Source organism: Narcine bancroftii, chromosome 11, assembly GCF_036971445.1.
Source record: "Narcine bancroftii isolate sNarBan1 chromosome 11, sNarBan1.hap1, whole genome shotgun sequence".
NCBI lineage: Eukaryota > Metazoa > Chordata > Chondrichthyes > Torpediniformes > Narcinidae > Narcine > Narcine bancroftii.
This window is the reverse complement of record NC_091479.1, coordinates 69,971,091-70,250,246: the sequence shown is the minus strand read 5'-3', so window position 1 is coordinate 70,250,246 and position 279,156 is coordinate 69,971,091. Positions and strand designations below refer to the sequence as shown.

The 279,156-nt window shown below is 44.2% G+C and overlaps 2 protein-coding genes and 2 long non-coding RNA genes across 4 annotated transcripts; 1 reads left to right on the top strand and 3 right to left on the bottom strand.

Moving 5' to 3' along the window:
• Positions 1 to 55,351: 55,351 nt before the first annotated feature.
• On the bottom strand, positions 55,352 to 109,487 carry nampt1 (nicotinamide phosphoribosyltransferase 1). Its single transcript, XM_069903325.1, has 11 exons — positions 109,179 to 109,487; positions 91,530 to 91,686; positions 82,954 to 83,057; positions 79,309 to 79,437; positions 78,998 to 79,156; positions 77,645 to 77,781; positions 76,124 to 76,349; positions 71,370 to 71,489; positions 70,784 to 70,924; positions 67,328 to 67,462; positions 55,352 to 58,235 (listed from the first exon to the last, which is right to left on the bottom strand). Exons 1-11 carry the CDS (start codon positions 109,230 to 109,232, stop codon positions 58,125 to 58,127), a joined length of 1,473 nt encoding a protein of 490 aa, XP_069759426.1. The 5' UTR covers positions 109,233 to 109,487; the 3' UTR covers positions 55,352 to 58,124.
• A 19,392-nt stretch (positions 109,488 to 128,879) lies between these two features.
• Positions 128,880 to 137,431, bottom strand: LOC138745873 (uncharacterized). Its single transcript, XR_011346557.1, has 2 exons — positions 136,491 to 137,431; positions 128,880 to 131,198 (listed from the first exon to the last, which is right to left on the bottom strand). It is a non-coding gene; the product is annotated as an uncharacterized lncRNA (long non-coding RNA).
• LOC138745872 (sortilin-like) lies at positions 136,481 to 261,943 on the top strand. Its single transcript, XM_069903324.1, has 21 exons — positions 136,481 to 136,755; positions 154,255 to 154,317; positions 189,282 to 189,358; positions 197,424 to 197,526; positions 204,059 to 204,226; positions 204,387 to 204,460; positions 209,816 to 209,862; positions 213,564 to 213,700; positions 217,831 to 217,914; positions 226,069 to 226,129; positions 228,609 to 228,764; positions 230,661 to 230,767; positions 240,591 to 240,693; positions 240,809 to 240,980; positions 242,716 to 242,909; positions 243,255 to 243,444; positions 244,301 to 244,417; positions 246,089 to 246,194; positions 248,979 to 249,085; positions 254,835 to 254,952; positions 259,886 to 261,943. Exons 1-21 carry the CDS (start codon positions 136,522 to 136,524, stop codon positions 259,898 to 259,900), a joined length of 2,433 nt encoding a protein of 810 aa, XP_069759425.1. The 5' UTR covers positions 136,481 to 136,521; the 3' UTR covers positions 259,901 to 261,943.
• LOC138745871 (uncharacterized) lies at positions 162,792 to 167,540 on the bottom strand. The gene is made up of 2 exons (XR_011346556.1): positions 166,726 to 167,540; positions 162,792 to 163,163 (listed from the first exon to the last, which is right to left on the bottom strand). It is a non-coding gene; the product is annotated as an uncharacterized lncRNA (long non-coding RNA).
• Positions 261,944 to 279,156: the final 17,213 nt, after the last annotated feature.

Genomic DNA, 279,156 nt, shown 5'->3' with positions numbered 1-279,156 from the left:
GCATCTGAATGCAAGCGCCTGACAGCCCCCTCCCAGCTGCCCCTGCCCCCCCCCCGGCACCTGAATGCAAGCGCCTGACAGTCCCCTCCCAGCTGCCCCTGCCCCCCCCCGGCATCTGAATGCAAGCGCCTGACAGCCCCCTCCCAGCTGCCCCTGCCCCCCCCCGGCATCTGAATGCAAGCGCCTGACAGCCCCCTCCCAGCTGCCCCTGCCACCCCCCCCCCCGGCACCTGAATGCAAGCGCCTGACAGCCCCCTCCCAGCTGCCCCTGCCTCCCCCCCGGCATCTGGATGCAGGCGCCTGACAGCCCCCTCCCAGCTGCCCCTGCCCCCCCCGGCACCTGAATGCAAGCGCCTGACAGCCCCCTCCCAGCTGCCCCTGCCCCCCCCCGGCATCTGAATGCAAGCGCCTGACAGCCCCCTCCCAGCTGCCCCTGCCCCCCCCCCGGCATCTGAATGCAGGCGCCTGACAGCCCCCTCCCAGCTGCCCCTGCCCCCCCCGGCACCTGAATGCAAGCGCCTGACAGCCCCCTCCCAGCTGCCCCTGCCCCCCCCCGGCATCTGAATGCAAGCGCCTGACAGCCCCCTCCCAGCTGCCCTGCCACCCCCCCGGCATCTGAATGCAAGCGCCTGACAGCCCCCTCCCAGCTGCCCCTGCCAGCCCCCCCCCCGGCACCTGAATGCAAGCGCCTGACAGCCCCCTCCCAGCTGCCCCTGCCACCCCCCCCCCGGCACCTGAATGCAATCGCCTGACAGCCCCCTCCCAGCTGCCCCTGCCCCCCCCCGGCATCTGAATGCAAGCGCCTGACAGCCCCCTCCCAGCTGCCCCTGCCCCCCCCCGGCACCTGAATGCAAGCGCCTGACAGCCCCCTCCCAGCTGCCCCTGCCCCCCCCCGGCATCTGAATGCAAGCGCCTGACAGCCCCCTCCCAGCTGCCCCTGCCCCCCCCCGGCATCTGAATGCAAGCGCCTGACAGCCCCCTCCCAGCTGCCCCTGCCCCCCCCCCCGGCACCTGAATGCAAGCGCCTGACAGCCCCCTCCCAGCTGCCCCTGCCCCCCCCCGGCATCTGAATGCAAGCGCCTGACAGCCCCCTCCCAGCTGCCCCTGCCACCCCCCCCCGGCACCTGAATGCAAGCGCCTGACAGCCCCCTCCCAGCTGCCCCTGCCCCCCCCCGGCATCTGAATGCAAGCGCCTGACAGCCCCCTCCCAGCTGCCCCTGCCCCCCCCCGGCACCTGAAAGCAAGCGCCTGACAGCCCCCTCCCAGCTGCCCCTGCCCCCCCGGCATCTGAATGCAAGCACCTGACAGCCCCCTCCCAGCTGCCCCTGCCACCGCCCCCCCCCCCACCGGCACCTAAATGCAAGCACCTGACAGCCCCCTCCCAGCTGCCCCTGCCCCCCCCACCGGCATCTGAATGCAAGCGCCTGACAGCCCCCTCCCAGCTGCCCCTGCCACCGCCCCCGGCATCTGAATGCAAGCGCCTGACAGACCCCTCCCAGCTGCCCCTGCCACCGCCCCCCCCCCACCGGCACCTGAATGCAAGCGCCTGACAGCCCCCTCCCAGCTGCCCCTGCCCCCCCCGGCATCTGAATGCAAGCGCCTGACAGCCCCCGCCCAGCTGCCCCTGCCCCCCCCTGGCATCTGAATGCAAGCACCTGACAGCCCCCTCCCCCGGCAAATGAATGCAAGCGCCTGACAGCCCCCTCCCAGCTGCCCCTGCCCCCCCCTGCATCTGAATGCAAGCGCCTGACAGCCCCCTCCCAGCTGCCCCTGCCCCCACCCCGCATCTGAATGCAAGCGCATGACAGCACCCTCCCAGCTGCCCCTGCCCCCCCCCGGCATCTGAATGCAAGCGCCTGACAGCCCCCTCCCAGCTGCCCCTGCCCCCCCCCGGCATCTGAATGCAAGCGCCTGACAGCCCCCTCCCAGCTGCCCCTGCCCCCCCCCGGCATCTGAATGCAAGCGCCTGACAGCCCCCTCCCAGCTGCCCCTGCCACCGCCCCCCCCCCCACCGGCACCTGAATGCAAGCGCCTGACAGCCCCCTCCCAGCTGCCCCTGCCCCCCCCCCGGCATCTGAATGCAAGCGCCTGACAGCCCCCTCCCAGCTGCCCCTGCCACCGCCCCCCCCCCACCGGCACCTGAATGCAAGCGCCTGACAGCCCCCTCCCAGCTGCCCCTGCCCCCCCCCGGCATCTGAATGCAAGCGCCTGACAGCCCCCTCCCAGCTGCCCCTGCCACCGCCCCCCCCCCACCGGCACCTGAATGCAAGCGCCTGACAGCCCCCTCCCAGCTGCCCCTGCCCCCCCCCCGGCATCTGAATGCAAGCGCTTGACAGCCCCCTCCCCCGGCACCTGAATGCGAGCGCCTGACAGCCCCCTCCCAGCTGCCCCTGCCCCCCCCCCGGCATCTGAATGCAAGCGCCTGACAGCCCCCTCCCAGCTGCCCCTGCCCCCCGCCCGGCATATCTGAATGCAAGCGCCTGACAGCACCCTCCCAGCTGCCCCTGCCCCCCCCCACGGCATCTGTATGCAAGCGCCTGACAGCCCCCTCCCAGCTGCCCCCCCCCCGGCATCTGAATGCAAGCGCGTGACAGCCCCCTCCCAGCTGCCCCTGCCCCACCCCCCCGGCATCTGAATGCAAGCGCCTGACAGCCCCCTCCAAGCTGCCCCTGCCCCCCCCCGGCATCTGAATGCAAGCGCCTGACAGCCCCCTCCCAGCTGCCCCTGCCCCCCCCCACCGGCCTCTGAATGAGAGCGCCTGACAGCCCCCTCCCAGCTGCCCCTGCCCCCCCCGGCATCTGAATGCAAGGACCTGACAGCCCCCTCCCTCGGCACCTGAATGCAAGCGCCTGACAGCCCCCTCCCAGCTGCCCCTGCCCCCCCTGGCATCTGAATGCAAGCGCCTGACAGCCCCCTCCCAGCTGCCCCTGCCCTCTGCCCGGCATCTGAATGCAAGCGCCTGACAGCACCCTCCCAGCTGCCCCTGCCCCCCCCCCCACGGCATCTGAATGCAAGCGCCTGACAGCCCCCTCCCAGCTGCCCCCCCCCGGCATCTGAATGCAAGCGCCTGACAGCCCCCTCCCAGCTGCCCCTGCCCCCCCCTGGCATCTGAATGCAAGCGCCTGACAGCCCCCTCCCAGCTGCCCCTGCCCCCTGCCCGGCATCTGAATGCAAGCGCCTGACAGCCCCCTCCCAGCTGCCCCTGCCACCCCCCCCCCCCGGCACCTGAATGCAAGCGCCTGACAGCCCCCTCCCAACTGCCCCTGCCCCCCCCGGCATCTGAATGCAAGCGCCTGACAGCCCCCTCCCAGCTGCCCCTGCCCCCCCCCGGCATCTGAATGCAAGCGCCTGACAGCCCCCTCCCAGCTGCCCCTGCCCCCCCCCGGCATCTGAATGCAAGCGCCTGACAGCCCCCGCCCAGCTGCCCCTGCCCCCCCCGGCATCTGAATGCAAGCGCCTGACAGCCCCCTCCCAGCTGCCCCTGCCCACCCCTGCATCTGAATGCGACCGCATGACAGCCCCCTCCCAGCTGCCCCTGCCCCCCCCCCCCGGCATCTGAATGCAAGCGCCTGACAGCCCCCTCCCAGCTGCCCCTGCCACCCACCCCCCCCCCGGCACCTGAATGCAAGCGCCTGACAGCCCCCTCCCAACTGCCCCTGCCCCCCCCGGCATCTGAATGCAAGCGCCTGACAGCCCCCGCCCAGCTGCCCCTGCCCCCCCCGGCATCTGAATGCAAGCGCCTGACAGCCCCCTCCCAGCTGCCCCTGCCCCCCCCTGCATCTGAATGCAAGCGCATGACAGCCCCCTCCCAGCTGCCCCTGCCCCCCCCCCCGGCATCTGAATGCAAGCACCTGACAGCCCCCTCCCAGCTGCCCCTGCCACCCCCCCCCCCCGGCACCTGAATGCAAGCGCCTGACAGCCCCCTCCCAACTGCCCCTGCCCCCCCCGGCATCTGAATGCAAGCGCCTGACAGCCCCCTCCCAGCTGCCCCTGCCCCCCCGGCATCTGAATGCAAGCGCCTGACAGCCCCCTCCCCCGGAACCTGAATGCAAGCGCCTGACAGCCCCCTCCCAACTGCCCCTGCCCGCCCCCCGGCATCTGAATGCAAGCGCCTGACAGCCCCCTCCCAGCTGCCCCTGCCCCCCCCCCGGCATCTGAATGCAAGCGCCTGACAGCCCCCTCCCAGCTGCCCCTGCCCCCCCCCCGGCATCTGAATGCAAGCGCCTGACAGCCCCCTCCCAGCTGCCCCTGCCCCCCCCCCGGCACCTGAATGCAAGCGCCTGACAGTCCCCTCCCAGCTGCCCCTGCCCCCCCCCGGCATCTGAATGCAAGCGCCTGACAGCCCCCTCCCAGCTGCCCCTGCCCCCCCCAGGCATCTGAATGCAAGCGCCTGACAGCCCCCTCCCAGCTGCCCCTGCCACCCCCCCCCCCCCGGCACCTGAATGCAAGCGCCTGACAGCCCCCTCCCAGCTGCCCCTGCCTCCCCCCCGGCATCTGGATGCAGGCGCCTGACAGCCCCCTCCCAGCTGCCCCTGCCCCCCCCGGCACCTGAATGCAAGCGCCTGACAGCCCCCTCCCAGCTGCCCCTGCCCCCCCCCGGCATCTGAATGCAAGCGCCTGACAGCCCCCTCCCAGCTGCCCCTGCCCCCCCCCCGGCATCTGAATGCAGGCGCCTGACAGCCCCCTCCCAGCTGCCCCTGCCCCCCCCCGGCACCTGAATGCAAGCGCCTGACAGCCCCCTCCCAGCTGCCCCTGCCCCCCCCCGGCATCTGAATGCAAGCGCCTGACAGCCCCCTCCCAGCTGCCCTGCCACCCCCCCGGCATCTGAATGCAAGCGCCTGACAGCCCCCTCCCAGCTGCCCCTGCCAGCCCCCCCCCCGGCACCTGAATGCAAGCGCCTGACAGCCCCCTCCCAGCTGCCCCTGCCACCCCCCCCCCGGCACCTGAATGCAATCGCCTGACAGCCCCCTCCCAGCTGCCCCTGCCCCCCCCCCGGCATCTGAATGCAAGCGCCTGACAGCCCCCTCCCAGCTGCCCCTGCCCCCCCCCGGCACCTGAATGCAAGCGCCTGACAGCCCCCTCCCAGCTGCCCCTGCCCCCCCCCGGCATCTGAATGCAAGCGCCTGACAGCCCCCTCCCAGCTGCCCCTGCCCCCCCCCGGCATCTGAATGCAAGCGCCTGACAGCCCCCTCCCAGCTGCCCCTGCCCCCCCCCCCGGCACCTGAATGCAAGCGCCTGACAGCCCCCTCCCAGCTGCCCCTGCCCCCCCCCGGCATCTGAATGCAAGCGCCTGACAGCCCCCTCCCAGCTGCCCCTGCCCCCCCCGGCATCTGAATGCAAGCACCTGACAGCCCCCTCCCAGCTGCCCCTGCCACCCCCCCCGGCACCTGAATGCAAGCGCCTGACAGCCCCCTCCCAGCTGCCCCTGCCCCCCCCCCGGCATCTGAATGCAAGCGCCTGACAGCCCCCTCCCAGCTGCCCCTGCCCCCCCCCGGCACCTGAAAGCAAGCGCCTGACAGCCCCCTCCCAGCTGCCCCTGCCCCCCCGGCATCTGAATGCAAGCGCCTGACAGCCCCCTCCCAGCTGCCCCTGCCACCGCCCCCCCCCCCCACCGGCACCTAAATGCAAGCACCTGACAGCCCCCTCCCAGCTGCCCCTGCCCCCCCCACCGGCATCTGAATGCAAGCGCCTGACAGCCCCCTCCCAGCTGCCCCTGCCACCGCCCCCGGCATCTGAATGCAAGCGCCTGACAGACCCCTCCCAGCTGCCCCTGCCACCGCCCCCCCCCCACCGGCACCTGAATGCAAGCGCCTGACAGCCCCCTCCCAGCTGCCCCTGCCCCCCCCGGCATCTGAATGCAAGCGCCTGACAGCCCCCGCCCAGCTGCCCCTGCCCCCCCCTGGCATCTGAATGCAAGCACCTGACAGCCCCCTCCCCCGGCAAATGAATGCAAGCGCCTGACAGCCCCCTCCCAGCTGCCCCTGCCCCCCCCTGCATCTGAATGCAAGCGCCTGACAGCCCCCTCCCAGCTGCCCCTGCCCCCACCCCGCATCTGAATGCAAGCGCATGACAGCCCCCTCCCAGCTGCCCCTGCCCCCCCCCGGCATCTGAATGCAAGCGCCTGACAGCCCCCTCCCAGCTGCCCCTGCCCCCCCCCGGCATCTGAATGCAAGCGCCTGACAGCCCCCTCCCAGCTGCCCCTGCCCCCCCCCCGGCATCTGAATGCAAGCGCCTGACAGCCCCCTCCCAGCTGCCCCTGCCACCGCCCCCCCCCCCCACCGGCACCTGAATGCAAGCGCCTGACAGCCCCCTCCCAGCTGCCCCTGCCCCCCCCCCGGCATCTGAATGCAAGCGCCTGACAGCCCCCTCCCAGCTGCCCCTGCCACCGCCCCCCCCCCCCACCGGCACCTGAATGCAAGCGCCTGACAGCCCCCTCCCAGCTGCCCCTGCCCCCCCCCGGCATCTGAATGCAAGCGCCTGACAGCCCCCTCCCAGCTGCCCCTGCCACCGCCCCCCCCCCACCGGCACCTGAATGCAAGCGCCTGACAGCCCCCTCCCAGCTGCCCCTGCCCCCCCCCCGGCATCTGAATGCAAGCGCTTGACAGCCCCCTCCCCCGGCACCTGAATGCGAGCGCCTGACAGCCCCCTCCCAGCTGCCCCTGCCCCCCCCCCCCGGCATCTGAATGCAAGCGCCTGACAGCCCCCTCCCAGCTGCCCCTGCCCCCCGCCCGGCATATCTGAATGCAAGCGCCTGACAGCACCCTCCCAGCTGCCCCTGCCCCCCCCCACGGCATCTGTATGCAAGCGCCTGACAGCCCCCTCCCAGCTGCCCCCCCCCCGGCATCTGAATGCAAGCGCGTGACAGCCCCCTCCCAGCTGCCCCTGCCCCACCCCCCCGGCATCTGAATGCAAGCGCCTGACAGCCCCCTCCAAGCTGCCCCTGCCCCCCCCGGCATCTGAATGCAAGCGCCTGACAGCCCCCTCCCAGCTGCCCCTGCCCCCCCCCACCGGCCTCTGAATGAGAGCGCCTGACAGCCCCCTCCCAGCTGCCCCTGCCCCCCCCGGCATCTGAATGCAAGGACCTGACAGCCCCCTCCCTCGGCACCTGAATGCAAGCGCCTGACAGCCCCCTCCCAGCTGCCCCTGCCCCCCCGGCATCTGAATGCAAGCGCCTGACAGCCCCCTCCCAGCTGCCCCTGCCCTCTGCCCGGCATCTGAATGCAAGCGCCTGACAGCACCCTCCCAGCTGCCCCTGCCCCCCCCCCACGGCATCTGAATGCAAGCGCCTGACAGCCCCCTCCCAGCTGCCCCCCCCCGGCATCTGAATGCAAGCGCCTGACAGCCCCCTCCCAGCTGCCCCTGCCCCCCCCTGGCATCTGAATGCAAGCGCCTGACAGCCCCCTCCCAGCTGCCCCTGCCCCCTGCCCGGCATCTGAATGCAAGCGCCTGACAGCCCCCTCCCAGCTGCCCCTGCCACCCCCCCCCCCCGGCACCTGAATGCAAGCGCCTGACAGCCCCCTCCCAACTGCCCCTGCCCCCCCCGGCATCTGAATGCAAGCGCCTGACAGCCCCCTCCCAGCTGCCCCTGCCCCCCCCGGCATCTGAATGCAAGCGCCTGACAGCCCCCTCCCAGCTGCCCCTGCCCCCCCCCGGCATCTGAATGCAAGCGCCTGACAGCCCCCGCCCAGCTGCCCCTGCCCCCCCCGGCATCTGAATGCAAGCGCCTGACAGCCCCCTCCCAGCTGCCCCTGCCCACCCCTGCATCTGAATGCGACCGCATGACAGCCCCCTCCCAGCTGCCCCTGCCCCCCCCCCCGGCATCTGAATGCAAGCGCCTGACAGCCCCCTCCCAGCTGCCCCTGCCACCCACCCCCCCCCGGCACCTGAATGCAAGCGCCTGACAGCCCCCTCCCAACTGCCCCTGCCCCCCCCGGCATCTGAATGCAAGCGCCTGACAGCCCCCTCCCAGCTGCCCCTGCCCCCCCCGGCATCTGAATGCAAGCGCCTGACAGCCCCCTCCCCCGGAACCTGAATGCAAGCGCCTGACAGCCCCCTCCCAACTGCCCCTGCCCGCCCCCCGGCATCTGAATGCAAGCGCCTGACAGCCCCCTCCCAGCTGCCCCTGCCCCCCCCCCGGCATCTGAATGCAAGCGCCTGACAGCCCCCTCCCAGCTGCCCCTGCCCCCCCCCCCGGCATCTGAATGCAAGCGCCTGACAGCCCCCTCCCAGCTGCCCCTGCCCCCCCCCGGCACCTGAATGCAAGCGCCTGACAGCCCCCTCCCAGCTGCCCCTGCCCCCCCCCCGGCATCTGAATGCAAGCGCCTGACAGCCCCCTCCCAGCTGCCCCTGCCCCCCCCCGGCATCTGAATGCAAGCGCCTGACAGCCCCCTCCCAGCTGCCCCTGCCCCCCCCGGCATCTGAATGCAAGCGCCTGACAGCCCCCTCCCCCGGAACCTGAATGCAAGCGCCTGACAGCCCCCTCCCAACTGCCCCTGCCCGCCCCCCGGCATCTGAATGCAAGCGCCTGACAGCCCCCTCCCAGCTGCCCCTGCCCCCCCCCGGCATCTGAATGCAAGCGCCTGACAGCCCCCTCCCAGCTGCCCCTGCCCCCCCCCCCGGCATCTGAATGCAAGCGCCTGACAGCCCCCTCCCAGCTGCCCCTGCCCCCCCCCCGGCACCTGAATGCAAGCGCCTGACAGCCCCCTCCCAGCTGCCCCTGCCCCCCCCCGGCATCTGAATGCAAGCGCCTGACTGCCCCCTCCCAGCTGCCCCTGCCCCCCCCCGGCATCTGAATGCAAGCGCCTGACAGCCCCCTCCCAGCTGCCCCTGCCACCCCCCCCCCCGGCACCTGAATGCAAGCGCCTGACAGCCCCCTCCCAGCTGCCCCTGCCTCCCCCCCGGCATCTGGATGCAGGCGCCTGACAGCCCCCTCCCAGCTGCCCCTGCCCCCCCCCGGCACCTGAATGCAAGCGCCTGACAGCCCCCTCCCAGCTGCCCCTGCCCCCCCCCGGCATCTGAATGCAAGCGCCTGACAGCCCCCTCCCAGCTGCCCCTGCCCCCCCCCCGGCATCTGAATGCAGGCGCCTGACAGCCCCCTCCCAGCTGCCCCTGCCCCCCCCGGCACCTGAATGCAAGCGCCTGACAGCCCCCTCCCAGCTGCCCCTGCCCCCCCCGGCATCTGAATGCAAGCGCCTGACAGCCCCCTCCCAGCTGCCCTGCCACCCCCCCGGCATCTGAATGCAAGCGCCTGACAGCCCCCTCCCAGCTGCCCCTGCCCCCCCCCGGCATCTGAATGCAAGCGCCTGACAGCCCCCTCCCAGCTGCCCCTGCCACCCCCCCCCGGCACCTGAATGCAATCGCCTGACAGCCCCCTCCCAGCTGCCCCTGCCCCCCCCGGCATCTGAATGCAAGCGCCTGACAGCCCCCTCCCAGCTGCCCCTGCCCCCCCCCGGCACCTGAATGCAAGCGCCTGACAGCCCCCTCCCAGCTGCCCCTGCCCCCCCCCGGCATCTGAATGCAAGCGCCTGACAGCACCCTCCCAGCTGCCCCTGCCCCCCCCCCCGGCATCTGAATGCAAGCGCCTGACAGCCCCCTCCCAGCTGCCCCCCCCGGCATCTGAATGCAAGCGCCTGACAGCCCCCTCCCAGCTGCCCCTGCCCCCCCCTGGCATCTGAATGCAAGCGCCTGACAGCCCCCTCCCAGCTGCCCCTGCCCCCTGCCCGGCATCTGAATGCAAGCGCCTGACAGCCCCCTCCCAGCTGCCCCTGCCACCCCCCCCCCCCGGCACCTGAATGCAAGCGCCTGACAGCCCCCTCCCAACTGCCCCTGCCCCCCCCGGCATCTGAATGCAAGCGCCTGACAGCCCCCTCCCAGCTGCCCCTGCCCCCCCCCGGCATCTGAATGCAAGCGCCTGACAGCCCCCTCCCAGCTGCCCCTGCCCCCCCCCGGCATCTGAATGCAAGCGCCTGACAGCCCCCGCCCAGCTGCCCCTGCCCCCCCCGGCATCTGAATGCAAGCGCCTGACAGCCCCCTCCCAGCTGCCCCTGCCCACCCCTGCATCTGAATGCGACCGCATGACAGCCCCCTCCCAGCTGCCCCTGCCCCCCCCCCCCCGGCATCTGAATGCAAGCGCCTGACAGCCCCCTCCCAGCTGCCCCTGCCACCCACCCCCCCCCCGGCACCTGAATGCAAGCGCCTGACAGCCCCCTCCCAACTGCCCCTGCCCCCCCCGGCATCTGAATGCAAGCGCCTGACAGCCCCCGCCCAGCTGCCCCTGCCCCCCCCGGCATCTGAATGCAAGCGCCTGACAGCCCCCTCCCAGCTGCCCCTGCCCCCCCCTGCATCTGAATGCAAGCGCATGACAGCCCCCTCCCAGCTGCCCCTGCCCCCCCCCCCGGCATCTGAATGCAAGCACCTGACAGCCCCCTCCCAGCTGCCCCTGCCACCCCCCCCCCCCGGCACCTGAATGCAAGCGCCTGACAGCCCCCTCCCAACTGCCCCTGCCCCCCCCGGCATCTGAATGCAAGCGCCTGACAGCCCCCTCCCAGCTGCCCCTGCCCCCCCGGCATCTGAATGCAAGCGCCTGACAGCCCCCTCCCCCGGAACCTGAATGCAAGCGCCTGACAGCCCCCTCCCAACTGCCCCTGCCCGCCCCCCGGCATCTGAATGCAAGCGCCTGACAGCCCCCTCCCAGCTGCCCCTGCCCCCCCCCGGCATCTGAATGCAAGCGCCTGACAGCCCCCTCCCAGCTGCCCCTGCCCCCCCCCCGGCATCTGAATGCAAGCGCCTGACAGCCCCCTCCCAGCTGCCCCTGCCCCCCCCCCGGCACCTGAATGCAAGCGCCTGACAGTCCCCTCCCAGCTGCCCCTGCCCCCCCCCGGCATCTGAATGCAAGCGCCTGACAGCCCCCTCCCAGCTGCCCCTGCCCCCCCCCGGCATCTGAATGCAAGCGCCTGACAGCCCCCTCCCAGCTGCCCCTGCCACCCCCCCCCCCCGGCACCTGAATGCAAGCGCCTGACAGCCCCCTCCCAGCTGCCCCTGCCTCCCCCCCGGCATCTGGATGCAGGCGCCTGACAGCCCCCTCCCAGCTGCCCCTGCCCCCCCCGGCACCTGAATGCAAGCGCCTGACAGCCCCCTCCCAGCTGCCCCTGCCCCCCCCCCGGCATCTGAATGCAAGCGCCTGACAGCCCCCTCCCAGCTGCCCCTGCCCCCCCCCCGGCATCTGAATGCAGGCGCCTGACAGCCCCCTCCCAGCTGCCCCTGCCCCCCCCCGGCACCTGAATGCAAGCGCCTGACAGCCCCCTCCCAGCTGCCCCTGCCCCCCCCCGGCATCTGAATGCAAGCGCCTGACAGCCCCCTCCCAGCTGCCCTGCCACCCCCCCGGCATCTGAATGCAAGCGCCTGACAGCCCCCTCCCAGCTGCCCCTGCCAGCCCCCCCCCCGGCACCTGAATGCAAGCGCCTGACAGCCCCCTCCCAGCTGCCCCTGCCACCCCCCCCCCGGCACCTGAATGCAATCGCCTGACAGCCCCCTCCCAGCTGCCCCTGCCCCCCCCCCGGCATCTGAATGCAAGCGCCTGACAGCCCCCTCCCAGCTGCCCCTGCCCCCCCCCGGCACCTGAATGCAAGCGCCTGACAGCCCCCTCCCAGCTGCCCCTGCCCCCCCCCGGCATCTGAATGCAAGCGCCTGACAGCCCCCTCCCAGCTGCCCCTGCCCCCCCCCGGCATCTGAATGCAAGCGCCTGACAGCCCCCTCCCAGCTGCCCCTGCCCCCCCCCCCCGGCACCTGAATGCAAGCGCCTGACAGCCCCCTCCCAGCTGCCCCTGCCCCCCCCCGGCATCTGAATGCAAGCGCCTGACAGCCCCCTCCCAGCTGCCCCTGCCCCCCCCGGCATCTGAATGCAAGCACCTGACAGCCCCCTCCCAGCTGCCCCTGCCACCCCCCCCGGCACCTGAATGCAAGCGCCTGACAGCCCCCTCCCAGCTGCCCCTGCCCCCCCCCGGCATCTGAATGCAAGCGCCTGACAGCCCCCTCCCAGCTGCCCCTGCCCCCCCCCGGCACCTGAAAGCAAGCGCCTGACAGCCCCCTCCCAGCTGCCCCTGCCCCCCCGGCATCTGAATGCAAGCGCCTGACAGCCCCCTCCCAGCTGCCCCTGCCACCGCCCCCCCCCCCACCGGCACCTAAATGCAAGCACCTGACAGCCCCCTCCCAGCTGCCCCTGCCCCCCCCACCGGCATCTGAATGCAAGCGCCTGACAGCCCCCTCCCAGCTGCCCCTGCCACCGCCCCCGGCATCTGAATGCAAGCGCCTGACAGACCCCTCCCAGCTGCCCCTGCCACCGCCCCCCCCCCACCGGCACCTGAATGCAAGCGCCTGACAGCCCCCTCCCAGCTGCCCCTGCCCCCCCCGGCATCTGAATGCAAGCGCCTGACAGCCCCCGCCCAGCTGCCCCTGCCCCCCCCTGGCATCTGAATGCAAGCACCTGACAGCCCCCTCCCCCGGCAAATGAATGCAAGCGCCTGACAGCCCCCTCCCAGCTGCCCCTGCCCCCCCCTGCATCTGAATGCAAGCGCCTGACAGCCCCCTCCCAGCTGCCCCTGCCCCCACCCCGCATCTGAATGCAAGCGCATGACAGCCCCCTCCCAGCTGCCCCTGCCCCCCCCCGGCATCTGAATGCAAGCGCCTGACAGCCCCCTCCCAGCTGCCCCTGCCCCCCCCCGGCATCTGAATGCAAGCGCCTGACAGCCCCCTCCCAGCTGCCCCTGCCCCCCCCCCGGCATCTGAATGCAAGCGCCTGACAGCCCCCTCCCAGCTGCCCCTGCCACCGCCCCCCCCCCCCACCGGCACCTGAATGCAAGCGCCTGACAGCCCCCTCCCAGCTGCCCCTGCCCCCCCCCCGGCATCTGAATGCAAGCGCCTGACAGCCCCCTCCCAGCTGCCCCTGCCACCGCCCCCCCCCCCCCACCGGCACCTGAATGCAAGCGCCTGACAGCCCCCTCCCAGCTGCCCCTGCCCCCCCCCGGCATCTGAATGCAAGCGCCTGACAGCCCCCTCCCAGCTGCCCCTGCCACCGCCCCCCCCCCACCGGCACCTGAATGCAAGCGCCTGACAGCCCCCTCCCAGCTGCCCCTGCCCCCCCCCCGGCATCTGAATGCAAGCGCTTGACAGCCCCCTCCCCCGGCACCTGAATGCGAGCGCCTGACAGCCCCCTCCCAGCTGCCCCTGCCCCCCCCCCCCCGGCATCTGAATGCAAGCGCCTGACAGCCCCCTCCCAGCTGCCCCTGCCCCCCGCCCGGCATATCTGAATGCAAGCGCCTGACAGCACCCTCCCAGCTGCCCCTGCCCCCCCCCACGGCATCTGTATGCAAGCGCCTGACAGCCCCCTCCCAGCTGCCCCCCCCCCGGCATCTGAATGCAAGCGCGTGACAGCCCCCTCCCAGCTGCCCCTGCCCCACCCCCCCGGCATCTGAATGCAAGCGCCTGACAGCCCCCTCCAAGCTGCCCCTGCCCCCCCCGGCATCTGAATGCAAGCGCCTGACAGCCCCCTCCCAGCTGCCCCTGCCCCCCCCCACCGGCCTCTGAATGAGAGCGCCTGACAGCCCCCTCCCAGCTGCCCCTGCCCCCCCCGGCATCTGAATGCAAGGACCTGACAGCCCCCTCCCTCGGCACCTGAATGCAAGCGCCTGACAGCCCCCTCCCAGCTGCCCCTGCCCCCCCGGCATCTGAATGCAAGCGCCTGACAGCCCCCTCCCAGCTGCCCCTGCCCTCTGCCCGGCATCTGAATGCAAGCGCCTGACAGCACCCTCCCAGCTGCCCCTGCCCCCCCCCCACGGCATCTGAATGCAAGCGCCTGACAGCCCCCTCCCAGCTGCCCCCCCCCGGCATCTGAATGCAAGCGCCTGACAGCCCCCTCCCAGCTGCCCCTGCCCCCCCCTGGCATCTGAATGCAAGCGCCTGACAGCCCCCTCCCAGCTGCCCCTGCCCCCTGCCCGGCATCTGAATGCAAGCGCCTGACAGCCCCCTCCCAGCTGCCCCTGCCACCCCCCCCCCCCGGCACCTGAATGCAAGCGCCTGACAGCCCCCTCCCAACTGCCCCTGCCCCCCCCGGCATCTGAATGCAAGCGCCTGACAGCCCCCTCCCAGCTGCCCCTGCCCCCCCCGGCATCTGAATGCAAGCGCCTGACAGCCCCCTCCCAGCTGCCCCTGCCCCCCCCCGGCATCTGAATGCAAGCGCCTGACAGCCCCCGCCCAGCTGCCCCTGCCCCCCCCGGCATCTGAATGCAAGCGCCTGACAGCCCCCTCCCAGCTGCCCCTGCCCACCCCTGCATCTGAATGCGACCGCATGACAGCCCCCTCCCAGCTGCCCCTGCCCCCCCCCCCGGCATCTGAATGCAAGCGCCTGACAGCCCCCTCCCAGCTGCCCCTGCCACCCACCCCCCCCCGGCACCTGAATGCAAGCGCCTGACAGCCCCCTCCCAACTGCCCCTGCCCCCCCCCGGCATCTGAATGCAAGCGCCTGACAGCCCCCTCCCAGCTGTCCCTGCCCCCCCCGGCATCTGAATGCAAGCGCCTGACAGCCCCCTCCCCCGGAACCTGAATGCAAGCGCCTGACAGCCCCCTCCCAACTGCCCCTGCCCGCCCCCCGGCATCTGAATGCAAGCGCCTGACAGCCCCCTCCCAGCTGCCCCTGCCCCCCCCCCGGCATCTGAATGCAAGCGCCTGACAGCCCCCTCCCAGCTGCCCCTGCCCCCCCCCCCCGGCATCTGAATGCAAGCGCCTGACAGCCCCCTCCCAGCTGCCCCTGCCCCCCCCCCGGCACCTGAATGCAAGCGCCTGACAGCCCCCTCCCAGCTGCCCCTGCCACCGCCCCCCCCCCCCACCGGCACCTGAATGCAAGCGCCTGACAGCCCCCTCCCAGCTGCCCCTGCCCCCCCCCGGCATCTGAATGCAAGCGCCTGACAGCCCCCTCCCAGCTGCCCCTGCCACCGCCCCCCCCCCACCGGCACCTGAATGCAAGCGCCTGACAGCCCCCTCCCAGCTGCCCCTGCCCCCCCCCCGGCATCTGAATGCAAGCGCTTGACAGCCCCCTCCCCCGGCACCTGAATGCGAGCGCCTGACAGCCCCCTCCCAGCTGCCCCTGCCCCCCCCCCCCGGCATCTGAATGCAAGCGCCTGACAGCCCCCTCCCAGCTGCCCCTGCCCCCGCCCGGCATATCTGAATGCAAGCGCCTGACAGCACCCTCCCAGCTGCCCCTGCCCCCCCCCACGGCATCTGTATGCAAGCGCCTGACAGCCCCCTCCCAGCTGCCCCCCCCCCGGCATCTGAATGCAAGCGCGTGACAGCCCCCTCCCAGCTGCCCCTGCCCCACCCCCCCGGCATCTGAATGCAAGCGCCTGACAGCCCCCTCCAAGCTGCCCCTGCCCCCCCCGGCATCTGAATGCAAGCGCCTGACAGCCCCCTCCCAGCTGCCCCTGCCCCCCCCCACCGGCCTCTGAATGAGAGCGCCTGACAGCCCCCTCCCAGCTGCCCCTGCCCCCCCCGGCATCTGAATGCAAGGACCTGACAGCCCCCTCCCTCGGCACCTGAATGCAAGCGCCTGACAGCCCCCTCCCAGCTGCCCCTGCCCCCCCGGCATCTGAATGCAAGCGCCTGACAGCCCCCTCCCAGCTGCCCCTGCCCTCTGCCCGGCATCTGAATGCAAGCGCCTGACAGCACCCTCCCAGCTGCCCCTGCCCCCCCCCCACGGCATCTGAATGCAAGCGCCTGACAGCCCCCTCCCAGCTGCCCCCCCCGGCATCTGAATGCAAGCGCCTGACAGCCCCCTCCCAGCTGCCCCTGCCCCCCCCTGGCATCTGAATGCAAGCGCCTGACAGCCCCCTCCCAGCTGCCCCTGCCCCCTGCCCGGCATCTGAATGCAAGCGCCTGACAGCCCCCTCCCAGCTGCCCCTGCCACCCCCCCCCCCCGGCACCTGAATGCAAGCGCCTGACAGCCCCCTCCCAACTGCCCCTGCCCCCCCCGGCATCTGAATGCAAGCGCCTGACAGCCCCCTCCCAGCTGCCCCTGCCCCCCCCGGCATCTGAATGCAAGCGCCTGACAGCCCCCTCCCAGCTGCCCCTGCCCCCCCCCGGCATCTGAATGCAAGCGCCTGACAGCCCCCGCCCAGCTGCCCCTGCCCCCCCCGGCATCTGAATGCAAGCGCCTGACAGCCCCCTCCCAGCTGCCCCTGCCCACCCCTGCATCTGAATGCGACCGCATGACAGCCCCCTCCCAGCTGCCCCTGCCCCCCCCCCCGGCATCTGAATGCAAGCGCCTGACAGCCCCCTCCCAGCTGCCCCTGCCACCCACCCCCCCCCGGCACCTGAATGCAAGCGCCTGACAGCCCCCTCCCAACTGCCCCTGCCCCCCCCGGCATCTGAATGCAAGCGCCTGACAGCCCCCTCCCAGCTGCCCCTGCCCCCCCCGGCATCTGAATGCAAGCGCCTGACAGCCCCCTCCCCCGGAACCTGAATGCAAGCGCCTGACAGCCCCCTCCCAACTGCCCCTGCCCGCCCCCCGGCATCTGAATGCAAGCGCCTGACAGCCCCCTCCCAGCTGCCCCTGCCCCCCCCCCGGCATCTGAATGCAAGCGCCTGACAGCCCCCTCCCAGCTGCCCCTGCCCCCCCCCCCGGCATCTGAATGCAAGCGCCTGACAGCCCCCTCCCAGCTGCCCCTGCCCCCCCCCGGCACCTGAATGCAAGCGCCTGACAGCCCCCTCCCAGCTGCCCCTGCCCCCCCCCCGGCATCTGAATGCAAGCGCCTGACAGCCCCCTCCCAGCTGCCCCTGCCCCCCCCCGGCATCTGAATGCAAGCGCCTGACAGCCCCCTCCCAGCTGCCCCTGCCCCCCCCGGCATCTGAATGCAAGCGCCTGACAGCCCCCTCCCCCGGAACCTGAATGCAAGCGCCTGACAGCCCCCTCCCAACTGCCCCTGCCCGCCCCCCGGCATCTGAATGCAAGCGCCTGACAGCCCCCTCCCAGCTGCCCCTGCCCCCCCCCGGCATCTGAATGCAAGCGCCTGACAGCCCCCTCCCAGCTGCCCCTGCCCCCCCCCCCGGCATCTGAATGCAAGCGCCTGACAGCCCCCTCCCAGCTGCCCCTGCCCCCCCCCCGGCACCTGAATGCAAGCGCCTGACAGCCCCCTCCCAGCTGCCCCTGCCCCCCCCCGGCATCTGAATGCAAGCGCCTGACTGCCCCCTCCCAGCTGCCCCTGCCCCCCCCCGGCATCTGAATGCAAGCGCCTGACAGCCCCCTCCCAGCTGCCCCTGCCACCCCCCCCCCCGGCACCTGAATGCAAGCGCCTGACAGCCCCCTCCCAGCTGCCCCTGCCTCCCCCCCGGCATCTGGATGCAGGCGCCTGACAGCCCCCTCCCAGCTGCCCCTGCCCCCCCCCGGCACCTGAATGCAAGCGCCTGACAGCCCCCTCCCAGCTGCCCCTGCCCCCCCCCGGCATCTGAATGCAAGCGCCTGACAGCCCCCTCCCAGCTGCCCCTGCCCCCCCCCCGGCATCTGAATGCAGGCGCCTGACAGCCCCCTCCCAGCTGCCCCTGCCCCCCCCGGCACCTGAATGCAAGCGCCTGACAGCCCCCTCCCAGCTGCCCCTGCCCCCCCCGGCATCTGAATGCAAGCGCCTGACAGCCCCCTCCCAGCTGCCCTGCCACCCCCCCGGCATCTGAATGCAAGCGCCTGACAGCCCCCTCCCAGCTGCCCCTGCCCCCCCCCGGCATCTGAATGCAAGCGCCTGACAGCCCCCTCCCAGCTGCCCCTGCCACCCCCCCCCGGCACCTGAATGCAATCGCCTGACAGCCCCCTCCCAGCTGCCCCTGCCCCCCCCGGCATCTGAATGCAAGCGCCTGACAGCCCCCTCCCAGCTGCCCCTGCCCCCCCCCGGCACCTGAATGCAAGCGCCTGACAGCCCCCTCCCAGCTGCCCCTGCCCCCCCCCGGCATCTGAATGCAAGCGCCTGACAGCACCCTCCCAGCTGCCCCTGCCCCCCCCCCCGGCATCTGAATGCAAGCGCCTGACAGCCCCCTCCCAGCTGCCCCCCCCGGCATCTGAATGCAAGCGCCTGACAGCCCCCTCCCAGCTGCCCCTGCCCCCCCCTGGCATCTGAATGCAAGCGCCTGACAGCCCCCTCCCAGCTGCCCCTGCCCCCTGCCCGGCATCTGAATGCAAGCGCCTGACAGCCCCCTCCCAGCTGCCCCTGCCACCCCCCCCCCCCGGCACCTGAATGCAAGCGCCTGACAGCCCCCTCCCAACTGCCCCTGCCCCCCCCGGCATCTGAATGCAAGCGCCTGACAGCCCCCTCCCAGCTGCCCCTGCCCCCCCCCGGCATCTGAATGCAAGCGCCTGACAGCCCCCTCCCAGCTGCCCCTGCCCCCCCCCGGCATCTGAATGCAAGCGCCTGACAGCCCCCGCCCAGCTGCCCCTGCCCCCCCCGGCATCTGAATGCAAGCGCCTGACAGCCCCCTCCCAGCTGCCCCTGCCCACCCCTGCATCTGAATGCGACCGCATGACAGCCCCCTCCCAGCTGCCCCTGCCCCCCCCCCCCCGGCATCTGAATGCAAGCGCCTGACAGCCCCCTCCCAGCTGCCCCTGCCACCCACCCCCCCCCCGGCACCTGAATGCAAGCGCCTGACAGCCCCCTCCCAACTGCCCCTGCCCCCCCCGGCATCTGAATGCAAGCGCCTGACAGCCCCCGCCCAGCTGCCCCTGCCCCCCCCGGCATCTGAATGCAAGCGCCTGACAGCCCCCTCCCAGCTGCCCCTGCCCCCCCCTGCATCTGAATGCAAGCGCATGACAGCCCCCTCCCAGCTGCCCCTGCCCCCCCCCCCGGCATCTGAATGCAAGCACCTGACAGCCCCCTCCCAGCTGCCCCTGCCACCCCCCCCCCCGGCACCTGAATGCAAGCGCCTGACAGCCCCCTCCCAACTGCCCCTGCCCCCCCCGGCATCTGAATGCAAGCGCCTGACAGCCCCCTCCCAGCTGCCCCTGCCCCCCCCGGCATCTGAATGCAAGCGCCTGACAGCCCCCTCCCCCGGAACCTGAATGCAAGCGCCTGACAGCCCCCTCCCAACTGCCCCTGCCCGCCCCCCGGCATCTGAATGCAAGCGCCTGACAGCCCCCTCCCAGCTGCCCCTGCCCCCCCCCCGGCATCTGAATGCAAGCGCCTGACAGCCCCCTCCCAGCTGCCCCTGCCCCCCCCCCGGCATCTGAATGCAAGCGCCTGACAGCCCCCTCCCAGCTGCCCCTGCCCCCCCCCCGGCACCTGAATGCAAGCGCCTGACAGTCCCCTCCCAGCTGCCCCTGCCCCCCCCCGGCATCTGAATGCAAGCGCCTGACAGCCCCCTCCCAGCTGCCCCTGCCCCCCCCCGGCATCTGAATGCAAGCGCCTGACAGCCCCCTCCCAGCTGCCCCTGCCACCCCCCCCCCCCCGGCACCTGAATGCAAGCGCCTGACAGCCCCCTCCCAGCTGCCCCTGCCTCCCCCCCGGCATCTGGATGCAGGCGCCTGACAGCCCCCTCCCAGCTGCCCCTGCCCCCCCCGGCACCTGAATGCAAGCGCCTGACAGCCCCCTCCCAGCTGCCCCTGCCCCCCCCCGGCATCTGAATGCAAGCGCCTGACAGCCCCCTCCCAGCTGCCCCTGCCCCCCCCCCGGCATCTGAATGCAGGCGCCTGACAGCCCCCTCCCAGCTGCCCCTGCCCCCCCCCGGCACCTGAATGCAAGCGCCTGACAGCCCCCTCCCAGCTGCCCCTGCCCCCCCCGGCATCTGAATGCAAGCGCCTGACAGCCCCCTCCCAGCTGCCCTGCCACCCCCCCGGCATCTGAATGCAAGCGCCTGACAGCCCCCTCCCAGCTGCCCCTGCCAGCCCCCCCCCCGGCACCTGAATGCAAGCGCCTGACAGCCCCCTCCCAGCTGCCCCTGCCACCCCCCCCCCGGCACCTGAATGCAATCGCCTGACAGCCCCCTCCCAGCTGCCCCTGCCCCCCCCCCGGCATCTGAATGCAAGCGCCTGACAGCCCCCTCCCAGCTGCCCCTGCCCCCCCCCGGCACCTGAATGCAAGCGCCTGACAGCCCCCTCCCAGCTGCCCCTGCCCCCCCCCGGCATCTGAATGCAAGCGCCTGACAGCCCCCTCCCAGCTGCCCCTGCCCCCCCCCGGCATCTGAATGCAAGCGCCTGACAGCCCCCTCCCAGCTGCCCCTGCCCCCCCCCCGGCACCTGAATGCAAGCGCCTGACAGCCCCCTCCCAGCTGCCCCTGCCCCCCCCCGGCATCTGAATGCAAGCGCCTGACAGCCCCCTCCCAGCTGCCCCTGCCCCCCCCGGCATCTGAATGCAAGCACCTGACAGCCCCCTCCCAGCTGCCCCTGCCACCCCCCCCGGCACCTGAATGCAAGCGCCTGACAGCCCCCTCCCAGCTGCCCCTGCCCCCCCCCGGCATCTGAATGCAAGCGCCTGACAGCCCCCTCCCAGCTGCCCCTGCCCCCCCCCGGCACCTGAAAGCAAGCGCCTGACAGCCCCCTCCCAGCTGCCCCTGCCCCCCCGGCATCTGAATGCAAGCGCCTGACAGCCCCCTCCCAGCTGCCCCTGCCACCGCCCCCCCCCCCACCGGCACCTAAATGCAAGCACCTGACAGCCCCCTCCCAGCTGCCCCTGCCCCCCCCACCGGCATCTGAATGCAAGCGCCTGACAGCCCCCTCCCAGCTGCCCCTGCCACCGCCCCCGGCATCTGAATGCAAGCGCCTGACAGACCCCTCCCAGCTGCCCCTGCCACCGCCCCCCCCCCACCGGCACCTGAATGCAAGCGCCTGACAGCCCCCTCCCAGCTGCCCCTGCCCCCCCCGGCATCTGAATGCAAGCGCCTGACAGCCCCCGCCCAGCTGCCCCTGCCCCCCCCTGGCATCTGAATGCAAGCACCTGACAGCCCCCTCCCCCGGCAAATGAATGCAAGCGCCTGACAGCCCCCTCCCAGCTGCCCCTGCCCCCCCCTGCATCTGAATGCAAGCGCCTGACAGCCCCCTCCCAGCTGCCCCTGCCCCCACCCCGCATCTGAATGCAAGCGCATGACAGCCCCCTCCCAGCTGCCCCTGCCCCCCCCCGGCATCTGAATGCAAGCGCCTGACAGCCCCCTCCCAGCTGCCCCTGCCCCCCCCCGGCATCTGAATGCAAGCGCCTGACAGCCCCCTCCCAGCTGCCCCTGCCCCCCCCCCGGCATCTGAATGCAAGCGCCTGACAGCCCCCTCCCAGCTGCCCCTGCCACCGCCCCCCCCCCCCACCGGCACCTGAATGCAAGCGCCTGACAGCCCCCTCCCAGCTGCCCCTGCCCCCCCCCCGGCATCTGAATGCAAGCGCCTGACAGCCCCCTCCCAGCTGCCCCTGCCACCGCCCCCCCCCCCCCACCGGCACCTGAATGCAAGCGCCTGACAGCCCCCTCCCAGCTGCCCCTGCCCCCCCCCGGCATCTGAATGCAAGCGCCTGACAGCCCCCTCCCAGCTGCCCCTGCCACCGCCCCCCCCCCACCGGCACCTGAATGCAAGCGCCTGACAGCCCCCTCCCAGCTGCCCCTGCCCCCCCCCCCGGCATCTGAATGCAAGCGCTTGACAGCCCCCTCCCCCGGCACCTGAATGCGAGCGCCTGACAGCCCCCTCCCAGCTGCCCCTGCCCCCCCCCCCCGGCATCTGAATGCAAGCGCCTGACAGCCCCCTCCCAGCTGCCCCTGCCCCCCGCCCGGCATATCTGAATGCAAGCGCCTGACAGCACCCTCCCAGCTGCCCCTGCCCCCCCCCACGGCATCTGTATGCAAGCGCCTGACAGCCCCCTCCCAGCTGCCCCCCCCCCGGCATCTGAATGCAAGCGCGTGACAGCCCCCTCCCAGCTGCCCCTGCCCCACCCCCCCGGCATCTGAATGCAAGCGCCTGACAGCCCCCTCCAAGCTGCCCCTGCCCCCCCCGGCATCTGAATGCAAGCGCCTGACAGCCCCCTCCCAGCTGCCCCTGCCCCCCCCCACCGGCCTCTGAATGAGAGCGCCTGACAGCCCCCTCCCAGCTGCCCCTGCCCCCCCCGGCATCTGAATGCAAGGACCTGACAGCCCCCTCCCTCGGCACCTGAATGCAAGCGCCTGACAGCCCCCTCCCAGCTGCCCCTGCCCCCCCGGCATCTGAATGCAAGCGCCTGACAGCCCCCTCCCAGCTGCCCCTGCCCTCTGCCCGGCATCTGAATGCAAGCGCCTGACAGCACCCTCCCAGCTGCCCCTGCCCCCCCCCCACGGCATCTGAATGCAAGCGCCTGACAGCCCCCTCCCAGCTGCCCCCCCCCGGCATCTGAATGCAAGCGCCTGACAGCCCCCTCCCAGCTGCCCCTGCCCCCCCCTGGCATCTGAATGCAAGCGCCTGACAGCCCCCTCCCAGCTGCCCCTGCCCCCTGCCCGGCATCTGAATGCAAGCGCCTGACAGCCCCCTCCCAGCTGCCCCTGCCACCCCCCCCCCCCGGCACCTGAATGCAAGCGCCTGACAGCCCCCTCCCAACTGCCCCTGCCCCCCCCGGCATCTGAATGCAAGCGCCTGACAGCCCCCTCCCAGCTGCCCCTGCCCCCCCCGGCATCTGAATGCAAGCGCCTGACAGCCCCCTCCCAGCTGCCCCTGCCCCCCCCCGGCATCTGAATGCAAGCGCCTGACAGCCCCCGCCCAGCTGCCCCTGCCCCCCCCGGCATCTGAATGCAAGCGCCTGACAGCCCCCTCCCAGCTGCCCCTGCCCACCCCTGCATCTGAATGCGACCGCATGACAGCCCCCTCCCAGCTGCCCCTGCCCCCCCCCCCGGCATCTGAATGCAAGCGCCTGACAGCCCCCTCCCAGCTGCCCCTGCCACCCACCCCCCCCCGGCACCTGAATGCAAGCGCCTGACAGCCCCCTCCCAACTGCCCCTGCCCCCCCCCGGCATCTGAATGCAAGCGCCTGACAGCCCCCTCCCAGCTGTCCCTGCCCCCCCCGGCATCTGAATGCAAGCGCCTGACAGCCCCCTCCCCCGGAACCTGAATGCAAGCGCCTGACAGCCCCCTCCCAACTGCCCCTGCCCGCCCCCCGGCATCTGAATGCAAGCGCCTGACAGCCCCCTCCCAGCTGCCCCTGCCCCCCCCCGGCATCTGAATGCAAGCGCCTGACAGCCCCCTCCCAGCTGCCCCTGCCCCCCCCCCCCGGCATCTGAATGCAAGCGCCTGACAGCCCCCTCCCAGCTGCCCCTGCCCCCCCCCCGGCACCTGAATGCAAGCGCCTGACAGCCCCCTCCCAGCTGCCCCTGCCCCCCCCCCGGCATCTGAATGCAAGCGCCTGACAGCCCCCTCCCAGCTGCCCCTGCCCCCCCCCGGCATCTGAATGCAAGCGCCTGACAGCCCCCTCCCAGCTGCCCCTGCCCCCCCCGGCATCTGAATGCAAGCGCCTGACAGCCCCCTCCCCCGGAACCTGAATGCAAGCGCCTGACAGCCCCCTCCCAACTGCCCCTGCCCGCCCCCCGGCATCTGAATGCAAGCGCCTGACAGCCCCCTCCCAGCTGCCCCTGCCCCCCCCCGGCATCTGAATGCAAGCGCCTGACAGCCCCCTCCCAGCTGCCCCTGCCCCCCCCCCCGGCATCTGAATGCAAGCGCCTGACAGCCCCCTCCCAGCTGCCCCTGCCCCCCCCCCGGCACCTGAATGCAAGCGCCTGACAGCCCCCTCCCAGCTGCCCCTGCCCCCCCCCGGCATCTGAATGCAAGCGCCTGACAGCCCCCTCCCAGCTGCCCCTGCCCCCCCCCGGCATCTGAATGCAAGCGCCTGACAGCCCCCTCCCAGCTGCCCCTGCCACCCCCCCCCCCGGCACCTGAATGCAAGCGCCTGACAGCCCCCTCCCAGCTGCCCCTGCCTCCCCCCCGGCATCTGGATGCAGGCGCCTGACAGCCCCCTCCCAGCTGCCCCTGCCCCCCCCCGGCACCTGAATGCAAGCGCCTGACAGCCCCCTCCCAGCTGCCCCTGCCCCCCCCCGGCATCTGAATGCAAGCGCCTGACAGCCCCCTCCCAGCTGCCCCTGCCCCCCCCCCGGCATCTGAATGCAGGCGCCTGACAGCCCCCTCCCAGCTGCCCCTGCCCCCCCCGGCACCTGAATGCAAGCGCCTGACAGCCCCCTCCCAGCTGCCCCTGCCCCCCCCGGCATCTGAATGCAAGCGCCTGACAGCCCCCTCCCAGCTGCCCTGCCACCCCCCCGGCATCTGAATGCAAGCGCCTGACAGCCCCCTCCCAGCTGCCCCTGCCCCCCCCCGGCATCTGAATGCAAGCGCCTGACAGCCCCCTCCCAGCTGCCCCTGCCACCCCCCCCCGGCACCTGAATGCAATCGCCTGACAGCCCCCTCCCAGCTGCCCCTGCCCCCCCCCGGCATCTGAATGCAAGCGCCTGACAGCCCCCTCCCAGCTGCCCCTGCCCCCCCCCGGCACCTGAATGCAAGCGCCTGACAGCCCCCTCCCAGCTGCCCCTGCCCCCCCCCGGCATCTGAATGCAAGCGCCTGACAGCCCCCTCCCAGCTGCCCCTGCCCCCCCCCGGCATCTGAATGCAAGCGCCTGACAGCCCCCTCCCAGCTACCCCTGCCCCCCCCCACCGGCCTCTGAATGAGAGCGCCTGACAGCCCCCTCCCAGCTGCCCCTGCCCCCCCGGCATCTGAATGCAAGGACCTGACAGCCCCCTCCCTCGGCACCTGAATGCAAGCGCCTGACAGCCCCCTCCCAGCTGCCCCTGCCCCCCCTGGCATCTGAATGCAAGCGCCTGACAGCCCCCTCCCAGCTGCCCCTGCCCTCTGCCCGGCATCTGAATGCAAGCGCCTGACAGCACCCTCCCAGCTGCCCCTGCCCCCCCCCCACGGCATCTGAATGCAAGCGCCTGACAGCCCCCTCCCAGCTGCCCCCCCCCGGCATCTGAATGCAAGCGCCTGACAGCCCCCTCCCAGCTGCCCCTGCCCCCCCCTGGCATCTGAATGCAAGCGCCTGACAGCCCCCTCCCAGCTGCCCCTGCCCCCTGCCCAGCATCTGAATGCAAGCGCCTGACAGCACCCTCCCAGCTGCCCCTGCCCCCCCCCCACGGCATCTGAATGCAAGCGCCTGACAGCCCCCTCCCAGTTGCCCCCCCCGGCATCTGAATGCAAGCGCCTGACATCCCCCTCCAAGCTGCCCCTGCCCCCCCCCCCGGCATCTGAATGCAAGCGCCTGACAGCCCCCTCCCAGCTGCCCCTGCCCCCCCCCCACCGGCCTCTGAATGCAAGCGCCTGACAACCCCTCCCAGCTGCCCCTGCCCCCCCCCCGGCATCTGAATGCAAGGACCTGACAGCCCCCTCCCTCGGCACCTGAATGCAAGCGCCTGACAGACCCCTCCCAGCTGCCCCTGCCCCCCCCTGGCATCTGAATGCAAGCACCTGACAGCCCCCTTCCCAGATGCCCCTGCCCCCCCCCGGCATCTGAATGCAAGCGCCTGACAGCCCCCTCCCAGCTGCCCCTGCCCCCCCCACCGGCCTCTGAATGCAACCGCCTGACAGCCCCCTCCCAGCTGCCCCTTCCCCCCCCCCGGCATCTGAATGCAAGCACCTGACAGCCCCCTCCCTCGGCACCTGTATGCAAGCGCCTGACAGCCCCCTCCCAGCTGCCCCTGCCCCCCCACCGGCATCTGAATGCAAGCACCTGACAGCCCCCTCCCAGCTGCTCCTGCGCTCCCCACCGGCATCTGAATGCAAGCGCCTGACAGCCCCCTCCCAGCTGCCCCTGCCCCCCCTCGGCATCTGAATGCAAGTGCCTGTCAGCCCCCTCCCAGCTCCCCCCCGCCCCCAGCATCTGAATGGAAGCACCTGACAGCCCCCTCCCAGCTGCTCCTGCGCTCCCCACCGGCATCTGAATGCAAGCGCCTGACAGCCCCCTCCCAGCTGCCCCGGCCCCCCCACCGGCATCTGAATGCAAGCACCTGACAGCCCCCTCCCAGCTGCTCCTGCGCTCCCCACCGGCATCTGAATGCAAGCGCCTGACAGCCCCCTCCCAGCTGCCCCTGCCCCCCCTCGGCATCTGAATGCAAGTGCCTGTCAGCCCCCTCCCAGCTCCCCCCCCGCCCCCGGCATCTGAATGGAAGCGCCTGACAGCCCTCTCCCAGCTGCCCCTGCCCCCCCCGGCATCTGAATGCAAGCGCCTGACAGCCCCCTCCCAGCTACCCCTGCCCCCCCTCGGCATCTGAATGCAAGCGCCTGACAGCCCCCTCCCAGCTGCCCATGCCCCCCCCCTGGCATCTGAATGCAAGTGCCTGACAGCCCCCGCCCAGCTGCCCCTGCCCCCCCCCCGCATCTGAATGCAAGCGCATGACAGCCCCCTCCCAGCTGCCCCTGCCCCCCCCCGGCATCTGAATGCAAGCGCCTGACAGCCCCCTCCCAGCTGCCCCTGCCACCGCCCCCCCCCCCACCGGCACCTGAATGCAAGCGCCTGACAGCCCCCTCCCAGCTGCCCCTGCCCCCCCCCCGGCATCTGAATGCAAGCGCTTGACAGCCCCCTCCCCCGGCACCTGAATGCGAGCGCCTGACAGCCCCCTCCCAGCTGCCCCTGCCCCCCCCCCCGGCATCTGAATGCAAGCGCCTGACAGCCCCCTCCCAGCTGCCCCTGCCCCCCGCCCGGCATATCTGAATGCAAGCGCCTGACAGCACCCTCCCAGCTGCCCCTGCCCCCCCCCACGGCATCTGTATGCAAGCGCCTGACAGCCCCCTCCCAGCTGCCCCCCCCCGGCATCTGAATGCAAGCGCGTGACAGCCCCCTCCCAGCTGCCCCTGCCCCACCCCCCCGGCATCTGAATGCAAGCGCCTGACAGCCCCCTCCCAGTTGCCCCCCCCCCGGCATCTGAATGCAAGCGCCTGACATCCCCCTCCAAGCTGCCCCTGCCCCCCCCCCCGGCATCTGAATGCAAGCGCCTGACAGCCCCCTCCCAGCTGCCCCTGCCCCCCCCCACCGGCCTCTGAATGCAAGCGCCTGACAACCCCTCCCAGCTGCCCCTGCCCCCCCCCCGGCATCTGAATGCAAGGACCTGACAGCCCCCTCCCTCGGCACCTGAATGCAAGCGCCTGACAGACCCCTCCCAGCTGCCCCTGCCCCCCCCTGGCATCTGAATGCAAGCACCTGACAGCCCCCTTCCCAGCTGCCCCTGCCCCCCCCCGCATCTGAATGCAAGCGCATGACAGCCCCCTCCCAGCTGCCCCTGCCCCCCGCCCGACATCTGAATGCAAGCGCCTGACAGCCCCCTCCCAGCTGCCCATGCCCCCCCCCTGGCATCTGAATGCAAGTGCCTGACAGCCCCCTCCCAGCTGCCCCTGCCCCCCCCCCCCGGCATCTGAATGCAAGCTCCTGACAGCCCCCTCCCCCGGCATCTGAATGCAAGCGCCTGACAGCCCCCTCCCAGCTGCCTCCCCCACCCCCAGCATCTGAATGCAAGCACCTGACAGACCCCTCCCAGCTGCCCCCCCCGCATCTGAATGCAAGCGCCTGACAGCCCCCTCCCAGCTGCCCCTGTCCCCCCCCCGGCATCTGAATGAAAGCGCCTCACAGCCCCCTCTCCCAGAACCTGAATGCAAGCGCCTGACAGCCCCCGCCCAGCTGCCCCTGCCCCCCCCGGCATCTGAATGCAAGCACCTGACAGCCCCCTCCCCCGGCAAATGAATGCAAGCGCCTGACAGCCCCCTCCCAGCTGCCCCTGCACCTCCCGGCATCTGAATGCAAGCACCTGACAGCCCCCTCCCAGCTGCCCCTGCCCCCCCCCCCGCATCTGAATGCAAGCGCATGACAGCCCCCTCCCCCGGAACCTGAATGCAAGCGCCTGACAGCCCCCGCCCAGCTGCCCCTGCCCCCCCCCCCGCATCTGAATGCAAGCGCCTGACAGCCCCCTACCAGCTGCCCCTGCCCCCCCCCCGGCATCTGAATGCAAGCGCCTGACAGCCCCCTCCCAGCTGCCCCTGCCCCCCCCACCCCCGGAGTGGGAAGTCAGGGCAGGGGCAGCCAGCACGGGCTGTCCCCATACTAATCCCACTTCCTCGCTCTCTCCCCACAGCCCTGTACAAGTCCCCACACTGTGGGGCCGGCCGCCCCAACCCGGACAGCCCGAAGGGATAGGAGCCGGAGTGCGCTCCGAGGCGCCTCCCGTGCGGTTGTCCCTTTCAGGTGGCTAGCGCGGCGCTTTGAGCGCTGCCACCTGGACGACCAGGTCTGAGTCCGCTTCTGCAGGCACATTCCTGGCGGAGAATGCACCTGAAGAAGTCTTCGGGGAGCGCCTCACAACTGCATGCAATAAGCCGCTTTCAGGTGGCCAGAATACCCAACTGTAAACTGCGTATTCTTCCCCAATGCGGCTGTCGGGTGGCCACCTGAACGTGAAGAACCTGACCAGGAGGAGCACCTCCTCCTGTAGGTACATTCTCCGGCTCGTAGAATCCCCCGTTGCACCTGAAAGCAGCAGTGGGACTACAGCGACAGTCCACAGGAGCCGACGTTCGCTTGGACGCGGCTCTCCTACATCCAGCACGTTCAGGTGAGAGAAAGGAGTCTTCTCCTCGGCCACCTGAACGTCCCAGCTGCACTCCCCCAGCCGCGTCTGCCGGCCCATTATCGGTGTTCAAGTGCCTGAAAGTGGCTGGATATTCACTGTTACTGAGCTGTATGTCTAAATTTGGAACCATTTCACTTAAAGCAACGATATAGATGTTCACCTTGGATTTCAGATGGATCCCAACAACGGTAAACACACTCACAGACCACAAACAGAGACTCTAACAAACACCCAGTTCCCTGATCAACAGAGATGTGGCTCTCTGCAAGTATTGATCTATCGCAATACTACAGCTCAGCTTCAGCGATGTGCACACCTTACCTGCGACACTTCCAGAGATGGGCATCTGGCGTGGTGCAGTGTCAGAGGCTTGGTCCACAAGACAGAGAGAGAGAAAAATGTGCTTTGCATTGATGTTTTATACAGTTCTAATCTGTGCTTTCTGCCAATAATGGCCCCTATGGGTGGCTGCAGTCTAACCTTGATTGACAGGTGATGTGACTTCCAAATAAGTTTCAGAAAGGGAGGACATGTGACCACCCACAATACACACATTACAGACAGGCAGAGAGGCCATGTTTCCTCCACACACAAAATTCCACCCCCTCAGAAGTCACATTACTCTGCAATAACTATGAAGACAATCAATAATGCTATGAACATGTTATAACTATAAAAAAGGGGGAAAAAAAGGCATGTTTAAAAAAACAATACCAATCAAGCAGATCAATATTCAAACAAGTGCCTTCCATATGCTGGACAAGGCACATAATCAGATTCAATGACAACGCCTCACCAGCTCCACCCCAACCAAATAGGGTCGTTGTGTTCCCGATGAAGCAAGGTGCTGTGGGAGCTGCTCCCCAGTGACAGAGGGGAGGGAAGATAACGAAATTTGTCAGGTCACCGACTTATGTGCCTGGTTTCTCCAGCTTTCCTGCCAAATGTGAGCATCCTTATCACCAATGTCTGTGAGCAGGCAGTGTAAGGACATCTATCACATGCCAGAGGCCTTGGCTCGCACATCCCGCGTCTTGGGCGCTCTCTAAACATATCACCAAATGGCCATCACCGTGCTATCCCATGGTGAGCCGGGGGGCAGGCAGACATACATCCAGGATGTACCCAGAGTGCCCCGTTTTTCTGGGCTGATGTTTGACACCAGGATGCCATTACTGCGCGCATTCTCTTTAAATGGGTGCCACAAAGTCCCTGTGTTGAAGCCCTATAATGAGAACCAGGAGGAGTTGGGACTGAAAGTTAGCCAATTTGTGATTTTAAATAAAAGCTCTTGAAGCCCGTACCCCATGAGGTGTTAGTTTTTGTTAATGGGAGGGCTGGGTCGACGCGGCCATTGCCAAATGGTAACAAAACATATATATAATATTTTCTGCTGGTGAGTAACATTGTAACTAACATCTGTTACATTGTAATTAAAAGTTGAAACTATAATTTCCCTAGTGTGTTGAGAGGCATTATGCAGGGTAGATATCGCAGCTCAAGTGCAAAAAAAAATGCTCATTACATAGGCTGTACTTGAAAGGTGCATAACAAAGGATAACAATTAGGCCCAAGTGCCACAGAGGACCTCATTGGGAGCCAGCAAATGGAGGCAAATATGATGTGGTCGGATGTCCAATGTTGAGGTTTAGGTTTTCATGGCAACAGCTCTTGCCTGCCTTGTGGTGAGTTCTTTGTACAATAAATTACAAACTGGGTGTTGCTGGATGTGGTAAAGGTGCTGGCTGAAATCAGTGATGGGATTGCAGCAGTTTGTTGTGATTAGTGTGAGAAATTGCAGCTGTATGTTGCAATGAAGTAGTCCTGCAGGGTGGTGAGTTTGTTAGTATGGTAGCAGAGTAATGCAGTTTCTCCCTGGAACGCAACTCACCGAGTTCTTCCCAGTGCCCAATCAACTACCTCCCCCTTTCTGGGCAGATCTTGTGGGTGCTGCACCCATCCCCTACTGGACACCTCAGGGTTATGAAGGTCAACCTCATCCAGTTTTTGATGTGCCTATGTAGCCAAATGTTTAGAAACTAGAGACCCCTCTGTGCAGTGAAGCGTGAATTGAGATGATTCACCATTTCTTGCAGCACACTGAGCCACTCCATCAATGTGTGTTCAGGTGTCAGCATGAGTATCGTTTGCTTGAGGGAACTGTTCATGAGCTCTATTAACTCTAATGCTTGTGAGTGGTAGGGGATGTACAATACCCACAAGATACCAGCCTCTGCTGCCAAGTTTTGTACCTTAACCCCTGTAAAGTGTGAGCCCTGATCAGTCTGAACCTCCATGGTATTCCATAAATGGAAGAGAGGTATTTCAGCCCCTGAATGGTGTTGTCCTGGTCAGCCAGCTTGCAGGGTACCACCCTGAGGACACCCTGATGATGTCCACCATCATCAGATGAATGCTTCTTCTTTTTGGCATGGGAGAGAGCCGACATAGCCTACTAGCTAGACTTGACCCATTCCCATGCCATGCCGAATCTGCCCCACTGTCCCCATCGGCCAGCCCCGCAGTTTAACCTGCTGGCATATCGGGCAATTATCTATGGCCGTCTGCAACTGATCCTGGGTAAGGGCCACCCCTAAGTCCTCTGCCTACCATCACATCCCATTGGACCTCAAGTGACCACTCTTTCTGTGGGCCCATGTTGGCAGGGCACCGACATCTACCAAATTGGAGCGGTTGGATGCGGTGCAGATTTGAGCTATACAGTCCACAGTGGCATTGTGGGTGGCCTCTGCTGTAGCCCTGTTGATGTGGGTGTCCATGTGGTGGACTTATGAACACCCTCTTTCTTTTTTTTATTTTTCATACTGTGAACCATATCAACCAAAATATGTACAAACGTTTCTCATTAAATTTACACAGTGGCATTTTCTCCCTTTTCCCTCCCTCCCCTCTTCCCACCCCCCTCCAAAACCCATAAATATTCAACATATACAATACAATAAAACCATAAAACAATATCTTCACACAAAGGAAAATAAACAAGAAAAATGCGTCATCTATTTGTTACACATTAAATTCGGTCGTTTTGTCTTATCATTTTCATTTTAGGGGATGGAGGTCGTAGGCAAGCTCATCTGTTATGTTCCATGTACAGTTCCCAAATTTGTTCAAACAATGTGACTTTATTTTTTAAATTATATGTTTTTTTTTCCAATGGAATACATTTATTCATTTCCATGTCCCATTGCTGTATACTCATGCTCTCTTCCATTTTCCAAGTTGACATTATACATTTTTTTGCTACTGCTAAGGCTATCATAATGAATTTTTTTTTTGTGTTTTATCCAATCTGAGGCCTAATTCTTTACTTCTTATGTTACTTAAAAGAAAGATCTCTGGTTTTTTTTGGCATGTAATTTTTCGTAATTTTATTTATTATCTGATTTAGTTCTTCCCAAAATGTATTCACTTTCATACATGCCAAGTTGCATGTACTGTTGTTCCCATTTCCTTCTTACAGCAAAAACATCTATCTGATAATGTTGAATCCCATTTTTTTAACTTTTGAGGAGTGATATATACCCTTTGTAACCAATTATACTGTATCATGCGTAACCTTGTGTTTATTGTATTCTTCATAGTTCCAGAACATAACTTTTCCCATACTTCATTTTTTAATCTTTATGTTTAAATCCTTTGCCCACTTCTGCTTAGGTTTATAGTTTATTTCATCATTTTCCTTATCTTGCAGCTTAAGGTACATGTTCGTTATAAATCTTTTAATTATCATTGTGTCTGTAATCACATATTCAAAGCTGTTTCCTTCAGGTAATCTCAATCTATTTCCCATTATCCTTTAAATAAGCTTTCAGTTGATGATATGCAAACATTGTACCATGAGTTATTCCATATTTGTACTTCAACTGTTCAAGTGTTAATAAATTATTTCCCAAAAAACAATTTTCTATTCTCTTGATTCCTTTTCTCTCCCATTCTCTAAAGGAAAGGTTATCTATTGTAAAAGGGATTAGTGGATTTTGCGTCAATAATAATTTTGGTATTTGGTCATTCGTTTTTTTCCTTTCTAAGTGGATCTTCTTCCATGTATTAAGTAAATGATGCAATACTGGTGAGCTTTTATATTGCACCAGCTTTTCATCCCACTTATAAAGTGTATGTTCCTGTAATGAGGACCCTCTTTCCAGCCTGTTTCCAGATGTATTTCCAGTGCTAGTGACCCCATAATGTTTGACTGTGGATTTCCCACCCTGTCTAGTGCATCCATACCTCTAACCCATTCATCAAAGCCCATGAATTGATATAAATACGCACCGGACCCATCATCGATTTTATTGCCAGTGCTACTGCAGCCAATTCTGAGAACTGGCTGGATTCCACCCCCCCCCACCCCATCTTGAGTAAGGGTCTTACCCATGCCTGGGTGTAGTGCCACCACTATCTGCTTCCTGTTCTTCCACTGACTGGAGCCATCCATAAACCAGGCTTGTTGCTGTTCTTCCTCAGTGAGAGAGTCAAACAGCTGACCCCAGTTTATGGGAGAGAGGCTGATAGTGGGGACTTTGGATGGGGAATTCTGACTTTCATGGAGGGACACAACTTGCTGACTCCTTCTAGCCCTGCGAGGGCATAAAACATGACCCTATGAGACAAAAGGAATGTACCCTCACCATTCCTAATTTCCCCATGTTTTACCTCCATCCAGTGAACCTGTGCAGGGACCCCCCCTTTGCAGGTCCTCCCCATTCTAAGTACTCCAACCTTTCCAATTTTGCTGCTTTCTGTTACCATCAAGGACAAGACCACACCTCTGAGGTCAGGGTGGATGATATTGACTAGATGCTCCGCCAAAGCAGGGGTTATCCTGACATCCTCAGTGAGGTTGTGCCCAGGAGCCCCACCAGAGAGGTTGGTTATAAGAATCCATTCCCTTTTTTTAAATTTTTTATTTTTCACACAATAAACCACATTGATCAAGATACATACATTTTCCTTTTCAAATATGTACAGTGTCGTTTTCTCACCCCCCCCTCCCTCTTCCCATTCCACCCTCTCTACCTCCCCTCCTCATTCATTTAAAGTTCAGAATCTAAGATACATTAAACCCGACAAACAAGGTTGTCACTCAATAAAAATAAACAAGAAATTCCACTGAGTCAATTCTTTTCATTCTCTTCTCCTTCTGTCATTTTAGGTGGTAGATGTCCCCGGTAGGTTTTCTCCATTATGTTTCATGTATGGCTCCCATATTTGTTCAAATATTGTAATATTATTTCTTAAATTATATGTTATTTTTTCTAATGGAATATATTTATTCATTTCTATATACCATTGTTGTATTCTCAAGTTATCTTCTAATTTCCAGGCTGACATAATACATTTTTTTGTACCATCCAAATCAAGTCCAAATTCTTTGTTTTTTATGTTACTTAGGAGGAAGATCTCTGTGTTTTTTGTATATTGCTTTTTGTGATTTTATTTAATATCTGGTTTAGATCTTCCCAAAATTTTTTCACTTTCTCACATGTCCAGATTCCTTTTTACAGCGAAAACAACTGTCAGATACTGTTGGGTCCCATTTATTTAACTTTTGAGGTGTAATATATAGCCTGTGTATCCAGTTATATTGTATCATACGTAACCTCGTATTTATTGTATTTCTCATAGTTCCTGAGCATAACTTCTCCCATGTTTCCTTCTTTATCTTTATGTTTAGATCTTGTTCCCATTTTTGTTTAGTTTTACCATTTGTTTCCTCATTCTCCTTTTCTTGCAGTTTAATATACATATTTGTTATAATTTTTTTGATTATCATTGTGTCTGTAATCACATATTCAAAATTACTTCCCTCTGGTAACCTCAGACTGCTTTCCAATTTGTCCTTCAAGTAGGATTTCAGTTGGTAGTATGACAACACTGTATCTTGAGTTATATTATATTTATCCTTCATTTGTTCAAAGGATAATAATTTATTTCCCGAAAAGCAATTTTCTATTCTTTTGATCCCTTTTTTCTCCCATTCTCTAAAGGAAAGGTTATCTATTGTAATAGGGATTAGCTGATTTTGCGTCAGTATTAGTTTTGGTAGTTGGTAATTTGTTTTATTCCTTTCTACATGAATCTTCTTCCAAATATTGAGCAGATGATGTAATACTGGAGAATTCCTACGTTGTACCAATTTTTCATCCCATTTATATAATATATGTTCGGGTATCTTCTCCCCTATTTTATCTAGTTCTAATCTAGTCCAATCTGGCTTTTCCCTTGTTTGATAAAAATCTGATAGGTATCTTAATTGTGCGGCTCTATAATAATTTTTAAAGTTTGGCAGTTGTAAGCCTCCTTGTTTATACCATTCTGTTAATTTATCTAGTGCTATCCTCGGTTTTCCCCCTTTCCATAAAAATTTCCTTATTATTTTCTTTAACTCCTTGAAGAATTTCTCTGTCAAGTGTATTGGCAATGCCTGAAATAGGTATTGTATCCTTGGGAAAATGTCCATTTTAATACAGTTTATCCTTCCTATTAGTGTTAGTGGTAAGTCTTTCCAATGCTCTAAATCGTCCTGTAATTTTTTCATTAGTGGATAATAATTGAGTTTATATAGATGGCCAAGATTTTATTTATTTGTATACCTAGGTATCGCATTGCTTGCATTTGCCATCTGAATGGTGATTCTTTCTTAAATTTTGAGAAATCCGCATTATTCATTGGCATTGCTTCACTTTTATTTGCGTTAATCTTGTATCCCGACACTTCTCCATATTCCTTCAATTTCTTATGTAATTCTTTTATTGATATTTTTGGTTCTGTTAAGTATACTATAACGTCATCTGCAAATAAACTGATTTTATATTCCTTGTCTTTTATTTTTATCCCTTTTATTTTATTTTTTGTTCTTATCAGTTCTGCTAGTGGTTCTATAGCTAACGTGAACAATAAGGGAGATAGTGGGCATCCCTGCCTTGTTGATCTGCTTAAATTAAATTGTTTTGATATATATCCATTTACTGTCACTTTCGCCAATGGCCCCTTATATAGTGCTTTAATCCAATTAATATATTTCTCTGGTAAGCTGAATTTTTGTAGTACTTTGAATAAATAATTCCATTCTACTCTGTCAAAGACCTTCTCTGCGTCTAAAGCAACTGCTACTGTTGGAGCTTTATTTCCTTCTATTGCATGAATTAAGTTAATAAATTTACAAATATTGTCTGTTGTTTGTCTTTTTTTAATAAATCCAGTTTGGTCTAGATTTACTATTTTTGGTACATAGTCGGCTAATCTGTTTGCTAATAGTTTAGCTATTATCTTATAATCTGTGTTAAGTAAGGATATTGGTCTATATGACGCTGGTGCGAGTGGATCTTTCCCTGTCTTTGGTATTACTGTAATTATTGCTGTTTTACATGAATCTGGTATGCTTTGTGTTTTATCAATCTGGTTGATTACTTCCAGGAGGGGAGGAATTAATAAATCTTTAAATGTTTTATAGAATTCTATTGGGAATCCATCCTCTCCTGGTGTTTTATTATTCAGTAGTTTTTTTTATTATCTCTTGTATTTCTATTATTTCAAATGGTTCTGTTAATTTATTTTGTTCCTCTGTTTGTAATTTCGGTAGTTCAATTTTAGTTAGAAATTCATCTATTTTGTCTTCTTTCCCTTCGTTTTCAGTTTGGTATAATTGTTCGTAGAATTCTCTGAAGTTTTCATTAATCTCCGTTGGATTATATGTGATTTGTTTGTCTTTTTTCCTTGATGCCAATGCCATTCTCTTAGTTTGTTCTGTCTTAAGCTGCCATGCTAGAATTTTGTGCATTTTTTCTCCTAGTTCATAATATTTCTGTTTTGTGTTCATTATGTTCTTCTCCACCTTGTATGTTTGTAGTGTTTCATATTTTATTTTTTTATCTGCCAATTCTCTTCTTTTAGTTGTGTCTTCCTTCATTGCTAATTCTTTTTCTATATTTGCTATTTCCCTTTCCAACTGCTCTGTTTCCTGATTGTAGTCCTTCTTCATCTTGGTTACATAACTTATTATTTGCCCTCTGATGAACGCTTTCATTGCGTCCCATAGTATAAACTTATCTTTCACTGATTCCGTATTTATTTCAAAGTACATTTTAATTTGTCTTTCAATGAATTCTCTAAAATCCTGCCTTTTAAGTAGCATGTTTAATCTCCATCTATACATTCTTGGAGGAATGTCCTCTAACTCTATTGTCAATATCAGGGGTGAGTGGTCCGATAATAGTCTAGCTTTATATTCTGTTTTCCTAACTCTGTCTTGCATGCGAGCTGATAACAGGAATAGGTCTATTCTTGAGTATGTTTTATGTCTGCCCGAATAATATGAATATTCCTTTTCCTTTGGGTGTTGTTTCCTCCATATATCCAAAAGTTGCATTTCTTGCATCGATTTAATTATAAATTTGGTTACTTTGTTCTTTCTGTTAATTTTTTTCCAAGTTTTATCCATGTTTGAATCCAAATCAAGGTTGAAATCCCCTCCTATTAGTATGTTCCCTTGCGTGTCTGCTATCTTCAAAAAAATATCTTGCATAAATTTTTGATCTTCTTCGTTAGGTGAATATACATTGAGTAAATTCCAAAACTCCGAATATATCTGACATTTTATCATTACATATCTCCCTGCTGGATCTATTATTTCCTCTTCTATTTTAATTGGTACATTTTTACTGATTAATATAGCTACTTCTCTAGCTTTTGAGTTATATGACGCTGCTGTTACATGTCCTATCCAATCTCTCTTTAATTTCTTGTGCTCCATTTCAGTTAAATGTGTTTCTTGCACGAATGCTATATCAATTTTTTCTTTTTTCAGTAAATTTAGCAGTTTCTTCCTTTTGATTTGGTTATGTGATAAGAATCCATTCCCTGATGGCCCTCGTGACCTTGCTAATGGTGTGCCACTGTGGTCAGCATGTCAGGTCCCACTTTAACAGCATGGGAAACCTGGCCCGCACCACAGTCACTACCCGGTCCCAGAGCATGCTTCCCTCCTCAATCCCTTCAACTCACAGGGAGTTGCTAATCAGCCCTGTGCGGACAGACTACCCAAAATGCTAGCCTCTAGATGGGACAGGCAGACATTGGGTGGGGGGGGGGCCCTCTTCCCACAATGAGAGTAGCCAGGCGGCTAGGTGATCACCCAATAGTTGGCAGTATCTGTCCAACAGTGCAGCCAATTCATTGACAGAGTGCTCCCTCTCTATGATCTCGCACCTGCACCTCCTTTCCACTTGGACCCTCACCATTGTATAAAATAGATTGTAGCACAAATGTTAACTTTTATCTTAACTAATTACAAATGCTTAGAAGGTATAGCCAGTTATTTGCTTGGGGGCAAACGGGGAGGAAACTTGTAAACGGGCAATGGGATCGGGGAAACGGATGGGGGGTATACGCTAAAGAGGGTTGGGGGAGCCCTCGCCCACCAGCCGAAAAACCCCGTGAACAGAACCCGTATAGAGCTTGGCAATAATAGACAAACTAACGTAACGCGGTGGTAGCATAGTCAGAGCAAGATTGTCCTCTAAAGAGGACAAAGGAGGGATTGTAAGGTAAAAACATCATGAGATGGGACCGGAGAAGGAGTCACCCAGTACTAAGGAGTAACAGGATGCAGGTGTGAACTTGTACGCTCAAGATAAATTTGGCACTAACAAGCTGATGAGCAGCAGACTAACAGTGAAGGGTAGCAACAGCTTCTTCATTGGACAAAGTAATGGTATGATAATTTACTAAGTATGTGTCCTGAGGTATAAAAAAACACTACTTGCTGATATCAGAAGAATGCGCCTTCTCCAACTAACACTGTTAGTTGCAAGTGTTACAATCCGGTAATAAAGAACCTTGATTTCGACTCAGTCTGGTGTCTGACTCACTCATTCTCGAACAAAGCAGACCTAACAATTGTCAGCACTCTCCCCATTATGGAGAGCCAACAGGGGGGGGGTCCTCATGATGGGTCTGGGACCACGTTGTCACCAGCCAGGATTGCAATGTCTCCGGAACATGGGGGTGGGGTGGGGGGGGGGTGTAATCAGACTCAGCCTCAGCAAAGTCATCATTGTCGAACCACACATCCCCATCTTCCAACCACACACCACTCTCCTCCCTGCACATAATGATCGCCCTGATGTTAAATGGGTCGACCTGCCAGCCAGATTGAAGGGCTCCCTGTAGCTGCCTCGCTTTGACCGTCTGGCAAGCAGCTTCAGTGTATTTTGTTTCTACATGGCTTATGCGCACTCTAGCACTGTTCAGTGCCTCCCGCAGGGACCTGCGCTCAAATGTCGGGGATTCAATTTGTTCATTTTTATGAGCACCCTGCCTGTTTAACTCCGATGTGATATCCCATTGGCACCTTAGTAGGGATACTAGTAGCCATATGGATCCCCCACCACTCCCCCGATCCCAAGAAACCCCAATTCCTCCAGAAGGGAGAACACATGGTGCCTATTTTCTCTCTGTTGAGGTCCAACCTGCCGACCCAATTGACTGCCATGGTGTACTTACCAGCTGCACTACCAAATGGCTGGACCCCTGATGGCCATCAGTCCACTCAGGGATTTTATACCGACCCTGGGGTCCTTTCCTATTTGAGGGTCACCTCCTGTTGCCCCTGTCAGTGAGCAGGTACACAACCATGCATCCGACAGGATGCGCGCGTGCGCACATACACACACGATCTTCCACTCCCACATGGTTAAGACTCCATGTGTGTCCAGCTGAAATTCCTTGAACCCTGCTCACAGCACCAATTGCTGTGTCAGGAAGAATATCAGGTTCAGTCGGTTCATAGAGAGACGAATCTGGATGCAAGTGTTACAATCACACGTAATTATTGACAAACGGGAGAACGTTAAACAGTACTCTATCACTATTTCACTTCAGCTGGACTCCGACAACAATTAACCTATACTCGACCTGCTCACACACTACGAACAGGGACTCTTACACACACACACACACACACACACACACACACACACACACACACACACACACACACACACACACACACACACACACACACACCTAGTTCCCTGACCAATAGGATAATGGCTCTCTGCAAATATTGATTTATCATAATACTGTGACTCAGCTTCAGTGTAGTGCACACTTTACCAGTGATGTCCACAGTAGCAATATGGCATGGACGATGTCTGGAATACAAGGCAGAGAGAATGTGTGTACTTTGATGTGAAATACAGTGCTAATCTATGCCTCTTGCCAATAATGACCCCAGGCGATCTAAATTAGCCAACAGCAAAGTGTGCACTAATGTGTGGCTGGAGTCAAATCATGCAACTCCTGAATAAGGCAAGGAGAACATGTGGCCACCCAGAATACACACATTCCAGACAGGAAGGAAGGCTACATTTCCTCCACACACAACAATCTGCTCTTGAGCTTCCTGTTACATGAAAACTTATCTATGTTACTATTGAGTACATTTACAGCAATGGTTTTCAAACTTTTTCTAAACTAATCACAGAGCAAACTAATCACAGAGCACATATGGCATAGGTGATTAATAACGGATTGCTTAAGGTGGTATGTGAGTGGAAAGAAAAAGATTGAGAACCACTGCTGTAGATAAGATAGAGGTAGGCAAGTTGTTTTCATTGGTGGGGGAGAGTATAGCTAGGGGACATAGCCTCAAGATTCAGGGTAATTAGGAAGGAGATGAGAAAGAACTGTTTTTCCCAGATGGTGAAGAATCCATAAATTTCGCTGCCCATTGAAGCAATGGAGAAGAACTCAGTAAATATAGTTAAGGCAAGGTTGGATAGATTTTTACATACTAGGGGAATTAAGGGATACGGGGGAAAGCTTATCATCAGATCATTCATGTCCTACTCCTATTTCTTATGTTCTAACTCATCAGAACACCTACATTCAGTCCACAAAAGATGATGAACATATGATTCTCTGACGCTTTACTTCTCTTTTCCACTCCCCCTCTGATCTTTGGCCTTGCCTAATCCTCCTGAAGCTGAAAGTCAGCCTGGGGATCATCTTCCAACTGAGCACATTAACAGCCTTCAAGTCTCAATGGAGTGAAGCAAGAAAGTCCGCTGAAGCTGTGTTTGTAGTAAATACACAGAAGTGCTGAAGAAACTCTGCAGGTCCTGCAGCGTCCAGAGGAGACAAAGATAACATAACCAAAGTTTCAGGCCTGAGCCCTTCAAGGTATGAGCAAAAACCAGGCAGTCACCTGAAACAAGGTAGGAGAAGGGGAGAAGGGGCAGAGGGAGGAGCATAGGCCAAGGTGCCATGGGTGGACATGGAGAAGGGGGAAGGAACTAAAAGCTGAGAATGGGGGAGGAGGTAACTCTCTGAATACAATGCTGGAGGAAAGGAGACAGAATGGTAGAGAGACTGGATGCAGACTGGGAGATTGCTTTGTTAAGCACCTTCATTCTGTCCACTATAATAGAGAGGATTTCCCCAGTGGCATCCCATTTTAATTCTCCACCCCATTCCCATGCCAACATGTCTGTCCATGGTCTCATGCACTGCCCAATGAAGACCACCCCCACAAATTGGAGGAACACCTTATTTCATGTGGGCACCTTTCAGCCAGATGGTATTAACATCAACTTCTCTGGCTCCTGTTAACATCCCCCTCTCTCTCCCATTCCCCTCCCTATTGACTCCTTTCCTCATGCTCCCCACCCCTTGCCCCCACTTCTTTGTCTCTTTCCAGCTCTGCATTAAAAGCCAAGCCCCCTCCTATCCCATCCTGATGAATTCTCAGTTTTTCTCTTCTGTCCGCCTATGGCCTTGGCTATTGTCCTATGCTCCTCTCCCTGCCCCTTCCTCTCTCCTCACTCTACCCTTTTAAGTAAGGCACTTGCCTGCTTTTTGCTCATACCTCGATGAAGGGCTCAGGCCTGAAACAATAATTATATATCTTGGCCTCCTGTGGAGGCTGCAGTTTTTCCAGCACTTTTATGTATTTACTTCAATTCAACAGTTATGGATAACCAGCTTTTTCAAGCTGTAACAGCATTAGTCAGTTTCTATGAAATATCATAAACCTGCAATATTGTTTTGATCACTGATATTGCCAAACAAGGATTTAATCTCCAGTATTTTATGTATTGATTTTCATTCTAATCTATTCAGTAATTGCCAGAGAATCCACCACTAATTGCTTCTTTCCCCACAGCTGCACCACATAAAAAGCATTTAATCTTGTTTTGAATACAGCCTTTCAATTTGCCAAGGGTGTGTGCAATCTGTCCCTCTGGATAGAATGGGGGAAGCAAATGTTGAGTATATTTGGCATCACTGGGACTGTTGGTGAATGGAACTGGGAATTGCAAGAAGAAAAGAGACATTTGTGTGGAAACTCATTAAATCTAAACTCATTAATCATAAGGGTTTTTCAATTTATTTTCAGGATCTGGGCATTGCTGGAAATTTATCATTCATCTAATTACTGTTGAGAGGGTGATAATGTGCCAGCTCCTTGAACTCCTGTTCATGCAATTGTGGAAGGAGTTCCCTGATTTAGACCAATGGTTCTCAACTTTCTTCCCTCCCCCACCCCCTCATCAATTTAAGTAATCTCTTACTAACCGCAGACCACCTATGGCATGTGAGTGGAAAAAGGAAGTTGAGAACCACTGATTTAGATGTTGCTGTTCATCCTTCGTAGTCGAAGATGATCATGGCTTCAAAGTCAAATGGGAGATTGGTGACTGTGGGTCTGAAGGTGACTGGTGAGGCTAATCTGGGCCCTGAAGGCTCGCGCACGTGTGGGACATAAGTGGGTGGTTGCTGTCGTGGCAGTGGATTCTGCTTGGACCTTGTGCACAGCCCGCTTTTGCTGCGCCTTGATGATTCACCTAACTTCAACTGCATGGGCTCCTGTGATGACCTTGCTGTACCAAGCTGGACGGTCAGGGGTAAGTGTCTTCCATGTGTCGATGTCGACACCCAGGTCTTTGAGGGACACTTTGAAACAGTCTTTGTAATGTTTCTAGTGCACCCTCCCCCACCCCCAAGACTGACCGCTTGCCCTGACACAGTTCTCCGTAAAGCAGCTGCTTAGGGAATTGGCTGTCTGGCATTCTGATTTAGATACATTGTCAGTGAAAGGCAGGAAATAAATTTCCAAGACGCAATAGTGCGCGAGTTGGAGGGTCACCTGCTTGTGTCTCAAATACCTACTCCGCATGTTGTACTTGATGATAGAGGACAGAGAGGCATCAGGTGAGTTGTTCACCACATGATAGCCAGCCTCAAAGCTGCTTTTGTATGTAGCTGGTCCATTTGAATCTTTGGTTATTGGTGACCCCAGGACATTGATGGTAATGGAGTTGGCAATGGTGATATAGTAGAAATCCAGAAGCCAGAAATCTGGACAACCTGAGAATACAGACTTTTTGAAAATTCTCACTTTAAATTTAGTGCGTTTTTGTGGGCTTGTGTGCATCCGTTAGCACCACTGTTCGCTTTGATAAATGAAGCATGCTGTATTTGCTGATGAATAAACTATCAAAATTTACCTGTTCATCTCTTCTTTATTCCTCCCAAGATTTGTATTTTAAGAGAACTGCTTGAGAATCACGAAAATCTGGTCTGACACCATCCCCGAGTACTAACACAATTTAAGAGCAGTGTTTGACTCTCTGTCTTGTTGGAGATGAGCATTGACTGGGATTCTTGTAGTGAGCATGCTAATTACCACTTTAAACAATGCCTGAATGCTTTCTTGGGCTTGTTGTGAGCAGGTATGCACTACTTCATTTACTGAGGAGTTGTAAATGGAATTAAACATGGTGCAGCTATTTGTCACATTGGATTATCAAGCAGTTCATAATGTGGCAATATTCTACATTATCAGGTTGAAGCCAGGATTCTAACTACTGATATGTGGGAACTGTTTGACTAAAGATTCTGCTAGTTCTGGAGAACAAGTTGCATTAGGCACTTTTAAACTGCAGCACCTGGGAGCCCTCCTGGTAATGATGTGGTAAGTGACGTGTCACGCACTCACAGGAACTATCGGTAAGTCTCCCCCGCCTGTCAGTTGCCCCCTCTGTTAGTCTCCCCCACCCCGTCAACGTGCGTCTCCCTTCCCACAACATCCTGCTGCTGCAAATGTTGAGCCATCACTGCAAACCAAAGGGGCATCCGATGCGCTCTAGTATTTGCCAAAGCCCTTTCCTGTGTTGACCTCACCAAAGCCTTTGACACCGTGAACAGGAAAGGGCTTTGGCAAATACTAGAGCGCATCGGATGCCCCCCAAAGTTCCTCAACATGGTTATCCAACTGCACGAAAACCAACAAGGTCAGGTCAGATACAGCAATGAGCTCTCTGAACCCTTCTCCATTAACAATGGTGTGAAGCAAGGCTGTGTTCTCGCACCAACCCTCTTTTCAATCTTCTTCAGCATGATGCTGAACCAAGCCATGAAAGACTGAGATAGTACAGATCTATTATCAATGTACATAGTGTATATAGTTACTGTATCTAGACTGTGCTTACAGCGGTTGGCTGAGAGCTAAGCCACACCTATTGTCTGGGCCTTAAAGGGTTGTGTCCCTTGCCAGGTCGGATCATTCCGGACTGGTCGGCCACCTGTGAAGAGCTCCTGTCTTTTGCTAATAAAAGCCTTGGTTTGGATCAACAAGTCTTTGGTTCTTTCGACGAGCTCTACAATTTTATTAGCAAAAAGAATTTTTTTTTGAAAGGGATGGAGCGTTTTACTCGGCCAGAAAAACTTGATATCGACCCACAGTCAGCTACAGCCTTCAAAGCCTTTAAGTTCTGGTTGCTGAACTTTGAAAACTTCCTGAGATTCATTGAGGTGGAGGAGGATAACCAGCATCTAACAGCATTGCTGTCTATGGTGTCCTTGAGAGTCTACGAGAACGTCCAGGATGAGACCACTTACACCGCAGCCATAAAGGTACTGAAAGAACTGTATAATCAACTGGTGAACAGAGTTCATGCCAGGCTCCTGCTTGCTTCGAGGAAGCAACAGCCCGGCGAGTCCAGCAGGGCATATTTACAAGTATTAAAGGCATTGGGCAAGGACTGTAACTGTGTGGACAAAACTGCTGCCGAGATCACAAACTATCTCATCCGGGATGCCTATGTGGCCGGGCTCCGATCGAACGAAGTGAGGCTGCGCTTGCTCGAGCAAGGGGTAGAAAAACTAGGATGCAGCCTTAAAGTCCACCGAGTTCTCTAGGGGCTGGACCCCACGTTCTGATGTGAGTAGAGTGCCCTTCTACCCTACCCCTGATGGCCTGTCAGCTGCTGCTACCCTGCCCCCTGCGAACCCAAAATGTTATTTCTGTGGGAGGGATAAACACAGCAGGTCCCAGTGCCCAGCAAGAAAAGCCAGGTGCCAGAAGTGCCTTAAAAAGGGCCACTTTGCTGCAGTCTGTAGGTCTAAAATGGCCGCCAGCAAACACAGTGCCTCGTGTGAAGCCCAATTGCCACTATCCCATTCAAACTCTTCTTCCCCAGAGCTCTCGTCCAATGAGAGCTAGGGCTCCCCTGCACGGCAACGCCTGACGTTACGGAGACGCCGAACCCAGAAGGGGCAGCCCACCCTCGCAACCATGGTGTTGGCCCGCCTCCCATCCCCGTGCGGTACACTCGACGCTACCGCCGCTGCTGCCGCCGCCACAGACACCCCCGGGGCCGACGCTACCGCCGCTGCTGCCGCCGCCACAGACACCCCCGGGGCCGACGCTACCGCCGCTGCTGCTGCCGCCATAGACACCCCCGGGGCCGACGCTACCGCTGCTGCTACCGCCGCCACAGCCACCCCCGCGGCCAACCAGTTACTCACCCTAGTGTCCATCGCCGACGACCGCCAGGGCCCGACCACCGTGACCAACGACCTACCCACTGCCAATCACGAGCAACTACAAACCCCACTACTTACCATTCACCCACCAACGCCGCCACAACAGCACTTCCGGGAGGTCCTCCAAGCTGCTCCTCGAGCGTTGACTACGTCATCCCGTTGCGTGACGTCATCGCGCAAAACTCCCCTGTCAACTGCTTCAAAAACACAAAACCAGCAATGCTCTCATCCTCTCACTAAAGCAATGGATCTGATTAAAGTGCATGGACACTACACCAATTGCTTATTTGACTCTGGGTCAACTGACAGTTTTATCCGGCCAGATCTGGCCATCCGTTGGGGACTTGACATTATCCCCACTACCCAGAGGATCTCATTAGCGACGAGGTCGCACTTGACTGGGATAAAGGGGTATTGCATCGCCACGCTGGAAGTACAGGGCGTAACGGTCACCCACTTCAAATTATTCGTCCATCCCCAATTGTGCGCCCCAGTGTTGCTGGGATTAGACTTCCAGTGTCAGTTCCAAATGGTGTCCCTACACTTTGGGGGACCCCACGCCCCCCTCTCGGTCTGCCATCGCCCCACCCCCAGAAGCACCCGAGCAACCCGTCCCCGTGCCCCGGGGCCAATCCTGCGGCCTTTCCACACTCCGGATTGCCCCGCCAGCACTCTTCGCAAACCTCACCCCTGGCTGGAAGCCTGTGGCCACCAGAAGTCGGCAATATAGTTACGAAAACAGGCAATTCATTATGAGTGAGGTGCGTAGATTGCTGGATGAGGGCATCATCGAACCCAGTTCAAGCCCCTGGAGAGCCCAGGTGGTGGTTGTCAAGAATGGTGGTCGACTATAGCCAGACCATTAACCGCTCCACGCTCCTGGATGCGTACCCCCTGCCACGCATCACGGATGTGGTGAACCAGATCGCCCAATACCGCATTTTCTCCACTATTGACCTACGTTCGGCCTACCACCAGTTCCCGATCCGCTGTGAGGACCGACCATTCACGGCCTTTGAAGCAAATGGGCGGCTATATCAATTTCTCAGGGTACCATTCGGGGTCACGAATGGTGTCGCGATCTTCCAGCGGGAAATGGACAGGATGGTGGACCAGAATGGGCTAACCGCTACCTTCCCGTATCTGGACAATATCACCATCTGCGGCCACGACATGCAGGACCACGATGCCAACCTAGAAAAATTTCTTCAAGCTGCCCGTCGGCTGAAACTGACTTACAATTTGGACAAGTGTGTCTTCCGGACCACACGACTCGCTATTCTAGGTTGCTTGGTGGAGAACGGGATAGTCATGCCAGATCCTGACCGCATGCGTCCCCTAATGGATTTACCCCCCCCCCCCCATTCCCAGAAAGCTCTCAAACGCTGCCTGGGCCTTTTCTCGTATTACGCCCAATGGGTTCCACACTACGCCGACAAGGCGTGTCCTCATCAAGACCACCTCCTTTCCCCTCTCGACCGAAGCCACAGCGGCTTTCGATCGAATCAAATCCGACATCGCTGCTGCGACGCTGCACGCGATCAATGAGTCTGTCCTGTTTCAAGTTGAGAGCGATGCATCCGACTTCGCCCTGGCAGCCACCTTGAACCAGGCCGGTCGACCTGTAGCCTTCTTCTCCAGAACCCTCCAGGGTCCAGAGAGTAGACACTCCTCGATCGAGAAGGAGGCCCAGGCCATAGTTGAAGCGGTGCGTCGTTGGAGACATTACCTCGCTGGGAGGCGCTTTACACTGTTGACTGATCAACGCGCGGTCTCCTTCATGTTCAGCAACACCCAGCGTGGTAAGATAAAAAAAATGACAAAATCTCCAGATGGAGAATCGAACTCTCCACCTTTAACTATGATATCCTGTACCGGCCTGGTAAACTCAACGACCCGCCTGACGCGCTCTCCAGGGGGACGTGCGCCAGCATACAGATGGACAGACTACAGAAACTCCATGAGGCGCTCTGTCATCCAGGGGTCACTAGGTTTGCTCACTTTGTCAAGGCGCGCAACCTACCCTACACAGTCGAGGAGATCCGCTCCATGACCCGAGCCTGTTCGGTGTGTGCTGAATGCAAGCCCCATTTCTTCCGTCCGGATAACTCCCACGTTATCAAAGCCACCCGCCCCTTCGAGCGCCTTAGCGTAGACTTTAAGGGGCCCCTACCGTCGACCAACCGTAATACCTACATCCTTACAGCCATCGACGAGTACTCCCGCTTCCCATTCGCTGTGGCCTGCCCAGACACCACTGCCACCTCAGTGATACAGGCCCTTCACAGTATTTTCGCCATCTTCGGGTACCCCAATTCCATCCACAGTGATAGGGGGTCCTCATTCATGAGCGCAGAGCTGCGACAGTACCTTCTGGAGTGTGGTATTGCTTCAAGCAGGACCACGAGCTATAACCCACGCGGTAACGGCCAGGTTGAGAGGGAGAATGCCACCATATGGAGAGCGGTTACACTGGCTCTCCAGTCTGAAGGTCTCCCCACCTCTCACTGGCAGAAGGTTCTCACTAGTGCCTTACACTCCATCCGCTCCCTCCTATGTACTGCAACAAATGCCACCCCCCACGAAAGGATGTTCCTTTTCCCGAGGAAATCCGAATCAGGAACCACTGTACCGGCATGGCTCACCATCCCTGGCCCCATCCTTTTGCGACGCCACGTCCGGCACTCAAAGAACGACCCCTTGGTCGACCGAGTGACTCTACTCCACGCAAACCCACATTACGCCTACGTTGAGTTCCCAGACGGGCGGGAGGACACTGTTTCGGTGCGGGACCTAGCTCAGGACGCGGTAGACCCAGCAAACCCCCTAACCCAACCTTCCCCAACTATTTATTCCCCAGGCCCCGTGCCGCAACAGAAGGACCAACAACACCCCAATGACCCGGGCCACCCTGCCGACAACACGACTGGGGAATTGAGTGTCGGAGCAGTCGCACCCGACGAGCCCGCTGGCGACACCACTCCAGCGACCCCAATCCCGGCACCACGGCGGTCACACCGGTTGGTCAGACCCCCTGACCGCTACAGTCCTTGACCTACTCCTTCCTTTCATTCTCTCCCTCGTTTTTGTTTTTTTTTCCAGGGTCAATTCTCCAAGAAGGGGTGAATGTGATTATACAGATCTATCACCAATGTACATAGTGTATATAGTTACTGTATCTGGACTGTGCTTGCAGCAATTGGCTGAGAGCTAAGCCACACCTATTGTCTGGGCCTTAAAGGATTGTGTCCTTAGCTAGGTTGGATCATTCCGGACTGGTCGGCCACCTGTGAAGAGCTCCTGTCTTTTGCTAATAAAAGCCTTGGTTTGGATCAACAAGTCTTTGGTTCTTGCTATTTACATCCGGTACCGCACGGATGGCAGTCTCTTCAATCTGAGGTGCATGCAAGCTCACACCAAGACACAAGAGAAACTTGTCCGTGAACTACTCTTTGCAGATGATGCCGCTTTAGTTGCCCATTCAGAGCCAGCTCTTCAGCGCTTGATGTCCTGTTTTGCGGAAACTGCCAAAATGTTTCGCCTGGAAGTCAGCCTGAAGAAAACAGAGGTCCTCCATCAGCCAGCTCCCCACCATGACTACCAGCCCCCGCACATCTCCATTGGGCACACAAAACTCAAAATGGTCAACCAGTTTACCTATCTTGGCTGCACCATTTCATCAGATGCAAGGATCGACAACGAGATAGACAACAGACTCGCCAAGGCAAATAGCGCCTTTGGAAGACTACACAAAAGAGTCTGGAAAAACAACCAACTGAAAAACCTCACAAAGATAAGCGTATACAGAGCCTTGTCATACCCACACTCCTGTTCGGCTCCGAATCATGGGTCCTCTACCGGCATCACCTAAGGCTCCTAGAACGCTTCCACCAGCGTTGTCTCCGCTCCATCCTCAACATTAATTGGAGTGCCTTCATCCCTAACATCGAAGTACTCGAGATGGCAGAGGCCGACAACATCGAGTCCACACTGCTGAAGATCCAGCTGCGCTGGGTGGGTCACGTCTCCAGAATGGAGGACCATTGCCTTCCCAAGATCGTGTTATATGGCGAGCTCTCCACTGGCCACCGTGACAGAGGTGCACCAAAGAAGAGGTACAAGGACTGCCTAAAGAAATCTCTTGGTGCCTGCCACATTGACCACCGCCAGTGGGCTGATATCGCCTCAAACCGTACATCTTGGCGCCTCACAGTTCGGTGGGCAGCAACCTCCTTTGAAGAAGACCGCAGAGCCCACCTCACTGACAAAAGACAAAGGAGGAAAAACCCAACACCCAACCAACCAATTTTCCCCTGCAACCGCTACAACCGTGTCTGCCTGTCCTGCATCGGACTTGTCAGCCACAAACGAGCCTGCAGCTGACGTGGACATTTACCCCCTCCATAAATCTTCGTCCGCGAAGCCAAGCCAAAGAAGAGAAGACTGCAAACCAGAGTGGTGTTCACAGCAGCGCCAATTTGCGGACCCCCACTCTCCCCCACCCCGTGGCAGCGACCCCTCACCCCCACCAACCCCAAGCCCTGCATCAGCGACATCTCTCCCAACCTCCCGCAGCAGCGACCCTTTCCCTCCCACCTGTGGCAGTGACCTCCCCTCCTCTAACCCTCGCGGCAGTGACCTCTCTTCCTCCCCCCTTTGGCAGCGACCTCACTCCCCTGGATTGTGGCCCCCCTCCCTCTCCCCCCCAACCAATCCCGAGCCCCACAGCAGCGACTCCTCTCCCCCCCCCACCCCCCCCCTCCCCCGATCGCAACAGGCTCTTCAGACAAAGGGTTCCCTGTGATGCCAGCGCACAAGCACTGACACCAAAGGAGTAACAGGGTCAGCCATTTTCTTCTGAGGTAGGTCAGGGACCTGGTTGGATTAGGACCACGCTGACTGGGTCGGGGAAATGTGACACATTTGACTTGGGTAAAGTCAGACTAATAAAGTTACTTTTTGTTTTTTCAAGGTGTGGAGTTTTAAATTCAGGCACACAGATGTAAAACCTTCATTGATTTCAGAATAATGCTATATTCTATGCAGGTAATAAACTTGAACTAAACACTAGCAGCTATCAGATTATTTTAGAAACCTCACTCTGACCAATTTTAATGCTCACAATTCTGGATTTGGAGACTGATGGACCTCATAAATGCATTCAATCCTTAAATTTGTAGCTACCGTCAATCAACCCACCACATTCCTGGATCTCAGCTTTACACTCAATGTTACTGAGCTGAGTAAAACAAATTATTGAGGCAATAAAGTCCCAGCCTCGCTGTGGAAAGTGTATCTGTTCATCTTGGATGAATTTCTTAAGTACCTCTTGAATTAGTTTTGTAAACTTCAGTTCCTTCCTAAGTAGTACTGACAACAGATCCAAATGTGGTTCATCATTCTCACTTTAAGTAATTAATTGATAGAGTTGCTTGGAGTCAACTATTTGGAACAAGCAATTAGAATGCAGATAGGCAGTAATTATTTCTTTGAATTGCGTTTTTAAAAAAAAGAATGACTTTAAAACAAAGAGGAAGGAAATGCTGCCAGTAGTTTACTGTGTAAGGAATTATTAAGAATCTTCAAGTGCTTCCCATCTTTTCCATTTTTGCTCAACTTCAGAAGCCATTTGGTCCATTCTACCAATTTGCAGAACAAACCCATTTCCCACCAACTTTCCTTGCAATCTCTTCCCCCCACCCCTCAAGTTTCCACTGTTCACTTACACACAAGCAGCACCTTGGAATGATCAATTAACCCACCAGCTCATACATCTTTGGAATATGGGAGGAAACTATCTCAGGCTCAGGGAAGATGTGCAAATTCTGCACAGACAGAGCTGAAGGTCAGAATCAAATCCTACTCACTGGTGCCAACAAATGACTGCTATGTTGCTCTGCTGTCCCAAATCAAAACAAACGAGCTTTCAACAGATCTTGGTAGAGATCTGTCAAAACAAATTAACTTTAGGTTTTCACAAATCTTGGTAGATTGGTTCAAACTTTTTGACAAGGGAGATGTAAATACTTCTTTGGCTTGGCTTCGCGGACGAAGATTTATGGAGGGGTAATGTCCATGTCAACTGCAGGCTCGTTTGTGGCTGACAAGTCCGATGCGGGACAGGCAGACACGGTTGCAGGGGAAAATTGGTGGGTTGGGGTTGGGTGTTGGGTTTTTCCTCCTTTGTCTTTTGTCAGTGAGGTGGGCTCTGCGGTCTTCTTCAAAGGAGGTTGCTGCCCGCCGAACTGTGAGGCGCCAAGATGTACGGTTTGAGGCGATATCAGCCCACTGGCGGTGGTCAATGTGGCAGGCACCAAGAGATTTCTTTAGGCAGTCCTTGTACCTTTTCTTTGGTGCACCTCTGTCACGGTGGCCAGTGGAGAGCTCGCCATATAACACGATCTTGGGAAGGCGATGGTCCTCCATTCTGGAGACGTGACCTACCCAGCGCAGTTGGATCTTCAGCAGCATGGATTCGATGCTGTCGGCCTCTGCCATCTCGAGTACTTCGACGTTAGGGATGAAGTCGCTCCAATTAATGTTGAGGATGGAGCGGAGACAACGCTGGTGGAAGCGTTCTAGGAGCCGTAGGTGATGCCGGTAGAGGACCCATGATTCGGAGCCGAACAGGAGTGTGGGTATGACAACGGCTCTGTATACGCTAATCTTTGTGAGGTTTTTCAGTTGGTTGTTCTTCCAGACTCTTTTGTGTAGTCTTCCAAAGGCGCTATTTGCCTTGGCGAGTCTGTTGTCTATCTCGTTGTCGATCCTTGCATCCGATGAAATGGTGCAGCCGAGATAGGTAAACTGTTTGACCGTTTTGAGTTTTGTGTGCCCGATGGATATAAATACTACAGCTCTTATTGGGCAAATACTACCAGATCACCAATGCAATCTTTGAGTCATAGCTACACAAGCATGGGCGTGACTTTTTCATCTGATTTTCATGAAATGATTTTCCACGGAATTTCAATATTTATAATTTGTCCAGAAATGTTGGATAACATACAATTGTGATACTAAGCTAGTTTCTAATAAGTGCCTTAGTGGAGCTGAAGTGATTTATATTTAAGGATTTAAAAAAAAATTGGTTTTAAATTTAAAAAAATGTTAGCTCCAGTAGAGAATTATCATGGGAAAGTACTCTTGGAATGTCATTGTTAATCTTTTAATTTCAGAGGAAATGAACCATTTCTCAACTGACATTCTTTCCAAAAAAAGTCTTTTGTAATTCTAAAACCTGTTTAACAAGAAACACCTGCACAGGAGTTGCAATTCTTTTAACGAGTTGGCCTGCTCCATTTACTGGGGGACATTTTATACTGCAGAGAACTTGGTGTCCAATTTTATGGAGGCTGTGGAGAACAGGAAAGGTCCATCCATCATTTCAGTCTCACTGGAGTTCACTCCTGTATTTCAATAGAGCACCGCAGTTAGTTTTCAAAGTGCATTTTCAAATGCCCTTCAGACAGTTGGAACCAACTCTTCTTCGACCACTTTTTCAGGGTATGCTATTTCCTAACATGATGCATTAATAAGATGGCACCCTCTCAGTATCAACCATACTGCCAGAGGAAGATTTTCTGTTGCCAGCAAGCATGCTTGACTCCTTTAAACATTTAATACTTTCTACCACATTTAAAGCTCTACTGTGATTTTTCTTCACTAATTTTGCCTCATTTAATATCTCAAATCCAAATGTCAGATGAGATTTAAAAAAAAAAATGGTTTGGTATATATAATTAAATTCCACTGAATGACACATTGATAGTTTGTTCTTTGCAATAAAATATAAAATGAATTGTTTGCAATTAAAAACTTAATCAAGGAGAATGTGTTTCTTATATCAACAATCAGGCCAAATGATGCAGTGAACAGGTCACTCATCATCTTTGGAAGGAGAAAGTTAAAGTTTGTCATTGATTACATAGATGACATCACATACAACCCCCGAGATTCTTTTTCCTGCAGGCCAGGCAGAATTTCTACTTATCGTTAATGCAAAAGAAATGTACTCAAGATACATATACAGCACAAAGAGAAATGTGAACAGAATGTTTTAAATAAGTGAACCGTGCAATTCAATCACAAGGAATGTGCAAAGTCTCGGAGTTGCTTGTTTGGGAGTCCTCATGGTGGAGGCGGGTAGCAACTGTTCCTGAACAGTTATGAGAAATGGAGGTAGCAGGCAGCATGTTTAGCATTGCGCTAACTACAACACTATTACTAGTGACTCTGGTTCGAATCCAGCCCTGTCTTTTAGGAGTTTGTATGTTCTTCCCGTGTCTGCATGGGTTTCCTTCAACCCTTCAAAACTTATGGGGTTTGCAGGTTAGCTGGGCTGTACAGGCTCATGGGCTGGAAGGGTGTTACTCTGCAGAGTGTCAAAAAAATTCAGAGGTCATCAGAACTAAAAAAAAAACTAGTTTGATGTTCCAGAGGGTGGAGAAAAAACAGGAATAAAAGAACATACAAGAGCATAGAACATAGATATCAACAGCACAGTTCAGGCCCCTTACTCCACTGTTATGCCGATCTAAAAACCTCTAACAACTGTCGAGAATTTCCCTACAGTATAATCCTTCATTTTTCTCAGTTCCGTGTACTTATCAAATTGTCTCTTGAAAGATCCTGTTGAACCTGCTTCCACTGTTGCTGGAAGCACATACCAGCTTGAGAACATCGAAGAGACTTAAGATACAAAATCCAAAACAGCAGAACAGACATTGAAGGTGCTAAGATATTTGCTTTATTTCCTGATCAAAATTTAGTTCATCCACATGCAATTTTGGCAGATAGGCTGCATTATGTGCCCAAATGGAAGAAATGCCTACTGTTTCTCAAAATTATATTGAGGACTCCATAAATATGTTCAAGAGAGGAGAATAAAGTGAGAATTGACAGGAAGAGGATTACCCTATAGCCTGTACTCAATTCTATATTTGAATTTTACGAAGAGACCATAGAGGTGATCATTGAACACAGTGTTATCGATTGGAACTGTAAGTAAATCACTACCTCACCTGGATGATGGGAAAAGAGGCAAAATATGTTTTGCATCTTTGATTTGATGGGAAATTTTAGCAGTGCTCTTTTTGCTAGGATCAAATTGGATAACAACTAAATTCACCCAGAGCTTAAACCAGTAAAACTATTACATTACGGTTGTATTTGCACAACTCCTGTCCAATCTTTGTCACTCATGCATTTCGTTGGCAGACATAGCACTCATTTATGCAAGGACATGAAATGCAATGACCAGAGATTGATAGGTTCTTCATCATCCAGGGTATCAAAAGATTATGGGGAGAAGGCTGGGCAGTGTAGCCAAGTGGAAAAATGGATCAGCTCACACCTAAATGGCAGGGCAGACTCAATGACCTATTTCTGCTCCTGTTTTATGGTCCAATACAGTTCAGTATTACTTACAAAGCAAACTAGAAAGGATCGTTAGTGCAATGCATTGTAAATAAGTTTAAATTATTAGTTATTATGACTGTCAAATAACTTTTACTGCTGAAAATGTATCACTGCAGGACCCCATTTCTGTGGAATTTAATTGGAGATTGAATTTTTTTCCTTTTGCTTGCTGTTCACCATCTTAATTTAGTTTTCTTTCTGTACTCAATTTGTTCGTGACCACAATCCAGGACATTCAACTCAGACAGTGGGATATACTTATTTTAGAAGCTATTGGATAAATTGCAATAGGAGACCAAATGAATTCTACTTCATCAAGACATGCTGGATGTTTCATCTTTCATAAATGATTTTGTTTAATTTATACCATTGCTGTTGGCACATGTGGCTGCAGCAAGAAAGAATTTTGGTGCATCTGTACATTGTGCGTGAATAAACTCAGCACATGACTGACAGCAACAAGAGGAATCAAAAGAAATCCTTTATTAATAATATTGTTCAGATAGTTTCAGGTTTATGGGAAAAATATAATTTATAGGAGAAATCAAGAAACAGCAAATGGCATCAGGTTCAGCAAAAATAAGCAATTATGGAAAATTTTTACTGCATCTATTATTTTCCAACCTATAACATATACATTGTAAAAACAAAGCCTCATTAAGTCCCTTGCTCAAACAATGCACAAGGAAACCAATTAATTTAAATAGATCAGCTAATCACATCAAATAGGAGATCATGTTGTCGATCAATTCATAACATTTATATATGGGTAAATGCTCAACAAATATCAATCTTCCAACAGAATTTCATGTTATTTTGAAAACAAGGCAATGATACACACAGCCGCAAAATTTCTGTATTTAGGAATGGTAACATTATTGTTTTAAAGATACTATATTGGATTAGCAGCTTTAACTCAGCTCCACTGAAAAGATGTTCCTCAATAAAGATAATGTCTTCTTGATCTGTTTGAAGTTAGGAGAGGTTATAAACTAACTCGATTCGAAGAGGTTTTTAATGAAAAGTGCTACACTCAGGCCAACTGGGCCCATTAAAGAGACAGTGGAAAACAATTCAATTTGCAACAATGATTCAGTTAGCGCTGTTGCTTCATCTCAGACTCTGGTTTGACCCTGACCTGACTGGAGTTTTCCCATTTTTCACTAGTGCACATTTCTGCCAGGTGCTCTTGTTCCCTCCCAATTCCCCAAAGATGGGTTAAATAATTCAATTCGCGACTTTAAGTTACATCTCAATGCATCAAGAAAAAGAATCAAAGGAAAATTGATGGACGTGCAAGAGAGCAAGTTGCAGGACCGTGGTGCAATGATTGCTCTGCCTGAGTTGGCAGACAGGTGAAACCTTTCTGCCTATAATAAGTAAGCAAACCAACTGTTGGTTTCCCCTCTAGATTTCTCTGGTTAGTAATTTCTTAAGATTTCTGGATTGAAAATTGGCACAACTTGTTCAACTTCATAATTTAACATTGCATTTCATTCATGATAATTTGGTACCATACTTTTGGAATATTAACACATTTGATTGTTTCGGCATCCAAATAAAATCTGCTATGCTAAGAACAGCAAGTTTAAAAGGATAATTCTCTGCAAAATTTCCTATTTAACATTTATACAAAAAGGAATTGTTTATATCTGGCAGGAAAGATTGGTTTCCTATTAAATACAAGCTGAACTATATTTTTTAGGACTAAAGTAGGTTGAAAATAGCAGAGTTATTAAAAACATTTTAGTGGCAAGTTTAATGTTAAATCATACAAATATATTTTACAAAATGTTCCAATGATCACCAGTAATTTTGCTGTCCCGACTCATTTTGAAGACCGAGTAGCATTCTTCCCATTTTTTCCTTTGGTCAGGTTATCAACATGACATCAATTGCAAGAAAAAGTCATAGATCGCAGAACAAATGATTGAAACTTGTTTGTATTCAAATCATTTACAGTTATACTACTTTAAAAAAAATACATCTAATAGCAATGCTCTTTCACTTCATGCTCAGGTGGGGGGGGGGGGAAGAGAGATAAAAGAACAAAAGTAGAATCCACTAAACCTAAAAGTCATTTATTTTCAGTTCATCAAAATTCACAGGTGAATGAAATCAGTATGTTTACTTGACAATTTTTAAAAAAATCCAATTGCATAGATTAATATTATTTTGACATTTTATTCACATTGATGTGGTAGAGAAGAGTGAAAAGTATCACCCAATACTGGAGACATCAAACAGTCCAGAAAATGATGCTCATAACATCTTAATGGTGTATGAAACTCTCCAGAACTAATAACCACAATGGGAATGAGATCAAACTTAAAGCTAATCCTAGAGAGTTGTAGTATTTTATTGCCATTTCTTATTCTGAAACAGATTGTGTTTACTTTAACATTCCACAGGTGCAGAAACAACTGGTAATTAGAGTCAATAAAGATTTCATTTTATCAAAGAAAAGCCAAAATAAGTGTTATTTCAAAGAATGTCACCTTCCTATCAATTTCATAAATGTTACAAACTCATCAAATGCATTGAAAATCTAATCCAAATTTGTCTACATGAGAAAAATTATACATAAATTCTAGTCGAGTCTGGACACCTTCTCTCCCTTGATGCTTGCTATTAAAAAACCTGCATTTTTCAGCACCCATATATTTATGAATAATTAGTGCACCATTGACTTTCCAAACTTTCAAAAAAGGTTTTGTTCATCACAATATCAAATGGCTGTATTTTGACATAACCTGATACTTCATTCTGCAAAGCTGCCCTTATTCCCAAACTGGAACAGTGCCTGGAATCCCACAAAAAGGAAAAAAAAGGAAGATCCAAAAGCTTGGTGTATATATACAAAAACTGCATTTCCCATATTAGCTAAATTTTTCACCAGTGAAGATGGTCACCTGGTTGAAACATGGGCTGACATTGTACACTTTCATAATTCCTAGTATCCACTATTATTACCTCACAATTTACATTTAAAAACACAAGTAGCAGCTGTTCAAAGCAACATTTTGTTCAAACCATGTGTACAGTAAGCATTAAAAATACAAACTGTACTGGATGATCACTGTACATTAGATCGCCATTTACTGTTTATATGGCACAGCATATCATTTTTTAGATTTAATAGGCAAATTAAAACTGCATTTATACACATGTGCACAGAATCTGCAATCGACAGGACATCATTCTTCATTTTTAAAATTCCTCATTTTTATTTGAAAGCAACTCAGATTTGAATGTCTCCCATGTTATTCTTCAGTTGAGCATTTTCCCTCACTTCATCAAAGGTATAGCTCTTTACAACTATGCCATTCTTGAAAACTGTATGCAGCAGATCCTGTAAATTCAAAACATTCAAGAGTAATGTTCAAACACAACAATCCAGAAAATAACAATGCAGTAAGTGTGGATCAATTCAAATTCAGGAACAGTGTCAGTTTGAGATGACTACATGCCTGAAATTCATGGCGGTCCATACAACTATGCAATTGATAATGAGAGCAGGAACATTTGATACTGCTGCCTGGCAACTAATTGTGAACAACTCAAAATGAACAAGAACAAACTTCAGATGTTATAAACCTGAAAGTAAAACAAAATGCTGGACAGACTCAACGGGTCAGGTAGTCATCCGACTGGAGAGGGGAGAACAAAGGTATGCTTCAAGTTATAAAGAGGGAAAGGGAGGGCAAGAGATGGACACATGCTTTCAGTTGTCAGGGTCAGAGGATATTGAAAAACAAAAAACAATGGATGTTCTTTGGGTTTTTGTTTTCTCTCATTGCCTTTGTTCATTTATTAACTCAACAGCTCCAAAAGCACATGTTACCTTGATTTCCATAGTCAACATTGAAGAGAAACCAAAACACAGATTGGGTAAAGGCACAAGAGACTGCAAATATTGGAATTAATGCTGTAAAGGTTGAATCTGCCACCATTGGTACAAACTCCTTACAGGCAGCGTGGGACATAAACCCCAGTCACTGGCACTGTAAAGGTTGAATCTGCCACCGTTAGTACAAACTCCTTACAGACAGCGTGGGACATAAACCCCAGTCACTGGCACTGTAAAGGATGAATCTGCCACCGTTAGTACAAACTCCTTACAGGCAGCGTGGGACATAAACCCCAGTCACTGGCACTGTAAAGGTTGAATCTCCCACGACTGGGACCAGGGTTCGTGTCCCACACTGTCTGTGAGGAGTTTGTACTAATGGTGGCAGATTCAAAACGTGCCAGACCATGGGAGTTGCTGGACCACAGAGCGTCAGATAATGGAGGTTCCACCTGCCCTCATTCTCTCACCTTCCTATTTTCCCACGGACGCTACCAGATCTGCTGAGTGTTCAGCTTTCTGTTTTGATTTTAAAATCAAACGAGTGGTCTTCACCCTCTCCCACCTCACCCAAATAAAAATTTACAATTTTAAGTACATCTTGATGGGTTTTTGCACAGAACTTGTAACGTTTATCATTTTAAATAAAAATGGCAATTAGATGCTTATCAGAATGAAGTGATGAGTTGTTTCAAATTATTGGCATCTTCCAGAAGTGGGTCTTGAAGCAAAAGATCGAGACCATTATGTTACGCAATGAAATAAAAGTTGACTTGTGACCCAATTTTCTCACCCTCACACTGCCTGAAATCAACTTGTTTAGTGGAGCATGCTCAGCCATCTCAGATGTGGAGGCTCACTTTGTTTGGCGTGTGTCCAGAAAAGACAAATGCAGACAGGCAGGATGCTTGTGCTATGCAATGAAAGGCAACATGCGACCCAATTTTCTCACACACATACATATTCCTTTTTCCAACTATTCCTACTTTTATTTTCCCAAATCGCAAACCTGTACATAATTTAAAAAAATCAAACATCAGATTTAAAAATTAACTGTCTGAGTAATGAATGCCTTTTGTATCTCGTTTCCATTTCAAGTCTTTTCATTGGCAAAAGGCCTAGTTGTGAATCCCAATCCATAAAAAATCTTTCTACCCCATGGCTGATCTAACTTTTATACATTTAAAATCACCTTGTAAATTCTGGAGATTGCAACTTACCTTGGCGAATTCTTTCCAATTCCTAAGATCGCCAAGTTTTCTGGTAACTCAAATAAATCCTTCATGTAGCATAACACAGGGAGCCTGTATCCTTTTTCCCAATTAATTCCCCTTTTTTGCCAAAATGAGACAAGTCGGGAACAGGCTTTGAACCTGCTTTGCCCATTTAAATAGATCTGGCCTGATTCTCTGCCTTGCCCATTTTCCGACATGATCACCTTCACTGCCTAGAAATATTTTTATTTCTACCTTGAATGTACTCAGGGTGAAAATCTTCAATTTTGAGGGTTTTTTTCCCCCCCTCTCGGGACCTCCAGCTCATTCAGCTGGAAATAGTTGCTCCAGACACAAAACGTCCACAATACAAAGCAAAACCTCAAATCTCTTCAGTCCCAGACTTTCCACATCAACAAAACTCTACCCCAGAGTTTCTAGATCTTGGTAGATGGCATTCTATTAGCCCTTTTCATCCCAAATAATATTTTTAGACTATACACAACAGTTGGCATCTTTTTTCTCCCTGGACCAGTCCATAACATTTTAATGATGTCTTTACAAAATGTTTCTGTAACAAGAAGTTAGGAAGGAATTTGTTTCTACCTTTTTACTTTCAAGGTGCATTAACAATAAACGAAAATGCTTGAGCTCAGCCAATAAGCAGCCTCTGCGTAAAGTTACTGTTTTAAGTCGGGGACACCTTCCTTAGTACTGAGAAGATTGGGTTTAGTTTTCAAAACAGAGCTGCGAGGGGAAGGAGTGCACAGCAAAAGATCACACTGGGATTGGGCAAGACAAATGAGCATGAATGCACAGGGAGCCATTTTGTAGGAACAAGATGAGAAAAGTACAATTTGTCAAATTAACGGTAGCAAGAAAATGTACTACAATTACTTGGAAATCATATATATCTGACTATGCCATGGTGGCATGCTGACTTTCAAAGTTGTATTCCTTTGTGAAAAAAGTACTTATAACTTCAGAAATAAATAATGTTTTTACAAATCTGGCACCCATACTCAAATAATGTGATTAAATTTGCAGTGATATCCTTTTTATCCCTCTAGCCCTGCAGAATTCTCCTCTTTATATTTATGTTAGAACTGATGAATTGTACTGCATGACACCTGTCTCTGCAATCCAAAGAATTTTTTTTACTTCCTCTTTTCTTATCTTTCAATACCTATAAAAATTTACTTTTTTCAATTTGTGTATTTTTTCTAGGGGGAGGTTGGGTTGGGGGGGAGAGAGAGGGGTTTTTGGGTGGGGTGAAAAAGCATGTATGTAATCAATTTGTTCTTTTTTGATATTTGTATTATAATAATTGTAGTTACTGCATGCATGGAATATTAATATATTTTAAAAGATCTAAGTACATAAGAATGATAATGGAAAATGATGGATAAACAGTTCATCAAAAGTTGGAAAACTCTTCATATGTTTCACATTTGTGGGGAGGAGTCACGTGATGGAGTAGTGGCTGGTAGGAGAATACCAGACCTCTCCAGAAAAGAAGGAAAAAAGTGAAGAAAAAGCAAAGCCCCAGATACACAAATCACAACAAATAAAGGTGAGGAGAAAGTGGCACCTAAGAAAGAAAACCCAAAAATGGGAAGAAAGAAAGATAGATGCTGGAAGAAAAAGGTGAAGGCCTTACCTGCACGAAAAAGGAGGGACCCGCCATGGAAAGAGGAGCCCACTCCCCGAGGTTAGTGTAGACCCTGCAGGGTCGCGACTGCAGATCTGCAAAAATGGCTCACGGAGCCAGAGGTGCGCAACTGCCCATAACAAGGAGAACACTGACAGGACGAACAGCTAAGAGAGGCCCAACAGCAGGGCTACCAGCTGGAAGATAAAGAGAGCAACTGGAACAGGAAGGGTGAGAAAGAAAAAAGGAAACTAGAGACAACAGATAACCAGCCCAGAAGAAGACCAACATCAAGACACCATGGAAAAAAAACCCCAACTGAGACAAGCAGCTCAACAAGTCAGAAGAGACACAGATACAAAGAGAAATAGAAGACACAAATCCAAGAGCAGACACAGAAGAAGAAGAACACCAAGCTCTGCACAGAGGAATAGGAGGTAAAATGAATGGGCATAGATTAAAAAAATTTCAAGAACAAATGAAAGCATTAAAAGAATGGCTGACACTAGAATTTAGTGAAATTAAGAAAAATGAAAAGTACAGAAGAAAAAGTGAGTAGAATAGAGCTAGTCATAACAGATGTAGAGAAAAGATTAGAAAATGTGTTAGAACGTGTAATGGCAGTAGCAATGGAAGTGAATCACTTCAAAAGAAAATAGGAAGAAAGTGGAAAAAAGTTAAAGAAACACAGGAGTTGTTAGCTCAGAAGATGGATATAATGGAAAACAATATAAAGATAGTGGGCCTTAAGGAAGATGAAGAAGGCAAAGATATGAAAGAGTTTATAAAAGAATGGATCCCAAAAGTCCTGGGAATGCCAGAAATGCAGAAAGGAATGGAAATAGAAAGGGCACACAGAAGACTAGCTCCGAAACCACAGACACAGCAAAAACCAAGATCCATTTTAGTAAAATTCCTGAGATACACGACAAGAGAAAATATATTGGAGAAGGCAATGAATAAAATGAGAGAAGACAAAAAAAACCACTGGAATACAAAGGTCAAATTTTTTTTTGTACCCAGACATAAGTTTTGAGCTCCTAAAGAAGAGGAAGGAGTTTAAAGCAGCAAAATCGATCCTATGGAAGAAAGGCTATAAATTTATGTTAAGATATCCAGTGGTGCTTAAAATAGTTATCCCGGGGCAAAAAAAGACTGTTCTCGGATCCAGAGAAAGCATGAGAATTTGCAGAACGCCTACAAGACAGAAAGAGAGATGAAGAGATGTAACAAGAACAAAGAATGACAACAAACTACAAATAAAGAAGTAAAAATAATGTATGAGTAAGAACAAAAGGGGGGAAGAAAAGGGGAGAAAAAAGAGGAGGGGTTAAATTTAAAAAAACCCCAATAAATAAATAGAAGAAAAGAGGGGGACCTTTGTTGTAATGAGAAGATAAGTCTTTTCTGGAGGGGGTTGGGTGGGAGAGAATAACAGTCACTGCGAAATCAGTTGACACTTACGAACAGGTTCGCAGTCTGAATGGAGAGGGGTGTTGTGGTTGCCCGGCAAGGGACAACTCGGGGGGGGGGGGGAACACTTGGGGTCAAGGGAATAGTTGAAATATTTCATATTTTGGAAGTGTTGTCATACAGTGCGTTCAAAAAAAGGAAAAGAGATGAACATGGGGAAAAGGGGAAAGATGGTGGTGAGGAAGCGGAACTGAGATGCAAAGAAAGTATGAGATGGCCATGTTGACCTTTGAACTATATGACTATAAATATTAACGGAATACATAACCAAATCAAAAGGAAGAGGCTATTAAATTTACTGAAAAAAGAAAAAATAGATCTAGCATTTGTGCAGGAAACGCATCTAACTGAAGTGGAACACAATAAATTAAGGAGAGACTGGGTGGGCATGTAACGGCAGCATCATATAACTCAAAAGCCAGAGGAGTAGCTATATTAATCAATAAAAATGTACCCCAATCAAAATAGAGGAGGAAATAATAGATCCAGCAGGGAGATACGTAATGTTAAAATGTCAGATATATTCAGAACTCTGGAATTTGGTCAATATATATGCACCTAATGAAGAGGATCAAAAGTTTATGCAAGATATTTTTTTGAAGATATTACACAGGGAAATATATTGATAGGAGGGGACTAAAACCTTAATTTGGATCCAAAGATGGATAAAACTGGACAAAAGACTAGCAGAAAGAACAAAGTAGCCAAATTTATGGTTAAATCAATGCAGGAAATGCAACTTTTGGATATATGGAGGAGACAACACCCAAAGGAGAAGGAATACTCATATTATTCGAGTAGACATAAAACACTCAAGGATTGATATGTTTTTGTTGTCAGCCCATATCCAAGGGAGAGTTAGGAAAACAGAATATAAAGCTAGATGGTTATCTGATCACTCACCCCTGTTATTAGCAATAGAACTGGAGGTCATCCCACCAAGAACATATAAATGGAGATTAAACTCCATGCTACTTAAAAGACAGGATTTTAGAGAATTTATTGAGCGCCAAATTAAAATGTACTTTGAAATAAATATGAAAGACAAATTTATATTATGGGATGCAATGAAAGCATTCATCGGAGGCCAGATAATAAGTTACGTAACTAAGATGAAGAAGGACTACAATCGGGAAATAGAACAGTTGGAAAGGGAAATAGTAAATACAGAAAAAGAACTAGCAACAAGGGAAGATGCAACAAAAAGAGAATTGGCAGACAAAAAAATAAAATACGAAGCACTACAAACGTACAAGGTGGAGAAGAATATAATGAAAATAAAGCAGAAGTATTATGAGCTAGGAGAAACAAAACGCACAAAATACTGGCTTGGCGGCTTAAAACAGCACAAGCTAAAGGAACGGTATTGGCATCAAGGAAAAAGGACAAACAAATTACATATAACTCAACAGAGATCAATGAAAACTAAAGAATTCTATGAGTAATTATACCGAACTGAGAACCAAGGGAAAGAAGACAAAATAGATTAGTTTCTAGCTAAAATTGAACTACCAAAATTGCAAGAAGAGGAACAAAACAAATTGATAAAACCATTTGAAATAGAGGAAATACAAGATGTATTAAAAAAAAGCTACCGAACAATAAAACGCCTGGGAAGGACGGACTCCCAATAGAATTCTATAAAACATTTAAAGAGTTACTAATTCCTCCTTTCCTGGAAGTAATGAACCAGATTGAAGAAACACAAGACATGCCAGATTCATATAAAGCAGCAATAATTACAGTAATACCAAAGACGGGGAAAGATCCACTAACACCAGCATCGTATAGATCAATATCTCTACTTAACTCAGATTATAAGATAATAGCAAAACTATTAGCAAACAGATTGGCCGACTGGTGTACCTAAAATAAGAAAACTAGATCAAACTGGATTTCTTAAGAAAAGATGAACAACGGACAATATCTGTAAGTTCATTAATTTGATCCATGCACTACAAGGAAATAAGACGCCAACAGTGGCAGTTGCTTTAGATGCAGAGAAAGCCTTTGACAGGATAGAATGATATTAATTGGATAAGGGACCATTGGCAAAGGTGACAGTAAATGGATACATATCAAACCAATTTAAATTAAGCAGGTCAACTAGGCACGGATGTCCACCATCTCCCTCACTGAACATTGGAAAGATTTACCACTAACACTGATAGGAAGGGTAAATTGAATTAAAATGAATGTTTTCCCAAGGATACAATACCTATTTCAATTGTTACCAATACCCTTAACAGAGAAAATCTTCAATGAGCTAAAAAAAAAGGAAATTCTTACGGAAAGGGGGGAAACTGAGGATAGCGCTAGATAAATTAACAGAATGGTACAAACAAGGGGGCTTACAGTTATCAAACTAAGAATTATATAGAGCAGCACAATTAAGATATCTATCAGATTTTTATCAAACAAAGGAAAAACCAGATTGGACCAGGATAGAGCTAGATAAAATAGGGGAGAAGGTACCAGAACATATACTTTATAAGTGGGACGAAAAACTGGTGCAGTATAGAAGTTCACCAATACTGCACCATCTGCTCAACATTTGGAAGATTCAGGTAAAAAGGAAAAAACAAATTACCAACTACCAAAATTATTATTGACGCAAAATCAACTAATCCCTTTCACAATAGATAACCTTTCCTTTAGAGAATGGGAGAGAAAAGGGATTAAAAGAATAAAAAATTGTTTTTTGGGAAATAATTTATTATCTTTTGAAAAAATGAAGTACAAATATGGAATAACTCACGGTACAATGTTTGCATATCACCAACTGAAAACTTACTTAAAGGACAAATTGGGAAGCAGGCTGAGGTTACCAGAAGGAAGCAGCTTTGAATATGTGATTACAGACACAATGATAATTAAAAGATTTATAACAAACATGTACATCAAGCTGCAAGAGAAAGAACGATGAAATAAGCTGTAAACCCAAACGAAAGTGGGAACAAGATCTAAACAAAGATAAAAAATGAAATATGGGAAAAGCTATGCTCCGGAACTATGAGAAATACAATAAACATGAGGTTACGCATGATACAATATAATTGGTTACACGGGCTATATATCACGCCCCAAATGTTAAATAAATTGGACCCAACAGTATCAGATAGATGTTTTTGCTGTAAGGAGGAAACGGGAACAAAAGTACTTGCAATTTGGGCTTGTGAGAAAGTGGAAAAGTTTTGGGAAGATCTAAATCAGGTATTAAATAAAATCACAAAAAGTAACATACCAAAAAATCCCGAGATTTTTCTTCAAAGTAATGTAAGTAAAGAATTACCTCAAACTGGATGAAGCACAAAAAAGATTTATTATGATAGCCTTAGCTGTAGCAAAAAAATGTATAATGTCAACCTGGAAATTAGAAGAGAGCCTGAGAGTACAGCAATGGTACATAGAAATGAATAAATGTATTCCATTGGAAAAAATAACATAATTTAAAAAATAAAGTTAAATTATTTGAACAAATTTGTGAATCGTACCCGGAACACAACAGAGAGGGCCTAACGCGGACTCTACCCCCTAAAATGACAGAATGAGAAGACGACAAAATGAACTGACCCAGTGTGTAAAAGTAGATGGATGACACAATTTTCTTGTTTATTTTCATTGTGTGATGATATTGTTTAATGGGTTTATTGTATTGTATATGTTGAACGTTTAGTGGGTATGGAGGGAGGTGGGAAGGAGGGAGAAAATGCCACTGTATATATTCAAGAGGGAAATGTTTGTGTGTATTTTGGTTAATATGGTTCATAGAGCGAGAAAAATAATTTTTTTTAAAAAAAATTTCACATTTGCTTAATTTGAGATCATTTCATCAGTGCATTAGCTTCAGAGGACCAATAGCCAACTATCTGCCAGTTTGTGTACCCATCTTTCTCACACCTGCTCTGCCAATTTTATATGGTTCAATGTTAAATAACCATCTCTTGGCATGATTTAAAAAAAAATCCAGATCAAGATCAACAACAGCTCTGCAACAGGTGATTTCAGCATGACCAAACATTAAAAAACACCCTTGGTCTCAGTCAATGAATGTAAATTCATGCTAAAAATTAGTGAGAACTCACAATTGATTGAAGCTATTAAGCCAATCTACAGTTTACTAATTTCTTACCCTTTCTGAAATAGCCTTGATGTGTAATTTTGCAATCTAAAGGAATGTTCCCTCATTACTATCAAGGTTAAGAAGTTTCCCTGTTTGTTTGGCAGTGTGGCCAAAATTCCCAAAAGTTACTTACAGGACCATTTTGCTCCATTTCACCTTTGCCCTCTTCCATCGTAACATAACGTCCTGGTGTAGTGCAGTGCAAAGAGAGTCGACCTTTTTTGGATCGCTTATTTGGATCCATAACTGGGTCTTTGAAAACATTTATCTAGAGAGAGAAAAAAAGATTTACTTACAGGCATGATAAATATTGCCTTCAATTCAATCAGAAGATAAGAAATGTTGCTGCAATATTGTGCAACTCATTATTTATTTGACGTCAAGGCACAAGGTCTGCAAACTTTAAGTTTATAATTGAAAATAACCCTAACATCACAAATCCCATTCACACACCAGAAAGGACAAAACAGGAAACTTCAACGGACATTTACTATTTAAAAAACACTAAGCCACAGAACATAACATAGATCTTAGAATACAAATATTACTACAAAGCAACTATTAAGGCTTACTGCAAACAGATATTAAAGCCTCCTTTGCATAATATAATATAATCTGACTACTAGCCCATTGACGACTTTCTTTCTGACCGGTAGTTAAATGCTGACTACAGTTCGGCATTTATCACCATCATCCCTTCAAGACCTGGGACTCAAAACTTCACTGTGATTGGATCATGGATTTCCTCACCTCCAGACCGCAATCAGTGAGGATTGGTAGCACATCTCCACAAATCTCCATCACTATTAGAGCACCACAGAGCTGCGTTCTTAGCCCCCTGCTCTACTCACTTTACATCTAAAAATGTGCCATTGATACCACGGTAATGGGCTGTATAAAGAAAGGCGATGAATTAGCATCCAGATGGGAGATTGAAAATTTGGCGGAATGGTGTGCCAACAACAACCTTACACTAAATGTCATCAAAAATAGGAAGCTGATTCTTGGCTTCAGGAAGGGAAAGCTAGATGGTCATTGGGGGGGAAATCAGAGGTGGAGAGGGTGAGCAAATTAAAGTTCTTGGGGAGTCACATCTCAGAGGATCTTTTCTGGACCCAACAAAATAATGGCATTGTAAGGAAAGCAAGTCAGCATCTCTACTTCCTCAGGAATTTGCAGAGGTTTGGTGGAAAGTGTGCTGACTGGCTGCATCATGGTCTGCTATGGGGACACCAACACCCCTGAGCGTAAAGCCCCCCCCAAAAGACGCAAACTAGGATAGGACATCACAGGCAAAATTGTCCCCGCTATTGAAAACATCTACAGGGAAAGCTGCCGTTGGAGAGCAGCAGCAATCAAGGATCCTCACAACCCCCAGCACACATTCAGTTTTCACTTGCCATCAGGAAAGAGGTGCAGGTGCCGCAAGGCTTGCAACTCCAGGTTCAGGAATAGTTGCTGCCCCTCCACCATCAGATTCAACAACAAACTCAAGCCTTTTTTATTCTCTGTATTCCATAGTTTGTTTACATTTGTTATTCATTTACAGTTTAAAAAAAATACGATGTACTTTTTTTGCACTTCCATTAAGTGGTGATTCTGCCTCGTCTGCAGAGTAAAGAATCTCAGATTGTACGTGTTATGCACATACTCTGACAAATAAGACTAAAGGTAATTTGCTTAGCACAGACACCAAAATGTCAAATCTGACATTCTGAACAAAATGGAAACATTACCTAATTGCTACCATTAAAATAGTGATGAACATGATGTTGCTGGACCATTAAATTTCAGAATGCTGGAACAAAGACCCAAGGACATTTTCCAATTCCAACATGGCAGCTGTGGTATTTAAAATTTGACTCTGCAACAAACATGAATTAAAAGCTAGAATAACTAATAGTAATCTTTGGAAATATCACCTATCTTGTTCATTGCCATCCTTGCTTGGTTTGGACTATGTTCAACTCCAGAAACATGGGAAAATAGACCAATTAACGAAGGGCAATAGTGCTAGTCTTTCTGACACTGGCACCTCCGGTGAATGAATAATTAAATGAAAACTAATGAACAAATAAGAAACCACTTGCTGCTACATCAAATGTGCTATTTAAGGACAAGCTTGCCCGTATTTTTCCTAATTTTAATCCAATCTGTGACAGGTGTAATTCGCAAGTGGCTTCATTAAACCCATATGTTTTGGTCCTGTCCGGCTCTGGACAGTCTCTTTCAGCAATCCTTGCAATTGATTTACAACCAAATCCCTTAACTACTCTTTTTTGGAGTTTTAGGAGCAGATGTAGGTCGTTGTCCGGCTTCTGCTCATCGGATGATGGCTTTTACCATCCTGATGGCTCGGAGAGCAATTCTTCTTAAATGGAAGGACCCCACTCCATCTACCATAGTTCAATGGTTTTCTCAAACCATGGCCTGTTTGAACTTAGAGATAATTAGAAGTGCTACATTTGATCCCTCTGTTAAATTTGAAGAAACTTGATGCCCATTCATACAATATTTTTGTGTACTATAATTTCTAATGTTTTCTTTGATTTATTGTCCCTTCCTGATACCATTAAGTTTCTCTTTTGGATGAGGATTAGGCTTCTTATGTTTGACAAATGCTGATCCAAGGCTTTCTAGTTTTTTTTTTGTTTTCTCTTCTTTGGATTAGTACAAGGGGTTTTACTATAATGTGATTTTTTTTCTTTGCTTTTTCTGATTGGGTATGGGGAGATGAAGATATAATTGACAACAATCAGTTGATAATAATAGTAATTTTTAAATTATGTATCCTTATTCTCTCCATCCATTGTTTATTAAAATCAATAAAAAGGTTGAAAAAGAAAAAAACTACTTGGTGCTTATTAAATCTACACCCTATGGTACAGAAATTTTGTGCAACAATTACCAACTAATCATCAGGCAAGAACATGGGAATTTACACATCCATTTTGAACATTACTTTTCCTCCAGAAAAGGATGCACTAATTATCCTTTAATATCTTCTGGCTATCACTACAATTTTCTTGGTTGAAAAGTGATCAAATGATATTTAGTTATATAGCTGGCTATATATTTAATCACTACCAAATCAGAACTTCCCAAACCAATAAAAGTTCAGTCACTTCTGCATCATGGAAATTGACTGACATTTCTCCAAGACCAAGAGTTCACAAATTATGTTAAAAATTTAAATGTTTTATTTGAAGAATATTAAATGGCTTGAGAAAACTATTTGGTTGATTCATCAGATCAAATATCAAATTTGATCCTGTGATATTCTGATAGTTACACCATTTTAAGATGGTTCATCATAACTAAAATTAGTTCCAATATTTCACAATGCACTGATGAGAAGATTGAGATTAGTAATTATCAAATGTTACACATCATATGAATGGATATAATGAACATCAACCCTACAATTAAAAAGCTGTTTACCAGATTCCATTGGGTGGCAACATGTTTTTCCATTGTTCAATCAAGCTACACATGGATATGAAGTCCAATTTAATTTCTTTACTTATATTAACCTTTGAGACCTAGTGAACTGTTTAAAATATTATCCAACAGTTTTATTATAACATACCCCTAGGCCATTGGTCACCACATAACTGCATTTAAAGGAACAATTCAAAAGATCTCTTGTAATCTTCTGTAGCAAAGCTCCACCAGATCCAAAGGCAATGTTTTCAATGCTCCATTTGTGCTCTTTCATTCCTTGTACAATCTGAAAAGCAAAGTGTGCCACTGTTATCCGTTTATATATTATAGCGCAGTACATTACACCAGGTCGGCACGAATTTGGCAGTGCATCAGTGGTACCCACCAACACCAATGTTCTTTTTCTTTTGGTGCTGGTGGATGCCATTGATATAGAAGTTTGAGACCAACAAATGATTTAAATTTAAAACTGGAACTGGAGTTGCACATAAAAATTGCTAGATACCTGGAAAAGTGAAAAAATGTGGTTAAAGAAACCAATAAAATATCAAAAACCCTCTTATCCAATGATGTCTTCCTTAAAACTAATGCCAACCAGGTTTTGATACAAGTTTGAGCAGTTTACCTTTCAATTAAGCAAGTCATTTAAGAGACATGGCTGCAATGTCTCAAATAAAACAGGCAAGGAAAATGGGTACTGGTAATTACTTTTTTGGGATATCCATTATTACCTCTTGTAAAGTGTTGATATCCACACCATCTCCCTGAATGATCCTCAAGAAGGATGGAAGCACTTTATAACCTTTGGAGTTTTCAGTTGGTGGAAATTTCCTTCCAAGAATCTCAAGAACCTGTTGATCAACCAAACAAGAGCTCAATAATTCAACAGATGACAAAATCAATTATTTAGCTTCAATCACTTCAAGATGTGAATGCATATGTGTGAGAAAAACAGACACCAGTTTGAGTCACATCATCGCAAACTTTTGCAACAAATCCAGAAGATTCGAACATTTCAGTAAGTCCTTGTGGAGACACAACTCAAAACCAATCCTTCATTTTCTTTAATTTCAAGTAAGAATAGATTGATAGTTGCTTTGTAAAATGTTAATCATTGTTTGACATCTTCATATTTACTGATGCAACTGACAGAAAACTTCTCAGCAAAGATCCCCAAATATTCAGCTGATGCAACTGTCCAGCCCAACATTTCCTTGAGCTCGCTTAGCTTTTTAGCCAGTACTTATCACCAAGTTCTACTCAAGATGATCAATGTTTTAAATTTTATAGAAACTTTTTTTAAAAACAAAAATTAGGTCTTTATGCATAGAAAGCATAATAAAAAAAAATCATGATTAGCGAATCTACTCTTTCTAGCTTTCAAAAATAGTATCAACTTTAAAATTCTACTTTGTTCCAAATAAATAATTCCATTATTTTATCAATTATAAATAATTCTGAGGTTATCTGGTTTCCTTTAATTTTGTTCCTGAAAATTAAATTCATGTTTGTTTATTTCAAAATCATAAATCACAAACTTTTGAGTACTTTTCTTTTAAAGAAGTTTCATAGGCTTGTGGTGCAGAACTTGCCAATTGAGGAAACTACTTCTCCCACATCATTATCTAACTTCACTTTAAGTACTCCCACATTAATCTATAATACATTTGTTAACAAGCATTTTGTTACAAGTGAGGAAAATCCATATCTGGAATTCAAGCAACCAGCAGCCTCAAGCAACTGGCAAAAAAAAAAGGAAAATAATGGGAATAAATATTCAGCCAGAAGATTGCTTTAGTCATGCTTTGCTTGTTGCAGCTGTTTGAATAAAGTTGATGCCACTCACTGTTGGGGTGTCTTAAAGTCCTTATCCCTGCTTAGTAAGATTCGCTCCAGTCAGTGGTTTTATCTGAAAACTGGGTTGGGGGGGGTTGTTAATTATTTATAACGCTATTGATTGTCTTGGAGGGAGAGGAACTTGCAGATGCTGCAACGATTAAATGTTTTCAAATAATGTGACTGAAAATGAAGTTAAATGCTTTTAATGTTAACATATTCATGCAAGTGAAGTTTGTTCAGTGATTTAATTCTTAATGCAGGGGTATTAGTTAGGCATTGCAAGTCTCTCAAGCAAACAGAAAATACTTATCTAGCATCTACCAATCCCCACAGGTGTTGGGTAGTAGGGGTTTTTAACCGTGGTTTTGTTTGTGTGCAGTTGATTTACGTTTCCTTTCAATTTCAGAACTTGTATAGCAGCAGTCTGTTCCAATATTAATTTTTGAAAGTAACCAAACAGCACATGGAACCTTGTTAGCACAACTGACCAAGGACTTCTAATTCTTAAAGGCCAAGTATCTAATACATTTCTAAATCTATGGTAAAACTTCAATAATCCAGCATCCTATTTATTCAGAAATTTTGAATGACTGCTTTTGCCTTATTTATTTGTCCAGAATCCAAGCAAAACATGCACGCAGAATTGGAGGAAAGCATGCCAGGGGATAGACAAGGTGGTTGAGTCAGAGTTTGGACTATGGGTAGATATACAAGTGGAACAGGTTTCTCTGGCACATCAATGTTTCCCACACCTTTTAAATTAATTGGAGTCATTGGAAAATTTATTCATAAAACATACAAAAAGTAGTGAAATAAGTGTTCACATATCATGAGGTGCAATGTCCAATAATACAGAAAAGATGCCAGTCCAGTAATAAAAGTTCAAGTGTGCCAGGCTATCGGTTTTACATTCAAGTAATAGTTTACTTAATTTCAATTCTCTTGCAAATATGCAAAGTCCATTCTCAGAATTTATTATAATTCTTAAAAATGCTTTGTAATTTTAGCACATTTTTCCAGAAGATATATACCGTATATACGTGTGTAAAAGTCAATCTCATGTAAAGCTGACCCTCTTTTGGCCAAAATATCTGGAATTTTGCATACATCTCATGCAAAACTCTATCCTAGTGCTTCACCAATAACAGGTCAACAGTTGCAAATACATGTATGTAAATGTTATGAGGAAGTGACTTTTTTTTAAATATAATGTGTTTTGATGTTGGGTGACAGATTCCTTGAATTCATTATTGACCAAACACTATAATTACCAATAGTGTAATTTGGGGAATTATCACAAAGTACATCACACCACCATTTCTTCAATAAGAAGGACCACTTCAGTACAATTACTGAATCCATGAATGGGTACTTAATACCATAACTACTGAAAAATTGCACAAGACACACTTTGTCTGCTTGCCATTTACAGATGTAAGAGTCACAGGTAGAAACACAACTAGGCTGAACATTAACATTATATTACCCTATTAGAGTCAGCTCTGGGGATAATCACACTATCATTCCTTATATACACTAAGCCAGGGTTTCCCAAACTTTTTCTTTCCACTCACATATTACTAAGTAATTCCGATGCTATAGGTGCTCTGTGATTAGTATGAGATTACTTAAGGTGGTTTGTGAGTGGGGTAAAGGTTGAGAACTACTGCTCCAGACCCAATTGTTACTGAAATATTTTGCTTGAAAAAAATTGTCATTTCCCCATTTCGTTTGGAGTTATGAAACCGTGCATGTAACAAGTCAATTATGAAAAAACAGTGGTTTTCAAACCTTTTCTTTCCACTCACATACCACCTTAATTAATCCTTTACTAATCACAAAGCACTTATAGCATAGGGAATACTTTTTAAATTTTTTTTTATTTTTCACACTATAAACCATATTGACTAAGAAACATAGACATTTTTCTTCTTAAATATTATAGTTTCATTTTCTCCCCCTTTTCCTCCCTCCCTTCCTTCCCTCCCTCACCCCCTTTCCCATTTATTTGAAGTTCAATCTACAAGATACATTAAACCCGTTAAACAATGTTGTCACTTAATAAAAATAAACAAGAAATTTTACTGAGACAGTTCTTTTCGTTGTCTTCTTCTGTCATTTTAGGTGGTGGAAGTCCATGGTAGGATTTCTCTATTGTGTTTCATGTATGGCTCCCATATTTGTTCGAATATTGTAATGTTATTTTTAAATTATATGTTATTTTTTCTAATGGAATACATTTATTCATTTCTATATACCATTGTTGTATTCTCAAGTTGTCTTCTAATTTCCAGGTTGACATAATACATTTTTTTGCTACAGCTAGGGCTATCATAACAAATCTTTTTTGTGCTCCATCCAAATCAAGTCCAAATTCTTTGTTTCTTATATAACTTAGGAGGAAGATCTCTGGGATTTTTGGTATATTGCTTTTTGTGATTTTATTTAATATCTGGTTTAGATCTTCCCAAAATTTTTCCACTTTCTCACGTCCAAATTGCATGAATTGTTGTTATCGTTTCCTTTTTACAGCGAAAACATCTGTCTGATACTGTTGGGTCCCATTTATTTAACTTTTGAGGTGTGATGCATAGCCTGTGTATCCAGTTATATTGTATCATGCGTAACCTCGTGTTTATTGTATTTCTCATAGTTCCGGAGCATAGCTTCTCCCATGTTTCATTCTTTATCTTTATGTTTAGATCTTGTTCCCATTTTTGTTTAGGTTTACCATTTGTTTCCTCGTTCTCCTTTTCTTGCAGTTTGATGTACATGTTTGTTACGAATTTTTTGATTATCATTGTGTCTGTAATCACATATTCAAAATTGCTTCCTTCTGGTAACTTCTAACTGTTTCCCAATTTGTCCTTCAAGTAGGTTTTCAGTTGGTAGTATGCAAACATTGTATCGTGAGTTATATTATATTTATCCTTCATTTGTTCAAAGGATAATAATTTATTTCCCGAAAAACAATTTTTCCATTCTTTTGATCCCTTTTCTCTCGCATAGGGAATACTTAAAGTGTTAAGTGAGTGGGAAGAAAAAGTTTGGGAAACCTCAAGCTAGGCTGAGGTGCATTTACAGTACTTCACTACAACTGCATTACTGAATGGGTACTTCATTAACTTATTACAGTAATTAGAAATGAAAATGCAGCACAGATAAACTTGTGAAAGAGTGACTAACCACAAATACGAAATTGTGGTTGAAGGTTTTGTGATGCAAGCAGCTATATGGGAGGTACTAGTAATATAATGCAATTTCAAGCTTTAAGCAGGTAACTCACTAAGCTAGTCTGTTAGGTGCGATGGAAACAAATAAAAGGATACAAGTATAGAAAAATATTTCTAAGAGCTACGACACCTTATTTATGGTTTTTGCTACATGGTAGGATGCATTTTGATGCACAGACTCTTATTACAATGCACAGACTCTTATTTGTTCTTTATTCATTTAGAGACCATTTGGATGTGCCTTTGATAAGGTATTTTTGATTCTGGTGTTAATTTCAGCCCCTCAAAAGTACTATCTATGTCATAGTTGACCCCATAAATTTAACATTAAAAAGTGGTCTTGAAAATTCGACTTTCACACGTTTATATACTGATAAATTAGAAAATGTATTCTAAGAAAAGAAACAAGTTACCTGTAAAACTGTATCAAGTGGATTTCCTGAATCTGGCCGAATAATGAGTGGAGCTTCAGGACTCCTTCCTTCTATCAAGTTTCTTAAGTCCTCACCCCAGATTTTTTCACAAGCATTATATATATCATAACTGTCACTGACAATTGATACAGGCACAGTAGAAAACTTCTTCAATATGTGTTCAAAGGCATCTTTTTCAAAGTCTTTTCCCCATGCTGTAATTGTACTGCTCATGAAAAGGAAATATAGAAACTATTCAAGAAGCAAACCAAAAGGTAGATAGGTATACAACTGTAAACTAGTAATAACTAAAGATCCTGCAGCTGTAAGAAATCCTATGACATGCAAAGGAAAATTACTGATACAAAATGTAGCTTTGGCTTTAGAATACACAAATCAAGGCTCGTTGAGCACAGCCGAATCATGAAATTCTGACAAAAAAAAATTGGCTTTTACTGAAGTTCAATATGCACCTGGTTTTATCAGAATTCTGTTCTACAGGAAAATCATCAAAATTACAATGCATTGTACATATTTTCAGGTATCTATTTTGATTCAAGTGGAAATAGTTATCCAATCACAAGGCAGTGTATTCAATCTTACTCCATGTTAACCACCAATATCACCGCTGATACTCCTGTGCAATGAGATGTCATGTCAATCTTATCCAATTTTATCTTAAATTATTTATGCTGTCTCAGCTGCAAGAAAAAAAAAATCATGGCGCCATTTCTCCCTGATATCTGACATCTCTGCCTCGATTCAACATTACCAGCAGAACATTTGATCATGATCACACCACTGGCTTGTGGGAACTTACTGGGCACAAATCATCTCCCATGTTCTCTGCATTGTGACAGGGGATCAGGTACAGTGCATTACTTGTAAAATGCTTGTGGAATTCTTTAATGCAACATAAAAAGGTGCTACAGAAAACTAACTCTTTAGAACATATGAACAGAAGAAACCAATGGAATAGATTATGTCAAAGCAAAAGCAACTTGGGATCTGGAAGAATTTTACCAGATAACTAGACAAAACTTTCAGTAAAAATCAAAATACAGAAAGCAGTCAAATTATTAGAATAGCAAGTTACTAAAGGGTTTTACTTAGATTGATACCAAATGGATTCCATAAAATTTAGTATGGCAATATTTTCAAATGACCAACGTACAACTCAAAGGACAGAATAAGAACTCATCTCTAGTCGCAAAGGAATAAGTGAATTTTTCAATTTGAACAAATGAAAATTCAAAATAGATCTATAAACCAGAATTTAAAAACTGATACAATTTAATTTTGGATAAAGTACTGTTACAGATTCAATTGATGAATTGGTAAACGACAAATATTTGTGGTCATTTTGACACAAGACAAGATCAAATTCCCCAGAAAATAAAGATTCAGAATTATAATTCAAATGCATTGCAAAATCTCCATCACACATTCTAAAACATTTACAGCTCTGCAATTTGAAATAATTGTTTAAAACGTTTTATGTTCAATTATTCACATGCTTACCTGTGTTCTGCTGCCGGCACTGAAAAGCCTGGCATTGAATCCTTTGTTCCGTAATACTTCTTAATTAACGTGATTCCTGCAACTGTATCAGTTCCTTTGAAGTTTACTAAATGTGAAGATGCCCCAATTCCAGCTGTCTAAAAGGAAAACATCTATTACGATACCTTGGCTAACATGCTTCATTAAAATGAAATTTTTACTTTAAGATATTTTTAAATGGTGAGGGTGGGGAACGTTTGATGTCTCTCTACAGGAATCACTGAAAACAGGTGCAACAGACCAAATGGTATGTTGACCTTTATTGCTGGAGTGTTTGAATACAAAGGATATGTCTTTGTCCCATTAATGCTGGGCCTCGGTCAGTACCAAGTGCAAAATTGGACTCCTTACCTGAAAAGTGACATAGTTGTCATTGAGGGAATGCAGCAGACATTGAGCTTACTGGGTTCCCAAGATGGACTGTCTATCAAACATGGTCAGATGGAATACACTGGGCTTCCATTTCTAAAGTATAGAATGAACAGCCTCATTGAAATGTATACATTTTTGGAGGCCAAATATGGAGGATGTGTCCCGAGCCAAGTATTCTTGAACCAGGAAAATAGAGGGAATGAGGAGAAATTTCTTTATACAAAGGGTGGCGAATCATTGGAGTGGTGTGGAAGTAGTCTTTAATTGCATTGAAATTCCATCTAATCACAGTGATCAATCTACTTCTTGATATTAGAAGAAACAAGATACCAGGGTAGGAAATGGCATTGAGGTTGTTCTTCAGCAATGATCTTTCCCAAATAGAAAAGCTAGTTCATTGGGGCTGAATGGTCTTGCATCTTTTGTTTATTATGAAACATCAGATTTCAAGTATAACAAATATTTACTTTTAATTAAATTTGGCTTTGTCTGGAGTTGGCATGTTTCCGGATATTGATCACCTTTCAGCACAAGGTAATAATTTGGCAGGAGACTAAATCTATGTTTCTCCTTACAGAACAAATAATGCTCAACTGGTACCTTAACTCCAGACCAATGTAATATTAGGAAGATACTGATATCAGATGAATACTAACAGCAGTATTGCAAAAATTATCAAATACATGGAAAGGATTGCATAATTATTGGGAAGAACAGATGGCAGTCACCAATTTAAACTACCAAAGCACAAACACAAAGATGCAACAACTGGCTACTTTTGTATATTCCATAAATTCATGTTATCACTTCCCTCCAAGGCAAAGGATATTGAAATCATTTTTTTAAATTTAAAAATCCTCAAATATTTTATTAATCTGAGTGACATCTTTGCCAAACTGTGCTGACTTGGTTCAAATTCTACTGGAAAAACAATGTTCTTGCCTCTTGAGAGGAAACTCCTCGATACCCAAAGTCATGAAGCTTGTATTCCAGTCCAACCAAATTCCCAGCAGTCTGCATTAAATACTTGGCCAAAATTTTCTTCTGCTCTCTGGAATTGGTAGCCACAGATATTGGATACCAAGTCTGAACAAGGATTGTCTAGAAAACAAGGAGAAAATACAAGTTAACTATTCCCAAAAGACAAGGTTTTGCAAACAATACTGAACAATTAGAACATCATAAAACACAGAAAGGCTTAATATTCCACAAGCATTATTTACTCTTAAAATGCAATAAAACTGCAAACATACCTCAACCCAATTAGTTAACCAATAACACTCTGGATCCGTATTTTCAACAGTAAAAAGTACATTCCCCCGAGGAATGACACTTCCTTCAGGAACAGCCTTTATTTCTATTGGAAGGTGTCCATCATGTTTCTATAAAGAAGAATTACAATCCAAAAGCAAGATGTAAGCATTGTGGCCATACAACAATAAAAAAATAAGCACATCTTAATACACTGAAATATTCATTCAAAACATTACAGAAAAAACTGCCCACCATCTCTTCCAAACCAAAGACATTTTGCTCCACCATCATAATTTAATTTACTGATTTGCAAAAGCTGAATAACAAATCAAAATTTCAACTATTAAATTGGAAATTTGTCTTGACCCAAAGTTTAAAAAGAAAAAACAAATTAAAACTTCTGGCTTCAAGTTTGTCACATTTTACCTCGTAGTGTGTAAAGGTTCTTTTGCAAGCAGTCTTTGTAACAACTCTAACTTGCATATAGTCCACAAAGTGGAGAGGCAAGAGGACAATTACAGATTGCAAGTTACAATGAAAATCCAAGCTCAATTTTTTTGTAGCTGCAGTTGACTGCCCAATGACCAAACTTTCTTACTCCCTTTTAAAAAGAAATTGGTTCTCTCTTTAGCCACTACTGTCCTCTTTGGGAAACAGTGCCTTTCAGTTCCTTCAAACTAAAAAGAACATTCTGCCAAACTTTGAAAAACCCTAATTTTCCTTTTCAATGTTCTTAAATCATTGTTTTCCATTTTTAAAATGTCACCTGTGGTTTAGCACATTTCCAGTTCAACAAAGATCATTAATTCCACCCCACACCTCCCAAAACCCTACTGCAAGTTGTCACCATCTTTTTTCTCAGGGTAGGTGAATCTAGTTTTAGAGGGCAGAGGTGAGGCAGAAGAAATTTAACAGGGATTGCAAAGCAAACTTTTTCACAAAGCAATGGGAATGTGGAACAAATTGCCAGAGGAAGGTAATGGTAGGTACTACTACATGATTTTAAAAGGGATTTAGGTCAGGACATGGATGGGAAAGGTTTAGAGGAACATGGGCCAAACACTTGAAAATGGGACAAGCTTGTGTAGACAACTTGGTCAGCATGTACAAGGTGACTGAAAGGGTTTTCTGAATTATAAAACTCAATGATTGTAAACATTTTTCTACAGTGAAAAATTGTAATAATCAGCTGTGTACAAAAAATCCATTTCCAAAAGCAGTATGATTAATGATGGTGCACAGGGAGACTTGTATGTCTGTGTACACAAATCACAGTCAAATTAGAAGGAAGGCAAATAGTATGTTAACCTTTACCACCAGAGGATTTAAGTACACAGGTAAGGAAATTAAAGCAATCAAGCAGTGCTGTTATAAGTAAACACCTGGAAGAACACTTGTAGATCTATGCACTGTATCCAAGCAATAGTTCACCAGATTCACTTTGGAAATGACGGATTTGTTACATGGTGGGAATAATACAAGAATCATTGAGAATAATGTAATCCCATTGAAACATCAAAAATTATTTAGGAACTTGGGAAGGTAAATGCAAGACATTTCCCCTACCTGGGGTATCATAAATGGAGTCAGTCTCAAAATATTGGAGGCAGCCATTTAGAATTGAGACTAGAAGAAACTTTCCTCACCCAGAAGATATAAATATTTGAAATCTTCTATGCAAGAGACGGTTGATTCAACCAAGACTGTTGATTTCTGGATATTAAATGACAATTCTATGGGTTTAGAACCATGGAACGCTGCAGCACAGTCACAGGCTCTTTTGGCCTATCTAGCCTGTGCCACATTACTTCCCTCATCCCAATAAGGGCCCATCCCAACCTATCCAACTTTTTTGTTAAATGTCAAAATTGAGCCTGCATTCACCACTTCAGCTGGCAGTTCATTATATGCTCTCACCACTCTCTGCGTGAAGAAGTTCCCCTAAACACCTCACCTTTCACCCTTAATCCATGTCCTCCAGTTCTTGACTCACTTAGTGCTGGAAGGTGGTAATAAAAGATCACCTCATGATGATACTGAAGGAATGCATAGAGAAAATAACCTATTGGATATACAGTAAAACCTCGTTAGAACACGGTTATTGGGGTCCAAGATTTCATACCACTTTGCAGCCGAGTTGCAGAACAGGTGCAAGGGCAGCTGGCGCGGGACGTTAGGGCAAGGCAGCATGTCGGGGAGGGGTGTCCCACGCTAGTGGCAGGAGCAGCGAGGAGGGGGGCTGTCAGACGTGGGGAGATGGGTCACCGTCTGATTGGCATCAGCCCGCCCCTTTGCAGTTTGGGGTCCACAGCCCATGCTATAAGCGATTCCGTGGATTAATGAATCGTGTTCTAACGAGGTTTCACTGTATTAAAATAGTCCTCCTCCTTAAAAATACTCAATGGCTTTTTTTTTAAAAAGTGTTTTCCGAGGGTGCCAATAATTATGGGAGAATGCTGTTAAGAGGACAAATTCAGCCATGATTCGAATAGTAGAACAGACCTGATGTCCTAACGGTCCAATTCAGCTCCTGCATCCTATGGTCATGACTTTCCTTGCTATTTCTCAAGTTCTGATATTAAGTTCTATTTCCATCCTGAACTTGTATGAGAATTTTACCATTAAACCTGCATTGAATGATTCCAAACACAACATGCAACATTCTAAATGTTCTAAGCTCTAATTCTGTGCTCCCTTGTATCCTTACTTTTGAATAAGGTGTTAAAATGATATCCCACCTGATCCCTCAGTTGAACACATTATCACATTAGGGGCAGGTGATCTGGCCAAAATTTATCCCTCAACTTGCATTAACAAGATTTTGTACAAGCAAAAAGAATAATCAGATGAAAACTATAATGCTCAAGAAAATGATGATCTCAATGACATTTTCTAGTATCTTCTGTGGCTTATTTAGTAGCATTTTACCCTCACATGCCAGAAGGCTCTGGGCTTCAGAATCAAACAGTAAATCCAGACTTTCAAAATGCTATTAAAATTAAGGTTTCATCTATCTTTTCCATCTGAATACAAGAGATCCATGCCACTAGCTGGGCAAGGAGCAGATTGTGACCAGAATTGTTGGCTCAAGACTGCATTTTTAATCATGGCTAATTTGTTTCGTAACATTCAGAAATTTCATGTTCAAAGTTCATTCTTTGACATTTTCCCCCAGAATAACTTTATCCATTAAGCAAATATCTAATTAACGCTGAAAAGCCAGACATGCAAATGTTTCTTTATGCAGAGAACAGCAAGGACATTCTGGACAGACATATCAAATATTAGACAAGTGTGCAATGACCTCAGCAACCTATTTAAAAATATGCATGGTTGGATGAACTAAAACATTTTAACACCATTAAATCCAATTACTAACAAGAAAAAAATATCCAGAATTGGATAATGTTAAGTTTGAGAGCATAAGAGACTAGGATGTTTACCAAGGCTCAATTAAAATAATGCTTTGTGGGTAACAGACAAAAACACCATCCAGCAACAATTAAATGATTTGAGGTTGAGAGGGGCATGTGGCAGGGTGGGGTGAAAGAACAAAGATAAAGAATCAACAACTAAAATTTATTGGAAATAAAATCAATTGTCACTTGACACTCAGTTGCTACAGACATCCTTGAATTACCCACCTCAAGGATATAATTCCAGCCACTCTCATTAAATACATCATGTTGAAAATGTTGTCTGTAGACCTCTTTAGCCTCTTGAATTTTTTCCTTTGTCACAACTTTGCCTATTAAAAAATTCAGACAAAAGCATTTTCATGCAGCGAATAAACCAATTTTGAGTTTTCTGTCATACTTGTGGTAAAGATGCTTAGATCAAACCTTCAAAAAATACTTCTGAAAAGAAGTATTCATTTCCAGAAAAGATTATTTAGTACAGAGGTTTATTTATGTTAACAAGCCATTTTATTGAGTTATTTTCTTCATAGAATATTTAAACACTCATTTCTGAAATTAAAGAAAATCAAGGAAACAGTTAATATATTAATACTTTCTCAGAATCAAATATCCAGTTTAATGTGTTACTATATTTAAAATGAACATGTCACAGATTATGAATCAACGTTTTCCATGAATCTTAAAAAGACAAAAATCATTCCAGGAAAATAATTGCAACAAAAAGCTTAAAACAAGCACTTAAAAATTAAGAAGCTAACTAATCAAACTAAAGGGAGATGAAGTTAGAATTTTAAACCTAAAACATTGGCAATTATGCAAATCAAAACAGTGTTATTCTGCCTCATCCAGAGGCAAAAGAATCTCAGGGTTGTATGTGACAATAAATATTTCAGAATCTGAATTTTGATTTCATGAAAGCAAAGTGAGAACATAACCGAAATGGTTATTTGAGCAGTCAGTTCAGAGGCAATGGGACACATATGCATATCAACTAATCTCCACTCCAACTCCATCTACACTTCCCTCTGCTCCAGGAAAGCAGCCAATGCGTTAGAACAAGCATCCCACCCACACGGCTCTCATTCTCTTCTCAGCTCTGCCATGGACAGAAAACACAAAAGTTTGAAAACGTCCATGATCAGATTCAGAGGTTTCTTGCGCATTATCAGACTTCTGAACACACTTTTCATTAGTAAATGACTGTCCTTACAACTGAACCTAGTCCCTGTAACATGATGTTCTGCACTTTTAGTTTGCACAATCTGTGACAGGCAGTAAGGATCGACTTCCTGGATCATACACGAAACAAATTTTTCAATGTAAAACTGACAGTAATTTTAAAAAAACATTTCAATACAAGAATACACTAAAATTTTGGTTGAACTGTATTCTAGTCAAAGCACCATCCATGATTAATTAAAAAAAATAAAAGTTAGTGTTGGAGAAGAAGTGCATGTAAATAAAAAGTGACTAGATGGAAAGAAAGTAAGAAACTACAGGCAAGTTAACTCCACTGATGCCATAAAGAAATTATGACAATAGACAATATCAGCAAACAGAAAAAAAGTATTTTGGAAAATCAACGTTATGTGAAAGGGAAATCACATTTAACTGATTTATCAGGAGTTATTTTAGGAGCCAAATGTGTTGTGGATCAAGAGAAATGTGGACATTCGAGGCAAAGATTTGATTAAGTCCTTCATAAAAGGTTTGCGCAAAGGTGACAAGCTAATAGTGTACATCATAACAAATTGCTGCAGATAGATAAGCCAACAGGAAATCGTACACATCAATAAGCCATTTTCCACTTGACAAGATGTAATGAGGAGCCGCAAAAGAATGCAGATTCTGGAATCTAGAGAAAAAAGCTGGAGGAACTCGGCATGTCAAACAGCAGAGGGAGAAAAAGAACAGTCGATGACTTTGGTCAGAATCCTACATCAAGACATGAGGATTCTGCTGCTGAGATTAGGGTTGGATCTTTAATATTTTACAATTTACATCAATGACTTAATGATGGGATCAAAGGCATGGTTGCTAAACTTAAAAAAAAACATTAAAGCAACATATTATTTAGTCAGAGATTGCGGAGCTTCAAAAGAGGAAACTAGGTGTCTTGTGATTTGCAAAACACTGAGAAGCTAACAACACTATCATTTATTGTTCAGCTGGATTGAGAAAAAGCAGTAAATGGTTAGGGGACATTGACTAAATCGCATCTGAAGTTCAGTCAACAGCATTGATCATCTTAAAGAATGTTAATAAGCATTGGAAGCAACTCAGGTTGAAGAGACTATTCTTGGAATTGGAAATTTGTCCCACGAGGAAAGGTTGGACTGGCTGGGCTTGTGGCCATGAGAATTTAGAACAGCATTAAGGGTGTGATAATCCTGAGGGGACTTAAGAGAAAATATTTCCACATGGGATAATCTTTCTAGAACAACGGATCACTGTACAAAAAAATGGGTTTATCTATTTCAAATGATGCAGTTAATTCTCCTCTTGGAGGGGTCATTAGTCTTTGGAACCCTTCCTCAAAAGGGAGAATGGAGGAGTAGTTTGAATATTTTTACATAGATTAATAATGATAAGGAAGTGAAAGATTACTGTGGTTAAATAACAATCAGATCAACCATGATCAAATTAGGTATGTTATGTAGGACTAGATGAATATCAGACTTGAAGGAAGAGTAGGCTATTGCTAATGTGAAAGTGCTCAGAGTCTGTTAGCCTGCTGGTTACAAATGCATTGGTTAATGGATCTTCCAAAACTATCTAGAGACATTGGAACAATCTCAGCACTATGGAAAACTCCATGTGCATCACCCTGTTCGAGTTTGGAGGAAGACCAAAAGCAACATGGCAGTTGACAGCACATTGCCTTTACAGTATCAGTGATCGGTACCAGACTGGAGTTCAAATCCTGTGCTGTCTGTAAAGAGTTTTTAACATTCTCCCTGTGTCTACATGGCTTTTCCCCAGGGTCTCCAGTTTCCTCCCACCCTTCAAAAATTTACCAGGGTGTAGGTTAATGGAGTGTAATTTGGGCGGCACAAACTCGTAGGGCTGAATTGGCCTGTTACAGTGCTGTATGTCTAATTTTAAAAATTTGCTCAATCATTTCTTCAGCCAACAGCTGGTGTTCATTATCAAAGAATTAATAACAGGACATTATGAAATCAAATCTAACTGGGTCAAAACAGTTTTGTAATAAGGGAAGAGTATTTTACCAATTAATTAGAATTTGTTGAAGATGCAAGCAAACAGGCAAAGGGGAAAGCACAAATTAGTGTTAGTATTTCCAGAAGGCATTCAGTGAAGGGCCACAGAAGATTATGGAAATAAAGGCTTTTGGCACAAGAGCCAATATATTTTCATGGACAGAACAACAAAGATTGAATAACAAACCTGGATGTCTAATTAATGGGTCATTTCCAGGATGATAAAATACAATTCAATTTGCTGACAAGGACTGATATTAAAAACAAGTGGAGGGAATACTGAGTCAACAATGGGACAAAAATTGGGAAAGTCTGATGAAGAAAATACAAGATTATCAGAATTAGATGGGAATTTTAAAATCAGAATATTGTTTAAATTGAAAGGTACAATACTGATGTTGACATACAGAAAATTCTACAGCAATTTGAGTGTGACAAGCATTTAAAGTGGCAAATGAAATATTTGCCTTCTTTGCATGGAGCACACAAGTCAGAAAGACCTGTGACAGGGACTTAGAAAATGCAAACTCCACGTGCAGTGTCCCTTCCCTTGCTGAAGGGCATATTTCCATTTAGAAACAGGTTCACCAATGTGGTTCTTAGCACAATGAAGTAGTCTTTTGAGAAATGGTTGAGCAGATTTGAATTTAAACTCAATGGACTATAGAAAGATAGGATCTGATGGTTACAAGAAAGCTTATCAGGATTGATATTGGTAGAATGTAGCTCCCTGTGGGTAAAGTTGAACAAGAACCTGGTGACTTTTCCCATTAAAACTTAAGATTGAAATGAGCAGATAATTTCTCTTGAGGGTCATAAACTTTTGTAATTTGCTACACAAGAGGGCAAGGCCACTGGGCCACTGCATTTTTGTCAACCCACAGAAACATCTCACTGTTTTGTTTCAAGGATCTCTTAAAAATATGCAGATTCCAATTATCCAAAATCTGATTATCTGAAATCCTCAGTTATCCAAAATTTTTTGGACCGGAAGTGATTTCAGAAATCAGAAATTCTCATTCATCTGAAAAGTTTCTAAGCCGAAATGATGTCATTTCACCTCCAAAAAATTTCAGATAAATGAGGATATCCAAAACAATCAAAAATCCTCAGTTATCAGAAAATTTTTTTCAGAGCCGAAATGATGTACACAGGTTGAAAAAAATGTTGGAATTTTGAAAAAACCTGAGTAGAATTTCAAGTTTTTGGTGGTGGATTTATCTCATTTTGCTCAGATTGTTTTTTGGTAAGAATTAAACATTATTTCATGCTTAAAAAGCCTTCCCTTGTTTGCTGTTGTTTAAAAGTGATTTGCTGTTACTATTGGGCTGTTTTAAAAAAAATGACCAGTTATCCTAAAATATCATTTATCCAAAATATGCCCAATCCTGAGCATTTCACATCATCAAAGTTGTACTGTAGTTCCAAACACTTTCAACCTTTAGACAGAAACTATTTTTTACCTTGCTAATCTTAAGTAGTCAACCACTCATTTTCAAAACAATCTGAGAGAGGAATCATCTCTTCACATTCATGCAGGATCCCTGAATATTGTGTATGTTTTAATCAAGTACTCTTGATTACTCTTCTAAACTCAGGAGATGGAAGTCTAGCTGTCCAAACGTTTCTCAGAAAGACAACCAATCTTTCCAAAGATTAGTCAGGAATTTTTTTTTTTTTTTTTTTATAAACTATTCCCAATGCATCAGCATTCAGCTTAATTCAGGAGACTGATTACCCATTACAGACAATACTCCAGACATGCCCCATATAACTGAAATACAACCTCTTCACACATTCAATTCTCCTACAATGAATGATAATATCCTGAAACCTTTCCGACTGACTTGTTGTGCTTGCATTTTAGCCATTTGCAAATCATGTATCTGTAACAACAGAACTGGTCTATCTTGTACTGAATGGCCATGCTTACAGCTCAAACTATTCTGAAGTGCCCAGGTCATGTTATACCAGGAGTACACCTAGTATTCATGGAACATCTAAATTGTAATGGCACTGCAGAACAGATCAATTTGGCAATGCTTGTCAAAGGAAACATATGAACTATATCAAGATAATTCAAAGCTCTTTGGCCTCAATGTCTGCCGGGGCCACCAAATACAAAATATCAAAAGGGATAAAGACAGCAAATTAGAAACAGCAAGCGCACAGGCAAACAGATTCTGTATTTTGAAATTGAAGGAAAAAGAGGTAAACAAAAAGGTAAGCTCAAAGAGTACTCCAGATTTTACACTTGATCATCATACCAAAGCAAATCAGATGGCAGCTTCCTGTGATCCGCACTTTTACAGTTAAACCTTAATCTCTTGACTATCTAGTCAATCGTGCACACCTCTTACAGGCTGCAACAGCCTCACCAACATTAATGCAACAAATTTAATAAAGAGCTTTCTTTTTTAAAAAGCTGAGGGTGATCCAGCAGCTCTGCCAGAGCTGCTGTACAACAGAACTGCCACTGAAACAGACCAATGGAGAGTGGAGACAACGCTCCTCCCTGTTCAACTACCAACAGCTCCATATAGACTTTAAACAGCCTGTTAAAGGAGGTGAAATTACATTATTTCATCTTAGATGAAATCAAGTAAATGAGGATTTCCCCGATCCAAAAAATTTTTGGATAACTGAGGATTTTGGATAATCGGAATCTGCAAATTTTTTAAGATAGCAGCGAGATATTTCTGCAGGCAGAAACAAATGCAGTGGCCTTGCACTTTCTTGTGTAGCAAATTCAAAGGTTTATGACCCTCAAGAGAAGTTATCTACTCATTTCCATCTTAAGTTTTGATGGGAAAAGTCACCTGGGTCCAAGATGATAGCGTCAGTGCTTCGCAATGGCCTCGAAGAATTATACATTCTGAGGAAATGCAGGGTACCAGTGACTGAGAGAACAACCCCATTTAAGGAGACACAAAGGAAATTGTCCTGTGGGGTGACTATAGCAATAGATGAGTGAGGGACTCAGCAGCTGAGGGACCATGGAGGGGATTGGCTGTTGTTAAGGCAAGGCTAGTGGCCGTGGTCAAAGGTCTCACACCAGGCTATGAAGTGCTGAAGCGGTACCAGGTATTGGAACCAGGATGCGAGGTAGTGCAGAGGATCCCAGAGGGCACTGAAGGCTTCCCGATTGTATGCGAAGTTTGGATCCTGAGCTTGGATTGCCTATGGATCAAAGTGGAGTCTATGCCGTTGCAGGAGGGCAGGAGGAGACTAATCGACAGACACAGTGACTCTGAAGAGACTTTCTTTTACTTCTCTTTCTCTGACTGCAAGGGGCACTGAGCAATTTCTGCTGATGGTAAATCTTTACCCTGCATCTGTTTTATTATATACAAGACAATAAAAGAATCTTCAATAATGCTGAGAACAGTTTACAGCAGATAGAAAAATAATTTTGTCATTGATGGGAAAAACATCATGCAAAGCCATCAAATGGATCAAGAAACAAAACTGCAGAAGTTGGAATCTGAAATAATTTGAAAAAGGAAAAGGGTTAACTAAGAAAAGACAAGATATTGGCCAGCAAAAAAATACCCAAGCTAAAATAAAATTCTGGATTGATGCATTCATGAGTGATTTAAATAAATTATTTGCTGATCTTTATTGCACATGCAATCTTGTCAGAAGTAAATGCTGGAAATTTGATAATGCATCCACCAGGTATTGTGTCCTTAGCAGATTTTATATACGATTCAAATCTGAGCTACTACTTCCAGCTTCAAATTTGCTGTTCTATCAACCTATAAATAGGTTGAGCCTGTTTTTAAAGTGTTTAGAAGGTTGAACAAGATCCAAAGGGAGGTGATAAAATTAAAAAGTTATAACTGTCACTAGTGGCACACAAGGGGATAGAGATTCATAAAGGCCCAGTAATTTAAAACCTATCAACATGGAAATTTCCTCTTGCAAAGGATAACAGATATTTCAAATTGTCTACCCTAGAGTTGTGGAGACTAAATCATTAGACAGATTTGAAGTGCAAGTTATTCATAGATTTGGAAGCTTTGTCATGGGGAAACTAAGGCTGGGGTAGATGAGCATTAACTGTATTGAATTGAGATGGGGTGCAGGCAGAGGCAGGCTTGAGGTGGCTGACTCCTGTTATTCTCCCAGTGTTGTTCTTTCATTTTAAATTATGAAATGACATTTTTAAGTCTGACTAGAGACCAATTTTCAGCAGATCTTTTGAAAGAATGCCTCAAGATCAGGTGTAGTAATAGAAAGCTGCTGCTCAAGAGCCTGCAAAAGCTTTAAACAAGCATTGATCCTTTGATGCTGCATACAAGAGAGGCTAAAATTTGTAAATGGTTGACTATCAAATAGTATCAATAAATGGAGCTGGACACAACTGTGGTAGTACCAAGAGACTCAACTGGACTCTTATTCGTAAATATGAATTGAGTGTCTGCAATATTGCAAAAACGTTAAGATTTATAATATCAATATATTTTGGTCTGTGAAATCGTGTGTTTAGTTTGCAGAATATAAGAATTCCACTATTTAGTGTTTAAAATGTTTGTATTGCATTCATGTTCATGGAGTTAGCAATGTAAGAAATTATCCAAATTAGAGAGGAGTTTACTTCTGGCCTATGAGCAAGTGTTGCACAATTATATCCATGTAATCAATGAACTTACTAACGCCTTAATTTTTTGATACATTAGAGGAAACCCTGGATGAAATGGTCACAGAAGAACGAACAAACTCCTTACAAACTGTAATGAATTAGAATACAGGTCGCTGGCTCCGCTAACAGTGCCGCCCGCTCTATTACTAGGGTACGTAATTAAAAACTGACTACAGGTCCACTGATCACCAAGTCCAATGCAAATATAAATCACCTAATTAAAGTAATCCCATTTCTGGTTCTCCCAACATCTTCACCAACACCATCCTTTTCCTTCTTTCCAACCCCACCCTGAGATTTTACCACTCACTGGCGCACTTGGAGCAATTTATAGTGCTCAATTAATCTACATGTCTAAGAAAGAAGCTAGAGCATTCCCTGAGCAAATCTACATGATTGTAGAGAGAGCGCCTGCAAATTCTATACTTCTATACAGACAGGGCTGGAGGCTGTGGTTCAAATTATTAAGCCACAATCTAACTAAGATCTGAAGACTGCAATTCTAATCCAAATTGAAACTCTCTCTCCATCCTCTCCCACCCCAATCAATGCAATCTACCGGAATCGTCTGAAGAGAGCTCACAAAAGTGGTGAAGACCCCCATCACCCTACATGCAGCATCTTTCAGCTACTCCCATCGGAAAAGAGCCGCCAAGCTGAGAAACAGCTTCTATTACAAGGGTAGTAAGATCGTTGACAAATGAAATGAACTGTCATGCAAACTGTTATATGTATCGTTTGTATGTATGTGTGTTATGTCTGTACGTTTTTGCAGTGGACCAGAGAACACTATTTTGTCAGGTTGTATAACTAGATGATAATAAACTTGTAAAAACATGGTCATATCTCAAGGGCAGGTCAAATAGCAGAGGCTCAAACAAAAAGACAACTTAAATATTTGACAAATTAACAAGATCATGTTTCAAAACCCATACCTGCCAAATATTTCTTTAGAATATACTGAAGACCATAGAATACAGTTTCATTATATTGCACCTTGTTGGATTTGTTATCTTCTGGTCTCTTTTCACGACATTCAAAGTACGAATAGACCTTGCTTGTATTGGGTGGGTACTGCTGATAGTGAGTCACCTTTGAATGGATAAAATAGAAAACTAAGTACATTGCACAAGAAAACAATTGAATTTCTCGAAATTCAAACAACTATTCCTTCCTGGTTAAGAACATCTTTGAATTGAGTGCCATCAATATAATTTTACATTTTGTATCCAATTTACAGCATAACAGATGCCAAAAACAAAATGAAGTAATAGGAAACTGTTGGAAGGAAGGTATATCAGTATATACTCTATTTTGGCAGTGTCCATCCAGAAGACATCAACTTCTGCAATTTCTTGTAACCTCCCCCAACCACGTTTTCTTCACCCACCCTCTCCTACCCCAAGTTTCCCCCATCTCGATGGCCCCATTCTTTCTGCTCCTTTCCTTCACTTTCCCCATCCCCATTCTCTCTACACATACACTTCCTTCCTACAGCTCCCCACCCCCTTCCTATATGCCCTCTGCCTCTTCCTCCTATCTTCTTAGTTTCCCCCATTTCTTCCCTCTCCCACTTGCATTCACTTATCATCTGCCACCTCTTTCTTTCCCGGCCTTTTAGGGTGTCTGCCTATTTCTTATTATCCTTATGAAGGGTTTCAGTTGTATTTTGCCTTCCACAGATTCTGCCTGACCACTGAATTCTTCCAGCATTTTGGGAGTCCCCAGTTTGCCAAAAGCTAGTCTCTTGTTTACCCATTTTTGGACATCATGCAAGATCAACATGAACAAGTCAAGTTTATTGTCATCTGATTATACAAGTACAACCCAATGAAACCGTATTCTCAAGTCTTCAATGCAAAAACATGCGGATACACAACCAGACTCAACACATACAAATAATACATATGCAGGACAAGTATTATCTATAAACATAAATAAATAAATATTGTTTTCTATAAATAAGAGCCTGGATGGTTAATGTGAGCAGTTCCTTGGTTCATTCAGCTTTCTCACTGCCTGTGGGAAGAAGCTGTTCCTCAGCCTGGTAGTGCTGGCTCTGATACTCCTGTACCTCTTCCTCGATGGGATCAGCTGAAATATGTTGGCGCAGGGTGGAAGGCGTCCTCCATGATTTTATGCACCCTCTTCAGATAAATATCACAGTAGATCATGTCAATTGTGAGGGGGGGGGGGAAGGAAATGAGAGAGAGGGAAGGGAGGTGGATGGGTGAGAAGACTCCAGTGATTTTCACTGCCACTCTTATGGTTCTGTGGATTGACCTCTGATCCATTTCTCTGCAGTAAACATCACACTGATGCAGTCAGGATACTCTCAATAGGGCTTCTATGGAAATGCAGTCAATGTTGCGCCTTCCTGGCAAGTGAGATCTGTCCATAACACATCACAAGTGAACTCCAAAAACTTTGGTGGTCTCTACTTCAGAGTTGTTGATAAGTAGTAAAGGGTGGTCATCCTGGTCCTCCTGAAGTCCACGATCATCTCCTTCGTCTTGTCAACATTGAGACGGGTTGTTACTCACGCACCATTTCAAGATTTTCCATTTCTTCTCTGTTGTGTGACTCACTCATTGTTGCTAAAGAGGCCACAACTACTGCTGCATCATCAGCAAATTTTTTTTTTAAATTTTTCACACTATAAACCATATTGACCAAGAAACATACAGATATTTTTTCTTAAATATATACAGTGTTGTTTTCTCCCCCTTTTCCCCCTCCCTTCCCTCCCTCCCTCCCTTCCCCATTTATTTGAAGTTCAATCTAAGATACATTAAACCCGTTAAACAATGTTATCACTTAATAAAAATAAACAAGAAATTTTACTGAGTCAGTTCTTTTCGTTGTCTTCTCCTTCTGTCATTTTAGGTGGTGGAAGTCCATGGTAGGATTTCTCTATTGTGTTTCATGTATGGCTCCCATATTTGTTCGAATATTGTAATGTTATTTCTTAAATTATATGTTATTTTTTCTAATGGAATACATTTATTCATTTCTATATACCATTGTTGTATTCTCAAGTTGTCTTCTAATTTCCAGGTTGACATAATACATTTTTTTTGCTACAGCTAGGGCTATCCTAACAAATCTTTTTTGTGCTCCATCCAAATCGAGTCCAAATTCTTTGTTTCTTATATTTCTTAGGAGGAAGATCTCTGGGTTTTTTGGTATTTTGCTTTTTGTGATTTTATTTAATATCTGGTTTAGATCTTCCCAAAATTTTTCCACTTTCTCACATTTCCAAATTGCATGAATTGTTGTTCCCGTTTCCTTTTTACAGAGAAAGCATCTGTCTGATACTGTTGGGTCCCATTTATTTAACTTTTGAGGAGTGATGTATAGCCTGTGTATCCAGTTATATTGTATCATGCATAACCTCATGTTTATTGTATTTCTCATAGATCCGGAGCATAGCTTCTCCCATGTTTCATTTTTTATCTTTATGTTTAGATCTTGTTACCATTTTTGTTTAGGTTTACTGTTTGTTTCCTCGTTCTCCTTTTCTTGCAGTTTGATGTACATGTTTGTTACAAATTTTTTAATTATCATTGTGTCTGTAATCACATATTCAAAATTACTTCCTTCTGGTAACCTCAGACTGTTTCCCAATTTGTCCTTCAAGTAGGTTTTCAGTTGGTAGTATGCAAACATTGTATCGTGAGTTATATTATATTTATCCTTCATTTTTTCAAAGGATAATAATTTATTTCCCGAAAAACAATTTTCTATTCTTTTGATCCCTTTTTTCTCCCATTCTCTAAAGGAAAGGTTATCTATTGTAAAAGGGATTAGCTGATTTTGCGTCAGTATTAGTTTTGGTAGTTGATAATTTGTTTTATTCCTTTCTACATGAATCTTCTTCCAAATGTTGAGCAGATGATGCAATACCGGTGAATTCCTACGTTGCACCAATTTTTCATCCCATTTATATAGTATATGTTCAGGTATCTTCTCCCCTATTTTATCTAGTTCTAATCTGGTCCAATCTGGTTTTTCCCTTGTTTGATAAAAATCTGATAGGTATCTTAATTGTGCGGCTCTATAATAATTCTTAAACTTTGGTAGTTGTAAGCTTCCTTTGTTTCTTTCTTTGGCTTGGCTTCGCGGACGAAGATTTATGGAGGGGGTAAAAAGTCCACGTCAGCTGCAGGCTCGTTTGTGGCTGACAAGTCCGATGCGGGACAGGCAGACACGATTGCAGCGGTTGCAAGGGAAAATTGGTTGGTTGGGGTTGGGTGTTGGGTTTTTCCTTCTTTGCCTTTTGTCAGTGAGGTGGGCTCTGCAGTCTTCTTCAAAGGAGGTTGCTGCCCGCCAAACTGTGAGGCGCCAAGATGCACGGTTTGAGGCGTTATCAGCCCACTGGCGGTGGTCAATGTGGCAGGCACCAAGAGATTTCTTTTGGCAGTCCTTGTACCTTTTCTTTGGTGCACCTCTGTCACGGTGGCCAGTGGAGAGCTCGCCATATAACACGATCTTGGGAAGGCGATGGTCCTCCATTCTGGAGACGTGACCCATCCAGCGCAGCTGGATCTTCAGCAGCGTGGACTCGATGCTGTCGACCTCTGCCATCTCGAGTACTTCGACGTTAGGGGTGTAAGCGCTCCAATGGATGTTGAGGATGGAGCGGAGACAACGCTGGTGGAAGCGTACCATTCTGTTAATTTATCTAGTGCTATCCTCGGTTTTCCCCCCTTTCCATAAGAATTTCCTTATTATTTTCTTTAACTGCTTGAAGAATTTATCTGTTAGGTGTATTGGTAATGACTGAAATAGGTATTGTATACTTGGGAAAATGTTCATTTTAATACAGTTTATCCTTCCTATCAGTGTTAGTGGTAAGTCTTTCCAATGCTCTAAGTCGTCTTGTAATTTTTTCATTAATGTATGGTAATTGAGTTTATATAGATGACCGAGGTTTTTATTTAGTTGTATACCTAGGTATCGCATTCCTTGTGTTTGCCATCTAAATGGCAATTCTTTCTTAAATTTTGTGAAATCCGCATTATTCATTGGCATTGCTTCACTTTTATTTGCGTTGATCTTGTACCCCGATACTTCTCCATATTCCTTCAATTTCCTATGTAATTCTTTTATTGATATTTCTGGTTCTGTTAAGTATATTATAACGTCATCTGCAAATAGACTGATTTTATATTCCCTCTCTTTTATTTTTACCCCTCTTATTTTATTTTCTGTTCTTATCAGTTCTGCTAGTGATTCTATAGCTAACGCGAACAGTGAGGGAGATAGTGGACATCCCTGCCTTGTTGATCTGCTCAAGTTAAATTGTTTTGATATATATCCATTTACTGTCACTTTCGCCAATGGCCCCTTATATAATGCTTTAATCCAATTAATATATTTCTCTGGTAGGCTGAATTTTTGTAGTCAAAGGCCTTCTCTGCGTCTAAAGCAACCGCTACTGTTGGAGTTTTATTTCCTTCTACTGCATGAATTAAGTTAATAAATTTACAGATATTGTCTGTTGTTCGTCTTTTTTTAAATAAATCCAGTTTGGTCTAGATTTACTATTTTTGGTACATAGTCGGCCAATCTGTTTGCTAATAGTTTAGCTATTATCTTATAATCGGTGTTAAGTAGAGATATTGGTCTATATGACGCTGGTGCAAGTGGATCTTTCACTGTCTTTGGTATTACTGTAATTATTGCTGTTTTGCATGAATCTGGTATGCTTTGTGTTTTATCAATCTGGTTGATTACTTCCAGGAGGGGAGGAATTAATAAATCTTTAAATGTTTTATACAATTCTGTTGGGAATTCATCCTCTCCTGGTGTTTTATTGTTCGGTAGTTTTTTTATTATCTCTTGTATTTCTATTATTTCAAATGGTTTTATTAATTTATTTTGCTCCTCTGTTTGTAATTTCGGTAGTTCAATTTTAGTTAGAAATTCATCTATTTTGTCTTTCTTCCCTTCATTTTCAGTTTGATATAGTTGCTCGTAGAATTCCCTGAAGTTTTCATTGATCTCCGTTGGATTATATGTAATTTGTTTGTCCTTTTTCCTTAATGCCAATACCATTCTTTTAGTTTGTTCTGTCTTAAGCTGCCATGCTAGAATTTTGTGCGTTTTTTCTCCTAGCTCATAATATTTCTGTTTTGTCTTCATTATGTTCTTCTCCACCTTATATGTTTGTAGTGCTTCGTATTTTATTTTTTTTATCTGCCAATTCTCTTCTTTTAGTTGTATCTTCTTTTATTGCTAATTCTTTTTCTATATTTGTTATTTCCCTTTCCAACTGTTGTTTCCCGATTGTAGTCCTTCTTCATCTTAGTTTCATAACTTATTATTTGCCCTCTGATGAACGCTTTCTTTGCGTCCCATAGTATAAACTTATCTTTCACATTGATTCCTATTTATTTCAAAGTACATTTTAATTTGTCGTTCAATTAATTCTCTAAAATCCTGTCTTTTAAGTAGCATGGAGTTTAATCTCCATTTATACATTCTTGGTGGGATGTCCTCTAGCTCTATGGCCAATAACAGGGGTGAGTGGTCCGATAATAGTCTAGCTTTATATTCCGTTTTCCTAACTCTCCCTTGAATGTGGGCTGATAACAAGAATAGGTCTATCCTTGAGTATGTTTTATGTCTACCCGAATAATATGAATATTCCTTTTCCTTTGGGTGTTGTTTCCTCCATATATCCAAAAGTTGCATTTCTTCCATCGATTTAATTATAAATTTGGTTACTTTGTTCTTTCTGTTAATTTTTTTTTCCAGTTTTATCCATGTTTGAGTCCAAAATTAAGGTTAAAATCCCCTCCTATTAGTATGTTCCCTTGCGTATCTGCTATCTTCAAAAATATATCTTGCATAAATTTTTGATCTTCTTCATTAGGTGAATATACATTGAGTAAATTCCAAAATTCTGAATATATCTGACATTTTATCATTACATATCTCCCTGCTAGATCTATTATTTTCTCTTCTATTTTGATTGGTACATTTTTATTGATTAATATAGCTACTCCTCTGGCTTTTGAATTATATGATGCTGCTGTTACATGTCCTATCCAATCTCTCTTTAATTTCTTGTGCTCCACTTCAGTTAGATGTGTTTCTTGTATGAATGCTATATCATTTTTTTCTTTTTTAAGTAAATTTAACAGTTTCTTCCTTTTGATTTGGTTATGTATTCCATTAATATTTAGTCATATAGTTCAACATAGTCATTTCATACTTTGTTTATCTTTCCTTTCCGTTATCTATTTCTGCTTTCTTTTTTTGAACACATTATAAGACATTTCTAAAACATAAAATATTTCCACTATACTCATATCTAAAATTCCTTTAACCCCAATAATCCCTCCCCTTTCTGAGTTGCCCTTTGTCCCTTGTCGGGCAACCACACCTCCCCTCTCCATTTGGATTTGTGAATCCGCTCGCAAGCGTCAACTGACTTCGCAGTGACTGTTATTTTCCCCCACCCAGCCCCCCCAAAAAGATTTAAATCTTCATATATAACAAAGGTCACTCTCTTAATTCCTATACTCTTTTTTATGACACACACACACACATCTGCCCCGGAATAACTATTTTAAGTACCTCTGGGTATTGTAACATAAATTTATAACCTTTTTTCCATAGGGTTGTTTTTGCTGCATTGAACTCCTTCCTCTTCTTCAGGAGTTCAAAACTTGTATCTGAATAGAAATTTTTTTTTTTGACCCTTGTGTTCCAGTGGTTTTTTTTCATTGCCTTCTCCAATATATTTTCTCTTGTTGTACATCTTAGGAATTTTACTAGAGTGGATCTTGGTTTTTGTTGTGGTTGTGGTTTAGGGGCTAATGTTCTGTGTGTCCTTTCTATTTCCATTTCTTCCTGTAATTCTGGTCTTCCTAGGATCCTGGGGATCCATTCCTTTATAAATTCTTTCATATTTTTGCCTTCTTCATCTTCCTTAAGGCCCACTATCTTTATATTGTTTCTTCTATTATAATTTTCCATTATATCTATCTTCTGAGCTAACAGCTCCTGTGTTTCTTCTTCAAATTCTTCTAATTTCTTTTTTTAAGTCATCTACTTCCATTTCTATGGCTGTTTCTTGTTCTTCCACCTTGTCTACTCTTTTTCCTATATCTGTCATGATCATCTCTAATCTATTCACTTTTTCTTCTGTACTTTTTATTCTTCTTTTTATTTCACTGAATTCTTGTGACCTCCATTCTTTTACTGTTTCCATATATTCTTTAAAAAGAAAAATATATCCATGTACTTGCCCTTCCCTTCATCTTCCATTTCTCTGTGTTCTTCCTCCTCTTCTTCTGAGTCCACTCCAGGATCTGTGTCTTTTACCTCTGTCTCTTCTGGTTTTCTTGTTGAGTTGTTTGTTTTATTTTGTTGGGTATTTTTGGTCTTCTTATTTTTATTAAAAGTGTCTTGCTGTTGGTCTTCTTCCTCTGGGTTGGTCATCTGTTTCTTTGATTTCTTATTTTTATTCTCTTCCTTCTTGTTCTCGTTATTTTCTATGTTTTCCTGTTGAGAGTCTTACCGTTGTGTTGTAGTTGTCGGTTTCAGCTGTGGAGATTTACTCCTCAGCTGGTCCCCCCTCCCGTCAGTGTTATTTTTGTCTTGCGCATCGCGCACTTTTGTTTGGCTCCGTGAGCCATTTTTGTAGTCCCGAGTTCGGGGCTTCCACTGACCTCAGGGTGCAGGCCTCTCTCTCCACGGCAGGCCTCCTCGTACTGGTAAGGCCTTCACCTTCCTCCTCCGACGTCTTTCCTTCTTTTCTTCCCATTGTCTTTGGTTTTTCTTTCTTCGCTGCCATTTTCTCCACATTTTCACCTTCACTTTGTTGTGGTTTCTATGTTTGTGCCTTTGTTTTTTCTCTATCTTTTTTTTTTAAAACTTTTCTGGAGAGGGCTGGCGTTCCCCTACCGGCCACTACTCCATCACGTGACTCCCCATCATCAACAAACTTGATGACACTTGGAGGTGGATCTGGCGATGCAGTCGTTGATCAGTAGTGTGAACAGGAGGGGAGTGATCACACAACCCTGAGGTGTGCCAGTGCTCAGTGTGACAATACTCAATATTCTGCTACTGACCCGGAAAGACAGTGGTCTTTCTGTTAATGAAGTACAGGATCCAGTCACCAGATGCTCAAATCATTTCATAATGGTGAAATCAGTACCACAGCACAGTAGTCATTGAGGCCTGTTATTGGCGCCCTCTTGGTTACTGGGATGATGATGGCTGTCTTGAACCCTATGAGAACGATGAACAAGGCCATCGAACTGGATCACTGAGTCTAGAATGGTGTCCTTCCTGGAGTCACATTTCTGTAATCACCAGAGCACAGCAGCCTGCAGTTCTCTGATTTACATGCAGCCTCAGGTAATCCATTTTCCTCTCCAGAAATGTTACATTTGAGAGAAAAATTGTTGTATGTTTTGTATTTTGACATGTTTCCTGATCATAGATGCAATGTATCCTTGTGGATTTCCCTGTGTGAGGAGCTAAAGTGACCACTGCAACCTCGTGCACTGCCATCTTAAGTGTACATTGTCACAATTTGGAGAAATATGGTAATTTGACTAAATGAGCAAATTTTGCAGGCTACGTTAAACAGATCTAATGATTAAAAGACCAGTTCACTGCAATCAATCAGTAAACAGCAGGAAGCAGATGGATAATATACACTAAATTCCAAAAGCATACTCAAAAACCAATAGTTTGGTAAAGGGGTGGCCAAACCATGGCCCATTGTCAGTTAGAAAAAATGGCAGCTCTACTGCAGACCCATGGACAGTGGAGTGCAAAGTCTCATCCCTCTCCTTCAGGGTTCAAGCACCCAGTCCAAAAGTCCTTGGCTCTGTACAGGCCTTAAACAGCCTGTTAAAGGAGCCAACAGTGGTTAAAAACTGCTGGGCTCAATACTGTTTGGCAGTGCCTCCTTATATTTTTCTGTATGTGGCCCACAACCAAAAATGTTTGGCCACTCCTGATTTGCAAGGACAAGAGTGATAATCTTGGTGGAACCAATGAATGGCACTGTGTTCTGTTCATTTATAAATCAAGTAGGCCCTGAAATAATCAACCAAAGCAGCAGCTTCAATGCAGTATCAGAAACTAAACATGAACAAAAGAACAGGCTGTATTTCACTGACAATGAACTTGTAGCATAATGTGACCATTATATAGCTTTTTATAATGTTGAACATTGTAAAATTTAGGTATAGATTCCAGAGCTAAATTTATTTGCCAGAACTTGCTTCTAGGTCAATTATCTGTACAGCATGCATGAAGTTACCTTTTGCAGGATCCACCATTATGCTCTCCTAAACTTGCCAGTTCCTGATTAACAAAGCTCCATACAGGGTATTGTATTCTCTAATTCACTACATGGGGTAGAGTAAGGCAAGAACAAGCCTTACCATCACTGGATTAACCAGTTGTCAGACTTGTCAATGCCAATTAATTAAAAAGTGGTAAAAATCAACAGAAACAAACAACTGAAAATATTCATATTTACTGTATATTTCAGTGTACAAGTTGACAGGCAGATAAATCAAACCCCTTCCTTTTAACCTCATTTTAAGTGTTTTGTCATATATCGGGTGTATGTCTACCCCCAAAAATAGCATTGAGTGACCTGTTGGATGTTGTTTGGTGTATATGTCGACCCCCAAAAATTGAAATGACTGAGCTGTTGGGCATTGGCTGAAGGTGGTTGTTATCATGGAGGCTCCAGCAAAACGATGAAAGTATGAAGCGAGTTTTAAAAAGGATAGAAATGGCCAAGAAAAACCAACAACTTTGCTGCTGCAAGAACATTTGATGTATACAAGAAGTTGGTAAGGGATTGGAGAAAGAAAGATTAAGAAAAATATCAAAGGGCAATGTTCGATGAGAAGAGAAATCATTCATTGACCAGAGTTAGAAAAAAAATTACATTGCAGAAAGGGTATGTGAACAGAGGCAAGACTGCTACATAGTCACCTGAAATAAAATGTGAACATGTATGTGCACTGCAGTGGGCTAGGTTGCACCCAGAAGTCAGTAAAGATTTTGAAGCTACAGTCAGCTGGTACAACCATTTCATGAACAGGAAAAATATGGTATTTTGACAAAATTGCTCAGAAAATACCAAAAGATCTTGATCAGAAAGCTTATGTTTTCAGTTTATTATGTCACCAGCAGAAACACAAGTTTGCTTTGTCAAATATAGGAAACCTAGATGAAAGCATGATGAATTTCGACATGATAGGCAAAAGAAGAGTGGACTGTAAAGGTGTGAAAACTGTGCAAACCAGAAGTACAAGCTGTGATAGACAATGTGTGGAACAGGTGGTTTAGACAAGGTATGGAGTTTTCTAGTCTGGGATGTTTTGTAGCCACTTAACAGACAAGACGAAAAGCAGATTAACACTAAATGATGGTTATCCGAGGTGGTTTGATGTCTCTATTGCAACCTCTCAATGACTGCTTGAACAAGCCATTCAAAGACCACATGCGTAAGGAATGGAATACATGGAGATCGATTGCAGAAAAGTCATTTACAAAAGGCGGGGGCAATGCGTGCTGCATCACTCGATATGCTGTGTTACTTCGTGCTCAAGGCATGGGACAAAGTTAAAGAGACTAATAAAATCTTTCAAAAAATGTGTTATCTCATGTGCAATTGAAGGTATGGAAGATTATTTATTGTGGGAAACTGACGACGAAGGTGAAGCTACCTCATTAGATACAGACTGGGACCTGTATAATGGCTGTTTAAACAGTGAGAGTATGGATGTGTTTGCTGCAATCTTTGCCACAGACGATTATAGTGATTTTGATTTCTTAATGTGTTATTTTCTAATAAATTTTTTTAATGAAAATTTGTTGTAGTCAGGCTTTTTGGTGTTCCATGGGTCAACTTGCACGCCAAATCGGCTTCCAAGTGTTCACTTCCACGCCAAATTGGTGTCTAGCAGTTTTGAATTGAATTTAAGGTCTTAAAAGCATATCTGGTATACAAGTTGGCCCCAATTTTTTGTGTTTCAAGGCTCGAAGGATGCCAAAATATGATATATTTTTATAAATAATCTCTTTACTTTCTCTTCCACCAAATGAATGGACGTGCTATCCCTTGTTCCACTGAAATGTCAGATAATTTCTGCAAGTTGATTCAAAGAGAATCCTGAACTTGCATGGAAAAATACTCACTGTTCCCTATGGAACTGATGACACTTCCTTACAACATTCAGCCTTGTGACATCTGAAACAAAAATCTCAAAAAAAAATCATGTTCCTTCACATGGAAAAGTTGAAGATTGCTTCTCCAGGATGCCGAGTATAAAAGAATCTCTAAAATATGGAAGTCTTCACCCCAGGCACACTCAATGGAGCTATGATGTTTTCATCCACCAGCGAGAAGTGAGATGCAGGTTATTTCAAATGGTGGCATTTCAACCACAATCTTGAAAAACATGGGATCCATTACTGCAAATCACCAGAGGTCTCCAGCAGAAGTTTCTGTTTTGGAACCATCAACAACCTTCCTCAGCTGCACACAGTTTCTGCAATGTAGTGAATCATCCCAAAATGACTTGTTCTTAAAGAATTCAAATATGTGAATGACCAAGCAATCAGTTTTCACAAATTTTATTTGAGTATTTTAAATTTTCCATACACATTTACACACATGAAAACAGTTTGATTCTCATGCTCCAATTTAAACTCTCAATTTGCTAAAAAAAACTTCAGTTCATTAAAGTTCTTTCAACTGTTATTATAATTTAGCAGAAGGTCAAGTTGGCTATTAAATGATACCCAGCATATTCTTCCTATTCCACAAAAAGTTAACATTCAACAATTTAGGAAACTGCCTGTAATAGTTTTAACATTGTAAAGCTTTTCTCTCCAGGTTGGGAGTTGTACATCAAATTATGTGACAGGCAATAAACATGGCAATGAAAACTTCAAATAGTTTACCCTTGGCAGCAGCTTGTGTTCAATACCAGAGCCAAAAATGCAGGAAACTCATGATAATGGAGATGACAAATTACTTGTTGCAAACACAAAACTACTTCTGAGAATTGCAATACTTGTTCACAGTAAGTCTTGAAAGTCAGCACTCTAATGTGAAAAATATTTTCTACTGATTAAATTCAGCAATTAATTTTGAATATCTTGATTCTATGACCTTGCACGAGGACTCTGGACATATCTAAATACATCAATAGACACAAGAAATACAAGATAGAAATTAGACATTACAAAGCATCTTAATTTAGGGATTTTAATGGTTCTCTCTTAACATAGCAGCAAAGGCCAAATGTAGCTAACTCTCAGTCATCCAAGCAGCAACAATCAATCAAAAAATTAGCTGTGAACATTTAAAAAAACCAAAAACAACAGACCTATTTTACTATTCAGTAAAATGATGACTGATCTGATGCTGGTCTCTGCTTCGTATTCCTGGACTCTGGACCCTCAAAGACCTGAGCACTCTCTTTTTAAAATGGGTCTTTTTTTTTTAAAGAAAGTTGTCCATTTCCTGGACAAATTTTGTTCAATGATTTAAATGGGAAGAGATTTATCATCAAAACTTGGTAAATCTGGAGTGAAATCCCATTGACATTTCACATATAAAAATGATTCCAAGCAAATTATACTGTCAAACACTGGTCATATTTACCAGCAGTTTAAGAATCTGTTAGTACGTTGTTGGGTGTTTTTGGCATAAATCTTCACAGAAACTTGGCTATTATTGACTTTTACACTGCGTACATGATTAAAGACACACAGGAGACTACCAATGTTGGAATGTAAAGATAAACACAATCAGAAACTCAGAAGGTCAAGCAGCATCAGTGTGAGAAAAAGATGAAGAAAACATCTTCAAAATCAGTGTGCCTTGAAAAGACTTCATAGTGAAGTGAAAAACTAGTCATGGTGAGAGGTTTCAGTCAGAAAGAGACTTTTTTTTGCCCACTGATGTTGTACAATGTACAAATGCACTGGAATTCTTTTTAGGTACTTCAATAAAAAAAACTACAATAATGTACACTAAATTACCCCAGAATAGAGACAATATACAAAAGATAAACAAATCGATATTCAGTTCCAGCTGAATGTGTTGAGAATAGAGCAAGGGACAAAGCATGCAGCCTTCAGGCACCCTTGTGTTGATGATCAGCAGAGGTGATATTGCCATTCACACTGATTAGGGTCCCATGGTGCAAGTCATGGATCCAGGTGCATTGGGATGAACAGAATCCTTGATGCCTAAATATGACCCCAAGTTGTGCCGACATGATGGCGTTGTCATCCATCAACCACAACCTAATACACGCGTATACCATTAAAAACATGGTAAAAATAGAATGTTGGGGAAACTCAGCAGGCCAAACAGTGTACTGACATACTGAGTTTCTCCAGTATTGTGTTTTTACTTCAATCATGGAGTCTGTCGACCTTCAGGTTTTAGTCATTAAAAATATGGTGTCTGTTCTAAGAAAATTAATTCCCCTCAAGGGATTTAAATTGCTAATCCAGCCCTGCAAACAAAAATATTGCCTGTCATTGGAGCTGAGGTACTGATCCTATGAGGCGACGGACAAAAAAATAAAACAGCCAATTTGAGACAATTTCTCAAAATGCATTTTCACTTACTATTTTGCAAACCAAGATGGTGAGAATTACAGAAACTTTTAAATTTTAAAAAAGCACCTGGAAGTTATACAATTAACAATTGAAAGGAGTAACATTTATTTTAGACTGTTAAAAAGGCATTTTAAATTATTTTGAACCAAATGTACAATTGTCAAACTTATATTAATTCACGCTTCTGAATGTTTCATTTCCATAACCCGTTACTGTGCTGTGGGTCTAAATTTAAAAAATAAAACAAATACCGACTAAAAAACGAATAAAAACTATACTGGTCATTTAACTTCGTTAAAAGCGAGAACTACTGCCTCCCCGTGGTAAGTGATGGGATTTAAATTAGAAACAAAGTAATCAAAATGGTTCGATAAACTCAGCTGAACGAGCAGAATTAGTGGGGGGGGGTGGGAATATTTACATTTCGCCCCCAAAACCTTGCATCAAATCTTGGAGCAGAGTTCCGACCAAAGCATTCTTTTTCTCCCTGATACCACTCTTCTAGCAGATTGGGATTAGTTTCAGACTCCCTTATATCAACGTACATAGGAATATACAACAAAAACAAACCAAAAAAAGGGGCATAAAGAGCAATTGAATAGTTAAAAGATTATTGTGCTTACACCAATTCACAAATAAATACACAAGGATCTAAATTCCAATCAGACCTGCCTGAGCCCACGCAAGAAGCTGTCTCATCCATCATGGTAAAGGAACTCATTCATCGGTAGTGAGTGAATAATTTTTTAAAAATTCGAAACTCGTACGCTCGCCTTGTTAAAAGGGGTACTTCTAGCATTGAGAAACATCAACGCACGCTTTCTCCTTGAATCAAGTCAAACGCCTGTGATTCAGAAGGGCAGAGCTTTCAGTTTTGATTGCCCATACCGATTTGGTTCATGCAGTTCCAAGAAAGTGTGCATGCAACAGATTCCACGAAAATGGCCCCAATGAAACCTGCTGACTTTCTCCAGCATTTCTGTGCATTCACTGGGCTCCAGCATCTGTAAAGATTCTGGTGTAAAAAGAAAAAATGCTGGAGATGCCCAGCAGGGTTAAGCAGTGCCCTTTATGGGGCAAAGGTAAAGCTACATTTCAGCTTGAGCCCCCCCCTCCCCCCTCATCAAAGCAGACAGGCATTTGATGAAGGGCTCAAGCCCGTTGGTGATGCATCTTTACCTTGGCTGCACAAAGGACAGTTTGACCTGCTGAGCTTCTCCGGCATCCTGGGCTTCCACTTCAACCACTGGGTCGGCAGGATTTTGCGATTTACTGGCAGACAGTCTTGTGCAACTTGAAGGAAACCCAGCAGCATCAAGTTAGGGTGGTCACTCCATCACGTCCCAAATGGGACGCAGACAGGGAGGGACGAGCACTTCCTCCCGACCCCAAAGGGTCAATGAATGGAGCCCAAGACCCTCCGGGGAGATGGCAGTCCGGGGAGATGGCAGTCCGGGGAGATGGCAGTCCGGGGAGATGGCAGTCCGGGGAGATGGCAGTCCGGGGAGATGGCAGTCCGGGGAGATGGCAGTCCGGGGAGATGGCAGTCCGGGGAGATGGCAGTCCGGGGAGATGGCAGTCCGGGGAGATGGCAGTCCGGGGAGATGGCAGTCCGGGGAGATGGCAGTCCGGGGAGATGGCAGTCCGGGGAGATGGCAGTCCAGCGGCACCTGATCCAAGGCGAGAACTTCCCTGATCAGGCTCCACGAGGCCTACGGGCAGAGTTCACTGATACCTGCAACATCCCCCCCCCTCCTCTCATCCCCCCCCCCCCCTCTCATCCCCCCCCCCCCCCTCTCATCCCCCCCCCCCCCTCTCATCCCCCCCCCCCCCTCTCATCCCCCCCCCCCCTCTCATCCCCCCCCCCCCTCTCATCCCCCCCCCTCCTCTCATCCCCCCCCCTCCTCTCATCCCCCCCCCTCCTCTCATCCCCCCCCTCCTCTCATCCCCCCCCCTCCTCTCATCCCCCCCCCTCCTCTCATCCCCCCCCCTCCTCTCATCCCCCCCCTCCTCTCATCCCCCCCCCTCCTCTCATCCCCCCCCCTCCTCTCATCCCCCCCCTCCTCTCATCCCCCCCCCTCCTCTCATCCCCCCCCTCCTCTCATCCCCCCCCCTCCTCTCATCCCCCCCCCTCCTCTCATCCCCCCCCCTCCTCTCATCCCCCCCCCTCCTCTCATCCCCCCCCCTCCTCTCATCCCCCCCCCTCCTCTCATCCCCCCCCCTCCTCTCATCCCCCCCCCTCCTCTCATCCCCCCCCTCCTCTCATCCCCCCCCTCCTCTCATCCCCCCCCTCCTCTCATCCCCCCCCTCCTCTCATCCCCCCCCTCCTCTCATCCCCCCCCTCCTCTCATCCCCCCCCTCCTCTCATCCCCCCCCTCCTCTCATCCCCCCCCCTCCTCTCATCCCCCCCCCTCCTCTCATCCCCCCCCCTCCTCTCATCCCCCCCCCTCCTCTCATCCCCCCCCCTCCTCTCATCCCCCCCCTCCTCTCATCCCCCCCCCCTCCTCTCATCCCCCCCCCTCCTCTCATCCCCCCCCCCCTCCTCTCATCCCCCCCCCCTCCTCTCATCCCCCCCCTCCTCTCATCCCCCCCCCTCCTCTCATCCCCCCCCCTCCTCTCATCCCCCCCCCTCCTCTCATCCCCCCCCTCCTCTCATCCCCCCCCTCCTCTCATCCCCCCCCTCCTCTCATCCCCCCCCCTCCTCTCATCCCCCCCCCTCCTCTCATCCCCCCCCTCCTCTCATCCCCCCCCTCCTCTCATCCCCCCCCCTCCTCTCATCCCCCCCCTCCTCTCATCCCCCCCTCCTCTCATCCCCCCCCCTCCTCTCATCCCCCCCCTCCTCTCATCCCCCCCCTCCTCTCATCCCCCCCCTCCTCTCATCCCCCCCCTCCTCTCATCCCCCCCCCTCCTCTCATCCCCCCCCTCCTCTCATCCCCCCCCTCCTCTCATCCCCCCCTCCTCTCATCCCCCCCTCCTCTCATCCCCCCCTCCTCTCATCCCCCCCTCCTCTCATCCCCCCCTCCTCCTCATCCCCCCCTCCCCTCCTCAACCCCCCCTCCCCTCCTCAACCCCCTCTCCCCTCCTCAACCCCCTCTCCCCTCCTCAACCCCCTCTCCCCTCCTCAACCCCCTCTCCCCTCCTCAACCCCCTCTCCCCTCCTCAACCCCCTCTCCCCTCCTCAACCCCCTCTCCCCTCCTCAACCCCCTCTCCCCTCCTCAACCCCCTCTCCCCTCCTCAACCCCCTCTCCCCTCCTCAACCCCCTCTCCCCTCCTCAACCCCCTCTCCCCTCCTCAACCCCCTCACCCCTCCTCAACCCCCTCACCCCTCCTCAACCCCCTCTCCCCTCCTCAACCCCCTCTCTCCTCACCCCTCCTCAACCCCCTCTCTCCTCACCCCTCCTCAACCCCCTCTCTCCTCACCCCTCCTCAACCCCCTCTCTCCTCACCCCTCCTCAACCCCCTCTCTCCTCACCCCTCCTCAACCCCCTCTCTCCTCACCCCTCCTCAACCCCCTCTCTCCTCACCCCTCCTCAACCCCCTCTCTCCTCACCCCTCCTCAACCCCCTCTCTCCTCACCCCTCCTCAACCCCCTCTCTCCTCACCCCTCCTCAACCCCCTCTCTCCTCACCCCTCCTCAACCCCCTCTCTTCTCACCCCTCCTCAACCCCCCCTCTCCTCACCCCTCCTCAACCCCCCCTCTCCTCACCCCTCCTCAACCCCCTCTCTCCTCACCCCTCCTCAACCCCCCCTCTCCTCACCCCTCCTCAACCCCCCCTCTCCTCACCCCTCCTCAACCCCCTCTCTCCTCACCCCTCCTCAACCCCCTCTCTCCTCACCCCTCCTCAACCCCCTCTCTCCTCACCCCTCCTCAACCCCCTCTCTCCTCCCCCTCCTCACCCCCTCTCTCCTCCCCCTTCACCCCCTCTCTCCTCTCTCGGAGGTCGCCTACCTTATACGAGTCAGTAGCCAGCAGGATGTTGAAGTCGTCTTTCCGGTTGTCCATTATCAAGCCAGGCGGCGGGATGGGGGGGGACAAGTGCTGGAAGCGTGAACAACCGGCCGCGCGCGCGCGCCTGCACTGTTACCTCGAGTGGCCCAGCATCGAGCCTGCCCGTGCCTCCGGGCGGGCCGAGGGAGGGAGGGAGGGAGGGCGGGCGGGCAGAAAGAGCGCGCGCGCGCGCGCACGCACACACACACACACACACACACACACACACACAGAAAGAGGAGGGGCGACACCCCAGCGACCGCGAGAGAGGCGCCGACGTCAGACTTTATATCGAGGATGGCCGCGACGTCACAGCGCAGCGGGGGGGGAGACGTCTCCCCGCGCATCCGTGGTTCTCGCGATAGTGGAGAATGACGTGGAGGGCGGTGGATGCGGCACGACGGTTAAGTCTGTGTGTGAACGTAGGCGGCAAAGTTGTGTATCGTTGAAACCTTTTCTTTCCCTTCACATAGATTCTCTGATCAGGAGGGAAGAAAACCACTGTTTATGTCCACGGTTTTCCAACTCCACCATGGACTTGGGTTCTCTGCCCCATTCAGTCCTTGCCCTGTACTTTCTTTCAGAACTTGAAATCATTATAATGATTTTTTCTCACCGTTCTCCCAATCATTTGCCTTGTGGGATCGCCTCACATTTCTCTAGACAACCCTGCCAATGTTCTGCCCACGTGACCTTTATTCCAGTTTTTGCATCTCACTGTAAAGCCATAGTTTTCTGTCTGTAAAGTTATCATCCTTATCTCAACAATGAATAAATACTTTGGCAGAAAGGGATTGAATGCTGAGCACTGTGAACCCCCACCTGTTGCAAACGTTTCCTTTTGATTTTTGTTCCGGAGCTGGTGTTGGATCCAGTTTGCCCCATCCACTTCTAGGGATATAGCGTGTTTTTTCTTTCTCTTATCAACTTGTTATATTGGACTGAGTTAAAGGCCTTGCTGAAATCCTGGTGGACTACTGTATATATCAAAAGCATTGTCCTCAGTGAAGGGCAATGTAATCATGGAAAATATGCCTATGTACTATTCATTATGTTTTCATTAATCCATTACTATGTAGCAATTTACTATGTACTCCAATTATACTGTTTAAAGGAAATATTAATGCAATTAAGTAACTGCCATAGTATGTAGAAAAGTTGGCTGATTATAGTATGTGTAGAATTTGCTGACTCCAAATACAAAGAGAGAAAATACTTTCATCCCCAAGGTTACACTAAACTGCTAATTGTAAAGCACAAGTCCAGAGAGAAAGCATCAAAAGCACACATGGGAGTAACAGGATAGCAGATAGGAGAAGTTAGACAGAATGAGGTTGGGGGAACCATAGGGACAATGATTTATTCTGAAACAGGCCAGTGACAGGAATATAAGTGTATTACCATGATTGAGAATGTCAGAGTAAAACAAAATGAATAAACCATTTGTGTAGGAATGAGAAGTCATAAGTGTACATGGGAGGTGTTGATTAAAACAACAACAAAATGTTCTGGCCTGGGAGATTAAGACGGGAGGGCTACACCATAGATAATTGCAGAGCAGGAAATTGCTTGAGATAAATCTTAGGCAAGGAGCCTATCAAAGAAAGCCAACTTTTGTTCAGTGTAACAATGTTGATCTATATAAACAGAAGAGACTGGATGCTATGGGTCTTGGGGAATAGCTCACCGAGCAGGTGACCTATGAGCTAATGATTGTGAAACCGAATACCTTCTCCTATCACTTCATTCAACGAGCACGCTGGACTCAGACGACACATAGACCAAATCGAGGGTAGGGTAAAGCCAGAGTCCGACATTACCTTCTGCAACTTTTTAAAAACTTCCCAGCTCTGTATCTTTCCACTAATTTTTGCTTCCTTGTATCCCATCTCCCTAAACTTACTTTGCAGGACCTCCAGCCTGCTCCTGCTAAATCATTTGTACCAATATGTACCACAACCTCTGGCTGTTCACCCTCCCCCTTAAGAATATTCTGCACTGCTCCGAAACATCCTGGACCCAAGCACCTGGGAAGCAACATGCTATATTTTCTGGCTGCAGAACCTCCTCTCTTCCCCTGACTGTTGAGACCACTATGACTATTGCTCTACCTGACTTCACCTTTCCTTTCTGAGGCTCAGTGCTGACCATGGTGTGATTGCTCTGGCTGTTGCTGCCTGGCCCAGATAGGACATTCTCCCCTCCCCTACACCAGCTGTATCCAAAGGGGGTATAGTTGTTGCTGAGGGGAATGGCCACAGGTATATCCTGCACTGCCAGCATGTATCCTTTCCCTCTCCAGACTATTACCCAGCTACCTTCCTCCTGCCTCTTAGGTGTGATTACACGCACCTGTAACTCCTGTCAATTGCCCTCTCAGTCTCCCAAATTATCAAGATTTCATCTAGCTCCAATTCCCTAACAAGGTCTGTGAGGAGCTGCAATTGAATGCACTTGTTGCAGATGAAGTCATCAGGGATGGTGTTGGCTTCCCTGACTATCCACATTCTGCCAGAGGAGTGTGTCCCTACCATGGCTGCCATTCCCACAGTCTATTAAAGAGCAGAGTTAGAAAAATCTGTCTTGCCTCAACTCCTGCACCTTCTCTGCTTTTCCTCACTGACACTCACAAACCAAAGCTTCAAAATCCCTCTCCTAGCTCTATCAACGTACTTCTCCCTGCCCGCTCCCATTTTTGGTTTATTTCAATGGAGGCTGGAGGAGTATTTTGATCAGGCCTGCTGCAGCCCTTTGAAATTGATATTGATTTGTAATATCTGGATTGTACCTATTGTTCCAAATGTTTCCATTGCGTATGATTTTGTTATTTCTCTGTATCCCTCAGGCAGGCACATCTCTTTCATTTTGTAACTTTTAATATTAGTTTTACCTAACACCATAATCTCTTGCATCATTTAATTTTCCTATCTTTTACTATTTGACAAACTGAGACTTTTTTCTTTTCCCCTCTTTCCCTGTCTCTTTGCTCAGAATTTATTACATCAAAGTTATTCCAGCTCTGATGTAAATGATTATCTTGAAGAGTTAACCTTTGTTCCTTTTTCCACTAGTTGTACGTGACCTTAGTACTTCCAGCAATTTTTTAAAAATCTGTTTTATTGATTTTTCTTTGAATGCATTTTGCTCATGCCTTGATGAAGGGCTCTGTAAAATTATAACTTTGTTCATTCCATTTTTATGCTGTTGTAATACTCATCACACTCAGCAAAGTCTAAATCTTTGATTCATTTGTTTTTCTGCATGCATTTGTCTCAGTTGAACATAGGAGACCTAAGAACGGGTCAAGACTCCAAACGCAAATGTGTCATGAAAGTCGCAAGGCACAGATAATTATGCTCAGTGACAACAAGGGTGTAGCTGGTCAAGCACTTTATCAGTTAGCAATGCATCATCATTATCTTTACCAGTTGGCAGTACTTCATGTTTTGACATTGAAATCATGTATTTGGGTGTGTTACGAGCCCAGAGGACCTCAAAACCCAGCAGCAATAGATATTCACCAAGACAAATGGTTACTTAAACAAAAGTTGCTTTTAATTATCTTTAAACATGGAAACAGAATCAAACTTTAACTTATTACAATTAACTTAACTAACCTAACTTAACTTCCTTCTAATTCTAAGCGCAAATGTATGTAATGTGTATGTAAGTTCAGAAAAGTTCTTTAATTCACAGTCCATTCTTACTTTTCATTCCTCCAAGTTCACTGGTTGCAGGCAATGCTTAGACTGTGCACAGAATTTAACATTTATGAAGTTCACCAAGCTTCGGTGCTTGAAAGCACTCAGGAAGGTTATTGTTGGTTTTCAGAGAGAGATTTGTTGTTCGCCGGACACTAATTGATCCCTTCTAATCAGCCACGTCAATGTCTTGTCAAAGAAACTTACCCCGTCAGTGTTTTCCAGATGATAACCTCTTTCTTTCAGGTCACCACAGAGTTCCTTTTTGTTTCTCTTATTTCAAATGAAACATTAGGCAGCCAGTCCTCTCCTCTTGTATGGACCACAAGGGATTTGAATGGGCTGAATTAAGAACTCACAACCCATCTTCAAAATGGGGTTTTTCCACAAGGTTACCAACTTGTCCTGTTCCAGTTCCAGTTCCAGCTGCTGCTGAACTGAATTCTCTCTCTCTCTTCATCACTCAGAGAAAAGCCAGTTTGACTCTCTGCTTGCAAAACCACATGACCCTCTTAGAACAACAAACTGCACTCAGACAGCCTGTGGCTCCAACGAGTTATTTCATCTGTTGCTTTTCAAAACAACAATCCATTAGTGAAATCCCTTGGGCACTCCCCAAAGCTTTTGCAAAGGCATTTGGAGCCGGCCTGTCTGGCTTGAGCAGAGTTCCAATTTTTTAAATGAGAACTGTTTTGAAGTGTTTGCATGTGATCTACACTAAAAAACCTGCCCCAATTTATCTCATTTTAAACACAACATATTCTGTCACAGGTCTCAAAATAATACTTCTGAGCATAGCAATTCAAGGTGAGACATTTCAACACAGTTCAACCCCAACCTCACACAGTAAACAAAGGTGACAAATTCCAACATAGTTTTACCCTTAACCTCACAGCTCAGGTCCAAAACATTGGTTACCCTTTAATTCCTATAGATGCTGCATGACCTGCTATGTTTCTCGAGCATTTTTGTGTATCACACTACTATCACTGCATTTGCAAACTTTCCTGTTTAACTGATGTGAATGTAAATAGGCTTATAATATTTATTTACAATTAATGGACAGAAATAATCAGTGTATTGGTGTGGTGAAATACAAAAGCTGTCTCATGAATCAGTAACTAACACAGCAAACAAACATGGTTCACATGTTGGAAGATTATTATTATTATTCCACATACTTTCTAGAAATGTAGGAGCCTTGTTCTATGGTCACTGTTTATTATGAAGGAAAGCACCTACATGACAAAATTGATGACATCAGATACTTGATGTATTTGAAACCAGTGATAAACTCCATGAATATTGTCCTAGGAAAAAAAATGGTAGCTTCAGCAATACTAAAGTTTGGGACGACACGGTTGGCAAAGCGGTTAGCGCAACACTTTTACAGAGCCAGTGATCTGGACCTGGGTTCAAATCCCATACTGTCTGTAAGGAGTTGGTAAGATCTCCCCGTGTCTGCGTGGGTTTTCCCCGGGGGCTCCGGTTTCCTCCTCCTCTTTGAAACATACCAGGGTATAGGTTTTGGGGGGTGTAAATTGGGCAGCACCAACTCAAAGGGCTGTATTGGCATGTCAGGATGTTGTTTCTTGGAGGACAGCGGGGCACAATATAGCGTCATTCTCTGAACCAGTCTGGAGGCCCACTGCAGCAAAGTGGGCTGGGAGCTCTGAGCGGCGAGCGGCAAACAGCTCCAACATCCAAACATTTGGCACCCATAACATTCCCCTACGCTTCGGGGACAGACAATTCACTTGGAAGTTTACGGTGGCGGCCGTGCAACAACCATTACTGGGTGCAGATTTCCTGTGGTCCAACTCACTCCTGTTGGATATGAAGGAGCACTGGCTGGTGCATGCCCGGACACTTCAGTCACTCTTGCTCAAAGGCACTGAACTCACCAGCCCCCACCTGCACTCAGTGAGTACTGCCGACAACGAATTCGCTTGGGTCCTAGCAGAATTCTCCTCCCATCACCCCGCCTCACTTCCATTTGACAGAACCCAAACATGGGCTAAGGCACTAAATCGTTACAGAGGGCCCTCCCCTCCATGCAGGGTGCAGTGTCTCCCCCCTGAGAAACTCAACCTAGCTAGGGATAGTTCAAAAAGATGGAGGAACTTGGCATTGTGCAGCATTCCGATAGTCCTTGGGCCTCTCCTCTCCACATGGTCCCCAAGGCAGTGGGAAGTTGGAGGCCGTGTGGAGACTACCGCCACCTCAATGAGCCCACCATACTGCACAGATATCCAATGCCCAATATCCAAGACTTCACCGCTAACCTCCAAGGGACACAGATATTCTCAAAGGTGGACCTCATCAGGGGCTATCACCAGATCCCGGTACATCCTAAAGACATCCCAGAAACCTCCATCATAACGCCTTTTGGATTGTTTGAATCTCTCCGCATGCCCTTTGGGTTAAAAAAACGTGGCTCAGACTTTCCAGAGGCTGCTGGGTGCAGTGGGTTGGGATCTGCATTTTGTCTTCGTCTACCTTGATGACATTTTAATCGCCAGCCACACCCGAACCGAGCACATCATTCTCCAGGCTGAGTGATTTCAGCCTCAACATCAACCCGGCCAAGTGCCAGTTTGGCCAAGAGACTATTGATTTCCTGAGCCATTGTATTGACCAACATGGAGCCAGACTATTACCCACTAAGGTAGAGGCTATTCGCTCTTTTCTCATGCCATCGACGGTGAAGGGACTACAAGAGTTTGCAGGTATGGTCAACTTTTATCGCAGCTTCATACTTGCAGCAGCCCATGTCATAAGCCCTCTCCCCTCATGGCAGAACCCAGTAAAAACATAACAATGGACCCGAGAGGTGACTGAGGCCTTCCAGGCCACCAAAAATGCCTGAGCCAATCCCACCCTCCTCATGCACCCACGGGCAGACGCCCCAACAGCCCTCATGACAGACACCTCCAGGAAATTTACATGGTCCACACACCCCTTAAGTAAGATATCAGATTCATGATCAGCTAGACAACAGCAGCACCTGTCCTACATTTCTGAATTTACAATAGACTATGTGTTCAAGTGCAAATCCAATGTGGTGGCCGATGCCCTATCCTGTCTGGTTATCTTGGAGGTACACGAGCCTACCTCTGGCATCGAGTACACAGCCTTGGATGATGTGCAGCAAACAGACCCTGACATTCTGGTGTACTGGACAGTGCTTAATGGCTTACAACTGAAGGACATCCAGATCGCCCCCAGCAATCCCACACTGCTCTGTGACACCTCGCCCTGTCATTCTGGCTGCATGGAAGAGGTGGATTTTCAACTTGGTCCACAACTCAGCTCACCTCAGGTCTATAATCAAAATGGTGGTGAACAGGTATGTCTGGCACGGCCTCCACAAAGAGATTGCCCTGTGGGCTAGGACTTGTACTCAGTGCCAGTCATCCAAAATCCAGACATATCAAAGCTCCACCACAGACATTCGAGCCAGCACGTCGATGCTTCTGCCACGTGCAGATTGACATTGTGGGGCCCCTACCCATGTGCAGAGATGCTCGTTACCTTCTCACAATCGTTGGCCAGAGGCAGTGCCACTATCGGAGGCTTTCACAGAAGCATATGCATGGGCTTTACTCAACACTTGGGTAGCAGACACAATGGCTCCACCTATGTTTTGGACAATGGTGGCAGGAAAGAGACTTTCAAACTTGACCTACTTGGACTTTGACCCATCATCACCCGACCCCACAGCGCAGGGGTCGGCCTCCTAAAACCAGTGCCATGATTGCTGGTTCTGGGTGGGGGGGGGGTGAGGGGGGTCATGTAGCAGCCCATGCCGTGGGGTGACACAGGAAATGGCCGTTGAACGCTGTGACCGGCAAAGCATTGTGCGGGCTGAAACACCTGTTTCCATAGGCCGCTGGCAGAGCGGTGAAATTGGCCAGTCACCACCGGTGGATCACAGGGTCCCAATCGGGGACCAGACATCCGAGGTAACCAATCGGAAGCTGGCCAGCTCAAGCCACGCCCCAGAGGTGACACGGCTGAGCGGACTATAAAAGGCAGAGCAGCTACTGAATAAACTCATTGTCGAATACACTCTACTGGAGTGTGTGTCTTTTTTCTGCGGATTTGAGCTACAGATTTAGGGCTATGACCCAGAGCCATAACCTTGCTGTAGCCATAGTGACCTTGCTACATGTAACATTGTGTTTGCATTGGTTGTTTTGTAATACTATTTCAATTAAATGGTATTGCAAAAGCAACCAATGCAAACACACTGTCTGTGTGTGTGTGTGTGTGTGTGTGTGTGTGTGAACACGTATATTTATATTTTTTATAGCTATATATAATAACCTATGACCATGTCTTCAAGGCCACCCTAATGTGGGGGGAAAACTGTTTTCAAAATTTCAGTGAATTAACATCATTAGATGGCATCAGATGCACAGTTGCCTTACTGTGCTGGATCAGGCCTGCTCTTTAATTTTGCTATTATCATATAATCTGAATTTAGTAGAGATATTGGTCTGTATGATGCTGGTGTTAGTGGATCCTTCCCCGTCTTTGGTATTACTGTAATTATTGCTATCTTACATGAATCTGGCAAGTTTTGTGTTTCTTCTATCTGGTTCATTATTTCCAGGAGAGGAGGAATTAATAATTCTTTAAATGTTTTATAGAATTCTATTGGGAGTCCGTCCTCTCCAGGCATTTTATTGTTCAGCAGCTTTTTTAATATATCCTGTACTTCCTCTATTTCAAATGGTTTTATCAGTTTGTTTTGCTCCTCTTCTTGCAATTTCGTCAGTTCAATTTTAGCTAAAAACTCTTTTATTTTATCATCTTTCCCCTCATTCTCAGTTTGGTACAATTGTTCATAAAATTCCTTAAAGTTCTCATTAATCTCCATTGGATTATATGTAATTTGTTTGTCCTTTTTCCTTGATGGCATCACTTGTTCTGTTTTAAGTTGCCATGCTAATTTTTTGTGTGTTTTTTCTCCTAGTTCATAATACTTTTGGTTTATTTTCATTATATTCTTCTCCACATTATACATTTGTAATGTTTCGTATTTTATTTTTTTGTCTGCCAATTCTCTTCTTTTTTTGTTATATCATCCCTTGTTGCTAGTTCCTTTTCTGTATTTACTATCACCCTTTCCATCCCATGCAATCTTCATTGCATCCCATAAAATAAATTTGTCTTTCACTGATTCGGAATTTATTTCAAAGTATGTTTTAATCTGGCGTTCAATAAACTCTCTAAATTCCTGCCTTTTAAGTAGCATTGAGTTTAACCTCCATCTATATGTTCTTGGTGGGATGTCCTCCAGTTCTATTGCTAATAACAGGGGTGAATGATCAGATAGCAATCTAGCTTCATATTCAGTTGTCCTAACTCTCCCTTGAATATGGGCTGACAACAAAAACATATCAATCCTTGAATATGTTTTATGCCTACTCGAATAATATGAATATTCCTTCTCTCCTGGGTGCTTCCTCCTCCATATAACCATAAGTTTCATTTCCTGCATTGATTTAACCATATCTTACATTTGGCTACTTTATTCTTTTTGCTTGTCTTTTGTCCAGTTTTATCCAACATTGGATCCAAATTAAGGTTAAAATCCCCTCCTAACAATATATTTCATTGTGTATCTACAATCTTCAAAAAAATATCTTGCATAAACTTTTGATCCTCTTCATTAGGTGCATATATGTTGAGCAAATTCCAAAATTCTGAATATATCTGACACTTTATCATTACATACCTCCCTGCTGGATCTATTATTTCCTCCTCTATTTTGATTGGTTCATTTTTATTAATTAACATACCTATACCACTAGCTTTTGAATTATATGATGCTGTAGCTACCTGCCCTTCCCAGTCTCTCTTTAATTTATTATGTTCCACTTCATTTAGATGTATTTCTGCACAAATGCTACATCTATTTTTAAATTTTTTCAGGAAATTTAATAGCCTCTTCCGTTTAATTCGGTTATGTATTCCATTAATATTTATAGTCATATAATTCAACATGGCCATCTCATGGCATTCTCCCTCTCGACCTGGCCGTTACCGTGTGGGTTATAGCTGGTGGTTCTGCTTGAAGCGATACCACATTCCAGAAGGTACTGTTGCAGCTCTGCACTCATGAATGAGGACCCCCTATCACTGTGGATGGAATTGGGGTACCCGAAAATGGCGAAGATACTATGAAGGGCCTGTATCACTGACGTGGCGGTGGTATCTGGGCAGGGCACAGCGAACGGGAAGCGGGAGTACTCGTCGATGGCCGTAAGGATGTAGTTATTACGGTTGGTTGACAGTAGGGGCCCCTTAAAGTCTACGTTAAGGCGCTCAAAGGGGCGGGAGGCTTTGATAACATGGGAGTTCCCTGGACGGAAGAAGTGGGGCTTGCATTCAGCGCACACCGAACAGGCTCGGGTAATGGAGCGAATCTTCTCGACTGTGTAGGGGAGGTTGCACGCCTTCACAAAGTGGGCAAACCTAGTGACCCCTGGATGACAGAGCACCTCATGGAGTTTCTGTAGTCTGTCCATCTGTTCGGTGGCGCATGTCCCCCTGGAGAGCGCGTCAGGCGGGTTGTTGAGCTTACCAGGCCAGTACAGGATGTCATAGTTAAAGGTGGAGAGTTCAATTCTCCTTCTGGCGATTGTGTCGTTTTTTTATCTTACCTCACTGGGTGTTGCTGAACATGAAGGAGACTGCGCGTTGATCAGTCAACAGTGTAAAGCGCCTCCCAGCGAGGTAATGTCTCCAACGACGCACTGCTTCAACTATGGCCTGGGCCTCCTTCTAGACCGAGGAGTGTCTAGCCTCTGGACCCTGGAGGGTTCTGGAGAAGAAGGCTACAGGCCAACTGGCTTGGTTCAATGTGGCTACCAGGGCGAAGTCGGATGCATCACTCTCGACTTGAAATGGGACAGACTCATCGATCGCATGCAGCGTTGCAGCGGCGATGTCAGATTTGATTTGATCGAAAGCCGCTCTGGCTTCAGTCGAGAGGGGAAAGGAGGTGGTCTTGATAAGAGGACACGCCTTGTCGGCGTAGTTTGGAACCCATTGTGCGTAATATGAGAAAAAGCCCAGGCAGCGTTTGAGCGCTTTCTGGGTATGGGGGGGTGGGGGTAAGTCCATTAGGGGACGCATGCGGTCAGGATCTGGCATCACTACCCCATTCTCCACCACGCAACCTAGAATCGCGAGTCATGTGGTCCGGAAGACACACTTGTCAAGATTGTAGGTCAGGTTCAGCAGACCGGCAGTTTGAAGAAATTTGTCTAGGTTGGCGTCGTGGTCCTGCACGTCATGGCCACAGATGGTGACATTGTCCAGATACGGGAAGGTAGCGGTTAGCCCGTTCTGGTCCATCATCTGGTCCATTTCCCGCTGGAAGACCGCGACACCATTCGTGACCCCGAATGGTACCCTGAGAAATTGATACAGCCGCCCATTCGCTTCGAAGGCCGTGAATGGTGGGTCCTCACAGCGGATCGGGAGCTGGTGGTAGGCCGAACGTAGGTCAATGGTGGAGAAAATGCGGTATTGGGCAATCTGGTTCACCACATCCGTGATGCGTGGCAGGGGGTACGCATCCAGGAGCGTGAAGCGGTTAATGGTCTGGCTTGAACTAGGTTCGATGATGCCCTCATCCAGCAATCTACGCACCTCACTCCTAATGAATTGCCTGTTTTCGTAACTCTATTGCCGACTTTTGGTGGCAACAGGCTTCCAGCCAGGGGTGAGGTTTGCTAAGAGTGCTGGCGGGGCAATCCAGACAGGTGTGGCCCCGGGGCACGGGGGCAGGTTGCTCGGGTGCTTCAGGGGTGGGGCGATGGCAGACCGAGATGGGGGCGTGGGTCCCCCAAAGTGTAGGGACACCGTTCGAAACTGACGGTGAAAGTCTAATCCCAGCAAAACTGGGGCGCACAATTGGGGAAGGATGAATAATTTGAAGTGGGTGACCGTTATGCCCTTTACTTCCAGCGTGATGATGCAATACCCCTTTATCTTAGTCAAGTGCGACCTCGTCGCTAATGAGATCCTCTGGGTAGTGGGGATAATGTCAAGTCCGCAACGGATGGCCAGATCTGGCCGGATAAAACTGTCAGTTGACCCAGAGTCAAATAAGCAATTGGTGTAGTGTCCATGCACTTTAATCAGATCCATTGCTTTAGTGAGAGGATGAGAGCATTGCTGATTTAGTGTTATAGAAGCAGCCACTGATCCTATTAACAGGGGAGTTCCGCGTGTTGACGTCACGCAATGGGATGACGTCATGCAACGGGATGACGTCATAGATGCAGTCAGCGCTGGAGGAGCAGGTTGGAGGTACTCCCGGAGGTGCTGTTGTGGCGGCATCGGCGGATGAACGGTAAGTAGTGGGGGTTGTTGCTCGCAGTTGGGGGTGGGTAGGTCATCGGTCGCAGTGGTCGGGCCCCAGCGGTCGTCAGCGATGGACACTAGGTCGAGTACCTGGTCGGTCGCGGTGGCCGCATTGGCGGCGGCGTGGGCAGCGGCAGCAGGGGTGCGAGCAGCTGTAGCGGTAGCATCGTCTCCGGGGGTGGTCATGGCTGTGGCAATAGCGGGCTCTACAGTCGCGACTGAGGCCGGGTCGAGTGTTCCGCACAGGGGCAAGAGGCGGGCCAACACCATGGTTGCTAGGGTGGGCTGCCCCTTCCGGGTTCGGCGTCTCCGTGACGTCAGGCATTGCCGTGCAGGGGAGCCCTCGCTCGCATTGGATGAGAGCTCTGGGGAAGAAGAGTTTGAATGGCGGTTGGGCTTCACACGAGGCACTGTGTTTGCCGGTGTCCATTTTAGACCTACAGACTGCAGCAAAGTGGCCGTTTTTAAGGCACTTCTGGCACCTGGCTTTTCTTGCTGGGCACTGGGACCTGCTGTGCTTGTCCCTCCCGCAGAAATAACATTTTGGGTTTGCAGGGGGCAATGTAGCAGCAGCTGACAGGCCGTCAGTATCTTGGGGGGTGGTAGGGTAGAAGGGCACTTTTCTCACATCAGAACGTGGGGTCCAGTCCCTAGAGAGCTCGTTTGACTTTAAGGCTGCATCCTCCATTGTGATTGCAATCCGGGCCACGTCCTCTAGTTTTTCTACCCCTTGATCGAGCAAGCGCAGCCTCACTTCGTTCGATCGGAGCCCGGCCACATAGGCATCCCGGACGAGATCGTTTGTGATCTCGGCAGCAGTTTTGTCCACACAGTTACAGTCCTTGCCCAAGGCCTTGACTACTTGTAAATATGCCCTGCTGGACTCGTTGGGCTGTTGCTTCCTCGACGCAAGCACGAGCCGGGCATGAACTCTGTTCATTGGTTGATCGTACAGTTCTTTCAGTACTTTTATGGCTGCGGTGTAAGTGGTCTCATCCTGGATGTTCTCGTAGACTCTCAAGGACACCATAGACAGCAATGCTGTTAGATGCTGGTTATCCTCTTTCACCTCAATGACCCTTAGGAAGTTTTCAAAGTTCATCAGCCAGAACTTAAAGGCTTTGAAGGCTGTAGCTGACTATGGGTCGATGTCAAGTTTTTCTGGCCGAGTCAGATGCTCCATCCCTTTTAAAAAAAATTCTTTTTTGCTAATAAAATTTTAGAGCTCGTCGAAAGAACCAAAGACTTGTTGATCCAAACCAAGGCTTTTATTAGCAAAAGACAGGAGCTCTTCACAGGTGGCCGACCAGTCCGGAATGATCCGACCTGGCTAGGGACACAACCCTTTAAGGCCCAGATAGTAGACGTGGCAAAGCTCTCAGCCAATCGCTGTAAGCACAGTCATTACTGTAACTATATACATTGGTGAGAGGTCTGTACTATCACATGTACTTTTCATTTTTCTTTTAATTTCACTAAATTCTAATGTCAACCATTCTTTTAATGCTCTCATTTGTTCTTGAAAAAAACTTTATCTATATTCTGTCCATCTGTTTTATCTTCTATTTCTCTGTGCAGATCTTGGTCTTCTTCTTCCTCTTCTCTGTGTCTTCTTCTCTTCCTTGTATCTGTGTCTCTTCTGACTTTCCCGATCAGTTGCTTGCCTCACTTTGCTGGGCTTCTTCCTGCTTGGCTTCTTGCTGTTGGTCCTCTTCTTCTGGGCTACTCATCTGTTGGCCCTCCTGCTGTTGCTCTTCTTTCCTTTCACTCCCTTTCCTGTTGCTTTCCTCTTCCAGCCGAGAGCCCTGATGTCGGGCATCCCTCAACTGGTCACGTTGTTTTGCCCGCTCCTCGGCTGAGCCCCCCTCCCGTCTGTGTTCTCCTTCCCCTTAGTAAGCGCTCCTCGCGCATGTGCAGTTGCGCACTTTAGTTTGGATCAGAGAGCCATTTTTGCAGTCCAGCAGTCGGGGGTTGGGGGGGTCGCGACTCTGCGGGGTCGTCACCAACCTCGGAGAATGGGCTCTCTTCTCCACGACGGCTCCCTGTTTCTTCATGCAGATAAGGCCTTCTCCTTTCTCTTCCGGCGTCTTTTCTTCTTTTTTTTCCCCGTTGTTTTTACTTTTTCCTTCTTAGGTGCCATTTTCTTTCTTTTCCCTATGACTTTATCTTTTATTTGTAATGTTTTGTATTTCTTGAACTTTGTACTTTCTTCACTTTATTTCTTCTTTTCTGGAGAGAGCTGATATTCCCTTACTGGCCACTACTCCATCACGTGACTCATACTGGCTCACTTTTGAGCCACTATGAACTTTTCCCTTAGTGAATTCATCTGACCTTCCATGATGGTATTACTATTAACTCAACAGCCTTTTTAACATCACCTCCAGATGAACCTGCAGAAACAGATTATGATTGTTTGCAGCATAATTACCTTTTGACTTTTGGCATGACAAGGTTTAATAGACAGTCCCATTGATAAAACTTGGTTTATTGCCTGGTCAACCTTTGTTGATGATACAGGTCTGCACTGTGCAGGTTATGCCATTGCAAAAAAAAAATACAGAAATGAAGTACTAAACTATCCAGTCTCTCCCAGACATTTGAATTGTTTGACTTTATTAGAACCTAAATGATAGGGATTGGAATATTTATGCCCACACTAGAACCCTATACCCCTTGGGAATGCATATGTAGATCCTACTGCAAAAGTAATAAAATAGAACAGTCTTGCCTGATTAGGGGATGAAGCATAGCATAACTTCTTTGGGTTGCCTCTGCCCTGCTCTTTAAACAACAGGGGGTGTGACAGAAATCCAGAAACTGAATTATGAACTACCCCTGCTGGACAATTTCTGAATCTAATGCAATTTTTTTTTAACCTGTATTGCTTTATTACATACATGCAATGTAAGGAGGAATGGCAAGATTGGCACATCACTAATTTGAAAAAATCAAAGAAAGGCACAGTAATGTATCATCTGTCAGCAAAATAATCCTGGTAAAGAAATGAAGTGCCCTCAGGGAAGGACATGAATGCCTACCATTTGAGTGTATATAGATTGATTTTATAGAATTAAGTGCATAACTATAAATATTGTCCTGTTATTATTAATTTACCCGAAACCTCAAAGAATAAGTTGGCGAAGTTGTCAGAAGAAACTGGGTTGAATTGGATCAAGGTATTGCCACTGGCATTATTTGAAATGAGTATAACCCCGCATGCCAGGACAGGTTAAAATCCTAAGACTGACGTGACATTACTTTAGATTTACATGCGTTAATTGACAAAATGGTCACCTATGGTCACCTATGTACAGCAACTAACCAAAACACTGTCAGTCCAACACTCACAGGTGTAAGAGACACAGAGGTATCCTGAGGTGGCAAACAGGTGCCCCTCCTCCAGGCCCGCGACTATATGCTTTGAAGTAGAACAATGCTTGATAATCATTGAATGTACATCATGACCACCTAAACACTCCAATTTTCTTTTAGCTGAGGACTCTTTAACTAGTGTTCCAACAATCCATCAAAAGAAATGGAAAAATAAGTGGTTATATTGAAAATTAACAAGATGATATGATTTCTGACTGCATTGAAGTGCAGCAACTCAGCAACAGACAAGAATTGCACAAAAAAATGCAAACAGCAAATTTTGCAGACAAATACTCAATGATAAGGTTATGCTGTCTGGCCAAACATGTGTACAGTACTTGATATCTTTGTTGCTTGACTATATGCATAATGATCCCACATTGGCAAGGAGGGAATGATAAATATCTTACTGTAAAGACATGGTGGCATCCAAATGGCCAGGAGGCCATTTTCCATGTTTATAATTGGCCATTTTTCTTTTTATTTAAAGACAATTCTGCTTTGACTATTAGTTTAAAATTTTGTTCATAGAAATAACCCTCTGTTATGGACTGCCTGAGGAACTGAGTTCAGATAATAGTCCTTACTTTGTAGCCAAGATAAATGAAGAATCGTATAAGGAATTGGGAATCTTACAGTGATTCCACTATTCCTGCTACCTGGTGTTAATGGGAGTATGAATCATTAAAAATAAACACTAAGCTGGCAAAATTGACAGTGAACTCAGGTTGCTGGAGTTGTTAGGCTGCAGCTCTACTAATTGCACTTCTGTGTCACCACAAACAAACTAATCTCTGTTTCACTCTCCATAGATTCTGCCTGCCCTGCTTTAGGGAAGAGGGGCGCTTAGATAGCTACTGATAGAGTAAGTCACAACCTACTGAGGTCCAGTAAATAGAATTAATAAAATTTAACAGCAATGCAGGGATTGTCTTACCATTCCATTTTTACAGTCTTTACAATTTCTTTACAAAGTTCACTCAGAATTATTAGCTTTAGCCACTCGAAGACAGTTACCTGTTCCTCCTGGTCTGACAGTGAGCTGCCCAAGAAAACAGGATCAGGCGAAGCCCAGGCTTCAGTCTGCGGGATAGGCTTCTGGGGCTGTCTCACTTTTAGCCTTTCTGTTAGGCATTTCAACAATTCAAAATCCATCCCTGTTACTTCAAAGCATTGCAACTATAATCGAATGGTAAGACAATCCCTGCATTGCTGTTAAATTTTATTAATTCTATTTACTGGACCTCAGTAGGTTGTGACTTACTCTATCAGTAGCTATCTAAGCGCCCCTCTTCCCTAAAGCAGTGCAGGCAGAATCTATGGAGAGTGAAACAGAGATTAGTTTGTTTGTGGTGACACAGAAGTGCAATTAGTAGAGCTGCAGCCTTCACAACTCCAGCAACCTGAGTTCACTGTCAAAGCCCAGTGACTGTCTGGATTTCCCCTGGGAACCTTCGTTCTTCCCACATCTTACAATTTTGAATTTTGATAGGTGAGTTAGCCATTGTAAATGACCCCTGGTGTGTAGACAAGTTGTAGAATTTGTTGATGTGTGGAAGAGAATTAGGTTGTGTAGTGCGATCAATCACCACTTGCAGATACGAAGCAAGCAGTCAAAGGCTTTATTAATCAGAAGGCCCAGACATGCCTCTACATGCTGCTGGCTCATGTCCAATGCGGGTATGAGGGAGGCGGCTAGGGGTCTCAGTCTTTATTAGGGGATCTTATGGGGAGGGGCTAAAGTACAAAAGATGGGCCAGCCTGCCCAGCCCAGTGAGGACATGTCCAGACATCCTCGCAGAACACTCCAGTGAGGGGGGGGGGTGGGTGGGAACACTCAGGGGACCATTTTGGAGGAGGTGGGATCACTACTTCGCTTGTCAGGGTGATCCCTGAGGCCAACTGGTTGCTGCCCAGGGGTATCAGGTGCATCTCCTGTGCTGGGGCCCCTGCTCACGCCAGGTCCTGGATAGACACTATCGTTCTGTCCGCCCTGGTACTTTACCAGCGCTTACTGGCACTTCCTTGACCAGTGGGTCCATCTTTTGCGTTCTAACATGCTTCCGGAGAAGCACCAGCCCCAGCATCATCAGGCAGACTGGCAGCGTGGTTCCCGACACTGACCTCCTAGGGAAGGAGAACAATTTTTCATGGGGTGTTGCGTTAGTTGCCGTGCAAAGTAGGGACCTGGTGGCATGCAGCGCTTCTGAAAGGACCTCTTGCCACTGGGGTATGAGCATCCTTTTCGACTTGAGAGCCAAAAGGAATGCCTTCCAGATCGTACCATTCTCCCTCTCCACCTGCCCATTCCTGCAGGGGTTGTAACTTGTGGTTCTGCTTGTAGCTATGCTCCTGGAAAGGAAGTATTGGCCCAACTCCTCACTCATGAAAGCAGATCCCTGGTAGCTATGAACGTAACTGGGGTATCCAAACAGAGTGAATATTGTGTGGAGTGCTTTAATGACTGTGGATGTGGTAATGTCGGGGCAAGGGATGGTGAATGGGAAATGTGAGTACTCGACCACAATGCTCAGAGAGTAGATGTTCCGATTCATGGACGGGAGGAGCCCCTTGAAGTGCATGCTGAGATGTTCGAAGGGGTGAGTGGCCTTGATGAGTTGGGCTCTCTCTGGTCTGCAAAATTTGCAGCTTGCATTCTACACAGACTGGGCAACTGCTAGTCAGCTCATGACTTCCTCCACTGAATAGGGGAGGTTATGGAACCTCACAAAATGGTAGAGCCTTGTGACCCTGGGGTGGCAGAGGCTATTGTGGAGGGCATGGAGGCAATCAACTTGCAATGTGGTTCACCTGTGCCTCCAACATTGTGAGTAAAACAACAAAAAACACAAACGCTTTTTTAATTTCGTGGAAGCGTCACGTATTATACTGCTTCTGCCATAGGATAAATGTGAAAGCATTTTTAAATTCAATCTAACCTGGTTTGTTAAACTGTACAAACAGTTATTATTCATGTTATTGAATGGATATTATTTCTTCACTGTTCGGAAAACTGTGATTATTTTTGGCAGTTAAGAAAAGAATCTGAACCTAATCTTGGTCAATAGTTTCACCTGGAAACATTCTCTTGATCTTTTTATCAAGTGGATACAATTGCTAAGCCACATCTTTGCTACTATCTTATTTTGCTGTAATATTTTCTGCCCTTGCAGCATGCTCTTGACCCAAATCCCTTTCTTACCCATGTGCCTATCCAAATGTCTTTTAAATGTTATATTTGCGCCTGCCTCTTAACACTTTCTCTGGCAGCCCCTTCGCCTTCATCAACCTCTGCAGGAACTGGTTCATAAAAATTGAACTGCCTGAATGCTATAAGAATGAGTCAACAGCAATTTTTGGTGATCGTTCTATTAAGTGACCACAGGGGAAGTTAGGTTACCTCTTTAAATTTTAGCAGTAAATACTAAAATTTTGCTGTCAAAGCTTCCATTTACTCTTTGGATTTATGTTGAAATAAATTTTACACTTAATGTCCACCAGGTGTCACCACTGCTCACATTTTAACTTTCTATGCCCGGTCTTTAATCAATAGCAGCTTTTGTCAGCAAGAAAAAACGAAAGCATATGCTGGACGAGGTGATGCGCCATTTGATTTCATCTATATATGCTAATGCTACCTTGGACACAAATGAAAAATAACTTTTTGCATTGTCTTGCCATTAATCTTAATGCATGACTTTTGTTTCCTTTTCCTTTTTAATGGTACTGGTCAGACTGTCTGCTCTTTAATCAAAAGTCAAGAATAATCCAGGGGTCATACCTAAATTCCATAGGAGCACAATTATTGTGTGGTCCATCCTGCCTTGCTGGCCTACCTTTCCTGTCTACCCCTCAATTAGTGGGGGTGGGGGGGTGTCCACTCGATCCCAGCCAGGAAAATTCAAGAGAAAGAAAATACTCTGAACACTGTCCGCTGTAACGTGACAAACCCATTAACCCCTGATATGTGTTTCATACCTTTGTTGTGAACTTTGTGGTTGGTTAAGTGTTAAAGGTGGATGGGGGGGGGGGGGGGGGGAAAGGGAAGGGGACAGAAAAAGCTTGAACTCTACAGAAAATCTTGTATAGAATTGATAATTCTAAATTGTAATCAGTATCGATGTTGTCAAAATTAGCATCGATAATATTGATAATTGTTTGAGCTTGTTTGGAAAATCATTAATAAAGTATTTAAAAATAATCCGAGGCTAGAGATTTATTTACTACTTTTTAAAGACATTGAAGCAGGATGCTGGTCACCCGAACATGTTTTGTGAGGATCCTTGCGGGATTATCCTTTCCAGCATGGTCTTCTCTTTTAATTTCTCACAGGTGCCAACATTCAGCCAAGCAGATGCAATCTCAGCAATTAACTCACAAGCATTTGATGGTTGGAGGAAGGTAGGGAGGGGAAGGCAAGTTGCATGCTAAATTCTTCCAGCCATAGAGGAGGGAACTTGGCTACAGAATGAATAGATGCTGCAATGATGGGATGAAGGTGGGATGGTATTCCATGAGGGTCTTGAAGGGTCTCAGTGGTGAACACCCACAGAGTGTTCATGGGAGCTACAGAAACCCTCCAGAGATACAGACAAGATTTTGTCAAAGAAGTCTGTTCAAACAAATCAGTGAAGTCCTTGCATGTCTGAACTTTGAGGAAGCTTGCAATATAGGAAAATACTTTTTTTTAGAGTAAATGAAATCTCCTCGGTGTTTGGGTCACATCCCTAAAGCAACAGTAAGCTGTAAAATGATCCTAAAAGTGACCATAACTTTTCCTTTCACGGCCAAAGAGGTCAAGGCACAGCAAAGCCAATATATGAAGTCACAAAGTACAGTTTGAGTGCTTGCCTCCTAAGTAATAGGATTCAGGGCTTAATGACACCAAATAACTTGGGCATCAAAGTTGAAAGTCTTACTGGAGTTGCACTGCTATTTATGTATTTTGGGGTGATTTTGCAAGGAAAAAATTGTGCTAAGGCAACAAAAATCCTGATGAAAGATTGAGAGCTGAATTTCTCAGTCGGTGTTAATATTTTTTATATTTAAATTTTAAAATTTATTTAATTGAGACATACAGCTCAGTAACAGCCCCTTATGGCCCATGGGCCCATTCTGCCCAATTACACCCGATAGACCTACAATCTCGGGTACGTTTTGAAGTCTGGGAGGAAACTGGAGCACCCGGAGGAAACCCACGCAGACACAGGGAGAACACACAAACTCTTTATGCACAGCGTGGAATTGGATCCCGGTCCTGATCACTGGCATCTGAAAATGATCACAATACCTTTAATCTCTGAGTGAAATCAATTTTCAAATGCTCTGCACTTTTCTTTTGAGTTCTGCAAATGAATTGGGGTCATGAAGATGACAAAACCTTTGTCTGTCTATTGAGATAAAACATCAAAGCCTTCCTGTTTCACATGCTTCTCTAATATCCAACTCTTAGCATTCATTTAACTTGAGTTATTCAGGCATGGGTGTTGCGTGTGGAGGAAATGTGGCCTCCCTGCCTGCCTGCCTGTCTGGAATGTGTGTGTTTTGGGTGGTCACGTGTCCTCCCCGTCTGGAACTTATCACTTGTCAGTCAAGGCTGGCCTCCAGCCACTAATTAATGCACACCTTGCCTTTGACTAATTCAAATCACTATTGGCTAGACACAGCACAGAGCACATTTTGCTCTCTCTGCCTCATGGTTTGAGTCCTGGACACCACTCCATGCCAGGTCGCTACTGTGGACATTGCTTGGAAGGATCGCAGGTCAGGTGTGCACTCTACTGAAGCTGAGTCATAGTATTGCTATAGGTCAATGCGCAGTAGAGCTGCACCTCCTGACAATCAGAGGTCCGGGACTATGTGTATACTCCTATGTATAATGTGTACTCGAGCCACTTCCCGATGATTCAGGGTCCAGGAGGGTGTAGAACCCCTACTTATGGTGCAAATGTCTGCATCGCCTATGTGAATTAGTAATTATGTATAGTACTGTTTAATATCTTCCCACACTCTTTTATAAATAGTGCGCATGTGTGTTTTATTCCTGTTACGAATTTCCCTCGCTCAATAAAAATTATGTATGATTACAAACCCTTGTGTCAGACTCATCTTTCTGTGAACCCATCGAACCTGATGCTTTTTTTCAACACAACAATGGGAAGGTACTTTTAAGCATGATAAATTATTAGAAGTTGGATTTTTATCAAATCTTTCTCACGTGTCATCCTTCAGGCCACAAGCAAGAAACACCCTAACTAGGTCTCATGGTCAGGAATTTAGCTTCATTTGATCTCAAGTTTCCATCCACTAAACAAATAAGTTTTGACGGTTTCAGCCTTGACTGACAACTTATTACACACCAACAGAATCAATTTACACTTTCCAAGTGAGCAAACTGGTTCATACTGGTGGCTTCCAATGTCACTGAAAAAACGTTTATTGCAGGAAACTGGCAAGTTGACCTTGGGTTTGAGAAGGTGACTAAATGGCAGGTGGAAGGTTCATGGATGGAGTTGCCAATCTGAAAAAAAAAATCACCAGAAGTTAGCTTTCTAATGAAAACCATCTGAATCTGACAGCTACTTGTTGTGGTGCACTTTAAGAATCTGTGCACTGGAAATAGAGGGTAAGGCTATTCTGGGCTTGTTGTCCCTTAATGGATAAATCTGCCCAAAGCCCATTTTCTTGCTCATTCCTGTACTCCCTAACATTTTTCTTATTATCATTTGCTGTAACTGAAACAAGTTTCATAACCACACAATAAAGCATTCATTCTCATTTCTGTTTATATGATAATGCAAATATGTCCTTTAATGCATGGAAGCATTGCACAGTGAGACATCAAGTCTAAGCCTCTGTCTGTGATTTTGGCACTAAATTAAAAAGAGCAGGTGTTCTACCCAATATTTATCCCTCAACCAACAGATTACCTGATCATCACATGCTGTTTGTTTATATGCTCAAATCGCCTCTTGTGTTTCCAGTGTTGCAACCCTGTCTAGATTGCAAAAGAACCCGATTAACTTAAAGCCCATTGGGATGTCCGTAGTCGTTAAACGTGCTCAACAAATGGCTCATTTTTAATGCTCTTAATGCCAGAATAAACTATATCTTCCTGTTAAACAGGAGAAAACTATGTAATGCTGGGCTACCACATTACTTCAGGTAACATTGTTTTATATCTGCTAGATTTCAAATGTCTTATTTTCCACTATAAGCTGGTTGTGTACTTTTGTTGTTTTTTCACTTTTACTTTCAAATCCCTATTGATTAATCAAATTGCAGTCAACAGGAAAAATGGATGAAAGATAAGCACTTATCCCATTAAATTAACTCTGGCAGCAAAATCCATAAGGACTCTCTGCAATGAGATCTCAGTTATTCTGGAGAGATTTTTAATGCCAGTTTTCATGTAAGCATTAAAGCATCTTGCACCACTTGTTTACAGCTCATATGCACCAGTCATATGTAAACAGGTTAATACACTGCAAACACTCTGAGCTTGAAGGTCATAACTTAGACCTGAACAATTACTGAGGAAGCCAAGAAAAATGAGGATATGGCCATCAATGGGTGTGGTTGGATTTCTGCCAAATGTTTTTTACAACGCAGCCACATTACACTGTAGTCATAATCCTTCGCAGTTGAGCTTATGCTGAAAGAGTTATGGTAGTTTAAAATAGATTATAATTCACATGAGGCATACGCACATCAATACCCATGCAATATGGGTCTGATTTCACCATGTGGCAGCCATTACACATGCACATACCTATTTCTCCTCAATGGAACTAATGGATTTGTACTCTTTTTTTTTTGGCACAGAACAACTCAGTGTGTGAGTGGTGCTTGATGTCAAAACAAGTTGTTATTGTAGATCAGGTGAAATAAAATCAGTAAATGTTGGAATGCACAGCATGAACAAAGTTAAGTTAATCCTTTCTCAGGGCTCAAATTTTTGACCAACACAGCTCTTCTTAGAATTTATACTGGAGAGATTAAGAGAGCTCTGTGTGTTGACCAAGCTTAGTCGAATCGTGACTTTCATGGTCGAATGTAACCTTTCTTTCTCATTTCATATTCTCCAAATGTTAGAAAGAATAATTATTTGCAATTACCAACATCCAACATTCCCAAAATTCATATTTGACACCTTATTCTACCATGTAATATGAGCATAATTTTGCCAAGTTGTACCATAATCACAGGACCACTAAGAATCTGGCCCACTATTGGATCATTAAGATTTGGCATTCTGCAACCACAACATCAAGGAATCTATCACCTTCTCATGGCACTTTCCTTTATAAGTGTCCCTTCATGCTTCCTTTCCCACTAAGCAGGTTCTAAAATCTTCCAATGAAAAAATGATTTATATGGACCACTTCCAATCAATATATTGCAATCAGTCCTCACGATGGATTAGATTCTCTGTATTAGAGAACCAGAAGAAAATTGGGGGATTGCTCTGTAGAACACCTCCATGCAACCTGACCTTTCAATCACTTGTCATTGGCTCTTTGCCTTTGTTTTCCGATACTTCAACAATTCTCAGCGCAAATTAAAGAAAAAGTACCCATCATCTAAATTAGCATATTACAACCTAAAGACTTCATAATGAGTTTAACAATTTCACATAAACTCCCTTTACTCACAGATGTGTCCGTACCTTTGATTCAATTTGTCTTTTTATTAAACTATTACCCTGAGGTTTTGTCCTGAACTTTATCAAAGACATTTGTCCCCTGCACTCAACCACCTCTTTGCAACATAAATCATGTTGGTCTTCTCATTTTTCTAGTTCTGAAGAAGGGTTCTTGACCAAAAATGTGGACCCCATTTTTCTCTCTCTCTCCTGATGTTCTTGCACACTTCCAAGATTTTCTGCTTTTGTTTTAAATTGTTTTGTTCTACAGTCATTTGCTTCAACCTGCTAGAAGTTTGATGACTAGGGAGATTATGATGACAATTTGAGGAAGCGTTCTATTGTTAGGGATGCTCTCTCAAATGGGACAGATGCAAAACTGATGTGATGTCAATGTTGCAAACAGGAACTCATTGCTCCAGTTCATTAGTTCATGCGTCCACTGGCAAGAAATTCCTGATTTTAAATTTACATGTAATTTATTTTTTTGACATATAGCACACCATTTTGGCCTACAAGTCCATGCCGCCCAATTTGCACCTAATTAGCTTACACCCCCAGTATGTTTTGAACAGTGGGAAGAAACCGATGTGGGTGTCCTGTCAGGTGCATGTGTGATAGAGTATCTCCTCACAAGGAGGCAGGAGGTGACCCACAAGTTGCAGGGGAACGTCGGGGGTAGGAATTAGGATTCCCCAGATGGACGGACAATAGTCAAGGGTTTAGTAAGATAGGGGCTTGGCTGCTGGGCCATGCAATGCCAGTAGACTGGGTTGACAGGCTGGATCCCCATGGAGAGATTGGGCACATTGTGGCCTCCTCTTAGAGGAATCATGATTTCCTGAAGCCGGGGGAGTCATGGAGAAGTTATTGATATCCATGCTGAGGCATCAGTGAGATATCAGGGTGCTTAGAAAGATGAGCAAATCCAGTCTCTTAAGCACTACTGTGGCTCACTGTAGGAGGAACTAGACACTGCCCAGAACACTATTACAGCACCAGAAACCTGAGTTTGTATGTGCCACTGTCTGTAAGGAGTTTGTACATTCTCCCCATGTCCTGCTGGGTTTGCTCTGGGTTCTCTGGTCTCCTCCCATCTTCCAAAGCTGTATGAGTTAATTGGTCACAAGGTGGTGTGGGCTGGTGGGCCTGAAGACCTTGCTGTATCTCTAAATTAAATTTGATTCATCTGCTTTTAAGGGTCACAGTACAGCAGAGAGTTAAACCAAAGTTGCAAGATTTCCATTTCAAGAAATTAATGCAATGAAAGAGACAAAACCTGAGCTCAGATGATCCAACCAGCTAAGGAAATCAGTTAATGTACTGAGATTAAGAGTGTAGATCTATGTGGGGGAGGAAAAAAGTTTCACATCTTGTCTTTGAAGAGGGACTATGTGGCGTATGTGTTTGAGTATGTAAATAAATTGTTTTGATGTCCTTTGCGACAAGGCCAAAATATGTACACACCCTTATTTTGAAATTCCTGCTGTTATGCAGAAACTACTGTGGCAGTAATTACCAACAGCCCAAGTGTGGGTTAAATTCCCCTTTGAAGGACAATGTCCAAGGAATCTCCACTCCTTCCCCCAAAAGAAATAAAATAACAAACATTTCATGATCCTTCTTTGAGAGGGAGTAGAGGAGAGACTGTTGGGGGAGGAGATTACAGTAGTTGGGGAAGGTGAAGGGTGGAGATGCTCTGTTGGAGGGAAACCTTGCTGGGATTGAAGCAGGGGGTGGGGGGGGGGTGGTGGGTGGAGAATTGGGACCAGGGTTTGAGTCCTGTGGTGACTGTAAGGAGTTTGTACAATCTCCCTGTGTCTGTGTTGGTTTTCTCTGGGGGCTCTGGTTTCCTCCCATAGTTCAAAATGTGCCAGGCCAATTGGGTGAATGGGATCATGGGCTAATAGTTATTTTGTATTAAATTTATTAATTTTAAAAATATATATAATTTATAAAATTTAGATATTCAATTTTATACATTTAAACTTTATAAGGATGTAACTTTATAAAGATCAAAAGAATGAGATATATGATGAAGCAGGTTTGAGCTCTTGGAAAGTGACGGGTGGCAGAATAGTTGGGTTATATCGAGATTGGGGTAAAAAATGGTTATGGGAAGTTGGGTCTTGAAAATGGGATAGGAAATTAGAGAAACACAAGAAAGTTGGATGTGGAAGGAAATGAATGAGTCGGGGAATTAGGAGGGCTGAGGGGAGGTTGGGTAAATTGGAGGGATACAAGGAGGGCTGAGGTGGAGTCATAGATTTAGCATTCTGGGCTTGACCATTTTGCCTACATTTGGTCCATTTCCATATAAGCCCCTCTTATCCATCAATCTGTCCAAATTTCTTTTGAATAGTGTTAATTGTGTCTGCTTCTATTGAGTTTCCTCTGGCTGCTCATTCCAGATTCAGACCACCCTCAGTGAAAAGAATTGCCTCCTAAGTTTTCCCCTCTCACCTTAAACCTAGTTTGAGAACCATCAAATAAACTGTGATTGCCTCGCCTGTCCTCGCTGCCCTTTTTAGACAACTGCACGGTATGAGCTACCCTCCAGTTTTCTGGCACTTCATCCAAGGCAAAAGATGATGCAACTAGCTCAGCAAGAGCCTCCACAATTTCCTCCCAAGCTTCCCACAGGGTGTGAGGGTGCTTCTAGCCCTCCTCCCTGGTAGCTCTAATATGGACCAGCACCATGCTATTCAGTTCCTTCATTTCTTTGACTTCCATGATCTCCTTTGTAAGGACGATGTATTCAGTCAAAATCCCAGCAACCTCCTTTGGCTCCGCACAAAGGGATCCATCCTCTTCTGAGCCACATTCTTACATCATGTACCTGTAGAATTTCTTGGGATTCTTCTTATCCTGAGGCTCCACCTCATGTCCTCTCTTTGATCTCCAATTTCCTCTTGAATAAGATTCAAGGCCGGGACGCGATGGTGTTGGGTCAGGGCGAGTGAGGGAGGGAGCCGGGGGCTCGGGGTCGGTCGCTGCCAACCGCGCAGGGCATGAAAGGGGGTGGCGACAGGTGCAAACCAGGGAACCTCCCGCATATCCTAGCAACCGGCGGGCGACAGCTTAGCAACCAGCTGCTCCAAACCGATCTGCCCCTCCCCCGCCCCCCCCCCCCCTTCACTTCCAATCACTTCCTTGTTTTCGACTTACTTTCGCGCATTTTCTTTTCGCGGGGAGGAGGATGGCATCGAAGCTCGTTGGGGTTCTCCTCGTCGCCCAGTTTGGCTGCAAGGTGTCCTGCGACCATGAGAGGGACTCCCCCGAGCTACCGGCCCACCGCTTGGAGGTCTTCCAGCAGCTGGCAACTTTCAGGGGCGCTTCCCGGTCCAGGAGAGACGCTCCGGTTGCCGGCGAGCCAGCCTCCTGTGGCGGTGACAGCCCCGATCAAGACGCCTTGAGGCAAAATAGCCACCAGGTAAGGTCGGCGGGCGCGAGCCAGTTGAAGACGAACACGGCTTGGGTGCTGTCAAGAGGCTTCACTTCCTCCTTGCGTGAACAGAACAGTAGAAGCGGCCAGAGTGAGGGGTTTTCGCCACCCTGTTGGATTTGAAAAGAAATGCGGTGGAGATGTAAAGTTTCGCTTATTTGGAAGCGGTGGGATTTCCAAACCTGACCCATTTTCGTGCAGCTGCGAATTCCTTCATCTCGCTCTTGTTCGCCTCCCTCGCTTTGTGTGGTTTCCGGAACCGATGAGAAGTTCACAGCTTCTTTTAGTTGTCCCATCCTCATTGCTCCACTGCTGTTTGTCACTTGTGTGAATTGTACTTGGAGGAGGGGGGGGGGGGGGTAACATTTTCTTACCGAATGAGGCTTTTCCATCTTGCAGGTTGCAGGTTCTCTCTCTAAACCACCCATATCCTATAAGTCAGGAAACACCATTTAAAAGACCAATTTTTGGCCAAAGGCCACAATTGCATTTGAATTTGTTGGCGAGGTCACTTAAAACGAGACGGTGATATCAAGAAGCGTCGAACCAAGTTGTCGTGCAGATCAGGGGGTGGGTGGAGAATTGGGACCAGGGTTTGAGTCCTGTGGTGACTGTAAGGAGTTTGTACAATCTCCCTGTGTCTGTGTTGGTTTTCTCTGGGGGCTCTGGTTTCCTCCCATAGTTCAAAATGTGCCAGGTCAATTGGGTGAATGGGATCATGGGCTAATAGTTATTTTGTATTAAATTTATTAATTTTAAAAATGTATATAATTTATAAAATTTAGATATTCAATTTTATACATTTAAAAGGATGTAACTTTATAAAGATCAAAAGAATGAGATATATGATGAAGCAGGTTTGAGCTCTTGGAAACTTCCCTGTGAAGTTTTATTTTGGAGTACAGTTTACCCTTTGTTAGATACTTTCCCGAAATGTTCCTGCATCAACCGGTTTTTCCTGTTGTTCTGCGGTCGGAACTTTGGTTCGAGATGTTGACGTTACCGGCGAAAGGAAAGTGGGGTATGAAAGGTGTTAGAAAGTGAAGGAGCAAGTGGCTTGAAAAATGTTCCCTCAAAAATCTGAGATTCCCTCCCACAATCCATAAGAATATGGAAGGCGATTCAGTTTTTTTTTTAAAAAAAAGGACAATATTGTCAAGCAGATTGTTTAAAGTTAACTTTTTTAAAAAAAGTTTGAAGACCTCAGAGGACAAATTCCTGACTTGACAAATTTCGGTGTAAAAACCCAGTGTAAATATAAAACCAAGAATCTTCCCCTCAGACACCGCAAAACTCATTTTGATGGTGTTTTAATGGATTTTCTTTTTAAAAATCGGGTGACATTTCATTAAAGTGAGAGAGTGTGTTTTGCACTTGTTGCCTCTGCAGTCTGGATTTAAAGGCGAGACATCTGCACCTTGCTACGGACAGTGTTCCAGCGCTCCTGACCTGAAATCAGTTAAAGAATCAGACGTAAAGTAATCTAAATCTTTCTAAAATGCTTCGACGTGACGAGAGGTTTTGAATTTTATATTATGGTTGGGGGGGGGGGGGGGGGGCGGCGATGAGCAAGTCCATAACCAAATGGATCAAAAACCACAGGGTGTTCGCTTTAAAAGTCACAGACAAAAGATCCAGACTGGAGAGATATAGACAAACCTTTCCATTTTTAACAAACGTGTAATCCTCTGCCCAAAGAAAGTGGTAGAGACTGACATTTTTAAATCTTGATCCTTGTCTAATGTTGGACATGGATCCACGTAGGAGGAATTTATAGTGTAGTCCCAGTGTAGTGACTGGTGGCTGAGAGGATGCAGGACAGGCACAATGGGATAATGGGCTTCTTCCCTGTTAGAAGATCCCATTTCTTAATTTCTTTGTTCATCTTAACCATTCAAAGGTTCATCTGGAGTGCCATGAAAAAATGTTTTACCCCACGACTTTCTTACACCTTCCTTACATTAATTATAACTCTTCCTTACATTAATTATAACTCTTCCTTACATTAATTATAACTCTTCCTTACATTTATTATAACTCTTCCTTACCTTGATTATAACTGGTATTTGGATCTACTGAAAAATAATACACTGCTTTGGAAAGATTTAGACCAGGGGTGTCAAACTCAAATTCACAGAGGGCCAAAATTAAAAACTTGGACTAAGTCGTGGGCCAAACTAAATATTTATTGAAAATTTCAACAACATCTGCATGTTTTCTCTTCTTTCAACATATGTAACGTTAAACTTTTTCTTATTAAAATAAATGTTTAATAATAGTTTTGGTTAAACTCTTTCCAGAAGAAGCATTAACAAATGAGAAATAAAATATTCAATAAATAATATTTCTCTATAGCCTTTAAGCTCCTTTTAAATGTTTTTTTTTTCACAAGCCAACAAGTCAAAAAAATAACAACTTGCTTCAATGAAAATCCAATCTTTCAACGATGAACAGTCCAAAGTTAACCAAACAAAATATTAATCCAAGCTTAGCTTGCTACACTGTGATTTACTTTGATGCACCTCGGTCTAAACCAGATACTTGGCATCTCTTCTTAGATGCAAGTTCATCAAACTCTGGGGTCAGAGTTTTCCTCCCACCTGTCTTGAAAGGTCCTGTTTTCTGTCTTTCGTTTGGCCATTTTTCGTAAAGGGTTTATTACATGTGAGTTAGGCAACAGGTCGCAGGTGCTAATGAAAGTAAAGAGAGGAGGTGGGGGCAATTAACGGGCTGACGGGCCGGCACCAACACATTTGCAAAGCATTCTGGGATTTGTAGTATTAGCTGTGCATGCGCTATACTGGCGCAGCGGCCAGCGAGCCAGCTCTAATACACATTTGATATGATCTTGTGGGCCAAAAATGATTATATCACGGGCCAAATTTGGCCCACGGGCCTGAGTTTGACATGTGTGGTTTAGATTACTCTTTGGAAATGCATAATGCAAATCAAATTCCTGCATGCTTGGTTATTGGAAAAAATAAGCATTGTTTGTTTGATTGCATTACATTGTAAGGAGATTTTATTTGCAGTGTTTTGTGAGATGGTGATTTTAGAGTGGAAGAAGTTCAAATTCTGGGTGAATTATTCAAAGTTTGGAAAATAGTTCACCTCAAGGTTATTATAAATGTATATAAAAGCATCCTCTGTAAAGTGTGATTGGCTGTTCATTTCTATTTAAATTTCTTCTCACTTGAATCCTCAACCCCACCCAACTATATGGTTTAAAATCATCCCTATAGCTTGAGTTATTTAACTTAATGGGACATTTGTCCCAAATTGATTCCAGTGAAGTCCAAATGTCAAGCTACAGCTTTTTAACTTTGAGTCAAAGTTGCTGCAGGTGTTAGTCAGCAGAATGGCATCGATTGTTGAGTGTGTTGCCCCACAAGGCCAGAAATTCAAGTGCTTTCCTGATCTCAGGTGTGTCTGTGTGAAGCTTGGATATTCTATCTTTCTTTGGCTTGGCTTCGCGGACGAAGATTTATGGAGGGGGTAAAAAGTCCACGTCAGCTGCAGGCTCGTTTGTGGCTGACAAGTCCGATGCGGGACAGGCAGACACGGTTGCAGCGGTTGCAGGGGAAAATTGGTTGGTTGGGGTTGGGTGTTGGGTTTTTCCTCCTTTGCCTTTTGTCAGTGAGGTGGTACTCTGTTTCCTCCCACACCCCAAAGATGTGCATTTCAACAAGGTTAATGGGCCATTGTAAATTGCTCCAAATGTGTGGGTGAGTGGAGGAATCTGGTAGACATCAGTAGTTGGAAAAATGCTTGAGTTAATAATTAAGAATGTGTAATCAAGACACTTAGAAAATCATTGCATACTTAAGCAAAGTCAGCATAGACATGAAAATGAAATGTTTGACTGATGCATTAAAGTTCTTTGATAATCAATCAAGAGACTAGATTTGGGGCAATTGGGGGATGTGTTGTATTTTCAAAAATCCTTCGAGATCCCTCCAGAAAATTGGTGAACTGGTTAGAGAATATATTGTAGTTGGCATTGTTTGTTCTTGACAAAGGCTTTTAAAAAATTTTTCACATTATGAACCATACTGACCAAAATACACAAACATTTCCTTCTTAAATATACACAGTGGCATTTTCTCCCCTTTCTCCCTCCTTCCCACCCCCCTCCAAACCCATTAAATGTTCAACATGTACAATACAATAAACCCATTAAACAATGTCATCACACAATGAAAATAAACAAGAAAATTGTGTCATCTACTTTTACACACTGGATCAGGTAATTTTGTCTTCTTATTCTATCATTTTAGGGGGTGGAGTTTCGCGGACAGCCCTCTCTGTTGTGTTCCATGTACGGTTCCCAAATTTGTTCAAATAATGTGACTTTATTTTTAAAAATTTTATGTTATTTTTTCCAATGGAATACATTAATTCATTTCTATGTACCATTGTTATACTCTCAGGCTCTCTTCTGATTTGCAGGTTGACATTATACATTTTTTTGCTACAGCTAAGGTTATCGTAATAAATCTTTTTTGCTCTTCGTCCAATTTGAGGCCTAATTCTTATATTACTTAGAAGAAAGATCTCTGGATTTTTTGGTATGTTGCTTTTTGTGATTTTATTTAATACCTGATTTAGATCTTCCCAAAACTTTTCCACTTTCTCACATGCCCAAATTGCATGTACCGTTTCCTTCTTACAGCAAAAACATCTATCTGATACTGTTGGATCCCATTTATTTAACTTTTGGGGCGTAATTATATAGCCTGTGTAACCAATTATATTGTGTTATGCGTAACCTCATGTTTATTGTATTTCTCATAGATCTGGAGCATAGCTTTTCCCATATTTCACTTTTTATCTTTATGTTTAGATCTTGTTCCCACTTTTGTTTGGGTTTACAGCTTATTTCATCATTCTTTCTCTTGCAGTTTGATATACATATTTGTTATAAATCTTTTAATTATCATTGTGTCTTTAATCACATATTCAAAGCTGCTTCTTTCTGGTAATTTCTTCATTAATGGCTGATAATATAATTTGTATAGATGGCCTAGATTATTATCTAGTCTAATACCTAGGTATCGGATTGCTTGTGTTTGCCATTTAAATGGTGATTCTTTCTTAAACTTTGTGAAATCCGCATTATTCATTGCCATCACTTCACTTTTATTTGCGTTGATCTTGTAACCCTGATATTTCTCCATATTCCTTCAAATTCTTATGTAATTCTTTTACTGATAATTCTGGTTCTGTTAAGCATTCCTATGATGTCATCTGCAAATAGACTGATTTTATATTTATTTTCTGTTCTGATCAGTTCTGCAAATGGCTCTATTGCTAAACCGAACAGTGAGGGAGATAGTGGACATCCCTGTCTAGTTGACTTACTTAATTGAAATTGGTTCGATATATATCCATTTACTGTCACCTTCGCCAATGGTCCCTTATATAATGCTTTAATCCAATTAATATATTTTTCTGGTAGGTTGAACCTCTGTAATACTTTGAATAAATAATTCCATTCTACCTTGTCAAAGGTTTTCTTTGTGTCTGAAGCAACAGCCACTGTTGGTATCTTATTTCCTTGTACTCCATGGATTAAGTTAATGAACTTCTAGACGTTGTCTGTTGTTCGTCTTTTCTTAAATAATCCAGTTTGATCTAGTTTTACTATTTTAGGTACACAGTTGGCCAATCTGTTTGCTAATAGTTTTGCTATTATCTTATAATCTGAATTAAGTAGAGATGTTGGTCTATATGACGCTGGTGTCAGTGGATCCTTCCCCATCTTTGGTATTACTGTAATTATTGCTGTTTTACATGAATTTGGCAAGTTTTGTGTTTCTTCAATCTGGTTCATTACTTCCAGGAGAGGAGGAATTAATAACTCTTTAAATGTTTTATAGAATTCTATTGGGAGTCCATCCTCTCCAGGCATTTTATTGTTCGGTAGCTTTTTTAATATATCCTGTATTTCCTCTATTTCAAATGGTTTTATCAATTTGTTTTGCTCCTCTTCTTGCAATTTCGGTAGGTCAATTTTAGCTAAAAACTCAACTATTTTGTCTTCTTTCCCTTCGTTCTCAGTTCGGTATAATTATTCATAGAATTCCTTAAAATTTTCATTGATCTCTGTTGGGTTATATGTAATTTGTTTGTCCTTTTTCCTTGATGCCAATACAGTTCTTTTAGCTTGTTCTGTTTTAAGTTGCCAGGCTAGTATTTTGTGCGTTTTTTCTCCTAGTTCTTTTTTTTCATTATGTTCTTCTCCACCTTCTACGCTTATAATGTTTGTAATGTTTCGTATTTTATTTTTTGTCCGCCAATTCTCTTCTTTTTGTTGTATCTTCCCTTGTTGCTAGTTCTTTTTCTGTACCTGCTATTTCCCTTTCCAACTGTTCTATTTCCCGATTGTAGTCCTTTTTCATCTTAGTTACATAACTTATTATCTGCCCTCTGATGAAGGCTTTCATTGCATCCCATAATATAAATTTGTTTTTCACTGATTCCGTATTTATTTCAAAGTACACTTTAATTGGTGTTCAATAAATTCTCTAAATTCCTGTCTTTTAAGTAGCATGGAATTTAATCTCCATCTATATGTTCTTCGTGGGATGTCCTCCAGTTCTATTGCTAATAACAGGGGTGAATGATCAGATAACAATCTAGCTTTATATTCCGTTTTCCTAACTCTCCCTTGGATATGGGCTGACAACAGGAACAGGTCAATTCTTGAGTATGTTTTATGTCTACTCAAATAATATGAGTATTCCTTCTCCTTTGGGTGTTGCCTCCTCCATATATCCAAAAGTTGCATTTCCTGCATTGATTTAACCATAAATTTGGCTATTATGTTCTTTTTGCTAGTCTTTTGTCCAGTTTTATCTACCTTTGGATCCAAATTAAGGTTAAAATCCCCTCCTATCAATATATTCCCCTGCGTATCTACAATCTTCAAATAAAATCTTGCATAAACTTTTGATCCTCTTTCATTAGGTGCATATATATTGACCAAATTCCAGAATTCTGAATATATCTGACACTTTATCATTACATACCTCCCTGCTGGATCTATTACTTCCTCCTCTATTTTGATTGGTACATTTTTATTGATTAATATAGTTACACCTCTGGCTTTTGAATTGTATGATGCTGCCGTTACTTACTCTACCCAGTCTCCCCTTAATTTATTATGTTCCACTTCAGTTAGATGCGTTTCCTGCTCGAATGCTATATCTATTTTTTCAATAAATTTAATAGCCTCTTCCTTTTGATTTGGTTATGTATTTCATTAATATTTATAGTCACAAAGATAAGCGTATACAGAGCCGTTGTCATACCCACACTCCTGTTCGGCTCCGAATCATGGGTCCTCTACCGGCACCACCTACGGCTCCTAGAACGCTTCTACCAGCGTTGTCTCCGCTCCATCCTCAACATCCATTGGAGCGCTTACATCCCTAACGTCGAAGTACTCGAGATGGCAGAGGTCGACAGCATCGAGTCCACGCTGCTGAAGATCCAGCTGCGCTGGATGGGTCACGTCTCCAGAATGGAGGACCATCGCCTTCCCAAGATCGTGTTATATGGCGAGCTCTCCACTGGCCACCGTGACAGAGGTGCACCAAAGAAAAGGTACAAGGACTGCCTAAAGAAATCTCTTGGTGCCTGCCACATTGACCACCGCCAGTGGGCTGATAACGCCTCAAACTGTGCATCTTGGCGCCTCACAGTTTGGCGGGCAGCAACCTCCTTTGAAGAAGACCGCAGAGCCCACCTCACTGACAAAAGGCAAAGGAGGAAAAACCCAACCCCCAACCCCAACCAACCAATTTTCCCCTGCAACCGCTGCAATCGTGTCTGCCTGTCCCGCATCGGACTTGTCAGCCACAAACGAGCTTGCAGCTGACGTGGACTTTTTACCCCCTCCATAAATCTTCGTCCGCGAAGCCAAGCCAAAGATAGTCATATAGTTCAACATGGCCATCTCATACTCTGTTTACACCTCATTTCCGCTTCCTCACCACCACCTTTCCCCTTTTCCCCATTTTCATCTCTCAGTTTTTCTTTTCTGAACTCGATGTATGAACACACTTCTAAAACATAAAATACTTCAACCACTCCCACATGTAAAATTCCCTTAACCCCAAGAGTGTGTCCCCCCTCTCTCTGAGTCGCCCCTTGTCCCTTGCCGGGTAACCACAACTCCCTTCTCAATTCTGATTGCGAACCCGTTCGCAAGTGTCAGCTGATTTCACAGTGACTGTTATTCTCTCCCACCCAACCCCCTCCAGAAAAGACTTTTATCTTCAGATTAAAACAAAGCTCACCCTCTTTCTTTCCCCCTCCTTTTTTCCCCCTCTCCCTTACTTCCCTTTTCTTTCCCTTTAGTTCTTACTTATACATTATTTTTACATCTTTATATATAGTTTGTCGTCGTTATTCGTTCTTGTTACATCTCTCCTTCTGTCCTGCTTTCTCGTGCTTTCTCCAGATCTGAGAACAGTCTGTTTTGCTTCCCTGGGATAACTATTTTCAGCACAGCTGGATATCTTAACATAAATTTGTAGCCTTTTTTCCATAGGATCAATTTTGCTGTGTTAACTCCTTCCTCTTCTTTAGGAGTTCAAAACTTATGTCTGAGTAAAAAAAAATTTAAAAAAATTTTGACCCTTGAACTCCAGTGGTTTTTTGTCTTCTCAAATTTTATTCCTTGCCTTCTCCAATATATTTTCTCTTGTTGTGTATCTCAGAAATTCTACTAAAACGGATCTTGGTTTTTGTTGTGACTGTGGTTTCGGGGCTAGTGTTCTGTGTGCCCTTTCTATTTTCATTCCTTCCTGTATTTCTGGCATTCCCAGGACCTTTGGGATCCATTCTTTTATAAATTCTTTCATATTTTTGCCTTCTTCATCTTCCTTTAGGTCCACTATCTTTATATTGTTTCACCTACTACAGTTTTCCATTATATCCATCTTCTGAGCTAACAACTCCTGTGTTTCTTTAACTTTTTTATCATTTTCTTTCAATTTTCTTTTTAAGTCGTTCACTTCCATTTCTACAGCCACTTCTCGTTCTTCCACATTTTGTAATCCTTTCCCTACACCTGTTATGACCAGCTCTATTCTACTCACTTTTTCTTCTGTACTTTTCATTTTTCTTTTCATTTCATTAAATTCTAATGTCAACCATTCTTTTAATGCTTTCATTTGTTCTTGAAAATTTTTTAAAATCTATGTTCTGTCCATCTATTTTACCTTCTATTCCTCTGTGCAGAGCTTGGTCTTGGGATTGTGTCTTCTACTTCCTTGTATCTGTGTCTCTTCTGACTTGTTGAGCTGCTTGCCTCAGTTTGTTGGGTGTTTTATTTCATGGCTTCTTGTTGTTGACCCTCTTCTTCTGGGTTAGTTATCTGTTGGGCTTCCTGTTGCTGTTTTTCTTTCTTATCACTCGCTTTCCTGTTGCTTTCCTCTTCTTCCAGCTGAGAGCCCTGCTGTCGGGCATCTCTCAGCTGGTCGCACTGTTTAAGTTCACTCCACAGCTGGGCCCCCCTCCCATCAGTGTTTTGCTTTTCCTCGTTGTGCACTTCTGTTTGGCTCAGTGAGCCATTTTTTCAGTCCTGCGGTCATGAGGTCGCGACCCTGTGGGGTCTCCACTAACCTTGGGGAGTGGGCTCCTTTGTTCTCGGCAGGTCCCTGCCTCTTCATGCAGGTAAGGCCTTCTCCTTTTCTGGTGTCTTTCCTTTTTTCCCGTTTTTGGTTTTTCCTCTTTGGGTGCCATTTTCTTTCTTTCTCCACACCTTTATCTTTTATTTGTTGTGTTTCTTGAGCTTTGCGTTTTCTTCACTTTATTTCTTCTTTTCTGGAGAGGGCTGGTATTCGCCTACCGGCCACTACTCCATCACATGACTCCTCTCCAACAATGGCTTATTTTACTACCAATAAAACATTTTAATTTCACAGAAGCTATATGCTTCCTTAAATTAAAAAGATACAAATTTAAATATATTTTAACATAAATGTTTCAGTGCTATAAAACTTTTTGACTCCAAAAGTTGCTGTTTAAACCAAGAATTTTTTGCGGAAATATCTGCTGAAGGATGAAATGTGTCAAGAGTTTTAAGTTTTAAAAATTACATAATATCTTAGCTTTAGGTGTGAAATTTCATAATATCTTAGCTTTAGGTGTGAAATGGCAGTTAGTAAATCTTACCAACGAGCCTGCAGCAGACGTGGACATACCCCTCCATAAATCTTCGTCCACGAAGCCAAGCCAAAGAAGAAAGAAAAGAAAGAAGAAGAAAGAAAGAAATCTTACAACATAGAACATAGCAATCTACAGCATAGACCAGACCCTTTGGACCACTGTGTTGTGCTGACCTAATAACCTATGACATAACCCTCTGTTTTTCTCTATACCATGTACCTATATGTCTGTTTAAAATCTCCTTTTGTACTTGCCTCCACCACTATTGCCAGCAGTGCATTCCATGTACGTACCGCTCTCTGTAGAAAGACTTCTTTTGCATCTCCCCCCCCCCACCCCTTTACTTCTAAAAGCCTTAAAACTATATCCCCTTATGTTATCCATTTAACCCCTGGAAAAAAGCTTCTGGCTGTATACATCATCAAAGCCTCTCCATCTTGTACACCTCTATCAGGTCAACCCTCATCCTCTGTTGCTCCAAGGAAAAAGACAAAATTCATTTAGTCTATCCTCATAAGGCTCCAATCCAATCCTGATATCTTGAAATATAATTCCCTATAATATTTGAAGAGTTTTATAGAACTAGTGTACTTGTTAAGAAAACGATAGAAGGCAAGGAAAATGGTGTTCACTAAATCAGAAAACACTAGCCTATCTATCTTTGGAAATAATCAAAAGTTTCTTCTCTCAGTGGATTGTGAATATTGGGATTTCTCCGCCATTCCCAGTAGTCTTTACAGATATCTGGTCTAAAGAGAATGTGCAAGTTATAAGTAGACAGGAAGCCATGATATAATTGAATGGTGGAACAGGTTAAAGGAACCATGTGGTCTCCTCCCTGTCCTACATTCTTGTGTCCTTTGTTATAAGCCTAGAACAGACTTTCTGTTACCTCTTGTTTCAATACCACCTGCTGCATAATTAAAGCAGCATGAGATCTCTTGGCTACTTAAATACTGTTGCTTGCAGTGGTGATTAGCATATCTTGCAAGTCCATAAGATGCTTTGTTTTCTTTGTACAGTATTTGTTATTTAGTTGCCAAGTAATAGATTTTTGTCTCTGTTGTTCTAACAAAATAGCTTGTCCTGTTTAACTCCTTTGCTGAAAGAACCCCACCCCACCTTCTCCGCCTTTAAAAGATTAATCTGGCCTCTTGATAAGTAAAACCTTTCATCCCTGTGATTAGTTTAGGAATTCTCTTCTAAACTCTGTGATACGTTGGAAGTCATCATTTTTTTTTAAAAAAAGCACACAGCCATCAACCTGACAATTTCCAAACTCTTCCATCACCTATTAATTAATATTATAAAAACATTTTGGAAAGACTTTTAAATAATTGCATAACCCCTGTGCTTGTAATAATATGATATTGTAATGATTATTGCTGTTGCCAGTATCAGTAAATGACTTCAATGCAAATGCATTCATGAAATCTCTCCCTCTCTTCTCACTAAGCTGTTTTCCTACAAGAGCATTTAGTTATTGGTTAGATGACTTCTCCCTTTTCACAATTGGTCAATTTGTGTATGAACTATTAATCAATGATGCTTTCTCTTTCCACATCTGCAATGGGTCATTTTCATTAGCCTTATCATTATTTCTACTTGTCTGAAGTTAAGCACTCTTCCTTCTTTATTCATTTGCATCACAGATAATCTTATGAAATTTTACTTGGGAATGAACGATCGTTTTCCAGATTAAGAGGGATTATAGGGTGACATTTATATTAAAAAAAATACAAGGGCAAATTCTATTTCACTAAGTTTTATTGCAATTCCAATTTTGGGTTATACATTCTTTCCTTATTGATTTTTATATTGATACTTTTCACAAAGTAACAATTTTGTAAGCCACCAGGTGGAATTTGAAATTTTTTTTTTGCCTTCTGGTAAGAATCAGAAGCCCTTTTCGCACGTGCAAATGATTCCAGGAATGAACTGCCAATCGGCCTTTAAAGAGTCTAGTGTGAAAGCAAAATCAGCTCAACGTTGGCATCAGATGACTTCATCTCACACCAGAGATTGAGGGCCTCGACTCCTAGTACAATCCCTGGCATCTGCAGATGCCAGTGATGCAATCGGGCAAGTGTGAAATGGGCAATTGCATTGTGGGATTGAAATTATTTTTTTATTTGAGACACTTAATGCTTTTGGAATCCCAAATACATTTATAAATTGGATAAAGGCATTATATGACCAACCAAAAGTGAAAATAAACAAAATATCAAAATCTTTTTTGTTAGAAAGGTCTTCTAGACAAGGTTGCCCATAATCATCCTTTCTATTTGCATTAGCAATAGAACCATTAGCAGAAATAATCAGAATTAATAGAGAAATTAAGGGAATTGGTAATAAAGAACCTAAAATTAGCCTATTTGCAGATGATATATTTAACGAGACCAGAAATATCATTAAATGAGAGAGTATCGGGTTATAAAGTTAATGTTGATAAAAGTGAGGTGATGCCTATGGTAGATATGGACTATTCTCAGTGTAAAAGATTGAATAAAATTTAAGTGGCAAAATGATGCAATCAAATAGTTAGGAATAAAAATTAATAGAAATATAAATAATTTGTTTAAGTTGAATTATTTACCATTATTAAAAAAAATGGAAAACTCGCCAAGGCAAATAGCGCCTTTGGAAGACTACACAAAAGAGTCTGGAAAAACAATCAACTGAAAAACCTCACAAAGATTAGCGTATACAGAGCCGTTGTCATACCCACACTCCTGTTCGGCTCCGAATCAAGAGGCACCTACGGCTCCTAGAACGCTTCCACCAATGTTGTCTCCGCTCCATCCTCAACATTCAATGGAGCAACTTCATCTCCAACATCGAAGTACTCGAGATGGCAGAGGCCGACAGCATCGAATCCATGCTGCTGAAGATCCAACTGCGCTGGGTAGGTCACGTCTCCAGAATGGAGGACCATCGCCTTCCCAAGATCATGTTATATGGCGAGCTCTCCACTGGCCACCTTCGATGTTGGTGATGAAGTCATTCCAATGAATGTTGAGGATGGAGCGGAGACAACGCTGGTGGAAGCGTTCTAGGAGCCGTAGGTGATGCCGGTAGAGGACCCATGATTCGGAGCCGAACAGGAGTGTGGGTATGACAACGGCTCTGTATACGCTAATCTTTGTGAGGTTTTTCCAGACTCTTTTGTGTAGTCTTCCAAAGGCGCTATTTGCCTTGGCGAGTCTGTTGTCTATCTCGTTGACAGACTTTTTTCATAAGCTAAGAACAAGTGTGTCCCTACCTAATCATTCAGGGGTTTCCTCAACCAGAAGATTTGAACAAGGAATCCAAAATCTGCTGACAGCCAGATCACTGGCATTTCAAGATTCCTTTGTCATGTACTAGTACAGAACATGTTATGTGATGCAAAATTGCCTTTTGCCTGCTGTAAGGCAGACAAAGTTGCCATTAGTGCTGCCTGGTGCCTCTTACAGTAATAGAAAGAGAAGCAAAAGATATAGAGATGGAGTGACTCTGGAAGGTCTGGATTCACCTCCACCGTAGTCTCTGCAATGGCAACTCCATCTCTATATCCAAACCTCTGACTTGATCAGGAAGTCTTCAATGCTTGAGGCCCTTTGGGAATCCTTTGGAACCCTTCTTTCTCTCAACACCTTCTCCAAACTCAGTCCCAAAACCTGGTTCCCATGAACCAGTCTCTCACAGCCCATGCGGGTACCATGACCTTGTCCCCCTCAGCCTGTGTGGGTCCCTCAGCCGCTGAACCACTGCTGGTGTCATCTCCACTGCTTCTCCTCATTGGGGTGGTGTTGTTCTCTCCATTTCTGGTGCCCTGCACCAGTCCATTACTCCCCCAGAGTCTGCAAACCCTCATGGCCTCTGCCAACACAGCATTTCCTTAAATTTAGACACAGCATGAGTCCATGCTGCCCAATTTACACCCCATTAATGTACACCCCCCCCCCCCCCCCCCCGGTATGTTGTTGAATGGAGGGAGGAAACTAGAGCCCCTGGGGAAAACCCACGCAGACACTGGGAGAAAGTACAAACTCCTTACATACAGTGTGGGATTTGAATCCCAGCTAGTGCTGTAAAGGCATTGTGCTAACTGCTGCACTCACTGTTCCACTTGGGCATAGACTTCCATGGTTGCAGTATTTTACTTATAAACACTGTTGGCTCCTTGAAATGTCACTTAAAGCCTGTACTGAGGCGAAGGCTTTAGAATCTGGCAGTTGAACTCTTCGGAGCAATGCTGTGTCTCCACTCCCTGCTCTCCTGGGTCTGAACCAGTGGCAAAGCTGCCACTTCAGCAATTCCAGCAGTACCACCAGATCTGGAGACCCCAAACACTGCACAAGCACCAGGTACAACCTTTAGAAAGTCATCTTCCAGGTGAAGTAGATATTCTGGATGAGAATGGAAACAACGAAGGACACCTGACAGCTTTGGCAGGGCCCAAATGACATAATCTGCTACAAAACCAAATCCTATGCAGTAGGAGACAGTAAAGCTGCACTCCCAGATGAACTCAATGACTTCTATGCCCGATTTGTCCACCAGAACAAGGATGGGCACTGCAAACCCCATATTCCCTGATAATCCTTTACTGTCAGTATCCAAGGATGATGTGCAGGAGAGTGAATCCAAAGAAAGCATCCAATCTGGATGGAGTACCTGGCCAAGTACTGAAAATCTGTGCTGACCAATGCATTCACGAATATCTTAAACATCTTGCTCCAGCAAGGCGTGATACCCACCTGTTTCAAACAGGCACCAATCCTACTAGTGCCTCAGAAGGGTGTGGTAACCTGCCTAAATGGCTATCAACCAGCGGCACTCACATGAAGTGATGAAGTATTTTGAGAGGCTGGTTTTGAAGCATATCAGCTCCTGTCTGAGCGGTGATATGGATCCATTCCTATTTGCCAGCAACAGGTCTACACGGATATCATCTCACTGGCTCTACAAAAAAAACCTGAAACATCTTGACAGCAAAGACACATGTATCAGGATGCTCTGTATCAATTACAGTTTGGCACCCAACAACATCATTCCCTCCAAATTGATCAGCAAACTCCAAGAACTGGGCCCAGATACCCTACTGTGTAATTGGATTCTGGATTTCTGCATTTCCAGACCACAATCAGTGCAGATTGGCAAGAACATCACTGCAATCTCCATTGGTATCAGAGCACCACAGGTCTGAATAGTTTTACACGTATGACTGTATGGCTCAGTATAACAACACCATTTACAGATTTGCTAAGGATACCATGATAGCGGTTTGTATAAAAAGGGGCGATGATTCAGCACACAGGAGGGAGATTGAAAACTTAGCTGAATTTTGTACTAACAACAACCTCTCACTCAATGTCACTAAAACCAAGAAGCTGATTGTGGACTTTAATAAGGGGGAAACCAGTGGTATACAATTCAGTGATCATTGGGAGATCAGAGGTGAAGAGGGTGAGCAAATTTTAATTCCTAGGAGTCACTCTGACGAATTTTCCTTGACCCAACACACTTATGTCATTGAGAAGAAAGCATCTCAGTACCTCAACATCCTCAGGAATTTGTGGAGGTTTAATATGACATCAGAGACCTTGCAAACTTTTACAGATGTGTACCTGGAGTAAAAGTGTGTTGACTGACTGCATCACACTCTGGTTTTGGGGCAAAAGAAAGCCCTGCAAAAGGTAGAGAAAGTAGCCAGAACATCACAGGCAAAACTTTCCCCATCTTCGAGGAAATGAGGCAGGGTTTGGCTTCCAGCTGGGTGAGATGGAGGTGGTGGTGAGAAGACAAGAGGACACCCCCTCAGCACTAGCCCAGATCAAGGAGTTGGCCCAGAGTATGGGTGGGTGAAGTAGTGGGCTTGATGATCCAGACACTGTTCCTGGAAAGATGTAGGTCTTCCGGATGAATTTTTGCCCAGAAACTTCTAGAAGCTGGAATCTTGTAGGGGGACGGGAGTGGGAGACCAGGAACTACCAGTCAAACCTGCACCTCCCCCCGCAGAACTCACTACATGCAGCAAGACTCCAGCAATGGACAGGGTGATGGTGGTGCAGATCCCAATAGTACCCCTCGATCTTCGGAAATGGTTTGGAAAACTGCAGGAATTTTATTGGATGGGGAAGTTTTCCCAGCCACGACAGGCCATGGCTGTTTCTGTGGCCCTCACTTTGGGTTCTTCAGCATGAAGATAGGTGAAATAAACTCTGCCTTTCATTAGGACTTTAAAAAAGGCAGCTCAGTTGGCGTAGTGATTAGCGCAACACCTTAACAGCACCAGCAATTGCAACCGGGGTTTGACTCGTGCACTGTCAGTAAGGAGTTTGTACATTCTCCCCATGTCTGCATGGGTTTCTTCCCACTGTTCAGGGGTGTAGGTTAATTGGGTGTAAATTGTGAGGCATTGGCTTGTGAGCCAAAATGGCCTATTACCATGCTGTATGTCTAAATTTTAAAAAATAAACAAAATTTAAATCTTCAGGGAGAGCAGCAGCAAACATCAAGGACTCACACCATCAGAACATGCTCTGTTCTCACTGCTGCCATTGAGACTTGTACCACCAGGTTCAGGAACACTTCCTACCCCTCCACCATCAGGCTCCGCAACAGCAAAGTCGATCATTTCAGGACTCTTACTTTGCACACTTTTTATTACAAAAATAATTTTTCTCTGTATTGCAGTCATTTTGTTTTTATTTCTTTCTTCGTTTTTATTTCTCTTTTGTAGATGTATCTTTTCTTGAGTACAGTTTTTGCTCGACAGATAAGTAGAAATTCTGCCTGGCCCACAGGAAAAAGAATCTCGGCGTGGTGTGTGATGTCATGTATGCACTCTGACAATAAATCTGAATTTTAAACTTTCAACTTTGTGTTCAAATCCTTTGGATAGGAAATGGAGTTGCTGTGACTAAAATCAAGGAGTTAAGAGTAGAATTAATGCGAATGAATGATCCATTTTAGTGTTTGCTTATCTCAATATAATTTACAATGTTTTTCTTTTTTTATCCATAATGTTTAGTTGTTTTATATATTGTTATTTTTTATTTAATATATTTTGGCAAATGAAAACAAAATGAGCAGTATATTTGCATAGTTTTAAACCATCACATAATTGTGATTTCTGAATATGATATTTGGTAGAACTGGAGTTTGTTCAAAGCTAAAAATGTTTTAGATGGTTATTCAGAAGCTCTAATTGAATAAGTGAAAGTATTAAATATTCCAAATTTCTACTAGTCAAGGAAGAGATTGACATTTCATCAGAAAATACTTTTGTAGCTTTGATAAATGTTTGTATTTTGTTTTCAGAACACATTCAGGGATGATGATGGCTCCTCTGTGACATTAGCTTGGGTCGGGGATGGAACTGGGGTAAGTCCATTTTTGATGTCACTATCTTTTGCTTTCCCTTAAATTTAAAAAAAATATTTTAACTTTTAGAACCACTGACTTAATAAATGATAGTATTTTATTGTGGACAATGTGCCATGCTTGAACTTGAAATGTTAATCAGGAGCCACCTTGAAAGGATCCCAAAATTGGATAATATATAATCGATACTGGACAAAGTGGCAACTTTCTGTCTACCTTATGACAGACAAAATTTAAAGAATTTCATGCTGGTTGCATTCTAAATGTAGTATTATGTGACAAGCGGAGTCAATTGTATTATTTAAGAAAAGGTTGGACAGGTATATGGATGAGAAGAAGATGGAGGGTTATGGGCATCATGCAGGGAGGTGGGACTAGAAAGGGGTGTTTGGTTCGGTGCGGACTAGAAGGGCCTAATGGCCTGTTTCCGTGCTGTAATTGTTATGTTATGTTATGTTATAAATAATGGAACCTTTACCTTTAATGTACGTGTGAACTCAGGATAAAGGATGGACGTGATCCAATAGCAAAGATTCTCACTTATAATCACGCTGATTGTAGCCAGGAGCAAGGAATTGTGCTTAATACCTGCTGAGTACCAGATATACTAAAACTATTTGTCCACATCTAAATACATATCAATTTCTAAAAATGTAGCTATATTACTTCCATGTCAATATTCAAATCGGCTGCTAAAGACAAGGAAGATCTTTTTGCTGGAGAGGGGGTATCAGATGGTTTTAGTTTTCAAGATATTGGGTTGCACAATTTATTTTCAGGGCTGTGCTTTCAAAATCTATTTACTTGGAATAAATCCCATTAGCAATGATTTTCATGAGAAATTGTGACTAACATCTTCACAACTTTAGATCTGATGACACCATCATACAACACATATTTCAACCCCTTCCCATTGTTTTCTCTCTCGGTTTGTATCCATGCAATTTACAGGTGTTTACAGGAATCAGAATTTATTTCATGTAATGAGATACAGTGTTTTTTGGCTGCATCATTAGTGCAAATATTCATATAACAATCTTACAACATTACTATAGTTTAAAAAAAACAATAATGATGCACAAAAAGTAAGGTAGTGTCTTTGGTTCATTGATTATTCAGGAATCCAATGGCAGCAGGGAAGAAGCTGTCCTTGTGCTGCTGAGTGTTTGTCTTTAGGCTCCTGTACCTTTTTTTCTTATGGTAGCAGAGTGAAGAGAGCATGCCCTGGGTGGTGGGGGTCTTTGAGGTTAGAGGCTGCTTTTGTAAGACACTGCCTCATGTAGAGATGTCCTTGATGGAGTGAATGAAGTCTGATGCGTTATCGTAGATAACTTTAACATGCACACAGACTGGGTGAATCAGGTTAGTCGAGGCAAACTTGGAGGACTCCATAGAATCCATACATGATGGCCTTCTTGAACTGTGGCGATATGTAATTACACCACTAGGTCACCAAGGGTCATCCTGGTGACCTTGTATATAAAGCAGTCCAGAGCTACTGTCTAGCCTTCCAGCTTCATCTTGCAGAGAGACAAGTCCTCTTAGTGTACATATTAGTTTATTAAAGCTGTCTTATACTAGCACTGCTGGTGTGGTTATTGTCAGTACAATTTAATAAACTAATATCATAGCTACTAGGATAGAAGCTGCTTCTGCTCTGACACGTGTTCCCAACCACCTGGAGACTCTTCCTGAGGAATGCAATCCGGGGATGACCAGCACGCAAGTGCTTCCGAGGACAGAGACAGCGAGGGACCGCTGTTCTGGAATCATGGTGGAATGCGGGGAAGACTTCAGAAGTACGATAGGGCAGGTAAGAAATGGCCATCAGCAGTTTCCCCAGTACCACGGAGACCTGATGCTACTGCTGGGATCCCCCCTAAGCCCACTGCAAATGTTCCAAAGTCAGAGACTCAGTCAACAGCCCCAAGCACCCAGGTTACTCCTCCAGCAGACACAAGCCCCACAGAGGCTCTACCAGCAGCTCCCAGTACCCCATGGGCCGCCCTTGCTGCACCTAGACCCAGAGACCACGTGGAGTCTGGGAATGACCCCTGGGGTTCTCCCACATTACCGAAGGGACCAAGGACTGCAGATTAGCCATGTGCTGCGACCAGACAGGCTGGAGCTCGATTCCAGAAATCTTTGGCCACTGGCAGAGATGCTTTCTGAATTACGTGGAGGTTGCTGAGGCATCGGATAAAGAGCTGTTAATGGTGCTGATAGCGCAGTTGGGAGACCACCCTTACTCCCTTGTACAGGATGCCAGGTCCTACCAAGAGGCAATGAGCACTTTATAGAGGCATTACAGTAAGGGGCATAGCAAACTCCACTCCCGGTACAGGCTCATGACCAGGTCACAACAAGTAAGGGAGTCTGCCAGAGACTTTATACTCTCTCTGAAAGACCTGGCGAGAGGCTGCAACTTTAAAGCAATATCAGCCCAGGAATATGTGGAGGACTTTATTAGGGATAGAATTATAGCGGGCAAATGATCCATTGAGACAAGACATCGATTGCTGGAGAAAGGAATGGTGGGGCTAAATGAGGCAGAGACTATTGCAGAGGCTTTAGAAAGCATCAGGAAAGAATTGGAGGAGTATTAAGGTCCAGAAGGCAACGGAAGCCATGGAAAATTTTGGACTTATGTACTTACAAACAAGGGAAGTGGGGGGGGGGGGGTGGGAAATAACAATTTTTAAGGGGGGGGTGAATGTGGTGATATGTAATTACACCACTAGGTCACCAGGGATCATCCCAGTGACCTTGTATATAAAGCAGTCCAGAGCTACAGGTTTGTCTTGCAGAGAGACAAGACCTCTTGGTATACATATTAGCTTATTAAAGCTGTCTTATACTCACACTGCTGGTGTGGTTACTGTCAGTATATGAACAGCATGTTACTGAACCTACAAGGAACATGCTATCTTGGATCTGGTCTTGTTCAATGAGATGGGTAAAATTAGCGATCATGTAGTTTGGAATGATTGAATTTCTCATTACAATAAAATGGAAAGTTTCTCGTACAATATAACTAAACAAAGGAAACTACAAGGGGATGACGGAGGAGTTGGCCAAGGTAGACTGGGAATGCAGGCTATATGGAGGGCAGTTGAGGAACAGTGGAAGGCTTTCAGAGATTTTTCATGGTGCTCAACAAAAGTATATTCCAGTTTAAAAGCAAGGACAGTGAGGGTGGTGTCCACCAGCCTTGGATAACTCAAGAAATAAAGGAAGGTATCAAATTAAAAGCTCGCGCATACAAAGTTGCCAAGAGCAGTGGGAAATTAGAAGATTGGGAAAACTTCAAGAAGCAGCAAAGAACAATGAAGTGAGAAGTAAAAAGAGAAGGTAGATTATGAGAAGAGATTAGCATAAAATATAAAAACAGACAGTAAAAATTATAATAATGTAAAGTACAAAAGGGTAGCAAAAGTGAAGGTTGGTCCCTTGGAGAATGAGAAGGGGGAATTGATATTGGGTAATGAGGAAATGGCAGAGGCTTTGAATGACTATTTTGCGCCAGTCTTTATGGTGAAGAACACGTCAAACCTGCCAAAGTTATGGATTTGATGGGAGGTGAGGACCTGGATGAAACTGCTATCACTAGAGAAACAGAAAACTTGAGGGTCTAAAGATACTTAAGTCCCTGGGTCCTGATGGAATGCATCCCAGGGTACTGAAAGAAATGGCAAAAGTTATAGCTTTGGTGATAATTTACCAAATTTCTCTGGATTCTGGGTATGTTCCAGCAGATTGGAAGACAGTGAATGTCACATCACTACTTAAAAAAGGATGTCGGCAAAAGGCAAGGAATTATAGACCAGTTAGTTTAACATCTGTAGTTGGGAAAATGCTTGAAGCTGTCATTAAAGAATAAATAGTGAAGCATCTGGAGTGAAATGGATCCAACAGGCAGACACAGCATGGATTCAGCAAAGTCTGGTCCGATTTGACAAATTTACTGGAGTTCTTTGAGAATCTAACAAGTGTGGAAGATAGAAGGGAGCAGATGGACATTGTTTACCTGGATTTCTCAAAGGTGCCACTTGTACAGAAGATGCATTGAATTGGGGTTGATGTATTAGCATGGATTTGGAAAAGGGAACAGAATTTAAGTTTGCTGATGACACTAAATTGAGTGGAAAAGCAAGTCGGCAAATGTGAGGTTATCCATTTTGGAAGGAAAAATAGAATACTATTTAAATGGCAAGCGAATGCAGCACGCTGCAGTGCAGAAGGACTTGGGAGTGCTTGTGCGTGAATCATGAAAGGTTGGTTTGCAGGTACAGCAGGCTATGAAGAAGGCAAATGGAATGATGGCTCTCATTGTTAGAGGAATGAAACTTAAGAGCAGAGTAGTTATGCTGCAACTAACTGCACAAGGTATTGCTGAGACTACATCTGGAGTACTGAGTGCAATTCTTATTTGAGGATGTACTGACATTGGAAGCAGTGCAGAGGAGGTTCACCAGGTTGATTCCAGAGATGAAGGCAACAGCCTATGAGGTGAGATTGAGTTGTGTGGGACGAGACTCGAAGAATGAGAGAGGATTTTATAGAAACATATAAAATTATGAAAAACATAGATAAGACAGGTAGGTAAGTTGTTTCCATTGGTAGGGGAGACTAGGACTAGGTGACAGCCTCAAAGTTCAGGGTAGTAGATGTAGAAGAGAGATGAGGAGGAACTGCTTTTCCCAGAGGTGGTGAATCTGTGGAATTTGCTGTCCATTGAAGCTCTTAAGGCTACCTCAGTAAATATATTTAAGATCAGGCTGGATAGAGTTTTGCATAGTAGAGGAATTAAGGGTTGTGGTGAAAAGGCAGGGAAGACTAGATGAATCTATCATGTCATTGAATGGTGGAGCAGGCTTGATTGGCCAGATGGTGTACTTTTACTCCTATTTCATGCTTTCTTGTGTTCTTATTACTGACCCTCTCCTCTCCATTTCTAACCATCCCCAAGATAAACTACACAGAGAGCTTGAATGAGTCAATGGATTCTTCCCATGTACTCCACTACTTGTAGCAAGGAATTTAATCCCCAGCTTCAATGATTTTGGCATCTCATTACAACTGATGAATGGAATCTCACTGAAAACATAGAATTTTACACAAAATTCACTTTCTGATGGAGAACTCCACTCTGCTAGTGAGCATCAGTGCACAAAAATGTTTTTATCATTCATATTTGGCAAATGTATGCCATTGATAAAGGCAGCATTGATGATTTATCTACAGTTGTCTGGGAAAATAATTGTCGTGCATTTTGTCAATATTGCACTCTATAGCCTCTGCACCAGTGATAGAGGGGATGAATGTATACAGAGGTAGATGGTTGTCTTTTGATGGCGTTGAGCTGTTTCTTCAGATTAGTGGGGAGTATTCTGTCATGCTCCTACCTTGCCTCGATTATTCCATTATGCTCCAACTTTGCCATTTGAAGGAGGAGTTTTGGATCCTCTCCACAGAACACAAATAAATAGGCTGCTTGAGAGGCAGTGGTGGGAGCTAAATTACTGATCTTGGAAGGGTGATTGAAATGTCCTGATGTTGCACACCTCCCAGGGCCTGCATAGACAATGGTGTTCTTCTGGTACCCAGAAAGCATTATCATTGTTACATACAGCCTATATTCCTAAATCTGAGCTGGTCAAAAGCTCAAACAGAAGAACAAAACCTTAGATCTAACTGTTATTTTGTTAGCTAATCTCATATTCTTACTGTTTTCTATAACCTTTGGCTCCACAGAAGAAGAAAAATATGGCCTCTTTCACCCTCTATTGCTTTCCATAGCACTTTGAGAGGAATTTCCTCCTTTTTAGTCTTAAGACTCATTGCTTTGCCACATTTCCAGATATCCCAATGAGAATTGTCCTCCCCACCCTGTCAAGTTCCCTCAGAATCTTGGATATTTCAGTAAGATCGGGTTTCATTCTTTCAACTACAAGAACTATTAGCCCAGACTGCTCAACCTTCCCTCTCATGGGAACCTTTTGACCCAGGAATCAACCCATTGAAGCCTCTCTCACCTGCTTCCAATGCAAACATATCTCAACTTTTCAAGCATAAATTTTACTTTTGAAGCAAGATTTATTTTAACGTTTCATACTTTTAAAATAAATACTAACATGCTATTTATTTTTAATTACTTTTTGCCCCCTGCATGCTAACTTTGTGTTTCATGCATAGATGAATATCAGAACAGTTTCATACTGGTCTCTTTCCGATTAAACAATATTGTGCCTTTCTATGCTTCCTACCATTGAACAGAACTTTATTCTCTTTATTGTTTATTTTTATTTTTTAATTTTAGAGTTACAGCATAGTAACGGGCCCTTCCAGCCCACAAGCCATTGCTGCCCAAATATATGGATTAACCTTCAAATCTTGTATGTTTTTTAAACTTCCTCACATTAGGTTCTATTTGCAATTTTAATACATTATCTGTGTCTTTTTACTTGATTTCCTATGTTTCCTTGCATTATTGGAAAATTGAACCTCTGAGTACCTAATCTAAATTATTAATATAGAATGCAAATACATGAGTTCAAGTAATGATTTCTGTGGTGTTCAACTTGTCGGCTACCCAACCTGAAAAAGGCACATTTACCCGAATTCTGTCTTCAATTAGTTAATCTAACCAGAGGGGGGGGGGGTGGGGTGACACTGTTAGTATAGCAACACTGTTAAAGTGCCAGCGATTGGGATTGGGGTTTGAATCCCGCGCTGTCTGTAAATGAGTTGCTATATTCTCCCCATGTCTGCGTGGGTTTACTCCGGGTGCTTCGGTTTCCTCCCACCATTCAAAAATCTACCACCGATTGTAGGTCAATTGGGTGGCATGGGCTCATGGCCCAAAAGAGCCTATTACTGAGCTGTATGTTAAAATAAAAAAAAAATAAATTAAAAAAAATTTAAAATTTTAATTGAATCAATGTTCTATGTTTATAAAATATGCAAATAGAGTGGGCTTTTACCCTGAGCAGTAACCCTAAATATTCTGCCATGACTTTCTCAACAACAGGGTGCATCGTATTCCCAATGGTACACTCTTGCTTTTGTTATATGCTCTGTCTCACTCCTTTTTGAAAAAGCAGCATTACATCTGCAGTTTTCTAATTAGCTGTGATGCTACTGGCAAGGGAATTTAAAATCAAATAATTAAATTGTGGTGATACAACCACCAGCCTACTGCAGGGGGCGACCTTTGATCCTGCAGGAAGACCACCTGGGAAGCCGACTCCACCTAGGTGGCTGTCAATCAACTGACCTGGCTGTAGACCTTGAGACGGCCCCTCCCAGGCCAGTCACATAGAAACATCGAGACTGAAACTGGTGTACAAGACTTTAAGTGGATTAAAGCCAGTAGTACAGTCTTTCTGCATCGTCCGCAAAGAGTAGTTCACGGACAAGTTGCTCTTGTGTGTTGGTGTGAGCTTTCAGGCACCTCAGATTGAAGAGACTGCCATCCGTGCGGTATTGGTTGTAGTTTTAGTTGCCCATTCAGAGCCAGCTCTCCAGCGCATGACGTCCTGTTTTGCGGAAACTGCCAAAATGTTTGGCCTGGAAGTCAGCCTGAAGAAAACTGAGGTCCTCCATCAGCCAGCTCCCCACCATGACTATCAGCCCCCTGTCTTGGGTAAACTTATACCTCTCATTTTGTTCATTTTAGATTGGTCACAGTGTTTGAGCTACCGAAAGAAAATAGACACACACACCGAGAGCAGTTCAGTTTATACAAATGTTTATTACTAATTCAAAAGCTGATTTCACACTACAATATGCAAGCCCTTCCCAACTATACTTATCAACGCTTGGACTGGTCCCAACTGCCGAAGCGAGGCAACGACTGCACACTTGTAGTAGGTTGTCAGGGCGCTGGTAGCAGCTTCTCCACCTCCCCCGACTGGGACGTTGCTCGGACTCTGGCTGTTCTTCCTTCTTGACAAGGGGTGTTCCCACCCCTCGGAGAGTCTAAACTTCAGCAGCAGGACCACAGGCTTATATACCCCAAAAACAATTAATCATGCGCCTACTCCTTCTAATATTTGTCAGTCAAAATCAAAACTGAACATTACATTCTACAATTTAGAAGATTAATTATTATGGAACCAGGATGTTATAATTTCCTGGTTTATCTCGTAGATACAAAGACTTATTAAAACTTCTCGAGCAAGACAGGTTGTGACCAATTCGTCAATTTCAGAGTGTTGCATTTGACAACTGCTTTCCCTGGGCCTCACAGTGGAATTCCATTTCAAAGTGTATCTTCAGATAAGTCCCCATGGCTGAGTTTAATTACATCTGCTAGTTCTGAAAGTAAGGTGACCTGCGTGTGGACCCAGTGTCGTCAGTTCCACATAAGCAAAAAGCATCTGGGTACATGGTTTTAATCCTCCATTACATCCCACCCCTTGGTCACAATCTGTCATTTGCGAGGCCTAACCAGTATTTGAGTACAGAGGGAGCGAAAAAAGAGAAATCAAAACAACAATTACAAAGATAAGCAATGACGCGAGCAACCAACGGAGGATAGTGTGGCCCACCCCCCCAAATGTAGCAGTTAGCCATGAGAAAGGATTCCAACCAAGGCTCAAATTATCCTTGTTGGCCACAATACCCAGGTACTGGAGCTCACGAACAGATTTTGAAACATGCTGAACAATAACATATTTATATAAGCTGCACTTGAGGCTGGTGACCGAGGACTTCCTTGGTGTAATGCATCGGACCGTGTTTCCCACGGGTAACTCACTTGGAACGTCCTCGACATTACAAATCCAATTGCTGGCATCAAAGCAGCTGTTAAGCCAGATCACCAGGAGTGTAAAATGGAGAACCTGGAACAAAGAAGCCTGACACATGTCACTCATGATACCATAAGCGTTCAGTGTTTAAACAGACTAAATCATCCTGTCCCTCAATAGCTACCCACCGAGTGTTACCCTGGGCAGGTGTCATTATTTCCCCTTTTACAGGAGGGCCACTACCTGGTGGTGCCACCCATACCTTTTGTCCAACATTCTCTAGTTCGGGGATGGGGGGCAATGACTGTTTTTCCTCTGGAATAGGCTGTAATTCAGAAGCGTGAAGAAGTCGGTGGAAAGGTGTACCTCCTTTTAAAGGGCGATGATTCAAATTGTCGACTGCCTGCTGCAGCACATGGCACCATCCCTTCTGGGTCCCCAGTGATGTTTCCAAACGAATTTGTTCCTTCAGTAAGCCGTTCATTTGTTCAACTAACCCGGCAGCCTGCGGGTAATAAGGAATATGGTGGATCCATAAAATACCGTTGTCATTTGCCCAATCACAGATTGCTTTCCTGGAGAAGTGCGAGCCATTATCAGAGTGAATCTCCTCTGGAACATCATAACGATAAATCAAATGGTTTAGTCCTTGGATAGTGCTAGCTTGGTCAGCCGTCTTGGTGGGAAAAGTAAAAACCAGGCCCGAAAAGGTGTCAACCATTACTAGGATATAATATTTACCCATACAGTCTAGCATGGGGCCTATGTAATCAATTTGCCAGACCGCAGCTGAGTGAGCACCCCATTTTATTCGGCCATGTGGACCAGGTGGAATGGTATGGAACTTCACAAGCTGACATTCTGGGCATGTACGTACGACCATGCGGACATCATCCTGATGGACGGATAAAGCATGTGTACGGGACCACATAGCTGATCCCTTCTCCCCCAAATGACCACTCTGTTCATGTGCCCATCGAGCCAGGGGGACGGTATCAGCACAGCTGATAGTGGCAAGCTGATCTGCTACTGCATTATGTTGAGCCATGTTAGTCGCCATATTGGTATGGGCATCAATGTGATAAACGGTTATCTCACGATGGTGGGAAGCATCCCACAACAGCTGCCACAACTCTTTGCCCCATACTGGGCGGTCATGTATCATCCAGTTGTTCTTTTGCAAATCAGGCATCCATACCATAAGTCCATTAGCCAAAGCCCAGGAATCAGTAAGCAGGCGAAGAGGGTGATCATGGGGATCTAGTGGTAAAGTGACTGCCTTCAACTCAGCATACTGACTGGAGCCACCATCCCCCTCCTCCGATAAGTGAGTTCCTGACCTGGGATGGTAAGCCACCTGTTCGTGTACGTGGCCCACCCCTTCAGGCCCTCTGGTCGCATGACTCTGAATATACCACTTCCATTTAACAATAGAAGACTGCTGAGCCCGCCCGATCTTTAGATTAGCATCATTAGCCAGGACCCAATTCATTATAGGAAGTGCAGGTCGCAATTGAACATCTGCATCACCTGTCATTCTTTCAGTCTCTAGCAGGGCCCAGTAACAGGCTAGTAACTGTTGTTCAAAAACAGAATAACGAGTGGCAGCCTCGGGCATGGTACGTGACCAGAATCCCAGTGGGACTCGGCGACCCTCTTGTTTCTGCCAGAGGCTCCAGGAGGCCACATCATCAATATAATGGTGAATTGAGAGGGAAGGCGATACTGGAAGGTGGATGAAGGTATACTGGCGCCCCTTCCAGGTAAAGGCGAACTGATCCTGTGAATCCTCAGCTATAAGAATACTGAAGAAGGCGTTAGAGAGATCAATGACAGCATACCATGTTCCTGAGTTCCCAGTAGCAATGTTTTCAATAAGGGTGACAATGTCCGGAACTGCTGAAGCAAGTGGTGGGGCATGTTTGTTCAAAAAACGATAATCAACTGTCATTCTCCAGGAGCCATCTGGCTTCTGGACCGGCCAAACAGGGCTATTAAAGGGCGACGTTGCGGGCCTCACTACCCCTTCTTCTTGCAGAGCATCGATGGTGGCAGTAATCTCTTCCTGCCCCCCAGGGAGACGATATTGTGGAATGCACACTGGTTTCATGGGGGCTGGCACCATCACAGGATCCCACTTAACCTGACCCACTACTAGTTTTTTTGTAATAGTTCGAATTCCAAATTCAAATCCCCCATGGCTAGTATTAAGGGCCATACCGGCCAACATATTAATACCCAGGATACACTCGTCAGTAGCAGCCACCAGGGCATGTAACCAGACAGGGGAAGGGCTATCACCCACCATGGCACAGACTTTTATTTCCTTTGCCAGGGTGACCGCTCCTCCCAACCCCTCTATTTGAAAGGCCGGTCCAGTCCAGAGGTCGGGATTACCAGGAATCACCGAGTGCTCTGCACCGGTGTCGACCAAAGCCAAGTATTGGCGATCATTACCCCCACCCCAGTGGATTGTTAACGGTATGTAGGGCCGCGGATCCCCGTGTGTGCGCCGTGTCTCGATGGAGTAGACACGGGAATCCTGCCCACACCTTGAGGCTTCAGAAGGGTTCGGGGGCTTCCAGGACCACATGCTATTGTTATCTTTAAGAGCCTGTTTAACCCATTGTTTTACCTCATCATGAGTAACTGGAGCAGGAGAAGCCAGCTCGATAGAAGCAGCAGTGGGAGCAGAAAGCACAGCTGGGCCAGGACTCAGCAGCTGGGGATGATGTTCCCCTGCTTTTTGCCTAAATCGATCTCCAATGGCAGCCAGCTCTTTTACTGAGAAATCACGGATCATTGACTCCTTCCGACCCCTGTTCCCACTTTGACTCACAGGGTCCTCCACCCAGTCTAGGGGAGGAGGTGGAGGCCATCCAACAGAGGGAGTAGGCCATAGAGCATAAGCAGGGGTTTGGGTATTTTCCCCTGGGTCCACATGGGAAACCGGGGTATCTATCCCTTCCATCTCTACCCTTACATCATCCCCCCTTCTGTCTGTTTGGGAAATCTGCTGCCTTATAGGGCGGGCGTGAACAGCAGATGGAGAGGGTAGTATGTTAGACACATGCTGAGGAGTATCTGCATTATTACCATTGTCATTCCAGATATTCCCATCCCAATCCTCAATTACATCAGGATCGTTACCATTCCTTATCATGGCATGAATACGATATGGATCGGGTTCTACTCCATGCCTTTCCTTATCTGCACAGAGCTGCTGCCGGAGTTTAATATTACGGCAAATCATTTGGACATGCTTATCTTCCCATTCTTTGGCTCTGTCCTGACTGGTGCGAACAATCTCGCTCATCATGGAACAGCATTGTCGCAGGACTTCTAGCTCCTCCTCTAATTGCTTTCTTTTGCACTGAGATTCTACTTCTCTTTGAATTAATTCTGCTTCACGCTGAACGGAGTGGCGTAATGCTGTGGCCAGCAACCAAAAACCATTCGTCAGCGTTCCCTTTTTATCAGGAAATTTACTTTCTCGAAGGAGAGTGGCAACCCGCTCTCCCAGAGGTGCACTTGATGAGTCTAACTTCTCATCCCAACTAATGGGTGGTCCCAACAAAGACAGGGTATTGGCCACAATGCCAAACCCATCGTCTTTGGAAGTCCATCCAGGAATCAAGAACTGCTCAGGGCTCACCTCTTTCTTTCGGCGAAACATCTTGAGACCAACCCTGCTCGCAGCGCCAATTGTCTTGGGTAAACTTATACCTCTCATTTTGTTCATTTTAGATTGGTCACAGTGTTTGAGCTACCGAAAGAAAATAGACACACACACCGAGAGCAGTTCAGTTTATACAAATGTTTATTACTAATTCAAAAGCTGATTTCACACTACAATATGCAAGCCCTTCCCAACTATACTTATCAACGCTTGGACTGGTCCCAACTGCCGAAGCGAGGCAACGACTGCACACTTGTAGTAGGTTGTCAGGGCGCTGGTAGCAGCTTCTCCACCTCCCCCGACTGGGACGTTGCTCGGACTCTGGCTGTTCTTCCTTCTTGACAAGGGGTGTTCCCACCCCTCGGAGAGTCTAAACTTCAGCAGCAGGACCACAGGCTTATATACCCCAAAAACAATTAATCATGCGCCTACTCCTTCTAATATTTGTCAGTCAAAATCAAAACTGAACATTACATTCTACAATTTAGAAGATTAATTATTATGGAACCAGGATGTTATAATTTCCTGGTTTATCTCGTAGATACAAAGACTTATTAAAACTTCTCGAGCAAGACAGGTTGTGACCAATTCGTCAATTTCAGAGTGTTGCATTTGACAACTGCTTTCCCTGGGCCTCACAGTGGAATTCCATTTCAAAGTGTATCTTCAGATAAGTCCCCATGGCTGAGTTTAATTACATCTGCTAGTTCTGAAAGTAAGGTGACCTGCGTGTGGACCCAGTGTCGTCAGTTCCACATAAGCAAAAAGCATCTGGGTACATGGTTTTAATCCTCCATTACACCCCCCTACATCTCTATCGGGCATACAGAACTCAAAACGGTCAACCAGTTTACCTACCTCGGCTGCACCATTTCATCTGATACAAGGATCGACAACGAGATAGACAACAGACTCGCCAAGGCAAATAGCGCCTTTGGAAGACTACACAAAAGAGTCTGGAAAAACAACCACCTGAAGAAACACACAAAGATCAGCGTGTACAGAACTGTTGTCATACCCACGCTCCTGTTTGGCTCCGAATCATGGGTCCTCTACCGGCATCACCTATGGCTCCTTGAACGCTTCCATCAGCGCTGTCTCCGCTCCATCCTCAACATTCATTGGAATGACTTCATCACCAACATCGAAGTACTCGAGCTGGCAGAGTCCGCAAGCATCGAATCCATGCTGCTGAAGATCCAACTGCGCTGGGTGGGTCACGTCTCCAGAATGGAGGACCATCGCCATCCCAAGATCGTGTTATATGGCGAGCTCTCCACTGGCCACCGAGACAGAGGTGCACCAAAGAAGAGGTACAAGGACTGCTTAAAGAAATCTCTTGGTGCCTGCCACATTGACCACTGCCAGTGGGCTGATATCGCCTCAAACCGTGCATCTTGGTGCCTCACAGTTCGGCGGGCAGCAACATCCTTTGAAGAAGACCGCAGAGCCCACCTCACTGACAAAAGACAAAGGAGGAAAAACCCAACAACCAACCCCAACCAACCAATTTTCCCTTGCAACCGCTGCAACCGTGTCTGCCTGTCCCGCATCGGAATTGTCAGCCACAAACGAGCCTGCAGCTGACGTGGACATTACCCCTCCATAAATCTTCGTCCGCGAAGCCAAGCCAAAGAAGAAGAAGACAGTCTTTCTGTGTTTTGTGTCTGCTTGCTGCACCACAATTTAATCCACAAAATTTAAAGACCATGGAGAAGTTCCTCACCATTGGATATCTGGAAATCGACTCCCAACACTCGGATGTCCCGGCACGCTTTGAGATCTGAAAGCATGCAATTGAGGCGATCATCCAGATGCAGGGTGAGGTCATTAACAAACCAAAACCACCTCCTGGCACTCCGCACTAAATTGGGCCCCCATGCTTTCCAAGCCTTCAGAAACTGCTCGGACTATGAACCTGTAATGGCCGTACTGGAAAGTGTGTACAGGGCAACAAACATGCTCTATGCCCAGTACCTGATCAGCATCAGGGTTCAGCCACCAGGTGAGAAGGCAGACTCCTATCTGGGAGCTCTGTGTAAGCTAGCTCGCCCATGCCTGACCGAGAGTGGGTGACTGAAGGGGAGGTGGAAAGACTCATTAAGGATGCCTGAGTGTGAGGGCTATGATCAAGGGGCACCCGACAGAGGTTGCTGGAGGAAAATACTGCCTCGCTTACCAGAATAATGGAGGTAGTCCACTCTCTGGAAGCTGCAGCCCATCATGTGGAGGTATTAGAGGCTCGACTCCCCAAACCTCCTGCCTGGCTAATGCCGACAACTGGTGTTGCTGAAGGGCCCCTACGGGGAGGAAACAATTGCTGCCGCCGATGCAGGCTGCCACTGTAAGTATTGCAGGTTCCAGTGTGGGTCAGACAGGCACTCCCGAAAGGGCTGTCCGGCGAGGAACTCTCATTGCTCCCGATGTGGTAAGAAAAGCCACTTCACTAAGGAGTGCCTTTCCAGACCCGTTGGGAGTGCTGTTTCCCTCCACGACCAGCCAGGAGCCCTCCTGGACACCGTCACGAGCAATGTCCGGACTGTGCCATTACCCGGCCTGCCATTTCTGCCCGCAACGCTGACGTCACTTCCACTCTGGCCACCTGCCCGCATCACTGCAGTGTGCTCAATTTGGGTGCCACCATCTTCCTCTGCTCAACTTCCACCTGCACCGAAGACGTCGTGTCTACCAGCAACGATGAAGTCACTTCTGACTTCACTTCGTCAGATCGCCCAACTGCACAGAGGCGATGTGTGTCCGCTGGGCGCTGCCATCATGGGCCTGCCAGCCTTTGACCACCGCAACTTGCTCACCTCGCAGACCAGATGACGTGGTCAACATGAGCGCATACAAGATCATGCAATCCATGCCCCAGATGGAAGCCACTGGCCGCAACTTGCTACAACCATCTGGAAGCAGCAACTCTGATCCCGAGAGGGGCCTAACAACCACCACGCTAAAGAAGGGCATTCCCCGTGGAGTCAGGCACTCGATGATAGATATTGCTTTCAACGGCAAGGTAATAAAATGCCTGTTTAATAGTGGCAGTACTGAGAGCTTTGTGCACCCGAACATGGCCCAGATACTGAAATTAAAGGTATACCCCACAATCTTCTCTGTCTCCTTTGCAGCTCAGGACCACTGTATTACAGCACTCGGGTGCTGCTCACGGGAACTGACAGTGGGTGGGGAAACGTATCAAGGGTTCAGGCTCCTGGTCATGTCCAAGCTCTGTGCCCCAGTCATCCTTCGGCTGGACTTCTAGTGCCACCTCCAAAGCCTCACACTTGCCTTCAGTGGCCCACTTCTCCCAGCTCATCGTCCAGCGACCACCCCCCAATCCACCTGTGGCCTCTCCACACTGTGGATCCCCCTTCCATCCCTCAACTACTTTTAAAAAATTTTAAATAATTTTTTATTTTTCACACTGTGAACCATATCAACCAAAATATATACAAATGTTTCTCATTAAATATACACAGTGGCATTTTCTCCCTTTTTTCCCCCCTACCTTCCTACCCCCCTCCAAAACCAATAAATATTCAACATATACAATAAAACCATAAAACAATGTCTTCACACAATGAAAAATTAACAAGAAAAATGTGTCATCTACTTTTACACACTGGATCAAGTCATTTTGTTGTCTTATCATTTTAGGGGGTGGAGGTCCGCAGTAGGCCCTCTCTGTTATGTTCCATGTATGGTTCCCAAATTTGTTCAAATAATGTGACATTATTTTTTCCAATGGAATACATTTATTCATTTCCATGTACCATTGCTGTATTCTCAGGTGCTCTTCCATTTTCCAAGTTGACATTATACATTTTTTGCCACTGCTAAGGCTATCATAATAAATCTATTTTGCGCTTTATCCAATTTGAGGCCTAATTCCTTACTTATGTTACTTAGAAGAAAGATCTCTGGATTTTTTGGTATGTTATTTTTTGTGATTTTATTTAATATCTGATTTAGATCTTCCCAAAACATTTTCACTTTCGTACATGCCCAAATTGTGTGTATTGTTGTTCCCATTACCACCTTACAGTGAAAACATCTATCTGATAATGTTGGATCCTATTGTTTTAACTTTTGAGGTGTGATATATAACCTGTGTAACCAATTATACTGTATCATGTGTAACATTGTGTTTATTGTATTCTTCATAGTTCCAGAACATAAATTTTCCTATGTTTCATTTTTTTAATCTTTGTTTAAATCCTTTTCCCACTTTTGTTTAGGTTTATAGCTTATTTCATCATTTTCCTTATCTTGGAGCCTAATGTACATGTATAAATTTTTAAATTATCATTGTGTCTGTAATCACATATTCAAAGCTGCTTCCTTCTGGTAATCTGTCTGTTTCCCAATTTATCCTTTAAATAAGCTTTCAGTTGATGATATGCAAACATTGTACCATGAGTTATTCCATATTTGAACTTCAATTGTTTAAATGTTAATAAATTATTTCCCAAAAAACAATTTTCTATTCTTTTGATTCCTTTTCTCTCCCATTATCTAAAGGAAAGGTTATCTATTGTAAAAGGGATTAGTGGGTTTTGTGCCAATAACGATTTTGGTATTTGGTAATTCGTTTTTTTTCCTTTCTAAGTGGATCTTCTTCCATATATTAAGTTAATGATGCTATAATGGTGAGTTTTTTATATTGCACTGTAGGGGCAGCTACAGTGTTCCTGAAAGAACACACAACCAGACGGGTTGAGCTCAGTGAGCAGACTAGTTTATTGCAAGCTGCTGGGCTGTACTTGTACTCCCAGTCCGGACCTGGCTGAGAACCGTGCTGCAGGGCACTAACGTCACCCGGGTGTCATGTGGTCCCCCAGTGCGGGCTTCTGAGCTCCGTGCTGGGAAGAAGGGAACACCCCTGAAGGCGCCATTTTGGCCGGCTGCCCCGTCGCGTGGCTTACAAGTGGGGCCGGTTCGCCTGCCTAGTGGTGAGCTGCCACAGCACCAGCACCTGGTCTGCACTCAGGATGACAGTCGGGAGGGACGAGACGGTGAATCTCCACGCAAAATTTCATTTGTCAATCTGGAAGTGGACTGTCTTGTCTCCATACGTCTGGATTTCTGTTGTGTTGGCCACACGGAGGGGAGGTCCACGAGGTCGGTTTCTGGATTCGACGGCCATGGTCGGGATGACACTGATCTGGGCTCCAGTGTCAACAAGGAACCGCCGGCCGCTGACTGAGTCCCGCAGGTAGAGGAGGCTGTGTCCTTGGCCAGCCACCGCAGCCATCAACAGCAGCCGGACTGGTCATTTTCCTGGAATGAGCTGGGCTGACGACACTTCCGAGCCTTGACTCCCCAGCGCTGGTGGTAGAAGCAGAGGCCTGGAGCGGACGCTGTGGCCTTGGTTATGCTTTTGGGGGCCCCTGCAGGGGCCAGATGCTCTACCATAGTGCTAGGGGTGGGCTTGGTGTGGTCGTGCCCATTCCTCGTGACCTACTGGACCGCTGAGCCCTCCGGGAATCGTGCGAGCCATAGCTCTTGGGCCTTCTGGGCAACCTTCCTCGGGTCGGTGAAGCTCTCCTGGACCAGCAGTGGCCAGATCTCCCCGGGCATCTGGTTGAGGAAATTGCTGTCAAAGAGTGGACAGTTGGTGTGCTCACCCATGAGCGTGAGCATCTCGTCCATCAGCTCCATCGGGGACCTGTCCCCTAGGGCATTGAGATGCAGCATCCAAGTGGCACGCTAGTGTCTGGATAGTCCAAGGGATCCAGTAAGCACTCACTTGATGGTCTTGTATTTGTCTTCAGTGGGTGGGTGCTGAATGAGGTGCAGCACATGTCTGGTGGTGGCCTGGTCCAGGGCAGCGACCACATGGTTGAATTTTGTCATGTCAGACAAAATCTAGCGGAGGTGAAACTGAGCCTCCGTATGGCCGAACCAGGTCTCCGGCTCCTGAACCCAGAATTCAGGCAGTTTCACGGCTATAGCGCTGACCCCAGGCTCGCTCATGATGGGTTCAAAGATGTTTGAACCAGTCGGGGTCACCAATTGTAGCGGCAGCTACAGTGTTCCAGAAAGAACACACACAACCAGACGGGTTGAGCTCAGTGAGCAGACTGGTTTATTACAGGCTGCTGTGCTGCACTTATAATCCAAGCCCGGACCTGGCTGAGAACCACGCTGGAGGGCGCTGACGTCACCCGGCGCCATGTGGTCCCCCAGTGAGGGCTTCTGAGCCCTGTGCTGGGAGGAAGGAAACACCCCCGAAGGCGCCATTTTGACCAGCTGCCCCGCCACATGGCTTTCAAGCAGGGCTGGTTTGCCTGCCTAGTGGTGAGCTGCCACAGCACCAGCTTTTCATCCCACTTATAAAGTATATTTTCCTGTACCTTCTCCCCTATTTTATCTAGTTCTATCTTCTTTGGCTTGGCTTCGCGGATGAAGATTTATGGAGGGGGTAAAAGTCCACGTCAGCTGCAGGCTCGTTTGTGGCTGACAAGTCCGATGCGGGACAGGCAGACACGGTTGCAGCGGCTGCAGGGGAAAATTGGTTGGTTGGGGTTGGTTGTTGGGTTTTTCCTCCTTTGCCTTTTGTCAGTGAGGTGGGCTCTGCGGTCTTCTTCAAAGGAAGGTTGCTGCCCTCCAAACTGTGAGGCGCCAAGATGCACGGTTTGAGGCGATATCAGCCCACTGGCGGTGGTCAATGTGGCAGGTACCAAGAGATTTCTTTAGGCAGTCCTTGTACCTTTTCTTTGGTGCACCTCTGTCACGGTGGCCAGTGGAGAGCTCGCCATATAACACGATCTTGTTTAGGCGATGGTCCTCCATTCTGGAGACGTGACCCACCCAGCGCAGCTGGATCTTCAGCAGCGTGGACTTGATGCTGTCGACCTCTGCCATCTCGAGTACTTCGACGTTAGGGATGAAAGCGCTCCAATGGATGTTGAGGATGGAGCGGAGACAACGCTGGTGGAAGCGTTCTAGGAGCTGTAGGTGATGCCGGTAGAGGACCCATGATTCGGAGCCGAACAGGAGTGTGGTCCATTGCAGGCAAAATCTTTGCTAGGATTCTACTAAATAGAATATCTAGTTCTATATATAATCATTTAACCATATAACCATATACAGCATAGAACAGGCCAGTTTGGCCCTACTAGTCCATGCCAGAACAAATCCCCACCCTCCTAGTCCCACTGACCAGCACCTGGTCCATACCCCTCCAATCCTCTCCCCTCCATGTAATTATCCAGTCTTTCCTTAAATGTAAATAACGTCCTTGCTTCCACCTCTGCCGGAAGCTTATTGCACATCCCAACCACCCTTTGCGTGAAGAAATTTCCCCTCATGTTCCCCTTATAATTTTCCCCCTGCAATCTCAAACCTCTGGTTTGAATATCCCCTCACTCTTAATTGAAAAAGCCTATCCATGTTGACTCTCTCTCTCCCTTTTAAAATCTTGAACATCTCCATCAAATCCCCCCTCAATCTTCTACGCTCCAGAGAAAAAAGCCCTAGGCTGCTCAACCTTTCTCTGTAACTCAAACCCTGACATCCTGTCAACATTCTCTGCACTCTCTCTATTTTGTTTATATCTTTCCTATAATTTGGTGACCAAAACTGCACACAGTATTCCAAACTTGGCCACACCAATGCTTTGTACAATTTCATCATAACATCCCAATTCTTGAATTCAATACTCCGATTTATGAAGGCCAACATTCCAAATGCCTTCTTCACCACACCATCTACCTGAGTATCAGCCTTGAGGGTACTATTTACCATAACTCCTAAATCCCTTTGTTGCTCTGCACTCCTCAATTGTCTACCATTCAATGTATATGACCTATTTAGATTTGCCTTTCCAAAATGCAACACTTCACACTTATCCGTATTAAATTCCGTTAGCCATTTCTCAACCCACTCCTCCAGCTTTCCTATATCTCTTTTTAAGCTACGGTAATCTTCCTCACTGTCCATAATACCACCAATCTTTGCATCATCTGCAAACTTACTTATCCAATTCACCACCCCTTCTTCCAGATCGTTAATATATATAACAAACAATAGTGGACCCAGGACTGATCCCTGAGGAACTCCACTAGTCACCGGCCTCCAATTTGACAAACAATTTTCTACCAGTACTCTCTGACACCTCCCATCCAACCATTGCTGAATGCATTTCACTACCTCCTTATTTATACCTAATGCCTCCACCTTTTTTCCTAACTTCCTGTGGGGAACTTTGTCAAAAGCTTTACTAAAGTCTAAATAGACAACATCCACAGCCTTCCCTTCATCAATCTTTTTTGTAACCCCCTCTATAAGGTTTGTTAACCATGATCTACCCCTGACAAAACCATGCTGACTACTACATATCAATCCTTGTTCTTCCAAATATTTGTAAATGCCATCTCTCAGAACACTTTCCATCAACTTCCCCACCACAGATGACAGACTCACAGGTCTATAATTTCCAGGCTTACATTTGGACCCTTTCTTAAACAGCGGAACAACATGAGCCACCCTCCAATCCTCTGGCACTACCCCCGTGACCAGTGACATCCTAAATATCTCTGTTAATGGCCCACTATCTGTACACTAGTCTCCCTAAGTGTCCTTGGGAATACATTGTCTGGACCCGGAGATTTGTCCACCTTTATCTTTTTTAACACTGCCATCACTACCTCCTTGATTATCCTTATGTGATTCATGACCTCCCCACTATTTTTCTTTACTTCAAGTGGTACAATATTTTTTTTCCCTAGTGAATACCGAGGAAAATAAATCATTTAAAATTTCCCCCATCTCCTCTGACTTTACACATAGTCTACCCTCACTATCTACAAGGGGTCCAATTCTATCCCTCACTATTCTTTTACTTTTAATGTACCTATAGAAAGGTATATAGTCCAGTCTGGTTTTTCCCTTGTCTGGTAAAAATCTGATAAATACCTTAATTGTGCAGCTCTATAATAATTTTCAAAGTTTGGTAACTGCAAACCACCTTGGTTATACCTCTCTGTTAATTTATCTAATGCTACCCTTGGTTTCCCCTCTTTCCACAAGAATTTCTTTATTATTCTTTTTAGTTCATTAAAGAATTTCTCTGTTAAGGGAATTGGTAACAATTGAAATAAGTATCCTTGGGAAAACATTCATTTTAATCCAATTTACCCTCCCTATCAATGTTACCAGTAATTATTTCCAATGTTCTAAGTCTTCCTGCAATTTTTAAAATTCAATTTTAGCTAAAAACTCTTCTATTTTATCGTCTTTCCCCTCATTCTCAGTTTGGTATAATTGTTCATAAAATTCCATAAATTTTTCATTAATCTCTATTGGGTTATATGTAATTTGTTTGTCCTTTTTCCTTGATGCCAATTCAGTTCTTTTAGCTTGTTCTAAGTAGCCAGGCTAATATTTTGTTTTTTCTCCCAATTCGTAATAATTTTGCTTTATTTTCATTATGTTCTTCTCCACCTTGTACGTTTGTAATCTTTTGTATTTTATTTTTTTTGTCCGCCAATTCTCCCTTTTTCGTTACATCATCCCTTTTTACTAGTTCCTTTTCTGTCTCCCTTTCCAACTGTCCTATTTCCCAATTGTAGTCTTTTTTCATCTTATTTACATAACTTATTATCTGTCCTCTAATGAAGGCTTTTATTGCGTCCCATAATATAAATTTGTCTTTCACTGATTCTGTGTTTATTTCAAAATATGTTTTAATTTGGCGTTCAATAACTCTCTAAATTCCTGCCTTTTAAGTAGCATGGAGTTTAACCTCCATCTATATGTTCTTGGTGGGATGTCCTCCAGTTCTATTGCTAATAACAGGGGTGAATGATCAGATAGTAGTCTAGCTTTATGCTTAGTTTTCCTAACTCCCTTGAATATGGGCCGACAACAAAAACATATCAATCCTTGAGTATGTTTTATGTCTACTCAAATAATATGAATATTCTTTCTCTCTTGGGTGCTGCCTCCTCCATATATCCATAAGTTTCATTTCCTGCATTGATTTAACCATAAATTTGGGTACTTAATTTGGATCCAATGTTGGATAAAACTGGACAAAAGTCAAGCAAAAAGAATAAAGGTTAAAATCCCCTCCTATCAATATATTTCCTTGTGTATCTACAATCTTCAAAAAAGTATCCTGCATAAACTTTTGATCCTCCTCATTAGGTGCATATATATTGAACAAATTCCAAAATTCTGAGTATATCTGACACTTTATCATTACATACCTCCCTGCTGGATCTATTATTTCCTCCTCAAATTTGATTGGTACATTTTTATTAATTAATATGGCTACACCTCTAGCTTTTGAATTATGATGTTGCCGCTATGTGTCCTACCCAGTTTCTCTTTAAGTTGTTATGTTCCACTTCAGTTAGATGCATTTCCTGCACAAATGCTATATCTATTTTTTCTTTTCAGTAAATTTAATAGCCTTTTCCTTTTAATTTGGTTATGTATTCCATTAATGTTTATAGTCGTATAGTTCAACATGGCCATCTTGTATCTTGTTTACACCTCATTTCTACTTCCTCACTACTTCCATCCCCCTTTTTCCCATTTTCATCTGTTTTCCCTTTTTAAGCTCAATGTATGACAACACATTTAAAACATAAAATACAACAACAATTCCCACACCAAATATTACCTTAACCCCAAATGCCCTCCCCCTCTCTGAGTTGCCCCTTAACCCTTGCAGGGCAACCACAACTCCCCTTTCCATTTGGATTGCGATCTTGTTTGCAAATGTCAACTGATTTTGCAGTGACAGTTATTCTCTTCCCCATTTCCCCCAGAAAACACTTTTTTACACATATAACAAAGCTCTCCATTTTTTCCCCTTCCTTCCTTCCCTTCTCTTTTCCCTTTTTAGTTCTTTACATATACATTGTTTTTACATCTTCATATATATACTTTATCGCCGTTCTTCATTCTTATTACATCTCTTCATCTCTCCTTCTGTCCTGCAAATGCTCTGCAAATTCTTGTGCTTCCTCTGAATCTGAGAACAGTCTGTTTTGCTGCCTGGGTATAAATATTTTAAGGTCAGCTGGGTGTCTAAACATGAATTTATAACTTTTTTTCCATAGGATTGATTTTTGCTGTATTAAACTCCTTCCTCTTCTTTAAGAGTTCAAAACTTGTGTCTGGGTAAAAATATATTTTTTGACCCTTGTGTTACAATGGATTATTATCTTCTCTAATTTTATTCCTTTCCCGCTCCAGTATATTTTCTCTTGTCATATATCTCAAAAATTTTACTCAGATGGATCTTGGTTTTTGATGTATCTGTGGTTTCGGAGCTAGTGTTCTGTGTGTCCTTTCTATTTCCATTTCTTCCTGCATTTCTGTCATTCCCAGGACCTTCGGGATCCATTGTTTTATAAATTTCTTCATATCTGTGCCGCCTTCACCTTCCTTCAGGCCCACTATTTTCGCCTACTATAATTTTCCAACATATTAATTTTCTGAGATAACAACTCTTGTGTCTCTTTAATTTTTTTGTCACTTTCTTCCAATTTTCCTCAAGTCGTTTACTTCCATTTCTACAGCCGTTTCTCGTTCTTCCACATTTTCTACTCTTTTCCCTATTTCTGTCATGACTAGTTCTAATCTTTGCATTTTATCTTCTGCTCATTTCATTTTTCTTTTAATTGCACTAAATTCTAATGACAACCATTCTTTTAATGTTCTCATTTGTTCTTCAAAAAAAGCTTTATCTATATTCTGTCCTTTTGTTTTATCTTCTATTTCTCTGTGAAGATCTTGGTGGTCTTCCTCTTCTGTGTCTGTACCTGTGTTTGTCGTCTTCTACTCTTTGTATCTGTATCTCTTTTCCTGATGAATTGCTTGTATCACTTTGTCGGGCTTCTTCTTGCTGGGCCTCCTGCTGCTGCTCCTCTTGCCGTTCATCCCGTTGACTTTTTTTCTCATCTGGTACCTCTCCTGCCACCTTCATCTTCCAGCTGAGAGCCATGGTGTCGGGTGTCCCTCAGCTGGTCGCACCGTGGTTGCCCGCTCCTTGGCTGAGCCCCCCTCCTGCCAGTGTCTTCTTTTACTTTTGATTGCGCACTGCTCATGCGCGACTCCTTGCGCATGCGCAGTTGCACACTTTTGTTTGGCTCAGAGAGCCATTTTTGCAGTCCAGCAGTCGGGGGGATCATGATTCCACAGGGCCAGTACCAACCTCTGAGAATGGACGTTCTTCGCCACCACAGCTCCCTGTTCCTTCGTGCAGGTAAGGCCTTCTTTCTTTTCCAGTGACTTCTTTTTTTCCTGTTTTTACTTTTTCCTTCTTGGGTGCCGTCTTCTTTCTCTTTGCAACTTTATCTTCTCTTTCTTGTATTTTATATTTGTTGAACTGTCTTTTCTTGACTTTTTTATTTTTTCTGGAGAGGGCTGGTTTTACTCTACTGGCCACTACTCCATCACGTGACTTCCCCCTCTTCAACTACTTAAGGCCAGACTGCAAGCCCATAGTTTCCAAGAGCAGGAGCTATTGCACGGCTGTCAGGGCCTTCATCAAGGCAGAAGTGAGGCAGCTTCTGATGGAAGATGTCATAGAGTCCAGCACCAGCCCCTGGAGAGCCCTGGTCCTGGTGGTAAAAGGGGACAGCAAACAGAGGATGGTCATTGACTATAGCCAAACCATCAACTGGTACACCTAGCTGGAAGCCTATCCCCTACCTTGAATAGCCAACATGGTCAATGAGATAGCCCTCTATAAGGTCTTCTCAGCGATTGACCTGAGGTTGGCCTACCATCAACTCCCCATCCACGCCCAGGATAAACCTTATACCGCTTTCAAGGCAGATGGGCACCTCTACCAGTTCTGCCTTTGGGGTAACTAATGGGATCTTCCAGTGAGAGATGGACTACATGGTATACCAGCACAACCTAAGTGTTCTTCCCATACTTGGACAATGTCACCATCTGTGGCCATGACTAGCAGGACCACGATGACAACCTGGAGAGATTTCTCCGGACGGCTGAGGAGCTGAACCTCACTTACAACAAGAAGTGTGTGTTCAGCACCACCCGTGTCACCATCCTAGGGTACATCATGGAGCATGGCGTCATTTTCATTTGGCCCCAAACACATGTGCTCCCTCACACACTCAAGGCCCTCCGCAGGTGCCTAGGGCTCTTCTCCTATTACTCCCAGTGGGTCTCCAGCTTTTCGGACAAAGTCTGCCCACTGGCCCAAGCCACCACTTTTTCCCTTCTTCCCCCCACCCCCTCCCCCCCCGCCCAAGGCGCAAGCAGCTTTCGCTCATATCAGACAGGACATTGCCAATGTCTTGATGCATGGTGTAGATGAGGACACCCCATTCCAGGTGTTGCCCTCAACCAAGGGGGCTGACCCGTCGCCTTCTTTTCTAGAACCCTTCAAAGTTCAGAGCTCGGGCATTCTGCCATTGAAAAGGAGGCCCAGGCTATCATGGAAGCGATCTGCCACTGGCGCCACTACCTGGCAGGCAAGAGGTTTACCCTTTTCACTGACCAGCGTGCAGTGGCATTCATGTTTAGCACCACCCACAAGGGCATGATCAAGAACAATATGTTCTTGTGCTGGAGAGTCAAGCTAGCCATGTTCAGCTATGGCATCCAGTACAGACTGGGGAAATTCAACAATTCCCACACCACCCTCTCCTGGACCTGCGCCACTGTGTAGTCCAACCAACTGCAGGTGCTGCACGACACCCTTTGTCACCGGGCGTCATGCGCCTGTATCACTTCAAGTCCCGGAACCTCCCCTTCACCATCCAAGAAGTCCAGACCATGACCATGTCATGCAAGGTCTGTGCAGAGTAGTTTCTTCCACCCATCACAGGCCCATGTTATCAAGGCCACTCGGCCCTTTGAGTGGCTCAGTATAGACTTCAAGGGCCCCTTCTACGAACAAGAATGTCTACTTCCTCTCAGTTGTAGACGAATACTCCTGTTTTCCCTTTGCCAATTCTTGCCCTGACACCTCCACAGCCACTATTATCAAGATGCTGATGCAGATCTTTACCATGTTCAGATACCCAGAATTCATCAACAGTGACTTTGGGGTCTGGGTTCATGAGTGAGGAGCTGCTCCAGTACCTGATAGCACACAGCATTGCAGCTAGTTGCTTGACTAGCTACAACACCAGGGGCATTGGGCAGGTGGAGTGGGAAAACGGTGATCTGGAAGGCAGTCCTCCTGACACTGAGATCCAAAGCTGGTCCGTCGACAACTGACGAGGTCCTCCCCGAGGCACTCCACGCCATATGGTTGCTCTTGTGCATGGCTACCAATTAGACCTCCCATGAGCACCTTTTCTCATTCCCTAGGAAATCGGTGACTGGTGTCTCCCAATGTGACTAATGTCTCCGGGACCGATGCTCCTCTGCAAGCATGTGCAGACCCACAAGGCTGACCCCCTGGTCGAGCAGGTGGTCCTTCTCCATTCAAACCTGACTTACACCTATAACAGGTACTCCAATGGACATGATCTGGCACCAGCAGGGGCCCCACCCCCCAATACCACGAGTACCCTGTCCAACCTCCCCTTCATGGGTACCCTTGGCCCATCAGGATTCACTGGGAGCCAACCTCCTTCCTCCACCTCTCCAGAGGGCCCCACTCCTTGTGGACCAGACCTGCCCAGCCACCCCCTCACTGCCAGACACCACCCTGCCCACATCACCTGCCCTGGTCAACCCGGGCTCAGGCTATCTCAACCTTGCCAACCTTTGACCAGGAGCCGACCTTGCGACGGTCTCAGAGACACACAGCTGTTGTGCCGCTTGAATTTGTAAAATGCAACCCGTCACCATTCTGTGCTGCTGACCTCCCCTACCCTGGACATTTTAACAAGGGGGTGAATGTGGTGATACAACCACCAGCCTATCGCAGGTTTCGATCTTTGTACCTGCAGGAAACCACCTGGGTGGCTGACTCCGCCTGGCCGGCTGCCAATCAACTGACCTGGATATAGACCAGGGGTCTTAAACTCAATTTACCCGGGGACCGCTGGAGGTAGAGTCTGGGTGAGACTGGGCCGCATCAGGTTTTCCACAAGAAAAGCTCTTACAAAAACATTCCAATGTTATCAAATGTCTTTATTTTTATTTTTTAACACAAAATAAGATGAAAAAATAAATAAATTAACAATTCATAAGAAAAAAAATAAAATCAATCAGTAATAAATAAATAAAATGAAAATAATAATAATGAAAATAATAATAATACAGCAGATAGGGAAGACTGAAGAAACCACATATAGTTGCTGACTGGAGAAATATAATTATTATTATTCAGATTCAAATGTCTGTATTAACAGTTCTTTAACCTTTAACTTTCTGAACATGAATGGAACATTGAACATAAACTGTTATGAACATGTCTTCTTCTGCCTACTTCTTACTGCTAGAGATCTGGCAGTGCTTCCTCTTGCATAGCCGAGCCACATTTGGCTTAAGGGAGGAGGCAGTTGAGACCCTCAGACGGGCTTGAAGATGCTCGTCAGTAAGTCTGGACCTGTACTTGGACTTATTGAAGTTCAAGGTAGAGAAGAGCTTTTCGCACAAGTATGTGCTCCCAAAAAGACACATGGTCCGCTTGAACATTTGGGAAAGCTCAGGGAAGCTGGGGGGCAATTCTGTCAAAAATTGCCCAAGCTTGTCTGCTTTTCCACTAACCTCCCTGAACTTGGTTTTGAGTAGAGTTGCACTGCAGGTCAGTGAGCTCCATTTGAAGCACAGGAGGGGCATCTTGCACATCAAAGGAGAAGGGGTCCGTAAAAATTTGAAATGTGGCTCTGTTTCAGTGTTTAGCTGATGCGTCTTTTCCGCTTCTTTTTCTGTCCTGCTGAGCAACAACTTCCAGGTTCAGACTGGCCGCCGAAGCGCGTGAAGCGGGAGCGGCCGCGGAAATTGCGCATGTGCCGCGTGCATATAATGACAAATAGAAAATGCACAGAAATATGCTTATATTCGCAATAAGCCCAGCCGATGTCCCGCCCCCGTGATTGGTAGGTTCGTTCAGCTCCGCACACAACACTGAAAAGTGCCAATCATATCAAACTCGCGGGCCACACTAACATTAAACTATCATATTAAGGCAGGGCCACAAACTATCGTCCCGAGGGCCGCAGTTGGCCCGCGGGCCACAAGCTTGAGACCCCTGATATAGACCTTGAGCTGGCCCCTCCCAGGCCAGTCACACGTGGAACCATCGAGACTGAAACCGTTGTACAAGACTAAATGGATTAAATCTGGTAGTGCAGTCTTTCTGTGTTTTGTGTCTGCTTGTTGCACCACATAAATAATCAAGAGTTTAAAATATAGGCTTGTATCAGGTACAATGAGTTCAAAATTACTAGATTGTTGTTCAAAATGCATTTAATTCAATGACATCTGCTGCCCTTATCCAGTCTGGCTTATGTCTGATTCAAAATTACCAAGACTGGTGCCTCAAAATGCCTTCTCAGTTCAGAAGCAATTACAAATTAAACTAGAAATGCTGGAAACACTCAGGAGGCGGGCAGAATCTGCAGAGAGGGAAACTTTTCAGAGTTAATATTTCAGGACTGAGGTTCTTGTTCAGGTGGACCAGAACCATTACACTGTTTGTGTCTCCATAGGTGCTGCATGACTTGATGATCACTTCAGCATTCTCTGTTTAGTATTCTGTCTGGACACTCCAACTGGATGACATTGGCATAGATTTCTCTGGTTTCGGCTAAACCACTCCCCATTCTCCTTCTCTTCTCCATCCCTCTATCTCCTCTCCTCCAGCTCTCCACCCCTTCCCTCTCTATTCACAGCACCATCCCCTCTCCTGATGTTTGCTGTTGTGCTTTCCCTCCGTTATCCCCTTATTGCCTCTTGCTTGTGGGCCTCTGTTCCTTTCCCCCCGCCCCCCCCCTCACCATTTTATTCAGGTGTCTGCCTACGTTTTGCTCATACCTTGAAGGCTTCAGGCCCAAAATGTTGGTTAGGTATCTATACATTTGCTATGTAAAGTACACTATTTGACCTGGTGAATTTCCCAAACATTGTGTTTTTAATTTCACTTCTCTGTTTAACTTCATCTTGAGTTTATATGGGAAGCATTTCACAATTGGAAGTGTGAGATTAAAATTATTTTTTTTCTCTTTTGATTTTTAACACTGAGAATTGTTGAATGTGAGTGAGAGAAATTTTTCTCTAGCTGGGAGAATAAAGTGGAGAGTATCCCATTTCTTATCCACAATTTGCCCTGTCCAAAATCCCATTCATTTTCACGGAAGCTAATGTAAGAGCTGATGTCATATAGGCAACCACTAAAATAATTTTACTTTTTAAGTTTAAATATCAGGATGCAGATGATTTATCCAAGGAACCTGATTAGTTTCCTGATATTCCTTTCAATAAAAGTTATCATTTTTGAATTTGGTTTGTTCAGAGTGTCAGTGAGGCTGTTAAAAGTAGTCCAAAAAAACACACTTATTTTCATAATTTCCATTTCTAAATGTAATGAGGATGATTACATCAAAAGACTCCCTCCTAAAACATTTAAACTAGGATGAGAATAACAGCATATCAATAAAATGAAATTTAATTGAGCAAGTATTGAAGACAATATTCTTCAGCAGGAGATTGATGTTGGAGGGGTTTGTGAGAGCAGTTTAGTGTGGGGGAGAAAATACCAAAAAGGAGCAAGACTAGGCTACCTGGGCCTGTGGCCCCGACTCTGCCGTTCATGGCTTATCTGGTTGTGGGCTTGCCTCCATTTAGGCTACCTGTTCCCCATAAACTTTAATTCCCCTACAATTCAAAAATCTACATTTGAGTTTTAAAAATAGTACATAAAGTGAATCAGTCTCTATTGCTTCATTGGACAAAGAATTCCTCAGGTTCACTACTCTCGGAGTGAAACAGTTCCTCCTCATCTCTGAAAGTACTCCTCATAAATCTTTAGACTCTATCCCCCCTTGTTTGAGTTTCACCTTCCAGTAGAAACACCCTCCCTGCTTGCATCTTGTGTATTTCTTTCATAAGATCTTTATGAATCCCTACTCTCCCTTATAAAACTCTAATGTCTATGGTCCCAGGCTTCTCATTAGTGCTCCCCCTCATTTCTGGTCAACCTGGAGAACCTCCTCAGCACCACCTCCAAAATTGGTATATTCTTTCTCAAGGTAGAAGACCAGAATTGCACACAGTAGTACAGGTACCAGTACCCCATCATTACATACGCAACAGCAGTGATAAAGATTAGCCCAGATGGTGTTATATTTAAAATAATATTTGTAATTATTAACAACAATTATATAACACCTAATGTAACAAACTTATCTAAAAACTTAACTAAATTTATTCATAATTATCTAACTTAAACTTTAACTCTGCGCGAATATATTGATGTGTGTGGAATACCCCAAGGCACCACAGCTCAAGGCTCAATTCCGGGAAGGCAGTTCTGAGTTCAAAGTTCAGGATGGGCTTGACATTGATGCAACATGCAGGCCTTAAATGATGAGACATGCACTTAGATGGAAGGAGCAATTCATGAAGTGGGTGAAAGAGACCAAGGGTGACAGAAGGTCACGAAAACCCTGGTTCTGGCACTTCAGAGAAATATCCTTTTTAGACGAAGGCTTTCTTCAACAATTAAAATCCCTTTTACGGGTCTGTCGAAATGAAGTGGAGTATTTCTCTGCCAATAGAGAACCCTTTTCACAGGTCAGTTGAGTAGAGAGCAGTATTTCTTCTGAGTCGAAGTGGTGTGCAAAATGAAGAAATCTGACAATTCTGTCTATAACCACACAATGAGGCCAAGTGGGTTTCTCAATCCCACAAAGGAGGCCGAAGATGTTTCTCTTGTGCTGCCTTCTTAAAATGGCCTCCTGAACAAAATGTGTACTGTCTTTTTAAGAAGCTGGTCACATGGTCTTTGCTTCAGAGCTTCTCTCCTTCACTGTGCAAAATGTATCAAGTAAAGAACATGCTGTCTCCGAAGCAAGGTTTTAAAAAAAAAAATCTGGTCTCCTAAGGGGACAGTCCCACACAAATAAATAGAACTGGTATGTGGGGGGAATGCCACCCATCCAGTTGCAGCAGAACCTCCCTGCTCTTAAATTCAATCCTATAAAAGAAAACATTCCATTTGCCTTCTTGATTATCTGTAAACTAACTTTTTGCAATTTATGTACAAGCACTCCCAGGTCACTCTATACAACAGCATGCTGCAGTTTTTCACCATTTAAATAATTGTCCAATTTACAATGTTTATTTCCAAAGTGGATGCCTTCCCATTTGCCAACATTGTATTCCATCTTCCTCTTCTCCATGGATTATCACCTTGTCTTGGTGGAGAAGCTTGTGTGGTCCTGAGATCCCAAGTGTGATGCCATCTGGAGCTATGCTCTTAGTAGGGCCACCCATGGCAATAAGATCAAGGGTGAGATCCCTGCCAAAGAAAAATCCAACCAAGACCTCAACAGTGGAACAGGCAGAGAAGGCGGGCAAAAGCTGCAACAAATCTATCACCTCCATTCATCATGGTTTCCATGCCTTTGGAATTGGTTGATTTATGAGGTTTCATGTGCTTCTTGGAATGCATCATTAGGTACACGTTAAACAAATACATGCACAGGCATCTTCGCTTGGTGGAAAATGGAACTGTCCATCATCCTCGACCTTGAGGGATAGCCACTCCATCTTCCAGACCCTTGCTTGCTCACTTAACCAATCTCTCCATTCTCTCTGTATCCTCCCACAATTTGATTTTTTTTCCCCACCAAGTTTAGCATAATCAGCAAAATTAAATGGGCTACACTTAGTCCCTGCCACCAAATAATTTGTATTTCATGAACTGTTGTGAGCCCAGCACTGATTCTTGCAGAACACAACTAAGCATTGATTGCCAACCAGAGAAATACCTATCTATCCTAACTTTGTGTTCCATTGGTTAACCAATCCTCTATCCATGCTAATACATTATCCCAACTCTCTGCATGCTTATCTTTTGCAATAATATTTTATGTAGCACCTTGTCAAATGCCTTCTAGAAATCCAAGTATACAACTTCTTCATGTTCCTTTCTTTCCACTGTGCTCATTATCTTATCAAATAACTCCAGTAAATTAGTTACATGTGACCTGCCCTTGTCTGCTTGATAGAACAACTTTGCTCTTGTTATTTCTTCCTTAATAATGGCCTCAAGCAGGTTGCCTCACTATGGATGTTAAGCTAACTGACCTAGTGATAACTGTCTTTTGTCAACCTTGTTTTTTTAAACTGTGGAGGTTATATTTGCCTTTTTTTCTGTTGATTGGCACTTCAAGAATTCTGGTAAATTATGACAAATGCATCTGATATAAATTTTGCCATTTCATTCAGACCTTGGGATATATTCCAGGAACACCAGCAGGCTTGTCTATTGGGCCCACTAGTTTGCTCAGTACAACTTCTTTCATGGTAGTAATTGTATTGAGGTCCTCATTTCCCATTGCATCCATTTCCCATTGTGATGTGTTTTCCATCATGAAAAATGGCACAAAATGGTTTTCCAAGTCTTCAGCCATTTCCTTGTTACGAGTTCAGAGGACTCATTAACCCAGCAGCAATTGATAATCACTAAGGCAAATGGTTACTTAAACAAAAGTTGCTTTTAATTATCTTTAAACATGAAAACAGAATCACACTTTAACTTAACTAACCTAACTTAAGCCCCTTCTAATTCTAAGTGCATGTGTGTATAATTCCCGTAATAGCCACAAAATCATACCTATTTGTAGTGATTGATGCCACAGGTTAATAGACCTTGTTTCAAATACTGCAGGCATTGAGATAAAAAGCCCTTCCTAGTTCATTTCACTTTTCTGTACTTCACATTTGTTTTTTTTTAAAATCCCCTTGATCTCTGCATTGCTTCCCTCCGTCTTTTTGCATCGGTTCCCATACCCCAACGCCCCCTACCTCCCACCCCACAGTCATATTAGTTTCAACACACTTCGACAGTATCAACAAACAATCCCCCCATGACATTGATCCCAGACCTGCCCAGGTGTTGACTATCCAATTTGCAGTGATCCTAAATCCTCTAGGACCAGTTTCTTCCTGTACCACTGCCCAAGACATCTACTTTGTTATTTCTACTCTGACCAACACATTGCACTGATAGTAATCCTGTGATTACTACATTTGAGGTTCTACTTTTTAATTTATCTCTATGCTTGATTTTTACCTGTCATCGATACCTACGTGCACCACAACAATTGGCTGTTCATCCTCCCTTTAACAGTCATCCCATAATTCAGTGCTGAAACACATTTTCCAAGCAAAGCAGTAACATGTTTGTAATTTAGGCTTTAAGCTTCAACCTGAGGTTCCATTTGGTTCTTACCTCAATTCTTCAACCAATATTCACTCTGATCTCTTCATCTTCAACATCCTATACAGTTCCATTGAAGCTCAACTTAAGCTTGAAGGATTCAGGGTTATATTGCAACCTGATATGATAGTCCTCTGAACAAAACAATTTCAAAAAATTATTTTCAACATAGTCAGACAACATGGAGCAGATCCCTTAACTGCTTGACCGTGCTGACAAGTTGACATTCTGGGCTATTCTCATTTGCCTGAATTTAGTCCATGTCCATCTTAACCCTGGCTCTCCATATATCTGGGGAAATGTCTTGTGACTGTCAAAATCATGCTTGCTTCTCTGGTTGCTAGATCTGTGAGTCAGCAGGTCTGTTAGCTCTGCTACAATGCACCATCCTTATCTCTTGGGTCAATGTGAACTGGCAGTGAGTGAAGAAACACCCAGTCCCAAAGGCTGATATAGATTTGGATTCAATTGCTACATCGGAATGACTGCTTCATCAGAAGCTCTGACCTGGAATAAAAGCTTTGGGAATCCAATTAACAAGTTTGAGAGAGTTGCCTTAATCTTGAATTTGATCTTAAAATATTTTGATAATAAAAGAAAATATTATGTACTTCATCCTTTCCTATGAAATTATTGCATGTAGAAAGAAAAGAGTTTGTTTTAATAAATAGGTTCCAATTACCTGTTCCAACCTGCAGAAGTCTTCAGTCGTTTGTAAATAAGTGTCTCTTTCTGGTTGATGCAATGGTGCTTTCCCATGATCTGGTGGTTATGGGAGAGGATGTGGGCTGAAGTGGTGTGGGCTGAATCTGCCATACCACTAAGCGATGGAAATTTATCATGTTGTTGCTTCCATTGTATATGACTGGCTCCTTCATGGAGAATAGCCCGGCATCTTCCTTGGCTTCTTTGGAAAAGCGGTGGAAAGCAGGAAATAGTCATGGGCTGAAATTTTCAGTGTGCCAAGTGAAAGATGATGGAGGCACTGAGAGCATTGAGAACTAGGTTAGATTTAGGCTTTTTTATGGATTGAACCCTCTTGGTTATTTTGCTTAGAGGAGGAGGGAACCTGAACCCTTCAGATCAAACATACAAGTTCAACTTTTGTTCAACTATTGCCAATTGCTTTACTTTACGGCATTTCTCAGTTTTGTATTTCAGTACTAAAACTAATATCTATATCAATTTTCAGATCATCCTTGCATTGACTACTTTCAACTTGCCACTTGCTTGGCTATTTTTTGGAGGTTCGTCCCGACTGTACAGAAGGTAAGATTGTATTGCTTATGTCTTGCATCCTACTGTTCTGAGTTTGTAGTGCAATAAGCAAAAGTGCTGGAGAAACTCAGCAGGTCGCTTAGCGTCTTTCGCAAGTATAGGGTAACTAATGTGGTTACCTTTTATCCTTTTCTTCCTGTAGATGTTGCATGACCTGTTGAATTTCTACAGCACTTCTGTGTCTGTGCTCTGTAACTGGGTTAATCCATTTTCAAGTGGTTGCACTAATGCAATTGTTTTAAGTGGGGAAGTACTTCATCTAGATATTGGAAGATATTCACTCTGCATGTCAATTCCTCAATTAAGAGGCAGAGTACTTGTCTAAATCACACTCTTTGGAAGTAAATACTGAATTTTACATTTGCGACATTCTTATTAGATGCTGTGAAGATGTCCAGTAATTTTCGAGGTAATACACATTTTACCTTTAATGTTTTCCTTCATTCTCAACCCTAACTAGACGTTATCAGTTGATCTAAATTATTTATTTTGACACATTTCTGTCCAATTAATATTCCAAAGGAAGACTGACAAATGTATTCCTCACTTATTCCAGATGTCGAGAACCCAAATGAGGTGCACTGTCCAAGCATTGTTCTGTTGCCACCTCCACGCCCTATTGTAGTGATTGATTATTATTGCTGATGGCAGCTATTGCCAAGATAAGTAAGGAATATTACATAATGTGTAATGATCCGTCTTGAAATCCACCCAATTAGTATTACTGTTATTCTCTGAGCAACAGTGCATAAACGATAATCAGTGGGAGGGTAACTTTTGGACATGATATTTTGGGATAGGGCAGTGGTTTTCAAACTTTTTCTTTCCACTCACATACCACTTTAAGTAATCCCTATGCCATAGGCGCTCTGTGATTAGTAAGGGATTACTTAAGGTGGTAAAAAAACACCATGCTGGAGAAGTCAAGCAGTGTCCTTTATGTAGCAAAGGTAAAGATACATAATTGATATTTGGGGCCTCTCAACAAAGTATGAGAAAATGCCTGCAGGCATCTGAACAAAAGACACTGTTTGACCCGCTGAGCCCTTCCAGCATTTTGTTTTTTTTTAACCTCAGCCATGTTTCTACAGAATTTTGTGATTTACTTAAAGTGGTATATGGGTGGAAAGAAAAAATTTGAAAGCCTGTATTTTAATTGTACCTAATTGACTCGTTATGTGCATGGTTTCATAACTCCAAAGGAAATGGGCCAATGGCAATTTTTCTCAAGCAAAATATTTGAGTAACAATTGACCCTAGAGCAGTGGTCCTCAACCTTCCCCCCCACCCCCCCCAATCACATATGACGTTAAGTAATCCTTTGCTAATCACAGAGCACCTATAGCATAGGGATTACTTAAGGTTGTATGTAAGTGGAAAAAAGTTTGAAAACCACTGGGATAGGGTTTATACACTTTTGGAAAGTCATGGGAGTTAGAGACAGTCAACATAGCTATGTGGGGGCCAGGTCAATTCTTATCAATTTGAGTTCTTGAGGAGGTATCAAAGGTGGATGGTGAGAGTAAGGCAGTAGATATTATCTACACAATGTTTGACAAGGTCCCTCACCGTCGGCCAATTCAGAAGGTACAGAAAAATGAGATCCAGAGTGAGCTAATAATTTGTATAGGAAATTAGCTGGCCCATAGAAGACTGAGGGTGATGATAGAAGGCTGTTATTTGGACTAGAGGTCTGTGACCAGTGGTGCTGCACAGGCTCAGTTTTGGGACCCCTGTTATCAATTACCTGGATGAAAAGGCAGATGGGTGGGTTAGTAAGTTTGCAGATGATACAAAGCTTTGGTGGAATTGTTGATTGTACAGAGGGCTACCAAAGAAAACAACAATATGCAAATCAGTTGCAGAGGTGAGCAGAGAAATGGCAGGTGGTCAGATTAAAGGAGAATGTATAAATTAATGGCAGGGCTCTGTAAAGCATTACTATGCAGTGGAATCTGGCGGGTCCAGGCCCACAGCATACTGAAAGTAACTATGCAGTCGGTCGGGGTACAGAAGAGGTTCACATCAGTGAATCTTCAAATTAAAACCTTGCTCTTTAATTGCTCTATTTGGATCATTTCAAGATGATTTACTGACTCCAACTCAAAACCAAATTTTATCGTTTACTTCATTGATGGCCAGACATGCAATTTTGATTAAATGGAAAGACAATATTCCACCTACACATGCACAATAGTTAAGTGATATTATTGTCTTGTTTAAGTTTAGAACAAGTTGGATATGCCATTAAAGAGTAAAATATTAACTTTCCATTTATGAATTATGATCATAACTTAAAGAATTTGGGTTGTTCTGAAGCTTTGGTGCTGTGTTGTCCATCTCCAGGCTGTTGTGACTTGATTCCTATGTGTAAGTTTTGAATTATAATGTTGTTTTTTTCCTTATCTTTTAAATTGTACATTACAATATATAACTGATGTAGACATCAATAAAAATATTTTAAAGAAAGAGGTTCACCAGAATGTTACGTAATTTAGAGAGTATGAGTTGTGAGGAGATATTTGACAAATCTGGGTTGTTTTCTCTGGAGTGTCAGAAGCTGAGGAGAGACCTGATAGAGGTGCATAAAATCACGAGAGGCATTTAAAGGGTGGACAATCTGAATCTTTTTCCCCAGGGTAAAAGTATCACACCTCGGAGGATGTACATTTAAGGTGAGGGGGAGGAATTGTAAAAGAAATGCACAGGGCAAATATTTAAACAGAGAATGGTAGGAGCCTGGTACGGGCTGTCAGCAGTAGTGGTGATAGCAGATGCAATGGGTGCATTTTAGAGACTTCTGGGCAGAAACTCAGAAATGGAGGAAGATAGAAGGTTATTTATCAAGTGTAAGCGGCAGATGTTTAGCTTGATGTGGACATCCTATTCTGCACAGGCATGTGGGCTGAAGGGCCTGTTCCTGTGCTGCTCTGCTCCTGTGAGACAAGGTCTTCAGCTACCAATGGTGTCTATCTGCCGCACGTGCCTGGATATTATAAGGTAAAAACATCATGAGATGGGACCGGAGAAGGAGTCACCCAGTACTAAGGAGTAACAGAATGCAGATGTGACCTTGTACACTCAAGATAAGCTTTGCACTAACAAGAATGATGTGCAGCAGGCTAACAGAGAAGGGTAGCAACAGTTTATTCATTGGACAATGTAATGGTATGATAATTTACTAAGTAGATATCCTGAGGTATAAAAAAAACACCACTTGCTGATAACGGCAGAATGCGCCTTCTCCAACTAACACTGTTAGTTGCAAGTGTTACAATCCGGCAATAAAGAACAAAGAACCTTGATTTCGACTCAGTCTGGTGTTTGACTCACTCATTCATGAACAAAGCAGACCTAACAATATGCTGAAGCATTAATGCTGACCCATCCACTCGAGTATTTCATCCTGATGTCTTGAGGCGATGTAAAGCTATATTATCACTTGCATTTGCCATATTCCTGACATTTCCAGCTACAACAATAGTTAGCAACAAGTAACTGGCACACCTGCATCAGTTTCTCTGTTGAATGAAAAATTCATTGTTATGAAGAAATATTCAAATGAAAGAATGATTAGAAACTTGTACAAGGAAGTGGGTTTTATGTGAACAAAATGGAAAGGATAGGTGGAGTGAATTGGAGAAGAAATCTCATGGTGTGAGAAAAATCTCAAATTTGCAACGTGAAGTCGTGGATGTTAGCAATTCTACATGCTATAATTAAGCAGTCTCTGTGAAGTCATCAGAGGAACTGTGAGCAAACATTAACAGCCAAGAGCTTTGTGTCAAAGCTCAGAAGATTCTAAAATTACCTGTAAAATCTCTTCCATGTTATAAGGTTAATGTGCAAGGTTTTTCAGGACAAGGTACCACACCAAAACTTGTGTGATAGAAATAGTTACAGAAAGTGCAAAACCTGTCCCTGCATCTTCCTCCCACACCTCCATCCAGGGCCACAAACTGACCTTCCAGTTGAGGTAGAGCTTTAAGTACACATCGTCCAACCTAGTCTACTACATTTGGTGTGTTTGGTTTGGCCTCCAGTACATTGGTGCTACCAAACGTACTCTGATTGTTGTGTAAGCCTGACCTGCCAATAGCCAATCATTTCAATTCCCCTCTGCATTCCTTGACTTCATCTGTTGTCAGAGTGAAGGCAAACATAAACTGGAGGAACAACACATATTTCTCCTAGATAGCTTTCAACCCATTGGCAAGAACATTGATTTTTTCCAGTTTTAGGTAACTTGCCTCTCTCTGGTTCCTGTTTCTATCTCTCTCCAGGCCGCCCTCCCACCTGTACTCACTTCTGTACCTCTCCCACCTTTGGCCAACACTCTATCACCTCAGCCCTTTCCCAGATCTACCCCCCTTCCTACCCTTTTTTATTTTTGCCCTTGATATCGCAGCTTCCTACTTATAGTCTGTCAAGAATTCTGACCTGAAATGTTGGGCTAACCATTTCTACTCATGGATGCTCCCTGACCTGCTGAGTTTCTCCAGAAACTCATCATTTGCTCAACATTCAAGCACATTATTTTATGCCAGAAATAATATCTTTCACAACAGTTTGGATTATTGTACCCTGTTGAGTTCATAATGTTTGATTTCAGAATGAAGCCTTTGTTAGCTTTATAAAAGTGCAGTTCAGTGAGTATTATTATTCACCTCTCAAAATAATATAACCAGCACAATGCAATATTCTAATAAAAAGACAGAAATACTGGAGGAGCTCAGCTGGCCTTGCAGTGTCCATAGGAGGTAAAGGTACCGACATTTCGAGCCTAAGCCCTTCTTCATAACATACCTGTTGAACTCCATCATTTCTGTGTTTTTACTGCAATCTCAACGTCTGCAAACTGAGTGTATCACTCAATTCAACATTCAAACAGTATAATACAAAAGGTGGGAGGTTTACAGAATCTGGAGAGAATGAAATCAAAGAGATTATGTTGAGCATTAGCCCTTATCTGACAGCTCCTCCATAATAATTTCTCAAGAGTGACCGCAGTAAACACCTTAATGATGTGGATGCTAAGAAGGAAAAAATCATGTCACCTCAAAGTGCTGGTGCTAAGAAATGCTGGAACTCTCACAGGGTTCCTATTGACAATGACCAAGGCAATATGCATTTTTCTTGCTTAATCCGGCTCCTGCTCTCTCATAAAACATTTTATCCAAAGAAGCAGTCGAAGGGACAATAACTTTCTGTGTGTCCGATAGTAGGGAGTCCCCTCTGTAATGACCACTGTAACATGGGCCTCCTTTCTTGAAGAAGGTCATTACTTGGTCTCTCTGATGTCCCCTGCATGTCCTCTTCTTTCCAGCTGTGGAAGATACGTGTATGAATTTGTGACTGAAGTTCCTCACCACCGAGTTTGAGCCTTTCAGCAGGAATGCTTGATCCTGAAAATCAACATTTTCACTTGGCATATTTAAACCTTTATTGATTTTTGGTTGGTTAGAAGCAGTTGCAAGGGTAGATTGGGGAATTAGTTGGTGGAGTGGAATCAAGAGTGGCACATTGAGGCCAGAGTCATGGGCGGGAAACTCTTCAAAGTGTCCCTTCCAGATGACACTAATTGTTTTTCCATTCTTAAGTTGATCTCAGCCTTTCATAACTTGAACCATAGTTTACCTTAATAGTCCTTAACTGCTGATTTGCTTGACCTCTGAGGTATTTCTAGTTCTTTAGAGCACAATATTGAGTTGGTCTTTAGATGTCTAAAGCCTTTCCCTTGAAATGTGATTTTTAATCGACTAAAAATTTGTATTTGTAGCTAATTAGTAGTTCTGCAATCTCCAGCATCCTCATCAACCACCTCCACTCTGTCAAGTTATGCTCCGGAATGATGAGAAATACAATAAATACGAGGTTACGCATGATACAATATAACTGGATACACAGGCTATACATTACACCTCAAAAGTTAAATAAATGGGACCCAACAGTATCTGATAGATGTTTTCGATGTAAAAAAGAAATGGGAACAACAATTCATGCAATCTGGACATGTGAGAAAGTAAAAAATTTTGGGAAGATCTCAATCAGATATTAAATAAGATAACAGAAAACAATATACCAAAGAATCCAGAGATCTTCCTCCTAAGTAACATAAAAAACAAAGAATTTGGAATTTATTTGGAGGATGCACAAAAAAGATTTGTTAAGATAGCTCTAGCCGTAGCAAAAAAATGTATTATGTCAACCTGGAAATTGGAAGATAATTTGAAAATACAACAATGGTATATAGAAATGAATAAATGTATTCCATTGGAAAAAATAACATATAGTTTAAGAAATAATATTGAAATATTCGAACAAGTTTGGGAGCCTTACATTAAATAAAATAGCGAAAACCTACCGGGGACAGTCATTACCTAAGTTAACGGAAGGAAAAGGAAATGAAAAGAATGGACTCAGTAGAATTTCTGGTGTATTTTTATTGAATGACAACATTGTCTGACTGGTTTAATGTATCCTAAAAATGTATACCTTAAATGGACGGGAGGGGAGAGGTAGGGAGGGTGGGATGGGAGGATGGAGGGGTGGGGGGAGAAAATGGCACTGTATATGTGTGAAAAGTAAAAAGTGTGTACCATGGTTAATGTGATTTATGGTGTGAAAAATAAAAAATTTTAAAAAAAAACCCCACCTCCACTCTGTCAAAGAGAGACTATTTGAATCACAAAGTGGGTCCAATTCATCAGACAATGCCATGGAAGTGATGTTCCCACATGACAGGTCCAAGAGAAATTCATAAAGTAGCATTAATTAACAACTCCAAATGCTTTGTTTGACCTCAAGAGATTTTTTCCACTGAGAAACATCTCCCTCCATTTTGATTGCTCAGAGATATTTACCACAATCTTCTCAGTTAAAACGAGAAAATCTGCAGATGCTGAGATCAGTGCAGATGTGTTGGAGAAACTCAGTAGTTCACATAGCATTCATGGGAGGTAAAGGAGCCCAGGCCCAAAATATTGGTTACTTCCCATGTGTGCTGCCTGGCCTGATGAGTTTCTCCAGCATATTTGTATATTGCCACAGACATATGGATGTTTTGTGATATTATTCAAGTTGTGATCATTACCAACATGTCCACAGCAGACTCCATCCCAGTCTGGACTGGTGTTATGCAAGGCTGCATCATTTGCCTCAACAAACATTCCACCAGAGAGGATATAACTTTTGGTGTAAATAGGAAACTGTTGAACTATCTGTGGGCCCGCTATGGAACTAGAATGGAAAAATGTCATCATATATTGAGCTTCATCATTCATGTCAATTAAAATGTAATTCTAGTAGGGAAGAACAAATATGCAAAAATATTCAATGGAAAGGAAAACCAGGAAGAATGAAGGTCCACAATACTATTCATTTGGCGCTTTTAAAATCCAGATTATTTTTATCATGACTTTGTCACTGCAAAATAACAACCACAAAATGTGTCCATTTATTGAATGTGATACAAGGAAGGAACTATTCTAGTCATGGGATGACTTGAGTTCAATTTGCTTTGGTGTTGGAATCTCTGGTAAATTCATTTGGTTTGTTTTATTTAATGTTCACAGGCAGCTGCTTAAAGCACATATTAAGCTCCTTGGCATATTCATCTGCATTGAATACATTGATGAGGGACCTAATATTATAAAAAAACCTCTAAAATTTGTTGTCAATATACAAAACAAGTCAAACATACAGAGGCAAAGAAAACAAAATTATTTCCATGGCCATGTCATGAGATTCCATCGGCACCCAATTACCACAAATTCCCCCCTTCACCCAAACTTGCTCCATCCTGGCTTTCTCATGAAATCTGCCTATGGGGATGAGATTATCCCAATTCAATTATCTGGTTCCCCTGGAGAGGTGAGATACAGGGAGTAATTATTTGCAGCCCCTTCTGTATAGTAAAAGGCGAAAGATTTATACAATCTGAAAAGAAACCAGAGTATACTTCCCCTTTTGTATAGTGACACTAACGGCAACTCTTCACTTTTAAATATCTTTGTTTCAGTTCACATAAAAATATATGCTGTCTTTTAAATTGCAGTGAGGATTATGGGAAAACATTTACTGATATCTCAAATGTACTCCAGACTCATTATATACGGAAAGAATTTGGAATTAACATTGGACCAGAGCATTCAAAGAAGGTGAGATTTTTTTTTATTCTTCACAAAAGAAACAGGAAATACCTTTGGAGGTATTAATTGTGCAGCAAGAAACAATCTGCTGGAGAAACTCACAGGTGAGCAGCAGTGGAAGTAGGAATGGATGGAGGGGAGAGTGGAATGGGAGTGGTGGGGAAAGGACTTAACCATTTTGGGTTGAAACCCTTCATCAAGACTGAAAATGGGGGAGGAGTCACGTGATGGAGTAGTGGCCGGACGGTGAACTCCAGCCCTCTCCAGAAAAGTCGGAAAAAACAAAGGAAAACACAAAGGCACAAAAATAAAAATTAAAGAAAAGTGAGTATAAAGGTGGAAAGAAGATGGCGACAAAAAAAGAAAAATCAAAATCAACGGTAAGAAGAGAGGAAGAGAAGACAACGGAAGAAGAAGGAGAAGGCCTTACCTGTTCGAAGAGGCCCGCGGTGGAGAGAGAAACCCGCTCCCTCAGGTCGGTAGAAAGTGGACTACAAAAATGGCTCGCTGAGCCGAGTAAAAGTGCGCAACCGCGCATGCGTGAGGAGTCGCGCATGCGCGATGCGCATGCAAAAAAACACACCGACGGGAGGGGTGACCAGCTGGGGAGTCGATCTCCACAGCCGGCAATGACAGCTGCAGAACACCTGCAGCAAGAGGAGAACATAGAAGACAACGAAAACAAGAAAGAAGAGAAGAAAAGGGCAACAAAGAAACAACAGATGGCCAACCCAGAGGAAGAAGAAGAGGAAGAGGAAGAGTACAGTGAAATAGAAGAAGAAGGGAAAGGCAAGATAAAGGATATACTTTCTCTTATTAAAGAATACATGGAGTCATTTAAAGAATGGCAAGCGCAAGAATTTAATAATTTAAGAAGAATAAACAATACAGAAGAGAAAATGAATAAAATAGATATGACCTTAACAGAAATGGGAAAGAGAATGGACAAGATGGAAGAGCGGGAAGCAGCAGTAGAAATGGAGGTAGAGGACTTAAAAAAGAAATTAGAGGAATCTAATAAAAAAGTTATAGAGACACAAGAACTGTTAACTCAGAAAATAGATATAATGGAAAATTATAACAGAAGAAATAACATAAAGATAGTGGGCCTTAAGGAAGATGAAGAAGGCAAGAATATGAGGGAGTTTATAAAAGATTGGATCCCCAGGATCCTAGGATGTCCAGAACTACAGCAAGAAATGGAAATAGAAAGGGCACATAGAGCATTGGCCTTTAAACCACAACCACAACAAAAGCCAAGATCTATTTTAGTAAAATTCCTAAGATATACTACAAGAGAAAAGGTACTGGAGAAGACAATGGAAAAAGTAAGAGAGGGCAACAAGCCACTGGAGTACAAAGGGCAAAAAATCTTCATTTATCCAGATATAAGTTTTGAACTCCTGAAGAAGAGAAAGGAGTTCAATACAGCAAAGGCGATTTTATGGAAGAAAGGGTATAAATTTATACTAAAGCATCCAGCGGTATTGAAAATATTTATTCCAGGACAACAAAACAGACTATTCTCGGATCCAGAGGAAGCACGAAAATTTGCAGAACAATTACAAAATAGACTGAGGGATGAAGACGTGTAACGAGAGTACAAAAGACTGAGAACTAAAAAGACACATAAGTTTTGAACTCCTGAAGAAGAGAAAGGAGTTCAATACATCGAAAATGATCTTATGGAAAAAAAAACTATTCTCGGATCCAGAGGAAGCAAGGAAATTTGCAGAACAACTACAAAACAAGCAGAGAGATGATGATATGTAATAAGAGTAAAAATGACCACGATTTATATGTATGTGGGTAAAGAGGTATATGTGTGTATATGTATAATGTGCATACATGAATGTATCCGTATTTAGAGGAAAATATAGATAGTATAGACAAGAATTAATAAGGGAAGGAAATGGAATAGAGGGAATAAGGAGGGAACTAAAAGAGTGACCTTTGTTACATATGAAAAGTGAAATCTTTTCTGGTTGGGGCTGGGTGGGGAGGAGTTGCGGTCACTGCAAAATCAGCTGATGCTTGCGAGTGAATTCGCAAATCCAAATGGAGAGGGGAGATGTGGTTGTCCGACAAGGGATAAAGGACAACTCAGGAGGGGAAGGGGAGATTGGGGCTAAAGAAGTGTTAAATAGGAGAATAAGGAAAATGTTTGATGTTTTAGGAATGTTGTCTTATAAAGGGTTCAAAACAAGAAAACAGAAATGGATAAGAAGGAAAGGTAATGATGGAGAAACGGAAAGGGAAGATAAACAAAGTATAAAATGGCTACGTTGAACTATATGACTTTAAATATTAATGGAATACATAACCAAATTAAAAGGAAGAAACTGCTAAATTTACTGAAAAAAGAAAAAATTGATATAGCATTTGTGCAAGAAACACATTTAACTGAATTGGAGCACAAGAAATTAAAGAGAGATTGGGTAGGACACGTAACAGCAGCATCGTATAATTCAAAAGCAAGAGGAGTAGCTATATTAATTAGTAAAAATGTGCCATTTAAAATAGAAGAGGAAATAATAGATCCAGCAGGGAGATATGTAATGATAAAATGTCAGATATATTCGGAGTTTTGGAATCTACTCAATGTATATTCACCTAACGAAGAAGATCAAAAGTTTATGCAAGATATCTTTTTGAAGGTAGCAGATACGCAAGGAAACATATTAATAGGAGGGGATTTCAACCTGAATTTGGATTCAAATATGGACAAAACTGGGAAAAAAATTAACAGAAAGAACAAAGTAACCAAATTTATAATTAAATCGATGGAAGAAATGCAACTTTTGGATATATGGAGGAAACAACACCCAAAGGAAAAAGAATATTCATATTACTCGGCTAGACATAAAACATACTCAAGAATAGACCTATTTTTGTTATCAGCTTGTATGCAAGATAGAGTAAGAAAAACAGAATATAAAGCTAGAATACTATCGGACCATTCACCCTTAATATTGACAGTAAAGTTAGAGGACATCCCTCCAAGAATGTATAGATGGAGATTAAACCCCATGTTACTTAAAAGGCAGGATTTTAGAGAATTTATTGAAAAACAAATAAAAATGTATTTTGAAATAAATACGGAATCAGTGGAAGATAAGTTTATACTATGGGATGCAATGAAAGCATTCATTAGAGGGCAAATAATAAGTTATGTAACCAAGATGAAGAAGGACTATAATCAGGAAACAGAGCAGTTGGAAAGGGAAATAGTAAATATAGAAAAAGAATTAGCAATGAAGGAAGATACAACTAAAAGAAGAGAATTGGCGGATAAAAAAATAAAATATGAAACACTACAAACATATAAGGTGGAGAAGAATATAATGAAGACAAAACAGAAATATTATGAACTAGGTGAAAAAACGCACAAAATCCTAGCATGGCAGCTTAAGACAGAACAAGCTAAGGAAATGGTATTGGCATCAAGGAAAAAAGACAAACAAATTACATATAATCCAAAAGAAATTAAGGAAAACTTTAGAGAATTCTATGAACAATTATACCGAACTGAAAACGAAGGGAAAGAAGGGAAAATAGATGAATTTCTGACTAAAATTGAACTACCAAAACTACAAATAGAGGAACAAAATAAATTAACAGAGCCATTTGGAATAGTAGAAATACAAGAGATAATAAAAAAATTACCAAATAATAAGACACCAGGAGAGGATGGATTCCCAATAGAATTCTACAAAACATTTAAAGACTTATTAATTCCGCCCCTCCTGGAAGTAATCAACCAGATTGATAAAACACAAAGCTTACCAGATTCATGTAAAACAGCAATAATTACAGTAATACTAAAGCAAGGGAAAGATCCACTCTCACCAGCGTCATATAGACCAATATCTTTACTTAACACAGATTATAAGATAATAGCTAAAGTATTAGCAAACAGATTAGCAGAGTATGTACCGGAAATGGTAAATTTTGACCAAACTGGATTTATCAAAAAAAGACGCACAACAGACAATATTTGTAAATTTATTAACTTAATTCATGCAGTAGAAGGGAATAAAGCACCTACAGTAGCAGTTGCTTTAGACGCAGAGAAGGCCTTTGACAGAGTAGAATGGAATTATTTGTTCAAAGGATTGCAAAAATTCAGTTTACCGGAGAAGTATATTAATTGGATTAAACATTATATAAGGGACCGTTAGCGAAAGTGACAATAAATGGACATGTATCAAAGCAATTTAACTTAAGCAGGTCAACACGGCAGGGATGCCCACTATCACCTTTATTGTTTGCGTTAGCTATAGAACCACTAGCAGAATTGATAAGAACAGATAATAATATAAAAGGAATAAAAATAAAAGACAAGGAATATAAAATCAGTTTATTTGCGGATGATGTTATAGTGTACTTAACAGAACCAGAACCATCAATAAAAGAATTATATAAGAAATTGAAGGAATATGGAGAAGTGTCGGGTTACAAGATAAACGTAAATAAAAGTGAAGCAATGCCTATGAATAATGCGGATTTCTCAAAATTTAAGAAGGAATCACCATTTAGATGGCAAATGCAAGCAATAAGATACCTAGGTGTACCTAGATACCTAGGTAAATTATTATCCACTAATGAAAAAATTACAGGACGATTTAGAGCACTGGAAAGATTTACCACTAACACTAATAGGAAGGATAAACTGTATTAAAATGAACATTTTTCCAAGGATATTATACTTATTTCAGGCATTGCCAATACAACTGACAGAGAAATTCTTCAAGGAGTTAAAGAAAATAATAAGGAAATTTTTATGGAGAGGGGGGAAACCGAGGATAGCACTAGATAAATTAACAGAATGGTATAAACAAGGAGGCTTACAACTGCCAAACTTTAAAAATTATTATAGAGCCGCACAATTAAGATACCTATCAGACTTTTATCAAACAATGGAAAAGCCAGATTGGACGAGATTAGAATTAGATAAAATAGGGGAAAAGATACCTGAACACATATTATATAAATGGGATGAAAAAATTGGTACAACATAGAAGTTCTCCAGTATTACATCATCTCCTCAATATTTGGAAGAAGATTCATGTAGAAAGAAATAAAACAAATTATCAATTACCAAAACTAATATTGACGCAAAACAAGTTACTCCCTTTTACAATAGATAACCTTTCCTTTAGAGAATGGGAAAAAAAAGGGATTAAAAGAATAGAAAATTGTTTTTCAGGAAATAGATTATTATCCTTTGAACAAATGAAAGATAAGTACAATATAACTCAAGATACAGCGCTGGCATATTACCAATTGAGATCCTTCTTGAAGGATAAATTAGGAAGCAGTTTGAGTTTGCCAGAGGCAAGTAACCTTGAATATGTGATTACAGATACAATGATAATTAAAAGATTTATAACAAATATGTATATTAAACTGCAAGAAAAGGAGAATGAGGAAACAAATGGTAAAACTAAACAAAAATGGGAACAAGATTTAAATATAAAGATAAAAAAGGAAACATGGGAGAAGTTATGCTCCGGAACGATGAGAAATACAATAAATACGAGGTTACGTATGATACAATATAACTGGATACACAGGCTATACATTACACCTCAAAAGTTAAATAAATGGGACCCAACAATATCTGATAGATGTTTTCGATGTAAAAAAGAAATGGGAACAACAATTCATGCAATCTGGACATGTGAGAAAGTAAAAAAATTTTGGGAAGATCTAAATCAGATATTAAATAAAATAACAGAAAACAATATACCAAAGAATCCAGAGATCTTCCTCCTAAGTAACATAAAAAACAAAGAATTTGGAATTGATTTGGAGGATGCACAAAAAAGATTTGTTAAGATAGCCCTAGCCATAGCAAAAAAATGTATTATGTCAACCTGGAAATTGGAAGATAATTTGAAAATACAACAATGGTATATAGAAATGAATAAATGTATTCCATTAGAAAAAATAACATATAGTTTAAGAAATAATATTGAAATATTCGAACAAATATGGGAGCCTTATATTAAACACAATAGCGAAAACCTACCGGGGACAATCACTACCTAAGTTAACGGAAGGAAAAGGAAATGAAAAGAATGGACTCAGTAGAATTTCTGGTGTATTTTTATTGAATGACAACATTGTCTGACTGGTTTAATGTATCCTAGATTGTATACCTTAAATGGACGGGAGGGGGGAGGTAGGGAGGGTGGGATGGGAGGAGGGAGTCGGGGGGAGAAAATGGCACTGTATATGTGTGAAAAGGAAAAAGTGTGTATCATGGTTAATGTGATTTATGGTGTGAAAAATAAAAAACTTTAAAAAATTTTTAAAAAAAGACTGAAAATGGAGAGGGGAGATCACCAGTAGGTAAGGTGACTGACAGATGGAGTTGAGAGAGGGGTGGAGTTGGGAGAAAGGCACAGGTGATTGGTGGATTCCAGACAATGAGTGAAAGAATAGGGGTAAAAGGGAGTTGGAACATGATGAGCGGGGGAGGGTGAAGGTGAAGAAAACATTATTAATAATGTACTTTTTTTCTTTTAACCAATAGGTCATTTTGATAGCTGAAGAGTCTAAACCACTAAGACGAAGTGGCATAATATTGCGGTCATCTGATTCTGGTTGGTCATTTAATTCTGTCCGCCTCCCCTTCCGCCCTGGCCTGCCAATGGACTATCACTCCAGCCATTCAGATCACCTCCTGGCTTACAGCACTGATGTTAGTAAATTCATTAGCAAAATCGGTCAAGTTTCTTTTCTAAAATATTTTTCTTCCTCCTCTGTGATCCCCTGGCAGGATGAAACATTGTAAAATTTCTTGGTGTTTTATTGGGCGTTTGAAATTAGCTGTCACTCTGTAATTTTCCCTTCTGCTGCAGCATGACCTTTGGCTTTCTCAAAATTTTGGAGGAACATGGAAAAAGATCCATCAATCTGTCTATACATATTCATGGTAAGTTATAGATTGTTTTTCATGTTTGCCGTCCATCTCAGATGAATGACTTGGAAGATATTTCTTAGCAACAGTTTAGTAAACTTCAGAAAATTACAAAATTCAAAGCATTTTTGTTGTACAAAAGAAATCTCAGTTTCAGGAAAAAAATCAGACTTTTTTCCCCACATTTTTCATTCCAGCATTCTTTTTAACAATGTTTTTTTTTGTATCTTGCTGATCAGTATGAATGTGTAATCTTGATTGGCAGTTTGTCCATTAAATCCTGTTCATCCCAAAGGCACGCCAGTTTGTAGGTAATCAGCTTGTGTAAATTACCCAACTGGACTGGATGACAGGAGAAACTAGAGAGTGGTTAGTGGACATTTGAAAGAGAATAGTTTACAGGGGGAAAAATGTGAGGGAAGGTGATTGCCCTGAGAGCCAGCATGGATTCAGTGAGATGAGGTATCGTTTGAGGTCATCAATCAATGTCAAATATGAGAGAACTTCAGAATCAGAATTTTATTGTCATGAACATATCGCAAAATTTGTTGTTTTATGGCAGTATTACAGGTGCAAATATTGCTATAAATTACAATAAATAAATAGATTACTGCAAAAAGAAGAGAATGTGAGGTAGTGTCTGTGGTCGTGAGGTAATGTCTGTGGTGGCTGTCAACATGGAACAAATCGTCCAGTTTTTAAATAGAAAATTAATTCCATCATCTGGTAGTAAATGAGGTCCCCAGTGTAGGTCTCTGTATGCAGGAACCCTCTACTTTTACCTGGGGAATTAGGGTGGATAGTGTTGCATGGAGCAGTGCTGTGCAACAGGTTTTTTAATTGATTTATGAACTCCCAGGCCGCATGCAATTTCTGAAGCCTGGAGGAGTTGTGCCTTGTGTTTATATTGAATGTGAGGGGCTGCTCCCCATTTTCTGGATGCAGTTCTGCCCCTCCCTTCCTGGTCCTCTGAGAGGGTGAGCTTTCTACTGGCTCTCTGGAGGCCTTCTGCAACCAGAGCATACTACATGAAGTGGAGTGCATCCTTGAGAAGGATGTTTTAATGTATATTTCTAAAGAATAATTTGAGAACAATGTAAATATTGTAAATAGATTTTTTTTTAAAAAGAGGGCACATTGAGATGTAATCTTACTTTCCTGATGGGTGAAACGCCAACTGTCTACTTCTTTCCACGGATGCTGCCTGTCCCACTGACTTCCTCCAGCACCTTGTATGTTGTTCCTTATCATTTTCTCAATCTATGAGTCCAAGACAATAAAAGACATATTTTATGGTCAGTGAAAGAACATTGTTGGTTCATCGCTGGTCTTGAAATAGAAATTTAAGATGGTCTTGTGTTGCAATAATCCTCACTGCAATAACTTTTAGAAATAAAATGGGAAATTTGTCATAGTTTAGAAAGTCCAGGCCACAATAATTTTTACTGCAGACTAAATCATGCCCTCAATCTAGGCTGTAAAACTGATCAAAGTACTCTTGGGTGGATGGAAGCAATGGGGGTTGAGAGAAGAGGAAAGGAATGGAGGAAGGTGAGGAGAGAGGTTAGGTATGATTGTTAACTGCCATGAAGGGAGGAGGGAGGAATTAGGATAGTGGAGGAAGAGAAAGGAGATGAGTGTGAGTTTGCAATGGTGAGTGGATGGGGAGAACAGGAGCTAGGAGGAAGAGAATGTACATTTAAATTTAAAGCATACAGCACAGTAACAGGCCATTCCGGCCCATGAGTCCATGCTGCCCAATTTACATCCAATTAACTTACATCCTTGGTACATTTCGAACGGTAGGAGGAAACCAGAGACCCTGCGGAAAACCCAAGCAGACACAGGGAAAACGTAGAAACTCCTTATAGTCAGCGTGGGATTTGAACCCCAGTCCTGATCGCTGGTGGTGTAAAGGCATTGCACTAACCACTACACCAACCATGCTGCCCAATTACTGTTAAATGGGAAATTGTGTTTATTATCTTTATTCATGCCATTTTCAAGTCCCAGCTGAATGATTCTGGAATGAAATTTGGCTTGGAGCCATTAGCTATTGGTTTTGTGGTCAGTCCATGAGCTCAATAAGCAAACAATATATTTCAAAATTAATTGGAACTTATTTTGGAGTTCTGCACCCTGCCTGAACTTGCTGAAATAACTGACGGTTCATTCTCCCTGATGAGGTGAAATATGCCCACCTATCTTCCTTTTGAAAGATAACATTGTCAGATCAATCAAATACCTGTGAATACTCAGCAAAGAGGGAAGCACAGAAAACACTAGAAATGCTCAGCATTTCTGAGGCATGGTTTTCGGCAAAACCAGGGAAGGCTTCAGCTGCGATAAAGAGTGTGAGATCAGATAAAAGTGAATGGGAGGAGACCATGAAAGACCACATGTCACATGTGGTTGAAGTGGTGCCAGTGGTCAAGACTTGCTTGAACCAGATGCTCTGTCTGGAGTTGATGTAAATGGAATATCAATGAGAGAGATGCTGAAAATGCAATATATTGCTCTTGCTGTAAATTTAAAATAAGAGAACAATGGCAATTCCTAGATCAGCTGTGGAAAGAGACAAGAATTGATGTTGAGAGTTGATAACTGCCTGATTTGGATACCAGTTGGAAGCCCCAATTATGAGAAATTGTTGAGATCAACATTGAACCCAGAGGGATGAAACTTTCTGAGTTGGACGATGAAGTGCTGTTATTTTGATAGGCTTTGTTTGGACAGTACAAGGGGTTAAAAGCCACAAAGACAGAGTGGGAGGGTATTTCAGAATTGATGCATTAGGCAACTGTCAACTCAGGATAACCCTTATGGACTGAAGAGAGGTGACCTTGAGCAGAGCAATTACCCATCTACATTTGGGTTTTCCAATACAGAGATCACACTGGAATCACTGAATGTAGTGTATGGAGTTAGAAGAAATGCAAATGGAAGGACTATTTCAACCTCTGGATGTTGAATGGAAGTGAAAAGCAGGTGTTTTGTGGAAAAGTGCCACGTTGCCACCTGCCACATCTTACTTCCCTGATCCCCATCCCTCCATATCACTCTTAAGGGGACTGATCTTTCTATGACAAGTTCATTGCTTTTCCTTTTCCATCAACACTTGTATCCCATCTCATGACACCTTCCTATTCAAATGCTGATAATGCAGCACCAGCCTTTTTAATCCTTTGCTTTCAGGGCCAAAACATTTCTTCAAGGTGAAACAAAATTCCACTTGTACTTCCAATTTTGTGTACTGCTTTCACTGCTCACAGAATGGCCTCCTTCACATTGGGAGAAACCAAAGACAAATTGGATGACTGCTTTGCAGTCGGCAAGAATAATTCTGGACATGTAGTAACCAGTGTCTTTTCCTCTTCCTGTTTCATGATCTCTTCCTATGACCAAGCTTAAATGCAAGTCTATTTTGGAGGCCTGATGTCAGACAGGAGAATGTGCTCAAATTCTCCATGAAGAAATGCAACATCCCCCTGATGTCTGAGGTATCTTGCCCATGACCATGAGGTCAAGAAGGAACATTATGATGGCATTGAGAACCAGTACTGTGACGCACTGTGTGGGTGGTAGAGGTAGAGCAGAACATCTCACAAACATCCAAATTAGATCCTCCTTTGGCCATTATTTCCTCCATTTGTGGGAGTGTCTCATTCCCATGCTGGCCTTGTCAGCTGCATCAGAATCCACAGACTGGGGTGGTAGAAAGTTCTCTCAATCCTGAGGGACTGCTGAAGAAGAAGAATCTATCACTTTAATTGTCCATCCCATGACCACTCTGATCTTCTGTCTTACACTTCTTGTGCTGTTCCAACCACAAGGAACTTGCAGCTTGGTGCATTGTAGTCCTGAGAATTCTACACTAAATTCAGTAATTTCTAAAAACAAGCCTTTCCAGTTTGTATCCATTCTGATCAAACATAATGTAATGCTACATTTTTCCATCCCCACAGATACTCCCGGCGTTCTTTCCAACTTTTTCATTTCCAATTCCATTTGTTGCAATCTCACAATCAAAGAGCCTCCTTTCCCTGTCCCTTCCTCCCTCTTCTCCTTTCCACCCCTTCCCCATTTTTTTTATTCAGACACCTGCCTGTTTTTACTTTTACCTGACAAAGGGCTTTTCAGGACTCTTATTTTGCTTGTTATTTATAAATATCTTTCTTTCTTTGGCTTGGCTTCGCGGACGAAGATTTATGGAGGGGGTAAAAGTCCACGTCAGCTGCAGGCTCGTTGGTGGCTGACAAGTCCGATGCGGGACAGGCAGACACGGTTGCAGGGGAAAATTGGTTGGTTGGGGTTGGGTGTTGGGTTTGTCTTTTGTCAGTGAGGTGGGCTCTGCGGTCTTCTTCAAAGGAGGTTGCTGCCCGCCAAACTGTGAGGCGCCAAGATGCACGGTTTGAGGCGTTATCAGCCCACTGGCGGTGGTCAATGTGGCAGGCACCAAGAGATTTCTTTAGGCAGTCCTTGTACCTCTTCTTTGGTGCACCTCTGTCACGGTGGCCAGTGGAGAGCTCGCCATATACAGCTGCATTTATTCAGTCAGTTTGTTTATAGTTCTTCCTTCTTTAAGTATAGTTTCCTGCCTGTCCCACAGAAAAAGAATCCCAGGGTTGTATGTACTCTGACAATAAATTTGAACTTTGAGGCCTGAAACGTTGGTAGACTTTACTTCCTAAGGATGCTGTGTGACCTGCTGAGTTTCTCCAATGTGTATTGTGCTTGATTCCCAGCATCTGCAGAAGCTTTTTGTTTAACGGGTGTTTTGCTATTTGTTTTTATCTTCTGGTCTTGTTCATCTTCTCTTTACACCTCCTGCAGACATAGCAGCATCAGTTAACGAGCCTTCATCATTATCACCACTTGAGACATTTTAATCTCTCCTGATCTGCACCCACACAGACACTCTGTTTCTTCTCTTGGCCTTTCTTTAAACCTGTTTTATTCCTGTTTTCATTGCAAGTCTTGTTGTCACCAATCAAGACAACCCCTTCTCCTTCTGTAACTTGGGATGCCTAAAAAATAATTTGGAAGTTCAAGAAAAACAAAAAACTTTCCTCTCCAAAGCCTTTGGCCAATTTAGGATCCTATGGTTGTGCAGGAGCAAAACTCAGCCGTTCTCCTCCTCTAACCGTGTCATGAAATCAAATCTGATCTGCACCTCTTTTTCTTGAATGTGGCTTCCTCAAAATTCTTCCACCACATGTTTTTCATGATGATAGATCTTGATTTATATATGTTGAATTATTTTGATGTGTGGAGTTGATAATTACAAAGGCAAACTGGATTTTGTAGCAATTTTCTGTGATTTTTTTAAAATTCAGTGTCTCATTTCTCACAACTTTCTTTGTTTTTTAGGGGACCAGGAAACACCATTTTTTTCTCAACTCATCCTAATGGCATTTGTAAGTTAATTGAATGATTCAGAACATTTAAGCCTTGAATAGGTTTTGATATTTTGATTTCTCCATCTTTCTCTTCCCATCTCTCTCCTTGTATAAAGAAACATTTATTATTGGTTATGCCATATCGCAGTGACCTTGGGCCAAATCAGCTGCCCTTTGTTGATGCAATAGCAGCTGGAAGCTGCAGAAGACCTTCGGGTTCACAAGTACATGAACCAAGTTAGCTATACGTTCTGTATTGAAAATAATGGGCTCCAAGGTTTGTGAAAATCCTCTACAAAGTTATGCCCCAATGAATGAATGCTCATATGTATTGCCATTCAAGTTAGTTTCACCCTCATTCACTTGGATTCATAAACTTGAGCAATCTGGTTATTTTATTTAGCAGAAGTCAGCAAAATTCAGGGAAAGTTATTTGATTGATGGGCAAACTTGATGTAAGGATAAGGGCATAGGAGCCTCCTAGAAACCTCATTCGTTGGGGCATAACTTTGGAGAGAATTTTCACAAACTTTGGAGCTCATTCTTTTCAGAAGTTATAGCTAACTTGGTTCATGGATTTGCGAACCCAAAAGTCTTCTGCAGCATCCAGATGCTATTGCAACATCCTTTAGAGCATAAACAAGGGCTAACCAGTTTGTAACTTCTGCAAGCTCAACCATGCAAAGAAAGTGGATTGCCATGGTGGCTTGTACTGCCACCTTCGTGAACTATGGTATGCAATGGAATTTGCTGGGTGTCACAAGATACGAGGGACTGTTGTTTTTAGAGAATGGCAGGAGCTCCATGGAACTCAAACATTCTCATCCTTTATTGAATAGTAGTATTCATCTATTCACCTCCAACTTCTGCATCAATGCCTTTGATTTTCCAGTTACGCAATCAGCCAGCTTTGCTTTAGTTCATTTCAAGACCAAGTCTTTGGATTTGAGATGTTCATGGACTACTCTTCAAAACTATCTGTACTGACCTTCCACCAGTTACATTGTAGCCACAGAAACATCTTCAAGGAGGAGTTATAGAGCAGTCAACAGAAATCAAGGAAATATGAACACTTTGATTGGTTCACTGTCCATATGGAATGCGGCGTGATCTGGTGTTTGGAAAACTTTAGTAATAGTGGTTATAATATTTATGTGGCTTTTAATTTGTCTTGAAGTAAACCAAAAATACATTCCAACAATTTCATTTTGAATGATGTATTAATACAATCCAAATATGAAACTAAATTATACATGTTGATTGTAAGATTTTTCAACATGCTTCAGTTTCCTATGTATGTTGACAATGCATGCAAATCTATGTTCTTTTGAACTGATACACCTATTTAAAGTTAATTTGAATATGACCTTAATTATTCCATTAATAAATATTTCACAAGCGACTGCCAAAGTCTTGGAATTGTATAGCATAGAAACAGGTCCTTCAGTCCAATTCAACCATGCCAACCATGTTGCCTATAAGAGCGAGTCCCATTTGCCTGTGCTTGGCCCATATCCCTCTAATCCTTCCCTCAACATGAAAATGTATAAATGTCTTTTAAAAGTCCATAGCTTTCTCTAGCAGCTCATTGAATAATGAACCACCCTCTGTGTGGAGAAAACAATTCCCTCGTCCTCTCTAGACCTTTTCCCTCTCACCTTAAACTTATGCCCTCTAGTTTTAGATTCCTACATACTGGGGGTTGGGGGTGGGGGGGGAGAAATCTGACTTTTAACCTTATCCATCCCCCTTATGATTTTGAACAACTCTGTATGCCTCAAGTCTCTTTGGCTCAGGGGACAGAAGTCCAAGCCTGTCCAGTCTCTTCTTGTAACTCAAGCCTTACAGTTCTGATGGTATCCAAGTGAATCTTTTATGCATTCTTTCTGGTTTAGTAACATCCTTCATGTGGCAGGGCAACCAGAACTGCATGCAATACCCCAAATCTGGATTAACCAACATCTTGTCCAGCTGTATCATGACGTCCAACTCCAGTGCCTTGACTATAAAGGCAAGCGGGCCAAATGTTTTCTTCACTTCTCTGTCCCACTGTTTCATCACATTCAGGGAACTATAGACCTGCACCTCAAGACTTGGAATTCTTTTTGATTTGTCAAACTTTGCAACCAATCACCTTACTATGAATACTGCGTGACATGCTGATTTTCTCCAGCACTTCTGTGTATTGCAATTTGCAATGAACATTTTTGTTTAGAGATCCAATGAGCATTTTGCAGATTCCACTTCTTGAAGGTGAATATAAGATTGTTTACTTCTAGTTTTTTTAATTTACAAATGGCGCTTAAAGAGCAAAGTCAGTTTAACATCACCTCCACAGCAATAGAATTTATTCAGAGCTGTATGTGAAAAAATCCATGCACAGTAATTGATGGAAATGTTGGGAAAATATATTAGTAATTTTCTCTGTAACATATCAATCAAAAAAACCAGAAATATATCCTTATTTTGAGAATTTTAATCCCATTGAAACTGGTTCAATGGGTCCCAAGGGTAATGAGTCTGAATGCAGTTGAACAGTAGTTTTTTTTAACACTTGTAGGGGAGTTGCAACAGGGGTAAAACACACACACACACACACACACACACACACACACACACACACACACACACACACACACACACACACTCTGAATTAAAAGATACACTCGCTGGATTAAACGACACGGTCACAACCACTCATAGGTAGAAGACTTTAAAATCAAGTTACAATGTACAATATCCGCCACCCCTTGATATCCCTGGCAGGCATGGCTCTTATCTGATTAAACTAGGGACACAAAACACAATATTACAGCTCCCACGCCTTACCAATAATCCTTAAGCATTGCCCACAGTTCCCAACCTGGAATGGAGCTCGGGTTCGTCCCAGAATAGAAAGAGGAAGTTGGCTCCCATGTGGTGTCATCAGCTGGAGGGTCCAGCCCAGGTATCAATAAGCCAATTAAAGGGGCAATGACCTGTGGGCAGGGCTTGACTTTGATTAGCAGGTGAGGTGACTTTGGATCAGGTACCAGATGGAGGGTCACATGCCCCTCTGCGATCCACATTCCCACCAGATGACAGATGGAGAGGTCACGTGACCCTCCACATTCCCACCAGGATCCAGACAGAGCGGTCACATAACCCTCCACATTCCCACCAGGTTCCAAGTGGAGGGGTCACGTGATCCTCCACAATCTACATTCCCACCAGGTTCCAGATGGAGAGATTACATGAGCCTCCACAATCCACACGACAATGGGTTAGACTATTTCTAACTAATGAGAATAAATTATAGAAATGCTAATAAATTACTTTTGGTGATTAACTCAAGAAAACTTGTGCAGTTAAAATGTGCAAACAAAAACTGGTAAATATTTCTATTCCCATTCGTCAAGGAAGTTTTAGAACCCTCATTTATCTTACTGTTGTTTGGTGTATGATACATAAATTATCATTTTGATTGCGAGAGCTCTTGTGTGCAAGTAAACAAATGAGGTGTCTCTAAAGTATGACAGGGATTTCAGCGATTGATTGGAAGTCTCCTCCTAAAGATAAAAATGATGATTTAAGCAGCCAATATTCTATGTTCATTGTTCACAGTGGTGATCAGGCCAGTCGAGTGGATGAACTATCATCAAATTTAATTTAAGTGTATATAAACACTAATGTGCCATGAAATGTTAATATTTTTATTGTTTTTTAAAATAATTTTACAGATAATGTAAATGAAAGAGGGATGTTGGTTATTAAAAGAACAATGGATTTTGGAAAAACATTTCAAACACTGCTCACAAATGTTTACTCATTTGGCTTTGCTGGTCGTTTCCTCTTTGCCTCTGTCATCAATAACCAGGTAAAATTACTACTTTTAATGAATAGTAGCTTGGATAGATTGCAGGTCAGTAATGTGAGAGATTGCAAGATTGTGGTTAAATGCTCCTCAATGAGTTGGAATGCAGCTGGAGAAATGTACACTGTTCGTGTAGTGAACTTATCAACTGATCTTCCAAACTCCTTGGATGTTGAACAGATGAGGACTTTGAGGCTGAGCACTAATGTTGTAGAGATGAACAGTAGGAACAACTGCATAAATTACATAATCTCTGGCTCAAGATGGATCATCTTATAGAAGCATAAACATGCTTCACAACTTTTAAAAAAAAACACCAAATTCAATACTTTTATGTATTCCAGAGTGGAAAGGACAAAATTAAGTGTGTGAAGAAAGTCTCAGGACAGGTAGCAGGAAGTATTCCTATCCCCAGTGCTTTGAAAAATAGCCATGGAAATCAGGAGTTGTGCAAAAGTTGTGCCAAAACAGAGTAGAATGAGCCAATGCAGCCACTCATGTATGTCATTAGTCTTTGATCATATAATCAAGCATCTACAGGGATATTGAGCTCACCTCCCCAATGTACATTATCACTGACATTCTGAAATCTACACTAATTCATTGCCATACTCTTGCCGCAGTAAAGCTAAAAATTAAGTGTGATCCACGTGAGTGATCACCCAGATTTAATAAATCTTCCAGTTCACCACTTGTACTCTTGGAAATGTTTGCAAAAATGTGTTCAGAGAATAAAACCACATTGAGAAGGTGAACAGGTGAAATCTCCCCTTCGTACATGCATAAAGTGTATTGTGTACACCAAAAAAGAAACTCATACAATTATATCAATTTACTCTTGGCACCAATTTGTTTTAAATTGTTAAGTTACACATCATTTAGAATTGAACAATTCTTGCAATGAAATATCGGGTGAAAGTGGAACTGTATGGTTGGTCCTGACGTGGTGCCACATAAATTTGGGCAGACTGATTGCTCAAGGCTATGTCACTATGAAATCTATGGCAGGATTTTCATGGAAACTAGCTACCATAGTTATAGGAAAAGATCAGGCTAGAAGATGTTCATCTTCACAGAACAAAAATGAACAGAGAAATTCTCTAAGGCTGACATGCAATACTGTGGTGTTCAAATTGCTTGGCAATTTTATTAGAATTAGCCTCAATCATCTAACTGTTCAGCAGCAAATATATAAACTATATAGAGGCCAAGTACCCCTTATCTGTAAATCTGAAATGCTCCAAAAATCAAAAACTTTTTGAACACCTACATGACGCCACAAGTGGAAAGTTCCATACCTGACCTCACTTGCTCACTCTGACGCTCTGTTGGCACCAGTTTGCTACGAACCATCACCACCACCAGACTTGTGTGCATTACTTACTGAGATTTTTTGCTTATTCTCTGCTCTGTGGTACAAAGATATTGTTGAAATTGTCAAAAAGTCCTGCAGATACCCATATGGGAAACAGTGATCAGAAAAAGAGGAAACATTTATGTTTATAGTACAGAAAGTCAAGCTGTTGGAGAAATTGGACAACGGTGTAAGTATGAAACTTCTTCCAGAAGAATATGGTGTTGGAATGACCATCTATGTCCTGAAGAAGCAGAAGGATAAAATGTTGACGTTCGATGCTGAAAATGATGAACGGAAGTTGATGCAAAGTAGAAAAACTCTGCATAAAGCTGAAAGTGAAGATCTCGATCGTGTATTGATCGTGTATTGCAGGATCTGTCAGTGTCGCAGTGAACACATGCCACTTAATGGTCTGCTGTTCATGAAACAAGCAAGTTCTATCATGATTAACTGAAAATTTAAAGGAAATGTGAATATTCAGCTGCTGGTTGAATAAATTTAAGAAAAGACACAGTATTAAATTTTTTTAAGATTTTTGGTGATAAACCATCTGCTGATCACTAAGCAGCAGAGAAATTCATCTCCACCTAAAATGCCATGTTTGAGTGCAACATGACCAGCAAAATACAGTGATCAAAACACATCATTGTTGGTGGAGGCTGGAAGTCTGCCATTTGTTGCTGTTTAATAGGTAATACAGGTATTCTGCTAATGCTACTAAAAACATTATTCCAAAATCCAAAAAAATCCAAAATCTGAAAGACTTCTGCTAACATGCATTTGTGATAAGGGGTACTCAACCTGTACCAATACATATGCATTTCTGATAAGGGGTACTCAACCTGTACCAATACATATGCATTTCTGATAAGGGGTACTCAGCCTGTACCAATACATATGCATTTCTGATAAGGGGTACTCAACCTGTACCAATACATATGCATTTCTGATAAGGGGTACTCAACCTGTATCAATACATATGCATTTCTGATAAGGGGTACTCAACCTGTACCAATACATATGCATTTCTGATAAGGGGTACTCAACCTGTACCAATACATACGCATTTGTGGCATGCATGTTTAGTTTACTGCTTCACTTTCATATGACAGAATCAAACGAAATTTATTTCACAGGAGGTCATTTTCACTCTGCTAGTTGAAAAGAGTTACAGCTTAATCTTATTTTCCACACCAGGATCATAGTCCAGTCGACCTCAATTCTTCCACTGTTGTAGTGCAAATAAAAGCTCTCACGACTGGAGGGAGAACACATGCTTTTATTAACTTATAACACAGGGTAGGGTCTTACAAGAGTCTCAGTGGGGCTTTGGGTTTAGGTGGGAAACCTGCAATACATATGGGTAGATGGGGCAGAGTCTAGGGGAGGAGCCAGCCATCTGCACAACCCATCACCAGTGAATCTCAGTTCACTGGAACTGCACAACCATGTAGCTTGTAAATGTGATGAGCACTTCTGCTTTAACCACCATTTCAGCCAGTGTGCTCCAGATCTCTGGTGCCCTGTGGGTGATACAATTCTATCTTCATCTGCACTTTGGTAAAATACAAAAATCTGCAGACACCATTCACGAAGCTGGAGAAACTCAGCAGGTCAAGCAGTTTACTTTAGTTTACTAAGATAAAATTACATAACCAACATTTTGGGTTGAGCCCTTCATCAATGTATCTGATGTTGGCAAGTGTCTGAACAAAAGAGTAGGAGGGGGAGGGATGGTCACAAAGACAGGAGGTGATAGGTGGAGAAGGAAGGGAGAGGACAGCAGTGATCAAGGGGAGGAGGGATGGCAAAGTGAAGGGAGGGAAGAAAACTTGAAAGGGGAAGGGAGGGAGAAGAGGAGAGCAGGTTAGCAGAAACATATTTACTTAAGTTTTTCCCTTCACTTCCTCTTTCCAAAATAAATAGCCAAGCTTATCCAATGTTCCCTCATACACCTACTCGGCTCCCAGTGCAATCACATATTATCTATGATGCAGAAACCACTTCCAGTTCATTTTTGCCAAATTACCTCCCAGTCCAGGAAAATTGGTTTTTGACTTGAACTTGGATCAACTCACCAATCCGATCTCTTCAGATAGCACACTTTTAAATTTACATTTTAAATTTCGACATTCAGCATGGTAACAGGACCCGCAAGCCCGTGCCGCCCAATGATAACACCCAACCTACAACCCATGGTATATTTTGAACAATGGGAGAAACTGGAGCACCCAGAGAAAACCCACACAATACATGAGAACCCTGGTCCTGATCACTGCCGCTGTAACAGCATTGCGCTAACTGCTACACTAACCTTCTGTGAAATTTCTGTGAAACACCTCGAACTTCAACAATGCTGCACAAATAATTGTTGTTCTCATCAATTTGTTATGCTATAATATTGAAACTTTATTTAAAATTAATTGCCTGTTCTTGAAATTCAGTTTATATAACTGTTGGCCATCACATTAATAGAACCTGGTGAACTTGCTTGGAAATGAGTTCATCTGTGATATGTTCATTTACAAAATCTCTCAGCTGCAATTGTTACAAAAATACTGAATTTCAAAATAACAGCAGTCAAAATTCTAGAGTAATTTTAACAATAGCTATACGTTTATAAAATATTGTCTTTTCTGTTAATTACTTCATGTAAAACATTTGCCATTTCTGAGCTGCAATATCATGTAATTGTCAAAATTTGTTTTACTTTAATTTATTAAGATTTTATGTGTATTTAATTTGTAAAAGTTAAATACTAATTTTTACTTTTCAGACCCAGCCCAGATCTATCTTTGTGTCTGCTGATCAGGGTGATTCCTGGAATAAAGCTCAGCTGCCTTCTGTCAGCCATGAACAGGTACATTCAAAATAATCTTCATGTCTTCTTGCTATAATTTTTCAAACAAAATTTTCAAGTTCAGTTTCAGGAAGGTTCTCTCAGTTGTTCAGTTTCTATAATAATACCTACTTGTCAAATTGTCTATTGGCACATTTTATTTTATATACAAAGTTATTCTAGAAGTCCTAGATGAATGAAATAGTTCCCAATATGCAATATGATCCCCCTCAAGGATGTGGGCTGTTTGTCAGTTACTGTTAGTAAAATATGAACAATTCAGATTTTTAAATAACTTTATTTAGTATTTTTTTCAATAAAAATAAACAGACTTTTACAGAATAAGTAGTCTGATAATAAAACAATAAAACAAATCCATCCCCTCCCCCCCTTCCACAACAGATCCCTAAAGGGAAGCATTAAAAATAAACAAAACATTCAGTAATTTACTATATTAATAAATTCATATTCTTCATATAAGGTGTCTACATCTTAACAAAAAGATCATAATGATTATGTAAATTATATGTTATTTTCTGCATATAGATACATGACTTCAACTCATGATGCCATCGAACTACATTTAACTCCGCTTCATCTTTCCAAGACATAGCAATACATATACAAGCAACTGTCTGTTAGACAAATAAAAGCTTAAACAGGGGTGACTACCATAGGATGAGGGAGGAATTGGGCAGACTGGACTGGGAGCACAGGCTAATTGATGAAACAGTTGAGGAACAGTGGAAGATTTTCAAAGAAATATTTTGTAATGCTCAACAAAAATATATTCCGGTCAGGAAAAAGGGCAGCAAGGGAGGGAAAAATCAACTGTGGTTAACAAAGGAAATAAAGGGGAGTATAAAATTGAAGGCGCAGGTGTACAAAGCTGCAAAGAGCTGCAAAGAGCTGGAAGATTGGGATAACTTTAAGAGACAACAAGGGGTTACAAAGCAGGTAATAAGAAATGGGAAAAAGGATTATGAAAGTAAATTGGCACAAAATATAAAAACAGAAAGCAAAAAATTTTATAAATATATAAAACAGAAGAGGGTGGCCAGAGTTAACATAGGACCCTTGGAGGATGAGAAAGGAAAGCTGGTAGCAAAAAATGAGGAAATGGCCGAGGCATTGAACAAATATTTTGTGTCAGTCTTCACGGTGGAAGACACGTCCACCATGCCCAAGTGCAGAGTTAAGGATGCGAATGTTGGGGAGGGCCTTGATAAAATAGTTGTTACAAAGGAAGTAGTGATGGAGAAACTAATGGGACTAAAGCCAGACAAATCACCTGGTCCTGATGATATGCATCCAAGGGTTCTGAAGGAAATGGCAGAAGTTATAGTTGATGCATTGGTGGTCATATACCAAAATTCCTTGGATTCTGGGCAGGTCCTGGCAGACTGGAAGAGAGCAAATGTCATACCACTTTTTAAGAAGGGATGTAGGCAGAAGACTGGAAATTATCGGCCAATTAGCTTGACGTCTGTAGTTGGAAAAATGCTTGAAGCCGTCATTAAAGATGAAATGGTGAAACTTTTGAAATGTAAGGGTTCAATCAGGCAGACGCAGCATGGTTTTAGAAAGGGAAGATCTTGTTTGACAAACTTGTTAGGATTCTTTGAGGATATAATGGGTGCGGTGGATAGAGAGGAACAGGTTGATGTTGTATATTTGGATTTCCAGAAAGCGTTTGATAAGGTGCCGCACAAGAGACTCATCAGTAAGATACAGGAAATTGGAGTCCGGGGACGTATATTGGCATGGATCGAAAATTGGTTGTCTGACAGGAGGCAGAGAGTCGGGATAAGTGGGAGTTTTTCAGGTTGGCAGAGAGTGGTAAGTGGGGTGCCGCAGGGGTCAGTGCTAGGCCCACAACTATTCATCATTTACATTGATGACTTGGAGGAGGGGACAAAATGTGGTGTCGCCAAGTTTGCGGATGATACCAAATTGAGTGGAAGAGCAAATTGTAATGAGGATGTGGAGAGTCTACAGAGGGATATAGTTAAGCTGGATGAGTGGGCAAAGGTCTGGCAGATGGAGTACAATGTTAGTAAGTGTGAGGTTATCCACTTTGGCAAGAAAAATAAAAGAGCTGAATATTATTTAAAGGGTGAAAAACTACAGCATGCTGTTGTTCAGAGGAACTTGGGAGTGCTTGTGCATGAATTATAAAAAGTTAGGTTGCAGGTGCAGCAGGTTATTAAGAAGGCAAATGGAATGTTGGCCTTCATCGCTAGAGGAATTGAATTCAGGAGTAGGGAGGTAATGTTGCAACTGTATAAGGTACTGGTGAGACCGCACCTGGAGTACTGTGTCCAGTTCTAGTCTCCATATTTGAGGAAGGATATACTGGCTTTGGAGATGGTCCAGAGGAGGTTTACTAGGTTGATCCCTGGGATGAAGGGGTTGACATGTGAAAGATTAAATCGTCTAGGATTGTATTCGCTCGAGTTCAGAAGAATGAGAGGAGATCATATAGGATTATGAAGGGTATGGATAGGATAGATGTAGGAAGGTTTTTTGAGCTGGCCAGGGAAACTAAAATGAGAGGACAGTCTCAAGATTCAGGGGAGTAGATTTAGGACAGAGATGAGGAAAAATAGTTTCTCCCAGAGTAGTGAATGTTTGGAATTTTCTATCCAGGGAAGTGTTTGAGGCTGCTTCATTAAACATATTTAAAATTTGGTTAGATAAATTTTTACATGATAGAGGAATTAGGGGATATGGGGAGAAGGCAGGTAGGTGGAGTTAGGTCATAAATTAGATCAGCCATGATCTTATTGAATGGTGGAGCAGGCTCGATGGGCCATTTTTGGCCTACTCCTGTTCCTACTTCCTATGTTCCTATGAAACTTATCCAACCCCAAGTCCACTAAAGGAGTAAAATAACCAAACAAAAAAATGTTTGGATTGAAAGGAAATTGAATTTTAAACACATTTTGAAGAAAAATCCTAATTTTAAACCAGAAAGGATGAACTTTCTCACAAAACCAAACAGAAGGTAGAAATGTTCCATCACATAATCCACAAAAATTCTAATTTTAAATCAGAAAGGATGAACTTTCTCACAAAACCAAACAGAAGGTAGAAATGTTCCATCACATAATCCACAAAAATCCTAATTTTAAACCAGAAAGTATGAACTTTATCAGAAAACCAAACAGAAGGTAGAAATGTTCCATCACATAATCCACAAAAATCCTAATTTTAAACCAGAAAGTATGAACTTTATCAGAAAAACAAACAGAAGGTAGAAATGTTCCAACACATCATCCAACATTTCAGATCTTAATAAGAAGTTGCAGTAAAATTTTCTCGAAATTTGTTTGACAAAAGAGTGTCCTCAACGTTCACTAACATTATTTCACTAACATAGAGTACCAAGTTATCTGTGTGAGTGAGATCTACTTGCCTGAGTTGGGCCTGTAACCTTGAAATGTTTCCAATCAAAATACCTGTAAAAATGTGATATAGATGTTATAATTGCATCCATCTTTACCATTTCCTTTAGCAGCTTATTCCATATACTCTTTGATGACTCTCAGGTCTCCTTTAAATCTTCTCACACTCACCTTTAATATTTACCCCTGAACCTTGAAAATAGACTGACTGTACCTCATAATTTAATGTTCTTCTATAAGGTCATCCCTGATCCTGCTGCAAGGAATAAAGCCCCAGCCTATCCAGTCTCTCCTAGTAAATGAAGCCCTCCAGTCCTGGTAACATCCTTGTGAATCTTTTCTACACTCTTTCCAGCTTAATCACATCCTTCTGATAGCTAGGCAACCAGAACTGCACACAATGCTCCAACAGTTGTATATCGATGTCTTGTACAGTTTCAATGTGACAGCTCAACTCTTGTAATCAATGCTCTTATGCATCTGAAAATCAACTATTTCCAGGGTGGAATGTGATCTTAATAATTTCCACTTCGTTGCATGACTCCAAACATTTCAGATCACGATCAACTCTTGTACTTTTTACATGTTGTACATATCTGTCATATAACCTTATTTTCTCTGTTATATCTGTCATATAACTAGATTCCCTTTGCAATGAACTTATTGCCTCATCCCAAGTTATTTTGGGAATTAATTTTTGCTGGACATTCACGGGACAATTCCCGTACAGCACAAAACATATCTGGAAATCCAGTAAAACCTCCTCATAGCTCCAAGCCTCTTTGTAACTTTCTCATATCATTCCCCTGCCCCCTCCCCCCTCAGATTATTCCCATTCTGATAACTGGATATTTACCCACCTCTCCATCTGACCCCCTATATTTATCCTCTCTTTCCTTCCAATTAAGGCTCAAAATGACAATCCCCAAATTGGCTAAGCCCCAATCTTCAACCATTCTCTATCCCTCACAGCCAATAAATCACCCATCCACTTATTTACTCCTGTATCTGAATTTGCTTGCTAATAGTCCCAACATTACTGAATGTAGCTCCCTTCTCTTTATCATTATTGTTTCTATAGTTTTGTGAAGTTGCCAAGAATTCCAAAGCCTAAGAATGTAGATGCAAAAAAATGACAAAATAGCAGAATTGCTCGGAGCTGACATAATTGCAATGGATGCCCTGCATATCTCTGGACTTCCAGCTGTTCAGTTTTGAATCTTGAACATAGAATGTTATAGCCCACAATAATTGTGCCACCCGTGATGTTGATTTAAATGAAACCCATCTCTCTAATATGGTCTGTCCATTTTTTCTCCTGCCTGTTCATGTGTCTTTTGGAAGCACATTCATTTTTTCAGTTCAATGGCAGTTTTGAGATAGTTGAAAACTGATAATACACTTTTGAGGTTCTTGCAGGTAGGCATTGTACATAGAGAAACATAAATGCTTCAGATGCTGAAATCTTCAGCAGACAGAAATTGCTGGAGGAACTCATCTGATCAGAGAGCATCCACAGGAAGAAACAGTCAGTCGAGGCCCTTTATTAAGACTAAAATAAGATTATGTGTTGTATATACATTTGAAGAATGTTTGAAATCAGCAAAAATTATGTCAGACATCCAGTATCCATCGCATGGCTGCATGGGTTTCCTAGGCAACTCTGGTTTCCTCCCACTGTTTAAAAACATAGGAGTTGTAGGTCAATTAGATGTAATTGGGCAGCATGGGCTCGTGGGCTGAAAGGGCCTGTAACCATGTTGTCTGTCTAAATTTAAATTTATTTTTAAATGAAGCAAGTATCATTATTGTGCAAGAGAATAAAAGGGAGCATTTTTCACTATTAATTTAGTTAACTGTGAGAATTGGGTCTTTAGTCATAAAGTTTAGTCAAGGTCCTGGCCAGGCAGGCTGCAGTATGCGTTTGTTTTCGTATAGCCCCCATTGTTTTCAGCTGTCATATTACTCATGCCACCAGAGGGCAAAAATTACTTTTGTATAACTCCACTTATTTTAATGCTTGTAGTCATTTCCCAACAGCATCCCTGTTCATACTCCAATCAACATCCTACTGTTAGTGAGGTAGTGAACTGTTGTGAATAAAGTGTAAAACAAGATCCCTCATTTCTACCCTGCCATCCATTATCAATGTTGGTTTTCTTATCATCCCAGTTTTACATCCTCCCCCATTTGTGTAATTTAATTTTCTTCTTGTGAGATTTTAGTATTTTATAAACCAGCTTCCAAGGAGATAAATTCTCCTCATCAAAGGAAAGACAACTGTGGGGATAATTTTATTCACACCAATTGGCAGAAGAAAGGAGCAGGACTTTTAACCTGGAGTGAGGAGTGGGCAGATAAGTGCATGGAGAAACTCTGATATGCCCACCCTTCATAGCTGGGCCACTCTAAATCCTGTTGAATTGGTGTTTGCTCAATAGCAGTAACTTTTCAACAATGATGAGAGTTTCCCACCAGGAAGGGAATAAAGTAAAATGTCAGCATATATCAACCTTATTAATTCAAAGCACTTTTTTGTGGCCAGAAAGGTACTGACAGAAGCATGTGGAGTCATGCACCACAAACAAAACTTTCAGCCCAACTCTCTCTTGCCAATCAAATTGCCAGTTTTAGCTGATCCCATTTCTCTGGATGGGAAAATGACAATCTCAAAATAAGAAAAAATATAATGTTCCAGCACAAAATACATTTGGTTAACGTCACTGAAAAGTAAAGTTAGTCATTCAAATTAACTTTAACAATAGGGGTTTGAAGAAAAATATATAATTCATTCAACTTGAAGCTAGTAAAAATCAGCAGCTATGTTTTAAATGCAGTGAAGGGAAGTGCATCTGTGAAAATTGAATTGAGTCATATTGAAATGGATCTATTCAACACTCCTCTTTCCAAACTATTAACAATCCAGATATGGTGTGCCCCTATATTGCAGAGTTCTCTGAAATGGAATGAGCCACAAGATTAAATCTAGGACTTGCATTCCAGTTTTTTTTCTTCCTTGTTAATTTTAGTTTTAAAATTTATTGTTTTTCATATTCTATCCACTTTTATGACCTGCTACAAACTGTCTTTAGACAATGATATGTATGCCATGATGACAAATCCAGCAATTTGTTTTTCTTGTGGCAATGTATCATCATCAGATGGCTATACAAATCTCTGAAATGGTATAAAGGTTGATACGCACCCAAAACATGATCCTTTAGCTCCCGACAAGCCTTGTGCATTTAATTTCTTTTTAAAATATTTTGACTGAGAAATATTACATGCTATATATTGTCTGCATATTATTTACACAACTTTTATGTGATTTATGTCATAAGTGATTTATACATTGTCTTGGGTACAATGGTCAAATAAAATGGAAATTCCCTTATGAAAACTTCACCTTGTAGCCGCGCGCCACACACACATGCAGTGTAGTCAGGTTAAGCTCGGAGTTTTATTAGGGCTCAGGCCCAACTTTTATTCTTGCACTGTTCCCACCGTGGCCCCCTTTGGTTGACGTCTTAACACACATAACAAAAGCAGGTTTCCCGAATAACAATACCCTTCTTCCCCACCCCTGTCTGTTGGCGGCACTGCAAGGCCAGTGCCATTTTGGGGTCTCTGGACTTTAAGCTGCCCTTGCTGTTCACCTGCTGGTTTGCTTTGTTGGGGCCAGTGCTGCTGCGCAGGCTGCTGGCCTTTGGATGTGCTCGCTGCCCGGAGCGCCGGCTCAATCACCATGGCAGCGGGCCATCACAACCTCAAATTATAATATTATGGCATTGTTGGTTATTTAATTGGACTAATCTCTTACACTTATAAAGGAAAATAGAAAAAGAATACCCCCTCCTACCCATCCCACTAAACACAGTCTCCTGCAAATAATTTGTAAAGAATCAAGTCTTGGCTCCCGTACATCAGACAGGAAGTCCCCAGAGCACCCCCACTGACGTATTTAAATTATGATAGTAGTCTATAAATGGGCCCCCGTAGGTTGTCAAATTCAACCTTGATCTCTTTAATGTTATATCTAATTTTCTCCAAACTCGAGTGAGACATAATATCCTCTACCCATTGCATATGAGTTGATGCTAAGCTATCTTTCCATTTCATCAAATTTGCTTGTCTGGCTATTGATGAAATAAAAGCTACTATTCTTTGAATCAGGTTCAAGGAAATATTCTCCTCTTGAAAATAACCAGACAAAGCAATTAAAGGGCACGATTCCAATTTAATCCTAAGAATCTTTGATAATGTTTGGAAGAATTGTTCCCAAAATTCTTTTAGTTTTGGACATTCCCAAAGCATACGAATCAGAGATTTTACATTTATCACATAGTGGATTAATATCAGAATAAAAACGAGATAGTTTCTCTTTAGACATAACGTATTCTATGTACCTCTTTAAATTGTAATAAACATTGTTGTGCACAGAGTTAAGTAATATTAATCAGATTCCAGGCTTCCTCTGGAATTGATATATTTAAATCTCATTCCCATTCATTCTTGATTGCCTTGTGCATTTCCAGCATTTTGTGTTTTTGTATCCGTCGATTTTAGTTTTATTCCCCCAAATATCTTCAATTTTATCTCCAAAAGTTTTGCAAAAGTAAGCACCAAATAAATTGGTACAGTCATCTTTCACCGACTGATTAAACTACAGAATATATGTATGTGTGTTTGTATGTATATGTGTGCATGGTTGGAGAGATGCAAGAGGTCCCTCTTGGAAATGTAATGTTATGCAGATGCTCTTTTACAGTTTTACTCTATACTCGCAGCAGACGATGAAATGATTTTCATACATTTGGATGAACCTGGCAGTAAGTAGTGCCTTTTTTTTTAAATAGACTGAGAAGTGGATATAGATTCATGTTTAATTAATTGGCCACACCCCTACTGATCCTTCTCTAATCATCACCATTATCTGCTGACCTGAACATTCACCAGACATAAAAAGCAGAAATAAGGGATTCATCCCATTTAATCATGAGCTTACCACCCTTTGGCTGAAGAAATTCTTCTGCATCTCTCTTCAAAGCAGATGCTCTTCAATTCTGAAGTTGTGTACTCTTGCCCTGGACTCTTCCACCACAAGAGAACTTTGCTTCATCTCCTTTGTTCATACCTTTCAACATTCAAAATGTTTCAATGATATTTCACCCCCCCCTCCTCCCCGTTCTTCTAAATTCCATTGAATACAGGTTAAGAGCTGTCAAACACTTCTAATATGATAACCCTTAAATTCCAGGAATCATTCTTGTGAACCTCCTCGGAACCTGGGAGCCCAATACTCTGTGAGGTTTCACCAATGCCTTATAAAGCCTCTACATCACATACCTGCTCTTATAATCTAATCCTCTTGAAATGAATGCTTGCTTTGCATTTGCTTTCTTCACCACTGACTCCAGATGCAAGTTTATTAGCGTGCTATCCTGCATGAGGACTCACAGGTCCCTTTTCATCGGTATAATTTTCTCCCCATTTAAAAAAAAGTCTGCCCGATAATTTTTTTCTATTAAAGTGCTTGACTGTACACTTTCCAACATTGAATTTAATTTGCCATTTCTCTGCCATTTTCCTGATGACTTAATCCTTCAACAGCCTCCCTGTTTCTTCATCACTACTCACTCTTCCACCTCCCTTCATATCATCTGCAAATTTGGCTACAAAGCCATTCATTCCATAATCCAAATCATTAATATACAACATAAAAAGAAGTGGTCTCAACACCGACCCTTGTGGAACACCTCCAGCAACTGGCAGCCAACCAGAATATAATGCAACTCTCTGCTTCTGCCAACCAGCCAATGCTCTAACCACGCTAGTATATTTCCTGTTATACCAGGGGCACTTACCTTGTTAAGTGGCCTCATGTGTGGCACCTTATCATAGGCCTTCTGAAAATCCAAATACACCACATCTTCTGCATCTCTTTTATCTAGCCTCCTTGTTAGTTCTTCAAAGAATTCCAATAGGTTTGTCATGCAAGATTTTCCCTAACAAAACCATTCTGGCTTTGGCCTATCTGGTCATCTTCCTCTAAGTACTCTGTAATCTCATCCATCAGCAGTTAGACTATACCCCATCTACCATTTATTTCCCTGACCTCTTCACCAGTCATTTCCTCAACTCTACCTCCTCAACAGTCTACTTACTTTCATCACTCTGGTTTCCCCATTCACCCAACTCAGTTCATCCACACTATCCACAGTTGGAGAAAAGTTCAAAGGAAATGTACATCCTACCATGCATCTCTCCTTGGGCTTCGTGTGCAGCAGACAGATGGATTCAATTGTGGCAATGGACCAAATTTAACTTGCTGCGGTGATGTTTGCAGCACAATGAAGCTGCCTGTCTTGACCCAGGTGTTGTTGATCTTGAATATTAATGAAACTGCTCTCATTCAGGCAGGAGCAGAAAGGAAATGAAGCTTGTTGATAGGATGATGAAAATAGACACAGAAATGTCTGGAGATGTTCTGCAGATTAGACACCATATATGGAGAGGGAAATAGAATTATTGCTTCAGGCTCATGACCTGTAATCAAAGATGATTGTGTCGTTGTTGGAGAGTGAATGTGATAATAGAATTCCTAAATGAGGTATTTTTCTTTTTTAGGAGGGGGAGCATGAGGGTTTGGTGGTGTGGGTCATAATGGACTTACAATGTTAAACAGAGATGAGGGAAGCCGGTTAAGGAAATGTAAGGTATGGAACTACACAGTTTGATGGATTGAAAATGGAAACAGGAATTGGGTGGTACAGTGAGAGAAAACTGCAAAATGTAGATGACCAATTGAGCTTTTGAGACAACTGAAAAAGATAAACACATCTGTTAACAGTTTTCCTGCCAATTACTGCAAATAAAATTTAACTATATTAAAGTTCAATGAGTAGTTAATTGAGAATCTCACTGCAGGCATATGTAGTGTGCTTAGATGTAACAAATGGTTTGTGTCCTCTCTGGAGAGGCAAAATTCAAAGGGGATAATTGAGTGAATGTTAGTTGAGAGAGAAAATAATGAAACAAATGGAGAAGAGCTGAATAGAGAACTTATTTTTCAATTTAATTTAAAGCACAATACAGTTCAGTATCCAAAACTTCACAGAACTGTTCCCATCTTTAGTATCCCTCTTTGTACTGGTCATTCTAGTTATATATGGAGATTGCACTTCTGATGAACGAGATCCTACTGGCAGGAAATATGAGGAGGCCCTGTCTGCTGGAAATAATCTAACTTGCTGCTCTCCAGACTTTTCATACACACAATGCTTAAATGGTGCTTCATATTTCCTTTAGCTACTGGGTTTGGAACAATTTATACATCTGATGATCGGGGACTTCTTTTCTCCAAGTCCTTGGAACGTCACTTGTTTTCTGACACAAGTGGTACAACAGACTTTACAAGAGTGACATCACTTCGTGGCGTCTACATCACAAATGTATTTGATGAAGGTAATAAAATAATTACCTGATTTGAAAGATCAAAATAATCCAAGCTTTTTATTCTTAAATCAACAAGTCTGCATGCCTCTGTTTTAGTAAACTTATTGAAGGTAATCTCAAATAGAAGTATGAACATATATTTACATTTCTAAATATTTTTTTAAAAATCATAGGTTAATCAAATTTGAGTTAAACATATCACAGTTCATGTGCATGTGAATTCTCAAGTTGCGAAAGGAAATAAATTTGCTTTTATACAATATATTTCATGACCTCTGGAAACAACAACTAATGCCATAAGAAAGGACATCATAGAAATACCAATGTAATGTTAACTAAATTATCTGCTCTTTATTGATGCAAGTTGTGTGGGAAATTTTCAACAGGAAAATAAGGCGAATTACCCATCTATTCATGATAATAAAAAATGCAATGGCAATTTTTATACCACCTAAAGGAGTGTCTCAGTTCAGTGATTCCCCTGAAAATTGACACATTTGATAATCGAAAGCTCTCAGAGTTTTTCAATGAATTGTCATTGAGGTGTTTGTTAGATTATGTTCAAGTTTCTGGAATGGGAATGAAACTTGGAAATGAAATTGCTGGTTGGCACTTAAGTGGGATTGTGACCATTTTATTTCTTATTTTTATTTATTTTTTTTATCACTAATACCAGTAATGGATCATTTACACTGTGTTTAACACAGCAAGCCCTTGTATCCAGTGACTCCCTAATCTTACCCAAGCATCCATAGGCCAGTATGGGTTGTTAAGCTGTTTTGGAATATGAAGCCTTTTTGGTGTCCAGGCTTTTCCTCTATTTTTTCCATCCTATAATTTGGACTGATTCAAAACATCCCCATGATTTCTGGATAACTGCTTCTCTGAATCTTTTGAGTCCTGAAGTGTAATTCACTGAATGACCTCGATAATCCAACACTCCATATTTGCATTCAGACTGCTAGATTTTGCGCTCATTCTCAGTCTCATCCCACAAGGGCCACTCTTTCCAATGTCTACTCCAATCATCCAGTCATCTCCAGTTATCTCCAGATATTGCAGATGATTACAAGAGCGAGGGAACAAGATTCCATGAGTGACAAGCACTTGAAAAAGTGCCAAACATTTGGACAGATTGCAGAGACACAGGCAGGAAAACATCAAAGATGCTTGTCTCTTCTTTTGAAATGAATATATGTTACAATTGTCACACAATGCTTCATGTCCAATAAATTATTTGAAGAGAAATTACCATTTTATGAAAAATTCTGCAGATGCCAAAAATCTTAAATAAAGGCAGAAAATGTTGGTAAAATGCAGCAACTCAGGAAGCATTTGTGGAAAGAGAAATAGAATCAAATTTGAAAGGCTTTCAACCTCAAACATTCACCGTGTTTTTCTTTTCAATGCTGTCTGACCTGCTCAGTGCTTCTAATATTTATTGGTTTTTTTATATAAAGCAAAGTTCACAGACAATAAATGAAACAAAATGTAGATAGGGTTGTTTAAGCAAAACAGCTACACAGCATTTTTCAAATTATACAACCATTTTTTAGAGAGAAAAACTAAAATCCAAATGCAAGAAAAAATGCACAAGAAATCATGATCACCCATTTCCATTATGACCATGCAAACAAGCAATCTAAGTATTCGTTCTGTACTTAATAAGAGAAACTTGCAGAAGGTCAGCATCAGAGGAGAGAGAAACAATTGTTGTTACAGGTTGAAGACCCTTCATCAGAACTGTCCCCTATTTCTACACCCCACCACAACCACTTGTAAATGTTAGGAATTAATTGGTCTCACACTTATGTCCTTGCACCACAGTGAATTCTCTTAACTTCTCATGAACAATTTCGGAGATAATCTGTTATTTTGTCATCCTATCTTTCAACACCCTTGTAGATTATAATATTCGATCCGTCATTACATTTGATAATGGAGGAGAGTGGAAATCTTTGAAAAAGCCAAGTAACAGTCAATGCGACTCAACAGCCAAGGATCCACAAATGGTTAGTAGCAGCATTTACTTTTGAAATTGATCATTTCTGTTATGACTTCACTGGTGTTTAGTCAACTTGGTTTGCTTTAAGAGAATGGACTGGAGCAAGTCTATCGTCAGGTTGAGTGAAACCTGGATTGGTCTGGATTCCTCCCCATTGTTTGAATTCTGAGACTTTCTGATATATCCTGCTTCTGCCTGGTCTGATTTTTCTTGAAGGGCTCAGGCCCAAAATGTTGACAATATATCTTTGTCTGCTATAGATGTTAAAAAGACCAGCTGAGTTTCTCCAGTATTTTGGTGTTGTAGAGCGCGTCGAAAGAATCAAAGGCTTGTTGATCCAAACCAAGGCTTTTATTAACTAGAAGATTGGAGCATATCACATGTAGGTCGACTAGTCCAGAATGACCTGGTCTGGCTAGGAGCAACTCTTTAAGACCTTCCAGTAGGCGTGGCTACGCTCTCAGCCAATCACAGTCATCCTACACTACAATCTGTACATATACACATTAGTGATAGAATCTGTACTATCACAGGTGTGTTTACTGTAATCAGGTTGATCCCCTCCCCTAACTCAGCCACACCTAATTAGGACATGTGCCACCCTGTGCTCAGCCCTCAGTGACACAATTACTTATAGCAAATGGGTGCCTACACAGATACGCCTGATGCAGAAAATGTCCATCACAATTCGGCAAAATGACAACTTCAGCTTATTTACTCACAGGGCCCAATGATGTATAAAACTGCAGCTTTTTTGAATCAAATTTGCTACACTCAGTTGTATATCTGTATCAGAACACTATACATGCATGGCTTGGCCACAGCGCAATTCCTAAAGGATTCCTATATATTGTAAGCAAACAGGACAGCACATTGGAGCGAGATGAAACCATTATCGATGGCCAAATGTTCTGCAGCAGTTGATATCAGATGTCATATCTTGTGTGAAAAATATCTGCTTTTTGCTGAGAAATGTAGACATGTTGCTCTTTATCTTTTAATCCATTTTTTGAAAATTGATAATTTCTGCAAAAGAATATGGTGTTCATGTCAAGTTGTACCACTCCAGTAATCTGGTTCGGCATATTATGCAAGCCACACCTGCACCAATTATGTAATTTGCGTGTCAGATATATTTCGATGTACATCATACCCCTTTTAGAGTATCACCATGGAAATTAAATAGCGTTGTTCACATTGTAGTTGGGTGCTCTGAGAATATGACCACTAATCTTCAGGCATGTGTCAACTCAGAGTTGGTAAACCCACTGAGATGAGTTCCCTTATTATATGTGCACTTACTTCCTTCAAGACCAACCTTTTTGCTCCCACTGATCTTGCTGACTTCCCAAGCATTGCATGACAGCCCTTCCTGTCTACCACAATTGTTTCTGACTGTCTCCAAAATTCTTATCCTCACAGCTCCAAAGATCCTGACCCTGGGCTTTCTCCGTTGTTATTCTCAATCCATGCCCTCTGACCCTGGGTGTACTCCCTTGTTGTTCTCAATCCATGCCCCCTTAACCCTGGGCTTTCTCCCTTGTTGTTCTCAATCCATGCCCCCTAACCCTGGGCTTTCTCCCTTATTGATCTCAATTCACGCCCCCTAACCCTGGGCTTTCTCCCTTGTTAATATCAATTCATGCCCCCTGCCCCTGGCTCTGATCAGACCTTCTCCAATCATAAACAACTCAACCCTTAATGTTCCCTACTCTGACTGTGGTTCTCCTGATCCTGATCACTAACACCATGATTGCAACCCTGATCTTAGTCCCAGCAGGACCTGCAACCTGGCGAGCAATCCAAGTCAGGATCCAACTGAGGGCCAAAATCAATTCTAGTTCTCAACTCCAGCCCACTATCCCCACAAACCTCAGATCTCTTCCCAATCCCTGCCTGCCTTGATGCATCACTCATCCATGTTGCAGGTGGTTAGGGAGAGTCAGAATCAGAATTTATTGTCATGAATAAGTCACAAAATTCATCATTTTACAGCAGCGTCACAGTGAAAACGTTCATATAAACCACCTTACAAAAATATATAAATATAGTACATGAAAGGTCAAAGTAAGGCAGTGTCTTTGGTTCGTTCATTATTCAGGAACATGATGGCAATGGGGAAGAACCTGTCCTTGTGCCGCTGAGTACTCATCTTTAGCCTCCTGTACCTTTTTCCCGATGGTAGCAGTATGAAGAGGGCTTGGCCTGAGTGGTGGGGGTCCTTGAGGATATAGACTGCTTCATAAGACATTGCCTCTTCTCAATGTCCTCAAAAGAGTGAAGTTTGGTGCTCGTGATGTCACAGGGTGAGTTAACAACCCTCTAGAGTTTTTCTTGTCCTGAGTGTTGGCAGTGATGCAACCAGCCAGAATGCTCTCCATCTGTAGGTTTTCAAGAGTCTTCAATGACATCCCGAATCTCCTCAAACCCCTCACAAATATGGCCGCAGCTGAGCCTTCTTTGTGATTGCGTCGATGTGGAGGCTCCAGGACAGATCGTCAGAGATGTCGACACCCAGGAATTTGAAGTTCTTGACCCTCTCCACTACTGAGCCCTCGATGAGGACTGGATTATGTTCTCCTGACTTCCTCCTAAAGTTCACAATCATCTTCTTGGTTTTGCTGACACTGAGCACAAGGTTGTTTTTGTTTCACCATTGAATGAGCTGATCGACCTCCCTCCTGTACGCTTCCTCATTGCCGTTTGCGATTCTGTCGATAACTGTGGTGTCATCAGCAAACTTTTAGATGGCATTGGAATTTTGCCTGGTCATACAGTCATGGGGATAAGCACGCATCCTTGGGGTGCACCATACTTTCAACCATACTTTCAACATCTACACCACTGGTGCTGTGGTCTTCAGCCTCTGCTTGTATGCTGGCAATAAAGTACAGCCAGGTGATCAAACTTGCTGAAGTGCAGTCATGGTATGGATAGGTAGGCATTTTTCATGGTTGTACAGCAGTGGTCGAATGTGTTGGCTCTCCTGATCTTACATGTGACATGTTGGTGGTAATTCATTGGAGTCGTCTTCAGGTTGGCCTGATTGAAGTGCCCTACAATGATCGGGAAGGCATCAAGATGTCCTGCCTCAAGGCTGTTCATCAGAGTCCTCAGTCCCTCCAGTGCCAGCCTGATGTTAGCCTGGGATACAATGTACTCTGCAGCCAGGATGATGATGAACTCCCTCACCAGGTAGAATTGGCGGCACTTGATTTCCAGAAGTTCCAGGTTGGGTGAGCAGGACTGGGACATAACTGTCACATCTGTGCACCACGATGAATTGATGATGACACAAATGCCACCTCCCTGGTTTTTCCTGATGCCGATGTCCAGTCAGTGTGCAAAGAATTTTCAGCATTCTTCTCTGGCACCAATTAATTAGTAGACTAAGGTGTCGAAAAGACCAGAATGAAACAATATTTATTTCCTTTACAGTGCTAGCGATCGAGACTGGGGTTCAAATTCCGTACACTCTGTAAGGAGTTTGTACGTTCACCCCATGTCTGCGTGGGTTTTCCCCGGAGGCTCTGGTTTCCTCCCACCATTCAAGACTTACTGGTGGTGTTGGTTAATTGGGTGTAGATTGGGTGGCGTGAACACGTGGGCCAAAATGGACTGTTACCGTGCTGTATGTCTAAATTTAACATTTTAATTTTAAACTTAAAAGTTTGAAATTTGAAATTATATAGTAATTTGTTCACTGACATATCATTTCAGATTATAAGTTCTTGTTTATATATAGTCACATGATCCAAGGCTCATTTTGTATGCTAACCAGAAAGTCAATCCATTTGGAAGTACAGCAAATGCACTCTGTACAGCAAGGTACAGAATGCAGAACTGCAAGGTTTGAATGGTGCAAGGGCAGCATTAATTTATGATAAATAACCAAAAGAATTCTTCCCTTTAATCAAATGACCATGAAAGAGTGGGATTGTGATGCTTCCTGTGCATTGCTTCAACATGGATATAAAGCAGTGGTTTTCAAACTGCCCCCCTAAACTCCCATTCCAACTTAAGTATTCCCTATGCCATAAGTGCTCTGTTATTAGTAAGGGATCACTTAAGGTAGAACAGGTACACATTCCTTTATCCGGAGTTCTAAAATTCGGAAAGCTCCAAAATTCGGCAAGTGGGGAGAGACCGGCAGCACGAGTTGGTGGGCGAGACCAGCAGCGCAAGTCGGGCCAGCGAGGGGGTAAGACCAGCAACGCGAGTTAGGCCGGCGAGACGGGGAGACTGGCAGCACGAGTCAGACTGGTAAGGGGGGGGAGACCAGCAACGCGAGTTTGACGGGCAGGAGACCAGCAGCACGAGTCAGGCCGGCGAGGGGTAGAGACTGGCAGCGTGAGTCAGGCGGGTGGGAGACTGGCGGCGCGAGTCGGGCCGGTGAGGGAGGGGAGGAGATTGCAGCACAACTGGAAGGGGGTGAGGGTGGATAGGACAGTACAATGCGGGTGGGTTTAAATCTGAAATCCGGAAAAATCCAAAATTCGGGACACACTGTCCCCCAAGGGTTCTGGATAAAGGATTGTGTACCTGTATTAGAGAGAGAAGATAAAGGTTTGAAAACCACTGTTTTAATCGTATCTGGGGAAATGACAATTTTTCTCAAGCAAAATATTTAAGTAACAACTGGGTCTAGAGCAGTGGTTCTCAACTTTCCCTTTCCATTCACATACCACTTTCAGTAATCCCTGACTAATCACAGAGCACATGGCGTAGGGATTGCTTATGGTGGAATGTGAGTTTAGGGGGCAATTTGAAAACCATTGATATGAAGTACTGCTGACCTCCAACATTAACACCAAAGTTCTGTTTATTGATTATCCCTAATGAGAAAGTGATAGAAGTCATTTTCTTGAACTGATACATCCATGAGTTTGCTTCCACAAAGCCATCTGGTGGGTTCTTCTAAGTTCATGTTCCAGAAGTGTTAGTTCAGGTGCCATGCATGTTTATTTCCCATTTCTTCTCTATCTTATTGGTCCGTAAGTAGGGAAAATCTGTTGTCATTTGACACTGCGAATCAGATCAAATCACATGCTTTCTCATTTCAGTTCTACTCCAATTTTTACACAATTGACCTTCTATTCCCCCTCATTCATTTTCGCCTTTCCCAGTTCTCAATGCACCCCAAAGTCAGGTTCTGTCTTGACCTACATAAAGGAAGGAATGATTTGAGCTGTCTTCCTCTGTTCATTGTTGCTGTGGAACTCATTATGATAAATCTCAATTAAATAGCCGGAAACAGATACTGAAATTGGGATTTGTTGAGTAAACAATTTTATTGGGAGCATTTGTTTGTTTTAGTTTACTGATGCAACCCAGTTTCATGGACATAACTCACAAAATTAAATTCAACTCTATATATTCAATAGCTATCATTTTCTTAATGATTTGTTGGAAAAAAATTATTGATGTTGACATCTTTGATTGGAAGCAAAATTCAAGACCTAACTCCTTTTTGTATTAAGCTTTACATGCATTCTGTTTCCCTATTAACTCCATACCAGACTCTAGGCAGTAAAATTATTTTAATTTCTGTATCTTCCATTTAAAAACCCACCTAAACTCATTTGAAATTAAAATTTAAAAAAACTCAGTAACTATTTCTCTAGCAACTGTTAGTGTTACAACTATCCATTGTTTTGATTGCCATGCCCTGGGGAAAGCCAGTATAATAAAAGCCTTTCAGACATACAGCACGGTTGCAGGCCTTTCCGGTCCACGAGCCTGTGCTGCCCCAAATACATCCAATTCCCTTGTAAGTATTGAAGGGTGGGAGGAAACCCACACAGACACGGGGAGGCCCTACAAACTCCTTACAGACAGTGCCAGATTAGCATTGTGCTAACTGCTACACTAGCCATGCAGATCCCATCTACGCCTGTTACACTTTCTCTGGTAATCTGAGATGGGGATTAACTCAGCTACCGGTTGTGTGATAAGCTACAGTTGTTTGACAGAAATGGAACACGTATGCTTGTGGTGTGACCTCCCTCCCTTATCCATCTATTACCTCGTACCTGTGCTCCTCCCCCTGCCTCTCCACCCCCACACCATTTTGTTCGGGCACCTGCATACATTTTCCTTACATCTTGATGAAGGGCTCAAACCCAAAATGTTGGTTATTTATCTTTACTATATAAAGTACATTCTTTGACGTGTGTTTCTTCAGCATTGTGTTATTATTTCAATCAAGGTGTCTGCAAGCAATCGTGATTTACTCCATGGTGTACACAGATATGCTTTTCACACAGTCACTTCGTTCCAGGATGTTGTTCCCTTTTTTCTGGAATATGTTCTGAGTAAAAAGCACGGAACTGGAATGGGGATGTCATTCCAGTCCTGTCTTTTTGTTTTGCGTAGACACTGAGTAATTTTCATGAACCACCTGCAGTATAAATTTCACTGCAGGCATTCCAGGACCAACTCAGGTCATGTTGTGTATTATGAACCGTAATTTTCTTAGTATATTGTGTATCATAATTTTTTTTAGTGCTGCCTTCTCTCTCCTGCAGCCCGCTGTCCTGCTCTGAACTAGCAGTCCTGCTTTCTCCTGCAGCACACTATCCCACTCTGTCCCAGCAGTCCACTGCCTGATCTCTGTTGCTGTGAGCCACGAACCCTACACCTAACCTAACCAGAACCCTAACCAAAGCCTTAACCCTAACCCTAATCCCACACTGTGATAGTACAGATTCTATCACACATATGTACAGATTGTAGATAAATAGAATAATACCTAGTGTCGCCGAGAATATTCTCCCAGAATCACAGTGCGGCTTTCGCGCAAACAGAGGAACCACTGACATGGTCTTTGCCCTCAGACAGCTCCAAGAAAAGTGCAGAGAACAAAACAAAGGACTCTACATCACCTTTGTTGACCTCACCAAAGCCTTCGACACCGTGAGCAGGAAAGGGCTTTGGCAAATACTAGAGCGCATCGGATGTCCCCCAAAGTTCCTCAACATGATTATCCAACTGCACGAAAACCAACAAGGTCGGGTCAGATACAGCAATGAGCTCTCTGAACCCTTCTCCATTAACAATGGCGTGAAGCAAGGCTGTGTTCTGGCACCAACCCTCTTTTCAATCTTCTTCAGCATGATGCTGAACCAAGCCATGAAAGACCCCAACAATGAAGACGCTGTTTACATCCGGTACCGCACGGATGGCAGTCTCTTCAATCTGAGGCGCCTGCAAGCTCACACCAAGACACAAGAGAAACTTGTCCGTGAACTACTCTTTGCAGATGATGCCGCTTTAGTTGCCCATTCAGAGCCAGCTCTTCAGCGCTTGACGTCCTGCTTTGCGGAAACTGCCAAAATGTTTGGCCTGGAAGTCAGCCTGAAGAAAACTGAGGTCCTCCATCAGCCAGCTCCCCACCATGACTACCAGCCCCCCCACATCTCCATCGGGCACACAAAACTCAAAACGGTCAACCAGTTTACCTATCTCGGCTGCACCATTTCATCAGATGCAAGGATCGACAATGAGATAGACAACAGACTCGCCAAGGCAAATAGCGCCTTTGGAAGACTACACAAAAGAGTCTGGAAAAACAACCAACTGAAAAACCTCACAAAGATAAGCGTATACAGAGCCGTTGTCATACCCACACTCCTGTTCGGCTCCGAATCATGGGTCCTCTACCGGCACCACCTACGGCTCCTAGAACGCTTCCACCAGCGTTGTCTCCGCTCCATCCTCAACATCCATTGGAGCGCTTACACCCCTAACGTCGAAGTACTCAAGATGGCAGAGGTCGACAGCATCGAGTCCACGCTTATGAAGATCCAGCTGCGCTGGATGGGTCACGTCTCCAGAATGGAGGACCATCGCCTTCCCAAGATCGTATTATATGGCGAGCTCTCCACTGGCCACCGTGACAGAGGTGCACCAAAGAAAAGGTACAAGGACTGCCTAAAGAAATCTCTTGGTGCCTGCCACATTGACCACCGCCAGTGGGCTGATAACGCCTCAAATCGTGCATCTTGGCGCCTCACAGTTTGGCGGGCAGCAACCTCCTTTGAAGAAGACCGCAGAGCCCACCTCACTGACAAAAGGCAAAGGAGGAAACACCCAACCCCAACCAACCAATTTTCCCTTGCAACCGCTGCAATCGTGTCTGCCTGTCCCGCATCGGACTTGTCAGCCACAAACGAGCCTGCAGCTGACGTGGACTTTTTACCCCCTCCATAAATCTTCGTCCGCGAAGCCAAGCCAAAGAAAGAAGTGTAGAATGACTGTGATTGGCTGAGAGTGTAGCCACGCCTACTGGCAGGTCTTAACGGATTGCTCCAAGCCAGACCAGGTCATTCTGGACTGGTCGACCTACATGTGACATGCTCCAGTCTTTTAGTTAATAAAAGCCTTGGTTTGGATCAACAAGTCTTTGGTTCTTTTGACGCGCTCTACACTCACCTAACCCTAATCCTATCCCTAAGGTGTGAATATAAGGTCACCCACTGAGCAGACAATAAACTTACCCCAGGACATATCAAAATGCACAAGTACCGAAAAGGAAACAAGGCACTGGTCCCACCAAGAGCTAGAAACAGACACAGGGTATGAAAACATGAACCAACCAAAAGTGGCAGTTTATAGTAAAACAGAACCTCTGAGAGAGGAGACCAACACGAGGGATGATTATCTTGCTGCCTGCATACTGACAGACCCTAACCTTAGATTTGACACTAGGTCTGCCAGATTGTGAGCAAGCTGATCCATTGGTATGTCCTCAGTTTGAACAGTTTGAAGCCCACTGCCCTGCTCCCCACTGACAGCCCAGCACAAAATGTTGGAGAAGCTCAGCAGGTCAAACAGTGTCCACTGGGAGGTCACTGTGTTTCCAAACGGAGCAGAGATGCTGGGTGAAGTGATCTCCCAGTCTGCGACCGGTCTCTCCGATGTAGAGAATGCCACAAAGGGTGCACTGGATGCAGTAAATAAGTCCTCTAGATGTACAAATGAAGTGTTTCTTCACGTGAAAGGCCTGTTTGGGGCCCCAGACCGTGCTGATGGAGGAGGTGTGGGTGCAAGTGTTGCACCTCCCGTGGGTACAGGAGAAGGTGCCAGAGGTGTGATGGATAGGGAGGGATGATTTCATGAGGGAATCATGGATGGAGCAGTCCCTGCAGAAGGCCGAGAGGGGAAAAGAGGGAAAAATGTGTCTGATGGTGGGATAAATGTATCTGGTGGTTTGCAACCACAGTGATCTCCCAGTGGCTAACCACTTCAATTCCAAGTCACACTCCCACACTCACATGTCTGTCCATGGCCTTGTGTACTGTCCAACCCTGACCACCTGCAGACTGGAGGAACAACATCTTATTTTCTGTCTGGGCATACTCTGGCCACATGGCATGAACATTGACTTTACTGTTTGCCATTAAACCTACTTGCTTTTTCTTCCTCTCCCCCTTTCCTGTCCTTCCAGTTCTTTCACCTACACAGCCCTACCACCCCACCCCTTCTTTTCTCCACCTATTATCTCCAGCCTTGGCACCTACTCCCCCGTCCCCCCCCCACCCACCTAACTCTTTTGTTCGGACGCTTGCTGGCATTTTCTCGTACTTTGACGAAGGGCTTAAGCCTGAAAGTTCGGATATGTATTTTTACCTTTGCTACATAAAGGACACTGTTTGAGCTGTTGAACTTCTCCAGCATTTGTTTTTACTTCAACCACAGTCTCTACAGAATTTTGTGATTTACTTCAAAATTGAGTAAATATCTGCAGTGTCAACATGAAAGGATCACATTTATGATAATTGTCATCACTTTTCTAAAATGTCAGCAAAAACACTTGTCTTTGTTTCCAGTGTAATCTCCATATCCATGCCGCCTATAGCATCTCTCAGACCTTGGATGTACCTTTGCCCCCACTCACTGCACCCAATGCAGTTGGATTGATCTTAGCCCATGGTAACATGACCTTTTTGTTATCTTCTGATTATTTCAATTTTACAATTTTTTTTTCAAACTTGTCTCTGGATTCTCCATTAAGTGAAATTATTTTTCTGTGTATCTTTTGTGACAGGTAGTGTAGGCGATGCCATCTCCACACTGATTCCAGATGTATATGTGTCAGATGATGGTGGATATACTTGGTTAAAAGCATTGACTGGACCGCACCATTATGCCATTCTTGACTCAGGAGGCCTAATCGTGGCAGTGGAATCCCATCCAGACAGGCCCATAGACATTATAAAGTATGCAACAGTTTCAAATAATATTGATAATCTTGTTAGACATCTGGCAGTTGTGTTTGTCTTTTAGTTTTATTTTAGCTTATTCTTCTGAGTTGTTGCCTTTCAAAGTGTAAATCAGTGAAGATACTTGAATGCATGCTTGAAAATTGTTTCAGCTTCTGCTTAAGATATAAAATATGCATTTAATTGAAAGTCACAAACATAATAAGCCATAATTTGCAACTGCTCATGCATATCGACTAAAATTGTTAAGATTTGAGGTAGGACCATAGGAGAACAAATTTGATTGGGAGAACACTCAGGCGTTTCTCACATCTAAGTGGCTAAGTGCAGTGTAAGTTATTTGGGGCTCTGCCTTAAAATAAAATTCTTTCTGCTGGAAGAAATCTGTAGGAATCCAAGCCCCATTCCTAGCCTGAGGACACATCCATTATTGTAGTACCTTCATAAAACTGCCAACCCAATGCCAAGCCACAAACAAAAGTGGAGATGCAAGAACCTTTAACTTTATCTGAGTATACCAGACTCTAGCTTCACTGCACAGATCAATATATTTGTCCCAATTTGTCCCCTGCAGAATTTAGGACATCCTGACGTCAACTCAGAAAAGTAAAAGAGTTTTAACAGCAAGCTCCAATCCCATAATAATTTCAGTAAAATGTTGAATGCTTGTGGTTGGTTATATTTACATTGGTAGCAGGGATAATTAAATAACACTAAGCAGAATTTAAAATCTGGAACTGTATTTGTGGCCTTGAGCAAGACAGAATGGGGTTATGAACATGGTCAAAAAAGCACAATTGTAATTTCGAATAACAACTTCATTTTTCTGGAGTGGCTGCAATAGTTTTAAATTGAAAGAAGTCCATACATCTCCAACAAATTTGTTTCAAGAAGAAAATGATTGAGTATTTTAAAGAAACTGTTTGGCTAAATTCTAACACTTGTTTTTGAGTGTCCAGGTCTCCCTCAAGGGTGATTACAATAGAATGTGGTTTGGGAGACGATTCCTGCTACCCTTTGTCTAAGAAAGAAGCTTGAAATGTTTAAGATGAAAAACCATCACACATAGGAGCAGAAATATGCTGTTCAGACCATTGAGTCTGCTCTGCCATTTAATCATGAGCTGATCCATTTTCCCACTCAGCCTACTGCCTCTCCTTCTCACTCTTACTGTTTCTGGGAAGTTTTGACTGGAGGAGAAGTTCAAACAGCTCTCACTCTGGTGAAAATAATGCCATCAGAGCTGTAGTGATATGTATACATGTATAAACCGCTGCTGCTCTGTACATAAATGGCTGGCCCGCCCATTGATGACTCGACCCCATGTAACCCCTCCCCCTCCGATCTGGCTATAAAGGTTGACCTCCCTGCCCCCTTCTATTCATTTGAGCACATGGAGTTGGGCCAGCCAAAATCTAATGTGTATTAAAGCATATCGTTCCTCACTCAGTCTTGTCATTTAAAACCAGCAGATGGTCAGATTGGGAGAAATGCTGGATAAGGCCCCTGCTTCATTTTAACTGGCTCCAAAACATTTAAAATGCAAATTTATGTGTTCTAACCTGACTCAACTACCTCAACAAAATATATAGTCCAAATGTTTATTTACTGCTATTCGTTCTGTTGGACTGCTTGTTCTTAACTTTCCATACACAATCGTTTTCATGGCATCTATACTTTTTAATCATTAATCATATTCTTGTACGTGATCACATCTTTTATTTTTGTTCAGGTATTCGACTGATGAAGGTCAATGTTGGAAGCATTATAACTTCACAAATGAGACATTTATGTTTGTGGGGCTTGTATCAGAACCAGGAACCAAGTCGATGAACATCAGCCTCTGGGGATACAAACAGAAAAACATTTATGAAACTACCTGGCTGTCAATAACCATTGACTTTGAGGAGCTTCTAACCAGAGACTGTAAGTTTCACTTGGCATCTTTCTGATGGCTTTCAGTATTTTTGTGTCTTGAGTTGACCAATTCCGAACCCAAGCCAAAGAAGGAAGCTGGGTAAAGCCACTGTACTGTTTCAGTCTTACCCTTGTCTTTCCCTCATTTACAACGTCTGTTTCATCCCTTGCAATATTCTGTACACTGTGAGGCAGGAGTTGATCTGTGATTTCTTCCTGATTTTTGATACAGGCCAACTCTTGTGATCATTCCCTACTCCAAGATGTATGATCCTCCTATGCATCACAATGTCCAAGTCATGAAAATCTTCCATTCATTGAAGGAGATTTCTTAAAATGGAATTTTTTTTTCAGGTCAAGATAAGGATTATGTCAGATGGCTAGCACATTCTACAGAAGTTGGTACAAAAACTGACGGTTGCATTTTGGGATACAAAGAAACATTTCAGAGGCTTGCAAAGGCCTCTGTTTGCAGAAATGGCAGGGATTATATTATCAGCAAAGAACAAAACTTCTGCCCATGCTCTCTCGATGATTATATGTGGTATGTGCCAACTCAGTACATTCAACCTGTTTCACCTGCTTGAACTTGACGGCGCCTCTATAATTTTAAAACAATACTGGACGTATAAATCCAGTTATGAAAAACCTCTTGAAGATAATCATTTGTCACATCGTTACCAATAATGTTTACTTTGAAAACAAATTACAATTTATTTTCAATGTCCAACCGTTTCAAATTGGGCCTTTGATATAATGCATAGTTTTTTCATTTTATTTAATTAAAGGTTTATATTCAGAAACATTCAAATATTACATTGGAAGACTGTGACATATTAAGTGAAGGAAGCCTTATAGATGAAAATGTCAGCCTTCACTGCAGAGATTCATTTGGGTTAATTTACACCAGCTTCTTAGATAGTATTCTCAAAGTCTTATTTTGTACACAAGAGGCAGCAAAATTCTGACAGGAAATTATAAATGTGAACCAAGCGAATGACAGGCAGGCATATCAACAAAAAGATAGTAGGTAGATGAGACTGAAGCAAGATACTTGTGGAAGAGCATCAACAGTAAAACAGAGGTGGCAAGAATCTGGTCCTGAGGCCAAGATCAGATAAACAATGATCTTATTAACAATAGAAGAAGCAAGAAGATAGGTATCTGCAACAGGCAGATCTGGAGAGGAGACACTTACCATTGCTAGTTCACCTTTTTGCAACAGGTAGGCAGAGAACTGAAACCTGAATATTTGGCAGTTTTAGAGATGAAAGCAAGAGTTTATATTTTGGGTCAATGATGCACTCCATAATCTCCACAAGATGACATTCAGCAGGTAGAATTGTTAATCATTAATAACCATTAAAAATGTTATTTTTCTTTTTGCTTCCTCCTGTCAGTGATTTTGGATATTATCGTGAAGGAAATAGTAATGAATGTAAAGAACAACCAGATTTAAAGAATCGTGTACTGGAATTTTGCTTACAAGGGAAAGAGGAGCTGTTGAAAACAGATGGGTAGGCTATTCCGTTTGACAATGTGTTAATGTCTCCTACCTTTTGACATGTATCACCATGTGACTAACGTGTATTACATGTATAAAATCCAATTTAGTTTCACCAAAGTAAAAGTGAGAAGATGGAGGGGAAATCTGTTGTTATGAGAGGAGCAATTCAGTGATTCATAAAGTTTCAGAGTGGAGCCAAAAGATTCTGCAGAAACTGGGATCTGGAGCAAACGATAAACTGCTGAAAGAACTCAGCAGTTGTGAATCTTTCATCAATCATGAGTTTCAAAATATTCTATGCTTGGAGCTTTGGATTGTAAAATAATGACTAAACACTTTTTTTAAAAAAGAACAATAATATTTTAATCTTGCTCAGCAGTTCTACATAAGCATGAAGTTAGTAGAGGAAGGTCACAGGTCAAAAGTTGTCCGGTGACAAATGTATTCAGAGGAGTGTGGGGAGAGAGTTTAAGAATGTTAGGTGGTGGAACTGGATTTGGGAATATTGGGTTTGGGAGTGGTATTCCAATTGGCATGAGAGAGAAAAATTAAAGCACTCAGACACAATGCCATAATTAGATCCATACTTATTAAATTGCACTCCAGCAGACCTCACCGATCTTTTGCGCACTTTATCTATTTGTGGACTAAGTATGCAAATAAATTTTAATGTAGTAAAGTCAAACTAAATTGTGAATCGTAACTGAACATGCCCTGTTGCCTCAATGCAGAATCACATCATGGGTTCCAGTTTCCTCCCATGTCCCAGAGACGAGCAGTTTGCTTGATTAATTAGTTACTATAAATTGCTCTAAAGAAGCCTAGGTGCATTCCACTTTTACTTGCAACAGAAAAAAACCCAGATGAAATGACAAATGTTCACTCTTCAGTTCATTCTGATTTCTTTGTAAGAGTGATTTGTGTGTCATTAGCTTGCCAAAAATATATTATGCCTCACCTTTACATTTTGAGCCAGCAAACCCTTCCAGACCTGAATCTCATGTTGTAACCCACAACTCTCCAAGATGGACTGAGCTTTCACTGTGGTCGATGATCTTTATGGGCAGTTTTCATTCCAAGTTTATAATGCCAAGGGGAAAACCTTCCCCTTACGTACAATGTAGTAGTATTACTCTCTCTGATGTGACCTAAATGTGACCTTTTATAATTGCCATTTATTTCAGTTCTTTCCTTAAATATTGGTGATCAAATGATTGCTTTGAGACCATAATTTTTCAAGTTTCTCGTCCAACTTCAGCATGAAACTTCCATTGAATGAGAGCTAAAATCCAGTGGTAGTACCTTCATTGGATGATCAGGAGAGCAGAATAGACTGGGTGATGGAGAACTGTTATATTTTCTGCACTTTCAATATCTTTACACATTAGTGCAAATCTTCCCAGCCTGAGATGGATAATCTTTGCTGTCAGTCATGCCCTCCAATCTTCAGTCAACAACTCAGTTGTTTGCTGGTTGGCAAAATGAAGTAACAGGGAAAACCAGAACTTCAATCCACATCGCAGGTGTTTGAATAAATATGTTCTTCTACTTACCAGAGGATGTCTCTGTGAAATCTTGGGTGTTTCCAAGTTGTTACTCAAGTTTTAAAATTAACATTAAAAAATATATCATAATATGAAGTTGTTATCATTGAAGTTGTTTACTTTGTCAATTCTTTAAGGTATCGAAAAGTTCCGGGAGATAAATGTGAAGGTGGTTTCGTACCCAATCGAACAGAACAAATGACAAGCACAAGGTGTGAGCAAATTTTGTCAGTGAAAGACCCAGTAAGTAAGCTTCTACTTTAGAATGAAGTAACTCACCTATTTATCTTCCTTTCAGATTACTAGGGCAAGGCTAGGTTTTGGCACGAGGGCAGTTTCCTGAATGTGCACCACCTCCGATAGCTGCAGCGAAGACCATTGGTAAATTGTGGGTGGGATGTCATGCAAAACACACGCCATAGCAGGATTATACTTCACATTCCTCCAACCATGGCTTTCGCTTATGGCGCAAGATGTGTAAAAGCATCAGTTTCTCTTCAGCCTCATCAGTTTAGTTTTTAATTGATTTTAATTTGGATACAGCATGATAACATGCCCTTCTGTCCTACGAGCCCACCATGCTGCAAAAATATACCAGCAACCCTATTCATTTTTGAAGAGTGGGAGGAATGTAGAGCATCCGGAAGAACCCCACGCAGACATGGGACAACGTACAAACTCTTTAAAGACAGCGCCAGGTTTGAATCTGGGTCACTGGTGCTGTAACAGCATTGAGATAACCATGCCACCCATGGTTTATATGTAATAATAGTGATTTGAAATGAGTCAGTGGCCTTAAAGACACAGGTCAGCTTAGCAGTTGAACATGGTATTACAATCTCGACAGAACAAACTAGATTTCAAGGGATCTGACAGATTTTATAGTTTATGAAACTCTTTAGGTTAAAACTTGGGTTCCTCTTGAATGAATATTAACATCATTGAATGTGAAACATGAAAGTCTACAGATTTTTTTTAAGTAAAAACACAGAAATGCCGAAGGAACTTCGGTTTTTAAGCGTCACGGGACATAAAGATATATTAAATATATTACTGACGTTTCGAGTCTGAGTTCTTCAAGGTAAGATTAAAAAGCAGACAGGTGCCTATATTTAAAAGGCTGGTGAAAATGGAAGAATGGGAGGGGGAGTACAGACCAAAAGATAAGCGTTAATTGGAAAAGGGAGGAGAGAGAAAGTTAGAGGAAAGGATTGATGGGGGCGAGGCTAACAGAAACCATTCTGGCAGTGCATGAGACCATTGACAGACATGTCGGCAAGGGAATGAAGTGGGCAATTGAAATAGATGGCCACTGGGAGATCCATGCTATTGCGGTGGACAGAGGAGAGGTGCTCAATGAAGCACTCTCCCACTCTACGTCCAGTCTCTCTGATGTAGAGGAGACTGCAATGGGAGCACTGGATACAATAGATGACCCCTGTAGATTCACAAGAGAAATATTGCTTCACTTGAATGGACTGTTTAGAGCCCCAAATGGTGCTGAGGGAGGAAGTGTGGGTGCAAGGGAGGAGTGGACAAAGGAGTCGCAGGGAGGGGTCCCTGCAGAAGCCAGTGTTGTGTGATGGGGAAAGAACCAGTGTTGAGTGATGAACCAACAAATAATAACGTTATTTACTATCAACCTGTCAAGCACCACCTCAGCTAATTGAATGATCTGCACTGGTAACTCAGATGGAAGCTGAAGAACAATAAAATTTTTTAAGAACTGCATTTCTAGTTTTGGCTGTTATCTCTGAATCAATACAATCAACCACAAGATAGTCCTTTGCTATTGTTAAAGGCTTGCTCTGATTAAAGCGGATTTCACATTTGCTTGCATTGCAAATAGATTGCAGTTCAAAGGTTGGATACATCAATGCACAGATTTTACTGCAATTAAATCAAAATCAAATTATGCCACATCTTCCAACAGAAATTTATGCAGAAGTTTCCTGAAAATCTTATTTACTGACTCTTGAATGAGCTAGAGCGAAGAAATCAAGATAATCCATCTATGGTCAAGGAAAGATCAAAATTCCTTATTCCTTCATTGTTTCTAATTATGCATGCACATCAACATTTAAAACCACTATATGTATGCATAGTTGGCTGAACTTATTTGGAAGAAAAAATAACATAGGAGCTTTTAAAGACTTTTGAAGTAAATAATTCCCAAAGGATCATTAACCCTTATTAATCTCTCCACATATAAAATCGACATAGGACTTTCACTCAAAGGATGCCTCATACTTTCTAACTATTCTCTAACTAGTTGAAAACCTAGCTTTCAACATATTTATAATATTTACAAATCTCTACACTGTGCGAGTCCTCTGATCTGGTGGTGGGCCTGTCAGCAAATTCTCCACTGTTAGTGGTGGGAGATCTAAACAATCTACCTCTGCTTCACTACAGCACAATTGCAGCCCAACAGTAATTAAATGACAACTTTGAAATTTCTTATTTGCGTTTGCATAAAATTGCGAGGCACTGTTGGCACCATTCCAGCATAAAGCCAGTGTCTGTAAGGAGACTGTCCATTGTCCCCATGACATGCTTGGGGTTTCCTCTGGGTGCTCTGGTTTCCAGCCACCCTCCAATAACATGGGATTTGTTAGTGCATTGGATGGCACGGGCTTGTGGGTTGGAAGGGCCTGTTACTGTGCTGTATTTCAAAATTAATTAAAATTGCACGAGATGATGGCATTTGTGAAATAAAACCAGAAATCCTCCCCTTGGATTGTCTCCTCTTCCACTGATTATTTCCAGCAGTTTTTTTTAATTTCAAGTTTCTAGAATTTGTATTATTTTGCTTCTGGATGCCTGTGCCTTTGTGAGCCCAACTCACATGCCATCAACAAATTTGTCGATGACACCGCGGTCGTCGGCAGAATCACAGACAACAAATGTAAAAAAGCGTATCTCCTAAGTGGAGTTAGGGGAATGAAAATGTTTTTTTTTAAAAAGTGAGTGTCTTATAAATAAGTTCTTTCTGAATATTATACACGTTGTAACATTTATTAATAGATGTCCAAGATCACGATTATCACCATTGTTTTGAGTGTCCTGGGAGCATCTGTGCTGATGATAACAGGCATTGCCCTTATTTTCAAGAAATATGTGTGTGGAGGAAGGTAAGTGGAGTTAGAACTCTGTAATTGATCATCTTGCTTTAAGATGCTGATCATTTATAATTAACGAAATTAACTCCTGCTGTTCAGCATTTCAGATATGACACTTTTGTGAGGAGAATCAAATGGTAACTACTCAGCAGCACAGACCATGGGTTCTGCTGAGCAAGCGGCATCATTCTAATTATCATCTTGTCGTACCAAACGTCCCAATCTCACCCTCTTCCTATCCATGTCCAGTTATGGCCTTTTCCCAGTTGGCCTGCGCTCCTTCCCCTGCCCTTTCTCCCCTTCTCTCCCAGCCTTTTTATTCAGATGCCTGCTTGCTCTTTGTTCGTATCTCAAGGAAGGGCTCAAGCCCAAAACGTGGACATGGCAAAACCTGCTGAGTTACTCCAGCATTTTTGTGTTTTTACTACAATCTGCAGATTTGTGTTTCTGTCTATTAACAAGAATAATTGGCTGGTTGATAAATTCTATTTCAATAAATTAAGACAAGGATTTATTGCAGTCGTAGCATGCGTAAAATTATGGACATAATGAGATTCATGACAACATCATCCACAGCAAGTGACTGCAGTTTTGCATGTGGAAATGGTGAGCTGAAGTCAAAGTTTTGGTAATGCAATGTATCCAGAATGATGCAGTCACCTGTAAAGTTTAGTCCAGGACAGTGTACAATCCCTAGAATAATTAATGCTGAGTTCATCAATCGAGAGAGAGGGTGGCGGGGGGGTGGGGGGGGGGGGGGGGGAGGTGGCTATTAGTGAGTTCGTTGTGGGGATCAAGCAGGAAGTGGCATGAGTTTTGAAGATGTTGTTACCTGTCAGTGAAAAGGGAATGATCCAATTGTCATGGTCAATATGAGAATCAATAACACCGAAAGGAAAAAGATGCACAAGTAGCTAGGGTCCAAATTAAAATTGAGATCAGGGAATCCCTGGTTTACTCACTGAGCCATATGCAAATGAACATAGCGACAAAGTGATTAGAGAGTGAATGGGGCGGCGGGTGGGGGGGAAGAGGAGGCTCAAAGATTGGTGCAGGAGAAGAGTTATAATTCATGGGGCCTAATACTAAGGATAGAGTGGTCTTCTCTGTTGGAATGACCTTGACTCAAAGTGAGCTGGGACCAATGTCTTTGCAAATTAAATCACAAGAATTAAAGATAAGAGTTTAATATTAGTTGGGGAGAGAGATGATAAGTGGGAGGAAGAGGGGTTAAATAAGGGAAAATTTAAAAAGTTGAAGAGAAAGGACAAAACCATAGTCCTAATAGAAACGAGGTTAAGATACCAGACACCATTATAAACCAATAGCGCTTACAAATGTAAAAAAGATATCTCCTAATTGGAGTTAGGGGACGGCAGAATGTTTAAAAAAAATTGAAGTCTATCAATCTGAATGTGAACAGCAATCATTACAAGGCTAGATGAAGAATAAATGAGCATCATCCAATACCTTTGAACCACTTAATAGTCCATGGTTCATCCTTGTATTGGTAGTTACAACTGAAGATACCTGTCGTACTTTAGTTAATCCTGCGCATATTATTTTAGTTATTTTTTTTATTCCACTTAATAATAAATCCTGGTACTTTCCTCATTCCATTGTCTGGCTAACTCGTGTGTAATTCTATACTTTAAGTAATGGAGTTGCATGCAAACATCAGATTTATAGGGACATTCAAGAATGTATGGTTCTTTGCAAGATGAGCAATGCTGCCACTTTCAAAACCAAAGAATACAGGTCCTCGGGATTAAATGGCTTCCCTGCCCATCCATATTCTGTGGTATTTTATATATTAATACTAATTTCACTCTTATCTTCGTGAAGGTAAACCTCATTTTCTCCACTATTGTGGGAAAGCTTTTGATTGCTTTCCTGAAAAGGTAATCAAAACATATCATGTTTCTTTTCTCTGCCATTTTCTTGATTCTTTCTGTGATTTGGAACAGCCATTCTTAACCTTTTTTTGACGATGCCCCCATTGGGTCTCTGCTCAAAGTTTATGCGCCCCTTTCCCTGTGAAGCAGCAAGTTTAGTTGGTTTCTTCTGTAATTCTCTCCTCCCGGCCACATTTTTAAAAAAAATTTATGTTACATGAGGTGAAAAGAAAATGAGGTTTTTACTCTGAGTGTAACTGGCTTGTGGTTCCAGAACAATCAGAAATCATTCTTATTGAACATGTAGGAAAGAAGAAAGCATGGCAAAAAAAAATTTAAAAATTCTTAGAGTACAATAATTAGTACACAGAGTCATTAGGAACCTTAAGCATAAACTTGAGGATGTAAAAAGTTAATAAAAATAACTTTAAAAATAATTCTTATAAAATTATTCAGTAAGATCCTTGAACTTGATGTTTCTGTGCAAGGTTTTTGCTTTCAGGCTCCTAATTGGATTGTTATAGTCAAAAGTCACCTTCTTGTTCCTGGATTTTATCAAGGAAACTACCTTGCTAAATCCACATTCAACTAAGTCTGTTGCTGGAAAGGCAATGAAAAATATTTTGGCCTTTTCCCATAGTTTTAGAAACCCATTCAGCAGATCACTCTTAACGCAAAAATCTTTCTGAAATTGATTAAACTTCTGACGTGCAATTATATCACTCTGAAGATCAATCAGCCTCTCTTGAATTTCTGCGTTAACATCGTTGGGTTGTTTCTCAAATGGATCTAATATCCAATGGAGGATATTGAGATTTAACACGTCGCTAAATCTTTCTTTCAGATCTGTGTATATTTGCTTTAGATGTTTCACATAATCAGAAATGCCATCATCCCTCCGTGCCACTGTGCTCATATTTAGAAATTGTAAAATTCCTGGCGTCTGATACTACTACAATAAACTGAGCTTTTTAAGAAAAGAAACAATGGCTTCCTTTCTGACAATGAGGTTATGTATTTAACCTTCAAGGTCTTGTTCAATAAATTGAGCTTGTCAAAAATATCTGCCAGACAAACTAGATGCAAAGGCACATATGTCTTCTCCTTGCTTGTTCTGTGAGAGAACAGAAACAATTCTATCCCGGAGTGCAACAAAATGACAAAGACAATTTCCTTTGGACAGCCACCTCACCTTACTGTGCAGCAGCTGCACCTGGAAATATTTGTCTTTTTCTTCTCACAGCTGCCGGAATTGATGATCTTGAAGGGGATGTGATTTTTATAAAGTTTACAGTCTTTATGACAATTAAAACCGAAGCATTTAAACGTCTTCCTATGTTTTTAGCCACTAAGTGCTCCCTATGAATGACACAATAAACAGTAAAGACTGAAAGTATAACATTTTTAGACGTGTGATGAACCCTCTGTATTGTCCAACAAATGAAGGAAATTCATCAGTTGCACAGGCAACTATGATCTCAAATTGAATTCTTAACTCTTTAAAAATGGTCAGTCCCTTAGTATCTGTTTTAATTCTTCTGGCAAACCACATCTCTTCCATTAGCTCATTTCCATTCCAAAATTTGACATAAGCCATGTGAAGAGTACCATTCTCTTGTAGAATTACTTGAATTATAATGAAATGACCAGTTGTTTTTCAATGTCCCCTTCCATCTCATCAATTCTTCTAGAAACAGTGAAATTATTCAAATGAATTGCCTGGATAGTTTCTTTGACATACAAGTTCATGACATCAGATGTTATTATGGACATTGAAGGCAATATAAGAGATTCAGTAACATTTTGAGCATTTCCACTTGTAACAATCAATTCACTGATCTTGCATGATGCAAGAAGACCCTTTTATGATTTCTGTGACGTTTCTGTAATCATCAGTAATCATTCAGATATTATTATGGACACTGAAAGTCTTGGCCTTCTCTCAAAATTATCTTGAAGGCTTTTGAAATAATCCAAGGGTTTATCTATCTTCTCTTTGTGTACAGTCTCTAAATGTTGTTTCAGCTTGCTTGACCTCATGCTTTCATTTGAAAATGGAATCAAACAAATCAAACACATAAGCAGAGAGGGGTTTTGTGGAGACATAATGAAACTATATGATAAATATTCCACTGAATAGTACCAACACTTTTTTTTGCCTGGGGTAAAATTATTTCTGAAAGTAACAAAATGTTACTATTACAAAAAGAAAGCACTTCTTACAGGGATAGCTCAAAAGTCAGCTGAACTTTTATGGAAAATAATGAACAAAGTATACCTCCTTCAATAAAGCCAGACAAACATTCACTACCCATCATGAACAACCAAAACAGATGAAAGAAATATGGAGAAAAACACTTACTGAAGGCGATAGAACAAAAAGGGGAAAACTGCATGGAAACCAATTCGTAGCAAAGCTGGTTCCACATCAGTCAAACACAATCCTGTCAAAGCAAGGAACACTCTGAAAACATTGTTAATTTTTTGCATTTATCTAGGTCATTCTAGGCTGCCTCCATCCTTGAAAAATTACACATTGCTTGGAAAGTATGCACCCAGCTTTGCAGGAAATTCCGTCTTTCCCCCAAAAAAATGTTTAATCCATTCATTTTCCAGGTCCCACCATTATGGATTTCAGGCTCTGGCCCTCCTTAAATATTCTGTGCCCCCTGTTGAGAATGCTGGATTAGAAGAATGAGAAGAATCTCATTGAAGCAAACCACATTCTCCTGTTTGGGGAGTATAGAACCTGTGGTCACAGTCCCAAATTAAAGAGTGAGCTACTCAAGATTATAGGAGAAGAAAGTTCACCCTAGAGCAGTAAATTTTTATAATTCTCCATAAAGAAATTGTGGAGACTCTATTGTTGGGGTATATTCAAGATGGAGGTGAATAGACTGGATATTCAATCAAAGCTATTAATTTTTTGCTGGAGAGTGAACCTGAGGTAAAAGATCTTAGAACAGTACAGCTCAGTATGAGCTCTTCGGCCTATGGTGTTGTGCCAACTTATATAAACCATGATTAATTAATCTAACCCTTCTCTCACAGTCCATAACCCTCCTTATCTTATTGAATAACAGAAGAGCACAAGGAGCCAAATGGCTTCTTCCTGCTTCCATTCTTTTATTCTATTTATTCTTTTGTACTATTTAAACTGCCTGACTTTTCATGCATTATTATTGTTAGCCTTACTTTATTTTTTATAGTAATGTTGTAAGATGGTTATAATATAATATATAATATATAATATATAATTATAATATAAATGCTGCAAAACATCAAATTTCATGACTTGATCATGACCATAAATCCTGATTCTGATATGGTAGATGCACTTTGGTTACTCAAATTCATAACCCAGGGCATAGATTATTAATTTGGAGACAGGAGTTCAAATCCTATCAAATTCCCTGCAGAATTTAAAGTCGGTTCATAATCTAGAATTTTAAATGTTGTGTGTAACTAGTAATGATACCCACATTATCACTGGAAAAAAACTCACACATCTGGTTCCTCCTTTAGAGGAGGAAATTTGCCATCATTGTTCCGTCCATCATGTATGCCTTCCTGAAATGCTTAAGCAAGCCACACACTTCAAGTGCCATTAGACATAGGCAATCAGTGCTGCCCTTACTTGCGATGTCCAGATCCTGAAAAGTGATTAAAAAGAGTAAATTAATGCACATGTATATTTCAGGAGATTTCTTACTGATAATGTATTTCTAGCATTTTGTGATTTAAATAAGCAAACATTTCATTTTCTGGTAAATGTTGAAGCAGCTTGGATCCTAAAAGTGTAATGTGGTATATGTCTACAATTGAGCATGAAATTAATCAATGGCTGATTTCTCCTTTCTATGTAGGGCCTTGGTCTATCGTTATTCAGTTCTGCAAACCAATACTGATGAAGTCTGTATTGCTGAAAGCCTGGATAGCAACAGATCAAACACCGAAAGAACGTATCACGATGATTCTGATGTGGTGAGAAATTTGGAAATTTGCTAGTGGATAATTCGTAGAGTATCTTGTCAAGTCTCATCGTGATTTTTTAAAATTTAAATGTCAAAAGAGATATGGATCCTGCTGGACAGTTTCTTGAGCAGATTGTCTAAACCAGTGATTTTCAACCTTTTTCTTTCCACTCACATACCACCTTAAGTAATCCCTTACTAATCACAGAGCACCTATGGCATAAGGAAAACTTAAAATGATATGTGAGTGGAAAGAAAAAGGTTGATAACCACTGGTCTAAACCATTTGGCAGAATACGTCAGTACCAAAACTTTCAAACTAGTATCAAGACCTTGTGGTTCTCCAATCAAACCCTCAATCCTGTAGTAAACTGCTCTAAGACAGCTGTGGTCAGGGTGAGACTGTTATCTATTTCCTTCAGCTGTGCACTCTTGTTGAGAGGATCTGGAAATTAATGCTATGATATTGAGATTTGTCTCAAACAGCTGCATAACACATGGCTCTGCAAGTTGTTGCACAGGTACAAACATCAGCTACAGTTGGAAGATCATCAACCCAACGAAAACCTGTGGTCTGCCTGAAACCTGCTGGTTTTCCAGCTCAGGGAGACATCCACAAATGAAGGTGGCAGATTGACACTTTCCAAGATGGAGAACTTTGTGGTGTAGTTCCCTCAAAGATTGTGTGGGGAAGGGTCACTGTTCAAGGCTACAAGGTGCCTGTTTTTCTGTGCTGTAACGTTCTATTGAAACGGAGCTTGCCCACAGCCAAAACATTTCCTCTTGAAAGTCCTCCCTTTGTTCAATTACAAACTTTAATTTCAGTTTGAGAGGAAATGGACATCTGATTTTTGGATAGCACAGATAAAAGGAGTAACTGGAGAGAGATTGGAGAAGGGAAGTCTTTATGGCTGCTGGTTTGGGATCAGTTTTGAGGGAGTTGAAAAGGCTGGGCATTTTATTTCTTAACAGAAGTGGGACTAATTTTTCTGTGGAAAGGGTCCTGAGATTACAACAGTTTTGATCTGTTTGTTGATATATTCCTAACTTTAAAATCTACCTTTGTGGATTCTCATTCCTTTGCATCACTAAGCAATTTATTTATTTCAATAAAATGGCACCCCTCCAATTGATTCTTTTTATCCTAGACTAGTCAATATAATTTTAGTAGCTTTCTAAACCTTATGAAATTATTATCCTGCCTTCATTTGACTTGGTTTATTTCCCTGCATCAAGTCTGTCGATGCTGCCTTCCTCAATGGGCCACTCTGTTCTTGAAATTTCAATCCCCATTTTCACTATGACTTTGAATATCTTCACAATTTCCCTGCAAATTGCCAGTTTAGTTTTGTTTGTCAGAATCTGTTTCTTCTCAACAGATAGATTCTGACAAACAAAAATTGGGTGGCGTGGGCCGAAAGGGCTATCTGTATGTCAAAAGTCACAAATGCTGAAAGTATAACAGAAAATACTGGAAACCCTCACCAGGTCAGACTCCAGCAGGAAAGAGAAACAGGAGTTCAGGTGGCAGAATCTTCATCAGAATCCTATGATGAATCTTCAATCTGAAATGTTCATGCTATTTCTTAGATGGATTCTGACCATGGTCATGCTTCCTCTCTACAGGCAAGCATTGGCATGCAAGTTCCATGTTACTCTCCTTTCTGTTCTGGTCTTCCTGTGTTTCAGCTAGATTATTGCCTCAATATCATAATCCCACATGATTATTGTGCCTGAGGACTGACATTTTTAGACAATTCTTTAGTCAAACTGCATGTACTGTAAACCCATGTCAGATTTGCACTTTCTCTTAATCTTATTCTGTCTTTTTAAAAAAAATCAGTCTCCGTGACTTGTTTGAGTGCTACTTATCTCTACAGATGCTTTTTGCGACCTTTTGCTTTTGTTAATGGTGCATTCCTGTGCCCAAACCCCTGCTAAATTGGTTTAAACCTCCTGCCACAATGCAAGTGAATTTTCCTGCTGGGGCATTGGCTCCGGTTTTGTTGTGGTGCAATCTCTCTCGTCTTTCTAGGTTCCTCCTTCCCCAGAACTGGTCTTAATGTCCCAGCAATAGGGAGATGCCCTCCTCCTAAACTATCTCTCTAGTCGCATGTTTAACTGTGATATCCTCTGTTTGATATTGAAAAGGACATGGCTTAGGGAATTAACGGAAGATTACCTCCATCGTGCTTCTTCTTCATGACCTTTTTTCCCAAATCCTTTATTTATCTACTATTGGTATTGATGAGGTCCATGACCTCTGGCTGGTCGCCCTTCTTCTCTGGAATTTTCTGCAGCGACTCAGTAATTTCCTGGCATTAGGGAGGCAACATACCATTCTGAAACGACTTCTTCTGCATCACCTGAGGCATTGCTCACTTGACCTTTCTTCTCTCTCCCCATGAAGCTGAGTTACCTATGGCACCATGGTCTTTGGCTCCAAGCACACTCCTTGAGGAAACCTCCATCAATAATTAAGAGTTAAATAAGAGAGCAACAAGCCCTCTGTGAGTGCTCCTGAACTGTTTTTTAATCAGTCTGGAAGTCACCCATTTCCTCTCTATCTGTGTACTTGAAACCTGCATTCGAATCATGTAATTCATAAAACAGTTTTGTGGAAGCCCCTCAATTGCTTTTTTCTAAAGCTCCAAAACTCTAACTTTGAGCTCCTTCAGTTGACAACACTGTTTGACCAGGACTTAGCAAGAATCCAGATGTTCTCATTCAGCACTTCATGGATTGGAGGTTCCCTGCCGTACCTCAACTAGACCATTCTTTAAGTACCATTGCAATTAAGTATTTGCTATGTTAATTTCCATGAGGACCCTTCTTTAAATCCTCACTTCTTTGTTTTAACTAAATACTAGTTTAAACTTGCAGATCTTCTGTGACTTAAAATATCTTTAAATTCATCAGGCCTGTTTTCCCATTCTTTTGAAGCTAACTTTTATTGCCTCTCTTTATGATGGAAATGTAAACGCTGCAGTTGTTTTTGGTTCCATTTCATTGACCAGCTGTCTGCCAGTTCCATCAGCTGGCCTGTCATTTTGGCATCTATCATTGTGTCCCCATGGTTCCCTCAGAATCCAAATTTTGCATCATTTGGAAATTGTGCCCTGCATTCCCAAGGCTAGTCCATAGATGTTAATGTTCCAGGCACTACCTTTGGAGAAAACCATAGTACGCACCACTCCATTCCAAAGATCAACTATTCTCTGCTACACCTTATTTCCTTTTTAAAATGTATTACCCGTATTGCCACTTCTTCTTTGTCCCGCAGGCTTCAATTTTTATGACGGTAATTTTGCAGCATATTATTGAATGTACTTTGCAAGTTCCATATATATTTACTCGTGCAGAAGTCGAATTCTGTAGACCATTTTTTTATAATGTCAAATTTATGGGATTGACTATTACTTGGATACTACCTTTGAGGGGCTCAAATTCACACTAGAATCTAAAATACCAAATCACTGGCAGATGTCCAAATGATCTCTAAATGAATAAAGAACAAAAACACAATGAATTAAAGTAATAATACAGAGTATGCACATCAAAACACATCCTACCACGGGGGGAGGGCAAGACTACTGTAAGTATCTGCATCATCAGAGGCGTCGGGAGTTCAATCGACAGACGGGAGTGGCCAATGTGAGAGTCCTCATTTGAGGTGTCGGGCGCTCTGATGGCCGGGCGTCCGGGGCTGAGTCATGAGTCTGTTCGAGGTGTTGGGACCTCTATTGGACAGGCAGCCTGGGCTGAGTTGTGTCCAAGTTTGAGGGCATTGGGAGCTCCCATGGGCGAGTGGCAGGGGCCAAGGCAAGAATCTATTCGAGGTGTTGGGATTTCTGGTGGACAGCCAGGTGAGAGACTAGGATTGATTTTTACATGAGATAGATGGAAAATACTAGATTTTTGGCCAAAAATAAGGTATTTTTACATGAGTATATACAGTACATATCCACCTGTTACCTCATCAAGAAATTTTATCATTTTACAAGATTTGTCTTTAACATAAGCTCTTTCTCGAATCCATTTATCCAACAAATTTCTAATTCAGTCACTGTTTATCATTTCTAAAGGTATCCTGACCATCAAAGTTAAATTACCTGGAATGTCATAACTGGGATAATGCTGGATGGCTTTCTGAAAATTGCAGTGTCCACAATTAAACAGCTATGAGGGGTGGGTTTTGGATCATGTTATAAAGAGAAGGCTTTGGAGAGACCAGAGGGATGCAATTCATTGGACAGATCTTTGAAAGATGCAGCATGGATACAATTGAGCTGAATTATCTCCTCCTAGGATATGGCTAAAGATCATTTATCATTGGTTATTTTTGTTTAAAAAAAGACAAATACTAGATCAGCAAAAGAATTGGTCACATACTTAGTTCTTTGAGGAGTATTTCCATAGGGGATGTTAGTTTAATAGGTTCAATCCAGACCTTGGCTGCTGCCACATGGAATCTGCAAATTCTCCGTGACCAGATAGGTTTTCTCCAACGTTCCAAAGATGTGCAGGCTGGTGGGTTAATTGGCCACAGTTAATTACCTTTTGGGTATAGGTGAGAAGACTGACATGAATTAATGGGAATGTGGACAGAATAAATAATGGGGTTAAAGTAAAATTGTGGACTCAGTGGGGTAAAAAACCTGTTTCTATGCTGTATCTGACTATGACTAATGACTTTTACAAAATAGACTGAACATTATTGCTCTCTTTATTTATCCTATGATTGACACCTTAATAAACAGATCCAAGAGCTCAGGTTATGCAATTTTAAATATGTTAACATAATTACTTATTGAGAGCCTTAGGAAATGATATCTGAACATGATTCTGTTTGCTTTTGTTTTATTTCATAAATCATGTCAAATTAAATGTTTTGTTGCAAATATACTTCAATATCAATCAATCTCTTTTCCTTTCCATCCTAGGATCTTATCGAGTAATGCTGCACTTGGTCTCAATGGTATTGTAACCATTATTTTCCAGCCTCAATGTGTAAAGTGGACTTTGATTCAATAAGTCATCGGTTTGTATAAAGAACATTGCCAGGTACCCTTGTTAGTACTTCCTTCCTGCTAGTCAGCGTCCCTAGATCATCGTTGCATTTTGCAAGTCAGGTATTTTTGTGCTGCGATTAATAAAGAGTGAAAATATAATTATTTTTACTGTGTGATTATGTTCATGTAGCTAATAACATTTCGTTGGGCAAATTTCAAACAGGATCAACTCTACAAGTCCTGTGTCAGTGGTGATGCTTTGCTTAATGCCAACATGTTTTGCAAAAATAGTTCCTGTCCCAAACAAAGCATGGTATAAAGACAGGCAATGAACTGGTGATTTTTTTTTCAATATTTACAAAGAGCCTTCTTACATAAAGTACTTTATTATTTTTTTAAATCATTGATTATTTAAACTGTGTAAAAAAATCAATACAATAGACAGATGCCTAATGGTTTGGCTTCATTGTTGGAGTCTTAATCTGGTTTAGAGAATGATTTGCCCATGATAGAACCCATTACATGTTTTTCATTTTGATTGGCAATAGGCTCTATTCTGCCAAATCTGTCAAGCAAAAATCAACCCCATGGCTTTCAATTCATGATAAAACCAACAAGAAAGCCCATTCTCGTTTACTATTCCAAAGAACCTAAAATGTTGATGATTCTTCCCCGCCACAAAATGCTGAGATTGTCCAGCAGGTTACTTTTTGCTCCAGATTTTATAATCTGCTCTCTTCTATACAGCTTATCCCCAGAATTACCCCAGTTTTACTCCATCAGACCTATCAGAGACATTTCCCCCTCTACCACTATCGATGCAAACTAATGCAAACAACTAATGCAAACAAACTTTGCTCTCCATCCTATTTCCGTCAAAAGATCTTTGACCTGAGATATTAACTCTTATTCTTTTCCCACAGATGTACCCTCACCTGATGAATCTAATATTTTCTGTTTATATACCAGTGGTCAGTTTCCTGATTCAAGCTCTCCAATCCCCTCTAAATCTTGATAAAAGGTTCTGGTCAAAACATCACCTATTCTTTATCTCCCACTGATACTGTTCAATCCTCTGAGTTCCTCCAGATTGGATTTGGATCTTTTTTAAAAAATGCTATCTCATTTGAGAACGAAGGATATTTATGCTTAGTTTTCAGAGTTGCCTATGCACTTTCTCTCCCGCCTGTTGAAAGAAAAGAGTAAGTCACGAGATCAATAGGAAGCGAACCTAAGCACAGTTGAAATTTCCGACCACGTTGCCAAGCAAGTTTTTTTTAAACTTAACCTTGTGGGTAGGAAGTACCTTTTGCAAGCAAATGTAACATAACACTTTTATCACCCCAAGACTGAACTTTGAAGACAACAGGAGAAAAGATGTGCAAAATTTAGAGAATTTTATGGAAAATATTTTAAAATCTCTGATAGAAGTACATTATTTATATACAAAGAAAGAATTTGGAGCACATGGAAATATTGCATGTGATTTCTGTTAACTGAAACTACTATTGGAAATTATATTGTTCTTTACCAAGTGAATCTTCTCAGTCATGGTGGGTGGGTGGTGGAGGTAGTTTGTCAGAATCTCAACTTGTGCAACAGAATGCTACAACCATGATAGACTAAACTAGACAATGCTGATGCATCTCCAAATGGCCAAGACTGGTATTGAATGAGGAATCTCTCTGCAACTGAACTCAAAACTAGTCGGGCATTTTACAACCTCAGTGGCTGGTTGCACTTGTTCATTCTGTTTAAATACAGTGAGAGACTGCTCACTGCCTATTCTCCTCCACCCACAGCTATCAATCAATAGAGAATGAACCACTTCCTATTCTTAAAACATTAATGCTGTGAACTGTTTGAATTTCTGAAATAATTGAACATGGTATTTGTGTTGGTGGATGAGCTTGGTTCATTCTGCAAAGTCAATTGTCAAAACAAGTTCATGTTGTTCTTGTAACTGCTAAATAAATTGTGCTTTCCTGACTACTTTTGCACAAGACTGTCTTTGCATTGACTGTTCACATAGAAAGAAAGTATACACCCCAGCAAATGAACAGCTAAACTTGGTTTTATCATCCTTCAAGGGGTTGTGAGTTCCTGGGATATGAGAATGTGATCAGGGATGTTATAATAATGTACATTGTACAAGGTGTATGACAGTAAACTCATTATTATAACAAAATTCTCACTTGCTGCAGCCAAACAGGTACTTGTAAAGAAAAGCTATGACAGTAAACTATATGAATTAAACTAAAAGAAACAATAAAATACATAACACAATATAAAATAAGCATTCACAGTAATCAGAGTGCAATAAGTGAAGTCATGTTATTGCATGGTGCACTAATGGAGTTGTCATACAAATCTGGCTTTAAAGATCCCTCCATATTATTTACCAAAAATAGGGAGGTTTGCCATTTCACACAATCAACTAGCACACTCTTCACTCTGTCCCATTGCCCCCTAACAACTCCAACCAGCTGCTCAGTCTCCCAGGGCAACCTTTATTTCTTTTGATTTATTTCACATTGCTGCTGTACAATGGAATTGATTACCATTTACCTCAGGCCCATTTTCCTGCAATGTCCCCGTATCCATTAAAATTTGCTGCACGCAAAACGATGTGGACATCTTTGCCCATGACTACCCAACCAGTTTACTTTCAACGAAGGAATTTGCCTTCATTTTTGACAATGTTAGTAAATGTTTATCTTATCACTATTGACTTAACTAACCTAACTTAACCCCCTTCTAATTCTAAGCACACGTGCATGTAATGTGTGTGAAAGTTTAGAAAAGTTCAAAAAAGGGAGAAAATGATACTGTGTATATTCAAGAGGGAAATGTTTATGTGTATTTTGGTCAATATGGTTCATAGTGTGAAAAATATTTTAAAAATTTTTTAAACGTTTAGAAAAGTTCTTTGATTCACAGTCCAATCTCACTTCTCATTCCTCCAAGTTTACTGGTTGCAGGCAATTCTGATACTGTGGCCAGAATTTAACATTTCTAAAGTTCACCAGGCTTTGGTGCTAGAAAGGTAAATGGTTACCGCTCAGGAAGGTTCTTGTCAATTTTAGAGAGAGAAATGAATACTGCAAGTATAAGACCAGGTCAGAGTATGGGTATCCTGTAGTGAGTGACAATCCTAATCTACAAGGGACAAATGGGTAGTGTCTTGGATTATTATTTTCACCTAGATGGATGAGTAGATCCAAAAGAAAATCTCAAAAGTGTTCAACGCTATCTAAGACAAGGCCACTTGGTAGGCACCACTTTCATTTCCTTATGATTGTGGTGGTACACCACCGGCCTACTGCAGGGTGCAACCTCTGTACCTGCAGGAGTGTAAGGGGACATGACAACACCTGGCCGGCTGTCAATCAGTCGACCTGAATGGATCAAGTCCCACCCGGTTGGGTGTCAATCACCCTCCAGGATATAAGCCTGCGCCAGCCTCCCGAGGCCTCACACAGAGTTGCTGCAGCCACAGCCAGCCTGGCTCTGTGGAAGTCTTTGTGGATTAAAGCCTGTTGTACAGCCTTTATCTTTGTGTCTGATTCTGGCTAACAGTGCACCACAATGATTCATTCCTTCAACTGTTCGCAACCAGCGACTGCAGTGTTCACCATCCACAAAGTGCACAGTGGTCACTCTGCTGGACATCTGGAGGCATAAAACAAGGCAGATGCTAGAATCTGGAGCAAAAGAAAAAGGAGTTGCCAGAGGAAATCTGTGGACAAGTCAGCATTTGTAGAAGGAAGTGGAGAGTCAACATTTTGGGTCAATGTGACCAAGGATGAAGGACTTCAATCTGCAATGTCAACTCTCAATTTCTCTCTGCAGATGCTACCTGACCACTTGTTCCTGCAGCGTCTCATACTTTGCTTTAACCTGACAAGGTTATACCGACAACATCTCCAAAGCAAGTAAATTACCACCTGCAGGCTTCCCTTCCAGTCACACAATCATCTGACCCGGAACTATATTGCTGGATCTTCATTGTTGCTTGATTAAAATCCAGAAACTCTCCTCCCAATCTTCACAGTGGTTGAAGAAAGTTAATTTGGTGTGTGTGATAAGTACTGGCTTTGCCAGCAATGTGCAGGTGTAGAAAAACTAAAAAGGTAATCTCTTTAAATTGTAGATTACAATTGCGGGAAGTTGTAAAGATAGCAAACTTAGTAAAAGATAGTAAAAGGCTGTATTCAGCCCTCTACACCCACATCTGTGCAGATAAATACCAGTCCAACCTGTCTTCGAATTTCCTGATAATACCAAAGTTGTACGCAAGGTATCAAATAACAAGGTAGATTACAGGAAGGAGGCTGAGAATCTAATGGAATGGTGCCAAGATTGATCTCCCTCTCTCTCACATCGTCATGTCAGTAAGATAAAGGAGCTGATCGTAGATTTTAGAAGAGGGGATTGAGACCTTACCCCTTCCCCATCAATTGTGCTGAAGAGAAGGCAGCAGATACCTTTAAGTACTGGAATATAAACATTTCTATTGACCCGATGTGGGCCAACCAAGCAAATTCAATATGTCCCCTATATGACTTGAGAAGTTCTACAAGGGCATAGTAGAAAGCACAGTATGGGATCAGAGCCGCCTTGCGCACAATCAGAAGAAGGTACAGAAGATGGTTAATGGAGATGAGAACATGAGTGATAGGTTCTATGAATAACTTCAAAGCCATAGAGTGAGGAACGATAGGCTTTATTATGCAGGCCCAATTCCATGTGCTCGACTGAGGACAGGGAGAGAGAGGTCAACCTTTATTCCAGGGTCACAAGGGAAGGAGTAAATCACTAGTGGGGGACAGGCCAGCTATCCATTGACAGTCACATATTCTTATCACCACATTCACCCCCCTCTTTTAAAACAAAACCCCACCAGGTTAAAAATCCTAGAGGTTCAGCCTTTGCCTTTGTGACCAGTGCCGTTCCGCGAATGGTATAACAGCCAGCTCTATTGCCGGTCGTGTGCCCTGAGGCTGGGGAGGGAGGGCTGGCTCTGTCGGAGGTGGGACTTGGTTGTATGTGGGGGCAGTGAAGGTGGTCGGAGGAGCTGGAGCAGGGTCTGGGGTGTATGGTGTGGTGGCTAGGGGTGGGTTGTTGACCTGCACAGAGGCGGGGGTGGGGGGGGGGGAAACGGCAGTATAAGTGTAGGTAGTACCTGGGTTGAAGGGGGTGTGGAGTGGGCAGGGGTCTCTGGCATATGCTAGGTCCCGGATGAGGACCTTGTCCTCGTGGCCATCCGGGTACACCATGTAAATATACTGAGGGTTGGCATGCAGGAGTTGCACCTCTTTGACCAATGGGTCAGACTTGTGAGCCCTTGTGTGTTTCTGCAGCAGGACGGGTCCTGGGGATGAGAGGCCATATGGTTCTGGTTGCCGACTTCCTGGGGAAGGAAAACATGCATTCATGTGGGGTTGTGTTGGTAGCGGTTAGCGGTGCATAGCAGAGATCGGATGGCATGGAGTGCTTCGGGCAGGATTTCCTGCCAATGGGCCTTTTTAAGAGCCAGGAGGACAGCTTTCAAAACTGGGGTATTTTCTATCTCTACCTGGCTGTTCCCCCGGGGGTTGTAACTGGTCGACCTACTAGTAGTAATGCCTCTAGCCAACAGGTACTGCCACAGTTCTTCACTCAGAAAAGAGGATTCCCCCCCCCACCCCCAATCACTGTGGATGTAATTCGGGTACCCGAAGAGGGTAAATATGCTGCAGAGCACCTCTTGTCAGGAAAGGGGATGGCAGAAGGGAACCTGGAGTACTCATCAATGACATTCAGGAAATAAATGTTCCTGTTGGACGTGGGCAGGGGCTCCTTGTGTGGCCTTTGAGGTGTGACTTGTCGGGCGAGAAGAACTGTGGTTTGCATTCCGCACAGACCCAACAATGACTGGTCAACGACCTGAAATCCTCAGTGGAGTAGGGAAGGTTCTGGGCTTTCACGAAGTGGAACAATCTCGTGACTCCGGGTGGCAAAGGTAGTCATGGAGGGATTGGAGGCAGCCGAGATGCTCGCTGGCACACGTCTCCTGGGATAGGGTGTCTGGGGGGTCGAGTTTGCCATAGTTGTAGGTGGAGAGCTTGATTCTCCACCTCAGGATTTTTTGTCATTTTTGATCTTGCCCTGCAATTTGGTATTGAACATTAACACAATGGCTTGTTGGTCTGTTAGCAGGATAAATCTCTTCCTGGCCAGTTAATGACGCCAGTGGTGTACTGCCTCAACAATTGCCTGCGCCTCCTTGACAGAGGAGTGCCGTGTCTCAGGATCGTGAAGGGTACGGGGAAATAAAGCTACTGGCCTGTCTGGTTGAGAGTGGCGGGCAGCACAAAGTCGGAGGCATCGCTTTCCACCTGAAACAGGATGGATTTGTCCAATGCATGCATCGTGGCTTTGGCAATGGCTCCCTCGATCTGGGTGAAGGCTGCCCAGGCTTCTGCCGATAAGGGGAAGGGTGTGGATCTAACCAGGGGGTAGGCTTTATCGGTATAGTTGGGCACCCATTGGGCATAATAGGAGAAGAACCCCAGGCAGCTTTTTTGCGCCTTGAGGTTGTGCGGGATCGGGATTTCCATTAGGGGACGCATGGGGTCGGGGAGATGACGCCATGTGCCACGACACATCTGAGAAGGGCCAGGTGAGTTGTGCTAAATGCACACTTGTTCTTGTTGTAGGTCAGATTGAGGGACTTAGCAGTGTGGAGGAATTTGGGAAGGTTCGAGTTGTGGTCCTGCTAGTCGTGGCCACAGATGGTGACATTATCTAGGTAGGGGATCTTGTCCACCATCTGATCCATTTCCTTCTGAAATAAGGAGACATCATTGGTTGACTCTGAAGGTACCGGGAGGAAGTTGTTGAGGCTGCCATCTGCTTCGACTGTGGTTTACTGGCGGTCTCCTGGGTGAAAGGGGAGTTGGTGGTACGTCGACTTTAGGTTAGTTGTGGGGAACACCCTATATTAGACGATCTTGTTGTCCATGTCAGTGGTCCAGGGAAAGGGTATGCATCCAGCTGTGTGAAGCGGTTGATTGTTTGGCAGTAGTCGATCACCATACGGGGCTTACTTCCGCCCCTGACCACCATGACTTGGGCTCTCCATGGGCTGGAGTTGTTCACTATGACTCTCCCTCCACCAGGAGTCACTGCACCTCAGACTTTATGAGGCCCTGTCCTCAGTGCTGCAGTCCAGGGTCAGGTTCTCAAACAAAGATGGAGGGGGTATGTTGAGGGTAGAGAGTCCGCAGGCAGGGGCTGGCTGTGGTGGGGGGTGTGAAGTGCCAGTTGATGAAGTAGACAGAGACGATATGGTCAAACAATAATCATGGCGCTGGGGGCATGGCAAAATGACGTAGAAGAAAGAGGTGTGTTCCACCTTTCCCCCACTGGATTATTAAATCGCCGATTTTTTTAAATTATAAAAGTTGTTAAAAATAATATTTACAGTTTTTTGAACAACAGTGATTCATTATGATTACTAATGTGAAGAAATCTAAAATTCAACTTCAGAAGAAACTACTGTAGAAGAACTGAGGCTTACCTGTCCAGCTGAATCCACTGAGTCGTTGTTGGGAGCCTCCAAGCCTCAGAGGACTCCTATCTGTTCAAGCTTGACCTCAGCACTGATCCTGCAGTCGCAAGATGGCGCCGGCATTCTGGTGAGTTCGGTCGTTGCCAACCCACGTGCACATGAAGCTGTGTGTGCGGGCGGCCCGACCGACAAAGGAGCCCGTGAGCCCACGACATTGCTGGGTGGCCCGGGGACGTGTTGTGGGGCATCGGAGGACACTCCTGCGCTTCCGGCGGTTCTGCCGGGCATGCACAGGGCATCCTGGGTCCGAGAACATTTGGAGAAAGTGTGGGCAATGGTGTCGGGTGTCCAAACCCGCAGCCACACAGTCAAAAGACCTATGGTGACTGAAGAAGAAGAGGAACTTACCTTATTGGAATTTGCCCAGGAGGAGGAGTCTGCAGTTAGAGAAGGTAGACCTCAAAAAGTGGCTATGGAATTTGGATTGGTCTAATTGTTCACTGTTTTGGAAGGGATTGCTTGCCAAATGGACAATATGTCAAAACAAATGTCAACTCAAATGACCCAAGGATTTATAGAGGTGAAAACAAAAATGAATACTTTGTGTGATGAAATGTCAACTACGAAACAAGAGTGATATTAATAGATGTATAAAATCTATTGATATTGTACAAAATAATTTTTTTTTAAATTGTAACAGACTTTTCTGAATGTCAAAATCAAGAGGAACGCAATAGAGAAAAAATGGAATAAGTGGAAGGTTCTTTTGTAGATTGGGGGATTCAAAAAAGGGATTTATTGAAGAAGATTGATTCATTGGAAAATCAAAGCCAAAGAATTAATGTGAAAATAGTTGGTCTTCCAGAGGACATTGAAGGTTCCGATCCAATAAAATTTTTTAAACATTGGATCCCAAAGGTACTGGGTAAAGAGCTTTTTCCTGAAGGTTTGGAACTGGATAGGGCCCATAGAGCGTTGAGGAAAAAACCACTTCCAGGTCTTGATTCATTGTTTGAAATATCAAGATAGAGAAATGATTCTACGAATGGTGGTACAGAAAGGACGGCAGAGTCAATCCCTGTTGATGGTTCAAAATAATAGTGTTTTTTAATGCCGATTTGAGTCAAGAGGTTATTAGAAGACGACGGGAATTTAATTCGGCTAAAGATGTCTTATGGTGAAAGGGCTATAAGTTTGCTTTTCGTTATCCTGCAATTTTGAAGGTTTTTTTAAGGAAACTTTCAATATTAATTTTTTGAGAATGATCACAATGCCTTGGTTTTTGCTAATTCATTGCCAGAGTTGTGAAGAAATGGGCGGTCTTCACCATTGGGCTTGGAATCATTCGATTGAATATATTTATTATATTTGATTGTTCTTAATTACATAATGAATATGTATCTGGCTGGGGAGGTGGATGACACTGAAAGCTTTGACCATCATCTACCACTAGTTACCACACCCAGATTTTTAGGGTGTCACTACCTTTGGGTGGTTTTTTAAAATTATTTTTTGGGTTTTTTTTGTTTATTGAGGGGTTGGAATTTTTTTTGCTTTTGAAGAATTATAAAGGGGAGCATTATTTTATAGAGTGTAAATATATTAGTAGCTAGTAAAATATCTATTTTGAATTTTGCAACTTTTAATATTCAGGGATTAAATAATCCATTTAAGCGAAAGAGGGTATTGGCTTATATTTTAAAAATGAAAATTGATATTGCCTTTTTACAAGAAATAATTTGACCGAAAAGGAACATTTGAAATTGAAAAGAGATTGGGTTGGACATGTGTTTTCTTCTTCTTTTAATTCTAAGGCAAAGGGGTGGCGATTTTGATTCATAAAAATTTACAATTCGAATTGGAATCTTCAGAGGGAAATGCTGGTAGAGTTTAATGGGTGAACTATAAAAATCTTTGCAGAATCTTGGACTTTGTTTAATCTTTATGCGCCTAACATAGATGATTAGCGGTTTATTTCAGAAGCTTTTTTACTGTTAACTCAAGCTAACGAAAATATTTTAGATGGGGGAGATTTTAATTGTGTTTTGGAACCTTTATTAGACAGAAACCCAAAGAGTATAAGAAAATCAAAGACGGCAATACAAATCAATACGTTGATGAAAGATTTAAATCTGGTAGATATTTGGAGAAAGGTTAATCCTACAGAGAAAGATTTTTCTTTTTATTCATCACGACTTGATTTGTTTTCTAGGATTGATTTCTTTTTGGTATCAGCACACCTACAGGGTAGAGTATTGCAAGCCGAATATAAAAGTAGAGTTTTATCGGATCATTCATTATTATTTTTTTCCTGTGAAAGTTCAGAAGCCGTATGTTCGTCGTATAGATGGAGATTTAATGCAATGTTATTGAAAAAAAGCAGAGTTTGTTACTTTTGTTAAAGAGCATATCTCTTTATTTTTGACTGAGAATATTAATTCTGTGGATAATCATTTTGTAATAATGGGATGCGTTAAAAGCTTATTTGAGGGGACAGGTTATTAGTTATTCTATGAAAGTTAAGAAACAATATATGACAGAAAGTTTAATGTTGGAAAATCAGATTGCTGAGTTAGAGAAAGATTTTCAGAAAGATGTGACTGAAGACAAAAATGTTGCCTTAGCAAAATTGAAATTATGCTATAATACTTTACAAGTTTGAGCATTTAATTAATCGATCTAAACAACGTTATTATGAGTTGGGAGAAAGAGCTCACAAAGTACTTGCTTGGCAATTGAAAGCTGAACAGGCATCTCAGATTATTAATACCATTAAAAAGAATTCAATAATTATAAGCCTCAGGAAATTAATGATCAGTTTTATTCATTCTATCAAAAATTATATGCTTCTGAGGGGAAGCTGGTTAATGGTTCTATTGAATCTTATTTATCTAAATTAAGGTTACTGGTATTAGATGAGAAAGATATTCAGGAATTGGAATCTCCATTTACAGATTTTGAAATCAAGGAAGCTATACAGGAAATGCCAAATGGAATGTCCCCAGGGGACGATGGATTTCCTGTGGAATTATATAATTTTTTAACGATGATTTATCTAATGTATTTGGAGATGTGTTAAAACAAGGTACTGAAGAACAGAAGTTACCGGAATCTTGCTCAAGTGCTTTAATAACTGTTATGCAAAAAAAGATAGAAATCCATTAAAAGTATCTTCATATAGACCTATTTCTTTATTAAATGTAGATGATAAAATTATATCAAAAGTATTAGCTAATAGACTTGCTACATACTTACCTAAGTTAATACATATTGATCAAACAGGTTTTATTAAGAACAGAAATGCATCAGATAATATTCTTTGATTAATTACTTTGGCCAATGCATACCAAAAGCAGCCTAACCATCCTATGGTGGTTGCATTAGATGCAGAAAAGGCTTTTGATAGGGATTTTTTATTTAAGGTGTTAGAAAAGTTTAAATTTGTCCCATTTTTTTATTGGTTGGGTTAAAGCTTTATATACCAACCTGATTGCTTGGGTGGTGACAAATGGTCAGATTTCTTTACCATTTAGGTTGACTCGTTCAACTTGGCAGGGCTGTCCATTGTCACCAGCCTTATTTGCGTTAGCTATTGAACCGTTAGCTCAGACTATTAGACAAAATGATGCAATTAAAGGGATGAAGGTTATGAATGAAGAATATAAGACTAATTTATTTGCAGATGATGTATTGATATATTTGACAGAACTGGAACGGTCGTTGAAGCAGTTACAAGAGTGTTTGTCAAAATTTGGAGAATTGTTTACTTTCAAAGGGTTTTTTTCGAGATTTAAATAAGGCAGTGCGGGAGTTTTTATGGAAAAGTAAATTAACACGAATGGCATTGTATAAACTTACATGGAAATATGTGTTAGGTGGACTTCAGTTACCACATTATCAAAATTATTATGAAGCAACCCAGTTTAAGTTTATTAGTTGGTTGATGGATCTAGATCAACCTCCTAGCTGGGCTAAGGTTGGAATGGCATGTACTTCTGAGGTCGAGGTACATGAATTTATATTTCGTTGGAACTTGAATGTGTTACAGGAACATAATATTGAAACGTTTGCTAAAGATCTGGATTTTAAAAAATAGGGTTTTGGGATCAAAAGATAAATTATCTTTAACTCCATTGTATAATAACCAGCTTATTTCTTTTTCAATGTTTAATAATTATTTAAAGAGTTGGGATTCTAAAGGTATAAAGACAATACAGGATTGTTTTGAAGAGGTGCAATTTCTTTCTTTTAATCAGTTGAGAGAGATTTGATATATCTGTAAATTCTTTGCATGTGTATTACCAACTTAGAGCTTGGTAAAGGATAATTATGGTAGAGAGATTAATTTACCTACTTTGTCGAGATTTGGGTCTTTGATTTCCTCTGTACCAAAGAAGGGTTATATTTCGGTTATGTATAATCTGTTACAAGATAATATGGATAAGCCAGATTGGGAAAAATCTAAGCTTAAATGGGAAATTGATTTAGTGTTTATTTTTCTTGAAGATGATTGGGCGGATATGTGTCAGGATAATGTAATTAAATTGGCTAATGTAAGATATGGAATGGTTAATTATAATTTTTTACATCAATTATATTTGACTCCGGAGAAACTGAAAAAATATGGGTTTAGTTATTCAGATTCATGTTTTAGATGTGATTCATATATTGGAACTTTTTTTGGACTTGTGTTAAAGTTCAACCATTAAAAAGTTCAACAATTAAATTAGTTTTGGAAAAACTGTATAACTTTACATTACCATTAGACCCAACGATTTTCTTGTTGGGTAATTTGATTTTGTTGAGATGATTGAGTTTGGATAAAAATCAAATTGGTTTTGTACATTTGGTGTTATCAGTAGCGCGTAAATGTGTCGCAAGCACTTGGAAAGACAATACAGAGATTAATATACTATATTGGCACAATGAATTGAAAACTTGCATTGTTATGGAAAAAATTACCTATAATTTACATGATAATTATTTTTTTTGTTACTAAATGGTCTCCATATTTGGAATATATGCATTAAGATATACTTTGAATTGTTCTTAACATTTATAATTTTTTTATATATATAATTTATATTTTTGGCTCCCCTTAAGGGAGCTGGCTGAAGGGGTGGAAGGGTGGGATTTAAAAAAAAAATTTTCTGGGTTTTTTTGGTTTTTTGTTGCCGGCTCTAAATCATGGGTCCTCTACCGGCATCACCTATGGCTCCTAGAACGCTTTCACCAGCGTTGTCTCCGCTCCATCCTCAACATTCATTGGAGCGACTTCATCCCTAACATCGAAGTACTCGAGATGGCAGAGGCCGACAGCATCGAATCCACGCTGCTGAAGATCCAACTGCGCTGGGTAGGTCACGTCTCCAGAATGGAGGACCATTGCCTTCCCAAGATCGTGTTATATGGCGAGCTCTCCACTGGCCACCGAGACAGAGGTGCACCAAAGAAGAGGTACAAGGACTGCCTAAAGAAATCTCTTGGTGCCTGCCACATTGACTACCGCCAGTGGGCTGATATCGCCTCAAACTGTGCATCTTGGCGCCTCACAGTTCGGCGGGCAGCAACCTCCTTTGAAGAAGACCGCAGAGCCCACCTCACTGACAAAAGACAAAGGAGGAAAAACTCAACACCCAACCCCAACCAACCAAATTTCCCTTGCAACCGCTGCAACCATGTCTGCCTGTCCTGCATCAGACTTGTCAGCCACAAACGAACCTGCAGCTGACGTGGACATTACCCCTCCATAAATCTTCGTCTGCGAAGCCAAGCCAAAAATATATATATATCTTTGTAAAATTAATTTTTAATTATTATTGGACTGTATGTTATGTTTTTTCTATCTTTAAATAAGGTTTGAAAAAAAACAATAATCATGGCCTTTATTAGCAAAAACTCATGGTACAATAATAAAAGACAATAGGTGCATATACAGTTATATCCAAGGGGAGTGTCCTTAACAGTAGAGATAATGCATAGCCAACGTTAGTACAGCAAGGCTCGCCAGAGGGGAGACAGGTAGCTTGGTAGACATTCACCACAGGGTGTCTGTGAGATGGGGGTTGTATGCAGTAATGGGTGGTTGGGCCCCTGAACACCATTGTGATACTCCTGAACTGGCTTTGGAAGTCCAGCCTCAGGAGGCATTAGGAGTAAATGGAAATTGTCATAAAGCTCACCCCACCGTTAACTACGGAATACAATATCTGCAGATCTTGGCAGATTGGTCCTTTGCGGCCATTGATACTGTGCCGCTTGTTGGTCTGATGGGGAGAGAGTGTTTGTGATCTGTGTCCGAATGGATGAATCTTTCAGTGCTTCCACTGTCGAACAGGGAGTTAGTTTGTTTCCCATTTACCTCAATCTCCATCGAGTGGATGATCGGGTGAGGGCTGCCTTGATCCAAGATGATGAACGCCAATACCAGGTCGTCATTGCTGTTGGAGGGGGAACTGGTTCAGTAAGATGGCGACGGCCATGTTGACCACACGGTTGCACCAGGAGAGGTGGTTGAAGAAGGCGGAAGTGACATCGTCCATGATGGGGGAAGTAACGTCGTCCATGATGGCAGAAGTGGAGTCAGGTAAGATGGTGAACCCTGGGTCGCAAACACAGTCGAGCCGTTTGAGGTCGGAAGTGACTTCGTCACTGCGGGAGGAAATGAAGTCGGGTTTGATGGTTGACTCCCGGGAATGCCCGCTGTGCTGCTCGGTAGGGAAGGCTTCAACTTACACACTTGCTCATAATGTCCTTTCTTCCCGCATCCCGAGCAGGTGGCTTCTCTTGCCGGGGGTGCTCTGCTGGCCGCAGAAGTAGCACTTTGGGTGCTCAGCTGTGGCGGTGGGGTCAGGGCCTCCTGGAGGTGGTCTGTGATGCCGTGTCCCAATGTGGCTGCGCCCACGGCCCACACATGGAGAGCCCATTGCTGGCCGTGATGGATTCTACGTTGCAGTAGGCTGAATCTAGAGTCTTTGCGAGCTGGATGGCTCTCTGCATGGCAATGTCTTCCTCTAGCAGTCGCTGGTTGATGTAATCAGACCTCACCCCAGCCACGTAGGTGTCCTGGATCAGCTCTTCCACATACTGGTCTGCTGATACTGGGGCAGGGATATTGCCCCTACATTCTCACCCCAGTTCATGCAGGACCCAAAAGAAATCATCCAGAGACTCACCAGGTTGCTGTTTTCTCGAGGCCAGGAGGTACCATGAGTAGACTTCAATTACCTGTGGTCTGTTGAGGTTGCGGAGCTTGGTCACGGCAGCAGGGTAATTTGTATAGCCCCTGATCGCCAAGTACGCACGGCAGCTGACCCTCACTTGAGTTTCTTCTCGTTAGAGTTCATTAGGTCCTCAGAAGCTTCCAGGAAGTCTGTGAAGCAGCTGATCCACTGCTTGTACAGCTCTGGAGCTCTGTCTGTGAGTCAAGATCTAGTCAATCAGGTTGCAGCAATTTGTCCATCCTGTGTGGAAAATTACCAAACCTACAAGGGAACATGCCATCTTGGAACAGATCCTGTGCAATGAGACAGGTAAAATTACCAATTTTGTAGTTAGGGATGATTGAGTTTCTCATATAAATGGAGGATGCAATAAAACCAATGTGTAATGTCTAAACAAAGGAAACTACAAGGGGATGAGGGAGGAGTTGGCCAGGGTAGACTGGGAATGCAGGCTATATGGAGGGACAGTTGAGGAACAATGGAAGACTTTCAAAGAGATTTTTCAAGGTACTCAATGAAAGTAAATTCCAGTTAAAAGCAAGGACAGTGAGGGAGGGGTCAGCCAGCCCTGGATAACTCAAGAAATAAAGGCATCAAACTAAAAGCTCGTGCATACAAAGACACCAAGAAATTAGAATATTGGGAAAACATAAAAAGCAGCAAAGAACTGTGAAGTGAGCAGTAAAGAGAGGGAAGGTAGACAATGAGTAAACATGAGTAAAAATATAAAAACAGTAAGTTTTTATAATTACATAAAGCAGAAAAGGATGGCTCAAATCAAGGTTGGTCCCTTGCAGGATGTGAGGGGGGAATTGATATTGGGTAATGAGGAAATGGCTGAGTCTTCACGGTGGAGGACATGTCTACCATACAGAAGACACAAGCTATGGATGTAATGGGAGGTGAGGACCTGGATTTAAAGCTATCACTAAAGAGGGAGTACTGAACAACTGTGGGTCTAAAGATAGATAAGACCCCTGCAGTGGCTTAAGGTTGGTGTCACCCAGTGCAGTAACTCATGGTGTTCCCCTCCTCCCCCCCTTGAACCTCCTCTCGTACCAGACCATACAGAATCCTTAGTAATGTTTTTTTGCACTAATGTTACTTGTAAATCGTAATTCCCATATTCTTCTTTGTATGGATTAAAGCTAAACAGAGAAAAATCCCAGTTTGGTGTGAAGGAAATCACCTTTGTGGGAAATAAACTATCGGAGGCAGGTGTGGAGCCAAACAAGAGCAAGGTGAAAGCAATTCTACGGATGCTCAGACCCACTGACAAAATGGGCAAGTTGAGAGTGCTGGGAATTATCAATTTCATTGGTAAATTCATACCAAACTGTCTTCCAAAAGAATGAGGAAGTTGTTATATGACAAATGTGAATTCAAGTGGACAGCCAACCACGAGGAAGAATGGGGACAACTGAAGACCATTCTAACTACAGAACCAGTACTTTTGACATTATTTGACCCATCCAAAGAACAAAAATATCTACAGATGCTTTAAAAGATGGAATAGGTGCCGTACTATTTCAGGCTGTGGGAGAAGATTGGAGGCCAGTTGCATACGCATCAAGGACGATGACCACATCTGAATGTTGATATGCACAGATAGAGAAAGAGTGTCTAGGTCTGGACTATGGACTTGAGAAATTCCACAGTTAAGTTTTTGGTCAACCAACCTTCGTGGCAGAGACGGACTAGTCATATTCAAGAAAAATCTCAGTGAGATATCACCGCGAATCCAAATACTGATGATGAAGCTACAATGTTCTGACTTTGAATTAGCGTACACACTAGGTAAACTTATTGTGTTTGCTGATGTACTATCCAGGGCAATGATGCAGGGTGAAGCACACAATGAGAGTTCCACAGAGACAGATGTGAAACTCCACATGAACCTGATCACTGAATCTCTTCCCGCATCTGACATGAAATCCAAGCAGAATGCAGCTGAAACAGAAAAGGACACAGTAATACAGAGGTCATCAAGAATTTGAATGAAGGATGTCCTAGAGGTGAATGTTAGCCATACTACAGCATCAGAGCTGAGTGTTGTCAATGGGCTTCTACTCACAGATCAGAATTATCACTTCTCAATCACTGTGACAAAATTTGCTGAAAAGGTTGCATGAGGGACATCTTGAAATTGAAAAATGCAAGAGGAGAGCCAGAACTGTTTATTGGCCAGGGATAAATGCTGACATTGACAGGATGGTTTCCAGCTGTGAGACCTGTCTGAAACATCAAGCAAAACAGACAAAGGAACCCATGATCATAACTGACTTACCAGCAGAACAATGGCAGAAGGTTGGGACTGATCTGTTCCACATGGATGGAAAGAATTACTTATTAGTCATTAACTATCTATTGAACTATCCTGAGATAGCATGTCTGTTGCTTGTGTGATCTAATATATGAAATCGATCTTTGCAAGACATGGAATTCCTCAAATCATCTACAGTGACAATGAACCATGTTACAGTAGTAGAGAATTACAGAACTTTGCAGAAGAGTATGATTTTCAAAATGTGACTTCAAGTCTTCTGCATTCCCTGTCAAATGATAAAGTAGAAAAAGGAGTTTACATAGTTAAACAGCTGCTCAAGAAAGCACAGGTCAGTGGTTCAGATCCTTATTTAGATCTGTTGAGTTACCAAGCTTCACCACTTGAACATGGCATGTCACCCACTGAGATGAGATGTAAACTATGCACAACACTTCCCTTCTCTGCAGACCCAAACAAGAGTTGAAATGCCAAATGGAAACAAAAGCATCTCCAAAGAAAACAAAAGGCAAACAATAACAAGTTGGCAAGAAGCTTAGGGCCACTGGCACAAAATGATACAGTGAGACTCAGAGATTCCAACACCTGGGATGAGAAGGCTACTGTTTGACAAATACAGAAGATCCAGCCTGCACAGCAACAGAGGAAACACCACCACTGCTAGACAGTAGTGGACCAGCGGAGCGGAACCATGCACCTGTGTTGAGAAGATCCATACATGTTATCAAAGCACCCAACAGGCTGAATCTCTAAAGGGAAAAGAACTGCACACTTAAAAGGTTTCTGCTGCTGATATTTTTTTAGCCTTAAATTGAAACAAATACTGTATTGATGTATAATGTTGCAAGATTGAACATCTTAAAGAAGGGGGATGTGGTGATAGAGTGCTAGTGATATTCCTGACCACTAGAGGGAATCAGAGATGAATGCTGCAGCTTGGGTTAGATACAAAGAAATGGTGAGTTGTAAATAAAATATTGCTAATATAAAGTAACCCAAGCTTCTTTATTACTTTAAAAGAAACATCAGAGGGGAGACAAGAACTAAGGACAGCCTCAAGATTCAGGATGGTAGCTTTTAGGATGGGGATGAGGAGGAACTGTTTTTCCCAGAGGTGATGAATCCATGGAATTCGCTGCCCATTGAAGCAGTGGCGGCTACTCGGTTAATATATTTAAGATAAGGTTGGATGAATGTTATATGGTGAGCTCCCCACTGGCCACCGTGACAGAGGTGCACCAAAGAAAAGGTACAAGGACTGCCTAAAGAAATTTCTTGGTGCCTGCCACATTGACCACCGCCAGTGGGCTGATATCGCCTCAAACCGTGCATCTTGGCGCCTCACAGTTTGGCGGGCAGCAACCTCCTTTGAAGAAGACCGCAGAGCCCACCTCACTGACAAGAGGCAAAGGAGGAAAAACCCAACCCCAACCCACCAATTTTCCCCTGCAGCCGCTGCAACCGTGTCTGCCTGTCCCGCATCGGACTTGTCAGCCACAAACGAGCCTGCAGCTGACGTGGACATTACCCTTCCATAAATCTTTGTCCGCGAAGCTAAGCCAAAGAAAAGAAAGAAAGGATGAATGTTTACATAGTAAGGGTGATGGGAAACTTGAAGCATTCATCCTTTGTGGGAAGTTAACAGATGTCAGAGTAGTGTTGAGGGAATCTGCTTGAATTGTGGTTTACTTGTCCATTTGAGCTGCTGCAGTGTTGCTGCTCCTTTCGCCCACACCTTGACAAATTCTCTTTCTTGAACCGGTGCTGTGAGCTTGCGAGGCGGTAATGAGAAGGGCAGAGTGAGAGGCAGAAGGATCGGAGGCTGCATGGTGGAGAGGGTGCAGGCCAGTGAGCGAACCAACCCAACCGGTGCAGTGGCAATGTGGAGGGCGGCCTGTCAGTCATGCCCGGTCCGTGGCGGTGTCGGAGCGGGGGTCCGAGCAGAGACGATGCTCAGGCTCTCAGCCGGACTCGCAGAGTGCATGGGAGGTAAAGACATTGACAGGCGGCCGTCGGCAGGGAGCGGTGCCGGGGGCGGGAGGGCGGCCGTCGGCAGGGGCCGGTGTCGGGGGCGGGAGGGCGGCCGTCGGCAGGGGGCGGTGTCGGGGGCGGGAGGGCGGCCGTCGGCAGGGGGCGGTGT

Excerpts from the sequence above, each read along its gene's own strand:
- nampt1 (XM_069903325.1), bottom strand. The coding sequence starts at position 109,232 with ATGGACAACCGGAAAGACGACTTCAACATCCTGCTGGCTACTGACTCG. Across the intron at positions 79,157-79,308 it reads GGTTAACTAATTGGGTTGAG|ACAATCCTTGTTCAGACTTG; the intron begins GTATGTTTGCAG and ends CTTGTTTTCTAG. Across the intron at positions 71,490-76,123 it reads CACTTGATACAGTTTTACAG|GTTCTTGAGATTCTTGGAAG; the intron begins GTAACTTGTTTC and ends GTTGATCAACAG.
- LOC138745872 (XM_069903324.1), top strand. The coding sequence starts at position 136,522 with ATGGCATCGAAGCTCGTTGGGGTTCTCCTCGTCGCCCAGTTTGGCTGC. Across the intron at positions 209,863-213,563 it reads AACTCATCCTAATGGCATTT|ATAATGTAAATGAAAGAGGG; the intron begins GTAAGTTAATTG and ends ATAATTTTACAG. Across the intron at positions 226,130-228,608 it reads ACATTTGGATGAACCTGGCA|CTACTGGGTTTGGAACAATT; the intron begins GTAAGTAGTGCC and ends TATTTCCTTTAG.